This window comes from Saccostrea cucullata, unplaced genomic scaffold (genome assembly GCF_032062105.1).
Source record: "Saccostrea cucullata isolate Sc308-1 unplaced genomic scaffold, CSIRO_AGI_Scuc_v1 ctg489, whole genome shotgun sequence".
Lineage (NCBI taxonomy): Eukaryota > Metazoa > Mollusca > Bivalvia > Ostreida > Ostreidae > Saccostrea > Saccostrea cuccullata.
Window position 1 is genome coordinate 62,758 of NW_026935196.1, and position 288,358 is coordinate 351,115.

General features: G+C 33.2%; 12 protein-coding genes, 3 non-coding genes and 2 pseudogenes across 26 annotated transcripts in view; 8 read left to right on the forward strand and 9 right to left on the reverse strand.

The window, feature by feature from the left end:
• The first annotated feature begins 8,314 nt into the window (after window positions 1–8,314).
• Window positions 8,315–38,155, forward strand: LOC134242198 (putative extracellular sulfatase Sulf-1 homolog). 2 transcript variants are annotated; one of them, XM_062724272.1, is made up of 20 exons: window positions 8,315–8,444; window positions 17,382–17,481; window positions 22,452–22,726; window positions 23,368–23,833; window positions 23,961–24,056; window positions 24,324–24,474; window positions 25,101–25,276; window positions 25,860–25,997; window positions 26,339–26,404; window positions 26,769–26,949; window positions 27,241–27,442; window positions 29,060–29,146; window positions 30,229–30,380; window positions 30,657–30,793; window positions 30,998–31,089; window positions 32,390–32,515; window positions 32,851–32,993; window positions 33,201–33,312; window positions 36,736–36,932; window positions 37,566–38,155. In XM_062724272.1, exons 3-19 carry the CDS (start codon window positions 22,552–22,554, stop codon window positions 36,903–36,905), a joined length of 2,670 nt encoding a protein of 889 aa, XP_062580256.1. In that variant the 5' UTR covers window positions 8,315–8,444; window positions 17,382–17,481; window positions 22,452–22,551; the 3' UTR covers window positions 36,906–36,932; window positions 37,566–38,155. The 2 variants fall into 2 exon arrangements, with proteins under 2 accessions (XP_062580256.1, XP_062580257.1); XM_062724273.1 differs by lacking the exon at window positions 36,736–36,932.
• Window positions 38,156–43,549: 5,394 nt separating this feature from the next.
• Window positions 43,550–46,150, forward strand: LOC134242200 (myosin regulatory light chain 12B-like). Its single transcript, XM_062724276.1, has 3 exons — window positions 43,550–43,653; window positions 45,170–45,410; window positions 45,756–46,150. The coding sequence occupies exons 1-3, from the start codon at window positions 43,552–43,554 to the stop codon at window positions 45,980–45,982; spliced, it is 570 nt and encodes a 189-aa protein (XP_062580260.1). The 5' UTR covers window positions 43,550–43,551; the 3' UTR covers window positions 45,983–46,150.
• On the reverse strand, window positions 46,083–54,790 carry LOC134242199 (THO complex subunit 5 homolog). 2 transcript variants are annotated; one of them, XM_062724274.1, is made up of 19 exons: window positions 54,665–54,790; window positions 54,306–54,455; window positions 54,040–54,156; window positions 53,850–53,947; window positions 53,590–53,665; window positions 53,262–53,332; window positions 52,804–52,918; window positions 52,553–52,685; window positions 51,440–51,514; window positions 50,899–50,948; window positions 50,706–50,805; window positions 50,498–50,606; window positions 50,342–50,371; window positions 49,749–49,850; window positions 49,407–49,612; window positions 48,796–48,987; window positions 48,362–48,477; window positions 47,724–47,914; window positions 46,083–46,521 (listed from the first exon to the last, which is right to left on the reverse strand). In XM_062724274.1, exons 1-19 carry the CDS (start codon window positions 54,758–54,760, stop codon window positions 46,458–46,460), a joined length of 2,091 nt encoding a protein of 696 aa, XP_062580258.1. In that variant the 5' UTR covers window positions 54,761–54,790; the 3' UTR covers window positions 46,083–46,457. The 2 variants fall into 2 exon arrangements, with proteins under 2 accessions (XP_062580258.1, XP_062580259.1); XM_062724275.1 differs by lacking the exon at window positions 50,342–50,371.
• An 8,246-nt stretch (window positions 54,791–63,036) lies between these two features.
• LOC134242201 (protein LMBR1L-like) lies at window positions 63,037–73,075 on the reverse strand. The gene is made up of 15 exons (XM_062724278.1): window positions 72,889–73,075; window positions 68,768–68,861; window positions 67,853–67,883; window positions 67,164–67,303; window positions 66,880–66,983; window positions 66,547–66,673; window positions 65,385–65,453; window positions 65,193–65,257; window positions 64,993–65,083; window positions 64,663–64,758; window positions 64,429–64,505; window positions 64,186–64,263; window positions 63,779–63,852; window positions 63,498–63,655; window positions 63,037–63,309 (listed from the first exon to the last, which is right to left on the reverse strand). The coding sequence occupies exons 1-15, from the start codon at window positions 72,952–72,954 to the stop codon at window positions 63,062–63,064; spliced, it is 1,518 nt and encodes a 505-aa protein (XP_062580262.1). The 5' UTR covers window positions 72,955–73,075; the 3' UTR covers window positions 63,037–63,061.
• Window positions 73,076–76,389: 3,314 nt separating this feature from the next.
• LOC134242202 (solute carrier family 12 member 8-like) lies at window positions 76,390–91,830 on the reverse strand. Of its 5 annotated transcripts, none has more exons than XM_062724280.1 (14): window positions 91,736–91,830; window positions 83,312–83,575; window positions 82,906–83,046; window positions 82,506–82,697; window positions 81,879–81,996; window positions 80,804–80,917; window positions 80,247–80,448; window positions 80,037–80,124; window positions 79,472–79,618; window positions 78,638–79,142; window positions 78,302–78,393; window positions 77,954–78,071; window positions 77,687–77,744; window positions 76,390–77,475 (listed from the first exon to the last, which is right to left on the reverse strand). In XM_062724280.1, the coding sequence occupies exons 2-14, from the start codon at window positions 83,519–83,521 to the stop codon at window positions 77,307–77,309; spliced, it is 2,154 nt and encodes a 717-aa protein (XP_062580264.1). In that variant the 5' UTR covers window positions 83,522–83,575; window positions 91,736–91,830; the 3' UTR covers window positions 76,390–77,306. The 5 variants fall into 5 exon arrangements, with proteins under 5 accessions (XP_062580264.1, XP_062580265.1, XP_062580266.1 ...); XM_062724281.1 differs by having other exon boundaries at window positions 83,312–83,571; window positions 91,736–91,794; XM_062724282.1 differs by lacking the exon at window positions 91,736–91,830 and adding an exon at window positions 87,499–87,612.
• A 4,204-nt stretch (window positions 91,831–96,034) lies between these two features.
• On the forward strand, window positions 96,035–96,889 carry LOC134242223 (neuronal acetylcholine receptor subunit beta-4-like). Its single transcript, XM_062724311.1, has one exon. It carries the CDS (start codon window positions 96,035–96,037, stop codon window positions 96,887–96,889), a length of 855 nt encoding a protein of 284 aa, XP_062580295.1.
• Window positions 96,890–100,565: 3,676 nt separating this feature from the next.
• Window positions 100,566–101,913, forward strand: LOC134242218 (acetylcholine receptor subunit beta-like). Its single transcript, XM_062724306.1, has one exon. It carries the CDS (start codon window positions 100,640–100,642, stop codon window positions 101,891–101,893), a length of 1,254 nt encoding a protein of 417 aa, XP_062580290.1. The 5' UTR covers window positions 100,566–100,639; the 3' UTR covers window positions 101,894–101,913.
• A 6,709-nt stretch (window positions 101,914–108,622) lies between these two features.
• LOC134242204 (centromere protein V-like) lies at window positions 108,623–113,806 on the reverse strand. Of its 2 annotated transcripts, none has more exons than XM_062724287.1 (3): window positions 113,611–113,806; window positions 109,542–109,828; window positions 108,623–109,167 (listed from the first exon to the last, which is right to left on the reverse strand). In XM_062724287.1, exons 2-3 carry the CDS (start codon window positions 109,814–109,816, stop codon window positions 109,026–109,028), a joined length of 417 nt encoding a protein of 138 aa, XP_062580271.1. In that variant the 5' UTR covers window positions 109,817–109,828; window positions 113,611–113,806; the 3' UTR covers window positions 108,623–109,025. The 2 variants fall into 2 exon arrangements, with proteins under 2 accessions (XP_062580271.1, XP_062580272.1); XM_062724288.1 differs by lacking the exon at window positions 113,611–113,806 and adding an exon at window positions 110,175–110,244.
• LOC134242203 (nuclear receptor subfamily 1 group D member 2-like) lies at window positions 112,364–123,920 on the forward strand. 2 transcript variants are annotated; one of them, XM_062724284.1, is made up of 7 exons: window positions 112,364–112,987; window positions 119,205–119,564; window positions 119,768–119,924; window positions 120,260–120,483; window positions 120,836–121,064; window positions 122,281–122,505; window positions 123,180–123,920. In XM_062724284.1, exons 1-7 carry the CDS (start codon window positions 112,463–112,465, stop codon window positions 123,416–123,418), a joined length of 1,959 nt encoding a protein of 652 aa, XP_062580268.1. In that variant the 5' UTR covers window positions 112,364–112,462; the 3' UTR covers window positions 123,419–123,920. The 2 variants fall into 2 exon arrangements, with proteins under 2 accessions (XP_062580268.1, XP_062580269.1); XM_062724285.1 differs by lacking the exon at window positions 122,281–122,505 and adding an exon at window positions 122,008–122,226 and having other exon boundaries at window positions 112,372–112,987.
• A 1,088-nt stretch (window positions 123,921–125,008) lies between these two features.
• Window positions 125,009–144,409, reverse strand: LOC134242219 (transcription factor RFX4-like). Its single transcript, XM_062724307.1, has 19 exons — window positions 144,073–144,409; window positions 138,705–138,795; window positions 134,858–134,981; window positions 133,740–133,801; window positions 133,307–133,384; window positions 132,387–132,414; window positions 130,663–130,767; window positions 130,493–130,570; window positions 130,259–130,372; window positions 129,847–129,896; window positions 129,634–129,734; window positions 129,193–129,251; window positions 128,717–128,861; window positions 127,985–128,079; window positions 127,430–127,547; window positions 126,855–126,977; window positions 126,478–126,582; window positions 125,691–126,272; window positions 125,009–125,231 (listed from the first exon to the last, which is right to left on the reverse strand). The coding sequence occupies exons 1-19, from the start codon at window positions 144,290–144,292 to the stop codon at window positions 125,050–125,052; spliced, it is 2,460 nt and encodes an 819-aa protein (XP_062580291.1). The 5' UTR covers window positions 144,293–144,409; the 3' UTR covers window positions 125,009–125,049.
• A 14,464-nt stretch (window positions 144,410–158,873) lies between these two features.
• Window positions 158,874–179,508, reverse strand: LOC134242205 (nuclear receptor subfamily 1 group D member 2-like). Of its 4 annotated transcripts, none has more exons than XM_062724289.1 (8): window positions 179,391–179,508; window positions 170,478–170,601; window positions 168,665–169,017; window positions 165,227–165,371; window positions 164,575–164,828; window positions 163,731–163,959; window positions 161,481–161,705; window positions 158,874–161,114 (listed from the first exon to the last, which is right to left on the reverse strand). In XM_062724289.1, the coding sequence occupies exons 2-8, from the start codon at window positions 170,575–170,577 to the stop codon at window positions 160,873–160,875; spliced, it is 1,548 nt and encodes a 515-aa protein (XP_062580273.1). In that variant the 5' UTR covers window positions 170,578–170,601; window positions 179,391–179,508; the 3' UTR covers window positions 158,874–160,872. The 4 variants fall into 4 exon arrangements, with proteins under 4 accessions (XP_062580273.1, XP_062580274.1, XP_062580275.1 ...); XM_062724290.1 differs by lacking the exon at window positions 179,391–179,508 and adding an exon at window positions 178,857–179,004; XM_062724291.1 differs by lacking the exon at window positions 179,391–179,508 and adding an exon at window positions 170,732–170,852.
• A 9,358-nt stretch (window positions 179,509–188,866) lies between these two features.
• Window positions 188,867–188,948, forward strand: Trnas-gcu (transfer RNA serine (anticodon GCU)). The gene has a single exon. It is a non-coding gene; the product is annotated as a tRNA-Ser (tRNA).
• A 23,689-nt stretch (window positions 188,949–212,637) lies between these two features.
• On the forward strand, window positions 212,638–212,719 carry Trnas-gcu (transfer RNA serine (anticodon GCU)). The gene has a single exon. It is a non-coding gene; the product is annotated as a tRNA-Ser (tRNA).
• Window positions 212,720–214,943: 2,224 nt separating this feature from the next.
• On the reverse strand, window positions 214,944–215,025 carry Trnas-gcu (transfer RNA serine (anticodon GCU)). Its single transcript has one exon. It is a non-coding gene; the product is annotated as a tRNA-Ser (tRNA).
• Window positions 215,026–254,188: 39,163 nt separating this feature from the next.
• LOC134242217 (uncharacterized) lies at window positions 254,189–258,240 on the reverse strand (annotated as a pseudogene).
• Window positions 258,241–268,257: 10,017 nt separating this feature from the next.
• Window positions 268,258–268,439, reverse strand: LOC134242226 (U2 spliceosomal RNA; annotated as a pseudogene).
• Window positions 268,440–283,211: 14,772 nt separating this feature from the next.
• The window catches only part of LOC134242206 (uncharacterized), an 11,095-nt gene continuing 5,948 nt past the window's right edge, over window positions 283,212–288,358 (forward strand). The window contains exons 1-3 of the mRNA XM_062724293.1: window positions 283,212–283,608; window positions 286,095–286,219; window positions 287,223–287,608. Of these exons, the coding sequence (XP_062580277.1) occupies window positions 283,523–283,608; window positions 286,095–286,219; window positions 287,223–287,608 (597 nt within the window). The 5' untranslated portion in view covers window positions 283,212–283,522. The remainder of the gene's footprint in view (window positions 283,609–286,094; window positions 286,220–287,222; window positions 287,609–288,358) is intronic.

Sequence of the window (288,358 nt, forward strand, 5' to 3'; positions counted from 1 at the left end):
CAAGTATGTGAGTAGTTGCATACAATTATGCAAACCATGTTCATAATTCAACTTATAACAGGAAGAATTTCAATTGTAAAAAAAATAATTATTTTACAACATGCAATAGTATTCCACTGTCAAATTTCAACAAGAGGCCCATGGGCCACATCGCTCACCTGAGTAGTTTTAACCATGCTATTCTTTACCAAATTCCCCCTGTAATACATATTGTGGGCCCGCCCTACCCCCGGGGTTCATCATTTAAACAAATTTAGAATCTACACTACCCCAGGATGCTTCCACATAAGTTTCAGTTTTTCTGACCCAGTGATTCTTGAGAAGAAGATTTTTTAATAACCAAACCCTATTTTTGTCTCATCTTGATTATCTCCTCTTGTGAAAGGACTTGGCCCTTTATTTTAACTATTTAAACTCTTCTTTACCTAAGGATGCTTTGTACCAAGTTTGGTTTAAGGGGGATGTACGGCCACCTTTAGTGAAGTGAGAACAAAATGTAAACATTTCTTCAAATGGCTAAAATACATTATATTTTGATCAAATTTGAAGTTTTTATGATAAAGATACAATAAATATGCATAACTGAATGCATGTTGTGTATATATAATCTATACTTTTGCAGAAAAATGTTTTTGATATGCTCTTTAGAACTGCGCAGCTACAGAATTCAGCAGGGTCTTAAAAATCCAAAAAAATATGCAAACTGTGCATTAATGTTCTCTCTACAACCATTTGTTGAGAAAATGTCTAAATTTTGCACTTTTAAATGATAATTTCAAGTTCAAAACAAGGTACCGTTGTCTTCAAAAAGAGTGTAAAGAACCATGAAAGTAGTTCATGGATAGCAGCACGTGGTCCATTTTTAGCACAGAATTTTGTTTTCCAGACCTCTTGTTAATATGGAGGGACATAACAATCTTTAAATGTAGAAGAGAATTACAGTTGCAAAATATTTCAAATTATATGAACACTTTTAAAAGATGAAAGGTGTTTTAGTGTTGCTTGAAGTAATTTATTTAGTATTATTATCGAACAGTTGTTAAATAGTGTACGTATTGATATATAAAAAAAATCTTCAAGTCTTTGATTCCATGTAAGAAATATGAGCACCATCAAAGTTAAAAATTAAGAGTTTCTAAGTTTGCCATAGATAACTTATATTATCTATCAAAATTTTAATCATCACCTATGAAACACAAAGAAATAAGACACATATAATCGATATGAATGACCTTGTTTTAATACCTACTAGTACGAGGGGTGATAAAAAGTTCGAACTTTCTCTATATCTACAAAACCACAATTCAGATTAGAAACAAAGCCAAACACAAGTTCTATAAATAGCATATGCTGAAGTTTTGCTCCTTGTTTGTGATATCACAATCTGAAAATGACGTCATGCAGGTACTTGTGTCGAAAATTCTATTTGCCGATATTGTCAAAATTAAAATTTTACAAAGTAAAGAAAAAAAATCAACATAATTAAATATTTTATACAAGCTTTAAAATGACGTTTGGTGGTCCTCCCAACTCAGGGAAGAATTATTGGGTCCGTATTTATAGGTTTGAAAGAAATTCCTTAAATTTAAACATAATTGTTGACGGAAGAAAAAGAAAAAAATGTCGTGTAATGGGATGTAAAAGAAAAAAAAAATGAGTCGGGCCATTTCCAGGCAGTAGATCTGGAGAGAGGGTAACCAAATATTTTTATAACAAGTGGTCTTAGTAGGCTAGTATATATTCCATTAAGTACTTAGTAATGCAAATTTTTTTTATCTTTTGCACTATTTTGACAAACATAGGATTTTCGAATTCGGGGGGGGGGGGGGGTCTCACTTCTTTTTTTTGCGATGATAGACATAGCATATGCAATGGACCTTTCTTTGCAAAAATTGTACTCGCTTCTAAATTTCGAAGAAACAACTCAATATATTTTATCAAGCTTCGTATGTTCAATGAGCGAGAGCTTACAACGTTGTCAACATAATGAAACATGATGCGTTTTTATGTCCAAACATTACTCCATACAATGTGTTGGTCATTGCAAACAATCTAGCTATTTATGTGAGGTTCCTGAAGGAAATCCTATAACTGCCTATTTTTTCTATCTAACTTCTAAACAAAATATACATAGGTACCAATTTTCGAATGTAGGACATGCAATTACAATTTGTTTTTCATGCACCGCATATTGTATAACATTTTCAAATTAAATGCTAAGCATCCTCCTTGCAGTGCCCCATTTGAAAATAACTTCTTTCGCCACAGAAAAAAGACCCGCCGTAAACACATATGTTTAGGACATTTATATCTTTTTTTCTCGAGTTTTAAAGAAACCAACAAATTATCAAGACTTGTTCCATGAAAAATTAAATATAATCATGGTAATAAACGGATCTATCCAAGCAGATATATGCACATGCCAACCACATGCTCAGTGGAATAATTTTAACGAGGAAACTCGAACTGTAAACAGAACAGTTTTTCCCGATTTGCTGGAGTGGGGTTAAAATCGCGTTTTTTCATTAATCAGATGACGCGATGCAACAAATAAAAGTAGGAAGTAATATAACCTAGAGATTATTACTTAGTAATTTCTTGTCTTGATGTTATTATGGTCGCATTTATTATAAAACCAATGTTATTCGAACTCTGTGTGACAGAGGAATGGCGGACGAAATAAACACATGGCCTCAGGAAGACACCCATATGAAAAATCAAATTTTCAAGAATTATGGATAATGACAAGAAAAAAGCGAAACAAATGGTTGTAGCCATATCATCAATGAATCAAACTAACACCATTTTTAATGCATTTATCATCTCGTAAATGCTGTAGCTGCGCAGTTCTAACATGATTAATTTCCTCCTAATTAAAACAAAATAAACTTAATTGTTTACTAATTTTGGTCTCTAATAGTAGGTAATTAGTGCATTAGCACTTTGAGTAACTTTGGGCTAGTTTAGTGGAGTATTAAGCGCATTCTTGGTATTTCTTATTTTATTTATTTATTTTTTATTTACACCAGAATAGATCCAATATGGCTTAATTGTACATCCCCCTTAAATTGGCCCCGTGGAAGAAGAAGTCGAAAATGTGAAAAGTTTTACAGACAGACGGACGACGGACAAAATTTGATCAGAAAAGCTCACTTGAGCCTTCGGCTCAGGTGTGCTAAAAAGCCAAGTTAGGTGGAATAAAAGGTTTTAGAAAAACTTATATATAAATTAAAAACACTAAAGACTATTTGTATTGATATACATAATAATCTCTGGGGATGAAAAATTATTTCATACTAGGAGCTGAAGATATCAATTGGAAATATTTGATAAAGAATTCAAGGTTTTTAAGTGCGATGATTAGTTTTGAAAGAATTATTTCTATCACTTAGCTTCAGGGAGAGACGAGTAATGTCTGATGTCACCTCATAAGATAATTCATTTAAATTTCAAAAAATACCCACTTACTGAATTGACATACCCAAATATGATAAAGAATTGTTCCCTTTTCCTTGTTGCTAATCCAAATGACATTTATAAAATAATGTTTAATGTGCAGCAACATTTTCAAATTAATTAACCTACACAGTTGTTGCTTTTTTGGTCAAATTTGCTGATAGACCCTGAAAAGTTTGAACATTTTTACTTACAATTGTACCTCCCTTGTATAGTTGACATTTGAAAAATAACAAAAAATTTCCCTCATCTGCCTTTAAAGGGAAAATGTTGCTATATGTAATAAACAATGATAGCCTACATACGTCAAAGCTTACAACTGGATTTCCTTTTTAAATCAAAATAACTTTTATGCTCAATGTAACGTTTCCTTTAAATTCTTGTAATTGTAATGAATTCTTCGAGTTTATAAGTGATGGGAAACAAACAAAGTAGATATAAATAAAGCATCCTTGAAGAACAGGAAAGCAAGTTTCACATAGTCATACAATAATAGTAATTCCGTATTATACAAATCATTACACCTGGATGAAACATAAGGAGATAACAAACAGTATTCAAGATAAAAAAGTCCATTAAACAATACAAGATAGGAGGAGATCGAGCAAACAAGGACCTCCAAAACATCAGAGGTGGAAGGATCAGGTGTCATGGAGAAGTGAACATCCCCTGCCGACCGGTCACACCCGCCGTGTGCTCCTTGTCATGATCGGAAAATAACGGAAAAATCCGTCGTCAATTCAGTGTAAAGGACTTGCAATTGTTATGAAAAACGCCAGTCAGCATTTGACTCAATGAAAAATTGTGTTTCCTAACAAGGCCATTGTATCGACCATAGAACTTACGAAATGATGACTTTAAAATAGACTGCTGATGTTCTTGTTTCATCAATTTCTTTTTCAATTAATTCGTTTTAGAAATTGTTCATATGTAGAGCCTGCTCTTGCCTATCGCATCAACTGAGTTATATAAACTCTGTATGATGGTGATGAGGGTATATCGCTGTGAGGAAAGTTGGCGATTGAAAAGTTAAAGTCATCACGTTTATCACAATGTTTGGTTGTTAGATTACCATTGACGTCTTTTTCAAGTAAAATATCCAAATACTCGTAAAGTAAACAGATGTGTCAGACTTTTTTGTACCTTTTATTTCAAGTTCACCGGGATATATCGTATCGACGACATAAAAATGGAAATAACTATTGTTAATTGACAATACGTCGTAGGGCAAAAGAAAGAGAGAAGACGTCCAAGAAAAACTTGGGGCGTGAGTCGAAAACAAAATTATAGGCAAAGGGCTTTACCCGGCATGGTGTATTGAAAGCAGCCCAGAATCGAGTTCGTTGGAAGACTGTCGTCGACGGCCTACAGATGTTCCTCACAGAACGACAGGCCTAAGTAAGTAATTAAGTGTGTAAGTAAGGTGTTGTGTAAGACATCAATCAGCCAAACGTGTCCCTACAGTCTAAACCAAACTTTGCAACATTCTTTTCTGTTGAAAATATAAGCATTCATTAATTCGTATATATAGAAATAAAGTGAAGAGTGTTTCGGTGGTTTTATAACCGGTACTTGCCCAACTGAGGAGAAAGATATACAAGACAGATGGACAGAGTACTGCTCTGAGCTATACAAATACCAGCTTAAGGGAGACCAAGCAGTATTAAACTGCCCAATGGCAAATACAGAGAAGGATTTACTTCCGATTCTACGTGAAGAAGTCGAGGCAGCAATCAATGCTATAAAACAATAGAAATCAACAGGTATCGACAACATACCCTCGGAACTAGTTAAGGCTGGAGGAGAAGCAATTATCACAGCTCTTACAACCATCTACAACAATATCTGGAGCACTTGAATATAGCCAACTCCATGGATACAATCACTGATTATTACCTTACCAAAGAAAGGAAATCTACAGATATGTAACAACTACCGGACCATCAGTTTAATAAGCCATCCAAGCAAGGTGATGCTGAAAATCATATTAAACAGACTTCAACCTGTAGCAGAGACCATCATTGCTGAAGAACAAGCAGGCTTTAGAACAGGAAGAAGTACCACAGAACAGATATTCAACTTACGAATAATCAGTTAGAAATACCTACAACACCAACAAGACCTCTATCATGTGTTCATTGATTTCAAAAAAGCCTTCGATAGAGTGTGGCATACTGCCTTATGGACCACCATGAGGAAATACAACATCAATGCCAACCTTGTTCAAGTGATTGAAGAGCTATACAACAAGGCCACCAATGCAATTCTCCTAAATAATAGGATTGGTGACTGGTTCCGCACAACAATAGGAGTATGCCAAGGCTGTCTTATTTCTCCCATCCTCTTTAACATCTTCCTTGAAAGGATTATGGATGATGCTCTCGATGATCACAAAGGCACAGTCTCCATCGGAGGAAGAACCGTCACAAATCTGCGATTCGCTGATGACACTGATGGCCTTGCAGAGAAAGAGTCTGAACTAACCAGTTCGATGAATCACCTTGACCAAGCTGCTTCTGCATATGGTATGAAGATAAGTGCAGAAAAAACAAAGTTGATGACCAACAACACTCAAGGCATCACCTCAATTTAAGTCAATGTCAGCGGAACATGTCTGGAGACAGTGAAGTCATTCAAGTACCTCGGATCCATCATATCAGACGAAGGCTCCAAACCAGAGATTAAAGCAAAGATTGCACAAACAACTGCAGCATTAGCGAAATTACAAACCATCTGGAGAGACAGAAATATCACTCTGCTCGAAGATCCAGTTAATGCGTTCCCTTGCTATGTCGGTCTTCCTATATGCCTGTGAGACCTGGACTCTCACTGCTGAGCTAGAGAAGAGGATTATGAGCACTGAGATGAGATGCTATAGGAAGATACTAGGCATCAATTACACGGACCATGTGACCAATGCAGAGGTCCGCAGGACAGTCACAGAAGCTATAGGACCTCACGATGACCTTCTCACTGTCTTCAAGAAGCGGAAACTAAGATGGTACGGCCAATTTTCACGCTCGAGTGGCCTTGCAAAGACCATCCTGCAAGACACAGTGAAAGGAGGATGAAGAAGAGGAAGGCAAAAGAAGAGGTGGGAAGACAACATCCCTGAGTGGACTGGACTGAGCCTCGCAGAAACCCAGAAAGCGACAGAAAACAGAGATTTATGGATAAAAGTGGTGGAAAGGTCTTCAAAGATGCCCCAACGACGTCCACGAAGTCAAGGGATAGGTGAAGGTGAACTTGTCCTAAGATCCGCCTCTTCAGGGGTCAACCTTAGTAGTGTATTCTTGTGGTAAACGTGGTCTAATTATTATATCGCCTATGCTTTTGTCTTTGCTCTGAGCTGTTATTACCTATGTTTAAGCGATTTAGTATCTAACTAAAGAACTTTATTCGGTAATAACCAATATTTGCCCCCCAAATCAAACTTTGATGGAGATATATTTAATTAAGTTCTTAAACAGGGGAGTATATGCTGACTTCAAAGCACTGAATATTTTCATAAGTAATGACGCCATATGTACGTTATGACGTCACAAACATGACGTAAATTTAAGTTTTTATGAATTTTACAGAAAAATGTTCATATTTCGTCGATATTTTGAGTAAAAGTCACCGAGCGCATGTGTGTTCAGGATCAATACTTTGATATAAAGTGTAGAATGATAATATCAATGAAATATGTCAATATTGTTCCTGAACAAACTTGCGCTCTATAAATTATAAAGCTAAAATTGTTGAAATCTTGTCCATTTTGCCCTCTTTCTGAAAAAGGATATAAAATCGGACTAGTTTGTGACGTCATAAAAACAAAAATTGTGAATACACTGCTTTGACACTATAATATTTTCTGTTAATTTATATTTCTCATACAATTTATTGAATTCAGCACATTTCAGGAAGTTTTCAAAATTCGAATTTTGTGGGGGCAAATATATGCAATATACCGCATATAGTTCTTTATTCTTTTTGCTGTCTGCGTTTTCTAGAAAGACATTATCTATTCTTCGAAGCATATCATGGATTTGGGGTCCACAAGTGAGGACATGTGAGTATATATTTGCTTTGGATCTCCTTTTGACACAAGTTTATATATATATACAACTGCCATATGAGTTCTTGCGTGGCGCAGTGGTTATAGCGTCTGCTGTAGATCTAGAGTCGTGAAGTCTGGAGTTGATCCTTACGTCGCGGGTTCGAATCACTTCGTAGGATGTGGAGACCGTTCCTTCGGATGAGATTGTATAAACCCAAGTGCTGTGTCGCAGTAGGTGCTGGCACGAAAAAAAGACCCCTCTGACACTGATCAATGGCTGTAAGCGCTGAGTATAGGACAAAAGTGATCAGCTCTCCACCGGCAAGTAGTGGCGTCTCCATATGTGTGAAAAATTCTCGAGAGGGACGTTAAATAACATATAATGAATCAAATCATTGCCCCGGGGGTAAGATGGACGGGTCACAAAGTTTTACATAGAAATATTTTTAAGGTCTTTAAACATCTTCTTCTCAAGAATAGCAAAGTCAAGATTGGTCATCTTCATCCCCAGTAACTTAATGTACATTCAAATGTTAATAAATCTAGCCCACTATCCGGGAAGGGGAGGGGGGTAATTATTACTCTTCTCTAGCAATGTGTTCAGGTGAGCCAGTTGGTCCATGGGTCTCTTGTTATTTATTGTTATTAGGTAAAGTTACAGTTATGATGTTGTTCATTTTAGCAAATATAAACCGCTCCTCTTGAAAGCAGACACTGTCGCTTTCGTATGTACATGTTGTAAGGTGCAGTCTATTCCACTTTTATTAGCGCGGGCTCGATGTTCAAAATATTTAAACTTTCATTGAACCCCACAGTCTGCACACAAGACAAGTCCACAGTCATCAGTGAATGAGTGATAATGTCTTGATGTTGACTCAAGAATTAAGATTATTTATGTTTAGGGACATTGTTCGGTTTTAAGTTTTCAGGATTTTATGTGTTATTGGTAAGTATATTGATGATTTGCTATTCCTTTCCATAATATATACTTTACTATCGTGAACACACGCACTCACGAATCAGATTGTCTTGCCCAGCTTTTACTTAACATTAATAGAAAGGAAACGCTTCTCCTTCCTTTGTTGGATAGAAAGCAGAATCCCATGCTCACTTTTACCTGAAAAGGGTCTTTGTGTATCCTTGTAATTAATTCCCCTTGTTCTTTATAAGTTTTCTCAGTATTTGAAATGAAATGTCAATGTCTGTAGAAAATCAGTGGTTATAGACACTTAGAAAGATTGTCCACACAAAGCATTTTCCCTTTCTATCCAAAAAAAATTAATAGTATGTATTCATATTAACTTGAGGAAAAATAAAAGAAGGTGCAGCAAAGAGTTCACTCGTGTCTGAGATATATTTTAGGGTTTGAGTGTTTTAAAATGTGCAGTGTTATAGTTATACTAATTCAATTAGTTTTGACTGTTTTAATACACATAGATTATTTGTAAAAGAAAATGTAGAAAAGAATTGATTGAGATGAAATGTGTATTCTCTTGTACAAAGTTTTACCTAGCAGAAGTCATTGAGCACTTGCCCATAATCTCTTGTTGTGACGCATTTTTATACAAGTTCCATTTTATACAGATTTGACATAACAGTTCATTGACATGTTTTCCTCTTTAAAATCTCCATTGTTTGGGGGAGGTTGAGAGTGCACAGTAAACTGCAGGCTATCTCAGGGTCAACCCCGGTATTCCACTCAAATGACTCAGCATTCTAAATAATTGATCCACAAGAAAAATAAGATTGTTTAGACCAGAGCTGGTGCAGGACTTTGATCCTTGCTACATTTTTTTCTTTTACAAAGAGCTGGGTTGGACTTAGAATAAATACATACAATGTATAATGTTATCTTGCACTATGGTGCAGTGAAGGGTGTCATTTGATGAGAACTTTAATGTTGGATGCCACCTCTGTGCTGAATGGGCACTTGTTCCGTGTATATCAATATTTATCTAGCACTTTTCCTGTAGTGTTGTCAGTGGAATCAAAAGACTGCTTGATCACCTGTTGTATTTTGTTATGAAGATCAAAGATTTAATGAATATAGGTAAAGCAAACAATAACTGACCCTTTTATTTGCCCATAATGTTATAATCATATACAGTGATATAATACGATAAAGTCCATTACTTTGACTGATTGTGCATGGCTAATTACTATTTAGATATAATAATCATTTGAACCAATGATTATTAAGTAAATTAATAATTATGTTGATAGGACGTTTACATTGTTTTTGGGTTTTTTTTAATTAAAAAAATCCTAATCTGCACATTCAGGTTACTGGTAGTAAAGCACATTAATTAAATCTTGACATTATGTGTATAGTACTATACATAGCACAAATTAAGGGAAAAGTTTACCAGTACTTTTGGCTTAAATTGATTTAACAGTTTTAATGGATGAATGACATTCATGGTTAAAGCTTTTCCCAGGCTTCTGACATGAAACATTTCTTTCAAGATATGGATGCATAATGCCATAAGATATTCATATTGTAGGTCTAATATGTAAAAGCAAAGCACAGTCTCTGTAAAATTGTTTTGCAATTATTCAGGTAAATAAAAAGAGGCAATATTGCTCAGTGGGTGACATTGTAGGCAGTGTCACACAAGTACATATATTTTAAGAATGTGGATGTATACAGAATATAATTTATACAGAACCAGGGGTTAGGGAGGTGATTTACCTTAAAACAGAGTATTTTTTTTTCTCTGATTGAGTTATCAGATGCCCTTATCATGCTAGTCATGCACCTTTGCCTCAGCTGTATTTTGGGTCATATCGCATTTTGTACTAGCGACAAATGTTCAGAGCAGTGTGACATTCCATTCCTTTGTGTGGTGATTTGTAGCAGACAGGTAGAAGCCACAGACAGTTTGTGGTGACAAAATCAAGTTTATGATATACATCTGCTGTCCACACTTAAAGCAGATCAAATTTACAGTTTTTCTTAATGTACAATGTCAGGGAAGCCTGCTACATGAGAAGGATGCAGATCAATTGTTCCCCCTGGAAACACAACAGAAGTGGGGGGTAGGCAAGGGTAAAAAGCTGAGTGGAGTGGAGTGGAGTGGAGTCGTGGAGTCATGGAGTGGAGTCGTGAAGTGGAGTCTGTATTATAACAATACAGGAAGTTTGAGAACAAAACAATTTTATCTCCCCTTCATTGTCGTTTTGGATTTGTGTACACTGTACCAAGAATGAAACTAGAAACAAAAGAAGTCCATGCAATCAAAAACTAACGACCTTTAAATGTCAAACAGAGAATAACCTAGAAATGCGTTACTACGTAATATATAAACACTATCTAAACTTAGCAAGACTTTTTGACCTTATTCGCCAATCCCAAACAGGCAAACCTAGCAAGAGGTGTTGACAGCTTTAATATCAAACAGAGAAAGAGCACTGCAGAACTGATGACAACTAGGCACATATTTTTAAAAAATAGGTTTCACTATTAAAGATATCCTCTTTGTTGGAATTTGAAGGTCACAATTTTTTTTCTGTATCTCTATCTTTGTACATAAACATATATATCTAAATATTTACATGCATATATCCCTTTTAGGAGACATGCCTCAGAATATAGGTGTTAATAGACTCGACTGACAAATACATATCATACAGCTGTGAAAGATAAAATGGATAATATTTTTTGAAATGTTTGCTGAGAAACTGGTGTTGCTATGTCTGATTTTTGAAACACATTTTAAACGATATTACTTATTTTTCAAATTTTTAACCTTTGTTTCTTGAAGAGGAACTTGTGATACTTCATTCTTATAATTAGTTTTGTCACCCGCGTGGCACAGTGATTGGAGTGTCTGCTCAATCGCGCAGTAAGGAGCTCATCCTTACATTATGGGTTTGAATTCCACTGTGGGACTAAATAGAGACCGGTCTTTCAGATGAGAACGCAAACATCAATGTCCATTGTACTGTGTTGCAGTAGTTACTAGCACGAAAAATACCCTTCACTGCTCAATGATCAAGTATAGTGCGAGTATAGGACAAAAATTACAGCTCAATCTCCATCCACAGGTGATGGGGTCTAAATATGAGTTTAAATTCTCGAGAGGGATGTAAAACAACATACAATTAGTCACAAAATTAGTTTCACCAATATTTGATCAAGCTTATTTTATAATGTGACCAGAACAAAAATTATACATATCATAAGTAATGGGGAAAAATAGTGCTTTCGTTGTATTTTGCTGGTCAATATATAACATGCAGTCAATGGAGAATTTAAAAGAAAGTTTATCCCAATAGCGATGTGCTGAAATGTATTTGGTTATTCAATTTTTTTTTTTAAAAGATGACTAGTTCAAGCAGGATGTTGTCAACTTTGTGTTGTTCTTAAAATTTTATGGTTTGCTACAATGTTCAAAATATTCAATGATTTGTCAAAAAATCATTACATTCATATTAATTTTATTTTATTTTACTTGTATTATATAATGCGGTAGCTTTCAATCTCTATCTAAATTATTTTTAAAAGTAAAACTATCTTATTTAATTGTTTGTTATTTCTCATTTTGTGTGAATATTTACAACTCTGCTTTTGGGCGTAGAGGTTAGCAGGTATTGGTAAATTGTAGGAAACACCACAGAACATTACTATATAGTAGATGTAGAGCTATGGAATTCAAAAATTTACTCAGGTAATCGAACACAATCCCTCCTTTCCTTTTCAACTCTATATGCCCAAGCTATAGCTGTCTGTGATCATTGAGAGACTGTTACAATAATAGTTCATATATATTGTAGATGAATGAGAAAATGGGGGGGATATAACCTTCAAATGTCAACACATCAATGGGAATAACTTTTTGTTTTGAGTAACAGAGACCAAGTGACCCATATGCACTCCCATCCCAACAGGCGAGAAGAGCTGACAGATTTAATTACTGCGCTTGAAATGCTTACTCAGTTGTTGATTGTAAATAAAAATTTGCTTGAAAAAGAACTGAATTAAGTGGTATATTGCTTTTGTCAGCAAAAAAATCTACATGATGTCACCTGTTAACTTTCACAAACTAAAACAAACAAATGTGTTACTATATCTGCCCCTCCAACTGCAGTATATATAATGATTAATCAATAAGATATAAATAACTTAGTTTACAACACATCTTTATAATCAGAAGTAAGCAAATACATTTCATCACATCGCTATAGGGATAAACATTCTTTTAAAGTCCCAATGAATTCTGTCAAAATGTTTTCATCAATAATAAATAATTGCCTCAATGATGCGTTAGCGCGGTATGATAAATTTGTCGGCACGGCCAGGTGTGATATAGGACCGAAGACAGCCAAAAATATGAATTCAATGCTTATATTTACATTCTCTAATTTTCCTTCTTCATAATTGCTTATTTCGTCAACATTTAATGTGAAATTAGCGCCCTTCAAAACTAACGTAAGAGCCGTTTGTGACGTCAGATGACGTTAAGTGACGTTGCAAAGTTACATTACGCAAACAAACATTGCGATTAAAAAAGTGACAAATTAATTCTTAACGCACATTACGTTGATTTCTACGTTAATTTTTCAGGGTTGTAGTTTTTCATTAAATTGAAATAAAACATTTTACATTTTGGTGTTTCTAGAGTATTGAAAATGCATATAGTTCTTACTGTGTATTCTAACGCGCGGTGACAAGGTTTCGCGTGTGTTATAGAAATTTGAACGTCGTGGATTTCTAATGGATTTGATAAGGAAAATTATACTGAATGTAAAATTGGTTGATAGACTGCATGTTATACATTGATCAGCAAAATAAAAGGAAAGCACTTGTTTTAGGGTGGGGACATTACTTATCATATGTATTAATTTTGTTATGAGTCACATTTATAAAACAAGCTTGATCAAATATTGGTGAAACTAATTATAGGTATAAAACAGCTCCCTTTTCACAAAACAAGGGTCAAATAATTTTATATATATACATTTGTGGTATCTCTCCACTATATAAACATACAGAAAGAAAATATCTTCAATTCTGTATGAAGTTTGTCGGAGGTCAAAGGTCAATACATGACCGAATCACACGGCGCAATAATATCTACCCGGTACATAAATTATAAAATGACCTGCTCTACTTGCTTTTCATGTATAAAAATGAATAAAATAAGCAAGTTAAATGATAATTATTTTATTTTAAATGTAAACAAGTATTTCATACAGTTTTTGGGCTATCGATTCAACCTGTGTACACAGAGAAAGCTAGGAGCCTAGCGTTTGTTTACATTTTTCTTCACTTTTGTCAGTTGCACAGTCTCTAACGTTCATCCTTATTTTTTGGATAGACCTTTGGTTAAATTTTCATGATAAACTTTTATTTTATCTTTAAATTTTACTCACGATAAATGTGTATATCTGTTGGAAAATATCTTTGCAATCATGCCATGAACAACTGCCAAACACCTCGGCGGTAGTTCAATGTAAAGCTGTCGCCAGTGTCTCCGTGTTTATCAGTGTTTTACGATAAGTATGCCTTTAGTTACTGAAACCGTAGAATGTTTTTGATCAAAATGCAAATTAACTGGCCCGGACAAGTGTCTCAGTCCATCGGATCCATCCATCCCTTTCCAGCGACCGAAATTCCTCCAACTTTTTATCATCAAACTTCGGACGTGTTTCTTGTGTCTTTTCAGCATCGATTAACATTTTTCACGAATAAAATATTCCCAGACAACAATCTGTTCACTATTACTAATCACAAGTAGCCTTTCACAAAATATTCCCTTCGAAATGTAGTATAGTAGTACAATTCAATTTGAAGCGTAACCGCCATGCAAGCCGATTTACACCTTGCGTCATTTTTCAAAATCTACGACGGACGGTTAGTGCAATAATTTAAATTCGAAAATATTCAATTGTCTGTCTCAAATGTATATATAAGTAATAAATAACAAGTTTATAAACTTATGGGAATTATACATCTGAGAAGGCCTTCGGCCTTCACACTTAAAGCAGATCCCAAGTTTATAAACTTGTTATTTATTTCTTAATTGAAGTTAATTGTGTGTCATTGTTTAAAATGCACAATGTGTACTTTAAAATGAAAAAAAAACACAAGTTGTTGAGCTCATTTCAATAAATATTTTACTTTTTAAGGTTTTCAATTCCGGTAATTATATTTATTCTAAGTCTAGTAATTAATCCTGGTTAATTATTAAACTTCAACAGATCCAATGGCTGATATGTATTTGGCAGAGCACACTCTTTTCTGTAGCATGTCCTCTACTTTAAACAGAAAAAAGTAAGTGACAATACAGAAAAAAAATGTGACCTTCAAATTTTTGCACTTTAATAGTAAAATGAAAAAAAAATGTTTTGTCATTAAATTGCTGTCATCAGTTCTGTAGTGCAGTGCTCTTTCTCTGTTTGATATTAAAACTGTCAACACCTCTTGCTAGGTTTGCCTGTTTTGGGATAGGCGAATAAGGTCAAACAGTCTTGCTAAGTTTAGATAGTGTTTATATAAAGCATTTCTAAGTGATTCTCTGTTTGACATTTATTATTATTACTTCTTTTGTTTCTTGTTTATTACAGTGTACACAAATCCAAAACGACAATGAAGGGGAGATATTTTTTTTCTCAAACTTTTGTTATGACTCCACTCCACGACTCCACTCCATGACTCCACGACTCCACTCCACTCCACTCCACTCAGCTTTTTACCCCAAGCCGGTAGGCCTTATGGCAGAGCACAATGCTTTTTTACACATAAGAAAAGTTGACAATATTAAGGATTCTTATTGTGAACTTTGTGTCTGTGTTGCATCAAGTTTCTATTAATTAAGGTCTTCCATCTTCAATTTTTGAAAATTCATTTCTGGTGCCAAGTTAGGGGACATTTCCTGATTTTAAAATGACATTTTGTCTGTGGTTAATCTCAAGAACGGTAAAAGATATCAATGTGAAACTTTCAGGGATTATAGATCGTGATAGATACTAACCAGGACGCGACCTTTCGTTCCTCGTCAATACTTCCTGTCGTTAGGAGATGCGAATTGAAAAAAGTGTATTTTCTAACTTTTTTGTTTTTCAAAATTTTTCATTTATTTTTGGAATGTTAATAGAGACCCTTCTATTGATGTTTACTATATAAGTTGTTTGAATATTGGGTAATCTGAACTCTAGATATTAATATTTGAAAATCTGAAGCGGGCCCAAAATGGCGGCTGTCTCTGTCAACTCCTTCATTTCGCGAGTAGGGGTTTATGGGGGCAGCTGAGCGTTTGATTACACCATTCTGACATAAGGATACATGAAATGTGGAAAACTACTTGGACTTTCACGTAGTAGTACGTTGCAATTCAGTGTCAATCTTAAAACGTAATTTCTGTTTCACTGCTTTAGTGTAACTGGGCTGGGTACGATATGTAATGTGTACAATGCGTTAAATATACTTTCTTAACGTTGAAATAAAAGAAAGGCGATAAGAACATTTTATTTATTTAATTTCATTGAAGCTAAAAACCTATTTAATAGATCAGTGCAAAGAATTTACTCGTGGCGTTTGGCGCGAAATTATGAAAAGTGCCCCGCCTTTTCTGATTCGTAGAAAGGTGTACTGTTGCAAAAGTATACACAAGTTTATTTAGAGCAGTACTCCCAATGGCTTAATGGTTTGCGCGTTGTGGATAAAAGAGAAAAAAGCGCATTTACATTGGCGACCTGGGCTCAATCCTCCTTGTGACCAAAATTTTGAATCACTTTTCAGTTTGATTTTACAAGGTTTTTTTTTCGTGAATCGGACGGAAGACTCTCGTTGCTCGCAACGAGATCGTTTCTAGTTGTTAACTTATTTTTCTGCTGTAGTGTGGTATTTTTTTTTTTTTAAAGAAAAGGCTGAATTGTTTTAACATATATTAAATTCATATAGAAGTGGAGAACAAATAAAGGTCACCACACACTGTTGTTTTTTTTTGCTGAGAAATTTAGGAGTTTATATAAGTAGAATTTTTTCTCATGATATTTTAGATAATTTGAAAAAAAAAATTCTGTTTTTGTATAAATGAACTTTTGATTTGATTATGAGGTGCTTGAACTTTTATATTATTGTTTAGTTTCAGTACATTTAACCTTTTCTTCTTGTTATGGAGGAAGGACCCTTTCTATATATTCTGGCATTTTTATGTCTTAAACTCTCCGCATGATGAAGATGGTATGGAGTGAGAGAGCCATAGAAAAGTGCATCTAATTTTCCCAGCACGTCATCAATTAATTATACACCAGGGATTGTGCCTTTTTCCTTATTTTATTTCAGCAAGTGGGATAGATCACTGTAGATACATGATCTTCAGTCATAGTGTAATATTAGGCTCAGTTTGTACTCCCTGACCGAACTCGGTTCTCGATCTCGGAAATCATCGCGAATCTAAGGCATATATACACTGATACCTGAAAGAATATCACCCAAAGAAAATAAGGAATGTCGATGTTCTAGGTGGTGATGTTACACCCAGGGTAGAATTACACTGAAATGACTGATCGACAGCTAGATTTTCCTCAGCTTTAATCGGCATGTCTTCAGTTCATCTATTCTTAAAGCAGCAGTGGTTGGTGATTAGGCGTTAATGAGGGGGATTAATTACACCTCCCTTAAATTTAAATGAGGGGGATTAATTACACCTCCCTGATAGAATGGAGACAGTGGGGACACTATAACAGTTGTTTATAGTCATGGTAACCTACTTACATAATAGGACCGTCCTGATCTGGGCCAACTCTGTATAAATTGTTAAATGTCATGCATGTACCCGCACATAATGACAGGCAGATGTATAATAACATGCCTTTGATGTAACGGCAGTCCAATAATTCTGCTTGATGCCTTGGTGATTTTTTTTTTCTGTTGCAGATTTTCTACAGAATTACATTTCCAATGCCTAGATAGGTGGTTATGAAGATTGATGAATATCAAGAGAGACTGCTGAATAATCAGATATTTCACAATCTAGGTAAGTGGCCGTGTGTCTTTGTGTTTAGGCATCACTAAATATTTCTATTAATCTGAAGATTGTTTCCATCTATGATCATAATGTGTGGCATATTTCAGGAGGAAATTGAGATTTGTCCTTGCAAGAGAATTTTTTTTCCTCTGAAATTTTTGTTTAATGCCAATCAGAAATAAAATTTGACATCACATTTTAATTTGGCTCTAGAAATTTTTCAGATTTATTGCTTAGGTTCATGATTTCAAGATGTGATAAATTTATTTCATTATAAAATGATGTAACACTGTATGAGATTATGTGTGTTTTAATGATATAGCACTCTTAACGCTTATAAATGTTAGTATACATAGAATAAAAAGGAGGCCTCGAACACATTTGCCCTTAATTACTTTAAGATTCGGATGAATGATAGGTATAAAAACAGCTGTAAATGCAGAGGATATCAATAAATCTGGTGAGAAAACAGTTTGAGATACTTTGAAGACATTGTTTGTTAAGTAGACCAGGAGATCTGCAGTCACAAAATAAGGTCTGATGTTGGGGAACCATCAATCAGAAATCAGCAATTTTACAATTTGTATTCAGTCAATACATCGTTAATTTTTATGGGTGTCTCCCATTCTTGGTTTTTTTCTTTATGATAAATGTTTATGCAATTTATTGTTCAAAGAGAAAATTGCAAATTGATGTAAATATATTAAGAAAGTGCAGAATCAATGAAGTTGTTTTGGGTGGTGTCCCTATTGTATGCAGTGTTTGGAAATACATGTACACGACTTTTCAAGTGTTCGAGTGACAAAGACACACTTGTACTTAACATGTTTTAAGGGGACAAAAAACTTATTGTTCTCTTCATACTCTTCCATATTATGTATTTAAAAGAAAAAGATAATTGAAAAATAAATTGAAAAAAAATCTTTATTTTTTAAAGTAACATATTAAATGGCTGAGTTGATTTATTTCTTATATTAAGGTATAGTAATGTGTACTGACAATTGAAAATAGATATAATTTTCTCACTTAAAAATAACCTTTATTTTTCAATAAGATGGTCCTTCCGTCAAAAAAAAGTAATCAAAGTATATAAACATTTCGTATTTATGCGGGTAATTGGGCTGCCAAGTCAGTGGTTTAGTTGCATTGTGCTGTTAGGGTATAACCTCTGAAACAGAATCCTGTATCAGAAGCAGCGGTAGAAAGGAGTCTGTCAGAGCTACCTAAGGATCAGAGTCAAATAATCCAAGAAAAATAGACATGGCATCAGAAGAACCCGCGGTAGATGCCAGGTAGGGCAGCAGTCTGCTCTATAATATGGTTCACCAAAGCTCAGATCAAAGCTGTGTTTTATGTAACCACAGTTTTAATGCCAAACACATTGTTAAATCAAGCTCTGGGATTTTTTTTTTATTAATGTAGGGTTTAAGATGTCTGAGATTTGAAGAGTTTGGATGTCAGTGAGATTCAAAATACTTGGAGTTTTGGGATGATTTAAAATCTAGGTAGCAGTTCATCAGTGATTTGTGGTGTTCAGTAGTGATTTGTGGTGTTCATGCACTAGTGATTTGTGGTTTTCATTAGTGATTTGTGGTTTTCAGTAGTGATTTGTGGTGTTCATTGGTGATTTGTGGTGTTCAGTTGTGATTTGTGGTGTTCAGTAGTGATTTGTGGTGTTTAGTAGTGATTTGTGGTGTTCAGTAGTGATTTTTGATGTTCAGTTGTGATTTGTGGTGTTCAGTTGTGATTTGTGGTGTTCATGCACTAGTGATTTGTGGTGTTCAGTAGTGATTTGTGGTGTTTAATAGTGATTTGTGGTGTTCAGTTGTGATTTGTGATGTTCAGTTGTGATTTAGGTGTTCAGCATATTATTGTTTGTTTAGACTGTATAGATTGTATCAGAGGATGTACATAAGATATTGATGTTCATTCTGAACAGATGATATCACCATCTCTATAGTGTAACACTCCGGAAGTCTACACTTTAAAACTTGACATGTAAAATGCTGAGATATATAATTTATCTGGAATATTTTTACCACGTGTTCATATGAAGGAGTTTGAATGTACTTAATGGTAGGTATATCAATTTATGATGGTATATAATCATTTGCTCTGAAGCTTCAGTGTCAAATATTAAGTTAAAACTAAAAAGAAGTTGAGTAGAAAACTGTGTTCATTGTGATGGATGCACAAACATAATCTGGGGTCATATAGAAGCTGTAAGAAGTATAATTTGATGCAAGTTCCAGGGATTTTAGAGAACTTGATGGATAGCTGTAAGTCAACATGCCAAGGAAGAACATCTGTATGATTGTAATTTATACTTTTTGCTCCCATTCAAGCAAAATAATTTATATTTGGATTAAAAAATTTTTAAGGAAACTACATTAAATAGTATATATGATGGGTTGGATAGCCAGTGTTCCAATTAGTTCAGTTGGTGGCTGACTGGAGATTCCGGGGGCCCAGGTTTGAATCCCAGTCTAGTCTATTTAATTTGCCACATCTTTTCACCTCTTCATATGAATATGATGACGTATATTAGATTGGAAGCTGCAGTGTTAACAAAATCAAAAAAGGCAGAAATTTTACTTTCATTAGGATTGATGCACAAATATAATCTTATCAGAAAAGTAGCTGACAAGAAGAACTTTACATCTTGATATGTATGTATTAAATTTAATACATATTCCAGCATTTTTAGAGAACCTGACATTCAGATAATACACCATGTGCCATATGAAGTATCCTCTTAAAGTAAAATTAAGAACATCTGCATGGTTGTAATGTGTATGATTTTTGCTCTCTGACATTCAAGTGAAGCATAAATATTTTTTTATGATTTTAATTTTTTGATGTGAAACGCACTAAAGGAAAAAAGTAAAAGCATTTTATGAATGATAGAAATGTGATTTTTCCTTGGTTGTCTGTGTGGCATATTGGCTAAGATCTGGTTAGGAGATACACCATATCTTTTCTCTTTTTGGCAACTGTTAGAACAATTGAATTATTTTTCTGTTCCAAAGCAGCAAACCTATAGAGTTACAAAGAAAAAATGTGTGAGGTTTTTGCCACTTTGACACAGGCTTGAAATGATAATGATATGTTTTTCTAAATCTAGATTTACGGGATTAACTTGAATGTTTGTTTTTCACAATTCAGTGTAAAGTATAAAGCTCTTGAAATATTTCAGCTTCTATTTGAATTCAATGTTTCGCTTTTTGTAGAGGCCATTCATCACTTCATTAAAAAGGGAAAATGGGAAGGTTTACCATGTTTACTCTTGTCAAAAGAAAATGAAATAAAACCTGAGTGGGGGGAAAACTTCAAATATTTGATTATAATTCACATAATGAAGGCCTCTTTTCCTTCAATTATCAGTGGAGTTCAGTCATCTCCTAACCTAGGCCAAAAATAACAATTGGAGGCCTCTGCTAGTAAGTGCCAGGGTTTATTTGAGGTCAGGGGTCAGATGAGGTCATTAGATATATGTAATGTGGTTATGGTTATGATGTGGAGTTGATTACCATCCTGTGTGGCTTTACCTTGGACTAATTAGTGATGTAACATCTTCTATACCTGTGCTTCCCATTGTGTTGGATGACATTTTAAAATTAATTACCAGGAATTGCATAATGAAGTTTTCTTGTTTAATTATCATTTCATCTACAAGGTAAGGTTAGTGAAGTGGCTTCTGAATTATTTAAAAGTGGAATTTTTTATTTTATAAATATGTGAATGGAGATTTGTATTTAAAAATTACAGCTTTATATACATTTTTGATTAGATTTTGTCAATTGTAAAACAGTGTACATATTTCAATTCTTGATAGAGACTAGAGAGATCGAAACAATTAGGATAGAATGTTTGGTTTAATGATGTAGATCTAACAAAACATTTTCTTCTGCTCTGGTATTAAAATGTGAAATAAATTTTGAGATTTAATTAACAGAAGGGGAGAGAGAAATACAATTTTGTACATTTAATATTGATTTAGTATTAATTATTATGTGGATATGTCCAGTTCTTCTTTTGATGATCTGAATTTGATAGACGAGGAAATACATACATGCAAAGATTACATTAATATACACCTTCGTTTCCAAATTAAATATTAGCTCCTAGCTAGGACTTGATATGCTATCAATGAATAATTTCCCAATGACTTTAATAGGTTTCTGTCAATACTGACAAATGCTAAATTAGTTGTGGTATTTGATGAAAATGACAATTGTATGATAATCTGGTCTTATGAATATTCCAGTACGAGAAAAAAAGCTATATCTGAATGAGTGCCAGATAATGAAGACAGAGCTCTGTTGAGTGTCCCTATGTTTGTAAACTAGACAGATATTAATGTCTGACAATGTCATTCATGAGATTTTTGTCAGTGGGTAAAAGGTTTGTTATGTAAGAGGTAATCTCTCTGCCTGTAAGACATGGATGAAGGGAGAACTCTGGTGCTCTCGCCATCCCCCAAAACAAGTGTGTGTTTTGTTTTGCTTATCATCGTAGAATATTTTCTTTTTAAAACTTATGGAGATTGGTAGTTTTCATTCAATGTGATACTCAATCAGACTAATCATTCATAGTGCAAAAAACACATGTATTGCTATCATAATTATATTTTTATTGCAAATTATTACATGTACATATTTTTTGTTTGTGACTTTTAAACATGTTAAAAGCAATTCATTTAAAATGTCTTCATAATTTTCAGTGTACATAAAGAGCATTTAAAGGATTTACTACATATTTTATATTTTGATCAGAAAAATATTTATGCTTTCCAAATATTTTTCTCACATATTTAAAGATGCATACTCTTTGATTGATTATCATCCTTTTGAATTATACCATTTGTGGTTTTGTTGCACCTCTGGTATGACAATCATTTCAAAATTGATTTTGTTATTTGTGCATTGGACATGCAGACATGTGACTAATACATGTATATCCTGATCTTTGTTCAACAGGGTTCCTTATATGTGATGAATTGAACCAGCCACCCACAAATATTCATATGAAAGTTATACAGGACACGGCATCTTATAAACTGGATACCCCTCAAACAAAATGAGGACTCTTCTTATTTACACGACGTGGCTGGTTGTAGGATGGACCTTTGCATCTTGGTCTGGTTCTCATACCCATGGACAGGGAACCAACCCACGTTATGGCAGCCGTCGGGCCAAAAGTCAGAAACCAAACATTGTGCTGATCTTGACAGACGACCAGGATGAGTTGCTAGGTAACTTTGATATATTCTGATGTGTTTATCAGAGACATCTTCTATAATCTGTCAAAATTTGGTTTTATTACAAAGTGGCTTATAATCATGTTAGTTGCAGGGAAAGTTCTACTAAAGTGCTTTTCATTGTTAAACATAATGAAAATACATGGATGAAATTGATCTAATAACTGTAACCTTGTATTTGTACACCTGTCCCTTATTAAAATTGCAAGGTGGGAGTTCTAAATGAAGGAGGTGCATTTTGACCTAATGTCATGATAAAAGATTTAGATAATATTGCTCAATAAAAGAAAATCACTGTAAATTATTTAAGATGGGGAACTCTTTCTGACACCAAACTATTTGATTTGTTTAAGATGTTCTAAAGTTTAATTATACTAGTATAGATAATAATTAATCTGATCATTGTTAAGATCATTGAAGTAGTTTTTGAATGGAATCTATGGTCCAATTCTAAAGCCTTGAATCATTCAAACTATAGGCATGAAATTTAAAACCACCCACATTTTTTGCTGTTTATGAATAACCAAGCACTTTTGAAAAGGTTGTAAATCAATTTATAAAATCATTATCAACAATAACTTCACTTATTTAACTGAGAAAGTCACGAAAAGTGTAAAACTTGTGTTGTATTGTAGGTTCAATGGAGGTGATGCCAAAAACTCTACGCATTATGAGAGACCAAGGTGTTCACTTCAACAACTCGTTTGTGTCCACGCCCATGTGTTGTCCCTCCCGCAGTTCAATCCTGACCGGACTCTACACACACAATCACGACGTACACACAAATAATGACAATTGCTCCTCTCCGTTCTGGCAGAGGACTCACGAAACTCGAACTTTTGCTACCTACCTCAATAACGCTGGCTACAGAACGGGGTACTTTGGGAAGTACCTTAACGAGTATAATGGGACGTATATTCCCCCGGGGTGGAGGGAATGGGTGGGGCTCATCAAAAATGCCAGATTCTACAACTACACAGTGAATTTCAATGGAAATAAGATGAAGCACGAGGATAATTATTACCATGACTACTTTACAGACCTAATAGCCAATGATAGCGTTACTTTTCTTAAGAACAGTAAACAGTATTTTCCTAAAAGGTAATTCTGGCATAGTTTTTTCTGGCACATGTAAGCTATACATGTACTTGAAAACTACATTTTTAAAAATATTTTTTTTTTTTATCCTGTTTTTGTAAATGGTGATTTCTATAAATATCTTACACAGGCCAGTATTAATGGTGTTGAGTGTCCCCGCCCCTCATGGACCTGAGGATGCAGCCCCGCAGTACCAGCATCTCTTCTTCAATAACACCCTACACAGGTATCTCATCAGTAAATAAAATCATGGTATCTCGTTAGTAAATAAAATCAAGGTATTTCTTCGTTAATTAAAAATCACAGTTGTCTTATAAATGAATAAAATTCCAAGGTATTTCATCATTCATTAAAAATTACAGTTATTTCATAATTATATTTTTTTTAAAAAAATACAGGATTTCATCATTGATTAAAAAAAAATCACAGGATTCTCTTTCAAACCTTTTTTCGTAATTTGTTGTTAATGTTTTGTATACATGTATACACACAGAACTCCCACCTGGAACAAGGCCCCTAATCCAGACAAACAGCATTTGTTGAAAATGACTGGAAAGATGGAGCCAATTGAGCAGAGATTCACCGACATTCTTCAACAGAAGAGACTGCAAACACTGCAGTCAGTGGACGAACTGGTAGAAAAGGTAAAATATTGCATAGAAAACATGAACTGGTCACAGAAAAAAAGAGAAGAGTTTCAGCTTTCTCTGATAATGTGGTAGGCAACTGAATACTGTAAAGTTGCTGTATTTCATTATATTTTGTAAGAATTCAAAAAGGCCTGCCCTAATTTTTTTGAAATTCTAAAATGGAAAAAAAATCAAATAACGTTGCAAGAAACTTTTTAAAAAAGTCAATACAGGTCATTTTTTTTAATTGACCACTTTACTTAAGGATAAATAACACAAACAAACTTTTTTTCAGAAATCAGCATTATTTCTCAGAGATTTACATTTAAATTGACAACCTGAATAATGTTTACCAAGTAGAGTGGGAGAATTACATAAGATTTTGTCATAAAGTTAAAAAATTGTGCAAAATTTTGTATGGAATTATATAGAAGGCAAAACAAAATCTCAAATCTAAGCACCAAGGAAAACCTATGATTTCTTTATATTTCAGGGATTTATTATTTATGTCATTTCAAATCAAAATCAGTCAAAAAATATATATCAACCTGCGCATCCATTTTTTGTTTGTGGTAAGTACCCTTAAATGAAGCATATTTTATTTTCGTCATATTACTCAGATATATTAGACTTATTTGTAGGTGTATAATGAGTTGTGGTATTTGGATGAGCTGGAGAATACCTACATTATTTACACCTCGGACCACGGCTACCACTTAGGACAGTTTGGAGTTGTCAAGGGCAAGTCTTTGCCGTATGACTTTGATGTACGAGTCCCTCTGTATATCCGAGGTCCTGGAATCAAACCAAGATCCAAGTAAAAAAAAAATTTTTGAATATTTCAATTATTCAGCTGTTACATGTATATGACAATGTGCTATCAAATTCTTAAAATTTCTGACACTGTGATAAATTTTAAATTCATTAAGTAGGACTTCTAACATTGCTGGGAATTTAAATCTAAAATTATTGAATTTTTAACATATAATGTGATGTTTGTTTTCATATTGTATGATTTCTAAAATTGAGGTAATCTTTGACCTATTGTAGCATTTCAAATGTTATGGTGACCTTGGACCTTTTGTCATAGGATTTCTAACATTGTGTTGAACTTTGACCTATTGTAGGATTTCTAACATTGTGTTGACCTTTGACCTTTTGTTGTAGGATTTCTAACATTGTGCTGACCTTTTGTTGTAGGATTTCTAACATTGTGGTAACCTTTGACCTTGTGTTGTAGGATTTCTAACATTGTGTTGATCTTTGACCTTCTGTTGTAGGATCTCTAACATTGTGTTTACCTTTGACCTTCTGTTGTAGGATCTCTAACATTGTGTTGACCTTTGACCTTCTGTTGTAGGATTTCTAACATTGTGCTAACCTTTGACCTTCCGTTGTAGGATTTCTAACATTGTGGTGAACATTGATTTGGCCCCTACTATTCTGGATATGGCTGGTGTAGATATTCCCGGTCACATGGATGGGCGCTCCATGATGAAACTGATCAGAGCCAAGGACTACCGAGAGCAAGCTCACGGGTATAACACACACATTGTATGTCATTCTGGTTCAACAGATAAATAATCTTTAGTTATATTCTGCATTAATTACATACCTATATGTATTTGAAATGCATAACATAATCAATTTAATGAAGATTTCTTGAAAAATTAGAAATAATTGTGTGTTTCAGCAAAACTCGTTTAGTATGGACATGGATATTGCGAATTTACTGTTATAGCGAAGTCATCTTGGATCCCCAGCTAACAAAAATTTAATGTCTTTATTATACGGTTATAACGAATTACGGATATAGCGAAAAAATTTCACAGGTCCCAGTGACTTCGTTATAACTGAGTTTTACTGTACTTTGTTTTAGTGTTGATTCTGATACCTTTGTGACAACAAGGAGACCTTGGAGGGACACAATCCTATTGGAGAGGGGGTAACATTACACATTTGTAACTCTGGATTTTATAAGAAAGAACATATTCTGTTCCAAGATTTTTAATTTGTGGTTCTACACTTCTTTCTTAAAACTCAGTCATAAAGATACTGACAAAAAAAAACATTTTTGTACAGAAACTTGCAGCTTTGCTGTCTATTGTAAAATATTTTCGTGGAGCCAAATGTTTCTAAGATTGGGAGGGGGATATTGGTGTTAGGGATTTGAGTTTTGTTGTTAAATGAGAATTGTGATGCATGTACACCTGTACTTTAGTATGAAAATTAAAAAAAGTTCATGGGTCTCCTCATACCATGAAAACATTGAAATCGGATGATTTGACTGTGATTATTTTATTATTAAGGAAAGTAACCAAAAAGATCAGGAAAGAAATGATGAGGCAACAGAAGAAGAATTTTCTGGATACTGTGAACAGTTTACCTACCATTAGTGAGTCGTACCTGAAGTATGCCACTCCAAAACAAAAGCGAATCTTCAAGGAGTGCTCCAAACCTGAAAACCAACCACCTTGTAAAAAGGGACAGGTCAGATATTTCCACTGTAAACAGCTTTTCAAATGTGGACTAATTTTCTGATCTTGACCTTCCTTCCCACATGTCCTTGAACTTCAGTAATAACAGTACAGATTTTTGTTTTGTTTTTTTATGTGTATTTGAGAACAGAGCAGAGAAGATGCTCCTGTGCCTCAGTTTGAAGTATACAAATATACCTTGGGTGGGGGCATTCATTTTCTATGAACAGATTTCAAGTTTAAATTCCAGAACTACTTAATAAAGGCACAAGAGAATATTACATAAAGCTTTGATTGGTTACAGAAATACCAATGCGTCCAGGAGTTTGGTCGGGATTTGCCGAGGCTGATGAAGTGTCGATGGAAGGAGAGGGGAAGGAGAAAGATGCAGAGGGATGGATATCTGAGGTCAAAGAAGCACTGTCCCTGTGGTCGTAAGAAGAAAAGGATGAATAGAAGGGAAAAACAGAGTCAGACCGAGTTCTTAATGAAACATGCAAGCAAAGGTAAATATTTATAAACAGTTGAGATTCAGTATCTCAAACACTGATAACTCAATACCATGGATATGTGGAAGTGTTTTGGAAGTCCCAACCACTTATTAGCTCACCTGAGCCGAAGGAAAAATCTTTAAAAATCTTCTTCTCAAGAACCACTGGGCCAGGAAAGATGAAACTCATGTGGAATCATCCTCAGGTAGTGTAGATTCAAGTTTGTTCAAATCATGACCCCCGGGCCTAGGGTGGGGCCAAAATGGCCGACCCAAGTTTTACATAGGAATATATAGGAAAAATCTTTAAAAATCTTCTTCTCAAGAACCACTGGGCCAGGAAAGATGAAACTCATGTGGAATCATCCTCAGGTAGTGTAGATTCAAGTTTGTTTAAATCATGACCCCCGGGCCTAGGGTGGGGCCAAAATGGCCGACCCAAGTTTTACATAGGAATATATAGGAAAAATCTTTAAAAATCTTCTTCTCAAGAACCACTGGGCCAGGAAAGATGAAACTCATGTGGAATCATCCTCAGGTAGTGTAGATTCAAGTTTGTTCAAATCATGACCCCCGGGCCAGTTTTACATAGGAATATATAGGAAAAATCTTTAAAAATCTTCTTCTCAAGAACCACTGGGCCAGGAAAGATGAAACTCATGTGGAATCATCCTCAGGTAGTGTAGATTCAAGTTTGTTTCATGACCCCCGGGCCTAGGGTGGGGCCAAAATGACCCAAGTTTTACATAGGAATATATAGGAAAAATCTTTAAAAATCTTCTTCTCAAGAACCACTTGAAACTCATGTGGAATCATCCTCAGGTAGTGTAGATTCAAGTTTGTTCAAATCATGATCCCCGGGCCTAGGTTGGGGCCAAAATGGCCGACCCAAGTTTTACATAGGAATATATATAGGAAAAAATCTTTAAAAATCTTCTTCTCAAGAACCACTGGGCCAGGAAAGATGAAACTCATGTGAAATCATCCTCAGGTAGTGTAGATTCAAGTTTGTTCAAATCATGGCCCCTGGGGCTAGGGTGGGGCCAAAATAGCTGACCCAAGTTTTACATATTAGGGATTTATAGGAAAACCTTTTAAAATTATCTTTTCAAGTACTTCAAAGGTATGATTAGTGATATTAATATGGAATCAGCTTCAGGTAGTTTGTTCTTCTAGTTTGTTCAAATCATGAACCCCTAGGGGGGTTAGAATTTAAGCCCCCCCCCCCCCCCCCCCCCCCCCCCCCCCCCAAATAAACTTTCAGTTCTGATCTGATATGTGCTTTTTCCTAGCCAATGTGCCCAGGTGAGCGCTGTGGCCCCTGGGCCTCTTGTTTTTTACTTTTTTACCATCGAAAAGTCCAAAATTTTTGATATCTCAATATTTTTTTGTCCCATGGAGTTCAAGATGAGGAGGTTTGATTGATATAGAAAAGTTATTGGGTTGTCTGAATTTATCTGAAAAAAGAACAGTTTGTAGACATATTAAACCAGAAGCTTGTCTGAGTCTGCTCAGACATCAGTTTATATAGTTACATGTAGGAGCTGTAAATATTAGAAATAGTACTAAATATTAAAAATCTTTGGTACATCTACAGTAAACAATTTAGCAGCTATTTATTTCTATTTTTAAGATTTTACTCCCAGGTTTATTAGAACCAAGAGATCTTACCTACAAATGATTGGTAACGCAAGCAACTCACTACAAAATTCCATACCAGGTAATTGAAAATTTATCAATGAAAAAGGAGATAAAAATCATTTTTATGTACAGGTAACTCTTGATGGCTCGAACTTCGATCTCTTGAAGTTCTTGATCGCTCGAAGTGAGTCTCCGGTCCCAAATTTTTCCCCTATCTAACTAAGCAAATTTACTCTTGATTTCTCGAACTCTTGATCTCTCGAAACCCTTGATCTCTCGAAGTCAAAATGCAGTCCCGCTATGTATATTCTATTGAAATTTACCCTCGATACCTCGAAGTGGCTATGTGTAAACAAAGTTACATAATCAGCAACTTTACCTGGACATTTAATGGCCCCAGGCAGAGGACGCGGGTCTCGTGAAACGGGATGTTTATTCAGGTGACACCTATACTGCAAGGTGATAATTGAATTATAATTATCTTATGTTGCTTATATGCTATTAAAATAATTATCATTGACTTCATTACGATAATTTAGTAACGCAGTGTCACTGAAAAAATTGTAATTGTAGGTTACAAGACGAAACATATTATAAATTTAATTTTTCGAATCTGTGTCCAAGTTTAACGAAATATGAAAATTCAGAAACAGCCTCGATGTCAATATGACGACTGTTGTTGGACAATACTTACAGAACTTCTTTTATTGCACATGTTTGGAATAGTCACGATGCTATGTTTACCACGCGACGCTGTAAAATGTCATTTCATATAACGAATGCGTAGTATGATATCCGCATTATAAAGAATAAATAAATAAACATGAAATGACTATGTACATTTTTGGCTTTACTCAGTTTATTAAATATTCATCTAAAATACGAAAACATGTCGTTGTTCTATAAAAACCACATGAACAAGGTTAGCACTGCATAAAAAACATTACATCCGGTAAGACTAATTTTAAAACCTGTCAAACAAACCCGGAAAATTCCGGACTCTAGAAAACTCGAACTCTTGATCTCTTGAAGTTTTTCCTCAGTCCCGCGGACTTCGAGGTATCGAGAGTTACCTGTACATGTATTTGAGTGGAATTATTTGAAACCATTTTTAAAAAAGATCTTAATTACTCTATAAAAATGACTCTTTGACTTCTTCAGTTCAGCCATTTGATCGACGTTGTCGAGTTTTACCCAATGACACGGTCACCTGTGATAATATTCTGTACCAGGACCCTGTAGAGTGGAAAAATCATAAAGAGAAACTCGATGAAATGATTGAAGAGTACAGGAAAATGCTTGAAGATCTAAGGGTATGTAACAATCACCTGCACTTTAGCTCACCTCATGATGAGACATGGTTATGCTTTGCCCTTAGGATTGATGTGCTGTATTCAGTGTAAAATGACACCCTGTAGTTTGAAGAGCAGGTTCAAGGGTATGCATTACCTGAAATAGACTTTCAAGATTTGAAGCTAAGACAGTGTAAAGAATAAATATTGTGTTACTGATGAATTTTGATTGAACAACTATTTGATATGAAGCTTCCCCAATTCTCAACATATACTCATGTAAACTTCCTGTTGCAGATTTATAGAAAGCATCTGAAGTCCTCCAAACCCAAGGAGTCGTTCCTGAATGAATTTGGTATTGAGATGAATGGCCGGGGTTACTTAGATTTTGAGTGTGAGCCCTGCACCCAGAGTAACAGCAGACAATATGAAAGGTACTTGTCTGTGAATAAGCCACAGATTAAAGTGTAGGCACATTTTTGTTTAAAATGAAAGGCAGATTTTGTTTATCAATTTCCACATTCTTATTGAGAAAAAAAATTAAACGTTGAAATTTTGGAGGGATGAATACAGCTCCCTTGATTGGAACCCACAAACATTCTGCTTTGTTATTGAATTTACCCAAATTGTTTTGCTAGGAAAAAGGAAATAGAACAAAGAAGACGTCGTAGAAGAAACAAGAAGAGGAGGAGAAAGCAGCAGCAAACTGTGGATTCACCCCTGTGGAATTGTAAGTGACTGTCATCCCTCAGGAAAATAAACTGATGGTACAGACCTCAAAATAAGCTACTGAATAAAACTTTGTTTTACTCACACAATGAATTCAATTCTTTTTCTAACATTGCTAAAGTCAACCCTTATGTCAAATAATGTTAGGTTTTTTATACCCCCCGCAAACGAAGTTTGGGGGGGTATATAGGAATCACCTTGTCCGTCTGTCTAGCTGTCTGTCTGTCCGTCCGTCTGTCTGTGCAATCGTGTCCGGTCCATATCTTTCTTACAGAGGGACATTAGAATCTACTACTGCTCATGACCTAAGGGTGTGTCATGACCTTGACCCAAGGTCATTTGGGGAAGTTCAAGGTCACTGGAAAAAAATTTCATAATTCGTGTCCAGTCCATATCTTTCTTATTGATAAACTCGGTAGGTTCTCATTTCACACAAAGATTGCCCATGACCCAAGGGTGTGTCATGACCTTGAACCAAGGTGATTTGGGAAAGTTCAAGGTCACTGGAAGAAAACTTTCAAAAATCATGTTTGATACATATCTTTTATGGATAAACTTGGTAGGTTCTCATTTCACACAAAGATTGCCCATGACCCAAGGATGTGTCATGACCTTGACCCAAGGTCATTTTGGTAATTGGAAGAAAATTTTCATAATTCCTTTTTGGTCCATATCCTTCTTATGGATAAACTTGGTAGATTTTTATTTCACACAAAGATTGCCCATGACCCAAGGGTGTGTGTGACCTTGACCCAAGTCATTTGGGGAAGTTCAAGGTCACTGGAAGAAAAATATCATAATTCGTGTTGTCCATATCTTTCTTATGGATAAACTTGGTAGATTCTCATTTCACACAAAGATTGCCCATGACCCAAGGGTGTGTCATGACCTTGACCCAAGGTCATTTGGGGAAGTTCAAGGTCACTGGAAGAAAAATTTCATAATTCAAGTCAGGTCCATATCTTTCTTATGGATAAACTTGGTAGGTTCTCATTTCACTGAAAGATTGCCCATGACCCAAGGGTGTGTCATGACCTTGACCCAAGGTTATTTGGGGAAGTTCAAGGTCACTGGAATAAAAATTTTATAATTCGTGTTTGATACATATCTTTATTGTGGAAAAACTTACTTCTGAAAAACCCAGCGGGGGTATTTTGTCCCGTTTGGACAGTTCTAGTTTTCTTTGACGACAAGTCATCATGTCTAAAGCTGTGTTTCAACAATATCAGCTATCATAGAATATAGTGACTTAGGGGAAAGCATCTTGTCATCATAATGTTTTTTTTTTTCCCATTACACAGCTACGTACTGGAACTTGCCGCCCAATGAGAAAGTAACGCGTCGAGATCATCCAGCCTGTAGGAGGGCCGCCATGGACTGCTCACTAATGGACAACAGTCACTGGAAAACACCCCCTTATTGGTCAAGTAAGTACTACATACATCATCTTCCCTAGCCGTGGGTTTTCACTCCACTCCGCTCTCCATATGGGAAACCCTTGGCCAGCAAAGATGCTCATACATCTGACAAACACTCTATACTGGTTCAGTAAGTACTAAATACATTATGACATCAAAGTCTGTGTGATGATTTTTTTTTTTTCAAGAATATTTTGTCATACAGTATACCTGGTAGTTGTATTTTACCAATTCCATGTAGATATTGCTTGACGCCTTTCTAAATTTGAATTCATAAACATTATATTTGTTTTGATATTTTAGATTTATGGGATATTTTATTACCTTTGATTATTCTGTTTCAGATGGTCCCTTTTGTTTCTGTACAAACTCGCAAAACAATAAGTACTGGTGTATCCGAACACTCAACACCACACATGATCTATTGTACTGTGAATTCATCAACAACTTTATCAGTTACTATGATCTCAAAAAAGACCCATTTCAGGTAAGAAAACAGCTAGCATCAAATGAATGCAGTGAAAATCTCATAAAATATGGGTGGGTGGGAGGGGGTTGTCTCTCTATTAATGACCTAATTGTATGGTTATTTTAACATAGAAGGAACAAGAATTGAAATTATTTATGTTACATGTTGTACATTCATGTGCATTGTCAGTGCAGTTATTGACAAATATAGATTTTATTATTGCAGACAAGGAATGCTATACATGATGTTAACTATGGCATTCTACAACAGTTGCACGAGCAGCTCAATGCAATGCGAGCTTGTGAAGGATCAAAGGAGTGCAACAAGGCAGGTCTCTGTAAGTACTCTTATCTCTGTATCACAAAAAATTCCAGCAAAAACATTACCCTGTCTGCTGAAATGTAGAGAGTAATTCATGTTTCTTTAAGTGTTATATTCCTCTTGCATATTTTTAGGGTTATGTGTCTTCATTGTTTTAATTATACCCCACGCAACAAGTTCCGTGAGGTATAATGTTTTTGACCCGTCCATCAGTCAGTCAGTTAGAGTGTCAGTCCGTCAGTCCTGTTTTTTGTCAGCGCAACTCCTCTTACACCGCTACACAGAATTTTGTCAAATTTTGCATATATTTAGGACACAATGTTTAGATGTGCATATTACCAGGAAATTCTGATTCCTTTATTTTTCCGGAAATTTCTGCACTTTTCAACTTAGATTTTTGGCCATACCTTGAATATAGAGATGATCTTTTTGTCAGCACAAATCCTCTTAAACCTCTGCACAGAATTTCGTCAAACTTTGCAGATATTTAGCACACAATGTGTAGATGTGCATATTACCAGGAAATTCCGATTCCTTTATTTTTTCTGGGAATTTCCACACTAAAAACTTAGATTTTTGGCCATACCTTGAATATAGAGATGAACAGTTTGTCAGCGCAACTCCTCTTAACTCTTTACAACTTATTGAATTGTTTAGCAACATACACCGAATCCTCGCGTCATAGATATATTACGTTACCATTTCCCCGCAAGCACTTTACAGCGGGGTACAAGTTTCTCTAAAGTTTAGCGTAAATAATATTATGACGTAATATTTTAATTAGAAAATAACTTTTCTTATTTTATGAGATTTAAGCAAGTATAAAATAGTTGGAATTTGGCAATAAATTGAAGATTAAATGAACTTTTTATAGTGCGTGAAAATGCGTGATTGCGGGGAAACGGTAAATGCGTGATTTTGCGTTAGAAATAGGAAACGGTATATGCGTTAAAATGCGTTACTGCGGGGAAGGGGGTTAAACCGCTGCACAGAATTTTGTCAAACTTTGCAGATATTTAGGACACAATATGTAGATGTGCATATTACCAGGAAATTCCGATTCCTTTATTTTTTCTGGGAATTTCCACACTTTTCAACTTAGATTTTTAGGTCACCTGAGTAAACTCAGGTGACCTATTGCTATCCGTTTTCGTCCGTCGTCGTGTGTCGTGTGGCGTGTGTCGTGTGTCGTGCGTTAACATTTGAACATTTTCAGCTTCTTCTCTGCAACCACTGCACCAATTTCAACCAAATTTGGCACAAAGCATCTATGGGTGAAGGGGAACAAAAATTGTGAATTTCATGGTCCCTGCCCCCCTGGGGCCTGAGGGGTGGGGCCAAAACCACTAAAATTAATGCAATCTTTAAAAATCTTCTTCTTTACTCCTGGACATCAAGCAGTCAAACTGTTTGCGTGATTGTAATCACAATTGAGTCGTTACCAAAATTGTGAAATTCATGGCCCTGGAGTCAGGGGTTCTTGTGCTAGGGCGGGGCTAAATAAGTATGTAGTGAAAATGCATTATTTCTTTGAAAATCTTCTTCTCTGCTCCTGAGTATTAAATAAACAAACTAAGTACATAGTTATGATGAGTAAGAGTGCCTCTACCAAATTTGTGAATTTTATGGCCCCAGGGTCAGGGGTTCTGGTGTTAGGGTGGGGCTCTATTGATTATATAGTAAAAATACATGATTTCTTTGAAAATCTTCTTCTCTGCCCCTGGGTATCAAATAAACCAAGTAAGTAAAAAGTTATGATGAGCAAGAGTGCCTCTACCAAAATTGTGAATTTTATGGCCCCAGGGTCAAGGGTTCTGGTGTTGGGGGGGGTCTATAGATTATATAGTGGAATTACATGAATTCTTTGAAAATCTTCTTCTCTGCTTCTAGGTATTAAACAAACTAACTAAGTGCAAAGTTATGATGAGAATGAGTGCCTCTACCAAAATTGTGAATTTTATGGCCCCAGGGTCAAGGGTTCTGGTGTTGGGGGGGGGGCTCTATTGATTATATTGTGAAATAACATGAATTCTTTGAAAATCTTTTTCGCTGCTCCTAGGTATTAAATAAACTAACTAAGTGCATAGTTATGATGAGCAAGAGTGCCTCTACAAAAATTGTGAATTTTATGGCCCCAGGGTCAAGGGTTCTGGTGTTGGGGGGGGGGGGGGCTCTATTGATTATATAGTGAAATTACATGAATTCTTTGAAAATCTTCTTCTCAACTCCTAGGTATCAAATAAACTAACTAAGTACATAATGATGATAAGCAAGTGTTCCTCAACTAAGATTGTGAATTTTATGGCCCCAGGGTCAAGGGTTCTGGTTGGGGGGGGGGGGGGGGGGCTCTATTGATTATATAGTAAAAATATGTGAATTCCTTGAAAATCTTCTTCTCTGCTCCTAGGTATTATATAAACTAACTAAGTGCATAGTTATGATGAGCAAGTGTGCCTCAACCAAAATTGTGAATTTAATGGCCCTATCATCAAGGGTTCTGGTGTTGGGGGAGGGGGGCTCTATTGATTATATAGTGAAATTACATGAATTCTTTGAAAATCTTCTCTGCTCCTAGGTATTAAATAAACCAACTAAATGCAAAGTTATGATGAGCAAGAGTGCCTCTACAAAAATTGTGAATTTTATGACCCCAGGGTCAGGGGTTCTGGTGTTAGGGTGGGGCTCTATTGATTATATAGTGAAAATACATTAAATCTTTGAAAATTTTCTTCTCTGTCTCTGGGTATGAAGTAGATGAACTACCTATATAGTTATGATGAGCAAGGGCCCTAATCTTGCAGAATTGTGAATTTCAAGGCCCCAGGGTCAGGGGTGGGGGGCTCTACTTAATATATATTGGAAATGAATTAACTGTTTGAAATCTGGTCTTTTGAATTTATAAAACATTTATTTACTTTTTGATAGGCAATTTTAAGGGTGCCTTTTAAATTTGTGCAACCTAGGTTCATGGGTTTATGTCAGAGTGTTAAGGGCAATACTGATTATTGATGAATATTACTGATTAGTTGGAGTGCATTTTTGTTCCCCTACCCTGCATATGGGTATTCAGTAACCAAGCTAAGTGACTGCTAAGTTTATTGTTATGATGATCAATGGTGCTCTTTCAAAATTGTGAATGCCATATAGCATCTGGCTTAAAACATGTTATTGAATCAAATTCAATACACTGTAACTGGAATGTTGTTGCATAATGCTCAGGTGACCTATAAGGCCCGTGGGCCTCTTGTTGAATGTGTAGATGTGCATATAAGGGGAAATTTCGATTCCTTTATTTTTTCTGGGATTTTCAGCACTTCGAGTTTTGGGGGAGCGTGGGGTATGTGAGATTGCTCACTTTTTCTTTCATTTTAACCTGAAAATAGTTACAAATTTTACTTTTGTGTTAGAAAACTTATAATAGTGATGTTTTTTGAAAAAGTTTCGATTAGAATGTCTGGCAGACATAACAGGCCTAGGTTTGACAGTTTACTCACAAACACTGCCGTGAGGTCCAATTTGTACCCGTCTGTACACAGAAGATGGTACTGTTTGTTAATTTGTTTTGAGTTGTATTTGATAAACAGATTTTCACAACATCACAGTATCTAAAGAGCACCTAGCTAGTCTGTAAAACTAGTAAGTCTCAAGAAAATGTTTACATTTCAACCTCTCTGAATGCTGGCTGAAAATGAAACTGGGATACATAAAGCAAAATGTTTCCTGGTGTTCTCCATTGTTCTGCCTTTTATGTCACTGTGACAAAAGCATTGAAATATTTTTTTCTGCAAATTGTTGCATTCCATGATGGAATAATTCTCATTAATTCCTGTAATATATATCTAAAGGACTTTTGCAAGATACTATATAAAGGAAAGTATGTAGTATGTTCTGCTTTTCTATCATAACTGTATTTGTAAACATTCACGAAAGTGAGTACTCGGTACTTTCCAAGCTGCAACTTATTGATGGTTTATTTTGATTTTGATCTTGCCTGTGCAACCTTGTTGTCAACATACAACCATTTTTCTTCCTTTCATTATATCACTTCCCTAAATGCTTGTGAATTTTGTGTTAAATCCTTCCATGTCCTTGGCATGTCACATAAAGTCAGAAATCTATATACCCTTTCCTACCTTTATCTTTTATACATGTATATATATATACCTCTGAAATATAGGATATAAAACATTTTAACATTTTGAAATTTAAAAAAGGAGGATTTAAATTCATGTCTTTGTCATGATAATATTTTACTATTGTTTAATACAGGGTACAGAGATGACATCAAATCAAATAATGCTGTCACCGAGGAAGCTGTGCCAAGTCTATGACAGAACATTTAACATGGCAGGGGTACTGGACTACCCTTAGAGAGTCGCAGCCTAGCAGGGCTAGGGAAAACCAGGGCAGACTGTGTTCATTCATAACTTTTTACTATCACCCATTATACTGTGAATCATTCACCGTGTTGGCAATTAAAGATAGTCCAAATATTGTGATATTTTTGTGAACATCAAGAAAAGACTTGAAATGTTCTCATCTCTTTTTACTTGTAACACTTAACTATGATCATGTATTTTTGAAGAGGTTGTTTATTTTACCTCAAGTGAAAGATGTACTTAATTACAGTAACAATGTACCACTTACTCCTAGAAGGTAGTAAAAATGTTCATTGTTTTTAATGTAACCCAGGACAGTCCGTGTCATTTCTGTACTATGTGTAGTTCATTGGTCAGTATTAGAGTAGTGATTTCATATTAGTCTGTAGTTTATGTGATCTGATTGTAGTATGATTAGGATGCTGTGTGTTCATCACATCCATACATTTTTGTATCTGTTTATTTTATTAATAATGTCTGTATGTTTCATTATAAGAAAGGGTGTAAACAATTCGGGTATTTATTCTCATAATTTTATTCTACAGGTTTTTGAATAATCCTAATATATGAAATTTCGTATTCTGTGACCAAGATGCACTAGAATTTGGAAATATTTTTTTTTTTTTAAATTGTTGGAGGTCAACTGGTCAAACAAGAACCTTCAATATCAATTCATTGTCAAAAAGTAAATTATAGAACATTTCCTTTTCCTAAAAAAAACTGAAAGTTAAATAAGTGATTGTACTATTGTGTATTGTAGCTTGATCGTAGCAGCTTTTCAATCAGAATGTCATATAAAACTACAAATCGGTAGAATCTCAGATTGGATTATGCAATCTAAATATGAATAGAGTCATACTATGATATGAATAAGAGCTTTAATAGTAAATTCCTTAAATCATCTTTTGGTTTTTTTTTTTTTTTTTTTTTTTTACATTTTCACAAATTGGTCATACTGCATTGTATTTTGAGAAACCTTTAATTGTGCTGTTGACTTTACTCAATGGATTATGTTTGATGGTCTCTGCATTCCTATATCTTACATCAGTTCTGAATTTTAATTCATTTTATAGCAAAGCCCTGTATCTTTAATATATTTTAAATTTCTTCAGAATAGTTTGTTATTATTTTCTAATGTCAACAAAGAAAAAGGAAATAGTTTTCATTCATATTTCAGTAAATATTTCTTATGAATCTGAAAAGAGTGGCATATGCATTATGATATATTCTTGTAAATCTGCTTCAAACATTTTTAAAAGTGATTCTGTACAAAAATTACATTTTTGTAAATACAATTTTTACAACAGTAAAAGTAGCAGTTGAATCTGTAGAATTTTTTCAATTGTTTTTTTTAATATGCTATGTATAGATTTGTCTCTGCATATTTTCAGGGTACATTTAGTTTTATTCCATTGCATTGTAAAATATTTGTAAAGATATTTATAAACATGTTTATATCCATTATGTACAATTTGTTTGTTGTTTTAAACTTGGTATAAATCCAAGCTTTAGCAGTGCTAGTATCAAGTTTGATTAGGTATATACTTGACTAAAGTGAAGGAATCATGTATTTTCCTAATATAAGTAAGCAAAATGAGTACTTTTCACTAATACTTCATTGTCTCTTTGAAAAGTTTTCCTGGGAAAATATTGCTGGTACCCTATCTTGAAAATAAACTGATCTCAAAATTTACACCTTTACATTATTTTCTCAAAGTTAAAAAATCATTTGATTTTAGGGCCACCTGAACAACCATTTTTAATATTTAGTTAAAAATCAAAAGAAAAATGAGATTAAATGTATTCTACAAATTTATCTGTACTGTTACTAAATATAACTGTAATGTTTACTAAATAAATATCACTACGTTTTGTGTGGCAATTTTTACAAGTTTGCATTGAGTATTTTAATTTTTTTTTTTTGAGCTGGCAGGTACTAACAATCACTGATGATATCTTGATGTAATCTTGAATTTCAGGAAAAGATAACAATGACAACATCGTTTTCATCTCATTTCTATCAAAAGTAACAAAATTTGTATACTATGTTGATTTTTTTTATACATTATTAAATAAATGCATTTTCAAGTCTTTGTTCTTTTTTAGCAGAGCTTATTGAGCAGACGCTCAGCGTCTTGTTTAAGTGATTTACAGTGTAATAAGACCTAGCTAACAAAATTATGACTAGGGTAGGTTTTTAAAGGGCCTTGAATCACTCTTTTGATAAATTGTACATTTGTTAACCAATTACTTCTATTTGAAGCCTCTAAGTATCCTGTAAAGCCTTGAAATTCCAGAAGTAGGCCATCATGACTTACATTTTGATTAAAACACTGTTAGAACCCAAGATGAATCAACTGACAAAGTTGGATAAAGCCCCTTATTATTTTAGATATTCAGATAAACCCGTAAGATTCTATATGTAGGCCACAGTGACCTACTTTTGGTAAACATTCTTCAAGACCCCCAAATGACAGATTTTGATGATTTTAAGACTTGATATTTGAAATATTTAGATATTGCCTCAAAATTCCAAAAATAGGTCACTTTGACCTACTTTTATGATAACACATTCTTGGGAGCAAAGATGTATCAACTAACATAAATGAAATTAGATTTTAAAAGCAGGTCATGGTAACCTACTTTTCAGATGACGTTCTCCGTCAACCCAAGATGAATCAACTGACAAAGTTCGATGATTCTATTCCAATTACATGTAGTAACTGAGATATGTAAATATAGCCATAAATTAAAAAAAAAATTAGTCCTAGTGACCTGTTTTTGGTTGACATTCTCTAAAGACCCCAGATGCATCAATTGACAAAGTTTGGTGATTCTAAGCCATTAAGTACCTGAAATATTTGAATATAGCTATAAATTCAAAAGTAGGTCTCAGTGACCTAATTTTCGGTTAAAACCCTCCGAGTACCCAAGATGCCTAAAAAATTGATGATTCTTACTGGACCTGGAATATCTAAATATAGCCATAAAATTTCAAAAGTAGGTTACGATGACCTACTTTTTATAAGACACTCTCAAAGGACCAAAGATACATCAACTGAAAAAGATTGATGGTTCTAAGCCAATTAGAACCAAAAATATTTACATGTACAGTGTATATAAAGTTATAAAACTTCAAAAGTACATGTAGGTCATGATAACCCTTTTATACCCCCTCTTGAAAAGTTGAAGGGTATATAGTGATCGGAATGTCCGTCCGTCTGTCCGGACGTCCTTCCGTTCGTCTGTTACGCTTTGGGGTCCCTAAACATGCATCTCTTATCCGCAATTCTGATACCACTAAATAAAATTTAATGAGGCTTTCACAGAATCTATTTTACATATTGCCATTGTGCACATCCTATTTTACTTTTTGATCAGACACATATTTCGGGTTTCCCACGGCAAACATGGACACTGCCATCATTCATTTTATAATATTGAAGGGTGTCCATCTCTTATCCGCAAATCCTCCAATAACTTTAATAGATTCTGTATTACATAATGCCATTGTGCACCTCCTATTTTACCTTTTGTTCCGACACTTATTTTGGGTCTCCCAGAGCAAAACGTGGACTTTCCCTATAATCATATGGGAGGCAGGGGTATCATTTAGTGAGCTCAGTGCTCATAGTACCTCTAGTTTATATAACTGTATTTTAAAAGTTTTTTTAGCTCACCTGAGCCGAAGGCTCAAGTGAGCTTTTCTGATCAAAATTTGTCCGTTGTCTGTCGTTGTTGTCGTCGTCGTTGTCGTCGTAGTCGTTGTCGTTGTCGTAAACTTTTCACATTTTCATCTTCTTCTCAAGAACCACTGGGCCAATTTCAACCAAACTTGGCACAAAGTATCCTTAGGTGAAGAGAATTCAAGTTTGTTCAAATGAAGGGCCACGCCCTTTTCCAAGGGGAGATAATCATGAATTTGTTAAAAATTAATGGCATTTTTAAAAAATCTTCTTCTCCAGAACCGCTGGGCCAGGAAAGATGAAACTCATGTGGAAGCATCCTCAGGTAGTGTAGATTCAAGTTTGTTCAAATCATGACCCCTGGGGCAAGGGTGGGGCCAAACTGGCCAACCCAAGTTTTACATAGGAATATATAGGAAAAATCTTTAAAAATCTTCTTCTCCAGAACCACTGGGCCAGGTAAGATGAAACTCAAGTGGAATCATCCTCAGGTAGTGTAGATTCAAGTTTGAACAAATCATGACCTCCGGGGCAAGGGTGGGGCCAAAATGGCCGATCCAAGTTTTACATAGGAATATATAGGAAAAATCTTTAAAAATCTTCTTCTCAAGAATCACTAGGACAGGAAAGATGAAACTCGTGTGGAATCATCCTCAGGTAGTGTAGATTCAAGTTTGTTCAAACCATGACCCCTGGGGCAAGGGTGGGGCCAAAATGGCCGACCCAAGTTTTACATAGGAATATATATGAAAAATCTTTAAAAATCTTCTTCTCAAGAACCACTGGGCCAGGAAAGATGAAACTCAAGTGGAATCATCCTCAGGTAGTGTAGATTCAAGTTTGTTCAAATCATGACCCCTGGGGCAAGGGTGGGGCCAAAATGGCCGACCCAAGTTTAACATAGGAATATATAGGAAAAATCTTTAAAAATCTTCTTTTCAAGAACCACTAGGACAGGAAAGATGAAACTCGTGTGGAATCATCCTCAGGTAGTGTAGATTCAAGTTTGTTCAAATCATGACCCCTGGGGCAAGGGTGGGGCCAAAATGGCCGACCCAAGTTTTACATAGGAATATATAAGAAAAATCTTTAAAAATCTTCTTCTCCAGAACCACTGGGCCAGGAAAGATGAATCTCATGTGGAATCATCCTCAGGTAGTGTAGATTCAAGTTTGTTCAAATCATGACCCCCGGGGCAAGGGTGGGGCCAAAATGACCGACCCAAGTTTTACATAGGAATATATTGGAAATATCTTTAAAAATCCTTCTCAATTATCACAGGGCCAGGAAAGATGAAACTCATGTGGAATCGTCCTCAGGTAGTGTAGATTCAAGTTTGTTCAAATCATGACCTCCGGCCCTGGGGATAGGGTGGGGCCAAAATGGCCGACCCAAGTTTTACATAGGGATATGTAGGGAAACCTTTTAAAATCTGCTTTTCAAGTATTTCAAAGCTATGATTAGTGATATTTATATGGAATCATCCTCAGGTAGTGTAGATTCTAGTTTGTTGAAATGATGAACGCCTGGAATGGGGGGGGGGGGTAGTAAATTCAAGCCCGATGTGCTCAGGTGAGCGCTGTGGCCCCTGGGCCTCTTGTTTAAGATTGGAACCCTTTTAGATACGAGTATACCGGTATTATCCTCTGACATTGATCTGATCCGCGACTTTTTCATCAGTTCTTTAGTTCATCATCACAAATAGCATGCTTGTCATATTTCGGAAGAAGATAGGAAACGGTCTACGATACTTTAGGAAAACATCAATTTCTCCGGTGATTCAGCAGAGGTTTCCTCGCCCATTTTTGACTCACCCTGTATAGAGCTACAATAACGCTGATTATGCGCGTGCATCAGCTTTACCAATGTTCCTTACAGCTGCTGTTGTTGTTTTTGTCGGAAGCTGTACACCGGCTGTCAGATAAAGAAGTCGGACATCTTATTTCCCAGGATCTCTAAGGTATCAATTTATTCAATTTTCCAAAAACCATGACGAATTTCTTTCGTTCCACTAAACTTGATTAAACTTCATATTCAAGTAAATACAGGAATCGGACCAATATTGGTAATCTTGGCACACCTTAGAAATTCCCCAAGTCTTGTATATTCAGACCTGTATCAATCTGTGTCTATGTGATACGGTACTGATATCGGATCCTTTGTCTAGTTTATTTTTTGTTTCAGATAAAAATGTCGAGTACCAAGTCCAAAAAGAAGCACCGGGCCAGGACCCAGAGGGCCACGTCCAATATTTTTGCCATGTTTAATCAGGCCCAGATTCAGGAATTCAAGGTATTACTATTAGGTCAATTCTTAAATATCCTCATCCCGCATTCTTTAAGCTTGTAATCTCTCGCTTCCATCTCTATCACTAATCTAGATAATTTATTTCTCTCTCTGAGAGAAATACAAATTATATATTTCCTCTAACAATTAATGTCGTCCGAATTCAAACTAACTATACTTAGATGATAACAAAAGACATCATTTTGGAATGCTGCTTGCTGAAATATTTTTTCAGCAACATTAGTCGTAACATGTACTTAGTATTCAAAGAACGCATGACATTTGTATCCAACTACTGGAGTATCATCATTACACTCAATCAAACAACATAATATTATGTCAACATGATTACAGAACAATTACGTTTGCATATATAAACACGCCTTCATACTACAAGTTTTGAGAAGCGGTAGAATGATTCGAATACGCATGTATGCATTTACATACATATCACCTGACCACATGAAAAGGCATGACATGAATCATACTAAAACCCAATCAAGCATATTTATTCTTCTCTCGCATTTTATTTTACGTTTGGCCTTTCCAAATTATAGCAATAATCAAAAAATGTTTTGGTTAAATTAATTCATTCTAATCGATTGATACGGTATTCCCTTAAGCGTTTTCCGTGAACAATTTGAATTTTTTTTATTATTAATAATAAAATCATCATACCATGCATAGCCTGTCTCTAGAAAAAGTGCCATCTGCTTGAATAGAACAGATTATGGATGTGTTGGTTGAAATCTCAAAATTTTGAGAAGTTTTCTGCTGTTTTCTTCGCTTTTATTTTATTCTAAGGGATAGGGGAGTCCAAATTTCATGTGCCTGTGATCGCTGTTGCACAGTGAAAGGGAGAGTATGCTGAGGGTAAATTCTGTTGAAAGAACCACGTATATATAAACTAACAATCTGGCATAAGCAGAATCATGTTACTAGAAAGTTAAAGGTTAAGATCAGTTATTATACAAAGTATACATATTGACGTTGACCAGCTTTCAAGAAAGAAACAACGTAAGACCCATCGTCAAAGCTGTCATCACAATTGTCTCCAATAGTGATTTGCATGAGTTGTACTTTGCCGATCGAATTATCCAAAAAATGAGATCAGTTAAAAAAAATCTTGATCCTGTAAGCCAACCCCCGACTACTGGTATTCACTTTCCAACAGAAACCTCAAAGGGTCACACCTGAGAAAGTTCTGCGTAACTAAATTGCCTGGATGGTGAGAAATTGTGACCATATTTTTGACACAAAATAATATTCTGCATTCTCACCATTCTGATCAATTTGCTAAATACAAAACGCAAAAAAAAAAAAGACAGTAATAATTTCCGTGAAATGTGAAGATGAACGAAATTGTGCCAATGTCTTTAATCTCGGCTGGATATATAATTTATTTATATAGAGTGTTGCCTTCACTGGTGAAGATAGTCAAGACAATCTCGGCTTTAATTACAAATTCACAATGCTCTAGGTTTTGATCTTTTATTTTACTGTGAATTTCAATTTTAAACAGGAAGCCTTCAACATGATAGACCAGAACCGTGACGGCTACATCGACAAGGAGGACCTGCTGGAAATGATGACGTCACTAGGTAAGGACCCGTCTAACGAGTACCTGGAGAAGATGATCACGGAGGCCCCGGGACCAATCAACTTCACCATGTTCCTCACTCTGTTCGGCGAGAAACTGACAGGCACAGACCCAGAGGACGTCATACAAAACGCCTTCGCTTGCTTCGACATCAACGATTCAGGTATTGAAAAATTGAACCTTAGTCAAATTAGTCACTTATCTTCCTACTTATGTAACAAATAGATTATAAAATTATTACAAGATTGGCCATCATAGTAAATACTTCAAGCAGAGTACCATTCTTTTTTCTGGAGCCATTGTCGAATCCCTATCGGTGATCTTGTCTTATAATACATGTACTAGTAATTATCAGTCCACCAAGTGATGAGTAAAGGACAAAATCACCCGTGGATATCCAACAATGTTATGGAGCAACAAGATATTTTTTTATCTTTACTGGAAAGAAAAAAAATCATCTTTGCTTGCCAAGTGCTCTGATCCACTCCCTTTCATTTTCTTGCTTTAGGTTTGATACAAGAAGATTATCTGAAGGAATGTCTGATGACAATGGGTGAGCGCTGGACAGATGATATGGTGGAAGATCTATTTCACGGGGCTCCCATACAAAAGGGTCTCTTTGACTACAAGGAATTCACACGCATGCTGAAACACGGATCTCGAGATAAAGAAGACGACCAGGTGCCCTCTCTACCTCCGGAGGAGTTAGCATTCAATCCTAACGCTCCAAAATAGTGTCCATCAGAGATTATACAAATCGTCTCATCCATAGGCTGTGGACATAATTACATAATGAGCTAGATATATCTCTTCCAAAGAGGACAAAGACACAGTGTATCATTGAAATGTGCCAATTTATTTGTATTCAATTGAAAATAAAACACAATGTAAACATTCTTCCAATACATGTTCTAGTATATGATTCACTAAAAGTATCTAACTATTGGGGCATTGCCAATATTCCAAATTTTTATTTTTCACTTTCTTTATTACAGATAAGATTTATCTTTCATGTTTTGTAAATGCAATGGCGAAACTTGTTCTGTTCGAATTGTTTTCAATCTTTAAATTTTGATACGTAACATGATACTGCTAACATTAACACAACAGAATCAGAAATAATCATTTCCTCAGTGTCATTTTATGAAGAGAGAATACATTGATTTCCCGTGGAACAAAATGAAAGAGTAGCCTAGGTTTGTATTAGACTTCATCTGTGTGTAAAGATTCCTATGTCTGGGCAGTATCTGTAGGGCTTGCTTCTACTGGGTCCTCTGTCAAATATAGAAATTTTAAAATTTATAATACAATTGTGGACTGGTTAGAAGGGAGACATCACACATAATCAGATCTGAGTAGAGTTGTCTCACGAGGGTGCTTGTGATTGTCATTGGAAGGGAGACAATATAGTTGTCACACTGCACATGAGGGAGACATCTTGAATTGTCTCCTCTCACATGACATACTCTAAACCAATCAGATTGACTGTATAATTCTGAAGGATAGCAATACATGTTTTAGCAAGAGTTATCAATGCAATTCAATTTAAAAGTTATAATAGGCTAAAAAAAATGGACAAAATGGATACTTTGACGCAAATGATTTTTAATTGCGTCTTTTCAAATACTGTCAACCAACTTTTATTTGCAAGTGAGATGTTTCCACTTGCTTCACCACTTTTTTTTCAATGAATATTTATTGACACAAACCAATTTTTCCACCCAGATACTGTAATTATGTAGTCGCAATATAATGGTCACAGATGGATTCCAAACAGAAGAATCATGAATAATTATTGGTTTACAGCATGTCCAGAGATTAATACAAAACTTACTTTGGAAAACTATTTTGCAAAAAAAATAGCTGCAGAACTATAGCTCTCAAAAAAAATATGACAGACCGTAGAGCCACAGTGCCACCCATTGTAAAAACTATATTGTGCACAAAAAGTTCTGCTTAATTCTGGATTATTTCTTCCAGATTCTTACCTCAATCGCAAAAAAAGACAGATTTCAACAAATTCCTTACTCCTCTATCCAGTACATCTGCACGAAGCTCGTTGGACCGAATTATCTTGCAGACCAAAATGGCAGTGTAAATAGATGAAATTTTCAATGATCTCAATTTCAAGGCCAGGTGGCTAGGTTAACAACAATTATAAGGAATGTTTTGTTGTGGAAACAGTCAAAGAATACGGTTAGAAACACACGGTTAGTAATATTTTAAGATGACAGTTTAAAAACATGGAGAAATGAATCTCGAAACACTTTTTTGTGCGCAATAAATATACAGTTCTTTTAATGGGTGGCACTCGGGCTCTCTGGTCTGTCAATATATTTTTTTCAGAGAGCTACAGTTCTGCAGCTAGCAAAAAAAGTAATCAGAAAAATTAGATGATCCTACGTAAATATATGAAAAATAATGTACTCCTACAAAATTCTATCATCTGCAAGTACATTTTCTCAGTGTGACACACCTGAGCATCCTGTTGTAGATCTTCTCCTTGGAGATTTCCCTGGGGCCCTCCTCCTCTGACCCTGAGGCTTCTGTCTCCAGATAGATGTCTAAACACATCAACAGTCGCTGCATCTGATTGGACAGAATTGTGTCACATGACTTAGTCTTCATCAGCTCCTCGTGGTGAACGTTCACTTCTTCTTCCATTTCCTGTTTAAAGGTGGAAATTGTTTACAACATATCACATTTTTCCTGTTTCAATTGAAACACAGTTTTATAGGCTTTAGCTTCCCTATTAAAGCTATAAATAAAAGTGTCACACTAAAGTTCTAAAACATCTCCTTCACTCTTTTTTAGCCTAAAATGATTTAATGCAATTAATGTGCAATCTTAAGGAATCTTCTGACATTTGAACCTTTAGCTTTCTCTAGCTAGAGTTCCTTTCTAAACCTACTTGGCACTCACATCACCTTCTGTCTTCAAAATGTCTCATAAATTATACATGTATTTGTCGTATGTAAACATTTATAGACTTATATAAAACCTTGATGTTATAATTTTGTTCTTCTTTTGATGTGTTCTTATTCTTACTCTGATGTGTTCATGTTCTTACTTTGATGTGTTCATGTTCTTACTTTGATGAGTTCATGTTCTTACTTTGATGTGTTCATCAGTCATTGCTGTTCTCTCATGCTGCCATAACACTGACACAGTAAACAGTGGGGCCACCTTAGGGTAGTCGTGGGTCATCACCACCTGGGCTGTCATCTTAGCTATCAACAAAATTATAAAATACATATTAAAAACAAAATTATAAATATATATGTCATTTACTTAAAAAAAAATTGAAAAAAAACCCAAAATATTGTCTGTGTACAATACTCAAAAATAAAACTTCAATTAAATTCATGCATCCATTCAACTTTTTTTTTCAATATGGTTCAAGTAAATGATTATGAATATTAACTTGCACTTAAAGGACTCAAATTCAATTTTAAATGTACCAATGTAAAACATCAAAATCTACAAAGTGTAACTTAAGAGCTTCAAACAACATCTTATGAAGACAATATTATAGAAGATTAAGGTACCAGATCCCCTGTCAACGACAGCTGTGAAGAAAATGTCTGACTCCTCCACCACCCCGTCTGTCACCAGGGCCTCGGTGTACGGCAGCGCCGCAAAGTCCTCGTATGTCGTCCTCTTCCAGGATGTCAACCGAGACACGATCTTACTAGGAAACAGGCCTTGATATTCCGGATCCACCACCACATTTCCAGTTTCTGTGAGGGATAAATGGACTAGATAAACTTTTTCATTTTCTTCTATTACTGTGCATGTACTTCCATATTAAAACACGTTTATATTTGTGTTTATTGAGATAACTGTATACAGGGTTATTTTTACCCTTTCACACTAAAAAAATATTTTGCCCCGTTTTAAATTCGCCCAGTTACAATTCTTTGAAAGAAATCATACTATGTTTTTTTGAATTCACCCCGTTTTAAATTTGCCCTCCTGTGATTAGGGCGAATGGGGCAAAAATAAAATGGTGGCAAAAAGAAACAGCTATTTTTAAATTGCAACCTTTTTTCAACAATAAAATGACTGTAGTGTTTGCAATGCGCAAGCATATATATATATAATAAGCATATATTTTTTTTTAAATTCATTTGGCGCATGTATATTTATAAACCCTCACCAAATGCTGCTGTTTGCTTCATCAGACAGAGTCTGGATCGAACTCGTCGTTTCAGTCGTCTAATCGTCTCCTGCATGTGAGAGAAGCTGATGTCCTCCTCTGGGGTGTTGACTGCATTGTTTTCCAGAAACTGTAGACCTCCTAACCACTGAGCCCACAAGTATGGCCGACCTACATCTGAGATGTAGCTCGAGAAATCCTTCAGTCTGAAATCAAAGATTGGAAGATACTGTATATATAGTACTAATGCTGTAAATTACACACATTCAATTTTTCATCAAAACAGATTTCCATTCAAGTTTTTTGATAATGCTTAACAGCAATTCATCTTCTGAAACATACCCTAACTTGCGTAGCTCATACTGATTGGCTGGGTTAGGGGAGGTGTTGCCATGGTCACCAGGGTAAAGATCAGTTAGAATGGACTTTGGTGCCAAAAGATCACTGTGTGAAACAAAATAACTCAGATTTAAATAGAAATTCTGAAATAAATTACCTGTTTTCATACTTATAACAATTACATGAAGAATAAAACACTTTCAATATGTTAGGTAGAACTAGTTTTGAGAGCAGAATCAAAAAAAATTTTTCTGCATGGCACTGAACTTGTAAAAAAAAATGCTAAACAAGGCATATTAATAATAGTATATTACAAAGTTAGTTAACAAAGAAAGGAACAAATGATAAGCTCTCCGCCAACCTTTTTTTCTGCAAAAAAAGTTTTTGAATATACGTTTACCGGTAACATCTATTCACAAATATTAACTCTAGTTAATTTGTCAAAGATTTATAATTTTAGTTTGTGAAAACTGCTTCTTGACAACAAAATATTCAAGAAATTCTTTTTAGTTTGCAGAAAGAAAATTTGCTTTAGTTAGCAAAGATTATTAAACAATGAAAACAGCTATGGTGCAAAAAGAACAAAGCTACAGTACCTTGAAGAAAAGACAAATTCTACTGAAACACTGAATAAAAAACACTGCAAATGTTACTATCAATTCCTTTGACAGTATCTCAAGACACTACTGAAAAGTTCCGTTATTATTTTTGTTATATCTACAACTGATCACAATAAAATTAAGTAACCTCACCTCCCGGAGATGGAAGTCACGTTATTCTCAGCCAGAGTCAGGTTGATATCGACAGTGATGATTCTCATGGTCAACAGAAAGTGAAAGGTCAAGTGTAAACTGTTCCCATCTGTCAAAAATAAAAATAATATTACTAAAATTGATGCATATTTTGTGTGAAGATTTCTAGACAGCTTCTAGTACAACAATAACCAGGGATTTTTGGTACCTTTACAGTTGATGTCCAGTTTGACCGCCAGAGGGTGCTTTCTCAGAGCTTTCTGCTTGCGTTCCTCCACGCGACTATCCTGTGTCTTCCTTCTTCTTTTCTGTTTCATTTTAAAAGATCATTCAAACAATGTGATAAATGACCTACATGTATGTTCATGTCTATATTATTTGTATCAATGCTTTCTACTCACTGATTTCTTGGCATGCTCTTGTTCCTCCTGGTCACTGTCACTCTCCTCCTCTGGAAAATCAAACAACAATCGTAAAATCTAAACTGTACAACAGATAATGATGGAACAATAGCCATGTAAGCTACACTGTACAACAGATAATAATGGAACAATAGACCTTTTTCCTATGACATATTTTGTCTAGGAGTTATTCCCCTTAGCTGCCATATTGTAGTGCAACATATCCAGATCCCTTCATTATTCAACCAAGTTCAATTTGTTATAATACTGTTTACTGTGGTAAAGATAACACTATTTTTCTTATAATATACGTTTGTCAAGGCTTCTATTAATTCATGATTTTAAAATTGTAAATATTTTCCAACATATTTTTCTTGCTGCCTATTTAAAATTGGTTGCTTAAAGAGGTAAATTCACTACTTTGCCCTACAAGATGGCGGCTAAGGGGAATAACTCCTAGGCAAAATATGTCATAGGAAAAGGGTCTATAGCCATGTAAGCTACACTGTACAATGGACAAAATATATAGGAAACTGCTTACCTACAACCTGGGATCTGGACTTGTTTGTTTTAGCGGCCTCTAAATCTCCAATGATGCTGACCTGAAGATCTTTGTCTGAAATACACATAGATTATTATACTTGACAACTTACATACATTGAAACCTTGAATCAAGATTATGCTTCGAGATATCCACCCATTTGAAATAACAAAGGTAAACAAGAGATGTTTGTAAAACACTTATGCCCCCTCCCCCCAAATTGGAATTTTTGAAAGTCCAAAAGGGCATAACTCTGTCAAAAATGGCGCCATCGTACCCAAAACAGAAACTGACCTAGAAAGTCATCTGATAAATCTGTATACTAAATTTCATTTCAGTATGTGCAACCTCGGCGAAGAAAATGAACGGAAACTGCAAATAATTGGAATTTTTCAAAGTCCAAGGGGCAAAACTCTGTCAAAAATAATGCGATTGTACCCAAAACGGATCTTGACTTAGATATTCATCTGATATATCTGTATACTAAATTTCATTTCAGTATGTGCAATGGTTGTGAAGAAAATGAATGGAAACTGCAAATAATTGGAATTTTTCTAAGTCCAAGGGGCATAACTCTGTCAAAAATGGTGCGATCATACCCAAAACAGAACTTGACCTAGATATTCATCTGATATATCTGTATACTAAATTTCATTTCAGTATTTGCAATGGTTGTAAAGAAAATGAATGGAAGCTGCAAATAATTGGAATTTCCTAAGTCCAAGGGGTATAACTCTGTCAAAAATGGTGCGATCGTACCCAAAACAGAACTTGACCTAGATATTCATCTGATATATCTGTATACCAAATTTCATTTCAGTATGTGCAACAGTTGTGAAGAAAATGAACGGAAACTAAGTGGACTGACAGACAGACTGACCGACCGACAGACTGCAGCAAATCAATATGCCCTCCCTTCTTCGAAGGGGGGCATAAAAATCAAATAAACATAAAAATACATGAAGTTCACTGTACAAGTAATTAGAACTTTATTCTTTAATCATGTGGAGGTAAACCTAGTGCAAATGTACTTCTTGAAACATCTGCTTGACATAACAGCTATCATTATCCGAAAACATAATGTAAAGGTGTTATAGGTAGAGACTTATTTACCACAAGCTTGTCTGTAAGCCGAGGTCTGCATGTACAGGACGTAAAGCGGGGGTGGCAGATGTCGGGCTGTTTCCTGTTCCTCTCGGATCTGGTCAAACGGCATGTCCAAGTACTCCTGCACTGGCTTGGTTGACTGTTGATAAACAACTCAATATGTCAGTCCCAACTAGTGATTTATTTGGCTAAAATCAAGATGGAAGGCATTCTCTATCATCAGTAACTACAACTTTCACACAATCGCAGACTCCTACCTCTAAGACTGTTTTCAGTTTGGGTTGTAAATTTTCCAGATACTCCTGTTTGCTCTTTATTTCATGAGCCAGACCTTCTTTACTTTGTTTTGAATCTTTTAATTTCTTTGCAAGTCTACAAAATCATGTTCATTTTAGAAAATGACTCAACAAGGACCTCCAACCATGTAATTGTCTTCCATTCATTATGTAAAAGTAAAACTAAGATCCAATAACTGTAGAAGCACAAATTTTTGTGGGGATAAAATTTCATTGATCTGTCATCCAAAACAGTTCCGTTTGCATTTATTTTTGTTGATAATTGTTAACAATGAAATAGATGAAATTTAATCTCCCTCCAATATGTACAGTATGTACTTTGTGAATGTACTTAAATTCAGAGAAAGTGGAAAATATAATAAATTAATTGGGGAAAATGAGATGATTCCATGTGTCTTATTAAACAGGAAGTATCTTACTGTTTTCTCTGCTCCAGCTCCCAGTCAAGTCTGGCCAATCTCTGTTGATGTTGATCAGTTTTAGTTGTCTCCTGTAAATAAAACAAAATTATAGCTAATTCACAAAATCACATATAATTGCCTTCATGTTCATGACTTTTTTTTTCAAAAGTGTGAACTTTTTCATCAGTATAAACAAAATGAATTTACAATTATTTATCAAATCTAGTTACCTAGACAATGTTCTTAAAAGACAAAAATGTCTGAATTGTATAAAGGTATTTCTGTTTTGCATGTTTTTGTACAAAAAAATACTAATACATGCAAACATTATACAAAACAAACTCACAGGATGTGATATGTCAGCTGGGGCAGTTTTATAAAATTCTTCCAAAGAAACCAGTTCTATTTCCTCATCTTTTGACCTAAAAATAAAAGTTTATTGAAAGCTTAGATAAAATTAAAAAAAAAAAAACATCAGTTTCTTACAATACTACAAAAAACAGGTTACAGAATTTTTTTTATTATCAAGTATTTACAATCTGAATGTTGATGAAATACAATTGTAATGGTATAAATTCTCAAAAAACAAAACAAATCAAAACTAACTTGAACTCTAAACACTTAGTGATCTCCTTCTCTAAGTGCATGATTTCATACAGGAGGTTCTGTAACTGCAGATGGTACTGGTCAATTCTCTGTTTAGCCTACAACATACATCAATCAGTCATACCTGTAATGGGCAGTTATACAGGTGAATCAAAGTAGCATTGATGTCCAATAAGTTTAATTTACTCACCTCATTGGTATTTTCCCTCACTTTTTTACAGCGGACGTGAGCAAGTCGATTCAGTTTCTTGAGATTGATGAAGTCTAACGTTACACTGACTCTTTTGTCGTCTATTTCATCATGTGACTAAAATAGGAAGGAATAATAAATCAGTGTTGTCTAGCGAAGCGTAATACGCCCTCCAATGAGGGACTGCAGAACCATAATGATCTTTGGGCCTCTGACAATTCAGATTTACTTTCAGTAATTTTTAAACCTAATTTTAAGAAACTCACTGCTTTCTTATCTTTAAGTGCTTTTATATCAAGCATTGTTTGTCGAATGTCTGCACAAGTAGATTTGAAAATCTCCACATCTTTCTCCGGAGAGCGAGTATCAACTTCTGCTTCCTCAGCATAAAACAGACTGGCGCTCAACTTCGACTCCTGAAAATAACATACTCAACCTAGTTATCAATTACACATCACAAAAACAAATCCCAATCCAACTCCTTTGTTTAACAAAAAAAAAAATCAGTTTGCGAATAATTTTTAAAAACCTACAAATCTGAACTGAGGCAATTCGAGACTTACAAAATTCTATAAGCACGTGTTGCAGAATATCAGCTAACAAATGCCATAATTTCTAGGCCTACCTTTATCATCGCATCTTGCTTTATTCTTTTATGCTCACTTGCTTCCTTTCTTATTGCCCTTTTCGATCTTTTTTCTGATTTTTCTTCTTTAGACATTTTCCGTACAAAAGCCTGTCGTGGATTACCGCGCCCGACCAATTTAGTTAAAAATGCAAGAAATTGTTTGAACCCGATCGATATAAAATTACTCAGCTAAGTAAATGTATTTCTTTTTTTATTGCAAAGTCTTTAGATTTTTTTGGAATAGTCTAGAATACTTCCACAATGAAGAGGGTGAATATAACATTAAAAAAAAAAACCAGAAGTCTCTGATGAGACTGTAGCTCTACCGGTGTACTTTTAACAAAGGGCCAATTTCATTTGTCACTGATCGGCATACGCCGAATTGCGCCGGTCATATGACCGGTGTAAAATGGCTAAGAGGCAAATGAAGTAAACCGGCGAAAACATTTTTTAAAAATGAATAATAAAGCTAATTGTTAATCAATTAATTAAGTTTTATCACTTTTTAGGTCACCTGAGTAACTCAGGTGACCTATTGCTATCCGTTTTCGTCCGTCCGTCGTCCGTCGTGTGTTAACATTTGAACATTTTCAGCCACTGAACCAATTTCAACCAAATTTGGTATACAGCATCTATGGGTGCAGGGGAACAAAAATTTAGAATTTCATGGTCCCCGCCCCCCTGGGGCCTGAGGGGTGGGGCCAAAACCACTAAAATTAATGAAATCTTTAAAAATCTTCTTCTTTACTCCTGGACATCAAGCAGGCAAACTATTGGCATGAATGTAATGAGCATTGAGTCCTCTACCAAAATTGTGAAATTCATGGCCCCAGGGTCAGGGGTTCTAGTGCTAGGGTGGGGCTCTATAGATAATATAGTGAAAATGCATTATTTCTTTGAAAATCTTCTTCTCTGCTCCTGGGTATTAAATACACTAACTAAGCACATAGTTATGATGAGAAAGAGTGCCTCTTCCAGATTTGTGAATTTTATGGCCCCAGGGTCAGGGGTTCTGGTGTTAGGGCTGGGCTCTATAGATTATATAGTGAAAATGCATTATTTCTTTGAAAATCTTCTTCTCTGCTCCTGGGTATTTAATAAACAAATTAAGCACATAGTTATGATGAGCAAGAGTGCCTCTTCCAGAATTGTGAATTTTATGGCCCCAGGGTCAGGGGTTCTGGTATTAGGGCGGGGCTCTATAGATTATATAGTGAAAATGCATTATTTCTTTGAAAATCTTCTCTGCTCCTGGGTATTAAATACACTAAATAAGCACATAGTTATGATGAGCAAGAGTGCCTCTTCCAGATTTGTGAATTTTATGGCCCCAGGGTCAGGGGTTCTGGTGTTAGGGCGGGGCCCTATAGATTATATAGTGAAAATGCATTATTTCTTTGAAAATCTTCTTCTCTGCTCCTGGGTATAAGATTAACTAACTAAGCACATAGTTATGATGAGCAAGAGTGCCTCTTCCAAAATTGTGAATTTTATGGCCCCAGGGTCAGGGGTTCTGGTGTTAAGTCGGGGCTCTATTGATTATATAGTAAAAATACATTTATTCTTTGTAAATATTTTTCTTTGCTTCTGGGTTTTAAGCCAATGATCCAAGTATATATATATTTATGATGAAGAAAGGTGCATCTTGCAAAGTGGTTTTTAATGCCCCCAGTGTCAAAGGTGGGGGGGGGGGGGGGGTTACAAAGCCTGAAAATAAATTAATGCTTTGAAATCTGCTCTTTGGTATTAATCAACCATTTTATGATAAAATTTGCAAAATTTTGAAATATATGGCCCTGGGTCAGTGGTTCCTTTGGGGTGAGGTGCACAACTGGTTATAAAGTGGAAGTGCATTTTCTCTGTTACTCTGATCTACCTCTGGGTATTAAGTAAATAGAGTAAGCATGCTAAGTTAATAATTATGATAAGCAATGGTGCCTCTTTCAAAATTGTAAATTGTGAATTTCATGGCCTCCGGTTTAAACACGAACCAAATTTAATTGTTTGAAAGTTGTTACACAATACTCAGGTGACCTATAAGGCCCGTGGGCCTCTTGTTACATTATGTCTTAGTAGAATAATTCGAAATTCAATTTTTAAAAAAAGATATGGAACTCATGAAAAATTTATTTTTCAGAAAATAAAAACATATTCTGAATATATGAATAGAGATTTGCTTAAAATATGCAAACAAAAAAAGAACATGTCGATTTGGTAAAAAGTAACTGCATTTTCACAGCTGTTTTCTCTTCCCGCCATATTTCTAAGACCGGTGTAACGTTGAATATTGACCCGAGTTGAAAATTGACCCGGGGGTCATTTTTCAACGTTGAATATTGAACCGGGGTCATTTTTCAACGTTGAATATTGAGACCAAAAGTCATTGAATTTATACCCGGGGTCATTTTTCAACAGCTTGATTTTTTTTTCTTACACCTGATGACGTCAACAAGTTGAAAATTGACCCTGTTGAATATTGACCCCACCTCAAAGTTTGAACATTTTTTTAGCTGGGAAGTTGTTTTCGGGATTTATCAGTATCACTTTATTTATATTTCGGTTTCAATTTTTTCTCTTTTCAAAAATAGAAATAAACATACAGTATCACCCCGTGTATACATGTACATTTTGAACAGTGCGCGATTTTAGTTATCTTCAAGCATGACAACTTTATTTTTGACAATACTTTCCAAAATCCATGGCATCCATAAATAACTACAAAACAACGAATAGGGCATTAAACAAAAATCTTAAAAATCTGCAGTCTAGAAAGTAGCCCTATATATATTGATCAGGTGGGTGGAACATCCCATCTAGTCAAATTCAGTATAAAAATAAAATTTATAGCCTAAAAATTAGAATGAAACACATCGACGAAAATGATTCCAATGATAGGTTATATTTGTGAAAAGAGCAATATAGCGACCATAGCATGTAAGTAATGCTTACTTTAAATAATTTGTTGAAATCCCTGTAACAATTAACTTATTTGTCAGTAGACTGTCTCGGCTTGAAAATTGATCGCTTTCGGACCATAAACTTGAGAATGAGATTATTCTTATTCTAAAACATTCTTATTCTATGGAATGTGATACCTATTTGATAACTTGTTATTTCTATTCCATTATTTGTAATTTGTATTCGATAAATTGCTATTCCAATTACAGGAAATGTGACAATATGATTCATATATCATAAAATTTACATATTTTTTTCTCTCGAAAACACGCGTGTCCTATTCGATGTCATTTATATTTAAAACAATCAGTTGCTAGTCGCTAATTTTGTCATTCCTATTCGATAATTTTATTTTTTTTTATTCGATAATTATTTGGTATATATGCAATAAAGTTGTTGTTCGAAAGCATCCATTTCTATTCGAAAAAATACGATTCCTATTCGATAAACTTTTCATCTTATTTACATAATTTTATCTCTATGATCTCCTATGCGATGTTTTTTTTATTCTTTTTTCAACAATTGCTATGATTTTATTGTGGGAAATATGACAAATTAAACTAGAATTGGTTGTAAACTCAATTAAATAGGAATGTAAAGTTTCACATTATTATCGAAAATAAATCATTTTATCACATAGATTGACGAAACAAAATTTGAAAATTTTGGAAATAAGTTTTCTCTCTTCAAGACTTAGAGACTAGGGATCAGCATAAATTAAGCTTTTGCTGTTTAATATTAAATAAATGTGTTTCGTTTTATACATTGATGGAGTAATAATAGAGGATTTAGTTATTTAGAATGTTAATTTAATTATTTGATTATGTCTCGTATCAATTTTTGACAAAGGTATCCAATATGTTTTAATATAAGCACAAGTAGATCCTAATTCAAGACTTCAAGGCATTGTTACGTCTCATCAATTACGGAACATTAAAAAATATTAATACAAGTTGTAGTATTTTTTTTTCAGAAACATCAAGTCATGCTTTGTATTATCTTTAAATGAGAAATCAATAATATTTCTGTTTTTACAAAAAAAATATCTCCATTTTAACACTTGTTCTATGAGAAAACTAGGCAGGGGGGAGGGATGTCACTCACTTTAATGAAATTTTCTTAAAGGACTCTTGCAATATAGCATATGATCACAAGAAAAAAAACATGAAGTCAATATGCATTTCAGATTCTATGAATAGTAACTCAAGTCTTTATGCTGTTATATACTTAATCATGTGATCAAGTCAGAGAGCTTAGAATAAAAGGTGATATCACTTATTTGAATAAGTGCTATCACGTATTTGAATAAGTGGTATCACCTATTCGTAAAGGTGATATAACCCATTTGAGTTTTTTACAACAGTCAATAGTGAATGCTCCCTGTAATATATAGATTACCACTGGAACCAAGAAAATTTGGACTACCCAGTTTTCATGCGTTTTCTACGATTTTCTTGTTGTTAACATGATATATAAGTGAAATAAATTAATTTGTAAGCAAAATAAAACTACAGCTGTTCGACGGGAAAAGGAGATATCACCCATTCGAATAGGCAATACCACCTTTTCGAATTGGTGATATCACAAATTCAAATCAAATAGGTGATATCATCTATTGGAACAGGTGATATCACTTATTCAAATAGGGGATATTACTTTTTGCAGTAAATACCAAAACGGGGCCTCATACCTATGAATTAAGTCACAGTAGTGAAAACCCAATGATAAATATGTGTTTTTATGCTGTTGAATTTTGAACCGGTTTCATGATCAAAATTCCACGACCCGGCTCAGTTTTCAACGGATTAGTGTCTAAATTCAACATCTTTAGTCTCAGTATTCAACGTTGAAAAATGACCCCCGGGTCAATTTTCAACCCGGGTCAAAATTCAACGTTACACCGGCGATCTCCTCGCCGGTCATTTCAGACCGGCGCATTTGGCGTACGCTGGCAAACCTTCCCAGGTCAAATGAAGTAACAAGCCAGGTTACGAAAGGTCAAGCGGCGCATTCGGCGTACGCCGGTATGACAAATGAAACCCTACCAAAGGAAGATAAAAGTAGCACTTGGACTCCAAATAGCAATAAAAAGAGAAAAATTATCCTTAATTTAGACTCTTGTTGTGGCTAGGTTCGTTGCTTTCTGACAAAAATTATAGAAAGAGTAGCATTTTAAAAGAATTTTACATATTTTTTTTTATTTTAGTAACCATGGCAATATCATTCAACAAAATCAAAAAAAATAAAGACAATTATGTGTTGTCTACTTGTGTGCCAAGTTATATTGAAATTAGACAAAAACTGTAGGAAGAGTAGCATTTACCACAGCAACACCATTCAACAAAATAATAAAACCTGATAGAGATCGAATTATGTATCTTAGTGTAGTAGTACTTGTGTGCCATGTTATACTGAAATCAGACCAAAACTGTAGAAGGAGGAGTCTTTCAAAAGTAATTCAAAGAAATTGCTATTTTTAGTAACCATGGAAACACCATTTATTGAAATCAAAAAACGATTATAGAATTATGTATCTTAGTTTACAAGGTGTTCATTTTCTTTTTTAACCCTGCACATATCACTGAATTTATTTAACCGCTTTTTGGTTTTTTTTGGGACAGTATTTGTATGTTGGTTTTGCTTTCTTAACATTACTATTCTGAATTTTCTTTTGAGGCCTGCAACAGTTAAATAAATTAAAGAAATTTTTCAAATAAATGATAGTATATCTTCAATTGAACCACAGAGATCATCAATAATTTCTGTAAAGGGTCTCAATACGGTGTTGAGATTATGGTAATTCGTTAAATCAAACATTTCTTTGAATAACATTTCAAGACTATTAGTGTTATTAGCTTTATTTTCATTTAAATACAACACCATGTTAGCAATTAAGTATTGCACACAGCTGAATAATTCACATTAAAACAATGGAATTGAGCAGTAGACTATTTAACAATACTATATAAAAGTACAGTCACACACAAAGTATCTACTCTCACCAGCCTGGGCAAAAGATAACATAAAAGAAAACAACACTAGCTAAATACTGTAAAAACAAAAATATTTGTTGGGGATCCCATTGTGTTTATTTCATATCTTACAATTATCAACAAAATTGAATACATGTACTACACAATTTTTTTTTATATGACTTTATATTGAGTAAGGTAACTTTTGAAACAAAAACATTATGCACAAATCCTTCAAATTGACAAATCAATGATATTTAATCCCCACGAAAATCTGTGCTTCTACAGTATTCAGTAAGTGAAGTTTCTTTCAAAACATCATAATCTAATTTAATAAAATACTTACACAGTATATATTTCAATAGTTACCAGACTTCTAATTCTACTTTTCTGAGATGCTACAAATATTACTGATAATGGACAAGATTCTTCAATCTTTAAGGAAATTCTTCTAGCTCCAAATCTAACTGAATCTTACTGCAGTGTACAGAACATCACGTTTTAGTAATTCATTAAACATTCCATGTGTATTGTGAACATCTTTTGACATATCACTCTAAAATCTACACGCATGCATGAAATATGGTCCCATCATTTTAATAAAATAAAGCAAACAATACAAAAATAACCCAACATTATGCTTGACTAATTGTTCTTCAATGTAAATGACAAAACAAAATGATAACTTGTATTTCATACAAGTATATGACATATTGGCAAGCTTCACTATTAACTAAAAGCACTGTTGACATCAGAGTCTGTTCACATCCAGAAAATGTTCATTTTCTAACGTGCACTCACATGTAGTATTTTTTATCATTTCAAAAATTACATTGTTCACATAACCCATAGCACTGTTGCTTTTTATTGTTTTAAAAAGAAAAAAAGGATGTCAGTGAAAAAACATTCAATCATTAACATATATTGTGTAATGTACTCTTCATCACCCAAGTATACTTATATGTACATGTATATAGACACACTCAACAAAAATCAAGACAAATACTTCTTTGTAGACAAAAATAAAATATTTGTGTGGTTATTTTGGAATACAAAAAAAATATACAAAATTAAATATACTCAAGAAAAAAGGTTACATAGATGAGTATTTTTGCATTGCTAAGGCATACATAGTTAGATACATAATCTATGATTACTTTACATAAACATGTACAATGTATATGTTTTCAGTGTGTGAATGATAAACATAAATATTGCTTTAATGAACAAACACAGCTGAGGGATTTGTTCAATACTACTGAATCACTTGCAAAGACATTTGGAAACATAAGTCATCAAATTTGTGCCCTCATTAAATTGATTCAAATTGAATAAAATGTTTGAACCCAAGCAAACAAATAAGTTACATTCACACATCATGATAAGAAAGCCATAATCCTCTGGTTAATGCTGAACAAAGTGTATAGCGTATAGTGTATAACAAAGTATAGGACTAGGTGTGTAAGTTATTGGTGGCTAAAAAATTACAAACAATGGATTTCAAAATCTACCGGTACTTATTTACAATATTTAGTATTTCACAATAGCTGAAGACTGGCATTATTAGCATAACTAACAATCTTGTATGTGTTCACGCTAATTCTGAATCTAACTTAATACTCTGTCTTCACCATATTACCCGGGTAATATACATGAATTTAATAATTTAAACACAGATTTTACCAAATGAGTCAAAGAAGAACCAACTTTAAGTTAATTTCTTACGAGATCTGTCTTTTGTTTTGAAGATATACAAGTATACATGTAATACTGGTATACCGTAAATCTGGAAATTTTTACGTCGATTTTATTTTGCGAATTCGGGTCAAAATGGTGTTGATTAATTTTTACGTTTCAAAATTTTGCGAATTACCACTGCTTTGTTTACATTTTCATATTGGAAATTTATTTTTAAGAAAAATATTTTTGTGAAAGCAGTGAACTCGCAAATTTGCTAAAAATTTATCTATAGCAAAAATTTCCAGATTTACGGTATATAATGCATTTTTTAATGGGTCCCCCAGCAACTCAAAACTGGAGTGTGGAGGGGGGATTCCTAGTCTTAATCTCTCATCATTACTGTATGGAAACTTGCAACTTTAATCCTCAATATATCATGAGCAATTTGCAGAATGCATCATTTATGTAAAATGTTGAGCAGACATAAAAATTGGGAAATAAAATGATATAAAAAAAGAATTTACTGGAGTTCCACGAGGCATGGATTCAATTTTAAGAAGTGAAAATTTGAAATATTTTTCTTGCATAACACAGATTGGTGGTTTAAGTTAAGTAAGGTACATATACCTAGCATATGTAGTAGGATATCTTCTTCAAACACATTAATCACACCTACATTCAAAGCTTACACATATTTACATGTATCACAGTTGATGAATTGGACAATTGTTTCTAAGCTAAGTTTTCCATGGTGATCACTGATTACCATAGAAACAGTAGTTCCCTAATCCTCCTTTGAGCTGATATCCCCATTGGCTATAAAGGAATGCGTGCGACCAGGTGCCCCTTGCTCCCGGATAAAAAATTCTTTCATCCTATCGTAAATCTCTGTCCTCACCGCTTTAGTGAATTTGGTGACTAAGCACAATGTAGTCAGACCAGCAAAGACAATATTACACAACATGATGATGTAAAAGTTTCCCAACCAGTCCATACTTCCAAAGTTACCAATCAAGTCAAAATTGGTTAAACCTGAAAACACAGAATTTTAAAATCATTTATATTCTATTGTATGTTTTGTTGTTGACATCTGACAGACAGTAATGCAAAATTTAAATTTAACACTGCACAACTATTTGATTGGATTTTACACTCCATAACTTTACCTGATAAATTCACAATTTTTGTAAAACATGAAATTGAAGACTTGTAAATCTGACCTAATGTCCTTGACATAACAGGTAATGCTGAACTAAGGATGAGCAGGACAGTGCAGTTTCCAATGACCTTGACCATCGACGTTTCATGTGGAACTGGGCGAAGATTGCGAAATACTGGTAGACTGTACAATCCTAATACAGATGCTAACATAACATATCTAAATGGAGTTAAGGAACTGTCAATAGAGCTATGAATATAAAAACCCGTTTTGTTATCATAACTTTTTAACAGTAAATCACATTTAATACCAATGCACAGTATTATGAATAATGAAGGATACAAAATAAAAACAATTTCTAAAGCTGCTCCAAAAGATCCTAAAGCAGAAAGAGAAGCCATTCCTAGGACTGTTTCCTGAAAGGAAAACAAAATATATACATGTATAAAGTACAAAATATTATCAATTTATCCAGAACACTTTGTGCCAAGATTGGCTGAAACTGATCCAGTGGTTTTGGAGAAAAAGTTGAAAATGTTAAAAGTTTACAATCAGCAACAACAAACGATGGACAAATTTTTAACTTAAAAGGTCACTTGTGCTTTACAGCAAAAAAAGGAAGGACTCAAATGTAAATGGACGCCAAAGTTTAATTTCCACAATATTTTATTATAATGAAGCATTAAACTTAAATGAATTGAACAGTAGATATTGCTTTTTATAAGCCCTTTTTATGTAACATCATTTACCTTGGCTCCCACCGGTAAAGCTTTGATACCAACGAGTAACAACAGAAAGTTATGGACAACCATCAACACACACAATACCTGGAAAACAATGTAACTCTGTATCATAGAGATCAAATCATGCTCCAGTCTGGGATAAAATAGGTAATCTGCTGGTACACGCATGTCTCAAAACTTGTAAATAAACATACATGTATATAAGCTTTTACTCAACATGTTTAAGATAAAGTCATTTTGTGTACTTACTGTCAAAGCCAACAAAAATAACATAACAAGGGGATAACACAAATTCCTCCACAATATGGACGTCTTATTTCTCTTCTCTGAAAGAAAATGATATTACATGTTGACAGTATTTCAAAAGAGTACTCCAATATCTGATGTTATAAATATATTTATTGCTATTATTTTGCAATTTGTACAACGCATTGAAATTTCATTCAAAAAGTAAAGCCCTATTAAGCTTGTACATTAGTTTACCTAGTTCTTTCAGTGTTTCTTGGTTGCTCTCTAACTGTTCTATCAGTTCTTCTGTAGACAAATGTCCATTAGCCAGTCTATCAGGTACAGCTTTGTCTGTGACAAAAAAATTCAGATCTCAATTCTTAGGGCAAAAAAATCACTTCTTGCTGTGTTTTCACAAATCCAGTAATACATTACAGTATATGTACATGAATTGTGACTATATCTGAACAACTTATTCTCCATTATTGATGTACATCTGGAAAAAAAGCTGAATTAGAAGCAAACAAGTAAATCTTCACTAAAACACTTACACTACATGTAACCATATAAACTTAAATGTCTTACATTTATTACTTTTGGTAAAGGTCAGTCTCCGTCTCAAATCAGTCTCTGTTAAACGAACAAGGACAAGCTCCTTCTCCACGTCTTGAAAGAACTGGAATCAAAAATGCTCTTATATCACTATCAAGCACAAATGTCTATTTTCTTTTTATATACCTGAATATTGAAGTTCTTCACAACATTATTTCTGGGACTTTCCTGACCTTTGGTTTGACAATGAGTTCCCCCATCACTGTGAACATTCTAGCAAATCCAACTGGGGCACACACTGAAAAAAATGGAGAGTAAAAAGTATAAGAACAAAACAAGAGGTTTGGATTGGAAAAACTTTGTTGTAAAGCCCTAAAAAATGAAATCGAATATATTTATAGATTAACTATTGCCTCACTACTTACACAAAAGGATTACACCTCCAAGGAAGGAAACACAGGAGTACAGGTATGGAAGATAATAGGACCAGATATCTGTAACAAAGGTAGATATCAATTTAATAACAGGACCAGATATCTGTAACAAGGGTAGATATCAATTTAATAGGAGGACCAGATATCTGTAACAAGGGTAGACATCAATTAAATAACAGGACCAGATATCTGTAACAAAAGTAGATATCAATTTAAAGCAGGACCAGATATCTGTAACAAAGGTAGATATCAATTAAATAACAGGACCAGATATCTGTAACAAAAGTAGATATCAATTAAATAACAGGGCCAGATATCTGTAACAAAGGTAGATAACAATTTAATAATAGGACCAAATATTTGTAAGTGTAACAAGGGTAGATATCAATATAGTTACAAGTCAATGAAAGTAACATGGTTTGACCTAATTATAGCAAATCTCCTCCTTGTACATTAGAACAATTCTCTGTCATCCTTGTTGGACTTTTAGTAAGGCATGGCATTCTCGACGCTACGTAATTAGCGTCTCTCAAATGGCGACATGGATTCTCATTGGTTAAGAAATTAATAACATCAACAACTTTAAATTGTTGTTGACAACGATGAGACAACTTGAGCCCCACCTCTTTGCTGTACGAAATGCTATCATTGGATCCTTGCTACACTCGTTGACATTCACCCAAATTTCTATCCCATGTATATTTCAAAAGTAAATGAAATGCTGTGTAAATTTCAGACACTAATTATGTAACGTCGAGAATGCCATGGGTTACTGAAAGTTCAAGGAAAACAGAGAATTGTACATAATATAAGGAAGTTAAATATGACAAGGCATGTTAGTTTAACAAATATATCTATGTCTATAAGTCAACCATCAAACTACATGTATTTATAAACTTAAAATATAATTTACAGCATACTACTGTGTTACTAGAAACAACTGGTGTTTTCTTTTTGTCTCATTGTCATAAAAATTTCCTTCATGTTGTATAATGACAAGAGAAAGACAGATTGTATTAAAATGTGGCTCCATTTAGATGCATTGGACACAATAAACAAACAACTTCCGCATCCATCATGCAGGCAACACAAAATCAGTGGTAACCTAAACTACTTATGTCATCGTTTCAATCTTAGGTTAATGCATTCTTACCAAAGAGAGTTTCTTGACTGTGTTTGTTGCCGTCAAATATTGCAGAGGCTACCCAGGCCAGCCCGATAACGAGGATACTGACTAATATCAGCACAATAAAGGCCTCGTACACACGCGACCAGATACCCTGTCATCAGAAAAAAATATATATAGTTACAAGTATACAAAACTTTAACAATATCATCATCTGAAATAACATTAGCTTCAAAAATACCCTATGATCAAAAAGTAAATAAATCTGCAATTGTAACATTTTATGTGTCAAAAATCATATTTCTTAAACCGTTATTGTTCAATATATTCTGTTACAATCTTTATAGAATGCACCATTACCTTTCTGACCCCTACAAATCCTTCAGACTCGGTGAAGAAGTAGGCAAATGGCATAAAAAAGAAGAGCGACAGGTTGGAGATCAGAAATATGTTGTTCCAGAAACCTAAAATACATAATACACATATATATTAAAGTCACTAAGTGTATTTGTATGGAAATACATATGATTTCAGCTGACTTGGTAAAGATACATCAACTTAACTGAGATCATTCAAGATTAACATTATGGTACATGCATATCAATATAATTTTATGCTGGTTTATGACAATATTTTCAGATTACCAATGATGAGGGAGGAGTTGAGCCACTGTACGTAGTAACTGTTGGGGTAAGACAGGAGGACTTCATTGGACACGATAGACACCGGGAGGAGGAGAGTCGCCCCCACAGACACCGAGAGGGTGAAAGTACACATCCACAGTCTGTAACGAAAAACAGGAATGAAATATAGATTGGACAAAAAATAAAATCACTGATTGTAAAGGAAGGTGGAGAGCCCCCCACCCACCCTCGACACTGAGAGGGTGAAGTACACATCCACAATCTGTCAATAAAGAAGAATAAAATATAGATCTGACAAAAACAGATCACATATACTAGAGGGAGGAGTGTTAAAATGGCCCCACAAAGACCAAGAGGATTCACGAAAGTACACATGCATCCACTGAGTCTGTAACAAACAGAAATCAACTGAAAATAGATCTGATAAAAATAAATTGCTGATTGTTCATAATCAGCGGGCTATATTAAGTTCTGATCTAGAATACTTGTATTATTGTTGTATTGATAAATAGTGCCCAGTATTTATGTACATTCTTTTTATGTATTGATGACATACAGAATAGGTTTTGACATCTGCTATTGTTTACTTCCAGTATGCCATTGATCCTTGTCAAGTGAGCTTAAGAGGTGCAAAGCTTTGTACATAAAACATATGTTGTACAATTTTTTATGAAATAAAAATTACTCACGCAATTCTGTATACCACTGCATCCTCCTCCCCTGAAAACAGAGATCATAATTAAGTTTATTAACACTGTACACATGTTTTTAACATAAAATATCATTTAATAATTAATAAGCTTCCAGATAATAATCTCAATACAGTTATGTAGTTTGATGCTGGTAGAAGGATAGAGAGTATAATGTCATTGTGATCCAAAGTGAATTTCTCTTGTGCTGCCAATTTAAACGTGTTTAAAATTACAAATTTTATAGATAAAACCAAATGTGGAAAAGATTTGGCCAGACCTTCAGAAAACCATAAATACAAATCGAAGAGAAATAAACAAAAGGAGCTTGGTGTGTGTGCTTATTTTAAAAAGATATATGAAAAGATTTTTCAAGTCCTAAAGATTTTTCCAAAATTTGTGAGTAAATCAAAGTGATGCAGAAATCAACAAAAAGTGCAGAGATCTTAGCCATAACATTAAAACAATTTATGAACCTACAAACTGTGACCTGCCTTTGAGAAGTGCAATATTACACATGACACAGATAAACATACACAAGAGGAATCTGTGATTACATTTACCATTTCCTGGACCTCTGACAAACTTCCTTCTATTGGTGACTACAGAAATGTTAGCATCTCATCAGTGTTCATATTTTATCTTTACATCATATTTCCCCCATTAGATTTAATTCAAGTCGAGGAAATTGGGCAAATTGTGCTCACCAAATTAAGATTTCATATTATATAAAACTATCTGCTACTTATAATTAACAATGTAAAAATGTTGGGGCTTATGGTAAATTACATCCACATTATTGCCAGAACTGATATACCACACACTTCGGATACACTACATACTGAGGATAATGTGGTATGCCTGCCCTGTAATTAATGGGTAAACAGTTAGTAATGACTAGAGTAATTAACACACCTGCTGATGAGATATCTTCGGAGTCGGCTGTTTTGAAATGTCTCACTGTCACATAGGAACTCACATACAGGAAAATAAACAACAGCAGACATATCTGAAAATTACAAAAGAGGTATATGGCATATTTGACCATCAATGCTGAGCTTTTATGGCCCAACAGATCAGGAAAAAAATATATATATTATGTTTTACCCCCAGGGACATAAACTACAACAGGTACCAGGCCCAAGGACCATGAAACAGACTTAGACTTAAGTCAAGTTTTCAAACACCTGTAAAATGTTTATTAATTATTGAATTGATCTGAAAATTTGTAATATACAATATATTATAAATCAAAATTGAAACACATTTCAATTTTGATCTGTTTGCCTTCTACAAAATTTAAATACAGCATGAAGATTTTGATTTAAGCTTAAGATGTTTCATGATCCCAGGGCCAGGTCATTATGACTAATTCATGTGTCAAATTTCATTCAGATTTTCAGCCCCACCCCATCCCTCCTGATTTATACCCCTTCACTCTTTCAATTAAAAATTACTTGAACATCCAATATGCCTTATCACTAACAAATTCACTACATATTGTAGCAATGCTGCATTCTCTAAAAACAAAATTGATAATTTTATAGCTGTGAAATCAAATCTCATAATCAAAAAGAAAACAAAGATGTTAGTCCCCTCCCACCTTCAAATCAGAATCAATTGTGTTATCAGCTGGACTTTGTTGTGAAATGCTAAAGGGAAATTCCAGTTTACCTTTTTTCATTTGTAAAATTTAACTCTGTGTTACAATGTAGTGAAATGGTCCCAAAATATAACACAGGATACACAGTTATCTTACAGGTGATAATCATAGTATAATTAAATTCCACATTATCCTACAAGAGAGGTATTTTAATTCATGAACATCGACTTATCACTGTACAATTTAAATATACACATCACAAGGTTTGATATCTAATGTAGGGCAAAACCCAAATGAGCACTTGACCAATTTGTTTGCATCTGTCAGACTGCATGTCACACAAAGAAATCCCACACTGGGGTTGACCTGTTGTAAACATTGTCAACATGTTTTTGTCCCAGTACACTGAACTCTTCCACTCCAATCAAGACAGTTATTCATGTTGGGGAAAGTTTAAAGTACAAGACACTAGTGCATAAGATGGGTTCTTCAGGTTTAAAACATTAAGCAAACTAAGCTGTTTTCCACCAGACATTGTAGCTGAGAGTTTTTTATAACATCAGTACAAAAAAATATATTAAACAGATCATACAAGGTTTTAGTTTCAGTACAATAAACATTTAATTCCATTAAGGGGGCCGACTATAGTTTTATTGTGTGAAAACTACAATAGCGAAACTCTTCAAGTGTATACCATATATAACTTACATTAACTTCAGTGTACATGCATACCGTCCAGGTATTTCTGAGGGACTGTCTCAAAATACGGGTACATTTACTATAGGATTATATAGGAAAATGCCAATTTTTAGCTCTTTAAAGCAAATTATACAAATACTACAATAGACATTTTGTTCAAACTATAATATTTGATGAGTAATAATATATTATACAATATATGTAAGAAACACAAAATTCTACCGTCTTGTTACCAGAGGGGGCATCTCAAAATGCAAAAAAATTAGCAAATTTTACTATTTTTATAGAGTATTACAAAATATGACGTACACAATGGATTCACATGAAAACATAATAAAAATATTGGAAATATTCTCAAATTTCTATGTTTTAAATTTCAAGAGCGTATGTTTATTACTTTTTCTTTAATGATATTTTTATTACCCCTTTCTTTAAGAGCTACAGATTATCATAACGTCAAAAACACACTGCAACGACGTCAACCTACCTATCAATTGCAAAATCGGTTAAAAAATCAGTTATGTCAAATTGTAATTACATTTTTATACCTATAATTTCTTAATTTTGTTTAATTTTAATAATTAAGCGAAAAAAGTTGCATTAAAACAGCAAATACGCTTCATTTTACTATGATGCGCGAAATATTGCGCAATGGAAACTATAGTCGGCCCCCTTAAATTTTCAATTTCCTTGAATTCAACATCTAGTATAAAATTACAAGTTTCATTAATCTTAAATTTACTTTTCCTAAGGCCATTATAAATTATGAAAATCTAAACCCAATATTTCTAATTTACTTAAATGTATGACATTCTCAAGCTTTGTTAGAAGTGTAGATACCTATACCTATTATCATACATGTACTAACATGGCCTCCTTTTAAAACATATTTTACTAAATTAAATTTAAATTTCATTTTCCAGGATACAGCCTAAACAAACAAAGCCTAGTGTACGTATCATAGTTAAACTTCTGTGACCTACAACCTTCTGTATACAACTATAAAATGATGCATTACATAATTAATACACATGTATGTACTTTTAACATGCAATATTTACATTCCGTGTATTTTTCCTTATGAAATTCATTAGAAATCCACGACATTCAAATTTCTATAACACACGCGAAACCTTGTCACCTCGCGTTAGAATACACAGTAGGAACTACATTGTATATGCATTTTTTCTATAATCTGGGAACACCAAAATGTACAATATTTTGACTCAATTTAATTAAAAACTATAATCCTGTTAAATTAACGTAAAAATACTATAAATGTGCGTTTAAAATTAATTTGTCACTTTTTTTCCTCACAATGTTTGTTTGCGTTATTTAACTTTGCAAACGTCATCTGATGTCACAAACGGCTCTTACGTCTATTAACCGTGTCAGTTTTGAAAGGCGTTAAATTCACATTCAAGGTTAACGAAATAAGCAATTATGAAGAAGGAAAATTAGAGAATGTAAATATAAGCATTGAATTCATATTTTTGTCTGTCTTCGGTCCTATAACACACCTGGCCGTGCCGACAAATTTATCATACCGCACTAACGCGCGGTATTCAATTTGTCGGCACGGCCAGGTGTGTTATAGGACCGAAACCTTTAATGCAGTGGACACTCAAGGGGACTTATTATTGTTAGCATACAAGTGTAACAGGAATAGGAGAAAATGTATGGCTGACCAGGAATCAAACTCGGGACCCCTCCTTCACTAGTCAGGTTCTCTACCGACTGAGCTACCCAAGCTTATATCCATGGCCCAAACCTTTAAACATGGTTGAAAATGACATGTATTAAAATAATTTGGGACACACACATCGTCAGCTTAAATTCAAGGAACCAGAATTTTCACTTAAAATCTACAGCATTTATTATTCCTACATATACTGATATAGTGATATTAAGACAAACTTACATAAAGACGACAGAAGAGCAATTTTATTAATCTACTTGGTTCTCAGTCTATGGTGTTCAAGAACTGAAGAAGGCAAATTAAAGTACACTGTAAACTAGGGGAAGTGAAAGATAAACACTTCAATCTTTGGAAGATGCTTAATATTTAAATTGGGTTCGGGATAAGGATAATTGCAAATTTTGATCATAAATATCTGCAAGTACTTATGAACATGATGAAAGAAGTAAATCGAGAAATCCGAAATAAGGACATTAAATTTGCTTGACCATGAACCTATATTAGATCCCTAGTTTGACAATGACATTTCTGTAAAGTATTTAGGCTACAACAGTTACAATCACTTAGAACCAGGTGTGTAACATTTCATATTAACAGTCATCTTAATCAATTATTTATATCCCTCTTCACTAAAGTCAATTTACACAGTAGTGATAATTTCATGACCAGGTTATCAAAAAGTTAGTGACAAATACAGGTGTTCGACTCGGTCAGATTTTTTTTTTCAGATATGTAATTCAATAAAACTTGTATCTGCTATCACTGAATAGGGCAAGGTTTTGGAGGTTGTCCAAAATTTTTAAACGTCAACCAAATAGAAATCTATACATTTCCAAAAATTATTGACTATTTAGGATAGTCTTAATAAATATCGTGTACCAATGACACTAATACTGAATAACTGACATACTTTGAATTTTTACCACGCTCTAAAAACTACAGAAATCTACAAGACTAGCATGTATTTAAGTGTGTACAGGTAAAGCAAACGATAATGCCCGAGTTGTATGTTTACAAATCAACAATGTTACTTACGATATATTCCCGAACAGCGTTGTGGAAAACTTGTTCCCTGATATCAACATCTACATCTTCCGACATATTTTCAATCAAACAATTTTAAATAAAAAGAAGAAGTCATTCATGAACAGATTCTTCGACATGACGCCAGGAATTGTTGTCATTCTGCCATCTAGATGTACAATTCCGAAGGATTCCGAATGTAAGGATCAATGTATATTTGCGATTACAGATAACATCATTGCACCGAAACGAATAGAACGGCGATATTTGTTCATAAATGCAACGTGTCATTAAAAATATTGCATCAGAGCCACAGGCACCTGACGTTACTTATTTTTCTTTTAATAAAAAAATATATACTCCTACCGTTTATTATTAGGAAGGGGTGTATTTTTTATTAAAAGAAAAATAAGTAACGTCAGGTGCCTGTGCATCAGAGCACCATAGAAGAGAAAAATATGTGAAATCTGCCTCTTGGAGGAAAACTTCATTCTGGAAACTCCCTTTATTATGTTTATTCGAAAATTTGAATTATTCATTAATTTTAAAGAAGTAAATGAAGGCACCAGTTGAGAGAGACACGTTATTTTTTTATGAAGTATATTTGGGTTAAATACCACGATAAAGAATTAAAACTTGATAGAAAAGAGAAAAAAAGTCACAAATGCCTTGTGATTCACCCGAGATCAAATTAATATGGATCTTTTTGCACTTGGCAAAAAATTGCATGACTGAAATATTGATTAATAAATACTGAGAATGATATATAATGCTTTGCAATAAGAATAAAATAGCCTTGTTCTCTCAAATATGTGACTTGAATTTTTTCCACTTCAAGATAAGAAAATGAAGCAAAATTAAATATACTGTTAAAAGTCAGTGAAAGAGCAATGCCATATGACCTTTTTAAGAAATAGAAATACCCCCACCCCCATCACAAGAACCATGACCTGCACAACGTGTTTAATTCAGTTAAAATATAGATCCATATAATTTACTGTTCTTCCTGAAACCTTTTCCTAGTCAGTTCTTTTCCCCCCTTTCTTTGGGGGGGGGGGGGATTTGAAAAAATCAAGCTCAATCATTTGAAATTCAGTTCTTTGTATAGCTACTTGTTGTCTGCATGATACTGAAAATTCAACTTAACTTTTTATTGAGTTTTATTTCAGAAAAGAGTTTTAAAAATTGATTGATGAATCTAAATTATTTAATTAAGAAGTTATATTCATTTGAATTTTTTTTTTTACTTATAAGTCTGTTCTCAATTTGTGGTCTTGTAGCCTGATCAAATTAATGTGCCACTTTGAAGACCTTATCGAAGAATTTTGTACATGTATATGAATTACATGCATGTCCACTTTTCTATTGCATGTGCAAATTCTTTCCCCATTTAGTCCACAGTCCAGTTGAGACAGATGTTATATGAATACCTTATACATTTTTTTCTTGCAAATTAATGTCTCTTGCCCTACAGAAGAGAACACCCCCTCCCCACCCCGCTACAGGTTAAGCTTTGTCAGTGGATCCAGCAGTTTGGCGTTGCTTTTTTTCTCCTCTCCGTAATCTAGAGATCTCGAATATAATGTCACGCGTACGATGTCAATATAATCCGATCGTAAAATAGCGTATGATAGTTTATCTTATTGTAGGAAAAACATATATTCTTTTCAAAAAGGTCTACTGGCCTGGGTTCTGCATACCGGTATGCAACCATGAATTACGATGAAAATACCAGTATGAAGAGGGGATTGTATGATCATACACGTACATTTGTTTCCTTAGGGGAGGAGTCCCTGTAAAACCAATCATCTGCTACATGTAGGTATTTTAGGGGAGTAGGGCACTGCATAGCCAATGTTCTTTTAGGTCCCCTTGGTGCCTGTGCAGATAATAGGTCAATGCCCAGAAAATCTGTTTTAGATAAAAAAGTAAAACTTTGTATAGACCCATATTATCTGTGTGTATGTGTGTTCTTATGGGAAAAGTTTCAGCTTTGTGAGGGAGAATAATTCATTAAAAATAATTTTTAAAATCGGTCTAAAAAATTAAATTGTCTGTCCGTATTTAGCTGTCTGTGTGTCTGTCCGTAAAATTTTTTTGGTTGTTGAGGCATGCCAGAAGGTGGAATTCATTTTGTTCATATCCGATGTCAACTTCCTAATTATGCGTGCGTCAGTCCGTACCATACATAACAGATTCTCAGCAACTACTTATTGCAGATGCTTTAAATTTTAGCACATTCTTTGTTGAGGCATGTCATTTTGTGGGATTCATTTTTGTTTAAATCCTATGTCAACTTCCTGTTTATCTTTGCGTCTGTCCGTACCATACATAACAAATTTTCGTCGCAGTTTTCTGAGCAACTATACTCATCGCAGATGCTTGAAGTTTTTAAACATTCTTTGTTTAGGCACGTCATATCAAGTAGTCAAAACAGAATTAAAAAAATAAATTTTAATATTCAAATTCTTTATTTACTATATTTAACATGAAAATGTTTAACACAAACAAATAATAAAACCATTCTGGCTTTGGAACATTACACCACATTTACTACAACATTTCTCCCGTAACTCCCACATCTAACTCCGTCATCACAATAATAAAGATCTGTAGGTCATTGAGGAATCCACTGAACAACATCCATAAAGCATTGTACAAATCCACCCTTTAGTATAAAATACAAATTATTCATAAATCTACAGCTTAGTTGAGAAATTCTTCCTCTTTGTTTTTTAAAAAATGGTGATATTACTTGACAGGTTTAAAATTGCACTTGCCATTTTTATAATATAAATTACACTACAGAATATTGCAAATTTAAATGCTAGTTATGGACTTAATAAAAAGATGATTGAGCTGTAATACATGTACAACCGATGAAGACCAATCTGATTAAAATCAGATCCTTTGATCTGTAGCGATCTATGTGAGTGGATCAAAGGATCTGATTTTAATCAGACTGGATGAAGATATAATTGTACAAACAATTCATAGAATTCAGTTCTAAATTTAAAATCACAATCTTAAATAAAGTTGTAAATGCAAATGTTCATAAACCCTTTATCAACATGTGGATATCATTAGACTATAAAGAAAAAAATCACAACCAAAAGTTCTGTTTGTGTATCTGCTTTTCTATTAATTATTTACTTAATAAATCAATTCCTACACATAGATTTATCAAATACCACTTTATATAAATATATATCTTGAAATAAAATGGCAGCTTTCTTTCTGTTTACCCCCCCCCCCCCCCCACTTTGTCTTACAGAAAAAATAAAACTGCTGCAAAATAAAAGCTGTATACAGTTGTCAAGGATATAAATGTATTTTGTAGGAATATCAGAAACATAATAAAATAATAATAAAATAAATATACAACCTACAAAATAAATATACAACCTATACATTAGAGATTCATTAAAGAGATCAATAACTACACGTTATAAGAGTCTAATATTATGGCTAATCCGATATAAACTTTTAGGGGAACTTATTTGTAACAAGCATCCTGTAAACAATATCACAAAGCTATTACCGGTAAACACAACAATAAAATAAATATACTGGATTTCTTCTCCAGAATAAAGGGACTATGTCATATACCATTGAAATGATGAAAGATAAGGATTATCATAGGGACTTTATCTTCAAATAATTAATAGCTTGTCCAAAGTTGACCTTAAAAATAAATTTGTGAATTTCATCTTCCAAAAAAAAAATTATTAATAATATAGCACTTTATAAATCAAAATAAAGAAAATTAAAAAAACCCAAACAAAACAAACATTAAAATTCATTTGTATACAGGAAACTGTAATCTGAAGTACATGTATATATGTAAATCCAAATTTAAATTTAATATATATCAAGCTAAATCTGGCAAGAAAAGAAAAATGTTCAGACACAAGGAAGCACAAATAAAATTGATGGAAAACTCTGGAAGTTTTTAAAATAATATATTTTCCTTGTATATTCCCAAAATAATCTACAATCATTTAAGCCACCTAAAGATCCCCCCAAAAAATCAACATCATTCTCCTTATATCACTGTTAAAATAAAATATCATTTGTAATACATGTAATAAATAACAAGGTCAATATAATGGTATTTAACAGTGATCCTAACTATTATGTCTCAAATTCCAATAAAGCATAAAAAGAGGTGCACCAAAAGCTCCACCCCAATTAATGGGAAAGATGAAAACCTGCTAATGACTCTTACAGAGTCTGATTAAAACAAAGGAAAATGCCAAACTTCATATACTTTAGAGGTTCAAGTCATGTGAAAATGTTTTAGAAACCAGATTTAGACTCAGAGACTGCATTCTAAGTTTCTATTGGTAGAAACATATACATCTATCTGGTGTTTTGAGGAGAATGAAGATGGAATGTTTATAATTTTGTGTGATGAACACTGTAATCATTCAGTCACTGTTGTAATCATCAAAGTTCTCTCCCCTGACAATCTCGGACTGATGATAGCGCCCTCTGCTGGCAAAGTCCTCATTGTCGTCAGTTAGCTGGGCAGCCATTAGGTTCATTGCTGGCGTGGCTGGCGCGACGATTATCTCCTCTTGTACATCCTTCCCACCTCTGTTAATGGAGAAATCATAAGCTGACTATTGATAATTCTATTAGAAAATCTAAAGTAAAGTTTACAAGTGTAAAAGACGAAAGCTGTGGAAAATTTTAAAATAAGTTTTTAACACACACACAAGCAACTTAACAGGTACTATACATGTATCCACTCAAATTTCATTGTGAGGGGATAATAAAGTATTAGTAATACAAAATATATATTTACCTGCAACAACGTTTAATGCCTCCTTTAATCCACTCATACATGTTAAAATCGGCAATTCCTGCAGAGAAACAAAAACAAGAATGGTCATGTTTAATTTTACTATATACTAAAACTTATGTTTATTTGAAATCCTTTTGGGAAAAAAAAATTCAAAGTTGTATTGAAATCAAGTCAATAACCCAAAGAAAAAGAACTTTCATCAAGTTAAACAGGTTGACCTTTGGCTCAGCTTGAGCTGACTTGTAGTGTATTGAAGTGGTAGCCTACCTGGGAAGTAGCCTGGGCTGGCCTGTCCTATGTAGATGTATATGATTAGTACAACTGTCATCTCCCCCAAGGCATAGGCCCACTGTACCGAGAACATGATGACGATACACACTAAGGTCTGGAAGCAAATACATGTATCATTAAACTTATCATTTTATCAGTGGTCTTAAAAAATAATTTAAGCAAGGTCAACTTAAAGTTTCATTAGCCTTACATAAAAGTTGAATTGTTCACCATTTTAAATACTGTGGTGAGATTGGTAGCAATACACATACCCCAAACAGTGAGAGCCACCTGTTACATAGGAAAGAGTACATACCGTGGAGAGACTGGTAATAATACACATACCCCAAACAGTGAGAGCCACCTGTTACATAGGAAAGAGTACCAGGAGGTCGGTTGTTTGATGATTTCATCGCTCAAGGATTTCTTCTCTTTTTCTGTTAACAGTTAATTTATCATAAATTATATTCAATGAACTTCACAAACGCCATTTCAAATAAAGAATAATCATAAAAGTAAAGTTTAAACATATTATCTTCTGTACAGAAGATGTGGATTTTTTTGGTTCATAAAGAACTTTACCATGAATTCTGTACGTACCATCATCCCAATATTACATCATTCTGAATACTTTATAAACAATATACTTGACCCTACATTGTGTATATTTCTCTTTGTTACCTGTTCCTTGTGGTGTTTTCTCAGGTAGAAGATTAGACTTGTCCCCCTGGTCAGTGGTGTTCTCCGCGGAGAACCGCCTCTTGGTGGCGTCAAAGTCTGCCTCAGGTGTGGTGGCTCCACTCTGACCACTCCCCTGTCTAACAAGGTGGTGCTGCCCGCGCTGTGTCATTCTCTCTGGGAACAGACTGTCTAAATCACTGGCCAGCTTCTCAAATGAATCCTTAGGTCTCGGGACCGTGTAAGTTCCATAACTAACACCGCCATTTCCCAGGTCCCCAGCAGACAGCTTCTTTTTGTTCACGGGTCCATATTTAAGTTCATTTTCCTGATGTTTATCGTAAGACATGGCAAGTGCAAAGTAGGCATAATCTATAGCTGCGTAGGTCATCATAAATGCAGTAGTGACAATTGGGGCTAGGGAGTTTACGTCCCCCACAAAGATGAATAGAAGTGTGACTAGAGTTATAAGGATTAAAGCATAAATAGGAACTTTGTTAGGTCCTCTCTGAAAAAAAGATAAGAAACTCATTTAAGATTGATTATGGCAAAAATTAAACTCAACTTGTCTCTTATTGAAAAAGATGTCTTCAAAGAAGTACATGAACCTTTGTTTTTTTTTTACCCCAAAAAGGTCACTGGTAAAAAATTATGCTAATAAAAATCTATTAATCATGTACATGTGTAAAATATTTTCATTACGCTTGTAACAGAAGCTCATCTTTAATAATCAACCCTATTATTCTAAACACATTGCAGACAGAAACTTATTTTACATTACAAGTGAAAATAGGAATAAAACATAATTAAACCTAAAGTCTTTCAATTTATACTGACCCCTTGACCTAATAAACGAATTATTGGCATGACGTTCTCGTTCGCTATGGACTGGAGGATTCTGGGAGGTCCATAAAGACTTCCCATACACGACGATACAGAGGATATATATAGACCAGCTAACCATAGGAACCCCGCTATAGACACCTGGAAAAAACAATAATTAAACAATTAAAATATCAGCTTTACAGTATGGGAGACCAGAATTAGTTACCTGTAAAGCACATGACACAGACAATCAAAATAACAGCAATAAAATATTGTAAATTACTTTTTATTTCAGAGAACCTTATTTTTGCATGATTTTGCAAGAGAATGTGCTCTAGAAATTTTCATTCTTGCATATATTTGTAATCCTTAAAATTATATAGAGCAAAAACCGTCATTCATGAAAATTTTGTCTGCTTATAAAGATTTCATGAATATCTCACAAAAAAAAGGTGTTGCAAAAATTTAGTGATCTACAGTATTGGAATCCAGCCTGGAAAACAAAGGAAAAGGACAATCAAATTATCAGAATGAATTAAATTTTGCCTTTAAAACCCTGCAGTAATATAAAGCTTACCTTTTCTGCTATCATGACATCATCAATGAGGTAGAAGCGTACACACGTGGCACCAAGGACTAAGGTGAATGAAACATATAGAAGGGTTCTGAAAAGACAGACAAAAAAATCTAAGCATCCCCAGACAAATTACAAACTCAGAATTCTAACCCCAGGGGAAATATCTCAAGTAAATTCCACGCACTGCTGTGAACTTAATCAATTACTCACGAGACACCAAGTGCAGCCAGGGTTCCCTGTGGAATGTTGTTAAACGGGTCTTTAAGATCCCCACTCATGTTGATTCCCGCTAAGATTCCCGTTACCGTTGAAAAGAACAATCCCATCATGCTGAAAAAGCTCTCGCCTTCCAGGAAATCGGGATTGGAATTATTACGTAGATTGACCTCCATATAACCTGTCACACCATGCTCTGTAATCCAAAGCAAAAGTTAAAATCTATTCAGACACATGATTATTTCCCCATGTTTGATACTTAAATATCAATATGATATGAAAATTGGGCTCCTTCTATACATATTACTTACAACACATGAAAATTTTTTATAACTTTTTTTTTTTTATTGAAAGAAAAGGTTAAATAATTGCTACTTGCTAACCTTGTTCCATTTACTGAAAAAGTTGAAAATGAGTCTCATTGATCTGTGTGATCAAAAGATCTGACAATGTGATCAATAACTCACATGTATCTGTGTGTACATAAGATCCCACGATGGTTTTTATAACTCACGGCCTAGTTCAATGTGTACAAAAGATCCACAACTCACCTGGATCCGTGTGTACAAAAGATCCCACGATGAGATCCATGGCAGAAAAGAACAAGGCAAACAACAGAATGAGCTGTAGTCGGATCACCCACTTCACTCCAGCTATGTTTATACCTGAAAAAAATTGAAGATGTGCATATAAAATAGAGGAACTACATGTGTATTGAAGAATTTCAGGGTATATATAGGGTATATTCAATGTCTTGTCGTTGAATATGAAATTTATTTCATAAATGGGACAGGATCCTATCTCAAAAGTGAAATAAATTTCATAGTGTCATAGGCTACATGATGTCAGACGTTACAGCATACCCCCCGCTTGAATTTTCGTCCGTTATTACGTCCGTCTGTCCGTCCGTCTGTTACGCTTTTTCCTTATCCGCAACTCCTCTCATACCACTGAATGAAATTTGATGAAACTTTCACAGAATCTTTATTACATGTTATTGTGCACCTCCTATTTTACTTTTTGATACGACACATATTTTGGGTTTCCCGGCCACAGGAAAACATGGACTTTTTCACCAGTTATAACCATATGGGAGGCGGGGGGTATCATTTAGTGAGCTCATCGCTCACAGTACCTCTAGTTTGAGATTGGAAGTCTTGTAAACTGCATTGCATTGCTCAATATACATACAACAGTAGAGATGTTTTTTTAAAAAGTTATACATTTTCACTATATATGATCTATAAATCCTTATCCTAACTCCAGAACTACTGACCCTGGGGTTATGAATTTCACTATTTTGGCAAAGGGATCAATGCATAAAACAATCATGTCTACAGTGTGACTGCTTGATGTTCAGGAATAAAGATGGAGAATTTCAAAGATTGCATTAATTCAATGGTTTTTAGCTTTACCCCTATGACCTGAGGAGCCATAAACTTTTTTCCCCAAGATGCAAGCTGAAATTGGTAGAAAGTGTTTCAGTGGTCTTCGAGAAAAAGCCTATCAATATTAATTTAAAAATGCTTGTGACTGACACACATCACATGATGACAGACAAAGACAGATAGCATTAGTCACCTAGTGAATCTGGTGACAAAAAAGTTTGAAATATACAATAATTACCCAGCAGAAGCAGCACTAAGGCTATAGCTACACCCCTGGCAATCCATGGATCCTCCTCTCCCATTAGTCGCATGATGGATTCCCCAAACCCCATAACAGACAGTGAACAACTGACAGACTAAAAAAGCATTTTATTGAATTAAAAAAACTACTGTATACAGGGAAATTTTCGCCCCTTTCACCCTACCCGCATTTGTGCGAATTTAAATGGGGGTGAATTCAAAGAATACAGTATAACTTCTTAAACAAAAGTATGAATGGGCGAATTTAAAATGGGGCAAAATTGTTTGCAAGTGTGAAAGGGCGAAAATAAGATGGGGCGAAAATAACCCTGTATACAGTACTTAAATTTCAACATGTAATAAATTCTAATTCTTTTTTGATGGTTCTCAATTCTGTACAGAAAATTTCATTATTTTTCTAGCTGGCACTAACTGCATTGGAAGAATTAAACAGATTGCATTTTAGTTTAACAAAATTCATCACTTGTTGTCTCTTGGGGTTTTTCTGAGTGAATGAACATTGCAAAAAAACAAAAGGGATTTTGTTTGATCTAAAATGTGTACACTTTTTCAAATGCTAAAATAAGTACAAAAGTATACTATGTTTTACATATTAGACTCTTACTTGTGCAAAGCAGTAGAGAATTCCTATACAGCCCCCGATTCTTCCTCCCAGGACATGAGACACGAGGAAATAAACCCCCCCTCCCTCCATCTTACATCGCTCACAGACCCCTATAGCACTCAGGGCCACGATCAGTACTATGAACACAGTCACAAATATCATCAGTATCGTCAGTAGGATACCAGCATTCCCCTGCAATAAAACAGGTCTTACATTCAACTGAGGAAACTTAAATCAGACAATACACCAGTTCTCACCATCAATTAATGAAATTTAAACAGAAAATATAATAAAAAATTATTTTTAATCTTAATTCCATTTTTTTGCCTCTTATTTCATGGAGAGTGTTGTATGTAATCGCTTTAATTTTTTTTACGAGTAATATTTAAGCGAGCCTTACGACAATCCATCCCATCCTGAGGAAGATGACAACACCTAGGATGTTGATGAGACAAGAAGTGAACACTCCGTCCCACGTCCCAAACAGAACAGGCTCCGAAATAAAGAAGTTGGCCTTATACCACGGCTTCTGGGAGGATAGCTAAAAGTTACATATAAATTATATTATAATATCTCTTTTGCTCATGTTTCTTTGTTCAATAAGGATCTTTTCACAGATGTTTAGATGTTCAAGTTTAATTCAGGCAAAAAAGTATTGAAATGTAAAGAGAACCTATGATGTTTTTATATTGTAGATTCTAAATATTGATACTAAAATTATCCACATCTCACATCAACAATAGATATTAATCAGCCCAACGAGCCTCATCCATACTGAGAACTTTGTGAATGAGTAGCATCTCTACCTGATCCTCTCTGAAGAGTTCGTTATGTTTGCCTTCCTCCAGTGACTGGTAGCTGCCATCTTGGATTTCTGAAGGTGACCGGTGCACACCTGATTCTCCTTTGACTGGTTCCCGGCTCAGACCAAACCGGCTCCAGTCCGGCTGCTTCTTCTTCCCCTTGGCCTGGTCTGCCATCAGTGATGTGTTCTCATTGTCTGAGGAACCCGACATTGTTGACCTTTGACCTCCTTGCTCCACTGCATCTTCAACTCATGCTGAGACTATCTTCAAAATTTTTTTTTACAAATTTTAAATTTCTGTTAAAATATGCAAGAAACACTTTTTTCATTTTGCCAGTGATCAAAAATTGTACAGATCTCTTAAAGCATTGAGTGATCGTATTTGATTGTGTGTACTGTTTCATAAATCACGCAAGCTGTGCACACATGACCATATATATTGCCTTTTTTTACTTTATAAAAATGCACAGATCTTGTGTCATATATGATGCATTGTACTGCAATAGGATCAATGCATTAAGTTGACACCTATCTTGCTTAACCACTTTCTATTTCATTGTACCGGTATATTTTACTTAAATACCAAATACCTACTTAATATTTCATTATCCCTTCAATCTGAAGTGGATGATTTACTACAGACAGACAGACAATCACAGAAGTCTACAAAATGGAAGTCTAAAGTCTGGAAACAAATTCACATGTACATGTATCATAGTGCGTCAACAAAGCACTTTTCTATTTTTCTGATTCCAACAACTATGTTTTTCAAGAAACAATAATTTGCGAATTGAATGAAGATACATAGTAACTTGCTTTTTTCTAACATATAATACACTCATCATTTTCTCATTACAGAATCACTGAAGAAAACAAAAGTTCTCTTCAGCTAAACATCTCCACTTTATCACCACATTTACGACTAATTAGAAATTCCCTGACGATCACAGAACAAATCCTCTCAGAATACTGTAACGATCCTGTCCTCTCTCTCTATGCTATCAGCTTTCCGTTGACATTTCCCCATACGATAATTTCTCCTGACGTTGCCTCCAATATTTCTACAGCTCTCAATTACTGAGGACAATGCGTGAAGATTTTGATTACTGGGGAAAATCTGAGTTCTAGTGACTGGCATAGAAACAGAGATACATGCACGCATTCTGTTAATAGAGCTTCAACATTAACCCATACAAATGAAAATGTCATAAGATTATGAGAACATTGTAGACAAGCATGACAATTAATCATAAAAATTTTCATTATTAAAATTATGCATAAGCAGCCATTTAGAAAAATGATTCCAATCAATAGAATGCAACTGAATCCCCCTCCCTCAATTAAAAAAACCCCACAAAATATCAAAACTATTTAATTACTAACAGTGTGTAATGAACAGTAATCGATCTATAATGAATAAGCATGGTAAGTAAACAAAACGAATCAGGAACAGGACAAAAACCGGACACTCTGGTGGAATCAGGGGACTTGGAGAAGTAAACATCTCCTCTGTCAACCGCGGTCATAATAAGCATGAGTGTAATTAGTCTGAAATATGCCGTCATACATATGTAAATCCTGAGCGATTGATTACAGAAACACTGGTAAAAAGACTCAGAAGCCAATTTTTAGTGTCAACTCTTCACTAATGACAGATACAGCTACACATCAGGACTTGTTGACATCTATCATGATCTCCAATAAATATTTATTACTGATTCACATCTGTATATAGTTTCAACAGAGTTACTGAGTTATCCAATCTATCGCTGATACAAAAGCCTATAAAACTGAAAATCTTACTCAATATCGGTAACTGTAAATCAACTCATATAATGTTCCTAATACATTTACAATGTTCATGTACCACTTACATGACTGGCACTTTCTTTTTCATTTTCATTATCTTCAAAAGAAGACTTGTGTTGTATATACTGTAAATGAGACCTATTAACCTACCCCTTTCTTTCTTTTATCTCCAGACTGAAAAACGGAAGCCTAACTTCCCGAGATCACAGCAGGTATGCTATAAATATATTGGTCCTTTTTTTAACCACATTTACCTGTTAAAAACTTCCAATGTAGATAATGACTCATTTCTGGTTTAAGAAATTTAAATCCACCTGACTCCTGTAAGAAAATGTTAGTTCTACAAATAATTGTGAAGCAGTCCCAAAGTGCTGTTATTACAAAATAATTTAATTTCAGTTGTAACACGTCATTTGATTGGTTAAACGGTTTTATCCATTTTGTATAACATAACTTGCCTACGTCACAATGAGTTACGTCAAAAACGTATTAAGTGCTGGACGTTAACTTTTAAAATATGCTATATTTGAAGCCTTTTTCCGAAGGAAAAAATGGAAAAATTGTATCGTTGTCTACATTGAAATTAAATTATAAGGAATGAAGCTTATTTCAATTTATGTTATACGATATAAGAGTGCTTTTTTATAAACCGCTTCGCCGTAAACTGCCCCAAGTTATGTTATATCGTATAACAAAAGTTGAAATAAACTTCATTCCTTAAATAACATTTATTAGACTTTCGTAAGAGTGGTCAGGTTTTTAAAGAAATCAGGCCTATAAATATTAAAATGTTGACTTTATCTATTAGTTATAACAGCTGAAGATATGGACTTTAACTGGATTAAGTTTTCATTCATTTTCGTGGGAAATAAATTTCAGCCTCCATGTAGGTAGCTATTATGTGCAGTGTATTTAACTGAAGGATCAAACTGAAGATGAAGCAGCATAATAAGACTTTAAATCTCAAATTATTGGTTTAATAGAATAAATCTGCATGCCGCTTTCATTTGAACAATGCTGAGAACATTTACATTAACTGATTAAAAGCAACATTTAAATTTAAAAAAAAAGATTATACCTGCAATTTCTTAAGTTTTTTCTCAATCTATGACCTGGCCTATGTCCAAGTATTACAAAGAAGAGTAAATGCTTACTCTCTCCTATCAATAACTCTTTACCAAAAGTATTTCCAAACTAAGGAGCAGGGTGTACTAGCTGCCATGTTATTACTGGTAAGTTCCAGCATTCCTGACTGTGGTCATAATAAGCTGAGGTTCTGCCGGACAGTTTAAGTAATCTTGTAAAATTATGATCCACTCACAAAATGGTTATACATGTACTTAGAAATAACGCTGCAATAGGCTTTGACAATCTGTGGATGGTGCCACATTTTCCCTCAGCTATCGTCACTAGCCTTGACAATGCACAGCCTATTATGATGCCTGCAGATCCCTAATTACAGCAAAAATATTGTCACACTGAATGTACAACCTTAATTAATGCCACAACATCACACACATCATTCCCTGCTAGTGATCAATACAGTACCATGGTTATAATTCATCAAGACCATTCAGTACTGGTTACACTATAGCCTTAATCAGTCAGTGGTCATATGAATCAGTGGACTCAGTGCCTATATATATTTAAATCTCCCTTTTCCCCCTTATTTTCTGGATTCTTGTTCATAAAATAAACAAATGACCATTCAAGAGAAAATCAATCAAGGATGTTCCACCATAATAAGAGCTAATTAAAAGTTGTGACTCAATTACACAAAACTTAAAGGTAAAGGCCAATGGACAATGGTGGTTACAATACATCCAAAATTTTTATAAAATTGTTTTTTCCATGGTCTAATCCCACATGCACTGGGAGAAAAATTTTGTGTCAGAATAGATAAGTGCTGTGTAAAGAAGAAACAATTTATAGTAAAAAAAAAATGAGAGTTTAAGTAAGGGTCAGAATTGATAATGAAATGGATTACACAGGTGTAATGTTAGTCAGTTTACACTGTACCAACCACTCCTCAACTATCTTCATTTTCTAGCAAAGCATTTTTGGTCCACTATGCTTGCCATAAATATTTTTTAAAGTAATGATGCTGCTTGCATGCGATAGGGTCAGACATTTTGCTCTCCAGTATTTGAGTCCTTCATATGAGACTGTATAAACCAAGGTCCTGAATCACAGTAGGTGCGGGCCAACAAAATTCACTCATTTTTAAAAATGACTAAACTATATCACATATTAAGTTACAATCCTCCTGGCGAATTTACAACATTAACATGCACAAATTAAAGAACAATCACAAACTGACTCATGCATGGCTTACAGCTGATCAATTCTCTTTTAACATGTAAGAACGGCTAGAAATACCTTATACAAATCTCCAATCATCTAATCCAGGTACTGTAATTTCAACAGAATTATATTACAGAATCCATCTTTTAAAACCTCTCTGCATGTAAAAATAATGAGAGCAAGGCTCTGATACCCTTCACAATGAGAGAGAGACTGTACCTAGTATTGATTCAGCAATGCAGTTCACCGAATCCTATACCAGTTAAATAATACAACATGATATATAGAGAGTGACAATAATAAACACAAAGTTTCAATTATTTGCACTTTTCTTTTTGGTTCGCCTCAGATCCTGCCTAATCGGATGCAGTGCTACGAAAAGGATAGATATATATAATTGACTTTATTTACAATCTTTATGATCTATGTGTGAGATATGCTTGTATGCACATTGCAAATGTTCTGCATGCAACAAAGAATCGAAAAGAAAATAATGATGCTGAGCTTAAGTGTCCTACAGGTAAATATATATTCAATGAGATGTAAAAATCTGAGGAAATCAATCAGTTTACAGCATAACCAAGCCAGCCTGCCTTGCCCTCTAAGCATTTCCTTTGATATACGTATATACCTATACACTTAATGAACTCAGACTCTGCATAACAAATTATTTGTAAAGATTTGTAAAGCAATCATACAAATTCCCTCTTATTTTCATTTCTGTGTTGTGGTCTTAAATTGCTATTTTGTCTTGTATTATTGAAAAATAATTTTTTTGCATTAAATAATAAAATAGCAGTCCAGTATCCATTTTTCCTTATTGTATCTGAGAATTTTTCATCTGTTCCTTGACCATGTAGCATCTTAAGACAGAAAAACCTCCGTATGAACAATCAATAGGAGATATACTAAGGTCTCCACTCCGGAAAACACACAACCTGAAAATGTCAGAAAATCCATAGCGATAACGTGGTCACCATTAGCTACACGATAGTGATCACTGCAATGGATTTTCAATTACACCCAATAAAGAAATACATTCCATAATCACTGACAAATCAGTCCACAGTAATATTTCATGTGCATATCTTCACTGAATTTATACTGTGTGGGCTAGAAAGCCACCATGGTTACCATTATACTCCTAATAAAAAGGTTAAAGAACAGGAAGAGAAAGGAGATTATTTCAATGTAAAAAAAAATGGATGGACATTGTATTACAAAAACAATGCCTTCAGAAGGGAAGGAGATTTTTCTAGGATTATCCTTCTTTTCTCCTGGAATAATTATCTGTGAGAAAGGGTTGCATATTTTACACCACAGTGTGATTTTGATAGGTTTTTCTTTAATTTATCTCCCCCCCCCCACCAGAGACTGATACTAACATAATGCATACTCAGTATTAAAAGCAGATACTAGAGGAAAGTCAGCTTGCAGTGCCTTGCACCTGAATGCAAGACAGGTGATCCTTAAGACAGCTCACACCTACAACAGCACAACCCAGCCTGAAACAATCTCCCCCTCAGGATATTTACACCATGACTTGCCCTATCTACTTTGTTTTTTTTTTTAAAAAAACTCCTTCTACAATTTTAAACTCTTCCACATCATATATTACCGGGTACCTTGCTAAAACAAATGCAGCAATTTCAAATATAGACCTTACATCACAAAAACAAATGCAATGTTTCAATGGAAGCATTGAAAGGTCTTTCAGGTTTTTGAAGAATAAAATTTGAACTCAATCTGAATATTATTAAAACATGATTAAATTTAAAAAAAACAACAACAACAAAAAAGAATAAGACTTAAAAGTTTCAAAACAACTCACCCCTAAATAATGAAGCTCTAGTAAACTCTCTGTCACAACATATTACGCCATTAAATCAGTAAAACTACAGATCAATGGTGTCTGCTTCACCTCCTCTGTAACATGTGTGTGATGTTCAATGAATCCATAACTACACAATATATATACATGTATCACAAAGACTCTCCATCATGTAATGGAGATCGAGAGCTGTCATGTAAATAACACCAACAACTCCTACATTATATGTAAAGTATTGGAGTCATGGAAAAACATTATCCCTGCTTCTTATGAACAAAATGGTTCTCCTGCACTCTATATGTGAAAAATCTAATGTACCTTAAATTTCTCAGAGTAATTACTTGATATAATGTAAAGATAACAGCCATGGATGGTCAGTTCAATGTATACAGTATCAGACCACTCTAAATAAGAGAGAATTTAATGAGCCATTATCCTTCATGTTTAATGGACAGAGCAAAAGCCAGGATTGACAAAACTGTGAAGATGGAGTGTTAAAATCCATTACATATATCATGTATATCAGCCCTTTTTTTTAAATGTTGCTTCCAATGCCCATAAAATATTCTCACATTTATAAAGTTTATTTTTATGAAAATAAGGAAAGAGCTCCCTTTAAAGTATTGAACAAAAGCCAAACATTTTCAAAGTCAATATATACATGAAATAAAAGAATTTATCAGTTTTGTCGGTGAACTTATGTATCTTTACTTTAAAAGACAAACTATAGAACTGTTTTGGTTTTAAGAAGAGTTTACTGGTATTTAAATAAACCAAACTTTTCCCCTTTAGAAATAAATGGTCAATATTGATTTCTTACATAGTGTATCATCTTAATTTGGATCATGAGCTTCATATAAAGGAGCTCAGAAAAATCAGCCATTTATCCAATACTTCAGCTGTAAATGTAGACCATGATCGGTTAAATGAATCATACAAGATGCTCACATTACACATCTATTGCTAATTCACACTTACTGCAAAGTGCTTTGTGACAAATCACGTAACAACTTTTTTTGTAAGGCTGATCAGTTCAATCATATATTTAATGAGTGGAATTAAGATTTTATTCTGCAAGTGGTGTTCCAATATATAACCCTATAGCTCCCTTTCTAAAGAGAAAATTCTTTTAAATCTTATGTCAGTTTTGATTATTTTCAATATTCAAAAATTTCTGAATCAGTAAGAGTCTATACCTACAATGGATTCCTAAACTTTATAAAAATCCTTACAAATAAAGATTTGTAGCGAGTTTCAGTAAATGTTCTCTGTACAGGGGTTTGTTAACACTTGCCTTATATCAATTAAGGTAAACCTCAAATGCATGAAAAAGAATACTTAATACAAATTCTTTGATATGATCAATTCAAAACTTTTAAAAAGAGATCTTATTATTAGAAGTATATTTTTGAATCATTAATTCATTTATTCCTAATCCTATATTTCATATCTGAGTCATTCTTATTCACTTATGAAACAAAGCTTACTTTCTTTAGAGAAATGAACATACTTTTGCAATCCTTCACTCCTCCATTGACCATAGATCCATTGACAGGCAATGGGGGGGGGGGGGGGGACACACTTCTTCTAAAGCTTCATACTTGACTTTTCCTACTTGTCTGCATTTTCTAAGGGGGTCATTTTTACTTGAATTAGCATATACATTTAAAAATTTTGGATCAGATCCAACCCCCCCCCCTTTTTTTAAATTTGTATATAATTGATGGAGGTGAAATCCTGACAACTTCTCCGAAGAGAAAAGAGATGGATAAAAATCATGGATTAATTCATCCATGTCTTGTGAATTTGTTACAGTGTTCTTAAGTATCAGGAGCCCGTTTTACAAAAGGACTTACGACTTAAGACCAAGTTTAATTATTCATATAAGTTTTTAATTAACATTATATCAAAAATTATTTTAAACTTTTTAAATAGAATTTGGTAAGATATTTTTACACAGACAATTTCAAACAGAACAATTAATTTTGCAAAATTTTACTATAATCTGAAATTTTTGGTCTTAGTCGTAAGTTCTTTTGTAAAACGGGATCCAGTATCTCATGATGACTCTGGAGTTAAAGAAAGTATAATCTAGCTGAGATTCCTTCTGAGTTAGAGGAAACTCAGATTAAAGAAAGTAATGATATATTTTTAAAATTTGTCATTTTCGTGTCTGAATCAATTTTTCCTTTCTTTTTACTCATTGATCTGTTAATTTTTAAACCAAGAATATAATTTTCAATCCGCTTTTGCCTCTCAGTGCTTAGATATTAATTTTCAATCTGTGAATAAAATCAATGATGAGCCCTTGTTTTAATAAAACGAACCGTTTTTGTAGCCCATTCGACAGTGTTCGACGCTTGAACATGCTCTCTCATCTGTCAGACAGTTTTAAATCAATGATAGTTATTTATCATTTCTTTTTATGCCATTTGAGTTTACATAAAAAACAAATGCACAATGAAATTGCAGAGAACTTACCCTTTGATGTCTCACTAGCTTCTGAGATGAAAGGCTCTATTTCGTTTGTATTCAGCATTCGCTGCATTGGAAATCGATTCCAACCGGAAGTGACAGTTTGGTAAACAGTAGTCTAGTTCCCATGGACGAAGCATAAGAGGAACAGAGAACCAGACTTTGTGCCAAAAACTTGCAGTGGCGCAATTTAGAAAATCTGCCCTGGAGTGCAAATATTCCACTTCTGATTAAAGATCTCCGATTAATTATTGTACTCTTCAATTCTGAATTAATTTATTTGATCAGCAATGCAACTGATAGGTAAAATAATTGATTGATTGTATGTTGTTTAACGTCCCTCTCGAGAATTTTTTTTCACTCATATGGAAACGCCACCACTTGGCGGTGGAGAGCTGCACATATTTGTCCTATACTCGGCACTTAGGGCCATTGAGCAGGGAGGGTAGCACCTACTGCGACACGGGACCTCGGTTTATACGGCCTCATCCGAAGGACAGGTCTTTATATACGTCCCACATTGGGATTCGAATCCCCGATGTTACAAGGATCAAATCCTTACTTCGCGACTCTAGAGCAGACGCTCTTAAGGACCACTGCACCACGCGGGCGACGGAGAAATAATTGATTTGATGTTCGTATAATACATGATATAAAAGATTAGACCGGGAATCAATCCAAGGACTCCTAGGCCTGCAACGACAATCAGGTTTGAGCTCTGCCAATAGAGGTATCCAAGCCAATAACCACGGATCAATTAACCTCTTACATTCCTCCAGATCCAAACTCCTAATTCATGTGCAATAAAGCTCAATATTGGTGCAAGGCACATTACCAGTGTTAACGGAAGAAGAAGAATAGGACCCATCTTAATTTGTATTTACCCAAGTTATTTTTGACCCTGGTAAGACTTTCACCTGCAAGTGCTCAATCATACCGAATCATATACTAAACAGGAATAGAAGAAAATGTCTGGCTGGATCGGTAGTCGAGCCCAGGATCCCTGCATCACTAGTCAAGTGCTCTACCAACCGAGATATCCGATTTTACATACATTTATATACATTTTCTCACACCTACATGTAGTCATCATCTCGAGAGTAATCGCATCCTTTCTGACCAGAAGCGTGGCTTTCGAGAGAGACAAACATGTGAAAGTCAACCGATCACAACAATCCGTAATCGGACAAGAAATCTTGACCAGTGCCATCAGGTGGAGGGTGCAAGGGTTAACCATCAAACTGCATGGACTACGGTGTGATAGGACAGACATTGAACTAGACCCAAAACTTTCTTGAATAGAAGCAAGCTAGTAGTCTGGATCTGATTGATGGAGAGAGGCTAACTGTAACAACTGGAATATCCCAGAGCATGTACTTGCTCCCCTGCTGTTTCTGCTCTACACCAATGGCCTACCAATAACTTCCATGTTGTGACAAATCCACAACAAGGCCTTTTGCAGACGATTGCCTGCTGAACCGTGGAGGAGTCACGACCACTCTTCAGTGAGACCTAGTAGACCAACTACAAGAAAAAATGGAAAACTGACTGGATGTCGTGCTAGCTTAAACCCTGAAAAGTATTGGTAATTTATACACATCACCATAAAATGCATAGAGACACGTATTTGATTATTTTAAAGCCAGTTATTCCATTAAATTACCATATGTGAAGTAATGACCTGCATGGCTATCAACTCTTTACTCGAGGGCCTTACAGTATCCCAGCAAGGGAAAATGTGTCTTATAAAATCTCCTTTCTGGGATAATGACGTGAGGTACGCTGTTTTCCCATCATGAATCTGGAATTTTCCATTGGTATTCTTATGGTTGGAATATGATGGTAAGTATGGGAGATACTGACGATGAATCTGTCATCAAGAATCTGGTTGATATGTTTCCCGGTTCACTTGCCTTGTGAGTGTTGAGGTTAGTTGAGTACACCCTATTCTGTGATTGATGCTTTATATTAATCGCTTGGTAGGTTGATTGACCAAGGTAACGTACCGACTCTGTTTGGAAGACACATGAAAACTGTTGGTTCAAGATATCTGTGTGATCGTTTGGGCTGGAATGAAGTAAAACCTCGTTCTGCAAAGGATCTAGACACACATAAACTGTCTCATCGCTTTCTTTTGATGTACGAGTTTAGCTTTTTTGTTTTTTGAGCTCTCTTCTCCAAACACATTGTTGATAATTTTGAGATTCGACTTCGTATACTATTTGTTAGTGAGCCTCACTATACTTCCTCCAGTTATTTTGGGATTTTGTTACGGAGAATTTTCTATGTGCTTGTCGTTTCATTAAAATACTAAGTCTCCGGATGTTTTGACCTCACCATGGCTGATTGAAAAAGCTAGAAATGATATTTGATGGCACATGAGTTAACGGAATGGGTGCATTCCATATCACATCTGTTGGAGACTAGTGGAAGCAATGTTACCGAAATTTTGCCAGATTGTCTTCCAAATAATGATGCTTTGGCTTCTGCTTTAGACCAAAGATGCATGAGTCTTCTTGCTGAGTGATGTCGGAGGGGCACAATAAACACAGCGTTTATTTTTTTTTTTAATACAATATCATAATCATTTATTCCTGTAAGAAGTCTTGTTTCTCTGAGAAGGATGGTGCATTTGTCAAGGATGTTGTTACCAAGCGTTGGGAAGTCGATGACTTGCTGACACCTTAGGTTGCTGAAGGTGTCTATAAATTGTTGATCGAGTTGATGGATAGTTATTTCCCTTAACTGAAGTACATGCCCTGTTGATATCGGGAAGATTTTTTTTATCTTTGAAATAATTTTTATCCTAAAATATAATTTTTGATCAACTTCCAAATCAGAAGTGCGTAAATGGAGCTTTATTAAAAATATTTGAAATGTAATAATTTTTCATATTATTTACAATAATGAAAAAATTAACATTAAAATTTCCAAATTTACGTAATTTGGTGAATTCAGAGACATTTTGGTGAGACTTTTCAATTATTTTACCACTGTTTTTAAGAACTATAGGATCGGACAACCATGACCCATGAGATTTCTTTAGAAAGAAACAAAATTTGGGATACCCAAACAAACTACACAGTGATTCCCTATATTTATATTACGAGGCAATCAAACTCAAAAGTCTATTATAACAATTCAAATTGGGAGCAAAGCAAACACGGATCTCTAAGACCATCAGAGACCGGATCAGGTGCCTCGGAAGAGTAAACATTCCCTGTCGACCGGTCACACCCGCCATATACTGGTACTCCTTTCATTATATCAACATCACAGCTATTTCCATGTCATTTTAAAAAGAGAACGATTGCGTTTAACTGAAAAATAAAACGAATAAAAATGTTTGATTTCATATCCGATTATTTTTTTTATAACTGAACTAAGATTATCTTGCTAAATATACATTTATAATTTACTGAAAACCATCGTTGGAGACCGTCTGTGAAATCGCTTAAATCAATACAGGGAACAAAAATCTTTTTTAACTTTTAGCAATAGTAATTCTTTCCATCCTTTCATAAAATAAACTAGGCGATAAAGCTTATCACAATAAAGTACTCCCCAGCACTTAATTCGTATTGTAAGTTAGAATCAAGCCATTACTTTTGATTGAAATTGCAGAATAGGAAGTCGGTCATTTTCGTCAACCTAATGAAAAACATCGATTACAAATGAATACTTCTGGAAAGACAAAGTGTTGTTTTGCAGAATAAATATCAGAATATAGATTGTATTGGAGCTAACATTACTTTATAAGGTCAGATAGAAATTTAAATATCATTAAGTGACATTACCAGCAAAAGCATCTTCAACAGTATTGAGAGCCATGGACTAGGTAATTCATTATCATCATCAAATAACAAAAACACACTATTCTTATGAATGGAAATATAAATGTTACCCTATGCAACTTTTGTGAATTTCACCATTATTGATGGATATCGGACAAAAGAGAGTAGGAATTTTGTTAGACATCATCGTGTTCCTCTTTTTTCTCATCCAAGTCCGTCAAACTTACAATCTTTACGATGAACTGGATCTGCAATCCACCTTATTCAACTCTACATACGACAGAAACATCCGACCAGGGATTAATAGGGACATCCCATTACAAATTGATACCAACTTCATCTTCAAAGGTATTAAAGAGGTGGACGAATCCCTTGGAAAATTCTCAATTACGGGGGCTTTGAATGTCTATTGGTTTGATGATCGTTTGACTTGGAATCCGCAAGACTACGGTGGGAATTTAGAATCAATTCTTGTCCCACAAAAAAGATATGGGTGCCATTTCTTCTTAACATGCATGCTTTTGGTGAAGTAAAATATACTGGACACGAGGAATTGACAGTAAGAGTAGAAAGTAATGGAGCTGTATCGTGGTCAATTCCAAACCTTTACGAAAGTACATGTCAGTTCGATTTGTCAAACTACCCTTTTGATTCTCAGACCTGTACGGTACCGTTCTACGTGACCTTATTCCGACCATCAGAAATATTTTTTAATATATCACGTAATATCGCAAACATGTTGATATACAGCCCAAATGGACTGTGGGATGTCACAGAAACCCAAATTTACACCACAATTAACGCAATCCAATTTCAAGAGGTTCGCCTAACCGTTAGTATGAAAAGACGATCTGCCTACTATATATCTAGTTTAATCCTTCCAATCTGTTTTCTTTCCTTCCTCCAGTTATTTGTCTTTATGATGCCGCATGAGTCTGGTGAACGTGTTGGATTTGCTGTCACCGTCTTGTTGGCTGTTGCTGTCTATCTGACGCTCGTACAAGACAAATTGCCAGAGGATTCACAGCCAAGCGTGGCCTACCTTAGCTACAAACTTTTGGTTGACTTTATTATAGGTATATTCAACGTGGTGGGAGTTATAATGGGATTGCGCTTTTATCATCGCGAGGAGGTTGATGTTTCTAAGCTTTCACAGCTGTTTTACAGAGTAATGTTCCGCCAAAGTTACAGAAGGAAAGTTAGAGACGTTGAAAAATTATCTGCTGAAGATGTTACTGGGATCAACACCACGTACGCATTGACGTGGAAGGACATCGGTATGGCCATCGATCGCTTCTGTTTCATTTTAAGTGGTCTTTCCCTGGCATTGTGTAACTTAGTTTATTTCATAGTTGTTGCATCATGATTCAAATAATGGGCCATACACAAGAAATAGAAATACAGTAAAACATGGATATAGCGAATTCACGGATATAGCGAAGTTTTTCTGGGTCCCCGGCAAAATTCTTAACAAATCTTTGTAAAATTTTACGGTTATAATGAACTCTGATATAACGAATTTACGGATATAGCGAACTGATTTTGAGTCCCGTTGGGTTAAATATAATGAAATATACATCTTTTATAACGAACTTTCAAAGATTATAAAAAGTTTGATAAATTGAACTGACTTTATTTCCGTTTAGCATTTGTATATAAAATTCAATTCATAATAAAACCTAAGTTATCGAAGATAAGTTTTGCAATATATTTGCTTCCCTAACATATTTGGTAATAATACCTGAAGGAAAACATGCATATTGCGAATTCGCTATAATGGTTATACAAATTCGTTATACGGATATAACGAATTACGGATATAGCGAATTTTTCATTATCTTATCACCACATCGTGAAGTAAAAATCTAAGTCAAATTCATCTTCGAATCGAACTATTCTCATTCAAGATTGTTCTTGCTTTCTTGTTAATTTTTCATTTCTTATCACTTTTTGGAACTTACACTCTTTGAATTTTACTTTCAAGATTCTTTACGATACTTTTAATTAAACATTAGCAATAAATAGCACGATATACAAGGATCTGGAGTCAGCATTTACACCAAAGTGTACTAAATTAAGACTTTAAAACCTAAGATTTAGCACATCTCTTCCACTATCAAGATCTCGCCTGATTCTCAGGTTTGCAATATTTTTGTCGTCAATCGTTCACGCTGCAATGACTGTTTTGCTGAATGTCCAATCACCTACCTCAGAATTTTAACGTCAAATACTAGTACGCAGACCGAATCAAGAATGAAATACAAATGTAACTATTTTTTTAATGTATGACTTGCCTTCTGGTATTATATGAGGTGAAATCATCACAAAGACAACATTTAGGGATTCATGCTTTTTCTGTCAATATGCCTATGATCCAAAAAAAAATTTCGGACTGTTTTATCAGTCGTGTGTTATCATCCCGCAGATTCTAAAACTTAATTGGTCCTGTAACTGATGAACAATCTTCGAAGAATGAAAACGACAAAGTTTCAAAATCTGATTGATTTTAATTCTAGTAATCTGGACAATAGTAGTACTTCACCAGAAAAGATGAATTGTTTTATGGACTTTTCATCTTGAATACTGTTCGTTTTCTGCATGTTTCATTGCACATGGGGTTTAAGTTAAAACAAATTCTAATTGCACACACAAGTACTCTGAAGTTGACATCAAAAAGATGCTTAAGTTTCTGATTGACAATATCTATGTGGTTTTTTGAAACCAGGTATTTCAACAATCTGTTGGAATTCCCATGGGTACCAATTGCGCTCTGTTATTAGCAGACCTATTTTTATATCCATATGAATCAGAATTTGTGCAAAATCTAATGCGTGAAAAGAAGAAGACACTTCCTGTGGCCTTCAACTCGACATTTAGATATATCGACGACGTATTGTCAATTAACAATAGTAATTTCCATTCCTACGTCGATAGGGTATATCCTGATGAGCTTGAGATAAAAGATTAGAGTCTGATACATCTGTTTCATACTTTGATATTTTACTTGAAAAAGACGTTAGTGGTAATCTAACAACCAAGCTATATGATAAACGCGATGACTTTAACTTTTCTATCGTCAACTTCCTTTACTTATGCAGTAATATACCTTCATCACCTGCATACGGAGTCTATATATCTCAGTTGATTCGATAAGCAAGAGCATGCTCTACGTATGAACAATTTCTAAAACGGGGTAAATTATTATCAAGCAAGTTGATGAAACAAGAATATCAACAGTCTCGTTTAAAGTCATCATTTCGTAAATTCTATGGTCGATGCAATGACATTGTCAGCAAATACAATTTATCATTGAGACAAATACTGACTGACATTTTTCATGCTTATTGTTAGTCCATTATTTATACACTGAATTGATGACGGATTTTTCCGTTATTTCCCGATCATGACAAGGAGCACACAGCGGGTGTGACCGGTCAGCAGGTGATGCTCACTCCTCCATGGCACCTGATCCCACCTCTGATGTTTCGGAGGTCCGTGTTTGCTCTGCTCCTATTTTGTATTGTTTTATGGACTTTGATATTGAATACTATTCGTTATCTCAATATCCTTCTCTCATTCGATAAGCTAAATGAGGTAAGTTATTGAGAAATATAATTATGAAACACGAATATCAACAGTGTCATTTGAAATCATCACTTTAGGATCGATACAATGAACTTGCCAGGAAATATAATCTATCATAATGTAAAATGCTGACTGAAGTTTTTCATGCTTATTGTAAGACCATTATTTACACACTGAATTGTCGAAGAATTTTCCTGTTATTTCCCGATCAATGACCAGGAGCATACGGCACAGGGGGCACTCCTTTGTGGCACTTTATCCAACTTCTGAAGTTTTAAAGGTCTGATTTTTCTGATTCATAATTTGTACTGTTTAATGGTCTTTTAATTTTGAATACTGTACGTTTGTTATCTGCATATATTTCATGTCTTTCAAATTACATCTTTGCATTCTTTCAAATTACATCTTATTTGATTTATGCGAGATTTCAACATTCCTTTGCAATTTCTCGCCCCTTGTCAAAGTCCTTCTTTTTATGTTTTGCACAGCCCCGGCGTAATCTTCCTCAGAATAAAAAAATAGTTTAAAATTGTTATACATATTAAAAGATTAGATTTTCCAAAAGTTTGACTTTTTAAAAATAAATGCCGGCAAGTGATTTTAATATAAAATCCTACTTTTATTTTTATGTAATTCACCATTTATGACGTGTCGAACACAACATATAATTTTCATGCATGTCTCCAACCTGCAACTGGTTCGATACGCAAGATACTGCTCTCTATATCAATTTCTACACCGAGACAAGCTTATGGAAAACATGTTGATAAAACAAAGAAAAGTTGGCTCGTTTAAAGTCAACATTTAATTCAATAACTGATTTTTCTGTTCGCTTGATCATGACAAGGAGCAAACAGAGAATGAGTGCTGTCAACAGGGAATGTTTACTGCACTTTGACATCTGATCCCACATCTGATGATATTAGATGTCCGTGTTTCCTTTACTCCTGATTTATGTTGTTTGACTTTGATTATTTTCTTTTTTTTATCTTTCATTGCACTAGATTTTAGATTTAGCCTATTCACAATTGCAAGTAGTATACAGGATCATATTCCATTTTAGTATCTTTTGGTGAAAAAAAATCACGGTGCATTTTGATATCATCATCTCAAAGGCAAATCAAAATATGTGTATTTTGGTTTAAATAAAGGTATTAAACCCTTAACCACTTTATTAGAAATTATAAATATATCCAGGTAGGAATTTAAATATCCGTGAACAAAAGAGAATAATGTAACTTACTGCTTTGCGTCATCCATAATGTCATTTATAGGCGGGTCATGTGACAAACCCATTATTAATTTCATTGTAAGAATCCACACAAGACCAGGACAGAAACCCTTGAAAACAAAACCTAAAAATGTACCTTTGATATATGAATTCAATGAGTTGTGCCGAAATTTTTTTTTCCTGCGCTCTGCATGCTCTGATTCGCCCCTTTTCGTACATATATATATATATAAATAAAATTTAAACAACCTACTTTATTACTTAGCTGGTGTCCATGTTAAAATACAGTTTTCTTGCTTAATGGGGGACAGACTGAAGAGCGCAAAGGGTGTATCCCACATCTTAATAATCCTCTTTGGTGTGATCCCTATTTCGCTGACTTACAGTCTTCACAACGAGTTGGACCTCCACTCCGCTATATTCAACTCTACCTACGACAGAGATATTCGACCAGGGATAAACAGGGACCTCCCGTTACAAATTGATACCACCTTCATCTTAAAAAGCATCAAAGATTTAGAAGAATCCACCGGTAAATTCTCAGTAACGGGGGCTTTGAGTGTCTATTGGATCGATGATCGTTTGACATGGAATCCAAATAACTATGGTGGGAATCTCCATTCCATCATTGTTCCACAAAAGAAGATATGGATACCCTATATCCTTAATATGCATGATTTTGGTGAAATTAAATATACCGGGCATAGTGAATTGACTCTGAGAGTAGAGAGTAATGGCTTTGTTGTATGGAATATTCCAAATCTTTACGAGAGTACGTGTGACTTTGATTTGTCTAAGTATCCCTTTGATTCTCAGACTTGCGTGTTACCGTTCTATGTAGTAGGATTCGGTCATGCAGAGGTATTATTTAATATCTCAGAAACAAATAAGATAGCAAACACGTCAATATACAGTGAGAATGGTCTTTGGGCTGTTACAGGAACCCAAATTTACACCACAATCAACGAACTTGATTTTCAAGAGGTTCGCGTAAGTGTTAGTATGAAAAGACGATCAGCCTACTATATATCTAGTTTAATCCTTCCAATCTGTTTTCTTTCCTTCCTCCAGTTATTTGTCTTTATTATGCCGCATGAGTCTGGTGAACGTGTTGGATTTGCTGTCACTGTCTTGTTGGCTGTTGCTGTCTATCTGACGCTCATACAAGACAAATTACCAGAAGCTTCACAGCCCAGCGTGGCCTACCTTAGCTACAAACTTTTGGTAGACTTCATCACAGGAATATTTGTTGTGGTCGGAGTTATTGTGGGGTTGCGCTTTTATCATCGTGAAGAGGAAAAGGTAATTCCGAAGGTTTTTCAGCTGTTTCACAGAATATTGTTTCCCGGAACTTTCTTGAGCTCACTGCTGAGGAGGAAGCCGAAAGTGACGGACGACGAGAAGGTTTCTTCTGATGACGGGGCCGTGAACATGGAATATAGTACAACGACGTGGAGTGATGTAGGAAAGGCCACCGACCGATTCTGTTTAATTTTATCTTGTCTTTCTTTTGTGCTATGTAACTTCGTTTACTTCATTGTCGCAACTTCTTGATACTGGTAGTTTAATTAATTTTTAACATACAAAAGAAAGGACAGTTTTTTTGGTTTATATTTATTAATAATTTAATTCTGGTTGTAACGCTGTATTTGATTGGATAAAAAATTTACTTCATATCGTATAAAATACGTCACAATGACTTACGTCAAAAACGTATCAATCCGCCTGACGTTACATTCAAATTTTGTCCAGATTATCATTTTTTTGACAAGATCTTTGTTTCTTACATCAAATGAATGAAAATTAAATTATAAGCAATGAAGATGTTCCATTTTATACTATATTGTGTTCAGTTTACTTTTTTATAAAATTTGTACTAAAATTTTGTATAAAAGATATACAATAAAATGAAAAATTTATACTTATATTAATATCTATTGAGTGTTCATGTATCTTTATATGACAAGAAGTGCATAGCTCTTCCTTTACTATATTGTGTTCTACTGTAAAATTTGTACTAAAATTTTGCATGATATACAATAAAATAAAAATTTAACAATGACACATTCCCGTTATTCATTTTTTAACCTTTGAAAATATAGTTGTGCTATGATTTCTAGTATTAATTTCGCTTTTAGATCTACATTATTGACACTAGGGGTATAATATATGAAAACATGGAAGCTGAAGAGTGTTAACATTTTCCCGTTTATGGGTTGCTTTTTTGTAAGTAATAAATTCAAAAGATAAGCATCTTTCTGCAACGAAATTATGCTGAAGTCAACTACGTATTTACAGGCAGGACGATGAATGATGACCCGTAACTCAATGGGGCCTTCTACAGACACTTTTGTATATATTTTTTTGGCTTGGAAATGAGAATGAGAATCGCCACAAAATAGAATTTTTCTTTTCGAATTTGGTTTCGGAAATCTTGACAAGCGAGGGGTTACAGTATTAAGGTTACCGTTCTTCCGTCTTTCCTTTTGTATCTAACATGTAGTTTAACTGTAGAATTCACATCTTTATCCTTCTTTACTATTTAATGACATTTAAATAGACTCAGAATCCTCATTACAAAGTGCCATCATGTATTTAATGTTTTGATTGAACAGATGATTGAGGTTTTCCTTAGCAAAACATGGACATTCCATTCTATCTTTAACATATAGGTGGTAGCCATCGTTGTTCATCACCGTCCATTTTCTCATTACATATAGGTGATAGCCATCGATGTTCTGGAACTTCTACTATACCAATTAGACTTTCCAAGATTCGTTACAAAGTTACATTTTGCACCTCTTTGCGCCTCTTCTGTTTGTTTTAATTGGACAGACAACTTTGAAGATGTAACAATGTAGCCCTATTTATTTGTATTTGATGTTTTCAGAGGAGGGCTACAATTCAGAGAAAAAATCATAATGTTGCAAATATTTACATATAAGATAAGGCAAAATGGAGGCAAAAATAAATTATTTGCATTCAATTTTAATGGAATGGATTGTTCACTTTCAACAACTAAGCCCCTATTGCGCAATAAAGAAGGTGAAATAAAACTGCATGTTTACCACTTGTGTCTTGCTCTGTATAGCCATTCAAGTTCTTCTCTCAAGGGGAGAAATGTAATAGAAAGGCTTGAAAAGGTAAATGCTTTTGTTGATAAAAGTTATGATGTTGAAATACACGGTATAAAACACGTTATAAAATAATAAACTAAGAAATGGATAATTCTGTAATTTTTGGATCAACTCAGACTTTATTTCATGATTTGTATTTTTGAGTTCTGACATGAAATGGCAATAAATTAAAAAGATACCAATAATTTGAGTCAAATCAAAGTCTCAAAAGTCTTTCAGAATTTTTCTCACTATACCTAACAGTCATTTCTATTTTAAAGCATGTCCTCTCTAAGGAAACAAACAGAAACAAACAAAGCACAATTCTTTGTCCTAGCACCTTATAGACGTCCCTTTAGATGAGTCAGAGAATTACTGCTGAATGGCCCTATACTAGTAATTAATCCTATGAATCTGATTTACTGAGAGTGAAAGGTTAAATATCGGTGCGATACTTAAAATATTTTTGAACCAATTACATAGAGCCTTGGCATGAAATTGTTTTGTCTACAAGAAAAGGTAAATATCGGGTTCATTTCCAAACACGTTATTTAAATCCATGATAAGATCTAATATTATTTTTATCATTTATTCCCAGCTCTCTGATTGGCTCAAAATCACAAAGTAAAAAATAAAGACTTATTACTATTTATATAATCTGAAATGCATATCGACTTGAGGTTTCATAAAATGGAGAAATTTGTGAAACAAAATAGTACTGTATTACACACTAATTTAGTGTATGATTTGATGTTTCTAGAAAAAAAATATTTATTTCAACTTTTACTAACCTTTTTTCAATGTTCTGTATTTGATGAGACAAAAGAGGGCATTGGATAAGGATTACTTCATGTTAATTAAAACATGTTCGATATGTGTGTCAAATATTGATACAAAACTTAATCACTTAATCAAATAAATGAAGTATTCTGAATAAGTAAATCGTCTAAATCACTCCATCAATATAAAGGAAACGCATTTACATTAAACAGTGTAATTTATTTTGATCTCTCGTCTCTAATTGTTAAAGGGAGAAAACTTTTCCAATTATTTTCAAAATTTGTTTTGTCAATCTATGTAAAAAATAATATAACAAATGTAGCCCTTTAATTGAATCATATATCTTCACAGAAAAATAATCGACCTCGCACTTCGTGCTTGGTAAATTTGTGAAGGATAGGGGTATGCGAAATCCATCAAAGGGCTATATTTATATAATATTGTCAGTCAAAATAAAAAAAAAATTAAACCACTTATTAAATGATCAAGGACAATTCACCACCTACGTTTTCCATACAAATTGTTAGACCAATGTCACACCTGCCGTGTGTCGTCTGCTCCCAATCATGATCGGGAAAACGAAAATTATGTAGACAATTTACTGGGCAAAACATGGTCTAACAATCAGTGTGAAATACGAACACGGGTTAAAGATAGGTTGTTTTTACTGACAACGTTGATCATATAACGTGCAAAATGATGACTATGAGATGTTGATATTCTTGTTTCTTAATAGATTGTCACGTTTTAGAAATTTATTGAATGTAAAGGTGCTCTTGTGTATTGAATCAAGACATCAGATCAATACATAGGACACACAGCTTTTGTAATCTATAAAGGGGGATATTAGGGCTCCTCTAATTAGGCATCTTGTCTCATCTCTGGAATTTCCTGGAGTCCGTGATTTCTCTCTTCACAGATTTGTAATTGTTTTAAATTTCTTTTTGTATTGTTGACTTATTTATGGAATTTTTATTTCTCTGTTTAAACTTTTATTGTTTAAAAAATTCATATGTTTATATATATATATATTTTATATATATATATATATATATATATATATATATATATATATATATATATATATATATATATATATATATATATATATATATAAGATTTTGCCTCTCGCGTAACATAGCAAAAATAAAGTTCTCGCGAATAAATAGTGATTTACAGTAGTATTCAATATTTGCCTGATGCCATTTTTAAAATAATCTTATGTTTATGAAACATATGGAGATAACGAACAATATTCAAGATCAAAAGTCCATAAAACAATACAAAATATGAGCAGAGCAAACACGGACCTCCAAAACATCAGATGTGGGATCAGGTGCCATGTAGGAGTGAACATCCTTTAACGACCGGTCACACCTGCCGAAGCCTCCTTATCATGATCGGGAAATGACGGGAAAATCCGTCGTCAATTCAGTGTATAAATAATGGACTAACAAATAATATGAAAAACGTCAGTCAGCATTGGACTCAATGATCAATTGTATTTGCTGACCAAGTCATTGTATCGACCATAGAACTTACGAAATTATGACTAAATGTGACTGTTGATATTCTTGTTTCGTCAACTTGTTTTCAATAATTTACCTTGTTTTAGAAATTGTTCATACGTAGAGCGTGTCTTGCGTATCGAATCAACTGAGATATATGAACTCCGTATGCTTGTGATGAAGGTATATTGCTGCAATAGTAAGGAAGTTGACAAATGAAAAGTTAAAGTCATCATGTTTATCATAGAGCTTGGTTGTTAGATTACCATTAACGTCTTTTTCAAGAAAAATTTGAAACAGTTGTCGCAGACTCTGTGATATCTCGAGCTCACCAGGATATATCGTATGGACATAAAAATGGAAATTACCATTGTTCATTGACAGTACGTCATCGATATATCTTAATGTTGAGTGGAAGGCCACAGCAAGTGTTTTCTTTTTTTTCACGCATAAGATTTTGCACAAATTCTGCTTCATATGAATACAAAAATAGGTCTGTTAATAACGGGGCGCAATTGGTATTCATGGGAATTCCGATAGATTGTTGGAAGACCTGGTCTCCAAAAACCACATTGTTATTGTCAATCAGAAACTAAAGCAACTTTTTGATGTCAACCTCATAGTACTTGTGTGTACAATCAGAATGTTTTTAACAAAATTATTTTGCAAATGACCAATGACAAGGTAAGTAAATTGACGAGTTCCATTTTTATTGCAAGCAGCTGTCAATGATATTAAAAAGCCTGGACTTTAATTAATTCTTGGGAATTGTTGTGTATAAAGTTGAAAAGTAGAAAGTATTTAAGTTGTTGATTTTTCTTAAAACCTTGTAATTTCAAATTGTCCAAAAGTTCTTTGGATTTTTTAGGTATCTACATCTGATTTACATCACTTCTCGAATATATGGTTGCACAGTACTCTTGAAGTTTCTCCTTCATTACTGTTCATTTAAATAATAAAATGCTTTCTTTGTTTGTTATTACTGGAATTAACGAAAGCAGCTCTTGCAGAAAAAATACATAACCCGCGTAAGCGTTTATATTTATATCTGTTTAATTAATCATTTAAAGTAGGATTAAAGATTAATTATTGTATTAATGATGCGAATGTCTTTATACGTTTCATTGATGGAACAGCCACTGATCAAGAAATCTGTACAGGCGACATGCCTAATGTAGTTCATGCAGTGATTAACGCAATGGGTTTTCTTAAGAAATAAAGGAGAAAATATTCAGTGGATGTAAATATATCTTAGTGAGGAGTAAAGAAAGAGACTTTGTTGAGCAACTACTGGAATCCGCTATGTATCTTTTTGAGGAAGGATTCTTATGAAGATTCGGAATCCAATATAGATATGTTAGTTCAAATTCATTTTGATTCTTTGGGATCTTGATTAAAAGTATTCAGAACTGACATATGAGTTTGAAGAATATCATCTTTAGAAAGAGAACTGTGAGAATAAGTTGGATTAGCACTTGCAAAATTAAAACCAAGTTCTTCTAAAATACAATTTATATAATGAGCCTTACAAACGAAGACAATGTCTTAACCTGCTTTGTCAGCAGGGACCAGTACATACTGAGGATATAATCAATATAGTTCTTTTTACACTTCTGCATTGTTGAATACAGAAGGATAGATGGTTTCATATTGCCTCTTAATCATTTAATACGCGATTGTAACATAAATCTGATACATTTAATCCAATATGACAAAGTGTCAACGTTTTCTTTTTCATATCTGGCCCATCGCCTAGCGTAATCCTCTACAGAATCCATCATATTTATGAAATTCTTACGCCAGTTGAAGGATCGGGGTTCCCTATATTTAAGTCTTTTAAGATTATTGATCTAATCTAAATTATTAACTATATTTACGTCACCTGTAATAACGTGTCCAGCAGGACTATGATAGTTATAGGTTGAAGAAGAACATGAACACGGTGAAGGTTTATGTCTCAGACATACGACATCCGGGTCCTGTAAAGTTTTACTTTTAATTAAAAAGTTTGGAAGCAATAGTCGATGTATATTTATAGGGAATACAAGGAGTAGTTTTTAACTTGAAGTATGGTGGAATTCAAGACTGGACCCTTTGTGATTAAAGATATTACTTATATTAACTGCGTCAATTCCGTCGTTGGCATATTGAAGTTTAAGGAAAAGACGGATTGTTTTAGCTGCATTTCCTTCAGTAAAACGAGGGGGTTTAAAAAGCCTATGATTTTTAATATCCATAATCACATATCCAAGCCTGGTGTCGAGGAATCAAAAACTGGACTTTCGTTGACCTTTTCAAGAAGACTATTTAAAAGTTTCAAAGGGACAGAGTCAAGTTTGGTGCGAATATGATGTAGACCTAACTGTTGATTTACATAAGGTAGTAATGAATCAAGAGACATTGTGTATAAAAGATTTATTGTAAGACATGCCCATGACTACACTTATGTCTCTGTGTGTGTTTAAAAAAAGCCTATCACAATTATATTATCAAACTGTGGACTGGATAGATTTCCAACACTATTGACATTATCATTACATCCATAGGGAAAGGCTGTCCCAAGTTTTCTCATCCAAAATTCTTCTCTTTGTCTATGGAAAGGTGTACATGTACTCAGTGAAGGACTATTGCTATGCTGCTAAATATTTTCTAGAATTCTCACTTTCATTGACAAAATAGAATTATCAGGTAAATTAAAATGCTTGTATAATAAATTTTCATGCATATACTAGTACACTGTATATGAAGATTTAGATTTCATTTCAATAAAGGTGCATACTTAAAGCGAAAAATGAATTGTTTGAATTTGTGCAACTGAAAGTGCATGTCTGCTTGAAGGAGGAAAAATAAATGGCTACATACGTACATGAAAAACTAAAAAAAATGTCATAGTTTATATTAATAAAACATAATGAAACACTGTAATACACAAACGCATTAAATAGTAAGACATCTGAAACAGTTTATGATAATAAAGTCTAAAAGAAAATGCATTTTATTATTTATCAACTCTCTTAGCTGATGTACATGCAGATACCGCTGAAAGTATAAAAATATCTGAATTTTTTGCCATTTTTTCTCCAAAAGAGAAATTGAAGCATTAGATCTTACAGAAACATAAATATATAAATACCGTGATTTTTTTTCTCAACATCACCCGGTTCAGAAATATTTCTGAACACATTCTTTCATGATTTAATTACTCTCGGTGATGCGTCACTCTTTTGACCTTGACCTGATATCAGAGTTCTTGTTGTGTTGCTCGACACTCCCTTTGAAGCGTCACTCTTTTGACCTTGACCTGATATCAGAGGTCTGGATATGCTGCTCCCAATTTTGTCCATCGAAGTTTTCCTCTGTAACGTGTTCTACTGTTCCAGGATCCAGACAGTGTGGAGCTACACCATAACCATCAGGATTAGATCTAAATACAGACACATATAAAATCAAACAATACATACATGTCCTTAATATATATAGTGTTCATAATAAACGATAATGGGGGGAATTTTCTGTTTGTTTCTGTGCTTCCAAATTTTTATATGTTTTGGTCACTAAATCGCAGCTTGAACCGATAAAAAAAAGTCAATGAAATATCATTTTCAATGCTTTGAAATGTATAAACTTCTAGCTGTGGGCCACAGGCACCTGACCTAACTTATTTTTCTTTTAATAAAAGAATATACCCCCTATCTAATAATACACTTTGTGTATTTTTACTTAGAGGGTATTTTCTTTATTAAAAGAAAAATAAGTAACGTCAGGTGCCTGTGCTCTGGGCTGTTTGTATGAACTTACCTTGGCGTGTAAAAGCTTTGAACCCCACAAGTTTTACAAAAGGTGTGTTTGGCCTGTCCCGTGTTAAAGGTGTATGTGGTCAGACTGTCCTCGCCCTTCAGGAGAGTAAACTTTGACTTGGGTACTATGAAGTGTTTATTTTGTTTCTTGTAACAGATTGAACAGTTGCAGTTATACACATGAAGATGTTTTGGCGCCAGAACTTGGAACCTGATGGCGCCGCAGTGACAGCCTCCTGTGTGAATGGTCTCTGTCGAGCAGGTACTTGACGACATGTTACTCTAACACTGAAAGAGAAAGAGAGATAACTTGAGTCGAGTTCTGTTCTACTTTTATACATATCCAAACAATTAACCCAAAACAACAATTATTAAAGCTATATGAACTGCATTTTTTTTGATAATTTTAGTTCCCTGTTAAAATGGGTCATTATGATTAATTTGTATGAAATTTAAAACTTTTTTGATCCATGAAACAGAAATAAAGTATCAAAATGTTTGAGAATAATGGCCTCTGTACAATCAAATAAATGGTTTATATAAGAAATCAATATTGTACGGGACGACAATAATGTAATTTTACTCTTTTCAAAGCTTATAAATATGGGTTCCGAAACCTCACAAAAATCCTTACACACAAAGATACATAGCGGGTTCCAGTAAATGCGTAAGCAAGCCTCTTTCTTTACTCCTCTCTGAGATATTAACAGTAGTGAAGGAGAAACTTCAAGATTTCTGTGCAACAATATATTCAAGAAGTCATGTAAATCAGATGTGGATACTGAAAAATTCTAAGGAACTTTTGAACAATTTGAAATCAAAGGATTTTACCAAAATCAACAGCTTAAAAGCTTACGTCTTTTTAATTTTATACTCAGCAATTCCCCACGATAAATTAAAGTTCATGATTTTTGATATCATTGACAGCTGCTTTTTTAATAAATATAAAACTAGTAAATTTACTTACCCTTGTCATTGGTCATTTGCAAAATTATTTTGTTAAAAACATTCTGATTGTACACACAAGTACTCTGAAGTTGACATAAAAAAGATGCTTAAGTTTCTGGTTGACAATTTCTATTTTTTTTTTTTTTTGGCGACCAGGTCTTCCAACAATCTATTGGAATTCCCATTGGTAGTGCCCCGTTATTGGCAGACCTATTTTTGTATTCACATGAAGCAGAATTTGTCCAAAATCTTATCCGTGGAAAGAAGAAAACACTTGCTGTGGCCTTCAACTCGACATTTAGATACCGTAAATCTGGAAAAGGTATATCGCAAAAATATTTTTCTTAAAAATAAATCACCAATAAGAAAATGTGAACAAAGCACGTCGCAAAATTTTGTCAATTAACAATGGTAATTTCCATTTTTAGGTCGATACGATATATCCTGGTGAGTTCGAGATAAGAGATACAACAGAGTCACAACTGTTTCATTAGGATATTTTACTAGAAAAAGACGTTAATGGTAATCTAACAACCAAGCTCTGTGATAAACGTGATGACTTTAACGTTTCAATTGTCGACTTTCCTTACTTATGCAGTAATACTAGAATACAATCATCACCTGGATACGGAGTTTATATATCTCAGTTGATTGGATGCACAAGGGCATGCTATTTATTGACAAACAAGTTGATGAAACAAGAACATCAGCACTCAGCAGTCTCGTTTAAAGTCATCATTTCGTAAGTTCTATATTCGATACAATGCCCTTGTCATCGAATACAATTCTGACTGAGTGACGTTTTTAGTATTAATTGTTAGTCCATTATTTATACACTGAATTGACGACGGATTTTCCGTTATTTCCCGATCATGAGAAAGAGCACATGGCGGGTGTGACCGGTCGGCAGGGGATGCTCGATCCTCCATGGCACAAGATCCAACCTTTTATGTTTGTAAAGGTCGTGTTCGCTCTGCTTCTACTATGTGTTGATTTTTTGGACGTTTGGGCTTAATTACTTTTCTGATCTCCGTATGTTAAAATCACACGTATTATTATTATACGCGTATCTGAAAATTTGATTAATTTTAGATAACATTGATGTACTTAGTATATAAGGGCAGTAGATTTATTAACCGGTGGTATGGACAGTGAATAATGGCTTAACAAGTAATATTAGATTGTCAGCCAGTATTTGACTTAATGATAGATTGTATATGCTGACAAGTTCATTGTATCGGGTGTAGCACTTGCAAAATGATGACTTTAAGCGAAACTGTTTATATTCTGGTTTTATCCACTTGTTTGTTAATAGCTTGCCTCGTTCTAGAAATCGTTCCTACGTAGAGCTAGCTCCTTTTTATCAAGTCAACTGAGAGACATAAAAAACAGGTTATAAGGGTATATTTTCTATATAATTTTCTACAATTTAGAATTTCCAATTCAGAAGTTGGAATTATATACTTTAAAGTTGAAAATACCAACTTTAAAGTTGCAAAAGGCAAAGTTGAAGCGGAATTCCGAACTTAACAGAATAATCAACTTCGAAGTTGAAAATGTCGAAATAAAAAGTTAAAATTTTTCATTTAAGAAAAAGTGGCAATGATAGGCTTCCGTATATTTATTAACCAAATTTATATTATAAATTAGAAAAAAAGAATTAGGTTGAGGTATGGCGATTATATTTTAAGTAAGGAGATCGGATGAAAGGAAGTACTGTATATAGCTGGCATATTTCCCATCAGTACATCGACCTTTACAGCTAGGTGACAAACTATAACGATTTATAAATAGATCACCAACCACCGCTATGGAAATGTAAGACCTCTGTTGACACGTGGGGCAAAGTCTGGGACTTACGCAATCTTGAGGTGTTGTCTTTTATAAAGAATAAAAAATACATGAGTAATCCTCATCCGCTCTGGGTAACATGCATATATCCGCTTTTGAAATATAAAACAAATATCGCAGAGGATGATTGTGGAATCGATCCCAGTTTTCGAATCGGACAATGATTTTAGAAACAAGGAGGGGAGGATGGAGGACTCCTTCTCTCAAGATTCTACAGAATTCATCCCAAATGATAGCCACGACTTCATGGTCAGTGATACCTACTGTTTCAGTCAAGATCTTGAAATGGGCGTGGCTGAGTTCGGAATAAGTGAACCGTCCGGGGATGAGTTGCTAGGTCTTGAGATGGGATTAAGCGAGTTCATTATCAGTGACTATCAGATTTCAGAAGAAATTGATCCTGGATCCTTTTCTGGTGCTTCCTTTGGAGAAAACCTCACTGCCACGGTCGGACAGAGCTTAAAATTGAGTGGTGGTTTTAGTGAAGAGCTGCATGAAGATGTGCAAATGCAGAGTGAGCTTAATTTTGTTGGAACACAGGTTGAGGAGAGAAGGGACTGTGTTGAAGAGAATAAAGGCTTTGGCCTGGACCTTCCTGACTGTTTGGAACCAGAGACGGAAAATGAGACCGGAACAAGCGAAAACAAGGTATTTCATTTTATAAACAAGCATATAAGTCACGAAGCAAGTTTTGGGGAGGTGACACGACAAACGTAATCAGTTTGGGGAGGGGACAATACCAAAGATATATATTTATCGAAAAGCCAAAATAAATAAATAAAAAAATTAAAATAAATTTATAAAAATGAAATAAAAACAGGTCATAGTTAAGATTGTATTGTTAGGAGACACGAGGATATAGTGCGTACTTGTGTTATCTATATAATATTGGATAATTTATTTAGAGGTCACCCCCCCCCCCCCTACCCCCGGTTCCTTCGGCTCTGAATCATGTTAAAACATTTAATTTCCTTATTAATTTTTTCTCGCATAAATTGAAATAGAAAGTGTTTTTCCTTATGCTGGAATGCTACTGTTTGAATAAAAATGAAATAACAAATTTCCCCCTTTTTTAAATTTAAAATGTTAATCAATATTTAACAGCTTCAATGTTCGATGCGCTTAGAGTAATTCTAAAAATTCCTGTCTGGTTATGTATGGTTTGTATTTGTATATTATTAGATATATATGTCCTGTTACCTGAAATCTGTCACAGTAAAATCTCTATAGATTCGCCAAATTTGACATGCTGTACTATCAATAAGACTTACCATGTGTCCTATCTACTCGTCTATGAGCCACTGCAGTTCAAGTGTCTCATATGGTTAAGTACTCATGAAATGTGGGTTCGTTTCCATAAACTAGGTCAGTGTAAATAACAACCTGTCGGGCAGTGATACGTGTACAGTACAAATAAGGAGCTAATTCCCTTGTTTATCAGAGAAAATGGACACTAAAACACAAAATAATGGTAAGTTGTTAAAGTTTCAGACTTCTAGTAACATATTAACTAGAAAAGAAAACTTCTCGTTTGTGTAAAATGCCAATTATTAGCTCTTAAGACTAGCCCGGGACAGGTTATTAAAACGTCCTATAAATTGACATTCACGCATGACGACATCTAGTTTTCTACGCGGCTTGTAATTTTCGGTTTTGAAAGTTTATCAAAAATGTCGTAAATTGTAATTTATTAAATGTGAACAGAGAAGCAATGGTAAACTAAGTTTGTTTAACAACAGAATCAATCAATTAAGACCCAATGGTTTATTTACATGGATGTTTAATAAAGAAGTCAAGTACGTCGTTCTAAATATAGACGCAACATTTAGAATGTCGCTGTACATGTTATGCTTACTGAAATCCTCAAATGAAATACTTTCAGTGTATCTTATTGTTGATTTGTTGTTGATAAACTAAATAGTCATCCATAACGTTAATTCCCTTCCTAACACAGGTACAACATGTACAATGCACTATAAAGCACTCTAAATAGTTTTAAAAGCCAATTTAAATGATATTTAAATATCAATGATTCGATATTGTTACTGTGCATTGTAGAAGAAAATTATAAAGAGTTGTGTGTTTTACGACATCTTTTGTATAACATTTTTTTTAGAGAACGTATTCGGAGATAGGAAATGTAATTTTATATTATCGTCCTACTAATAAAGTATGAACCTTGACTATATGGTCTTCCAGTCTCGGAAACATAAATTAGATTGGTCAGATAATTAATAATAAATGTATTTTAAAGGTAAAAAGGGTCGTTGCTCCATTCTTTTTTTTTTTTTTTCTTTTTTCGTTGTTGTTAATCAAAAATGTAAATTTTTATGCTAACTTTTACGACAAACTTAAAAAAAACAAACACAAAAAGCAAGTAAACACCCACTCATATCAAAAAATTTTGCTATCATATGAGAAAATGTTCCACTTAAGTGTATGTATTGTTAATTTCAATCTTTGTGAGATTTATCCAAATTTTAGAGATTTTTCATAAAGTATATGTATAATTTAATGTAAATATCGAAGAAAACTGTAAATACAATTTCATCGTCATGTTATACTGTATAGGCATAATCCCATTTGACTTGTTCCCCATCTTTTTACCTGAAGATCAAACTTAAATTTCTTTATGGAAATATAATCCATTGAGATAAGTGTGTAAAGTTGTAAACAAGAGCTTTTTTTGACACTGTGACTTTGATTAGGTTCATATGGACCTTCTGATAAGAGAGATATCTCTTTGTGTTGTGAATGAATACTTAGCATCACCCCATTCCTCTAAAAAGTTAAGAAATAACTTTGATGTTTGTTGGTTGTACATCACGTGTATATAATTTTGTCATTTTGTTTGTGTTGGAGAGGACAATTTAAGTTGGAATAACTCATGTTCAATTCCATTGGTTGTGTTCAATAAAATATGTTTACATCAAATCAATAAAAAGAATCGGTGCTATTTTAATTTTTCGTGGTTTGTGAATCTTGTAAACTAGGTACATATTTGCTCCTTGAGTGTTGTCCAAGGTTTTTTTTTTTATTATTAAATTCGAGTTTGACTAGGAAAGAATGTTGGTGAATTTTGTGGGAACCGTAAATCCAGGTTTTCAAAGTATTCCAGAAGCCCGAACCAGCCACAGTGTTTATTTTTTTAATGCTTTGTCCATCAATTTGGATTGGGTATGATTTTATATTTGACTTAAGATTTAACACTCCTTTTTACAAGACCTGCTGAATGCATGTCCTAGTATCAAAAATCATTTGGAACGTAGGTTTTGGATATTATTTTACTAGAAAGAGCTAGACGTTTACGGTAATATAAAAACGAAGAATTATGGTAAACATATTGACTTTTCAGTCGTCTGCTTCGCTTACCTATGCAGCAATGAACCCTTATCACGTGCGGTGTTTATATCTCTCAGTTGATTAGATAATCAAGAGCATGATCTACGTATAAAGAAGATACAAAACTATTGACAAACAGCAGCTCAACACAACTTCTTCCAGTTTGTCTTATTTTGGATGTCCTGAAACAAAAGAGTTGCCTTCTCTTTGCCCCTGAAAAAGTTTATGAAATAAGAATAACAACAAGTCTCGTTCGAAGTCGTCACTTCGCAAATTCTATGGTTGATTTAGTGACCTTGTCGGCAAATACAACCTATCGTGGATTTAAATGCCGACTTACGCTGCTCACTCCTCCATGGCACCTGATCCAATCTCAAATGTTTTTAGTAGTCCTTCTTTGCTCTGTTCCCGATTTGCTTTGTTTAAATCGACTTTGAGCTTGAATATCGTGCATTATCCTCAAATTTCATGAATGAAACATATGGAGATATAACGAACAGTATTATATTCAAGATCAAAAACCATAAAACAATACAAAATAGGAGCAGAGCAAACACGGACCACCAAACCATCAGAGGTGGGATCAGGTGCCATGGAGGAATGAAATCAATACCTCATTGACTTTTAAAGAACTTGATATGCCCAAGGCAGAGTGAAATAATTAACTTGACATATACTAAATTAACTCTCTGTTCCTTGAGCACATAAGACCTGCCCCGAGGATCACTGTCTCTGCCTGTCTGCTTTTCTGTACCTTGGTCTAAGTCCATCCCTGATTTTTCCACTGATCGCCATCATATCTCCTCTTATATTTACTTTCTTGGTGGAGTCCATAACTTGGTACTGATTTTGTCTGCCAAATAGTTTCCAGTGAGACAATTTACTCTGCATCAATGTCTAAACGTTCTTTCTTTCAGCTTCTTTTGATGGACATATCTAGTTAAATAATCTTTTAAAGTATTTCCTTTTGGCACATCTGTGCTTCAAAATCATCCCCTTGGAGTTTTTGCGATGCATTAAAAGGTTCACTTGTCTTGTTTTCTGAGCACCTTTTCTACATTTTTTGCTAGCTTGTCAACATAATTTCTCATGTCTCTCTGTGTACTTAACTTTGTGTTCTTGTTGTGAGGTATTTTCCTAAAGCTGGTCTGTGAAATTGACTGATTTGGCTATTAGTATTTTCTTTCTCTGATTTAGTTCTTAGTTCGACCATACGATTTCCCTTCTTTTTTTCTTTTCAACTCCCTTTTTTCAATTCCCTGCTCCCATAAGAATGCTGTAGATTTGCTTAATACTGACTTTTTGCTGTCAATCTATCCTGTGATGGATTCTTTTCCTTGATTGGTAGTACAAACATTTGCAATCAGATTAACTCATATGAGGAATAAATCATGAGCTGGTGTTTCCTCCACATTTTTCTTCAGTTCTTTTTTTTTTAAAAAAAGATTTTTTTCCTCCTCTTCCCTTAAGAATGCTGATTTGCTGAATACAGACTTTTTGCTGTCAACAGTGATGGATTCTTTTTTGATTGATGTTTTGCAATCAGATTAACTCATATGAGGAATAAATCATGAAAGTGTTTCCTCCACATTTTTCTTCAGTTCTTTTTTTTTTAAAAAAAGATTTTTTTCCTCCTCGCAGATTCTGGGTGAATGACCCAACAGTCTGAGATGTTTTGAATGGAATTCCCATAAGTACCAGAATGGCTGAATGTTAACAACAGGCCTATTGTTGTATCTTTATTAAGGAAAATTTATTAAAAATCTTTCACATGAAAAAAGTTCTTTGTTGTTACCTTCAATTCAACATTGAGATATATGGACCACCTTTTATCAATTAAAGAATATTCATTTTCATTCCTACCTTGATTCGAAATGTCCCTTTGAACTCGGAATAAAAGATTTTCCAGAGTTCAACACATTTGTTTCGTATTTGGATATTTTACTAGAAAAAGATTTTAAGACTGTATTGGTAACCAAGCAACTAGACTATGATAAACGTGATTATATACTTTACCTTTTCTATCTTCAAATTCCATGTCCTCATCGTTTAATCGATGGGTTTGAAAAATCTTAATACATGTACATATTAATTTTTCTAAGAAATAAATATGCGTGTATATACGTCATCCACCATTCTAAAGAAATAAAATCACGAATTTCGAAATCACATTCAGTTAAAACAGGAAAAAAGTACCCCTGTCTTAAAACTTTGATATAATTGATCATTATTGAAATTTGAAATTCAAACTTCAATCTATGACGTTATTGCGTTTGTCAACGCCTCCGCTATTTTAAAATGGTGCGAGCAATATCAAGTAAATAGGCAATCAATCACGATTGGAAAAAAGCACCAGGTAACCTTTTTATTAGTTTTTGAAAGTTTACATTGAATAACAAGTAGTTTCCCTCTGAGAGAAAGGTCGGAGGACCTCACTCACTTACACATACACACAGAAACATACGTTTGAATTTAAAACCTTAAAAAACTATGGATACCAGTTACAATATTGGATATTCCGGAATTAAATTACCTTACCAACATATTTTTTTTTATCAAAGCTTTATGTTAAAAATAATCTCCTTGCGTTCCTCTGGCAAATAAATGACGGATATACTAGTATATATAACTATATGTAGTCTTTTTCCAAGAAAGCAATATGACACGCCCACCTCTTTGCTTTTCTGCTAACAAGAAGAGCTGTACTCTGTCGACGAAAAAGTGATGCTGATTATATTCTGAATGAAGAATATGTAGATAACGAACAGTATTCAAGCTCAAAGGTCCATAAAACGATACAAACAGAACCACAGCAAACACGGCAAAACATCAGAGGTGGGATCAGATGCCAAGGAGGAGTGAGCATCCCATACCGACCGGTCACATCCGCCATATGCTCCTTGTCATGATCGGGAAATAGCGAAAAATCTGTTGACAATTCAGTGTGTAAATTAATTAAGAATGGTTTTTAGCAAACAGGCGATTGCAAATCACGATATTAGACATAAATGAAATTTTAAAATGAAAACAAAATAACAAACAATTTTTTTCCTGATTACATTAAAATATATGTACTTCTAAATCAGCACATTTTTGTCGATTATATGATATTGGGAGGTCTACGGAAGTTTTCAATGAAGTAAATATTTACACATATCGTGACTTTTTTTGCTTTTAATGCTTCCAAATATATCCCAAACACGTAAAGAAATAAGATGAAATAGTTGTTAAAAGAATAAGCACCTTGGCACTTTCATTCACAAACCGACACGGTTCACGGATCTGGGCTGCTTAATTGCTTGTTTTTCTCCCGTGAAGTTTTATGAATGAAAACTAGTAACCTAAATATACGAGTAATGTATTACTACTAGCGTAAAATAATATTAGCCGGAACGACATGATAATTTGTTTAGATAAAAATAGTTTAGTAGATTATCGACAATGCATAAATAGGATTGACATCCCTCTTTTTAAGTATTTGCAAATTTTAACCGATACAAATCACTTATTACACTTCTTTCAGACCTCTCTTCCAAAAATGATGGAGTTCGTAGAATTCCTGGTGGACATGGAAGGTATTAAGGATTTTAAAACAGCTTCAACTATGACAGATATTATCATGGAAGAAATTGTAGACAATGCTTTAGCAGTGAGTGATTCGTCCAACTCAGCAAGTAGTCCGTCCACAGGCGAAAGGTTACACTGCCCTGATACGCCGTGTGGACAAGACTCGAACTATTCTGCGAAAAACAGTTCCATCAAAGCTGTTGTTTCCAAAGCCAAAGACCCTGGTCCTAAATCAACATTCCTCCCTCCCTGTCGTGTGTGCGGGGATAACGCGTCTGGATTTCACTATGGAGCTAATACATGTGAAGCTTGCAAGGTAAAGGTGGTGTTGAAAAGAAAAGTCTAGCAGGAATTTAATTGGTCTTGCCCATGTTAACGGATATTAGTATCATTATGGTCTTTGCAATATATATTTTTCTTGATTTTTTTCATTTCCAGCCGAAATTAAAAATGAAATTTGGGTATTGATCGACCGATATTTTTTCAGCATACACGTCTTAACCTATAAGTTTCTTGTAGGGTTTCTTCAGAAGAAGTATTGTTAAGGTTCAGCAGAATAAAGAGTCGTATAAATGCGCGGGAAAGGGAAGCGGTTGTAATCTGGGGCCAGGAAAAAGAAATCCATGCGCGGCCTGTAGATACGCAAGATGTCTGGAAGTGGGAATGTCTATTAACGGTAAGTGTTTAAGTGCAAATTACTAAAAACTGTTTATCACAAGACAATGTTAATTTAAAATCATGACGGTAATGTTAATTTGTTCTCACTCTCTTTACTGTCAGTTTCTTAATTATTAATAGACAATTTTCTATTAATAGACACAATCTAATGAAATGGAAAGAAACAAAATATACAAGTTCATTTGAAAAAAAATGTTATAAATCATTATTTATTTATAAATGATAATTCAATTATTTTTGTTGATTTGATTTATTATTGTTGTGTTACTTTTTCCTAGTTCTACTTGTAGGAGAAAAGAAATAAATTGTCTATGTGATCTCTGTTTCTTTCAGCAATAAAAACCGGTAGATACACGTACGAGAAGAGAACTAAGGACACTGTGGAGGTGAGGAATATGAAGGCGGTGGAGAGCCCCTCCCACCTAGAGACCTACATCAGTGACTCGGAGGTGGACCAGATCATCCAGGCCCTGAAAGACGTCCTCCTAAAGAACTGTCCACAGGCCTACAAAATCTTTGACAGGGAAACCAACCTACACAGGCAGTGGCAGATCTATGTAAGTCTGCTGGCTTTAATTAATAAACAAAAAGATTTTTACCTCGTTTTATATATGTTTTTCATCTCTTGTCCTCGGTTTCAATGGTCAAATTCAACAGACCCTCTTTAAAAGACTTTTTAAACTGGTCCAAAGTGTTCGAAAAATGATATTTTGGTACAATTAGCAGGGCAATATAAACCTTGCATTTTCTTTATAAGCTTTATGTATTTTGCCATCATGTCCAATCATGTTTTTTCTGTTCAAAACTATAAAAAAAACTTAGATAAGTGTGAACCAAGAGAGAATAAAAAACATTTCGTCTTCTTTTAACCAGAATTTTTATTGAAAACATTTTTTACCTTTAATTAAGAATGACTACAAGGCCAAAGTGGAAATTTTTGGTTCAATGTCCGTGATTCCAAAAGATGTGTGGGACGAATTTTACAAAGAAACTGGGATAGACTTAGACAACAGACAAGAGCTGATGAAGGAAATGGCTTGTAGAATGGAGTATGGGCTCACAATGATGGTCGACTTTGTTCGCGCTATTCCGGGATTCGCCGATCTATCCGTGTCTGATCAGACAGAACTTATAAAAGGTAATAATAATAATTGGAAAATTAAATTGCTTTGAGAAAGTTATCAGTATTTTAGTTTAACCCTTTTAATTAATTTATTTCATTTCCATTTTAAAAAGATAGAAATTAAAAACACATTACTTAATTGCTTTTGAAATTGATCTTTCTTACTTAAAAATGAAAAAAAATCCATATTGTAGGTCAATATGCCCAAATTCTGTGTTATTACTCAACAAAGTTAAAGTTTTTGTTCTCGGAGCTTGGGTGTAGATAATACAATTTTATTTATTAATATACCTTTGTTAATTTACTAGTATTTGTGCAAAACCTAAATGACTTAAAATAAATTACGTATTTTACCTCTATAGATGAAATATTTGGCATTTTTTAATCACCTTTATGAACAACTAGGTCAGATTCATATAAGTCCCCTGAAAAAGAAAAAAAAAATGCAAAAGAATAAATAACAACTGAAATATTTAACAATATCCAACTATGAAATATATAATTGTATGTTTATATCATTTCCTCTGATTTTTCATTTGTGGGTGACTTTTTCTTAGAGAGTGTTCGGAGATAACGAACAGTAATCAAGCTAAAAGCTCCATTGATACAAACTGGGAGCAGAGGAAAGACGGACCTCTAAACTATCAGGTGGGATCAGCTGCCATGGAGGATGTAACAACTTCGCTAAGACATTATGAATCTAAGAATTTGTGAAACTAAACGTAAACAAAGAAGAAAACAATAAATTTTAGAAACTTTGACAATTTGAGTTTCTGTCATTCTGGTTTGTAACTCTCGCTATCTTATAACAGGCTATGGACTTCGTATAGGGAAAGGAATTCTCGAATTTTGCAGCATTTTTAGTATTTGTTCATAGTGTTAAAGGATATCACTTTTATTCTGAAAATGTAGTGAACATTTTCATTTAATAATTTAATTTGTAATAATTGCTTTGCAGCATCTCATTTCGAATTTTTCTACTTGATGAATCATAAAACAATTAATCCTGAATTACGGGTGATATCGGGGATGTTAGGTATGCATCAGAGTGACATGGAAAAAATTGCCGAAAAAGAAATGGTGGACACCCTATTTCAATTCAGTGCAAGCTTTACTAACCTTGACCTGTGTTTTGATGAGGTGTTACTTCTACGGGGGATAAGTGTTACCTTTGCAGGTAAATTTAGTCAGAATGGTCTTCTTTCAGCACTAGTATTTCTTTTCTTTGTAGCATCTCATTTTGAATTTATGTTCATTGGTCATTGTCACTGCTTTAACCCCCACCTGAAAGTTGTTACGGGGTTAATCGATGCACAGCTACAAGATGTTTATAAGCTATTTGGGATTGATGAATCAGTCACTAGTCAATTCAATCAGATGGCTGCCACCTTACAAAAGATTAAACTAGATTGGGAGGAAAGTTTTTTGATGCGTAGCATCGCTGTTACTTCCTCAGGTAAGGAGAGTATATACCATGAGAAATAATGTATGCTATTGCGGGGGCTATGTCTGCTTTGTGTTCCTTATGTTTTCCATGTTTATCATCCTACCTACTTTTCCTGCACATAGCTACATTGTTCATCGTGCCTTATTGTATGTCATTCATAATATAGGTTCAGAAATGGCTAGATATGTTTTGGAAGAATATAAACACGTCATTACATGTGTATGTCAATATCTTCTCGCATGTACTCAGGTAAATTGGAGTTGGAAATACTCAGAATATTAAATGCCTTTCATTTTATGTATCATGCTCCATGTTTGGTGTTGGTTTTTCACTATTGAAATTAGAGACCTCAAGTGCGTTGAGTAATCATTCATTTTTAGTTGAATAGTGTTTTCTTCGACCTTGAGCCAAACCTTGATATAATCAAGTAATATATAAAATATACTTTGATAAGATTAAATAGAAACTAGACATTTTCAGAATTAGTGCTGTTGTAGATAATTAGAAAGACTATGATATAATTTTTTCTGTTTATCTAAAAAAAAACCACCAGTAATTTAGTTGTTGTGTTTAAAAATTAATACGCCCTTGACTGTTAGATTACTATTATATTGTTGTTGTTTTTTTTTAATAATTTTTAGTAACTAGAGGGAGTTCATTTAAATTTTTTTGTTTGCCCACAGATCGTTGTCAGTTGGAGGAACCAAAAGCCGTAGAACGAATTCAGTGGAAGCTGATCAATGCTTTTAGAGTGCTAGCAAAACGTAAGAACTTCAAGCCAGAGCAAAGGTTGTGGCACATAATGGACCGCCTTACTGCTCTCAGGACTATGACAGAAATAAGCAAGGAACTGGACAAACAAAAGTGTTCATGGCCAGTCATGAAAGACCACCCTCTGGTTTTGGATATTCTGCAGAGCTGATAAATATTCTCACTTATTTAAACCAATTCTAATGTGATAATATCCTTAAAGCACCTCCTGTTTTAGCCAAAAATGAAGGGCTCTTTAATCCTCTAGGATTCATTGATATAATTTTTGTGGCACCGATTTTTGAAATACTATTGCAACTTTGACAAAATTGAACCGATGCCTAGAGCACAGAGCAAGTAGTTGTAAACTGCTTCAACTTGATGATGATGAATGAGAACACAGACTCCCAGTGTATGAGTGTTCGTGTTTTTATATAAAGGAAGGAAATGCATCTTTCTTCTAATGTGATCTCAAACACATGACAAACCAGTGAATCAGTGATAGTTATTTTTGCAGCAAGTTTTATGTCGATGTTATTGTCTCTGTTCATCTATACTTTGATATATAGATTCTCCATGGAACAGTGTTATATGCAAACAACATGTGTTTGTTTTGAAAACACTTGTCTAATAATCATTGAGTTTATTCGAAGAATTATATTTTTGGAATCTGAGCTGTTTTTTTCTCACATTTTTGATCATAGATAAATATAAGCAGGGCAAATTGAAACAAAACATGTTGATGTGATGTAGTCAGAAAAAACCCCACACATAATCAAAGCTGATACCGTCATATTGACGGCTTATTGATTGATAAAAGACAAAATCTAAGAATAAGAGAGAATAACTCTGTTTAAGAAACATTCCAAAGCTTCTGACGGAAAAATTAAAAGTTCAATGGTAGATTAATAAGCTTGTGGAGTTCATGTTCCAAAAGCCCTCTGTTTCTTCGTTATGATTCAGAAATTATGTGCAGTTTTTTTTCTCCTTATGAACAACTGTTCAATCATTTTTCTGAGTTATTTTCAAAAGAAATACCGTCAATCACATTTTTGAGGGGTCAAATTTTCGTGGTTTGAGGAAAATATATTGGTTCATTGAAACCAAGAAAATTAACCCCTATAAAATTTATCGATTTCAGGGTAAAGGATATTTAAGCCCAATCGTAAGTGCCAAGTCTTGTTGTTTAATATATTCTGAAAATTCCATCACCAAGACCTTTACTTCTCGTGAACCTGAAGATTTTAATTTCATCATACTTTGCCATAAAATGGTTGTAATTATTATTCATAATTTTCATCTGTAAAGTTTAAAATCAATTATATACAATATTTCCATAAAAATTACATTTTTCCATTTTGACAGTACAGAAGCATTATTTTCTTTTTGATGGAAACTTTTCTTCTGATTGTGAAGAATGGAACAGTATTTGGATTCCTGTACATTCCTGTTGAGGACTTGTATAGGTTATGCCTGCTGCTTTATCCATTTATGTAGTTATAACATATTAATATATTTTCAAATCAAATCCTGTACATTCCTAGCAATTTAATTTTATGTTTAAATATTCTATATAAACATTTTTTTCCTTCCCCTTTGGAAACTTAAATAAATTGATTAATTTGGCAAATATACATGTATGTTTTAATTTTTTTGTTTTTCTTTTGTAATTAATCTTTAAACCTATGAAGTCTCCAAGTATCTCCAAGTATCTCTACCCCATCCGTCTTTCATTAAAAAAGAGTAAGACTTGTAAGGGTTTATAAATAATACATTTATTATGATGAGTTTTAAGATACACATTTATCTGAAAGCGGCTGCAAAGTAAGGTTTTCCAATAGTGGAAAATGATGGCGGCATGGAATTTGCATATATATCTTCTTGGAAGAACATGGCAGAGTCTTGGCGTGGCGGATACTGTGATTGCGGCTGCGCAATGTCCATGTATGGACCATTAAACCCTCCGATTGAAAGATGGCTTCCTACTGCAAAATACAGATTTTGTTATTAATATTAAGGACAGATGATACAAACTAAAAATGAATGCCTGGATCGGTATATATTTTTTTTTGGCCTAAATTCATTGCAAATGATGCAAATAACAAATTTCTAGAATATAAAGGAATGGTAAACCTTCTGTGATGTTCAAAAGTCTGAAACCATCCTTATTAATCTATACAAATATTTTTCACTTCAGATCCCATTTTTGTGAAATTTGGAATAAGAAATTGAAAACTACGCGGTGAAACTTATTCATTTTACTCATTTAAACATTACCCAAGTTGTTATATTTTCAAATTCTTTTTTTACATAAGTTTGTTTATCATCTGTCCTAAATATTTGGTTGAAATAAAATTCTGCATGAGTAAAAGCAAAAATATAACGTATGAAATAATATGGTTACAGTATTCTCGTACATGTAGCATAGAATATGTTTCATGTACCTTGGAAGTTATCGTGCGAGCTCCTGTAATAATTTCTAGAATTTTCAAAGGCGGATCTGTTGATGGTGTCTTGGTACGACGAGCTTCTTAGAAATGAACTTTTATTATAGGTGTCATATGAAGAATGAAATTTATTATAACTGTACGGGTTGTATGTCTCATGAAATGTAGGATGAGTCCTACTGTCTGCCCAGTAAGACGTGGTCGCCTGTGGAACACTTCCGGTAAAAGGCACTGTGGGAAAAGAGTTTATATGTGTTTCGCCGTAAGGTTGAACCCGAGGAGTAGTAAAAGTGTTATTGGTGTTCATAATATCACCGTATGAATTCAACCCATACTGAGATATGTAAGTCGGACGTTCATACGCACTCCCATTGAGGGACGAGTAGTGTTTCAATGGGGATAACGGCAAGGAGGAATGGCTGATCCCGGGTCGACAGGATTCATCAGGAAAGGTCAGTGAGCATGGATCTCTGTGAATGGAAGGCGGGGGGCGACTGAAAGCCGTGCCGTTCATTGTGGAGTAGGAATCGGTAGCACCATGTCGATTCTCGTCCATGCCTCCAACATTGTCACCCTCGTCTGTTGATAAATGAAAATATTGGGGTAAATGTGATTCCATTTGAAGAAGCAAGAAATGCATATTATGAGCATGTTTTACTTTTTAGAGCCTCTGATTCTCTATATATGCAATAACAAAACAGGCCTTTTTAATGAAATTGATGTAATTTAAAAATTAAAAATTAATGATTTTTAAAAAACGTTATTAAATAGGAAAAATGTTCACCATTACTGTCGAAGGATCCTTCATCAACTTTTCTCTTTCGACCTTTCGGGGAAACCAGATGTTTGGATGATGGTGTCCGTACCTTGGCTTGCGTTTTTATTTCCTCTAAATTCATTCACAAAAGTTTATGTAAATGCATTCAATTTTGCAAACGAGGGAAAAAACAAATATTAAAACGTATTTTGTTTTTTCTGAGGTCTTCAAATGATCAATATACTCAGTATATATGTACATATTTTTTTAGTTTTCTAATATATTGACCATTGTTGACAATTTTTTAATTAAGAAACGTAACAATAAATCTTACACATTTTTTCCTATGCGTTTTATTACTTTATATTTTTTTAACAATGAATGCAATGGAAAACCAGCTTTACCTGCACATTTCATATACTTCTGGACAGCCTTCTGTAGAGTTTTATCTGTGACCTGATCGTGTTGTGTTTCCATTACAAGAAATACGTACTCATCAAACATCATGTGAATCAGATGGAAGGCACCTGATGAAAAATAACAGTAAGAGGAGTCACATGGACAAGTAAAAAGAATAATTAACCACGACAAGGAGCACACGGTGGAATGAAGACATCGGGATGCTTACTTCTTCGTGATACCACTTCTTATATTTTTTTTAGGTTTGTGTTTGCTCTAGATTTGCACTCGGTTTATAAGTCAGACCTACGGGTCAATTATACTGTTTGATATCTCATACTTAAGAAAGAAATGCGAGAAAAACCGGGAGGAATAAGTCAGAGGATTGAGAAAAATATGGTAAAAGATTAGTAAAATAATCAAATAGTACCTAAATTATTGTAAAAAAAAAATTTAATGATGCCACAAATTTATTTGTACAAATACTTTGATTCAATTAAGAAAGATAAAATTAGATTTTCAATTTATAATGAAATAATATTTTGAATTAGATCTTTCTAATTTTAAAATTAAAACGTACCAAAACTTGTTGCATTGTGTAATGTTAAATCCCTCATCAACAGAGAACCTATGATTTCCCAGTGTAGAAGGAACTTGGAGGCCGTTTCTTTAAATGATTTATCTTTGTCTTTTAAAGGCTAAAAAGAAAAATAACTATCTTGTATAAGGTAAGAATGGAATAGTTTGCTTTAATAAATATAAGATACGCTGACTATGAACGGATTTTTTGGGGATGAGTTGTCAAAGCAAATGTATTTTCAGTTCAATTTAGAAATTTATGTTAATTTTGTTTAAAAAACAATATAAATTGTGTAAATAAATATGATAATAAAACAAATACGATAATAAATTGTATTGTTAATAAAATTTAGATTATAAAATCCGGTTGTTACGATTTAATACACGTCGTTTAAAAGAAAAAAAAAAGAGTAGCCAAAATATGTAGTGACAATATATTGGATTTATGAATAAATATCTTATTTAAATAATTACCTGTAAAACACGTTTATCAATTATTTATTATGTAGTGACAATAAATTGGATTTCTAAATAAATATCTTATTTAAATAATTACCTGTAAAACACATTTATCAATTATGTTATCCAGCCATTCTGTGTAGCCCTCAATTGGTGCTTGCTTAGTCAGCAAATTCTGAAATTCGTCGAAACCTAAAATCGGAAGCGTAACACTCTATGTCTATTTTGTACTAAAAGTGCGAAACATTTTTTTTTATTTAAAAGTACGCCTTTGTTCAATCTTCATTATCGACATAAGTCCATTTAACTCCAAAAAATAAATATTAAACTCTGATTAATATTTCCGAAATAAGGTTGCAGCTGTTGCATACAAAATGCCCTATTGTATCATTTTTTCCCTGCAACAGCTGGTTTTTCTTAAGGATAAATACATGTAACACACTTTTCTTTTTCTTTTTTTAGATAGCAATATTTTTTTTCATAAAATTATTGAATAATATTTTCCGGGTAAATTGGGAGAATGAATTAAGATTTTGTCATAGTGTCAAAAATATGTGCAAACGTTTGTGTAGAATTACATAGACAATGAAACAAAGTCGCACATCTAAGCACAAGTAAAAGAATTCTTAGTTTTAAAGAAAATATTTTAGGGATTGATTATTTAAAAAATAAAATAATCAATCCTTAATATATATATCTGTTCCATTCAAAATCAGTCAAAATAATTTATCAATCCATGCATCAACTTTTTTGTGTGTTATGTGTCCCTAAGAAATAAAGGAGATGATATTGAGTGAATGTAAATATAATATACTCTTATAGTACGTACAATCATAAATAACTTCTTTAAGACTATTGGTTGATTTAGGGGTTGTGAACCCCGCCTGACAACAGATCTCCGTCAGATCAATGCTTGAAACATCCTCCAGCATTCCATTCAAAGACTCTTGATTATGAAGGACACTTCTGGCTGTCTGCAAATGACGTCATTAACATTCATAATTTTTTTTCTTGAAACAGGAACCAATAACATGATAACTTAGAATCAAGAAAAATAATAAGATTATCATTTGACTCGGTCAATTTTTTTTAGAAACAAAAATTCAATATAAATTTTGAATTTAATGTTTTTTGAAATATCAGTATACATGTATTTGAAGAGAATTTAAGAGTCTCACAGTAAAAAAAAAAATGTGTGCATTATTTTTGAAACTCCACAATATCTAAAAGTCATTGTTTGACTTTCTTTATTTTGTCACATTAAATCTGGAGAGACCCAATGTTCTTTATTATTGATAAACTTACCTGCGCTAAGTGAACAAAAGACATTTGGCGTTTTATGCTGTGAATAAAATGCTTGGCCACTGGAAGTAAGAAACATGCAGAGAAATAACTCTCAAGAAAGCAAAATTCACGAGACACTAAAATTGGAATTCACATGTTGTTGAAATAAAACTCTTTAATTTATAAATACGAAACGATTTAATAATTAAATCATTTCTAAAAGTATAAAGTAGCATTTACATTAAATTTGTCTTATGTGGATAAGATTTCAGTCGATTACATAGCAAGATATACCAAATAACATGATTGCAACTTTTTTCATGCAACTAATGGTAACAAACAGAAATACTGGTATCTATAAGCAGGATATATTGATTCACGATTTAATGATAAGTACTGATTTTTACCGATGAAAACTCCAAGCATTATTCTTTTAATAAACGTATACTTTTTTAGGACTACCTTCTATTTTCTTGTCTCTTAGCTTCTTTGGTACATCCTCAAGAGAACTATATAACCAATGCACCAATTTCCGATTAAAAACTTTAATTTCAGACCCAAGGCTGTAATTAAACATACATATATTTAAAATGACTAGAATTTTTTATAAAAAGAAAACGAAGAGAAGAACATTTTAATTTCTAAATTGTTTTATTGAAGTAAAGAAAAGAGTACCTGTCTGGAAGATCTTGGATAGTTGAAGGAATTAATACATCTATCATAACCTGTAAAGATAAGATAGTTTCGAATAATATTTTAGTACAAAGTACTACAAAGACGAACTGCTGAGTAGAATCTCCACCTCATTAAATAATATATCGGAAAGACAACAAGCATCTTTGGCCTAGAAATTTTTCAAATTGATGCTGAAACTCAACAAAATAATATACGAATTTCAAGTGTCAAATTATAAGGAATAAACAGCAAATTAATATGGAATACAAATTGTATCAGAAGCAAAACATTCTAAAGTTTTCTTCAGACACTCGATTGAGAAAACGGATTCACAGGTAGGTATTTATGAAAAACATGGCATATCTCGTATTTTGAAAATGAGCATGATCTATATGAGATTTGAGTCTGTTACCTTGTAAAGTATTGAATCACAGAGCCCCACGATGTCGGCCACCATGTCCAGATTCAGCAGTCCCAGAAGGTGCTCGGGCATACCCTGCCAGAAGTGTAACAAAAAGTTCCGCACCTACAAGCATATGGATGATGTCAGAAGTTTGAAAGTAAGTTTTGAATACAAAATGTCTGTGAAAATGTTTGGTCATTTATTATGTTTGACAAAGATATGATTAAGAACACGTTAATTAACCTCGTCGAAATTAGCGCTGATAATGGTATCCAGTATCCTTTGACAGTGAGTTCGATACATCATAATAAATGTCTGCATCTGAAATTGTAAAAAAAAAACCATTATTTCCTTAAAAACTCTAAACAAATATATTATATTTCAATGCTGTAGATAAATTAACAAAACCAGACCTTCTCCCTGTCGACATTTTCTGGCAAAATTAAGTTTTCAGCATTTGGAAATTCTGGTAGCAAAGTCCCTGTCTTTGAACTTAGGGAAAATTTTCTGTTGGAACCCTAAAGGACAATAAAAATATAACCATGGGTTCCGTACACCACAGAAATGAAAAGAAATATAAGCAGCTTATTACAGGTAAATTGAAAATATTTATTTTTAATTTGAACATCAAGACCTTTTACATATAAGAAAACGTTTATAATCCCAGGTTAAAAATGTACAAGAAAATGTCTACAATTCCTTGGTTAGGTGTAAAAGTTGCAGTTTTTGATAACATGATCATGATCAAATAGTTTCAATAAGGGTAAAATGAGCTATTATTTACAATTTGTTTGGCGGTTACATAAACACTTAGGGTAGGATTAGAAGTCTTTTGCTGATGCATTCTACTGCGAGGCGCCATTACCCCGGTCTCAATCACGCGAAGTCCACTTACACCGCTGTGTCACCCACCTAGCTGAGTCGTTCGTGTTTCTCTAGCAGAACGGTTTCTAAGGTCTCTTAAACCGCCATTATCTTAAATACCGTGCACTTTTAAAAATTCTTCCTAAATTTTCGCTTTTTGGTAGTGTTAAGAGATTGAATGTTGAAACCTTATTTTCAGATATGAAATTTTTGGTGTAAAATGCCTCAGTATCCATGGGAATGGTTGTGAGACCTATCGGAGATCAGTGTCGTGTTTGTCCAGTGGTTCACTAATTGTCGCTTTCCATCGCCAACAAGAGCCTTGTCAAGCTAAAGCAGGCTAATCTGAGGGGACTTTATCTTATTTAAACAAAGCCGAGTGAATCAGCATTAACACACAGGCTCTGCTAACATATCCGGAATAGTTCTTTTATCGTAATGAATGCCGGGAATAAATTGATATTTGCTGTAGGAAGAGACAAGCGAGAGAAAATAAATGTTGCCGTGTGATGTTTAGCAGCCCAGGTATTAAGCATCCTGTACGATTTGGAGACATAATCTGAACAGGAAATTCTTCTCTCTCTAGACTTTACACTATATGCTGTAACACCTATCATTCTAGGACAAGCAAGGCGTACATCGCAATGTACACTGCTCATAAATATATGAATATCCAAAGGAATTTTATTTTTCAATACCGTATTATATATAAATATATGCCAAAATTTTTATAAATGTCATTAGAAAATTAGAGAGAACTAAAGAAATATAAATATTGATTTTCTTGAACCTGTCCAAATATTTTGTCAATTTATATAATCTTCTCACGGGTCACGCCATGATAAATGAAGAGGGCGTGCAATGCATTTCCAGAATTAAATCGCCCTTCTACATCAAAAGTAACCCCTGAAATATCCATATATTTGATTTAGTTAGCCCCTAAACCCAAACAATAAAGCAGGCGGTTGAGAGGTCCCCATCAAAAGATAAGACCCACGTTTGAACAGGGCTGCATCCGAGGACCAAATCGATGCCTTCGCTATAGTTCCCGAAAAATGCTTACACTTGCTTCAATCTAACGTGCGATTTGTTTACTCGGAGTCCATATCGGTTCCTTCCATTTATCAAAACAAACGACACACAGGATGAATTTCAAACACTAACATTTCTGACAATCCAAGGTGTTATAGGGTAGGAAATCTAATATAGACCCAAGATAAACCGGCATTACCAGACGCCGATAATCTGAATTTAAAAACAAAAGAATCGATACCTCAGTCTTTATCTTGATTCCGGAAAATCTGAAAAACGGGAGAAAATTGTCATAAGTAAATTAATCTAAACCTTGCGATATTCGCATTCTCTCCTGGGTAGATATTGCACAGGCGGGTGATATCTGCTGTGCTAACGACCCGCAGGACTGAATTATAATTCTACAGAGCACTGCCAGGAGGTCATATTCAAAATATTTCTGTTGAAAGCCAATCTCTTTGTTTAAAGCCTTTAACTTTCATAATATCTAGATAAATTTAAATGAATTCACTTAAAGTATTAAATAATGTCTTTGACATAAAAAAAGTATATGTAAGCCTAGGACTTTGAAATGAAGGTGATTAAGAAATTCCACAACAAGATGAACGAAGGTTAGTTGAAAATCCACTGTATACTTCAAGAGCTATATCTCTAACAAATTAACTACGAATACATACAGTATCCATAAACTGAATTCCACGTTGACCTGGATTCATCCTGGAGGGCTGTTTGTGGCTCCCCTTAACACGTTTGTATTGATTTAGTCTTAATTAAGAAATTTATTTTCAGAGTTTAAAACTTGTTTGGGACAATCTGTCATTCGTTCTGTGCTGGAAGAAAGCTACGTTTTCAATTTAAGCACTCAATTTGTTCAGAAAAGTGTGGAAAGCTTTTAACATGACAAACTGAACGAATCCCAAATACGACCAAAATTCCACCTTTGACGAGGTTTGGAACACAGGTGCAAAATTTGAAGCCAAAATCGTTCCAACTTGAATGACTAATACATTCTAATCTTACAAAACTTGAGCGTGACTTGACAATTTTGAAACCTATACCTATTTTTAATATAAATGACTGATAAGACCCTTGAACAAAATTTTTTTTATTAAATTTATACATTGTTTCTTATTTCATACACATAATGATTGGACTTGTTACCTCGTTAATCCTTTCCCTGAATACACTGAGTGATAGTAGATCGAGGTTTCCTTGATGCCAATGCCATAGTAATGGTACCTACAAAGAAAAAGCTGGATTTAAACAAGAGTCAATTACAAACTATACTGCAATACCGATCTCCGAGCACTGCCTCCCATCAACTATCGGGGAGAACGCAATCACCACACTTCACTGCCATATACACAACTAAACAACCCAACAAACTGCTAGATCGGTTTTAGCAAACTGTGAGAATGGCATTTCAATAAGTTGAATTCTGTTGTAATCACATTTTAAAAGCGTCGAATATTTATACATGATAGACAGTGGAATAAAACAACTACGCGTTTTGGTCATAATAGAATTTATTAAAATAATCAAAATAATCAATTAAGAAGAAGATTCAAGTTTCAAAAAATGTTTGAGAACTTACTTTGATTGTCCTCTTGTTCCTAATCGTCTAGTAGTTATCTTGGAAAACTTCTGACGAATGATCTAGGGAAGTTTTTATTTATATTAGTATACAGTCTTGTATATTAATTGTAGAGCATAACATGATGTATTCTCCATTGTTTTTCTTTTTTGAACATTTTTGCAAAATACTGAAGTATATGGATGGTGAAAAAAATGTATTCCCGTCGAACTCAAATTTTGCACAGGATACATAAAACATATATGATTCGTCGTGGACGAGAAACAAACAAAATCTATTCACATATCAATGTTTTCCAATAATAAAATCTTTATCTTAAAAATATTATTATAAAGTTTTCGGCATAAATACAGATCAGACATACACTGAATAGCTGTACAAGTAATTCAATTGATGTTGTTTAATACTTTGAAATATGCAATTTAGAACTACATTGTATTTTTTAACAGAAAAGATTCTTTCTGAATATTTTATGGAAAAATTACTTTGAAATGCATTTGGAGGTAACAATAAAAATATTTTGCAAAACGGTAAATCATGCAAAATCAAGAATTCTTTCAAAAATTATTTATGAATGCTAGATACTGTTAATCACTTTTTATTCGGGGGAACTTTATTTCACGTAATTACGCGAGACAGTGTACTCTCGAAAATATCATTCTCGCGTATATTATTATTCCGTTAGGAAATATAGAGCAGTAACCACAATTCTTGAAAATTCTGTCTCTCTAATAAGGAGTTAATGTCTACCCCGTGAAAATAAGGTGTTGCAAAAATTGATCTGAAGTATTTCTTTTTTTTTCTGTCTCATCATAGTGAAAACCATATTTCAGTATATAACCATAACTTTTATTTGAAAAGTGTCCATTAATTAAAAAAGCTAAAGTGGCGTATTTTATTTAATACAATTTATCATTATAGTACTTTCAAAATATGCATTTAAAATATTCTAGATATATTTGCAATTATAAAGATCAAACATTTATAATTAATGTATCATAGAGGTTGTTTGATTGTTATCATTCATAAATAGCATTTGGTTACAATAATAAATTACTGTTGTTTAAGCAGCATTCTTTTTGTAGTGTCTAAATTTTTGTATTCAATAGTGCCCCTACCTTTCCGAATGTGGCGGCCCCGGCTGGTGTGTATTTCATCTTCTTACAGAAGTCCAGGTAATGTGTGTATAGTACACACCTGGGAAGACACACCCCCTCTGCCCTCTCATAATTCTCCGACAACCTACAAAATGTAATATAATAAAAGCAATGAATAATGTAGAAAAAATTAAAATTTGAATGTCGCTTTTATAAAAACATATTTACATAAAGTTGATCGAGAATTAATATCAGTTGATAACGTTAAGATTCTATGGCAAAACCTACATTTCAGATTTCCCTTTCCTTTTAAACATGTTTTGTAAAAGAAAATATTCGCAGGAAATTATTTTTTAAAAATTCATCATCATCTTTTCCCTCTTCCCAATATACTATGTTTTTTTTTCAGAAATGGAAAAAATGAAATATATGGAGATACAGAACAGTAATCTAACTAAAAAGTCAGTCAAAACAATACAAATCAGGAGCAGAGCAATACGGTCCTCTAAAACACCAGATATTGGATCAGGTGCCAGGTAGCAAAAAAGTTGAATAATGGAAGCCATATGAATTTTAAAAAAAATTACAAGAAGTACTAGGAATTATCAACATTTCTTCTTTAAAAAGAAACTTAATAATGCAATGCGATATTCTTTTTCGGACAACAGTGTTCTCTTGGTACAATTCATAATAAAAGAATTTGTTTTCTCAACTTCGTTCGATAAGAAAGCAAAACTTGAAGATTTAGGACATTTTGACACCGATAGCTATGTGTCAACCTATCAGTGTTTATAAGCTAATCATCTTAAAAATTATATAAAACCTCAAAACTTAAAAATAATTCAAATTCCTTTTGTGTTACCTAAATAAATATAATTTGTTGCATTGTTTGAATTCTAGACGTCAATAGAAGACTTTTTTTAATATATATATTTTTAGGGACGCGTATGATGACATTCCTGTCAGGTACGCCAAAACTTATTTATTATTGGAGCCCACTTCGATAGGTTTACCAGCTGGCGGGCTTCAGTGTGTGACAATATTCCCACACCTCAGCAGGGTAGAGGTGACCCTGAGGTCATTCAAAATATTCTTTGAAGAATGCCATTTATTTCAAAGATTTAGGAAGGAGACGAACTTGCATCGATTTCAAAAGAGAACTACATATTAGAGAGTATTTTAGATAATTAATTTATTTCTGTTTGTGATTAGATTGGTTTATATCCTTATTTCTTAAGTTTGAGATTTTTTTGTCATATAAGTGCATTTTGACCTTATCATTTTGATTCTTAATTTGTAAAATGCGATGAACTACAATACAATACATTTGATAGGTTTAAACTGTCAAAATATTTTTTATATCATTGAAGTTCATTTATTAGTGAAACAGAATAAATTCATCTTTAAACAGTTTTTTTTTTTTTGAAAGATACATTAAGGACGCATAAAATTATATGCATTGAATCACATCAAAAGTCATTTTAAAAATGACATCGCAAAAAAGAGATGAATTTTGCACACTGTTGTCAGACACGTTTTAATAATACAAGATGTGGCTGTTTTAACGCTATCAGCTCTCTCTATAGTGGTCACACGAACTCCTCTAAACGAGCACCACATCACGAGTGTGTATGACAGTTCCACAATATAGGACCCCAACACTACGTCAATTACCCCCACCAACTCACCGACCATCTGTCAGATTTAATAAGTGTTCACACCTGTGTGTGAATTTACCTGACAGAAAGCAGAATTGATGAAATATAAATATCAGAAATCTAACCGATATGTAATGTAACTTTAAATAAATTTTATTCTTAATGTTGTGCAAGTTTATAAAGATTTTTTTTTTTGCGTGTATGCATAGAGAAAATCTTAATAAATTTTTTCGAAGGTTTAGACATGATACAAAGGAAAAACTAACAAAAATCTTAAAGATTTCAATTAAACATTTTAATAAATAACCTTCCTAAACAATAATTTTTTTTTAGTTTTAAAAATGAAAACAGTTTAGATTTTAAAGAAAAGAAATGGTCAAGGAACTAATGAAAAATGAAATTTTGAAAAATCATTTGAAATTTATCCTGGAGAATTTTTGTCATCTCCCTCGGGAGATGACACATTAAGATTGTATGCCGGAAGTGAAGTCCTAGTGTAAGCTTCCATTAATTTTTCGGGAAGATGTTTTACAGAGTTCCAAGTAGCCTGTAAACTGGTTTTCTTTTAGAAGAACTAGCTTAGGAGTGTGTTATCTACTTTCGGTGTCGGCCTATTTGAAAGCCAAAGAAAATTTAGAAAAGAACTGCGATGCTTATAAATATCTATAGTTTCGGTGTGTCGTATATATATTGATCCTCAATACTATGCCTTATTAAATTGGTAAGCTACACAAGAAGAATTGACAATGACGTGATTTCTATATATAAATTTGTTGACGCGGAGGGAAAAACTGGTTCTCGCACAAAAGAACAAGCTTACAATTAGATTCTGCAAAAAATGAATGAAGAGTGGATTTATTAAATTAATTCCTGTCAAACTTTAATGATTAGCTGCTTTTAAATGAATGATAATTATTGTTGATAATTCCGTATTGTGTTAAAAAATAAAGTTCAAGGAAAGTATTTGAATTTAAGTAAATTGTAAACACCCAGAAGCACAAAGACCGCTAGATTGAAATTTCACCAAAAATCGCCTTGGGTGCTCTCGCAGACGTCCATGCTTTCCATATATATACTGCGGCCAAAAGAAACTGCGTACTTTAATGTGGAGTTTGCTGAATAAATCATTTGGGAACTTCAGATGTAATAATCCATATATTCAATGCATTAAAATATTTCCCTTTCTGTTTTATTTCTTTGACATTATTGATACCAAAGAGGTGACATTTCAGGCTTTCTGGAAAGCCAAACTTGTTAAACATAAATGAATAAAGCACTCGTGAACTATTTATATTTTCTTTGTAATTTTTATTGTTTATTTATTGATATGACAAGTATACAGATTTTCTCTATTTATTTAATATTTAAAAAATAGTTACAGTTTATCACTTTAAAAAAAGAATTAAATTTGCTTACAGACTAGAAATGGAAATTTTGTGGGTGAAAGTTGAGAATAAAATATTGATCATATAATATCGGGTATTAGAAAAATAGATCATAACGATTCTTCTGTCTGAATTTGTTTGAAAAATAATAAATTGAAATGGTATATATTAATGTCAAATAATCCTAAAAGAGGACTGAATTTAAAAAAGAGATTAAAATACATATTATTAAATTAATGGACTATTTGGTCATTTTTATTAATGTTGTCCCATCAAAACAATCTTAATATACAAGCGAGTTAATGCTAGCTGTGTTTATTATTACCAGGATTTGTCAAAATCACTTTCATAGAAGTGATCTCAGTTATTAAAAATTTTTATTCTAGTAACTAGCATAACTTGTAAACCTGAATTAATATTTTGAAAAATTATCCTTTATTGCTAGAATGATTGATTGTTATAATTCCAAAAAATCATTACAATCATGATATATTTATTATATGACAAGAAAATTCAGTTCATTGTTTATAGAAAAAATATAAACACACCATATGGTGTCGTGTAACATTCTGCTGTTTAACGACCATCCATTTCTTTTCTACGTTTGTTTAACTTTTTCTCTATTTTTATTACAAGGGGAGTCGTGATATGAAAGTAATAACTAACGTTTAAAAAAAAATCAGCTTAAAAGTACTTCTATATTACTTTAAAGCCTTACCAATTAATGAAAATTTTATTTAACGTGGTTGATTGAAATCAAGCACTTTTTTTTCTTTTAATTGTTACCTTCTTTATTTATGTTATATTTTTTATAGATCTACTCACCACTTGAGCGTACAGGCCACTTGTGACTGTTTCTGAGTACTGTCAGACTTAGTATTCTCTGTCTGTTCTTTCTTGACTTCTGATGGCCATTCTACAAAAGAAAATAACTACATTATATAATATGAACAATTTATTTTTCCTTATGTGCTCTTAAATACTGAAACTGACGAATAATTCGGTTCATGTGAACCTGAAGCGCATTTGCAGCTCTGTTCTGCAGCATGTTAAATAATAAAGAGGGTGTGTGTGTGTGTATAGAGCATTTATTACGAATGCCAAATGAGATTACAGATTTTACAATATCAGAATGCAGCAGAAGGTGGGGCCCAAAAACATCCCACACCTTATACAAAAGAAAACTAGTACATATATTTTCTACAAAATTAACAATAAGTACCTTATACAAAAGAAACTAGTACATCTATTTTCTACAATAACAATAGTTATGCAATAACAATAGGCACCTTATATAAAAGAAACTAGTACATGTATTTTCTACAATAACAATAATTATGGAGGATTGAAGGGGTGGTGGTGGGTAAAATTTGTAAACCACATTTTGGACAAATGTTATTCTGATAAGGATAAGGCTAATAGCCGTTACTAGAGTACGCTTAAGTATAAAACCCGGAAAACCCTTCGGGACCCATGAATTCAAACAAATTGGTAATTAATAAAAATATGCAATTTATTACGTATTTAGATCACATAAATTCCTTTATATACATAAATACACTTATTTTTTAGGAGGGTTGCTCAAAATGTAACGTCGTCTTTCATCATCAGTAAAGTTTTACAAACATACCGTCTCTCAATTCTAATTCTGCACACAAATTTGAATCTAATTTATTTCCTACTTTGTAAAATAAAGAAAAACTTACGGAAACTAAGTTTTAGTTTTGCGCCGCAAGACAATGTTACCATCATCTAAATTATGCTTCTTATGCGACTCATTCATACCCACTCAAATACGCAATAATTCAAACCATTTTTAAAATTCACTGCTAACATATGCTCTATAGTGTTTTGATTTTACAGTTATAAGACCTGCTCCAAAATTGATTCTCATAATTATTTTTGTGTTCTCGTGTGGCATTGGATGCAAAACAATCTAGCATTGATGTTGACTTTTAGCTTGTCTCTGATAGATTTCCTTCTCCTGTGCCTCTGCATATCTTTTCATGAATTTTTCCTTTCCCAAACAAATTTACGTGAATTGTTCTTATTTGTAATTTTTGTTATATTTCATTATTTGTTAGTAAAATTCTGACATCTGGAAGGGTCGTTTTAGTCAGGAATCAACCTCAGAGGAAGGAAGAAGAATGTGTTTAAAAGCACAGTCAACCTTCAACGTCACTTATTTTCTAGCTTGCAAAGCGGGTTATTGCAAAACCTTGGTAAATAAAACACAAGTGATAGATTAAGCCCAAGAAGATTTTTGATGGAAATTTTAAAAAGAGACATTTAAAATGTGACGTTAAAAAGGCGTTGGTAGCATTGTTGCCACCATTTCGTAAGTTTTTTGGTCGATATTTATCATTGAGTCAAATGCTGACTGACGTTTTTCATACTAATTGTTAGTCCATTATTTTTACACTGATTTGACGAGGGATTTTTCCGTTATTTCCCGATCATGACAAGGAGCACACGGCGGGTGTGACCGATCAACAGAGGATGCTCAATCCTCCATGGCACCTGATCCCATCTCTGATGTTTTAGAGGTCCGTGTTTGCTCTGCTCCTATTTTGTATTGTTTTATTGACTTTGATATTGTATACTGTCCGTTATATCCATATCCTTCATGTCAATACACTTAACATAATTTTGTGCTTTGCTTAATATTCAAATAAGACTATGATATGCATTTATGTGATTTTTAAAGATGCTTAGCTTACTCCGAAGAGGCACTTGATCCAACCTCTAGAATATCAGGGGTCCATGTTTTATTCCCTTTTCACATATTTTTATATTGAACGTTCATTTCTTTTAGATGAATCACTGCCCATGAACATCACCATTTTTATTTAAAAGAGACAACAATGCATGTATTGTTCGATGTATTCCTGAAATATAACATTTATAGCATGTACAAGATGAAGGCAGGAGGACACAACGTTATGGAATGCCATATACTACAGCCAACTGCTGACTGCTTACTGCCAACTGTCAGCAGCTTACTGCTAACTGCCACACAAATTTGAATAATTTTTATTTTAATTTGATATTCATGTGAATTTTCAAAAAAAAAAAAAAAAAGGAAAAAGAAAAAAAAAGAAAAGAAAAAAAAACAGGTGCGGATCCAGGACATTTTTTCCAAGAGGGTCACCCTGGTAAAATTAAATTGATTAAATGACCAATATGTTTATCCTATTTAATATTTATTCAATATATGCGATTGATAAAGTACATTTTTTATTTGTTTTCTTATTTGAAATAGGTAATAAAATGTCTATTTTCTGCGTTTAATCTTTAAAGCAGTATACCCTCCCCCAACCCCCGGAGACAACAAAACCTTTGAAGAGAGAAAAATGAAAAAAAAAAAAAAGAATTTGTTGTTTTGCAGGGAAAGATGTTTTAAAAATAAGTTTACATTTTTCATTATATTCTAGAGCTAAAAATTTCCTCAAATTAAAGATGTATATCTCTGTATGTTATAATGTTTCACTTGCAAATATCTTGGGGATGGGGTGGGGGGCATTTAAAATTTGTACAGTCATAGGTTAATGTATAAACTAAACGAACTAAAACTGATATTAGACTCTCCACGTAGAAAACGCCGATAAAACATTTATATCTCTTTGTTTTTACAAATAAAATATGTTTTATATGCATAGATCTAGAGAGAGAGGTCCGGACCCACCCCCCCAGAAAACGCGGTTTCGTGTTTAGTTGGTATCAAAAATGTCATAGACATGAAGGTATGACGCATGAGAACCCCCTCTCCCCGGCCGAAATAATTTTTCACATTAAGGAAAGGACTTAAGTTTTTTTTTTCTTGTCAAGAAATATCTGGGTTTTTTTTTTTGGAAAATTCACATAAATATCAAAATAAAAATAAAATTTATTCAAATATGTGTGGCAGTTAGTAGCAAGCAGCTGACAGTTGGCAGTAAGCAGTCAGCAGTTGGCAGTAAGCAGTTGGCTGTCGTATATGGCATTCCATACAACGTCCATTTAATAAATAAACAAGACAAATCGTAAACAGGACAGAAAAGACCAAGCACGGTTTCCTAGAAACATCGAAAGCGGAGATCAGGTTCCACCGAAGGTGAAGGTACCCCGGATTGACTGCTCATACTCACCGTGATTCCTATGTATATTAAATGTACGTCATCAATTTTAATATAATGGTTATTGAACTAACAATTGTATGAAGATCTAGAAAATAATGACAAATCACGAAGTTGTATTTAAAAGTAATCATTTACAAAAAGTTTACGTGTTGAAAGGCTTGTAACATCAAGTAATTTGTCAGTAGCAGTAGACTGCTTCGGTTTAATGAAAGAAATCGCATACGGAGCATGGTTGTGCATGTAAAATCAGTTGGTAAACATACATTGTAAGCAAAAAAAAGGTGATGTTGGAATATACATCGAACCGAAATATTGACTTTGAAGAAGTGGTCCACCCCCATTGTTACCCAGTTAAATATAAGTTGACAATAATAATTTTCATCCAGTAAAATAACACTTAAGACATTATTTTTACCCAAATCAAAAATGCAAATTTGCTCATGTTATCTAGGAATTGAAGAAAGTTTAAAAAAAAAAAATTATTTTGACACCTTTGCTTATATTTCGTCTTTTTGAAATAATTTGACGTAAAACTATAGGGGAATTAATGCTATTGAATGTAAAGTTGCTTTTTTCACATTGTATATCAAGCAAGGGAAAAAATAAATATTAATGTTGTAAGAAAAGTATTGGTTGAGCAAAGGGTCGGTTTTAAAACTTCATTTCTGTATTTTATGAGTAACTGTCAAGAATTACGTTTCTGATGACTCGAGTACTTCAACACAACATGACGGTCTTCAATCATTGATCCACGCTGATGTTTACTTCTCTCTATCATTATGAAAAAATCCAAACAACTTTACAAATAATACAGTATCCACGGAATTTGTCCTGCTGCTGAAGTGGGGCTTCAATCTTTGTTTAGAATTGAGTATAAAAAATACGCCGCCATATTGATTTACCCAGACGACAGTGTATAGGCTGATGTATCTAATATTTGTTCACAAGATTCTCTGCAATATTGTCGATCACAAACTAAACAGATAAACTTAATAAAATATCCATATGGAGAACTAAATATATTGATTCAAAACGGGTTTCTAAGATAAATTGACGCCATAGTTATTTAGGTGGAATTTTCTTGATCCGTTACCAAAGTAACCCGTTAACTCTGATTGCTGGACATGCCTGAAGTAGTCTTAAGTCATTGGTTTAACATTACAGGGTGGGTCTTTGGTTTTAACTGAATGTCTTCATTCATGAAAATTGAGGTGCCTTTTTTGATAATGAGTAACGTTAAATGATTAGAGGTATTTTTATTATTAATTCGTATCAAACACAACACACTCAGTTAATTATATTAACATTTTTTGTGTATTTATCGAATTACATATTTGTAGATATTCTTAATTTACTTTGTTAGTTATAATAATAAAAGAAGATAATAAACAATATTAAATTCTTAATTACTGTCCAATTATCCATTTCAATCTTCATTTATTCTATATTCTTAATGCATTTCTTGTGAAATTATATGATCAAAATAGTTTTTTTAAATCATCGTATTAAAAAAATGTTAAAATGATGTTGACAGTATTTTCTTTCTCGGACATTTCAAAAATATTAAATTATGTGAAATTACAAAATGTATATTGATAGAAAAATTGTTAAACAATAGAATAAACTACCAAAAATTTTTCTTCATGTTTTTTTTATTATCAAAAAATGAAATGTAAAGATTTTGAAAATATTTTTTCAATAAATTTCACTGTTTATTTCTATTGCTGAAACATGGCTAATGGTTTTATAGATTTTTTCAAATCATCGGCCATTTTAAATAAATATTGAAATAAATGTGAAAAAGGAGGGAAATGTTTTTTAAGTGACATATTACACAAATTTCGTATTTATATCCCCTTTGGTTTAAAAATCTTCAATATGAAAAATCAACAATCAAATAACACAGTTATATATAATTTAAATGCTCAAACTAGCTACTTCTGGCCTTTTTTTTAACATAGAGGACACAATTGCAACACATATAAAATAATTCTACCAAATACTTTTCTAGTCAAAAGGGATATATATATACATGTATATGAAATGCCACAACTTAATTATTTCATATAACTTACCTGTATTTTCAGTGGCGGATCCAGAGTTTTCTGGAGGTTGTTTCTTGTTTTCAGTCCGTGTCGAGTTTTCGCTTCTATTTGTGGAGGGTTCGGCCTGCTGCGAGCTAAACGTTCTCTCCTCCCTATGGCCCCACAGAGAAGATGTATAATTGTATCCCCCATGTAGATCATACAGACTATCATGCATCAAGGGAGCTAACTGTACGTTCACCGGTTCCATTAGACAAGAAGAATCGTACCATAGACAGTTCTCATATCAATTTCAAATTTGGTCACTAAATATTTGCACTCAGACTCATAAAAAAGGCAAAAATCTAAAACTCAAACAAGGATTTACAACGTGCTAACATCTAACTAAACAGTAACACTTTAAAATGTCAAGAATAGATTCACAGCTATTTCACGGAATGAGAGTGTAATGGACGCAGGACAGAGTAAAGCAAACATGGGATATAAGCCCCGATAAGGTATGACCCACCCCTTTCTATTCAGATAACCAATTAGAATTGTGTTTATCACCCTGCAGTGATCTCGCACCCTCGATAACCCGGCAATTCTGGCTATTGTTCTTGTTAAAATTCAGATCTTGTCTTCAGAAAGTAAGTTATGTCTGATAAGGTTAAGACCAAAAACCCCACTGTCTGATTTATGATAACTGGGAAACGGCTTCCCTGCCCCGTAAAATAGGTATTTATTAAGAAAATATTTTTTTAAAAATTTTTATTTAAACACTAATAAAAAATTATTTTAGAATAAATCATATTGATAAAGAGTTGATTAAAACAGAGTATAAATGTCAAAGAAGTGATTATTTTTGCTACAATTCTTGATAAATCAATTTATGTAGGCGGTATCAATTTTTTAAAAAATTTTAAAAGTGTCTCCACATTTAATCTCTCCCTCTTGAAATGTATCTGAAGAATAAAACTTTATTCATTATTTGAACGAAAAAAATTTCAACACCTTTGATAAGGGAAATTCCTACTATGATTCAATGATACTTTCATAAGAAAATAAAATCAGATTCTAGTACCCTTCCTTTTTAACAGTCAAAAGTATCTTTTTATTTTTTTTTTTTATTATACCGTATAAGTAGAATTTTTAGCGAGGATTTAATTTTGGCATTATTAGCGAGGGTCCTGAGATCGCTAAAATTAAATATCGCTAAAAATTAATATTGCATTTTATTTGTAAATAGCTTCTTTAATAAGCATTTTAAAATCGCTAAAATTACCTCTCGCTAAAAATAAATTACCATTTTTTAAGGAGAAATCGCTAAATTTGCGTCTCGCTAAAATTTCCACTTATACGGTATCAAATTTCTTATTATCTACTGCTTGGTATATTTCTTTTCCAAAATGAAAGTATGAATAAAATGAATAAATAAATAAATACATCGAAATAAATTAATGAATAAATAAATAAATAAACAAATAAATAATGCTATACTATTTCCACTTTATGAAAGCATTTTGGAAATGAAGTATTTATTGCTTAAAATAAGTTTTTTTTATCATATGACAATATTTGCTACGTGTCTTTTTTCATGTTCATGCAGTTTTCATAAATTCCATTCACCGTAACTTTCCGTTAAGTTTTCAATCGTCAATTTCCCATACTTATGCAGCAATATACCTTCATCACGTACATACTGGGGTTAATTTTCTCATTTGATTTGATAGGCTACAGCATGCTCTATTTATTGTATTATTTCTAAAACCTGATAAGTTATTGACAATAAGTTGATGAAACAAGTATCAGCATTCTCGTTTAAAGTCATCATTTCGTAAGTTTTATGGTCGATATAATAACTTTGTCAGCAAAAATAATCAGTCAAATGCTGACTGCCGTTTTTCATACCAATTGTTAGACCATTGTTAGATTATTATTTACACACTGATATGTCGAAGGATTTTTCCATTATTTACCCATCGTGACAAGGAGCACAAGGTAAGTGTGACAGGTCGGTAGGGGATGCTCACTCCTCCATGCCACATGATTCCATCTCTGATGTTTTAAAGGTCCGTTTTTGCTCTACTCCAAATTTTGTGTTGTTTAAAAACGATTGAGCTTGAATGAAACATATGGAGATAACGAACAGTATTCAAGATCAAGTCCATAAAACAATACAAAAAAGAGCAGAGCAAACACGGACCTCCAAACATCAGAGGTGGGATCAAGTGCCATGGAGGAATGAGGATCCCCTGCCGACCGGTTACACCCGCCGTGCGCTATTTTTATGATCGGGAAATAACGGAAAAAGTCGTCGTCAATTCAGTGTATTAATAATGGACTAACAGTATGAAAAACGCCATACGAGTACGTATCTCCATATATTTATAATGTCAATATGTTATGATGGTTATTTAGGAATTAATGCTCATGAAAAAATGAAATCTGTTTCAAATTTGCAAAAAGTAAAACATTGAGTGTTAAACTGTCCACTATAGATTTATGTGGAGGAAAATATTGAAAAATTGTTAAAACATCGATAGGGGAAAGAACTGCTAGGGCTAAGACTAAACCCATTTTTTCTTCACTTACAGTTGTTTTTGCTAAGCAAATATTCAAGCCTTCTTTGATATGTATATGTAAGTTTACTTGGCCTACACATCCTCTCCTTATGTGAATTCTCTTCTTTTGTAAAAATATTTTAATACATGTACAGGACAAAGTAAATGGTGAAATACTAGGTGTTTCAGAAAAATCACCATTTAACGATCACTTACGGTTCTGATACAATAATAAATAATGATAAAAAAAAATTGTATATATTTTTAAAGCAGTTATATTAAACATCAGATAAAAACAAGAAGCATATCAAATGAATGCTATCCATAAAAAACTGTATCTTTTATTAATCAAAAGGAAGAGGACATTGACATAAAAAATATTTATGTTAAATTATATTGTACTTATTATTCCAATATTTTAGAATATATCAAAACGAAATTCTCAATAATTTGTGGGAACACTTTGGGTCAACGTGATAAAGAGAAGCAATATGTTTTTGTGAATTTAGTATACAATGAATCGTAGCAGCACGCAACATTTAAAATTAATTCCATTCAGGATTTTATATTTAACTCTTGGAAAAATATTCACTTCAGATTAAATGAATAAATTTCTGGAATTATTGAAATCGTGTTATATCATATTTTGCCCCAAAATACCAAAAGAGTTGTGTTTACGAAGAGAATTTTATATTTTAAAAAAATAAATGCATCATAAAAGAAAGAACAAATAAAACAAAATAAAAACATTTATATTTTTTCTCTCTTTCTTCCTCCGTCCCCCTTTTTTGAATAAATTTTCCTCAGCGTTCATTAAAGTATTGATCTCTAAATTAATGTTTATATATTTTTGAAACAAACATAGTTATTTTTAGTAGTAAATCTAAACAAATAAAGCAACAGATAAAAAAAAATAAAATAAAAAAAAGCACAACACTAGTCCGTTTGAATTGAGACATAATAAAGATGTTTATAATTTACGTAATTATTTGACATTCAAAATTAAATTATGCTACCTTTAATGCAAACAACAAAAATATCATTTCATATTGCGTGTGAATTAATATTTAGTCATCTATTAACTTTTTCAATCATTTTTTATTTTCTTTGATGCATAATGAGAAACACTCAAAAGGAAAATTCTTGAGAGTAATACATTACTTTGTCTTTCTGGACTATCACAAGAGGCCCCCTGTTCTTTAATGGAGAATACAGGTTAAATTATCTTTAATGTTTAATTCCGAACCTCTGGGAAATGTCGGCCAAGATGACAAATGCTACAAGTATAGTGGAAAAGGTAACAGGACTTTGAAGTTCGCCAAGTCTGTAAAGAGAATTAAAACCATTTATATTTCTGTTATGGACAGGGGATTATTAACACTTATAATTTCTTTAAAGGGAACATCTCTATTAAGTTTGTCATTGTTTTAAATGATACTTTATTTGTCCTTTACATGTAACTTAAAAGAAAAGTGGGAATCGGGGGCAATGAAAGGAATGGAATTTTGATACTTTTGATTCCCCGCAAAGATTTAAACTATCTGATCAAACTGTTTAAGAAAAGTTAGCAAAATTCGAATTATCATTTGAACATACCACAGAGTTTTGTAACATAAGGTCATGTTTCTAATTTCAAAGAACTCTTAAGTAGAGAGTGGTAAAAAAAAATAAGTACAACGTATATCTATTTAGACAACAACGTTGTTTCTCAATAAGTTCACTTCTAACTCCTCATAATTAAATGTTGGCTTGATACACCTGTGAAATGTGTGTATAAAAGTGTTAAATCGCCCATGTTTATTTTTTTCTCCCAAGAGGAAATTATGTACATGTACGATATTTTTTGACAGAACTTAAATTGAAATAAATACATCTTGTCTTTTAATTTGAAAACATAATGCTGAATAATAATTAACCCAAGCAATATTTCGGAATATTTTAATTTTAAAGTAAATTATTTATACTACCTATGCTACGGAATACTAAATTCTACAAAGTTCCCTACATATCTGACAATTTATACTCCATGTGTAATGGAATATAATGAGATAAAGTATTGGAGCTAGGTCAATAGTCCAAAAAAAAATACAACGCAGGACCAGAACAAACACGGACCTTTAAAACATCAAAAGTGGGAGTATATGCCACGGAGGAGTGAGTACTGAAAAAAAAAACAAGCTGCTCTATTTAGAAAATGTTTTTATAAACAAAAATAAAATTCATAAACGGACCTAAAAACATCAGAGGTTGGTCAGGTTCCATGGAGGAGTGAGCGGCCTCTGCCGACAGGTCACAACGGAGAAATCCGTCGACCATTCAATGTGTAAATCATAGTTCAACAAATATTATGAAAAAGTAAGCCAGCATTTGACTTAATGATAAATTGTAATTGCTAACAAAGTCATTGTATCGACCATTGAAACTCACAAATTAATGACTTTAAACGAGACTGCTGATATTTTTATTCCATCAATTTCTTTGTCAATAACTTTCCTCGTTTTAGAAATTGTTCAAAGAAGGGCACGCTCTTGTGCATCGAATCAGTCGAGAAATATAAATCCCACGTACAGATGATAAGAGTATATTGCTGCATGAGTAAGATAAGTTGACAAAAAGTTAAAAAGTTTGAAAAGTTTATCATAAAGCTTGCCATTATCGTCTTTTTTCTGGTAATATTTTCAAATATGAAACAGATGTGTCAGACTTGAAAAATTCATTGTTAATTGACAATACGTCGTCGATATTTCTAAATGTTGAGTTGTAGGTTAGAGCAAGTGTTTTCTCCTTTTACATATTAAATATTGAACAAATTCTATTTTATAAGAACATAAAAATTAGGTCTGCTATTAAAACGGGGTGCGATTGGTACCAATCGGAATTTAAATGGGTTGTTGGAAGACCAGGTTTCCAAAAAAAAAAAAAAACCCACACAAACCAGTAGATATTGTCAATCAGAAACAAAGAAGCATATTATTCTAGACATTTCTCCCTCACTGCTGTTAATATTCTAATGAAGAGTAAAGAAAGAGGCTTGATTGAACATTTCCAGGAACCCGCTTTGTAGCAATGTTTGTAAGGATTTTTATGAAGTTTCGAAATCCAATATACTTAGATATATGGTAATTCAAATTCATTTTTGTTTTATTGAAGACATTAAAAATTATAAAACTGACATATGATTTTGATGGAAAAAAAAAACAATTTGTAGGTGTTTAATTATATATAATTGGTACAAATAATATTTGTTTTTTGTTTGACAAAATTTTTTATTTGATTTTTACTTGTTTTCTTCTTAATTTTGGATTTTATATAGACATTAATTTAAAAATTGATATCCATCCAAACTGATGAACTAACAATCTTACCAGGGATAAATGTGTTGTGTAAATAATGTTTATATCTAATTACAAGAAAGTACAAAAAATTATGACAATAATGTGCCTCATAAGGAATATAATTAACTCTTTGATGTTATTTAGAAAATATAAATGAATAACGCTTCCATTGACAATTTTTAGCTATGACAATTAATTACCAATGATAATAAAGATATAAGAAAAGCTAATATAATCCAACCCAAATAGTTAAGCAGCTGATGCATTCATTTTGAAAAAGAGCCCATTGAAATATTGGACATTTTCTCAATCAATGATTTAATTCATAGACCTCTGATCTTTTATATGATAAATACACTTTTCACATCTTATAAGGAGGACTCAGATTGTCGATTCAAGATCCAAAAATATCAAACTATTAAAACTTTTGAAGAAGTGCTCTTTGTATTTTACATTCAGAATTCTAGTTATTCTCTTTTACTTAATAAGGAAATGATATAAAAGATCTTTTAAATAAAGACATGTGCGGAAAATTGATTGCTAGAATGAAACATATGGAGATAACGAACAGTATTCCAGATCAAAAGTCCATTAAACAATACAAAACAGTAGCAGAGCAAACACAAACCTCCAAAACATCAGAGGTAGGATCAGGTGCCATGGAGGAGAGAGCATACCCTGCTGACCGGTCAAACCCAGCGTGCCCTCCTTAATTGTCATGATCAGGAAAAAACGGGAAAATAAGTCGCCAACTCAGTGTATAAATAATGGACTGACAACTAGTATGAAAAACGTCAGTCAGCATTTGACTCAATGACAAATTGTATTTGCAGACAAGGTCACTGTATCGACCACAGAACTTACGAAATGATGACTTTCAACGAGACTTCTGATATTCTTGTTTCATCAACTTGTTTGTCAACAATTTACCTCTTTTAGAAATTGTTCATACGAAGAGCATGCTCTTGCGTATCGAATCAACTGAGATATATAAACTCCTTATGCAGGTGATGAATGTATATTGCTGCATAAGTAACGGAAGTTGGCGATAGAAAAGTTAAAGGTCATCACGTTTATCATAGAGCTTGGTTGTTAGATGACCATTAATGTCTTTTTCAAGAAAAATATCCAAGTATGAAACAGATGTGTCAGACTCTGTGGTATCTTTTATCTCCAGCTCCCCAGGATATATCGTATAAATGAAACCAGATTTTAAATCCAAACACAGAATACTAGTATTCTAAGTTTAAATTTAAATTCGGATATCAATTTATCTAATTAGTATTCGCATACGTTTGCAGAAATCCCATTATTTCCTTAATTTATATATATTCTACGCATGGTGATAGTTATAGATAACTATGAAAGTACTCAATATGTTTATAAATTTTTATCTGTAATGACTTCATTATTGCAAACGTGTGACATATTCTATATGTCTCTAAATTTCAATCAATTCTAAAACAAGCTACAATTTATTTCCCGTTTCCCCAATAAAGAAATCTTCTTTGCTTATTCGGTATCTACATTATGTTTGACTGTCCAGTGTAATTTTTAATCCTTGACAGTTTGACCCAGGCTATAAACTGTTATCAGCGTGTTTGTGATCCAGATTTACTCGTATCTCGCACAATGTCTACATACATACCTCGGTGGTAGGGATATGTCTATATTAAGCAGACAATTAGCAGCTGACAGAAGCGTATGACAGATAAATGTACCGTTTATAGCGGTTCGGCGTGTTACAGTTGGTACAATATTACTGTAGACGAGCAAGCATTCCAGGAATCGGACAGAGTCGTCGGGGAGGGTTCATTTGAGAAAGTTGTGTTTTTTCATCATTAGGAATGGAGGGATATAAGATCAAAAGTGGTTAGGATGATATAACGTGTCGGAATAGACTAATGATGGGGGAACTGTTCAGCAGGGAGGTTTACACAGTGTGGGGGTTTCGTAGGATTGTAACGTATACGTAGTTGATGTGTTACCAATGAGGAATTAACTTTTTAGATAGAAGAAGAAGAATAAGCAGAATACTTTTAAATATGCCCATAACTACCCTTTATAAAATTTAATTAGGAATAATACTCTTAAGTTTTGGGGTAAATTTAAACTAAAATAAATAACGGACATATAATCAGCAAATTATACATAAAAACAATTAAAGGCAAAATGAATAAATTTCTATAGCTCAACATGTGTCTTTTGATACTGGCTAAATGCCTCTCAGACTTATACTTATAATGTTTATTTGAGCATCAAATATCTAAATTAATAATTAGTACTGCATTAATATTTATAACAACAATCTTTTCCCCCTTTTAGTATCATCTACTTAAATGTTTTTTTTATGTATTTCCACCACGACTCTCCTAAAACAATATTATAGGCCACAACAATTTCACTCCAACTTGTAGTTGCCAGAATTTTAAGATTATTTGGTGTGTTCTTTAGTTTAGCTTTCATTTTAGATCCAACGTCAGTCAGGAATACAACAGATTTGTTAAATAACTTTCTAGATATTTTTCTCTCCTTAATCCACAACAAATTGAAGAAAATGCTTCATACTATTATAGTTAAAAATCATTTATATCAACAAATACATATTCTCTTATACATTTTAAGAAAATACAAAATAATTTTCACAACTAAAAATTTAAGATATATGTATTGTTTTACAAAAAAAAAGCAAATAATTGAGGACAAGAGAATGTAAAAAAAATATACCCTAATGATAAAAAAAAACCCCACAATAATCTGCTTTATAAAATTTGATCAAAATATGTGTTCTAATATATATTTATAAAAAAAATTAACAGAAAAATTTGCAAACGTCAGAAGTGCCAAAAAATTAGGTAAAAAGGATCACCTTAATTTTTTCCTTCGTTTTTTTTTCTTTTTTAAGAAAACTTACTAGAGAATCTAAAACAACTTTTTTGATTTGGGGTTAAAATTTAAAATTTCGACTTAACTTTAAAAAAAAGACGGAAATTCATTGCATCATATCTCTTCATATTTCAGATAATAAAAGTTAAATAATTTTTAAAAGGTCACAAGAGAGGTTAAGATTTAATTATTTATATCCCTAACAAAATCTGAAAGATCAAAAAGAAAGACAAGTAAAATTTCTTGTGATTATGTATTTTAGGAATTTTTTTAGAATCTGGTATTTTCATTTTCATTTTTCAGTTTTCGAATGGATATTAAACACTAAAAATTCTAAATATTTTAAATGCTTTTTGGTCAATTTAAATGCCGCTTAATTAGATATATTAACTAGAACGTAAAATCAATTTGAGGATAAAATTGAAAAAGGGGTCCATGGATCATATCGCTCACCCAAGCATTTTCAATAAAGAATACACATAGTCAGATTAGTATTACATGTAAAATGTTTTAATAAATTTTTAAATGAGCCCTACCTACCCTAACCATAACTGATGTTTTAAACAAAATTGCTTCTATATTAAACTGCAACAAAACTAATATTGGCTCTGCTATTTCTGAGATAATTTCTAAATATCTGTTCTTCTATATTCCTATGTATGACATTAATATCCTTCTGTGTATCTTATGTAATTACTTTAATTACCTTACGATAAACGTATATGACTTAAACTTTTCAATCGTCAACTTCCCTTACTTATGCAGCAGTATAACTCCATCACATGCACACGGAGTTTATATCTATATCAACTGATTCGAGACGCAAGAGCATGCTCTACATTTGAACAATTTCTAAAATGAAGTAGATTATTGACATACAAATTACTGAAACATGAATATCAGCAGTCTCACTGAATTGTCGACATATTTTCTGTTATTACCTGATATGACAGGGAGCACACGAGTGGGTGTGAACGGTCGACAGGGGATGCTCAATCATCCATGGCACCTGATCCAACTGATTTTTAAGGTCTGATTTTGCTCTGCTCGAATATGTCGTTTCTTTACGTCTCTGCCATTGACAATTTATTTAATACATACATGTAACCCAGTGTATAGAAGTCAATAAGTTTTTTTCCACTATTTGTATTAAATCTTGTTGTCAAATTAATTTATATCTCATAATCAATAAATGTTTCGCAAAATCTTAATAAAAAGTTATCTAAGACATCTGTTAAAATCTTCGAGCATACTACACCTTGGATTATGGAAGCTCTAAACACTGCATACTTTAAAGTTCTAATTGTTGGGTAGTTTTATGCTGTTTAAGAGTGATCTGTCCTTAGAAGTGTCAGATAGTAAAAATAATTATTTACAGTTAATTGCACAATTTGTAATGGACTAAAATATGCTTAGCATTATATTAGACAAAGAATGGGTAATTGAATTCATTACTTCCATTATTTCCCCAATGTAAGTAAACACCAGTGTTTCTGTTCATGCATAGTCCATTGTCTTTGAACATTTCCCTGTAGAATTACGGCATGTACTCTATGTTGAAAATGAATCAGATAGTCTCAATATGCACATCTTTATATGATATATTTTTCTCCAAGTCCAAAAGACACTTTTTGTTATTGTTTAGATCTTCCTTAAAATTGTATGATATGTATACGTACCACATACTGGAATTACTTTTTAGCAGCTATCTCTTGTGAGCAAAACCATGGAGCCAAAAAGGGTTATCTCTCTTGAAGAGAAAGATATCAGTTTTAGTTCGTGAAATGGGGAGTTAAAATTCTACTGATCCTAAAGGACGTCATATCTTGAGTAACTTGTTTATATGTAACTCGTAAATAATCGTATTGTATTACATTTATTTAATATTAATTTTGTAGGGATTCTTTCGTCGCATTATGAGTTAATGTAAATGTGTTGTTTCACTTTGGCCTTTCCTCATTAGACAAATTGTCTTCACCATATTCGCACTAAATTATTTTTGGTTCCCTTGAATTTTTAAAAAGACATAAGCAAGTCCATACTTGGATACTTGGATAATTATAAATGTTGGCCAGCGAAGATTTTTTACGTCACCGGATTTTAGCAGAAAAAAATATTCTGATTCAAAGTGTTTAGACCCGTCATATTTAACCCAAAATCTGGCATACTGTAATGGAAATTGAGTTCTGTGGCTAATTGAAAGATAGGTTTTCATTTTGTCAGAATAGATTAATAGATAAATATATATCAAAGAATCGTGACAGAAATAAAAGTTATAAGCAGACCATCCATTCTTTACTTTTCACTAAATCGGAAGTTAGAAAAGAATTAGATAACTACATACATGAACATAATCGAAGGATATGGAGATAACGAACAGTATTCAAACTCAAAGTCCATAAAGCAATACAAAATAAAAGCAGAGCAAACACGGACCTCCAAAACATCAGAGATGGGATCAGGTGCCACGGAGGAGTGAGCATCCCCTGCTGACCGTCACACCCATGTTGGTTCCAGTAGACAAAACTTGTAACAATATCGTCTTTGTATGTAAGACCTTTTTCTTATACCCCCACTTGATAAGTTGGAGGGTATATAGTAATCGGGGTGTCTGTCTGTCCGTCTGTATGTCCGTCAAAGGGTCGAGCCTTGTATTCAACATCTACCATGTTTTAAGTTAAAAGATTGAGGAGCAATATGAAAACCATCTATCCTTCTGTATTAAATAATCCAGAAGTGACAAAAGAATTAGATATAGATTACATGATCAGTAGGTACTGGTCCCTGCTGACAAAGCAGGTAACAACATTGTCTTCGTTTGTAAGGCTCATTATACATGTTATATAAATTGTATTTTAGAAGAACTTGGATTTAATTCTAGAAGCGGTAATCCAACTTATATTCATAGTTCCCTTACTAAGGAAAAAATTCTTCAAATTCATATGTCATTTTTTAATATTTTGAATATATATTCCAAAGAACCAACCATATCTATATTGGATTCCGAAACTTCATAAAAAAATCCTTACAAATATACATAGCGGGTTCCAGTAAATGTTCAACCAAGCTTCTTTCTTTACTCCTCAATAAGTAATTAAATGTAGTGAAGAAGAAATTTCAGGAGTACTTTGCAACAGCATATTCAAGAAGTGGTGTAAATCAGGTGTGGATACTTGAAAATTCCAAGGAACTTTTGGACAATTTAAAATCACAAGATTTTACCAAAATCAAAAGCTTTACTTTTCAACATTATACACAACCATTCCCCACGATAAATGTAAGTCCATGCTTTTTTATTTCATTGACAGCTGCTTTTCCAATAAAAATTTCCAATTTTCCAATTCAAATAAACAATTTGAAATCACAAGATTTTACCAAAATCAAAAGCTTTAAAACTTTGACTTTTCAACATTATACACAACCATTCCCCACGATAAATTTAAGTCCAGGCTTTTTGATTTCATTGACAGCTGCTTTTCCAATAAAAATGGAACTCGTAAATTTACTTATCTTGTCATCGGTCATTTGCAAAATTATTTTGTTAAAACACCTTCTGATTGCGCACACATGTACTCTGAAGTTGACATCAAAAAGATGCTTGAGTTTCTGATAGACAATATCTATGTTGTTTTTGGAGACCAGGTCTTCCAATGAAACATTTGGAGAAAACAAACAGTATTCAAGATCAAAAGTACATAAAACAATACAAAAGAGGAGCAGAGCAAACACAGACCTCCAAAACATCAGAGGCGGGATCGTGTGCCATGGTGGAGTGAGCATCCCCTGCCGACCGGTCACACTCGCCATGTGCTCCTTGTCATGATTGGGAAATAACGGGAAAATCCGTCGTCATTTCAGTGTATAAAAATATAATATGATTGACTAACAATTATTATGAAAAAGACATTAATGGTAATCTAAAATTCAAGCTCTTTGATAAATGTGATGGCTTTAACTTTTCTATCAACATTCCTTACTTATGTAGCAATATACCTTCATCACCTGCATACGGAGTTTATGTATCTCAGTTGATTCGATACGCAAAAGCATGCTCTACGTATGAACAATTTCTAAAACGAGGTAAATTATTGACAAAATAACATGGAAAGTATAAAAATATATATGTATTTGGATCAAATCAAACAAATTGGGTTCAGAAAAACATTGTATTTACTTGTATATATCAATCAAAACATGTATCGTGAAATATATGGATATAACGAACAGTATTCAAGCTCAAAAGTCCATTAAACAGTACATATCAGGAGCAAACACGGACCTCTAAAACATCAGGGAGGGATCAGGTGCCATGGAGGTGTGAGCATCTTCTGCCGACCGGACACATCTGCCGTGAGCTCCTCGTCATGATCGGAAAAATCCGTCGACAAATACGATATATAATCCTTAAATGAATGAGAAAATTTTTAGCGCACATTTTTATAAAGATTCATCTTCAAGTAAGAAGGTGATTTATTTTTTTAATGGGATTTTTAAATGTTACATTCGTTAGATATCTTTTATTTGTAATACCTGTCTACCAAATTATCACATTCTCTTAACAAGACCTAAAGAGTCTCATTTTTGTCGTACATAATATGTTGTATTGGGGCACCTGTGCCTTGAGCATTTACTCGGGAAATAAGGCAAAAATTAAACAAAAGGTTAGCAAATAATATACTTAGACAAAGTGGTAACATGCATATTTTTAATTTAAATTATCACAATTATCAGTCACAAAGACGTTAAATTGTATATATACTTCTACGGTAACGTGAATATTTTTTCAGCCTTGGCGATAATAGAACAAGCTTAAAAGATGTGAATTTATAGAGAATAATACACATCGCTCTACTTAACATATTCCACATTTGTCAAATGCACCAAAAGCCCTAGGGCAGAGGAACAACTGTTCTTATGCCCCGCCAGAAATATGACCGGGGCATACACTGCAGTATATGGTGGTTGTCGTGTCCGTCTTCCGATCTTCTCTCCTCCATCTGTCCTTCTGTAATTCTTTTTTAAAGAAACTATTCAAGATAATCATATGCTGATTCATTTAATTCATTTTTGGATATTTTACTTTGAAAAAAGTAAATGTTAACCTAACAAATCTTTACGATTAAACATCATGACAAACTTTTCTAGCGTCAGTAAGAGCTTGCTCCAAGTACGATCAGTTTGTATAAGAGGCAAGCTATTAACAAACAAGTTGATGAAACCAGAATGTCAACAGACTCGTTTGAAGTCATCATTTCGCAAGTTCTATGGTCCATACAAAAACCTTATCAGCCAATGCAACCTATCATTAGGTCAAATGCTGACTAACATTTATTGTTAGGCCATTAATTTTGCGTTTAAATTTCTACGAATTTATTTTAGAATTTCAAAGAATTAGATATTTTTAATACATGTATGTACCGATAAGAGCTATTCAAAGGCAATATTTTTAAAAAATGCTTAATATACATTGATAAGAGCTATTCAAAGGCATCAACATTCTACCATGACTTTTCCTTTGACAACAACATCATTATCTGCAATTTTGTGTTTAACTTGGTTTCAAAAGAAACAAAACAAGATATTTTTATCAAACTTCAGAGGTTGATAAATTGAGGGGAGCCAATCAAATTTTATCTGACATTTGTAAACTCTAGTTTCCTTATGGACTTTGTCTTCAATTTTCTCTAATTTGGGTTTGACCCATGAAGTCTCTTAAAAATTATCCCAGAAATTTTTATGTAAGCTTATGCTATGACATATTTTGGTGAGAATTTATCGGTATCAATTGAGTCCCTTTTTTTTACTATGTCATTGACCTTGGACTTAACTATTTATTTTGCATCAAGCTCAGATTTGGATAAACTATTCAATGTATTTTCATCAAACCTAATACACTGATACAAATTTTCATATTGCGCATTACAAATGGACAGATGGACAAAGAAACACTTTACCATGGCTTATTTTTTTCTGATCTCTGTTCAATGCCACCACATATTACACAGAACCTTTTTAAATCATGTTCTATTATAAGTACTCAACACTTTGAAATGAATGAAGACTCCCATCATGTTTTGAAATCTTTAATAACCAGACCACAGTTTTACAATGGACAAGAAATTGAATTCAGTTTGACTTAATTAAAACATCTGTGAAAGATTTCTTCAAATTTGAACATAATCATGGTAAATTGTGTATTTAGATACTGTAGAAGTACATTTTTCCACGTGGTATTAATTTACGCTATGTACGCGGTCACAAATTTTCCGCGTAAATTTGTTCAAGCGTACATAATGTAAATGTAAGGCATATAGTGACAATCTAAGAAATCCGCATAATTTTCTACCCGCGGATTAAACAAAAATTGAGATTCCGTGGAATTACCCGTGGAATTACTGGTATGACCCTGTGGAAAAAAGTCCGTCTACAGTAATCAAAAGAATTGATTAATTTGTTAACCACTACACAGTAGCCATGAATCATTACGATACCTGTGTATCTTGTGTATGTGATACACCCACTCATTATTCATTATTCTGTTTGGGGGAGGGGGAAACATATATACAATAAAACACATGATTATAGTAAAGTGAAAAGTGACAACAAATTTCTCTCATCACCCATAAGAAGATTATCACAGCATGCTCACCAACGTAACACTTTTTGTTAACTATCAAATATAAGCTCTATACATACATTTTATCATACGGAACTTGTCTTTTTTCTTATAAATTGTGATCACCTTGTGGTATTTGACATCTGAACAATGAAAATCCATATACTACAGAAAATATATCTTCACGTTGAGAGAGAAGCAATACGTTGATTATAAATGTAATTCATTTTCTGCAGAACAACGCCATAAGTTAAGTAAAGCTGATTAAAACTCCAGTTGAAATTTAAACTGAAACTTGAATGCAAATAAAGTGAACTTGCATATTTCATGAGATACTATAGGGAAAAAAAACGGCCAGCATTTCACTTTCACTCGCACATCCATCAAAGAACACAATAAATGTACACTGCAGCTTCAAAAATTAAGCTAGCTCTGTAAAATATCTGTAGCAAAAGGCATGTATCTATCTTATCTCTGGTAATATCTATCCCTTCATACAACAGCTCTTATATTCTTTTTTAAGTAAACAATTATTCATAGATAATACAATATACTTTCAGAAACAAAACAGAAATATTTCTTGAGAATACATGTATGTATATCTAACGAGGAAGGCTCAATAAAATCTGCATCTAAGATAAAAATGTGTATGTAATCTACAAACAAGTTTGATTTAAAGCTAATTAATGCATTTCTTAAGCAACAATCACAACTACAATGAGTTTAAATTAAACTCATTCTTAAGGACTCTCTGTATTCTGTACACTGAAGAGTTCCAATACCACTGTAAATTTAAGCAGTTACATTAATCTCCCTTTTGATTCTTTAAATGTTAGACTATTTTTTTTTGTCTCTAAGGGGGAGAATAAGTTACCAAACGTTGAAAAATATATATCAACTCATTTAATTGACAAAATGTACAAAATTTTGTCTCAGACTTAAAAAGTTTCATTTTTGTAACAACGGTCCTTAAAAAAACTGTTATCACAGTTTGCAACATCTAAAAACTAGTGAAACAATAAAATATCAACACTGTATATACCAAGATAGAAACATTACCCTGTCAGTACAATACTAAAGAAATCTTCTACAGAATATCTTCATACAAAGTGACGGAGTATTCTGAGGAAATGATAGCAAACTTAAACATGTTGAGCTCTAAGTAGTATTAAACTTCAGAAATAATTTAAACAGGAAAACAACATGTCACATTACAAACAATGATTTATGCATCACTATGAATTGAACTATCATTGCATGTAATGAATAATACTCACCTCTGTGCTGGAAATAAACCTTTTATAAACTGTATGAAAATGTGGCCAGGATCGAATGTTTAAAATGGGTGAAAAACAGAGAGAGAACACAGTAGCACAAACTCTGAATTATTTACACAGCCTTCACAGTTTTCTGAATTCCTGGGGCTACTGTAAGACAGTTTTATTACGGGTCACATAGACATCATCTCCAGAAGGAGGGGGTGTTTCTGTAGAATCGGCCAATCAAGTTTGACTTCCTGTGCTATTTTCTGGCTCCAATCTGTCAGATTTCGGACGGCTGCTAACCTGTCCAGTATTCGGGACAGAAAATGTTCTGAATTTGCATGATTTTTTTCCACCAAATACTTAAGGCACATGATCATTTTCAACTGGATTTCTTCTACCTTTTCTGGACTTTTCAATTCACACCGATCTACAATTTTTAAAATTTAATAATTTAATTTAATGCAAATATACAGTCTCATAACAAATTAAAAGATGTTATCATAATTATACAATAAATTATTTTCAACTCTAAGATATAAATTCAAGTTAATTTCTCCTGTCAAAGGATATATAAAGATGACCAAGAATATCTCTTAGATTAATGATATCAATAGTTAATCAAGATATTTATTTTGGGCTTAAGTACATATTTTTATACTCTTCATGTAAACAAAAGGTGCGAACAACAAAACAATTTTTTTTTTAATTTTGAACCAAATTCTATCCTCATATAATGAAATGAAATATATGTACTTGTTGTTATAAAAGTAAACTGGTTGATATATATATTTACCTGTGTAAGTTAGACAAATACAGCGGACTAAAGCAATCTCCATGTCTGTCATCTGTAGAGCATGCAAGGTCTGGGCGAAATTAAATAGGGCTGCCACAAAGTCTTTATCCCAGACGTTACACAGCTCCGTGGAATGGTAACACCTCATCGCGGGTCCCGTTAACACACTGCGCTCCACATCAATAAACTTCCAAAAGCCGAATATCCAAAACTCAAACCTCGAAGCTGGTGGAAAGAAAAAATAATAATGGTTGCTCAAACTTGACAAAAAGTTTACAGGCATTGATGCATGATATGTTAATTAACATCACTTTATTTTGATTGGAAAATGAAAAGCCATCATAAAAATTTCCAATCATGATATTTAAACTTAAAATTAGAAAGATGATAGACAGTATCTCTGACATTATCTTATTATGAACAAAAAACAGTTACAGCTGGGGATAGTTGATTGTTGTTCTGATATATACTGGAGTTTTAATATCTGGGTAAGATGATCTACTGTGTTAACTCTACATTGTGATCAATTAAACAGTAGTTTATTATTGCTCACTACAATCACTGCACAATTTCAAATGAACTGCAATATCCACCTGATAAAAATGCTTGTGATTCAAAGAAGTAATAACAAGAGGCCCATGGGCCACATCGCTCACCTGAGTAACTTGGGTGATGCAGATCTTTTTAAAAGATTTGTTCTATATATATTTCTATGTAAAACTTGGATTCCCCATTGTGGCCCCGCCCTACGCCCAAGGGTCATGATTTTAACAATTTAATATCTACACTACTCAAGGATGCTTCCACATAAGTTTCAGCTTTCCTGGCCTAGTGGTTCTTGAAAAGAAGATTTTAAAAGATTTGTTCAATAAATCTCTATGTAAATCTTGGATTCCCTATTGTGGCCCTGCCCTACCCCCGGGGGTCATGATTTTAACAATTTAATATTTACACTACCAAAGGATGCTCCCACATAAGTTTCAGCTTTCCTGGCCAAGTGGTTCTTGAGAAGAAGATTTTCAAAGATTTGTTCTATATATTTCTATGTAAAACTTGGATTCCCTATTGTGGCCCCGCCCTAACCTCGGGGGTCATGATTTTAACAATTTGAAATTTACACTACCCAGGATGCATCCACTTATGTTTCAGCTTTCCTGGCCCAGTTGTTCTTTAGAATACGATTTTAAAGATTTTTCCTATATATTTCTATGTAAAACTTGGATTCCCTATTGTGGCCCCGCCCTACCCCCGGGGATCATGATTTTAACAATTTAATATCTACACTACCCAAGGATGCTTCCACTTAAGTTTCAGCTTTCCTGGCCAAGTGGTTCTTGAGAAGAAGATTTTTAAAAGATTTGTTCTATATATTTCTATGTAAAATTTGGATTCCCTATTGTGGCCCCGCCCTACCCCCGGGGGTCATGATTTTAACAATTTAATATCTACACTACCCAAGGATGCTCCCACATAAGTTTCAGCTTTCCTGGCCCAGTGGTTCTTGAGAAGAAGATTTTTAAAGATTTATTCTATATATTTCTAGGTTAAACTTGGATTCCCTATTGTGGCCCCGCCCTACCCCTGGGGGTCATGATTTTTACAATTTAATATCTACACTACCCAAGGATGCTTCCACATAAGTTTCAGCTTTTCTGGCCCAGTGGTTCTTGAGAAGAAGATTTTTAAAGATTTGTTCTATATATTTCTATGTAAAACTTGGATTCCCTATTGTGGCCCCGCCCTACCCCTGGGGGTCATGATTTTAACAATTTAATATCTACACTACCCCAGGATGCTTCCACATAAATTTCAGCTTTTCTGGCCCAGTGGTTCTTGAGAAGAAGATTTTTTAATGACCCCACCCTATTTTCGTATTTTCTTGATTATCTCCCCTTGGAAGGGGTCTTGGCCCTTGATTTTAACAATTTAAATTCCCCTTCACCCAAGGATGCTTTGTACTAAGTTTGGTTAAAATTGGCCCAGTGGTTCTTGAGAAGAAGTTGAAAATGTGAAAAGTTTACAGACGGACGGACGGACGGACAGACGGACGGACGGACGGACGGACGGACGGACGACGGACACCGGGTGATCAGAAAAGCTCACTTGAGCTTTCAGCTCAGGTGAGCTAAAAACAGGTTTGTAAATGTTCAGACTGATTCTAAAAGCCTAATAAATGACCTACATTTGACCAGACTGACTTGGTTTTCAAGAGGTAGTGCACTGATTCATAAAGCCCCATGATAGACTTACATTTGACCAGACTGGCTTGGTCTTCTAGAGGTAGTGTATTAAATCCCGGAATCATTTTAGTGAAGGCGACAAACTTGGTGATGTTCCTCTCCATGGTGTTAGCGAAGTTTGACACCAGTGACATGCGATTGTCCACGTCTATCCCCGTCTGATGGTAAAAGTTGAGGTATTCCTCCTTAGATAAGTTGTTCATACCTCCAAACATCTCAGACTTCAACTTAAAGGCCTCCTAAAAAGGACCAAAAAAATAATTACGTCCATGTTTCTATTCCATATCACAGTTTGTCATTTCAGTGTAAAAGACTTTATTTTTAATCCAATGATATTGAAAATTTCAAAAAATCAGTCTGTGGTATATCATCATTGCAAACCACGGCCAAAATGTACGATCCTCTCCTATTCTGGCTGGGGTTGAATGAAAGGAAAATATTTTGAACGTCATTAAAATAATGACCAATGCGAATAAACTCTGACGTGACCTTTCAATAGCTAATCGCAGTTTAGGATATACTTTTGCTAACTGATGATGTCAGATGTTAATTTCAATTGCATGGAAACAAATATTATCATAGGCTGAACATGACGACAAAGCATACAGGCATTAATATTTAAGATTACAACAATTTATGTGATCAAGCAGCCACAGGTAGGAGATGGCTATAAGCAGACTCCAAACCATGGCTTGAGACAATGGTGGTATATATACTAAAATTAATTTTCCCTTGCAATATCATGCATTCCCTGGTTAAAAAGTGATACATGACTGTCAACTATTTTACTATGTTCAACAAGTGAGAAGCTGATATAAACTGTTGGGTATCAAAATTCTTTGTGCTGTACTTACAGCATAGTCAGAGGTCACTTTTAAAATGGCCTTAGGATTGGTCCAGAAGGCCAGAGCTGGTCCATACATTGTCTTTTGAGCACTGTGGATAAAGTCTGCCAGTTTCTCGAACTCTTCGTTCACCACCGGTGGTGAGGGGGGTTTCTCCGCGGGAACCACCACTTCCTGCTTGACTTCCACCTGATTCTGTAACCGCTTGATTTCACGGATATCCTGGGTCCTCTTCTGATGAGTGTACCTCCCAGTCTTAATGGCTGTAACAAGTCATTTAATTAACATTAACAATTAATGTACTGCGACATTCACTGACATCACTGAACATACTTGATTTTAAAATTCATCTACATGTCTTCATTTACTTTTTTGTCTGAAAATGACAATTTAAGATCCATCCATTTTATCTTTTATCTAGCAATCAAATAGATATAAGGAATTTTTCCCCCTTCACTCTCTCCACAAATGGTCAAAATTAAAACAGGGTAAAATCAAAGGGGGTATTATCAAATCTCTCTAACACAGCTATGCATAGGCAAATATAAAATTGGACAAAATTTATTTGCAAATGTGAAAAGCTGAAAAACTACAAGGGACAAAAAAAACCTTGAGCATATTATTATTATAAAAATAACATCAGAATGAAATACTGAGTTACCTTCCTTGGACATTCCCACAGACAGACATTTATTATATCGACATAGCGGGCAGCCATTTCTCTTTCCCGGGGCGATAACACAGCTCTTGTCACTCTTCACACATTTATACTCTGTCTGTCTTCTTAAACTTCTCCGAAAAAATCCCTGTTAAAAGAAATCATACATCAGTAAACTCTAGTAACAAGGAGAGATAACAAGAAATATTCTGCTTGAAAAGAATATTCATTTCTCATTCAAAAGTACTAAAGAAAAAAAATAAAATATATTCCTTAAATTTAATAAATTGGTAAAAACATTACATAGTACACTGTAATAAGCATTCAATTCACAACTTAAAATCTTTTAGACCTTTGAATCTAATGCTAATATAAAGTGCCACGCCACAGCATGATACGCCCGTCAAAAAATTACAATAAACTTAAACAGTTTTAATAGAGTGCAAGAAAATCATGTAAACCTTGATTCTAAATTTTCCATGATTTTTTCTATTCCTTAAAATATTTGTTTATCCATCCCCTGTAGTGTAGGCATTAATCATAACAAATTACATCATTGATAGATTTCTATACTGGTTGTATTAGACCTTGTCAAATGCCCATAATATTAAACAATATCAAATTAGTCTTAACAACTTAATCTATACCAAATTAATTTTGAAAATAAAAGGCTGGCCATCAAATGACATATGCTATTTAAACTGACCAGCAGTTCTTCTGTCTAATTCCCAAAGGATACAGATAATAAGATGATAGCTAGCTTTCCTAAATTGAACTCAGTAATTAATCTTTGACTGGATGCTTGTCTACTCATTACTATAGATGAATGAATCTGCACTATCTACCATAAAATATTTTTAAAACATATAAAATACTCAATGATTTTTTTTTTTAACATTTAATGTCAGAAAGGTTTTAATATGCGATTTCTATGGAAAATGGACATGCTGATTCCACCCCTATGAAATTAGTTTTTTAAATTAATAATATTATATAATATCAGATTAGTTTATTATGCAATATCAAATTAGTGTTAATTACTTTTCATCAAAATCATTTTAAAAGTTAGGCTAGCCAACAAGAGCTATCTTTAATCCAACAGGCTTACCCATCTGCCCAATTCCCAAAGGGATATAGATAACACCGATGCTCTCCAGTTAGCTCCTCACACTAAACTCATTAATTTCTCTCTAATTTGACATGCAATTTTCTGTTATCAAAACTCTTGACCAGTGCTTGATAATTACACTCATGGGAGACATGGGATTTCTCTAACATACATTATATTTGTTATAGATTGCTGTCAAGTATATGATGAAAAAAATAAGTATTTTCTTCATTTAACACTTTTTAAACAAGGATACAACTACATTTTGACATTTTTTAGGATTATGAAATTCAAAATTTAAAAGACTTAGTTTTTTAAAAAATTTCACTTAAATTAAAGGTTCAGTGACCTTGAAATAGGTCGCGACACACCTTAAACCCAAGATGTATACATTTGCCAAGTTTGATAGTTCTAGGTCTAATAGTTTACTAGTTATGAGCCGGACAGGATTTTTCCATATTTGGCCATAGCATCTTAATTAAAGGTCAGAGCGACCTACTTTTTGCGCGCGACACACCGTCTACCCAAGAAGTATCAGTTGACAAAGTTTGATAATCCTAGGCCTAATAGTATTGAAGTTATGAGCCGGACACGAATGGACAGCTAGACAGACGGACGGACGGACAGACGGACATGAAGCCTATAACATAATACGTCCCGTCTTAAGACGGGCGTATAAAAATGCTGAATTCATACATGCTCTATCTATCATGATCTATTATGGTAGTTTCTTTTGCTGTTTAGTGCCATTATAAGTAGATATGTTTCACTCTCTACAGATGGACAGACGGACGGACATGAAGCCTATAACATAATACGTCCCGTCTTAAGACGGGCGTATAAAAATGCTGAATTCATACATGCTCTATCTATCATGATCAATTATGGTAGTTTCTTTTGCTGTTTTGCCATTTTAAGTAGATATTTTTCACTCTCTGCAGACAGACAAACAGCTAGACAAACAGACAGACACTGAGAGATTCCCAATAAACATGATTAACAAGTTAACTGTACAGAATGTAACATTTTGACATCTTACCATATTATAACTTACTTCTAATCTAAGATTACATTGAAACCACACTTTGGATCACATACATATTGACTTTAAATATTTGTCATGTAAGATGTAATGATAACGTTCACATTTCTTTATGCGACTTAAAACGAAATGAGGCCAACACATTTAAGTAGGTCAATTGTTAAGGAAATTGACCAACAAAAAGCAGTTATTAAGCTACAGTACTACAGAATCCTAGTAAGAATTTGTTACTGCCAAAACTTCTCTTTGAAAACAATTTATCCATAAAACCTTCTCACTAAATCATCAATGAAAAAGGCATCAGTTGGATAGAGTCTTTTTTTGAATCTATTTAATTAGGTACATTCTTCCAATTTAATCTTTGGACATAAAAAGACACTCACAGTCAATGGAGTCATGGTAATGACAAAACTGTATCATACTTAGACTCTTGTCAGTCAGGCTCACACTCAATATGCTCAAAGTCAGGACCTCACCCAAACTCAACTGATTGAGTTCTATATTTACCATCATAAAGTGTATGTTTGTACCTAAGCCTTCATAATAATTCTTATTTCTAACTGATATTTTCTGAACTTTAATAAATCAATAAATGATGGAAAAGTTTATGAAATGATGCATTATAACATATGTCAGAAGACATTATTTATCTCATGTAATCTCTTTTGACCTAGTTTTATAGAAAACAAACTAAAACTGTTGGAGGAGTAGCATTTTAAAATGTTCCCACATTGATCTATTTTTAGAGGTAACCAGGGTAACATCACCTATCCAACTAAAACAATCTGTTTCTTCAATTCCTGCTGTCTATTTGCATGTGCATCATGGTCCATGCATTGAAATTAAACCAGAACTATACAAGATCGAAGTCTTTTTAGAAACTGTCCACATACAACAGATGGCCAACATCTTACTGGTCTGATTCAGAACTAAATAATTGTGCAGGTTATTTTATCTAAACTGGTGGAGTTGTCAAATTTAATCAAGAATTTTCATCTTCGTAAAACTAAATTCAACAAAACCAATACCAGTTTCATCTCAAGTGTGTTATGTCAGTGCTATGTCTATACTTCCCATTCTCATTCACCACATTTTGGGGGCAGTAGAGTGAAGTCAATGTTAATAAAGTCTGCATTTTTGTCCCTTTGAGCAATACTATTTAGTTAAAGATCTTTAAAAACCAGGATATGGAATAGAGAAACACATGCACTCTTGTTTATTGACAAAACAATAACAAAACATTTTACAAATTCACCATTGAACGCTTGAAGAACTTGAAAACAAGACTCACCTTACAGGCCTCACAGGTGTTGACGCCGTAATGGAACCCCGAGGCCCTCTCCCCACAGACTCTACAGGGAGGGAGGAGGGGCACCGAGGAGGAGGGGGACCTCTGCATGGCCGAGTCCGGACTCGCCTGACACGAGTCCATACTACTTGAGTTAGGGCTCGTTGCTATGACAACATCAGTACTGCTGCTACAGGGTCCAGTAATATGGTCCGGGTCGCTGAGGAAATGTTTTGGGGAGGGGTCAACTTTCAGGGAACTCTGCGAGACAAAGTCCATGTTTTCCTCAGGTTCTGAACTTGATGAGAAATGAGCTGGCTTAAAATTTCCATATTCAAAACTACACATGACCTCCTCTGCAAAAGAAGACAAAAAGTGAGCACATTTTGACCATTTAGAACTCCCTTATGTGTTAACTTCCATGTAGCTGGTCTCACCAGATCAAAGCTGTTTCAATGAAATCCTCCAGTTTGACTGTTATAAGAATGAGAATGACACATTGATGGAGGCCCAAGATGAGGAAACGTACGACAGGGAAGTATTTTACTAAGTGCACCGTGTTACTTTTTTATATTTAACAAACATCTTTTTCTTCAGATCAGGTCATGTGACTTCTATAATGCATAACTCATCTAGAATTTTTTTTCCACAAATGTTAAATCACAAACACTGATCAATCAAATGATTTGAAGGTAAAAAAATCATTTTTATTCATTTGGCATTCCTTGTTTATTGCCGTATGACACCCATTCCTCTTAGTTAGTTTTTCATGAATCAGGACAAATTTATTTCCAAAACTTTAGAAACATGCATTTATTTTAGAGTCAGTTCACTTCCAAAAAATGATGAAAATTATGTCAATGATATCTATATTTTCCTGTTGTTTATTTAAATCAATCTTTTTTCTGTTGTGTGGTTGATTAACATATGTTAATATAAAAATAAAATCAAAATAATCATATTAAATAAACTTTTTTTTTTTAAATTGCATTTTTGCACATTTTCCTTACAGACTTTTAGACCCATGTAAATAATCTAGCCATTTAGAATTCTTATTATCTATATACACATGTACAATGTACTCAATTAAAAGTCAGTTCTATATTTTATTTTTTTTTAAATTTGGCCCTAAATGGACCTTAAATCTATCATTGTTTTGATTCTTTCTCATCCTCTTCAATCTATTTAACTTACAGTGTAGTGAAACTGTGACCGGATGTCACAGAAAACATTACTCACCCAAAATCAATCCTTAATTTTTTTGCTAAATGTGCATAAATGGAAGAAGAAATCTTACTTTAACTAATACATCAATAAAGTTGACGAAGAATTTATACTTTTTAATAATTTTATTTCCTTTACTATCTAAGTTACATAAATCATGTAAACAAACAATGACATGCATCTAGTAATATTTACATGCAATTTTGCTTCATTTTAAAAGTAAAAATTGTTATTACTGTAAATTGGTTTAATTCCACGGTGTTAAAATTTCACGATATCTCAAAAAGTACCATTTGCGATGGTTTTAATTTCACGCTGCAAGAAATTAATTCAAAATTTCCTATACCAATTTAACATAATTAAAAAATAATACTAACATTCACGATGGATTTTATTTCGCGGAAAATTAATAAATCGCGAACATAGCGTAATTAAAACCATCGTGAATATTTCCCAATCTACAGTATATAAATAAAAGTTCAGGGAATGAAAATAACTTTGCTGTAAGTACTAATTTATTCCACGCATGTTCGGCATAAGCAGGCTTTACTGTAGCTGTTCTTTTTTTTTCATTATCCTAGCTAATACACACCTTTGATCTCCTGTATTTTGGAGGCCTGTGGACTTGCTTCGTTAGACATCGTGACGTCAGACGGACTAGAGAGGGCTGACCCCCCGCTCTCAGCATCCATCTTATCTAGGTCAAGGTCGAAATCCTGGAATAAAATCAAAGATGTCAGAATACAGTAGCTACCCCTTACAAACTGGAAACCTTGCAAGTTGCCACTTATCACAGCAAGTTAACGATGTTTTCAGCAAGAAGGTAAAACAATTACAAAAGATTACATTTCAAAACAAGGTACATATTTTAATGTCCCAATCATTTCTGTATCCCACTCCTATCTGTGAAGAGTTGTTAAATTTTACAATCCTTGACCAAGAAAACCTAGCCAAAACAAATCATCTGTCTAAGGAAAAAGGTACTTTAAGGTTGAAACAGTTACCACAGAATTCACACTACACACCCAGTAAATAAAATCTAGGTTTAAAGTGCAAATACATAGGCTCTGATGAATCATAAAATTGAACACCCTCAAATGACATTTTACGTCTTAGACTTTGTAATGATGAGAGTACTACAGATATCTCTCCTGTCCCTCAATTTAAGAGCTGTAATGGACTCACATTGTAAACACAATGAATTAGTGTTATAACAGTTACTTTGTCAGGTGCCTGTCAACTAATCTGTGTTTGTTGTACTTAGTACCGAGGTAAATGTAGCTGCATTTTGCTCAAAACATGCAGGAAAACAAGACAGTCTCTGCAAGTTGTGTTGCAGTAAAATCATTTGATATAAACCCCCCTATGCAGGTGTAAATAGGTATATTGCTGCATAAGTAAGGAAATTAAGTTGCATGACGATTGTCTTTGAAAAGTTAAAGTCATTACATTTATCAGAAAGCTTGGTTGTTAGATTACCATTAACAACCTTTTCTAGTAATTAAAATATATCCAAATATGAAACTGGTGTATTTCTTTGAAATGTGTCAATTCCTTGCTACACATTATATTTATCTCTTTCATTCATTGACAAGCATAATCATTTCAGATCCATCTATTCTTAAGTGATTTTTCCGATTAACTTTAATGGGTTTTTAGTTTGTTAGTCATCAGTGCTAGTCCCTGACAAGTGCCAAAAAAATATATATATTATTAAAAAAAACTGAAAATACGATCCACTTATAAAAATGTGTCATGTAAATCAATGCCGTATGAGGATTGTTTGGCAGCTGCATTCATGTTATAAAGTGTTATCAAATATGTCCTACATTGCAGGAAACCCACTTTACATCATCTCTCTCAACAGTGCGTCTATAGTCATTTAAATCGTTAGTCATAACCACAAAAGTGCATCATTTAGCTTAAAACAGCTCTCTGTAGTACCTCAAGATGTCACCTAGTGGAGACTAATCTACGCTCAGCTTTTCTCCCCTCCCAAGTATGGGTAAAAGCTTTTTTGCTGTTGCCTATTCTAGACACGTGTGTAGTTACTCACGCTAAGTGAATGATCAAGCACTTTTTCCTTCAAACTGCACCAAACGCAGCAAAAAAACACTTCAAATTAATAGTTAATTAATCATGTATTCCTTTCTATGGAAATACTTTCTTTCCGTCAATGAAGTTTGTTCCTTACTCACATATTACACACTGGTACAGCCATCTCTCATAATCTCGCTATACATAAGTGCCAAAATCTGTATCTTTCAGATTTAATTTGAAACTGTCACAATACACATGATTACAATGGGATTTGAACCACCCAACCCACATACATGTATAGCCAGGCAGCACATCTTTCACATCAAAGTAACATGTAATCCCTGAATTGTATTGTATTTAAGCACATCAGATTGGGTTTTTTTTTTTGGTTCACAATTGATTATTATTGAGTAGTCAGCTCAAGCTTTTCTTTTCTATTATTTAAGGAATGAAGCTTATTTCAACTTATGTTATACGATATAACATAACTTGGGGCAGTTTACGCTTTATAAACCGCGAAGCGGTTTATAAAAAAGTGTAAACTGCCCCAAGTTACGTTATATCGTATAACATAAGTTGAAATAAGCTTCATTCCTTATAATTTAATTTCAATGTAGACAATTATACAATTTTTCCATTTTTTTCCTTCGGAAAACGGCTTCAAATGTAGCATATTTTAAAAGTTAACGTCCAGCTGAGTAATACGTTTTTGACGTAACTCATTGTGACGTAGGCAAGTTATGTTATATAAAATGGATAAAACTGTTTAACCAATCAAATGACGTGTTACAACTGAAATTAAATTATTTCAGTTTTACATAATATATAAGTTTGAGCTGGGGTGTTTTTGTGAATAGTACAAAACACTGTGAAATTTTAAAGTACAAGACCTATCACATACTTGCTTTTGAAAAAGAATATATTACAAAAATGAAAATACTTGTTCAATATACTACCTTGGTCATCTTCAAACAAGTTTTAGAAAATGGTCTTAGTAAAAGCAATTTAAAATCCAATTCTTGATAGCTTAAGACTTCAAAATAACTTCATCATGTTCATGTTTTTGATTCTGGAATGTGGTGTAGGTATTAATGAAGCATTTTAAAAACATTTAAACATATAAGAGGGCAGCATTTGTATGCTCAATAAATAAATGCAGTCAAAAAAAAAGATAAACTTTGTATTTCAAAATTAAATATTCAGGTTTAAACCTACTGCAGATTCATTCAAGGAAGCTATTACTCCTTTTAATATCCATCAATTTGTCAGGATGGTGTTATCATGCATGGTAAAAGAATTATAAATGATGTAGATGTTCAGGTTCACTGTAAATTTTTCAGATGTATACAATGTATATTTGATTTGTATTTCTGAATTACAGGGCATACAGGCGCGGATCCAGAAATTTTTCAAAGGGGGGGTTGAAGTATTTTTCAAAAGGGGGTTGAAGGCGAAAACAGTTAAAACGTACGTTGTACACATACATATGGTAAAATAACTCAATAGAATATCGATACAGGGTGGAGTATGGTTTTTGAAAGTGGGACGTTGATCAATCTGGGAAAAAGTACTTGTATACATTACCAAAAAGTTTTTGAAAAAGAAAGGAAAATAAATCTCCGAACCTGAAAATCCTATTTTGTAAAGGGATGGGGTTTTATTTTGTTTTTACAACCGAATTTCTTTATATATTTCAACATTAGCCTTTCACCTTACTTTTTCTATAGTAAAAACACAACAAAAAAATTAGAACTTTCTTATTTCTCTGTCTTTTTTGCAAATCCAAAGGGGGGGTTGCAACCCCCGTAACCCCCACTCTGGATTCGCCACTGAATTATGTCCATTCTAAAGAGAATTCAGCCCCCAACCTTTGTGGTTGTATGAAATCGTGTTTGAATGCCAAAAGTGACCTATATTTCACAAAAGTGACCTATATTTTGTGACGTGAATGAAGCTTTGTATTATAAACATGATAAATCACTTTTAACTTGAAAGTACTCTGGAGTATAAATATTATCAACTGTATGAAGAGGAAAAATTAAATTCTTGCTAAATTACTCTTTTTAATTGTAAAAAGATTATATGAAATAAATGTCAAACAACTTCCTTTTGAAAATAAAGTGTCACAAAAATTTGTTGATCGATTTAAATACATGTACAGTACTTATCATATTTTCAGACTAGAGGTATGTATTTTACATTGCTTGCATGCAATTGAATACATGTACTGTGATGTACATATATGTGCTGCCCAATATGGAACCAATAATAGTCCATGAGCCAGGCCATGAATTTCTCGGTATCGGTACCATCTTGGGTGAATAATTTTCATAGTTACTTTTTGAAGGACATACATTTCTACCTTCAGAAAATGTATGATAGCATTTAATTGATTGTGGCTTTAATGGTGTATCAACCGTTTGTATACACTATCCCAACTTGTTCGTTCTCTTAGCTGTGTCTTTGAAAGAAGAAGGTTGGTTTTTCAATACGCAATTTCTATCTTATTTCGAATGATATTTTCTTGAAAATTCTTCTGAACGCAGACCATGCTGTTACCCTTTTGAATTATCATTCAATATTGGCTCTGTAATGAGCCGCCTAAATTATATAGGAATATAATTCTGCCCTTGATCATAAAAGTGGAAAATGCGATTTTGAAATTTTAATCAGCTGAAAGAAATTACTACTGCGACAATTTTCACATCAAAAACGTACTGGATGGTCATTTTCTTTAAAGAATATTTATCACGTATTAGCATTTTAAAACATTATTTCAGTAACAAATATATATAACTTGATTTTGTAGTAAATCTTTATCCCTATCCTAAAAATGAAAATTGAAGAAAAATCCCCTTGATTTACCCTAGCTCTGGGTATATTCGTTACTTAACATAGATATTGTGAATACGTCTTGTCTCAAGTAGAGCGTTTACGTAAAATGTTTTATTTATTTAATCTCAAGCTAGACCTTGGTATAATGGATACCTGTATGTTCATCTTAGTTAAACGTGTAATTTGTCATATATTTTTGACATCAAAATTAAGCAACATTTGTGCACAATCATTTGTTCCAATATATAATTATATGCTTTGTGGGCAGAGGGCAGTGTCTCACGACCTGCAATGATCTGAAGCCCCTTCCATAAACTAGTCCGGGTAAAGAGAACCCGTACCCTCTTAAGGGAGATCCCTCTAGGAGAGCACTCTCTACATAAAGCACTGACGGGTCTCAAACCCTGTTAATTAGGGGCTTGCCTACCTATAACGGATGTAAAGACTGTGCACAGGCAGACTCCGTGGAGGAAACCGTCATGGTTCAACTGAGAAGATGGCAGACACAGTACGCACCATGGAATGCTTTGAGCAAGGCAAGGTACATATAGCACGTCTTGGTCATCCGTCTCCATCTCCAGACGTCCTAACATGTCTTGCCACTGGATCTAGATGGTTGCGGGCGAGAGAGTGAGGTCGGTGAAGCGCAATCCTTCTTCATTTTAATCAAACTCATCTTACAAGTCATTGACCATCTTCCATCCCTTCTATCATCCACCCCAAAGCCCTGTGGCGACAGGCCAGGAACGAAGGTGACAGGTGCGGGTTCAATGGAAGTCGCTAGTAGCCGACCTGCACACAAGACGTAGGGTCGCTCTTCACCGACCGGAGCAGTGTTGGAGTTTGGTAGCCACCTGCACGACTGAGCAGCCCTCTTTAGGAACGCACTGCTCACCTCCATGGCAAGAGATTAGAAAAGGTATCCCAAACATTGCCTGCTCCACCCTTCTCTAGCCAGTAGCCAGTTTACCGCGGCTGATGGGGACCCTACACATGCGGTCGAAATAACAAAGAGAACAAGAAGAAAACAAGGATCATCCCACTGTACATTGGATCGTGGAACGTTCAAATGCTTTTCAACAGAGACATTACAGACATACCCCAGAGACGCATAACAATGATCGCATGCGAACTCACGAGATATAACATCGACATCGCGGCTCTCAGTGAAACCAAAAAGGATGGAGAAGGTGTACTGTGTGAAAGAGGCGCTGGCTACACCTTCTTTTGGAGAGGATAAGGAGCCAAGGAGAGACGAGATGCTGGCGTAGGCTTTGACACTTGCTGGCAAGATAGTCGGCGTACCCAAAGGAGTAAACGACCGCCTGATGACGATGAGACCCCCTCACTCGAGGAAAGTTCGCCTGACTAACCCAGAGGAGGCTAAAACAAGTTCTATGAGAACCTCCACAATGTCATCAACACCGTCCCCAACGCAGACAAGCTCGTCATTCTTGATGACTTTAATGCGAGAGTTGGACGTGACACCACCACCGGGGAAGGTGTGATTGGGAAGCAAGGAGTGGGCAAGTGCAACAGTAACGGCTTGTTGCTTCTCCAGACCTAAGCTGAACATGGCCTTCTCATCACTAACACCGTTTTCTGTTCCCATCCGTAACAATACGTCATGGATGCACTCTCGCTGAAAGCACTGGCATCTCATTGACTACGTCATCGTCAGGGAGAGAGACAGACAGAAAGTTCATTTGTTCACCAAGGTTATGTGCGGCGCGGAGTGCTGGATAGATTCTAAACTTCAACTCTCAACCTCCGCATCAAACTCAGGATACGTACTCAGGGGACTAAGGCTTCAAAACGTATCAACATTGGCAAGCTCAAGTTTCCTTCCACCTCTTAGTACTTTGCTGACACCCTGGATGAACGCCTGAAATCCACCGTGCTGGATGACCACGAAATGGAAGCAGCATGGAGCACACTTCGTAATACAGTGTACAATACAGCCTTTGAGTGTCTTGGGCCCTCCACAAAAAACACAAAGACTGGTTTGATGAGAACTGTGTCGAGATCACACAGCTTCTAAAGGACAAAAATTGCGCTTAAATGTACAAAGCTCATTCAGATGATCCCACCTCAACAGCCAAAAAGACGCTCTGAAGAACACGCGCAGCACAGTATAGCAATAGCTTCGGGATATGCAAGACTCCTGGCTGAATGCCAAAGCTGAGATCCAACATTACGCCGAATCTCATGACAGGAAGAACTTTTACTGTGGACTGGGGGAAGTCTACGGGCCAACTCCTTCAGGTTCATCCCCTCTCCTCAGTGATGACGGGTTAACACTCATCACAGAAAAGGAAAAGATACTCGACAGGTGGGCGGAACATTTCAGTGGCGTTCTGAACTGCCCATCTACCATCAACTATGAAGCCATCAACCAACTGCCCAGGTTCCCATCAACTACATGTAGTCACTGGACGCCGTTCCCACGTTGGATGAGATCAAGAAAGCAATAAGTCTGCTGTCAACTGGCAAAACACCTGGCGGATACTCCATCCGAGCTGAGATTTACAAAGAAGGGGGCATGGCTCTAGTCGAAAAACTCCTTCATCTGCTTGTGCAAGGATCGGATTGACTAGTCACCTCCGCACCCACTGTCCAGGTCAACCCCCTCCCCCAGAAGATGAGACAATGGTCATTGTCGTCACCGACGGACGAATAACTAAACTAGTTAATGTGCGTTGGTAATTATCTTTATAGTTATACAAATTTATGAGGTACATGTAATTGTTGAATAAAAGTGGTAAAAATATGCAATTTTTGTTAGAATCACGGCTAGTAACTCAGTAAATGCTCTTTTAATGTGTTCCTCATATATCTGAGTAATTCTGGTAGAACTTTCTATCACGGTTGGCAACTGTGTGACAAATGCTTTGCAGGTTACAAATATGTTTGGCTAAAAATACCTAATTTGAGCAAATAAAGGGCAATAACTGTGTCTCCAGCATTGGAGCCACAACGGATTTGATGCTATCATACATTTTTCTCACTAGTTAGGGGTATTCCTTACCAAATATCACTATAAAGTTTATTCACCCAAAATGGTACCGCCACCCCCATTGGCTCATGGACTATAACATACTTTGTTTGATTTAATTTACATGTCTCAATGATTATTTTATATACAAAAGGAATGGTACTACCTTGCAATCCTTCACTGACCAAGTTTAAAGTGAAAAAGACCAAATCCTACAGTACTGTCATAATACAACTTAGCACTTCTCAAGGTGAGGATCCAATTTTGCCATAATAATAGAAAAGTGTTTCAACGGTTGCTAACACATTTCCAACACAAACAGATAAAGGTTATCATAATTCTTGTTTGCAGTTATATACAACGTATTTAATATTAAGTGTATGCTTACATATTTAATTTAACCTCCTGTTTTAATTATTGTAATTAAGCTACATATTCAGTAGGTGTTAACTGGCTCACCAGACTGGTTTAACTAGCATTATTCTAGGATTTCAATACCTGCAGGAGAAGTAAATACTTCCTTTAAAGAGATTTAAGGGTTTTAGATGACAAATCTTTTTTTTTCATTACAGCAATTTTGGCTCCCTTGCATATAAGAAATAAAGAATAAAAATTAATTGGCCCCACTGTGTACAAGTTATGGGTAATTATAAATCAATTGTTAATCAGTGTGGAGCATAAGAATGTTAAAGACTAAAATATTTATATGAGACTTTGCAGAAATCTACATGATGTACAATGTATAACACACTGTAAACAGGTAAAGCTGTAGTACAAGCAATAGGTCTATATTATGTTTATAATATTATTTCTGTGATAGTTTTAGCTGTGATAGTCAGTTTAAGAGCTCTACAGAGCTCATGTTAATTGTTATCTGTTTACAAAATGCCACCTTTAAATCAAATTTACTTACTTAATCATGATTATATTGTTATTTTTTAAGGTAATATTAAAAATCTTACAAGACACAATGTTCAAAGAAACTTACATGAGACAATGTTAAAAGAAACTTACAGTTACTTAACATGGTAAAAGACTGGTAAATCTCAATCAAGAAGACAGTGAAGTTATTATGACCTACTTATTTATAGATGTACATACTGTATACAGCTGATCAACTGGTTAAGTACACATGGACTCAAATACCAAAAATCTTGTTATGGAGAATTTTCTTTATATCATTTCTTCTGCCTATTATTTCTCTATCTGTTTATTTATTTTTGTTGCCGTTTTGACTTCTTTTGCTCTGTAAACATGCTTCAATAGTAAATACATGGGAATGGCTAGATAGGAAATGGTTGAATGAATCATCACGTATAAACAAAACAAGGTAAACATTACACGGGGAATATGTTACAATTAAAATCTCAGTCATATTACACAATATAGAAAATGTACACGTGACAAGACATTTGATTCACCCTCCACTGATATAAAATATTTTTAAGAACATAATCATGTCAGTTCAATATCTAGTATACGAGATATTATCCAGATGTAGGGCAAAACTTTAATCTCGAACACAATTTGACGCAAATCCTTCATAAATGTACGGAAAACAGAACTATTTTCGGTGTCATATTTAAAAGAAACCCTAATTCTAATGGACAGACAAACTGTTATCGAATCACTTACCTTAATCTGTTAAAATTTGTCAAACATTGAGAAATTGCTGAAATCAATGTAAACACCGTTAACACGATCTACTTTTTTACGATACTGAAGAGTGTCAATAAGGGACGTAACTCCATCGTTTGCCTGGTCAGATGAATCGATGGATATTTGACTTTTATGCACATAGCTGCTTTATTATTGCATGTAATTATTTTTGTTATAGATAAATAGAAAGAGTTGAATTTTTCTCCTCGTTATAAGACATATTTAAACTTTCAACGAGAAACTAACATTATTTTTTTTCATAAAATGTCACGCGTGTCTCACCATGCACACTCTGATACTATAAATAGGCCATTAAATATTTTTTAAAAATGTCAAGAAAAAAATTATAAATTTATAAAAGGGGGATATATGCTAAAATATTTTATATTCAGTATTTTATGTTGCCTTACAGGGCATTAGGAAGGTTATTAAAGTGGTAGATCTGGGGTGAGTGGGGGAGGAATAAACATTTGAAAAGCAAAATCAAGAGACACATGGGCCACAACGGTCACTAGATTTTCCGCTTGTGCCCATACCCTAGCCCCGGGGGCTATGATTTCAACATTTTTGAATCTACACGTACTACCCCCAGGATGCCTAATTCCACATACATTTCACCTTTTTCTGGCCCATGCAGTGGCCCAGTAAACTATATATAAGTTGATCTATTCTGGCAAGGTGGTTCTCAAGAAGTTTCCTATATTGTTGAAATTAGACTCTGTCCTATACATGTATGTGGCTCCATCCTAGCCCTTGGGACCAAGATTTGAAATATTTTAAATAATCTAGTCTTCCTCGGGAAGTTTTTCCGCTTTTCTGGCCCAGTGGTTCTTGCCAAACTTGAGAAGAATTTTTAATGACACCACCGTATATTTGCAGTCGCCCGCGTGGCGCAGTTGTTAGGGCGTCTGCTATATAGAGTCGCGTTCAGTAATGAGTTGATCCTTACGTCGGGGGTTCGAATCTCACTTTGGGACGCGGAGACCGGTCCTTCGGATGAGACAGTATGAACCGAGGCCCCGTGTCGCAGTAGGTGCTGGCACGAAAAAGATTAATTCCTAACTGCTCAATGAAAATGGCCCTAAGTGCCGAGCATAAGACATTTGCAGCTCTCCACCGGCAAGTGGTCGTCGTCCTTACACCGGACACCGGGTGATCAGAAAAGATCATTTGAGCTTTTAGCTCAGGTGAGCTAAAAACTACACTGTCCAAATCCCCCCTTTTTTTGTTGTTAGAACTTTAAAGCCTAACATTTCAGTACATTTTATGCTGTAATTCACCAGTGTTTCGTTTTACAACAACAAAGGGGGGAGGAGGGGCATTTAAATGAAAAATTACATATTTTATAACAGAAAAAGACTAAATTCTGAAAAAGTAGATCAACCTTTCCAGCCCCTGGCTGCCCGCTTTGTTGCAACCACTATTGATATAACGACCACTATTGAAATGATTATTTCAATAGTGGTTAGGAGTGCATTTCAATAAGAAACGTAGGTTGCAACCACTATTGAAATAATTATTTCAATAGTGGTTGAGAGTCCATTTCAATAACAAATGTAGGTTGCAACCACTATTGAAATACGACCACTATGGAAATAATTATTTCAATAGTGGGTGAGAGTGCATTTCAATACAAAACACAGGTACATTGTAGTAACCGCTACTGAAATACAACCACTTTTGAAATAATGTTCACTTTTGAAATAAAGATTTCAATATGGATTAAAATATTGATTTCAATAGTGCTTTAAACAATGATTCCAATATATATTAAAATAATTATTTTAACAGTTGCTGACAATGATTTCAATACCAAAACCACATTGCAAGCTTTATAGAAATATCCCAACTATTAAAACAAATATAAGGCTGAATTACACATTCTGTTTTCAGACACAATAAACTCATTTATTGAGTTTAAAATGTGATAACTTAAGTTGTTTTATGTTTTCTATCTTCTTTTTCTTTTTCTTTTTTCGGTAGAAATTTCAATTAATACACAGACACTTCTTTTTTTCAAATTAAACTGACCTACCTTTATGTTTTAAACACGCTTCCGCTGAATCTGACCAACTCGGCGAAAACCAGCAGACAATAAATTAATTAAGAAAGATACACCAGAAACTAAATATATCAACAATTTTAGTACATTATTTCAATAGTGGTCGTATTTCAATAGTGGTTGCAACCTATGGTTGTTATTGAAATGGACTATCAACCATTATTACATGATTGAATAATTCCTATCTTTCTGATTGGCTGAGATATAACTATGTGGAAGAAATACAACGTTATATTTACCTGCACGTGGCGTTCCAGGTGAATACAAGGATTTATTTCCTCTACATTGATCTAAAAAAGAGATCGGAAAATTCCAAATTGATACAAATTGTTTTGGAAAGCTATTCAAACGACAAAACATAAGCGAATATATATATATATATTTTCGGGTGAGGGTGGTTAGAGGGGATGCAGAGACCCCCCTCCAACACTTTTACTGAACAACAATTTTTTACTTTTTTCGGCTGTCAGTTTTCCCTGATAATACTCCTTCCTTTCAAAATCTATTCTATAAAAACAGACTGCCATTATATATTTTTTCATGGCAACTAAAATATATTAAAAAAAAAATTCAAATAGATACGACTGGTAAGGTTTATTTACATTTTAATTCTGCTTCTCTCTTGAATTTGGCTAGGACTTAATTAAATGCAAACAAGTAATGAGCTGTATGATTTTTATTTATCAGTGAATCATACAATAAAACGATTATTGCTGTTTTTCGGTAAATACAATGATTTAACCATCTTTGAAGTACAATATTCACCTCGCCCTTTGGGCTTGATGAATATTGTACTCCTCAGATGGTTAAATCATTGTATTGACCTCAAAAACAGCAATAATTGTATACTATTGAAATAATTACATGTATTTCAATAGTGGTCGTATTTCAATAGTGGTTCCAACCTATGCTTGTTATTGAAATGGACTCTCAACCACTATTGAAATAATTATTTCAATAGTGGTCGTATTTCAATAGCGGTTCCAACCTATGTTTGTTATTGAAATACACTCTTAACCACTGTAGAAATAATTATTTCAACAGTGGTCGTTATTTTAATAGTGGTTGCAACACCACTGTATACGGGTCTATCAATGCGCATCAGTGGACACAACACAGCATACTATAGGACAACTATAACACATACCGTAAAATACATAATGTATATATAAAGCAATTAGTCTGAGCAAAATCATTCAACATAAATATTATAATGATACAACAAAGTTTTTTCTTTCAGGGCAGAAGGGATAGACATGAACTAAGTAGAAATTTCTGAGTACGTATATGCGATTACCTTTTTCACCAATCAAATTTCAGTTTTCAAACATGAATAAATGAAAAATACGTTAATTTCTGTCCTCGTATGTGTAGTCAAATTAACAGCCCCCTCTGATGTTTGCCTGACTTCTAGCTCATATACTCTGGAAGAATCTTTCTACTTTATTTGCAATGTAAAAAAACCTCAAAAGGAAACAGGAAAAACCCTTAATAATCATTTTTCAAATATATGTATGTTAAAATGTTATTTTGTCCTTAAGCTATTTCCTTGTCTGTAAAAAATTAAACAACTTCAGAAAAATCAACATAGTTCAGAACTCATTGTTTTGAGTGCAAACTCGACTTAAGGTAGATCGCGGGTTTACGGTCTACCTGAAAACATACTCTGAAAATATGTCAACTGAATCCTCTCGTTTCAAATTTTACTTTCTGAAATTTTTGTGAGATTCGTCTGCGTGGTTATATTGTTAATTTCAAAGGCACTAATGTTGATGAGAATGACGCTATCACAATGAAATATATAGTAAATGCGCCTTTTCCAAAACCATGCTTATAATAGACGAATTTTATATTACTCAACACAATGAATGTGAGATAAATTTAGAATCGATCTATTAAAAAAAATTAATATGTTTTCTCTCTAATTTTCTCGCAAAAAAAACTTTAAAGTTTTACAAATTTGTAACAAACGTATATAATTTCATTACGACGTTATATAACGTTAGTGCGACGTCATTATTTTCGTACCTCTCAGAATTACAATGTAATCAACAATTCACTAAAAATAAAACATGTTTATCCGCATTTTCAATTTTTAATTGATTGACAATAAATGTTCATGTAAACATTGTCATAATTTACCTAAATTGTCACACTTTTTTCAATGAAACACAGTCATGTTATTTGAATCAATTTTGACCTTTCATTTTTTAACTTTATGTTAACTCTTAATTTAATTTAGTATTAATTAGTTATTGATTAATCCTTTATTTTTTACTACATACAAGTAAAAAACAAGCTTAATGTTTGTTTTACTCTATGATGCATACTGATGGAAATACTTTATGCTTGTTTGCAGTTTGATACTGTAAATGTATTAAGCTTTTTACGTCGAATCCTATTGTGACGTCAGCAAACCCGCGATCTACCTTAAAATAGTAATATAGATGATAGAAATGTATCTTTCCTGTGACCAAAAAGCCCTCCCCCTTCCAAAAATGTGAAATTATTAACCTTAAGTTTACTTTCGCTATTGCTGAAAGAATTTATGTATGTTGTTAATTTTGATTCACCTAATTTTCCCCCAGTTAAATTGATTTTATTTTTTGTTACTGTGACACAGCTTCATTTGCACCTTGGCTGTAGCTAGTGAGTTCACCCTTGAGCTTAATCGGAGGGCATTTGAATTCCATGGCATGAAGAGACCTGCTAGCAAGTAAGTAAAGTTTTGAGACAGGTCCCGGGTTCAATCCCACCCGAAGACACATGCGTGTCTCTTGTACAGTATCGACAATAGAATTAAACATATGTTGAATGAAAAGGAAAGTAATCATATCCTTGTTTCAAAAACTTGTTTGTTATAATATCTATTCTCCTTTAACAAATAAGAAAGTGTTCGGAAATAGAACATGTTCTCTTGCGTATCGCATCAACTGCGAGACATAAACTCCAAATGCAGATCAGGGGTTAATTAAGGGTATACTACTCCATAAGTAAGGGAAATTGGCAATAGAAAATTTGAAGACTTCATATTTATCATAAAGTTTTTTTTAATATAGGTCTTTCTTTCTAATCAACTATCCAAATATGATACATATGTGTCAGGCTTTGTTGAATCCCCTTTAATTAATAAAAAGTCATCGATATATTTAAATGCTGAAATGAATGCCACCGCAAAAGAGACTCCCTCATTTCATTAAGAAGTTTTGAATAAAATCTGCTTCATATGAATACAAATATAGGCCTCCTAATGACGGGACGCAATTGGTACACATGGCAATTCCGACAGAAACTCAAGCTAATCTATTCAGTATCAACTTCGAGTACTTGTTGATACGTGTAACCGATTAATCGGCATGCGGTTAATCGATTGGCAATTTTGTATTGATACTAATTATCTGAGAGAGAGAGAGAGAGAGAGAGAGAGAGAGAGAGAGAGAGAGAGAGATAATCAAACAATCTTCCAAAAATATCAAAATGATTAGTTCGACAAGGAAAAATCCTAACGGAAAAAGTGCTCGATAAACTGGCGTCTTCAATCAATGACTGTAACAAATAATTGAGGAGACATACTATATATTCATATAATGTTCCGCGTTATATAAGTTTTTCCTGTTGCCTGTGTCAATGAGGTCGTGACTGCCTTCGTCTTGAACGGCTTGATGTCACCAATCAGCTGAGACTCAAATATATTTAAATACAAAAATAAATTTATCACCCATCTCCTTTTTCTCCTTAAGCGTTCCTGAAACAAAAGCACGACATTACCGGGGTATTTTATCATATTTTATATCTTTTAGAAAAGTTGTCAGGAGCAGGAAAAAAAATTATATAATTTTATCATTTTCCTCTTTATTTGAATGTCAGAAAATAATCCAATACCAGAGACACAAAAACAGTAATTTATAGGAACTATAGATACTTTGAAAAATAAACATAAAAAATAACTTTAATGATAATTACCCTATAAATATAGGTAAGATCTATCAAGCTTCTAATTTGTATCTTATAATATGTATCCTAGTAACATGCATAACCAATGCAATGAAATATAAGAAGATAACAAACAGTATTCAAGCTCAAAAGTCCTTTATACAATACAAATTTGGAGCTGAGCAAACATGGACCTCCAAAACATGCACCAGAACTAGGATCAGGTGCCATGGAGGAGTCTACTTTTTGAATGTTAAATGTAAAGAAAACGTACAGGGATCAATAAAAGTTATAAATCCAGTAAACGACACGAATCGTGAACTAGGAAAAGATAAGGACCCATGCAACACCAGATCAGGTGGGATCAGGTGCGACCAGGCCCAGTAAGCATCTCCTGTGGACTGTTCACACTCAACGTGGTTTAGAAATTCAGAGTACTCTGCAGTCAAATTTAGTATAAAAGCAAAGACATAACAAATGGTCTCAAACATTCAACCATGTCAGCCAAAAAACGACCCAACGCTGGAATACCATGCAATATCGAGATATCCGTCATTAGCTTGCCTCTGTTTAATTTAACATATCATTGTCTTGGGCATCTAATATATATTGGAAGGCGAAACACCATTTGCAGGAGATAGGGGGGTGTTACTAATTAAATAATAAGAATGGCACAGCTGTTCATCTCGTTTATCATACAGTTTCGTTGTAAGTTGACCCTTCTCGTCTATATTCAGTAAAACAACCAAATATGAAAGAAATCGATGGTAGACTCGATGTTGTATAATTTTACTTTGAGTTTACTGGAACAAATTAGTAGAAATAAATATTGTTTATTCATAAAAATCGCCGATATATCTGAATGTCGAGTAAAAGGCCACAAAAATGTCTTCTTATATAGAAGTTTGAATAAAATCTGCTTCATGGGAGTATAAATCATATGGACAAACAAATAAATGTTTTGATTGCGCTCTGTTATTAGCAAACCTATTTTTGTATTCATATGAAGCAGAATTTGTCCAAAATCGTATGCGTGAACAGAAAAAAAAACACTTGCTGTGGCTCTCAACTCGACATTTAGATATATCGATGACGTATTGTCAATGAACAATGGTAATTTCCATTCTTATGTCGATACGATATATCCTGGTGAGCTTGAGATACTAGTAAAAGATACCAAAGAGTCTGACACATCTGCTTCATATTTGGATATTTTACTTGAAAAAGACGTCAATGGTAATCTAACAACCAAGCTCAATGATAAACGTGATGACTTTAACTTTTCAATCGTCAACATCCCTTACTTATGCAGCAGTATACCCTCATCACCTGCACACGGAGTTTATATATCTCAGTTGATTCGATACGCAAGAACATGCTCTACGTATGAATAGTTTCTAAAACGAGGTAGATTATTGCTAAGCAAGTTGATGAAACAAGAATATCAGCAGCAGTCTCGTTTAAAGTCATCAATGATCATTTCGTAAGTTCTATGGTCGATACAACGACTTTGTCAGCAAACACAGTTTATCATTAAGTCAAATGCTGACTGACGTTTTTCATACTAATTGTTAGTCCATTATTTATACATTGAAATAACGACAGATTTTTTCCGTTATTTCCCGATCATGACAAGGAGCAAACGGCTGATGTGATCGGTCAGCAAGGGATGCTCACTCCTCCATGGCATCTGATCCCACCTCTGATGTTTCCGAGGTCCGTTTTTGCTCTGCTCCTATTTTGTATTGTTTTATGGACTTTGATATTGAATACTATTCGTTATCTCCATATCCTTCTTCTAAAAAGAGGTAAATTATTGACAAACAAGTTGATGAAACAAGAATATCACCTGTCTCGTTTAAGGTCATCATTTCGTTAAGTTCTAAGATTGATACAAGGACCTTGTCAGCAAATACAATTTATCATTGGGTCAAATGCTGACTGATTTTTTTCATACTAATTGTTAGTCCATTATTTATACACTCAATTGACGACGGATTTTTTCCCCGTTATTTTCCGATCATGACAAGGAGCACACGGCAGGTGTGACCGTTCGGCAGGGGATGCTCACACCTCCATGGCACCTGATCCCACCTCTGATGTTTTGGAGGTCCATGTTTGCTCTGCTCACAGGAGTCTGAAGTTTTTGTCATTAAAAAAATCCGAGAAAAAAAATTTCCCACCCTCAACTAAAAAACAATTGTTTTTAGTTGAGGATGGGAAATTTTTTTCTGGATTTTTTTTACAATAAAAACTTAAAACTCCTGTGCTCTGCTCCTCTTTGGCATTGTTCTGTGGATTTTTTATCCTGAAAACTGTACGTTATCTCCATATGTTTCATTCGGAGAAACCGATGAAGAAATTGTTAATGACATGAAAAAAAAAGAAAGCAATGAATTCCAACAAAATGTTTTTCTCTTACCAACTGAGATTAAAGTACATCGATTTTTTGCATTTGAAAATCAAAGTAAGAATCTAACATTTCATTTAATTTCAAAATATTTTTCGAAAACATCCGGGTGACTTTCATTCAAAATGTAATTAAAGATGTAGATATTTGTGATATTACACACACTTTAATTGGAAATAATGAAAGTCATTCTGCACAATTCTTCATTCATTCCAGAGGGATACGACATTTGAAAAATCTGATTAATTTCATGTCCCCCCTCTTTTTAAAATGAAAAATGTTATAATGCGGAAGTGACATACGGGTGAATTATGATTCAAAGTATATCTTTACAATATTGGCTCATTGTAATTGTTTCTCTTTTCTATTTTTTTAATTAAAAAGAGACCACCCTGAAATTCTGAATGTTTTCAAAACTAAAATCAAGGTAATACCACCACAACTTCGATCTAACAAACGAATGTATATCTGGTGTCATTTATGCTTTCAACTTTGTGGACTAAAATTCTTTTGGTTAGCAGTGCAACAAAATTGTAAGCATTATCATTAATAAAGCACGAATACATGTAAATATCCTCAATAAAATTGTGGGTAAAATTTTTAAGAGAATCTTCATAGATTTCTATGTTTGTCACATAAAATAATTTGCACTTTGAAATATACTTTTACCTTCTAAATGTATTTTTAGCTAGTTTTGTGATAATGATAGGAAATAAATAAAGATATTAAACCAAGTTTAAACAATTTTGTGTAGCATTTTAATAATAAGTTATTGAGATCTAAATATTTCTTAACTTCGTTACTACTTGATGTAGAGAAAAAAATATGATTGTGTTTCATCCCTAACAAAAACATTATCTGATTATAGGAAAGTATTAGTATATTCGCTGCAAAGATATTAACTGGAAGGTATATTTCTTTAATACAACAACAATTTTTTTTATCTCACATTATCACTATTTTGATTATGTACATTATTTTCCTATTTGATTGCTTCAAACAAAGAAAGACAACTTTCAAATTTTTAACATCATCGTATTCTTATATGACGAGGTGGCCGAGTGGTTAAGGCGATGGACTGCTAATCCATTGGGGTCTCCCCGCGTGGGTTCGAATCCCATCCTCGTCGTTCATTTTCCTTTGTTTTAGTGATAAAAACATTTGTAATGATACTGAATAGCATACACTTAATAAAACTTCTTACTTTCTAAGTGTTCACTTTAATAAAAACTACTTTATAGAATTGTATGATATTTTCATATTATTACAACAAATGAGTCTTCTCAACAATTGTAGAAAGAAAATAAACTATCACCGATGAAAACCAATGTTCCGTGACGAAGCTTGAAAAACAATAAATCTGTACTTTGCGGCACGTGTTCTGTGTAATAAGCATATTTTTGTGATCATTCTCAAATTCTAAAAACTGGTTTCACTAAAAAACACAAAACATTGGAAAAATGACCATTGAGATAGAAGGGAGAGCCATTGGAATGTTGATATCTGGACGATCATTGCACCACTTTTACTTACTTTTATTTTAGTGCTTAATTGTCCTTGATATTACTTTTAAAAATTAAAAACACGTCTCAAAATCCGTTAAAACACATTTTTCAATAGGCTATTCGTCATTTTTCATCGCCAATTTATAACAATTTGAAAGTTTTGGACAAAATTTAACCAAACCGGAAGTGACCTTGATTTTCGTCTGAGGTCAAATTTTCGCGTCACACCGGGTTAAATGAGTGTTTAATTGTCCTGAAACAATCTTAGAAACATGAAAACAAACAATTTCAATCGTATGAAAATGATAAGAAATCGGTGTTCGTGACAGTCAAATATCAGCTCAAGCAGTCTGAATCATGCTTAAAGCGATGCACTTGCGTGCTAAACGCGCAAGGATATTGTCCAAAAGGCATCTGTGTGATGATGCAATGTCAAATTCCCAGATCTGAATCCCATTGAACACATTTGGGATTTTTAAAAGGAATATCAAAGCCCCCCCCCTTCCACAAAATTTCAATGGTTTGCAAAGATCTATGCAGTAGGTGTGGCAGCAGAGGTGTCAATCTCCTATTCAGGGGTACATGGTATCCAACAGTAAAGGATGTCATGCAATAATTAGAGCAAGTGGTGGTCTTACTCCATAGAGATTATTTTGTGTGAATTTTCATTTTGAGGGTACGTCATTTCCTTAACACTTTGCTTAAAATTCCGACGAGATACTTACATGAAATTTACGTAACATCGAACTGAAATATGCATCATTAACCATGAATTAAAGAAATTATTTATTGTATGCATTTGTTCTTTAAAACTAAAAAAATGTTAGGTGAACACTTAGAAGTTTGGTTCAGTGTATACAGTTGACTGGGTATGAGGGCAACATTTGATTTGTTTGACCTAAAGTGATAGATCTAAGTAAAAGTTTCTGAGTACGTATGCGGTTACCTTTTTCACCATTCAAATTTCTGTTTTCAAACGTGAAATGAAAAATACGTCAATTTCTATCCTCGTACATGTAGTTCAATTTGAAGCCCCCAATGATTTTTGTCTGACTTCTAGCTCATATACTCTGAACAATTGACTGGGTATGACGGCAACATTTGATTTGTTGCCCGAGGCCGCAGGCTTTTTTTTTTTGGACTTTTTTTTAGTGATAAATATATAAAAAGATATTTATAAGGGTATAATTTTTAAATTACTATCATTTTGCTTATCGAGCGTGATAAAGTATACAGTTGTGGACTGGGGTAGAGGGAAACAGTCGATTTGTTGGACCGGAGTGCAAGCTTTTGACCAAGGCCGTCAGCCGCGGGCAACAGTTTGCACTCCGGTCCATCAGATCAACTGTTTCCCAAGACTCCTGTCAACAACTGTTTTGCTATACTTCTTTGACGAATGAAAAGATAACACACTCTAGCACTTGACCTCAGCGGTCAACAGTATTTTTGACAGTTCCTGGACCGACGGTAGGGTTAAATAGTCAAACTCTTGGACTTTTTATATAAATAAATTATATAGGGACTGTTTAGTAGGGATATAACAATTTTACATGTCGAATACCTTATCATTCATTGATTGGATGTTTGATTTCAATGAAAGCAATACTACTTTGCATGAAACATATGGAGATAACGAACAGTATTGCAGATCAAAAGTCCATAAAACAATACAAAATAGAAGCAGAGCAAACACGGACCTCCAAAACATCAGAGGTGGGATCAGGTGCCATGGAGGAGTGAGTATCCCCCGTCGACCGGTAACAACCGCCGTGTTCTCCTTGTCATGATCGGGAAATAACGATAAATCCGTCGTCAATTGAGTGTATAAATAATGGACTAACAATTAGTATGAAAAACGTCAGTCAGCATTTGATTAATGATAAATTGTATTTGCTGACAAGGTCATGGAATCGACCATAGAACTTACGAAATCATGACTTTAAACGAGGCTGATGAAATTCTTGTTTCATAAACTTTCTTGTCAATAATTTACCTCGTTGTAGAAACTTTTCATACGTAGAGCTCTTGCGTATCTAATCAACTAAGATATATAAACTCCGTATGCAGGTGATGAAGGAATATTGCTGCATAAGTAAGGGAAGTTGATGATAGAAAAGTTAAAGCCATCATGTTTATCATAGAACTTGGTTGTTAGATAACCATAAACGTCTTTTTCAAGTAAAATTCTAAATATGAAACAGATGTGTCAGACTCTGTGGTATCTTTTATCTCATGCTCACCAGGATGTATCGTATCGACATTAAAATGGAAGTTATATTTGTTCATTGACAATACGTCGTCGATATATCTAAATGTCGAGTTGAAGGCCACAGCAAGTGTTTTCTTCTTTTCACGCATAAGATTTCGGACAATTTCTGCTTCATATGAATACAAAAATAGGTCTGCTAATAACAGGGCACAATTGGTACCCATTGGATTCCAACAGATTGTTGGAAGACCTGGTCTCCAAAAACAACATAGATATTGTCAATTAGAAACTCAAGCATATTTTTGATGTCGACTTTAGAGGACTTGTGTGTACAATCAGAACACTTTTTAAAAATTTTGCAAATGACCAATGAAAGGTAAGTGAATTTTCGAGTTCCATTTTTATTGAAAAAGCAAGTGTCAATGACATCGAAAAGCCTGGACTCTAATTAATCGTGGGGAATGGTTGTGTAATAAAGTTGAAAAGACGAAAGTTTTTAAGCTGTTGGTTTTGGTAAAATCTTGTGATTTCAAATTTTCCCAAAATTCCTTGGAATTTTTAGTATTCGGTTCTGATTTACACCACGCCTTGAATATTATTGTTGCACAGTAGTTATGAGGTTTCTCCTTCACTACAAATAATTAATAAAAGGCCGAACAACAAAAAATGTGATATTAATATTGATGAATTTTACAATTACTTTAAAAACGTCAATAATGGTGATGTAAATAATGACGAACCACTATCAAATGAGATTAGAAATACATATACTAATGAAGAACTAGACTCAGTGATAACTGAAGATGAGATAAAACACGCAATTGAAAATATTAAAAATAACAAAAGTTCTGGAAGTGATGAAATTTATAATGAATACATAAAATCCTCTGCTAGTATTATGTTACCGGTATATGATATGTTATTTAATATTGTTTTTAACTCAGCAATTTTACCTGAAGCTTGGATTGTTGGTGATATATTGCCTATTTATAAAAATAAGGGGAAAGACAATGACCCTGAAAACTATAGACCTATAACTTTATTAAGTTGCATGGGTAAATTATTCACATCCATCTTAGCTAAACGATTAAATAATTATGCTGAGCAATATGATATACTAAATGAAAATCAAGGGGGTTTCAGATCAAATTATTCTACAATAGATAACATTTTTACTTTACAATCGCTAATCGAATTATCCTTTTTATTGAAAAAGAAACTATATTGTGCATTTATAGATTTTAAGGCTGCTTTTGACAATGTATGGAGAATAGGACTATGGCAAAAACTCATTCAAAATAATATTACCGGAAAATGTTTTGAAGTTATAGTGAAAATGTACTCTGAAAGTAAATCCAGAATAGCTGTTAATGATATGGTTACTGAATATTTTCCATGCAAAATAGGGGTACGACAAGGGGAAAACTTATCGCCCTTTTTATTTGCTTTATTCCTGAATGATGTAGAATCTTTTTTAATTGCACATAACAATATTGGTGTCTCAACAATATCAAATGAGATTGAAAAAGAACTTGGTGTCTTGTTAAAAATGCTGATTATTTTGTATGCAGATGATACAGTTTTACTATCGGAATCACCCGAAGATTTACAGAATCAGTTGCACAGTTTTTTATTGTATTGTGAAAAATGGAAGCTAGAAGTTAATGTAGAAAAAACAAAAATAATGATTTTTTCAAAGGGACGTATACCGCATAAAGTTTTTTATTACAATAACAAAGAAATTGAAATTGTTAAACATTTCAAATATCTAGGAATTATATTCTCAACAACAGGCTCATTTATTAAGACAAAACAATATGCGACTGAAAGAGCAACGAAAGCTATGTATGGTATTTTGAAAAAGGGTAACCAGTTACATCTTTCTCTTTATGACCAATTGTATTTGTTCGACAAGATTGTAATTCCAATTTTATTGTATGGTTGTGAAGTGTGGGGTTATGGTAATGTTGAAATGATAGAAAGAGTACATTTAAAATTTTGTAAAATGCTTTTTCATTTAAAACCAAGTACTCCAAATTTTATGATCTATGGTGAATTAGGTAGAGTACCTTTAAGTATACATATCAAAACAAGAATTATTGCATACTGGTCAAAAATTTTATATGGAAAACAATCAAAATATTGTTTTTTAATGTATAAATTACTTCGTGCAAAATTTGATAATGGACATGAATCTAAATGGTTAAAGAATTTGAAATCAATTTTAGACAATTGTGGATATAGTAATATTTGGAACCAGAATCAATTATTTAATAGAAATTGGCTTATTTAAAGTTTGAAACAAAAATTACTAGATCAGTTTCAACAAAATTGGAATTCAACCTGTAAAGATTCTTCAAAAGGTGTGACATATAATCTATTTACAAATTTACACTTTGGATGTCAATTTTATGTAGATAGCAGGTTAAATAATTATAAGAAACAAATTTTAGCTAGATTTAGAACAGCAAACCATAAATTACCCATTGAAACAGGAAGATGGGAAGGTATTGAAAGAATTAATAGAATATGTCTTTTATGTAAAAATGATCTTGGTGATGAATTCCACTATATTTTATGTTGTGAAAAATTAAAAGATGAAAGGAAATTGTACATTCCGAAATATTATTTTACAAGACCAAATATTATCAAATTTAATGAATTGTTTTCTTCAAAAAATGTTGGACTATTGAGTAAACTCTGTTCTTTTATTAAAATTTTAAACGAGAGAGTCAAACCTCCAGGTTAACATCAATGTAAACATATATGGAAATACTTGATTATAAGCACACTTTGTATATATGTTATATGTTATGCTCACGCATGTATGTATATATGTTATAATAATATGTATTGATCTCTGTGTTGTTAAATAACAACCAAAGAGATGTTAATAAACTGGTAAACTGGTAAACTGGTTAATATCTTAACGAGGAGTAAAGAAAGAGGCTTGGTTGAACATTTACTGGAACCCGCTGTGCATCTTTGTTTATAAGGATTCTTATGAAGTTTCGGAATCCAATATATATATGGTAGTTCAAATTCATTTTGGTTCTGAAGAATTTTTTTCTTAGAAAGGGAATTATGAGTATAAGTTGGACTACCACTTGTAGAAGTAAACCAAGTTCTTCGAAAATACAATTTTATAATGAGCCTTACAAACAAAGACAATGTTGTTACCTGCTTTGTCAGCAGGGACCAGTACGTACTGATCATGTAATCTATCTAATTCTTTTTCCACTTATGGATTATTGATTTTTTTCAGTCAATACGATGATTTAGCCACCTTCGAAGTACAATATTCACCTCGCCCTTCGGGCTCAATGAATATTATACTCCTCAGGTGGCTAAATCATCGTATTGACTTCAAAAACAGCAATAATTGTGTAGTAAGTATTGTTTGAATGAATTTTAAAAAGTCTTTTCTCTTACCAATTGAGATTTAAAGTACATCCGTTTTTTGCATTTAAAAACCCAGAAAAAATCTGATATTACAAAATATACATTTTTTTTCCCGAAAACATCCGGGAGACTTTTCGCCAAATGTAATTGAAATAAAGTAAATGTAGATGTAGAGATGTGATGTTGTAATTCCACTCTAATGGGAAATAATCGAAGTCGTTCTGCACAATTCTTCATTTATTTCAGTAAGATAACACATTTGTAAAAATCTTATTAATTTCATGTCCCCCCTCTTCTTAAAATGAAAAATGTTATAATGCGTAAGTGACATACGGATGAATAATTATTCAGCGTATATCTTTACAATATTGGCTCATTGTTGTGTTTTATCTTTTCTATTTTTATTTTTAAAAAAAAGAGACCACCCTGAAATTCTGAATGTTTTTTAAAAATAAAAATCAAGGTAATACCACAACAACGTCGATCGAAAAACAGAACATGCATCAGATATGGTTTATGCTTTCAACTTTGTAGTCTAAAATGCATTTGGTCAATAGTGCAGCAAAAATGTTAGCATTATCATTGATCAAACATGAATACATGTAAATATTAGTAAGATCGTGGGTGAAATGTTTTAAATCATTGATTTCATGTTTGTCTCATAAAGTTAAATGCACTATAAAATGTACTTTTACCTTCTAAATACATTTTTTAGCTAGTTTTATGATAATAATAGGAAACAAATAAAGATATAAAACCATGTTACATGTAAAACAGTTTTTCAATGCATTTATAACAAAAACTATTTGTGAAATAAATATTTCTCATCTTTGTTAGAACTTGATGTAGAGAAAACATGATTATATTCCATTCCTAGCAAAAATCTTGTAGCTTACTCTATAGTTTACTATACTTAACTAGAGTTTACTATCAGAGTTTCAACTAAAGTAAAAATTTAAGTACTATAGTAAATCAAAATATTTTTACCATTGATTTTACCCAGATTGTTATACTTTATGTTCTGTTTTATATCTTTAAAATTTAGAACAGTCAGGATTTGCACCGAAATCATTTGTAAAAATTGATAAACTTTATCTCTTTTTACAAAATATATATTGCAAGAAATGTGTGATATTTTTGTTGTTGAAATTATTATCAACAAATTATGGACATTTTTGACATATGCACTAAAATAGTCAAATCACAGAATATCGTATAAATGGACATTTAAGTATCATATTTTTAGCGAGAGGTAATTTCAGCTGTTTTAAAATGCTCTTTTAAGAAACTATTACAAATTAAACGCAAAAATTTTTTAACGATATTCAATTTTAGCAATCACTGCATTCTTGTTTATAATGCTATAATTAAATCCCTTCTAAAATTTCCACTTACACGGTTAATTTTTTTCCGCTAAATATATATTTTTGAATATTAATAAAAAGTAATCAGGATGGACTTATTATAATACAATTTCTTTCATATTAAAGCTATTCAAACCAGAATAGAGACATTGTAAAATAACAATCAGAAATCCATTTTCTTTAAACAGGAGAAGTTCCATTATCGTACCCCGAACAGAAGGCTTGATAATAAATCATCATTTATTTTCTCTTGATTATATATTTTTAAGGGATATGGACACAGTTTCTAAATTTTTTAAACCAATTTTAATGTTTGCAATTACTAACTAAGGCATCATGTAATGATCAGCAAAAAATTGAACATTATTTGTTAATTAACAAACGGGATACAGGTTCTTTAAATTGTAAAGAACGTTCGTGCCTTGTTTTTGTTTATATTTAAAAAATATCATACTTATAACAAAATGAGATTCAGCAAATCAGTAGAAATTGTCTATTCGTATTTAGAATTAACTTCTTTATTGAAATTATCGTTAAAACGAACATATATTAGTATATTAACCTATGTAAACAAAAACATGACATGAACCCTGTTTACATAACAAAAGTTCTAAATCTGTCTTGTATCTCGACAACTGAAGTTAAAATTTTTAATAATCATTAGAAAGACCTTAGTTAAATATTTATAAAAATGGTGAATAATAAATTTGAAATTTTTAGCTGAAATTGTGTTCATGTCCCTTTCAAAAGTCTTTAAGATAAAATATTATTTTCTATTTCCAAAATGAAATTCTTTTAATAAAAAAATCTGAAACCTTTTCATGGATTTGTCTATTCGATTGTCGCTTTAAACATCTTAACTAAAAAAGTACATTTCTTTAATTTAATATGATTAAATATTTATTTGCTCTAAAATACATCAAATGTGAGATGGAACATGTAAATTACTATTACCCAATGTGATGAATTCAAACAAAGAAATAAATTTAAGTTTACTTAAAAATTTTTATTGTAATCAATAAGTGTCCTCCTTGAATGTGAAAGTCTGAAATACTGTATAGCTGTGCTTTGTAATGTTAATTTTGTTCCATGTCTTGCCGTGGTAGGAGAGGCAGAGATTGACCAATCAAAATCTGACCAATTAAAATCTAACAAATGAAATTCTGACCATGCGGTGCGTTACTCTGCCTTTTCTCCCATCTACATTCTTGGAGGACGGACGTTGTTTCAAAGTTTGTTATTTATTTTATCAAGATTTTGGTGAGTAAATCTATTTCATTATGTCTTCTATGAGTAAAACTTCAGTTGTCATTCTTGGACACTCAATTGTGCGTCGTTTTCATGAATTCTTGAAATAGGGTGACATTAGGTATTCTGCGAGCCTTGGTCTGGGAGAAACGCATTCCGTTCTGTACCGGGGTGTGAGTGGAAGAAAGGTTCGTGATGTAATATCTAAGGATATGGAGAGCGTATTTGCTTTAGGTCCAGATTTAGTTATTCTAATGATTGGGGAGAACGATATTAGTCCTAGTACCGACGCTACCTTGTTAGCTGCAGAAATTGAATCTGTGGTATCGGTAATGCATCGCCGCTATAAAGTTGCAAAAATAATTGTTTGTAAATTATTGCCACGATTTGGTGTTCGTTTTGGGTACAATAATATTGCAGACAAAGTAAACGCAATATTGAGAGATGCATTGCCAGCACTGGGTTACTGCGTATTTTAGGAACATGGGAATTATTTCGTTTCTCCCCGTGAAGGAGACTGCAGTCGTAAATTTGTTCACGACGGAGTTCATCTGAACAGTCAGGGGAATGTTCATTTATATAGGAGTATAAGGGGGGAGCTTTAATTTCAGCGAGAAAATAGATATACATCTAAGTCATAAAAGTTTGTCACCATTTTGTTACTTTTATTGTTCGTCAATTTTTCAGATAGATATTCTTTGAAATTATACATTTTGTTATTTTAACAGTACGATAGGCATTTAGGATGTCTAATAATGTAAAACGGATTTATCCTTTTTCTATGAAGAAAATTCGGTTGGAAAAAGTATCAGCAAATTTGATTGTTTCGTTGTTGGTTTAATTTTTACAGTACTTCAGGCAGATACTAAGTACAAGTTTCAGGCAGTTTTTTGGTACTTGCCAAGTTTCAACCCATTTGGGTTTTTTCATTTTGGTTTCGGCTTTTACCATGCAGATGGCGATTTTTTTTTTTCCATCGTTTTTCTATTTGATATCTAGGATGTATTTTAAAGCATTCCAGATTTATCCTTTTTCTGTGAAGTAAATTCGTTGGAAGAATGTCTGCCAATTAGTCTGTTTCGGTATTAGTTGATTACTAAAATATTGTGAATTTTTACAGTACTTTAGGCAAGTCCTAAGTACAAGTTTCAGGCAGTCTTTTGTACTTGCCAAGTTTAAACCCGTTCGGGTTTTTTCATTTTAGTTTCAGCTTTTACCATGCATATGGCGATTTTTTCCATCGGTTTTTATTTGATGTCTATGAATGTATTTCAGTGCATTCCAGATTGACTTATCCTTTTTCTGTGAAGGAAAATCGTTGGAAATTGTCTGCCAATTCGTTTGTTTCGGTATTAGTTGATTACTAAAATATTGTGAATTTTTACAGTACTTTAGGCAAGTCCTAAGTACAAGTTTCAGGCAGTCTTTTGTACTTGCCAAGTTTGTACCCATGCGGGTCTTTTCATTTTAGTTTCAACTTTTACCCCGGCGATTTATTTTCCATCGCTTGTTTATTTGATAAGTCTAGAAGTGCATGTTGATGCCTTCCAGATTTATCCTTTTTCTGTATAAAAAGAAAACAATTTGTTGGAAAAATATCTGCCAATTGTTTGTTTCGGTATTAGTTGATTACTAAAATATTGTGAATTTTTACAGTACTTTAGGCAAGTCCTAAGTACAAGTTTCAGGCAGTCTTTTGTACTTGCCAAGTTTGTACCCATGCGGGTCTTTTCATTTTAGTTTCAACTTTTACCCCGGCGATTTATTTTCCATCGCTTGTTTATTTGATAAGTCTAGAAGTACATGTTGATGCCTTCCAGATTTATCCTTTTTCTGTATAAAAAGGAAAACAATTTGTTGGAAAAATATCTGCCAATTGTTTGTTTCGGTATTAGTTGATTACTAAAATATTGTGAATTTTTACAGTACTTTAGGCAAGTCCTAGGTACAAGTTTCAGGCAGTCTTTTGTACTTGACATTTAGCCGTTTTGGTTTTTAATTCATGTTAGGCCCACTTTTACCTTGATGGTTTTTATATCAATTTCACGTCAAGTTGATTTACCTAATCATGTTTGATTCAATGGTCCAGATTATGGAGGAATTAAATTAAAAAAAAAAAAAGTACAAGTTTACTGTTTGTATTTGCTATCCCCTTTATATGATATTGAGTCTTGTACAAATAGTTGTTTTTCATTATTCATTTATTAAGGTTTTATTGTTCGGCAACTGCGCTTAGATACATTGCAAGCCCTTCAAGTACCTCGTTTGTAGTAGTGATGAAAACAATTAACAACAGCCGAACAGTTTGTTATCTGTGGGAAAGGCACTACAGCCTTCTTGGGAATTTGACACGGTGCGAGGGTTGTCGGCTTCAAAGGTGGTGATTTATAACTTATGTCAACTTTTCGTTTTATGTGGCGGATAGTTCTTACTGATCAGCATCGGCTTAGTGATGTTGACTAATGGCTTTTGCCGTCGCACAATGGGTGCTTTTATTGGCTTACGGCAATTCGGGAAATACAGATCTGTTCCAAAACACTTTTTGTTCTACTATTTACTCTATTTCCCAAACTCCATACAGTGTCGATTCTCCGGGACTACTTTCCCTACGAATAACGCCACTGCCACAGGCTTTCCAAACTTTTTCCAAAATTTGGAAAATTGGCTTGCGCGAGTAATTCGGTTTTCAAAAAATTCAAACTGAATGTTGTGTATAAGTTAATTGATTTAAATAAAGGAAAATAACAATCTTTCTATTTATTATTATTTTTTAGATCAGCAAGTAAAGGTTTATTTTTTCCAATCCGATTAAATCCGGATTATTTTTTCAAGCGTAGTTTACACCAAGTTGCAATGGCGGCTTCCATGCGTCATTGGAAACGGAGAGAAGTTTCGTGTCTTATGGCTGTAATACAACACATTCTGAATAAATTTGATAGAAATACGAGACTGTTGATGCAAGCGACATGGTATATTTCATAATTTGTGCGAATGGCATCAATAATGATGAGATTATTCGAGAAAACAAAGAGCTTTGTAATTCGAGACTGAGCTCAATCAGTCAATGAACAGATGAAAGCTAAAAATTCTGTGATATGTGATGGCAGAGCTGAGGAAACATTGATGTGATAAAAGGTAAAGTTTGAATGCTGTATAAGACGAGACATCTTCTGTAAATGAGTAACACATGTCCATCGTTGTGATAACCATTTAGACCATGAGTTCTCCCAATTTACAGGTTCAGAAATAGCTTGGTCCTATATAGCTAAATCCACCTATATATAACTTTATTTACCTATATAATGTAGCTTTATTTAGCTATTTCGGAGTAAATTTCTGTTTATCAAGAGCAGACAAAAAGACCCATAATGAATGCTCAGTATTGGTTTTTAACTTTGAAATGGACTGAAAACAATTCACAAAAACACACTTTAAAAAATGTTACTGTATATATATGTAAATAAAGCTTTATAGGTAAATTAAGCTATATAGCTAAATATAGTGATTTTCCTGGACCTGTTTAACTATAGCATAGACCAGAAGAGTTAGAACACATCATTAAAATAAAAAAATAATTATCTCATTCTAGCAAATTAAGGAGGCTGGCGGGTCAAAAATTTAATCTTAAATTAACCACCAGATTTAACTTATTTTTTTAGATATGGTATATTTAGCTGTCAACTATCATTTGGCAAAGAAAAAATTCATATCTTTTAGTTTTAAAATTTTATCATTTTGTATATCTTTATATGGAGCTCTCCTTTTAAAGGAGATTGAAATAGTCTAAAAATGGCTGCCACCCCTAGCCTCGTTAAGTCTTAAAAATTATAGGAAATCATTGTTATTATTCAACTAGGTTATACAAGAAGACCATGATGTTACACATACAACATTGCAGATCTCATGTACATGTATCTATACAAGCTACAAATTTTGAATCGGAATTTCTCAGAATACTGTTATAATAGAGAAGTAAACTAAAGTTTGATTTTAACAGGAAAGGGAGATAACAATAAGGACAACACCAGGATATAACTACAATGTCACCCAAGGCTCAATTCCCAAAATATAGGACTGTGGTGCTTTATCAATCCAGCTTTCTGACCACAGCTAAGGCACTCATGACTGTGACAGATACTGCCTGATTATCACATTGAAGGTAAAAAATTAAAATATCATAATCTCCTTCAACACACAAAACAGTATCAAAGAATGAGTGCACTTAAGCTATGAGGGTTGGATCCCGATGTTTTGCGCAAAATAAAATTCCAAAATTCGTTAAATTTATGTTTTATAGGTATTAAACAATATCTTGAGAGCAGGTTTTGGTATATTATATTACATGAAAGTATCAAATAATGCAGAGCGAAACTAGCTTTTGAGACGGGGGTCTAACAGTTTTGTCTCATTTCTATTGTTATTCATATGCATACCAGTTTTCAACGACGTTGTTTACATCGAGCCGCAACTTGGCCATTTTTCTTTTTTGCACAGAATATTTATTTTAACTTAAACTTATACATATCCAAAGGACAATGTTGGCCAAGTTGCGGCTCATATCTAATTTTCAAAAAAATATCCCCAAAATAGGGTCGAGATAGCTAGTAAATTAACCGGTCACTGAGCAACAACGATTGATATTATAATCACCTTTCTCACGTGACCTTCTGCTGTTCGATACGCTAACGCTTTCATTGAAAATTTCATTGTGTTTAAGTCTCTGTTGTGACATTATCTTTCGTACTTCCAACTTCAAACTATGGGAGATTTTTGTGCAAATTTTAATTGGGTTTGAAGATAATGTGTCTCTCATTTACAAGTAACATATTATGCTTTTCATTAGGGGTGTTTTGAAAGAATTCTGGTATTGACAGTGTCATTAGTAAGTACATGTATAGGCTTATGTCGCCTTTGTATAACGGTTTGCCGAGCGAGACATCTATCCCATCCTTTAACATTAGAATCATTTAATAATTGTGCACCATAAAATCAACTTGATCTCTCTCTCTTTCTCTCTTCATTCTCCGATTCAATTTGTAGTGCGAAAAAAGTCATATGTGCGAATGTTTACATTCCACAACCATGCGGTTTAAATGTCTCCGCCTATTTGTGAATACCTTATATTCGAAAGTGGTCCCGTCCAAATTTCCGGAATCTAAGGCTTTTACATTGTTCTTTTTAATTACATTTTCTGTAATTATAGAAATATGTTTGACAAAAAATTCTAGAAATGAATATCAAAAGCATATACTTGCACATTAATCATAGATTAATTTAGCGATATGTTGTTATTTTAAGCTTAAAATGGGTAGCCGAAAAAGTTCCAAATGACGTACTTAAGTGCACTCATTCTTTAGGACAGATCAGGAAATGCATGATATTTATAAACAACTGTATGGCCAGATGTTGTGTTATGTCATGATACACTTAAACGGTTTTGATTCATATCAAAACATGGAAGCAAATTGAAAAGGGGAGGCTAAACCAACGAAAAAGGTTAAATCCCAATTTTCAACGCCTACATGTATATAATGTCTATTTTAGCAAAAAAAGGGGGGCTAAGCCCCTCCAGTTCCAATGCCTATGCAAGCGTTATTTAGCTCACCTGAGCCGAAGGCTCAAGTGAGCTTTTAAAATTTTGATATTTGTAATATCACGTCTGTCGTCGTCGTTGTTGTTGTCGTAAACTTTTCACATATTCTTCTTCTTCTTCTCAAGAACCACTGGGCCAATTTCAACCAAACTTGGCACAAAATATTTGAAGGGGATTCAAGTTTGTTCAAATGAAGGGCCACGCCCTTTTCCAAGAAGAGATAATCATGATTTAGAGAAAAATTATTGGCATTTTTAAAAAATCTTCTCCTCAGGAACCACTGGCCCAGAAAAGATGAAACTCATGTGGAATCATCCTCAGGTAGAGTAGATTCAAGTTTGTTCAAGTCATGACCCCCAGGGGTAGGGCGGGGCCAAAATGGCCGATCAAAGTTTTACATAGGAATATATAGGAAAAATCTTTAAAAATCTTCTCAAGAACCACTGGGCCAGGAAAAATGAAACTCATGTGGAAGCATCCTCAGGTAGAGTAGATTCAAGTTAGTTCAAGTCATGACCTCCGGGGATTGGGCGGGGCCAAAATGGCCGATCAAAGTTTTACATAGGAATATATAGGAAAAATCATTAAAAATCTTCTCCTCAGGAACCACTGGCCCAGGAAAGATGAAACTCATGTGGAATCATCCTCAGGTAGTCTAGATTCAAGTTTGTTCAAGTCATGACACCCGGGAGTAGGGCGGGGCCAAAATGGCCGATCAAAGTTTTACATAGGAATATATAGGGAAACCTTTTTAAATCTTCTTTTCAAGTACTTCAAAGCCAGGATTAGTAATATTTGTATGGAATCATCCTCAGGTAATGTAGATTCAAGTTCGTTTAAATTATGATCCCCTTGGGGGTTAAAATTCAAGCCCCCCCAACTTAAATTAACTTTAAGTTGTGATCTGATGTGTTTTTTCCTAGCTGATGTGCTCAGGTGAGCGCTGTGGCCCCTGGGCCTCTTGTTTAAAATAAATTTGTCTTTGTTCTGATATATGATATTCTGCATCTCATTTTCTAAGATAAAAAAAATCTAAATTGAGGTTTATTCTCTCAGTTCACAAATAATGATGTAACAGTTCTGAGTACTGTACATTACAATAAATACAACAAAAGTAAATAAAGTGAAAACTCTTTAACGAGTTAAAAGACAAAAAAGAAATGGCATACATTCTCTATTCCTACACTAGCCACAGTTTTATTTTTTTTTAGTATAAAGTAAGCTTGAGTAAATCAGGAAAATGTTCAATCATAATGTATTGTATTTTACTTGTTATGCCCCCATATTCTTAGATTTGGGAGTTTATATTTTTTGCCCTGTTTGTCCATCTGTCGGTCTATCTGTCTGTTTGTCCACAAAATCTTTAATGCAGCTCACATTTGGATGTGTGGGTCTATTGGTTTCATATTCACATATGTATTCCTTATGTAAAGACCTTTCTGCGGGTACAACCAAGTTTGGCCTTGACCTTTGGATTTTGACTTGCATTTGAAAAACTTTTATCTTTGCCATAAGCATCAATGTTTCATAAATGTCTTGTTTTCTGATATCATTCATAATATCATGATGTAGTTTTGTTACCATGCAACTACATGTGCATGACATTGTGTTTTTTATCTAATTTGTTGGAATGCCTTACATTTATCTGTGATGCATATTAAAATGACTAATGTTTTTATATGTGTGTATAAGTAAATAGACAGTGTGAGAAGTATGCATTTATCACAATTAATTTTTTTTTCAGACTGATTTTTGAAGTTCTGGCCTTTCTACCTAAACAGAATTGTATGAAGTAACATAACTGTTTCAATCACTCAGCACCCTACCATCAAAGTTGATATGGTCTTCAAAGACAAAAACAGTGGATGTGATCTTCAAAGACAAAATGAGCCCCCAAAAGAAGTCACTCTTGTTTAACTGGGATAATTTTTTCACATGTATCATTGCTTTACACATACATATTTTCAAGTAAAAGTAACTAACAGTTATTCAACATATTTTTTCTTTAATTTGAATACATGTAGAGGCAAATGATAAAATGATCACATCAAAGTTTCATTGTGTTGTTATATTTATGTATGATACTATCAATCATAAGTTTGATACTGGAAATCCAGGAAAAACACCCTAAATGTGTATTTATTTTGCAATGTTGTTCATAAGTATTATGCAAGTTCTTCATACATGTACCTTTGCTGCCATACAGAGATTATGTATTTTACTTTATTTTAAATGTCATAAAGACTCAACTTGAGATAAATTTCTGCTCTTTACTGCATCAAATGGAATGTTGAAAAAATACAAAGATACAGAAAAACACCTCACCTTCTTTTAGTTGTGGACAATGTTGACATGAGGAAATTTGTGCTGCCCCCTTTTATATTGAGTTAAATTGATTGTACAGTATTACTTTTAATTACAATAAGCCCTAACTATTTTTTTTAAATTACTTGAAACATTGAGGTTTTTTAGAACAATAATCAGGCACTAAGCAATTTTAAAAGTATATATGTAAAGGGGGAGTGCATAGCAAGTAAAAATTTAAAAAATACCCAAAACTTTGACAAGCATAAGTCGGATTGGAGACAGACATTGTACATGTATTTTCAACAGAAAAAATGAATGATTCTGGATTTTGGAGTGATTCTGTTACTGCAACGGAAAGTGCACGGAGGTGGTGATTGTATTTAAAACTGAGAAGTAAAAAATTCTGAATATCCTCACCTCACCCAATGTTATAAAGGTGCATGATAACATTGTCATTGAAAGAAACGATATATCATTTTATTCAGTCAGAGAAAGGTTTTCTACAAACGATGGAGACACTAAAAAATGTCCGCAAAGGCGGATCGTGCCCCCCCCCCCCCCGGTTTGCCGTTTGACATTTTCTACATAAAATTTATATGTCCATTATCCTAAAATCGAGGAAAAAAACATCTCTTATTTATGAGGACTTGTCAGCCCCTCAAAAGGACCATGCATTAGACCCCTTTGGGGCTTCAGTACAGCCCCCCCCCCCGTTACGAAATTCCTGAATCCGCTTCTGGTCCGTATGTTGTATATTTTATTTTCTGTCAACGCAATGTATGCTACATCGAAATGGCGTTTACTGCTCACTTGGACCGACTTTTTGAGAAGTTTTGATAAATCAAGATTTATATAAAATGACGACCGATATAAATGCAGGAACAGAATTTTAATCAAATACGTTTTAGAAGAATGGAGGAAGGGGGGGGGGGGTCCGAACTTAATCATTTACTGTTCACTGAAAGGACACCCCTTGTATGTTGAAGTATACATGTATTCATGCATTCAAATTGGCATCGTTATATTAACGAAATTTGTTTGTGTGAAAAGTTTGAACCAACAAAAATGGTATATGTTTGTAGTCATTTTTTAGCTGCTCTCACTCTGTCTCTCTAGCTCCCTCTCTCTCTTTATGGGGGGGGGGGGTGTATTGTAAAAAAAAAATCTGGCTGCCCGCTTATATTTTATAACGATATTGTGTTGCCCTGAAAATGCAAATTGAATTTTGATTTAATATTTGTTTACTTCCTCAATTATTTCGTTGATATTTCCCCCGAATTCTAAAATCGGGCGTATGAAAAACAATCTTCTTTATTCATGTTATTAGATTTGAAAAAAAAAATGGAGAAAAGAAAAGAAAGATAAAACGGTAAATTAAATATTCTTAAGCAGTTGACCAATTTCTATGTTCTACAATATAATCGGCGTCAATTAATGTGTAATTGTGAATTTTATCAATCGATTCAATAAATCAGTAAATAAACAGGCTGTCTTCATAAAGCTTGTTAATGATGGACCTTGTTTTTTAGCACATAGATAACTCAAGTATTTTTTTTTTAGTCAAATTAATCATCTCGCGTGCACATGGTGTATAAACCATGATAATTATCAAACATAATAAATTAATTATTTAAATAAAAAAATTAATGATATTAAAACAGGGCATCGCTAATGCGTGTATGTATTTTCATGTATCAACAGAATGTTTACTCGCATAATCAAATAGTGATATCTAGCATGCTCTAAATTTTACCGCGCCTTATTTAACTGTGACGTCACGCAGTCATCCACGGTTGAACGAGGTCATATCAAAAGGCCTGTGGCAGCGATGATATGGAGTTGTAGCGTAACGTAATACTGAGCTGTTTGGAGCTTGTCTATTTCCGGAAAATTTTTGTCAACAACTGTAGGTGATACAGGGTGTTTTATCGAAAAGCGGCAGAATCAATGAAGTGAGAAATTAATTGTAAGAAAAGGTTCATCACTTTCTAGTTTGTTGTATTAGATTTACACATTGTACTGAGCGATGAAAGAGGTTATATAATGTAATGTTAAATATCAATATGCTCAAATACGTTGTCATGTAGGCTAACTGACTCTTACAATTGGGGCCTACACTGGCTACAGTGAGGTCTTACAATTCTTGTTCATTGTCAATTAAGGCCGAAGCCTTTTACAGTTTATATTTATACATAACATAATATATTGGATACATACTTCTTCCCTAATTTTAAATTTATATAGGTATATATTTATAAGCATTATGCCAGGCAAAAGGAATAAAGCCCAACAGTCCAAAACAGGTCAGGTGAAAAGACCACGTCGTGCACAGAACGGAACTGGAGAGTCCACTACCAATGATGCTGTGGCTGTCGATACAAGCACTCAACCCCTTGATGTTCCTCCTGAAACCTTGGCTGCATTAACCCAAACAATAACAAAGGCAGTCACGGAGAAGGTGTTAGCAGAGATAAAACCATTACTGCAACATCAGGGGAGTATCTCTGTTCATAATATGGGGGGAGAAAGGGGAAATAATGCTTCCACTACATCAAGCAATAGCTAAACAGCAGGTCCTTCTGGGTCAGTTTGTCAAATAACAAATAAGTCAGTGGATGCAAGTATCTCAGGATTGGTATCAGGCGCTGTAATCGAACACAGTTCACAGATTGTAGGTACTGAACTTCCACCTGCAGCAAATGTCGGTAAGAAATCAGGTTTTGTAAGCTCATCAGTACCGATAGAGGCAACTGTTTCTGACAAAATAAAATCTAAAATTTGGTCAAAACAATATGTTGATATGGCTCTGTTGTTAAAAAAGGAAAAGGGGAAAAGTAAGTATTCTATCAAGGTAGAGGAACAGGATCAGACAGGTAAGGTGGTAATCCACAATATGCGATCCACAGATGACGACGTAGTTAGGGATGGTTCGTTATCCCTGCATGACTGGGTAACTGCGTGGAATAGGTATGTGACAATATATTGCATTAAAGATACACTTGCACAGCCAAAGCTTGCAAAACACATGGAATCAGTAAGGCAAATTGCAGAGGAAAAGGGGGACTGGAGAAAATATGATAAGGAGTTCAGGGAACTCATAGAACAAGGTGAGGTAGAATGGGGTGATGTCCATATGGAGATATATGTTAATGCTCGCCTCAAACAATCAGAAAAGAAGTCAAGCAAAATAACACCAGACCGTTCGTCATTTGGTACGTATGAGGAAGTCCCTCAGGGGTCATGCTTTGCCTATCACAAAGCTGGAAGGTATTGTAGGCTTGGTTCATCATGCAAATTCCAGCACAGTTGTTATAACTGTGGTGGCATCCATCCAATCTACATATGTAAAAAACCAATTCAACGGCCATTTCGTTTCTTGGACAAATCCAGAACCCAAAAACCATTTCAAGGAAATGGCACATCAACCAACACAGGTAATGCTACATTCTCAAAGCCAACCTATCCCACAAAAGGGTCCAACTCCAGTAAATCCCAGTAGATTAGAGTACTGGTTGGTGGGGTATGACAAGGTAGAAACAGAATTTTTAGTTAATGGTTTTTGATATGGGTTCCACATTGGTTACACAGGGGAAAGCAGAAATACTCTTTCAAAAAATTTAAAATCGGCACTGGACTTACCAGAAGTTATTAGCAAAAAGTTAGAAAAGAAGATAAATTTGGGTAGAATTATGGGTCCTTTCAAAGAGAAACCACTGCCAATTTTAAATTGTTCCCCTTTAGGTCTAGTTAGTAAGAAAACAGAGGGTGAGTACCGTATGATCCATCATTTGTCATATCCGGAAGGTGAGTCTGTCAATGATGGCATACCCGAGGAAGTGTCATTTGTTCAATACTCTTCTGTAGAGGATGCTATTCAAAACATAAAGCAGTGTGGGAAAGGATCATATTGTTGCAAAACAGATATTTCTAATGCATTTCGAATTATCAACTCACATGCATCACAGTTTGAATACTTTGGTTTCACTTGCCGAGGTCATTGGTATTTTGACACGTGTCTTCAGATGGGTAGAGCGTTCTTAAGGCGACTTATCAACACTACTATTGGCATTACAAAAGCATATTATCGCATTAGACTAAACAAAGAAGTAAAAGCAGATTTATGTACTTGGTTAGCCTTCTTGGAAAAATTTAATGGTAGGTCGGTTTTCTTACCAGATAGGTGGGTTGATTCCAATGAATTAAAACTGTATACAGAGGCTTCAGGATCTATAGGATACGGGGCAGTGTTAGGTGGGCACTGGTTCTATGGGACTTGGAATGATAATTGGAAAAAATGTAATATTACTCTCTTGGAATTTTACCTAATAGTGTTAGCTCTTAAAGTTTGGAGTCATATTTTTAAAAACAAATGCATTTACTTTTACACAGACAATTATGCCCTTGTGCATATCATTAACAAGCAATCGTCTAAGGATAAAAGTATAATGTATTTGGTTAGAGAGTTAGTGCTAATTTGTTTGCAGTCTAACATTTTGTTTAAAGCTAGGCATCTAGGTACCAAGGAAAATATTCTATGTGATTGCTTGTCTCGTTTGAAGGTGCAGCAGTTCCATCAACTTGCTCCTTGGATGGACAAAGAACCATCGGTGATTCCCAATCTGCCAACATTACCTCCTTAGAACCAGTCTTGAGGAACCTGTTGACTTCAACATTGGCACCAGCTTCCACTCAGGCATATAAACGGGCATGGTCTATTTATAGAAATTTTGCAAACAAATTTGATATGAGTAATCATCTTCCGTTGTCTCAGGAAAAGTTTGGCTTTGTTGATCTCTTATTTATTTGCTGAAGGTTATGCAGCCTCCTCTATCGTGTCATTTATTTCATCAATAGCATATATACATAAAATTAATAATTTGCCTGACAATACATCATGCTTTCTCATTCAGAAACTATTAAGTTCCTGTCGCAAATCAAGACCTTCAATGGATATTCGTTTACCAATAACCATAGTAGTTCTGCAAAAAATTTGTGATTCTTTAGAACATACAATATCGAACTTATACAAAAGGGCATTATTTCAAACAATGTTTTTATTGGCTTTTCACGGCTTCCTCAGAATAGGAGAGATAACATCAGTTGGCACTGCTAATAAGGTTTTACAAGTTTCACAGATTTCTTTTCAAAAAAGTAAAGTTTTGATTCACTTTCAAAATTATAAACATTCTGATGGTAAAGTTTTTACTCTTACAATTTATTCTTGCAACTCTTTAAAATATTGTCCAATGGGGGCATTAGAACACTACATTAAGATGAGAGGGAGGACCGATGGGCCCCTTTTTTGCTACCCCCAAAACACTGCAGTCACAAGGCAAGAATTTTCAAACATATTAAAGCAAAGCCTCATGTTTTGTAATTTGGATGTCAATAGATTCAAAGGACATTCCTTTCGAATCGGAATGGCCTCTTACTGTGCATCACGAGGGATGAGCGATAGTCAGATTAGATTCCTGGGTAGATGGAAATCGGATGCATTTAAATATTACATAAGACATGTGACACCATGTTGATATATGCTTGAGTGGAAGTGGATCCTCGGAGCAGATTTGTTTTGTTATTTGTGTAGGATCTCGACTTTGAAAGGATTTTCAAGAGTATTAACGTATGGGGGCATATGTTTATCCCTCATCCAGAACAATAGTGCCGTAGTCATTTGTTAATACTTAGGCTGGTGTGACAAGTTCGCGTGCATATAAACATTTAAAATGGTGCAGAAGCTTACAGTGTGAAATATTTTCCAATATGGGGGCATATGTCTATCCCTCATCTAAAACATTGCTCGAGACAGTCCTTAAATGAATACCACATACATGTGAACTTAGTAAAAAACAGCGAATAAGATGATGATTTGTGACTATAAGGGCATATGTTTATCCCTTATCGGACATTCTACATAGTGATTCGTTAATACTTGGGACCCACAGACATAATACACTAGGAATAGTAAACTCATTTGGTTGTGATGGGGGCATATGTTTATCCCTCATAAGACACTTGCGAATTCAAATTGTTGTTTTATTGCATTACGGGACATATGTTTATTCCCATGTTTGTAAATTTTACTCACTTTTGGTATGATTTATGTTTGAGGTGTGTTGCCATTTATTTTTCCTTTATGGGTCTGAACTTTCCCTAATTCGGTCAAGTCAGTGGCGTTTTCAGACCCATTTTCATGATTTTTCTGTTAAATCTAAGTGGTAATTACTGTAAATTTGGATTATCTCCCTTTACAAAATTGGTTTTATTTCTCATCTTCATATCTTGTGTCTGCTAAAAATTATATGTCATTATTAATAATACTTTTGAGAATTTCAAACAAATTATTAAACGTCACAAAGGTGGCAACACACGACAAACTGTTTTACAGACTTTTTACTCATTGAAGGAGGATAAGATAAGGTGTTCTAGCTTTGAAAGGATTATGGAAAGAAATTAACCAGTTGATGGGTAACCGGGGTATCAAAATACTTATTGCATTAAAATAAATAAATTTAAGTTTACTTAAAAATTTTTATTGTAATCAATAAGTGTCCTCCTTGAATGTGAAAGTCTGAAATACTGTATAGCTGTGCTTTGTAATGTTAATTTTGTTCCATGTCTTGCCGTGGTAGGAGAGGCAGAGATTGACCAATCAAAATCTGACCAATTAAAATCTAACAAATGAAATTCTGACCATGCGGTGCGTTACTCTGCCTTTTCTCCCATCTACATTCTTGGAGGACGGACGTTGTTTCAAAGTTTGTTATTTACCTCCTGCCGCCCCGCCTCCGCCATTTCTTTGTTTTTTAAATTTATGTTTTAGCGTTTTCAGACCCATTTTCATGATTTTTCTGTTAAATCTAAGTGGTAATTACTGTAAATTTGGATTATCTCCCTTTACAAAATTGGTTTTATTTCTCATCTTCATATCTTGTGTCTGCTAAAAATTATATGTCATTATTAATAATACTTTTGAGAATTTCAAACAAATTATTAAACGTCACAAAGGTGGCAACACACGACAAACTGTTTTACAGACTTTTTACTCATTGAAGGAGGATAAGATAAGGTGTTCTAGCTTTGAAAGGATTATGGAAAGAAATTAACCAGTTGATGGGTAACCGGGGTATCAAAATACTTATTGCATTAAAATAAAGACAACTTTGAAATTTCTTCCATATATGATATATGACGAGGTGGCCGAGTGGTTAAGGCGATGGACTGCTAATCCATTGGGGTCTCCCCGCGTGGGTTCGAATCCCATCCTCGTCGGTAATTATTTTTAGAACAAAAAATAAAAACTGCATAGTTAGGTTTAAGGACAAATGATACGTTTTCTAATAATATATAATTTTTTCCAAGAATTTGTCATTGATAATACGTTTACTCACAAAAAATTGAGGTACATTACCAGGCATTTGTGTTAATACGTTTACTCACAAAAAATTGAGGTACATTACCAGGCATTTGTGCTAGTTAGCAGAGGGCAGTTTTTCTTATATAATCCTAGGATAAAAATTAGTTTTCGAAAATCAACATTTTTAGTGTTTCAACTTGTTAAAAACGATAAGAAACTGGTAAAAAAATAAGAATGCAATTAAAATTTTGAATATTTTACATACATTACGAAAATATACAAAACAGACATTTGAGGAAGGTATCGTCTGACTTTAATGTTTTCTGAAAATAGACGAGCAGGTGGATACAATATGATAAGCTCAAAAGTAAAATCTATTAAAATCTTTCACAGATTAAATGTATTTCGATTTTTCTTTTGAATATTTATTGAAATCACTTCACAATCAGTATGCATGTTTGTATTTTTTTTGTATAAAGGATAAAACACTTGCGGTGATACTGAGAAGCATTTTATTTTCCCTGAAAAAATATTCTTATTTTGAAATATTAAATGCTACTTTAAAGAGCATTTATCATTGTTTGGAGCAACTTATACTTAAGTTGAATTTACAGGGATGGCAATAACCTCGTGTAAAATTAGACTTTATTAAAAAAAATCCTTAATTTACTTGAATATAAACGTCTTTAAAACAAATTAAGAATCTAATTTATTTTTCAATTTATTTTGCTTGTTGTTTTTTTTTTTTTTTGGTACTAATTTTTGATTATGCTGTACTTTTCAGGAGCCACGAACTGAAAATTAACTGACGAATGATTACACCCGCTATACACTCCTTATCATGATCGGGAAATAACGGAAAAATCCGTCGACAATTCAGTGTGTAAATAATCGTCTAACAATTAATTTGAAAAACGTCAGTCAGCATTTTGGCTTAATGGTAGATTGAACATGAAATATAAAGAGATAATGAATAGTATTCGAGCTCAAAAGTCCAGTAAACATTACAAAATAAGAGCGGAGCAAACACGGACCTCCAAAAGATCAGAGGTTAGATCAGGTGCCATGAAGGAGTGAGCATCCCTTGCCGTTCGTCTCAGCTGCGTGTGCCTCTTGTCATATTCGGAAAAAGGAAAATCTGTGAATAACTCAGTGGGTATTGGCCTGTCAATCAGTACGAAAATTATCAGTCAGCATTTCACTTAATGATGAATTGTATTTGCTGACAAGGTCATTGTATGATCGACCATGGAACTTAGGAAATGATGACTTAAAACAAGACTGCTGATGTTCTTGCTTCATCAACTTGTTTGACAATAACTTAACTCGATTTAGAAATTGTTCTTGCTCTTCCGTATCGAATCAACTGAGAGATGTAAACTCCATATGCAGGTGACAAAGTTATATTGCTGCCTAAGTATAGGAAATTGACGATCGAGAAGTTAAAATCATAGCGTTTATTATAGAGCTTTGCTGTTAGATAACCATTAACATCTTTTTCAATAAAATTTCAAAATATGAAATAGATGTGTCATACCCTTTGGTATCTTTTATTTCAAGCTCACTGGGATATATTGTGTCGACATAAGAATGAAAATACGTCGTCGAAATACTAGTATCTAAAAGTCAAGTTGAAGGCCACAGGAAGTGTTTTCTTTTTCCATGTAAAAGATTGTGAACAAATTCTGTTTCATATGACTAAAAAAAATAGGTCTGCTAATAACGGTGCGCAAAAGGTTACCATGGGAATTCCAATAGATTGTTGGAAGACCGGGTCTCCAAAAACCACTTAGATATTGTCAATCAGAAACTCAAGCATCTTTTCAATATCAACTTCAGAGTACGTATGTGTACAATCAGATATCTTTTGAACAAAGTAATTTTGCAAATGACCAATTACAAGGTAAGTGAATTAACGAGTTTCATTTTATTGAGAAAAAAACAGCTGTCGATGATGTCAGAAAGCTTTTATGGAAGTTCTTCTAATAGTTCGAGAACTTTTTGATCACCCCTCGTATTGTATATACATAGAGCTTGCACTTGCGTTTCGAATCAATTTTTATTGAGAGAAAAACATGTTTACCTTGTATTTTTTCTACCAAATTGTCCAATTTTTATTTTTGCAATAAAAGACATTATCGACGAGGATGGGTTTCGAACCCACGCGGGGAGACCCCAATGGATTAGCAGTCCATCGCCTTAACCACTCGGCCACCTCGTCTTATACATACACTTATAAGAAGGTTATCTTTCTTTGCTCTTGGCATGGTTTAATACAAACATTACACATCTACGAAGAATATAGTTCCTTTTAAATGGATTTGCATATTCACTTAAAAATTTATCCAACTAGTTATATTTATGTCTATAAATCTATTTTATTAACCTTAAGGTTACTTTTAGTTTTATTATACTCCCCGCTTGAAAAGCGGAAGGGTGTATAGTAATCGGTATGTCCGTCCGTCTGTCTAGCTGTATGTCCTTCCGTCCGCCCGTCTGTCTGTTACGCTTTGGGGTACCCTTCTCTTATCCGCAACTCCTCTCATTCCACTGAATGAAATTTGATGACACTTTCTAAGAATCTTTATTACATATTGCCATTGTGACCTACTATTTTACATTTTGATTTGACACATATTTTGGGTTTTACACAACAAAACATGGACACTCCCATTATATTTATATAGGAGGCGGGGGTATCATTTAGTGAGATCATTGCTCACAGTACCTCTAGTTTTACATCAGAAAAAATAACAATTAAAAGTATTAAGCAATTTTTGAAACGGTGGAAGATTTAGAAATGGATTATTTTGTCATGTTACAAAAAAAAAAAATCTTTAAAAAATTCGATAAAATCATTACCTTGTTATCTAAAACTAGAGGTACTGTGAGCAATGAGCTCACTAAATGATACCCCCGCCTCCCATATGAATATAATGGCAGTGTCCATGTTCTGCTATGGAAAACCCACAATAAATGTCGGATCAAAAAGATTCTGTGAAAGTTTCATCAAGTTTTATTCAGTGGTACATGTATGAGAGGAGTAGCGGATAAGAGATGGGTACCCCAAAGCGTAACAGATGGAAGGACGGACAGACGTCCCCGATTACTATATACCCTCCCGTTTTTCAAGTGGGGGTGTAATACATCGTAAGTATCAAGAGTAAAGGTTTATGTAAGATAGAAAATAATATTTTTAAAAAGTGCATTAATGGGGATTCATTCCATCTTCACACTGTCATATTTATACCCCCCGCTTGAAAAGCGGGAGGGTATATAGTGATTGGTATTTCCGTCCGTCTGAACGTCTGTCCGTCCGTCCGTCCGTCTGTTACGCTTTATCTCTTATCCGCAACTCCTCTTATACTACTGAGTGAAATTTAATGAAACTTTCACAGAATCTTTATTACATATTGCCATTGTGCACCTCCTATTTTACTTTTTTATTCGACACGTATTTTAAGTTTCCCATAGCAAAACATGGACATTGCCATTATATGTTTACCTATGACGTCACATATAGAAGCTTCTGGATAACATTTGATAGGACACATTACCGTAAAACAATGTATAGCAACACATGGATATTATGGGAGGCGGGGGTTCTGCTATGGAAAACCCACATCTAGTGAGCTCATTGCTCACAGTACCTCTAGTTGTATTAAAAATCTTTAAAACGTTGTCCTTAAAGTAGCCTATCGAATTAAACATAGCCTGAATTATGCTACGAAAGTATAATGACTATTTTCTATTATTAGGTACTACATTTTTATGCATATGCAATTGACAAAATTTCCAGGAATGGCAAAAGGAACAATTTCGTCCCTTTAACTTCAACTGGAGCATCGAAAGTAAAAAAAAATAATTTTTTATTTTCCAAACTGACTTGATATGAAATAAAAAGAATATCGATAGTCTCGTTTAAAGTCATCATTTCTTAGTTTCTACGGTCGATACAACGACCTTATCATAAAATAAAATTCCTCATTTAGTCCAATGCTGACTGACGTTTGGCTGACGATTGTTAGGCCATTATTTACATACTGAATTGTTGATGGATTTTCCCGTTATCTCTCTAGACCATGACGAGGAGCACAGGGCGGGTGTGACCGGTCGGCGAGGGATGCTTACTCCTTCATAGTACCTGATCCCACCTCCGATGTTTTTGAGGTCAGTGTTTGCTCCCTTCCAAAATTTGAATTGTTAAATGTTCTTTTGAGTTTGAACACTGATAGTTATTTCATGTAAACACTAAGCATGCATACATTGTTGTGTTTTTTGAACTTTAATAGATATGTCACTCCGACATTGAGAAACAATGTTCTTTTTTTAGCTCTTTTTTTGTTCTGTAATTTATGAATTGTTATTTTTTCAAAAAATATTGCAGTGAACTATTTGATCTTTAGGGTGCTCAAATGTTTGATTTTTAAATGATCGTTTAAACCTAACATTCCGATCGATTGATCACTTTTAAATTTACTTGTTCCATTTTCTTTGGAATGTACCACTATTGATATCGTTTTTTTTTTTTCTTTTTTTTTTTTTTTTTTACAGAGGATCAAGTATTTAGACATCATAGTGCCTTCACCTAATTAAATGTTACACATGTTACTAGATTTTTGTGAAGTTTTATGGCTTGTCCCGTCCTTCTGAAGACTCGTTCTCAGTGTAAAATTCCAAACATTTTCCTTATATCAAATCACTTAAATATGTTCAATTGGTCAGAAAACCAATGTTGTTTACCAAGTAAGTGTAATTCCTTTTGTTAGCCGACCCAAGGTCTAACCCACAGAAAAGGGAGAGCATTGGAGGTGAACTGATCACGTGACGCGTTCATTAGACAAATGTTCCGGTAGTCTACAAGGAAACCTTGATTATAATTAAACATCATGTTAACGTGTTCTGGCACGGATGTTGTAGTTAAAACACACCACAGGTGCTTGGCACTTCTTATTTTCTGGACTGGGATTTCAATTTCAGATATTATTAATAATCATAAAGAATTAGCAGAAAGGACTCTTTTCCCTTTTTCAAGTGCTTTGCTCATTCTAATAAAATATTATTGTTTGTGGTCAGAAATTGAAAAGTTGTTTGGAACATTTTGAAGACACGGGAGGCCGACAATTGTCATAATGACAACCTTTTCAGGTCAAATATGACGAGGTTACGTCATAACTGCTATTTTTATGCACGTTTCTTGTGTATTTGAAACCACAAGTATAAACTATACATATTGACACGTGCTTCACTGTTCACACAAATTAATCATTTTTTCCCCTTAAGAACAACAACTTTTTTTTTCGGAAAAATTGTTTTAGCTTTGCTTTTTGATATTTGTAATTAATTTGATCCTAACTTTCAGCTTAAAAATTGATATTAGCCCCATAAATTGATCTGGGAGACGGGAAATCATTTGGTCAATTTTAGTGTTGAATGATGATACATACCGATCAAGAGTAATTAAAATAATTGAAAGAGAAAAATCTTGCCATTTATTTGAGAGTTCAACACTTGTATGGTGGGATAATAGAAAAGAAACGAGGGCGCAACAATTTAAATGAAAAATGCCGGTCAAAATTAGACCCAGTGATATGTTACATTTGCTAACAAAGAATTTATGTTTTATGTACAATAAAATTAAAAAATCTGACTTTTATCTTCTCCTAGTAGGCTTCCTTGTAGAATTATTTTTCTGATATCATGCTCTTGAGTACCAAATGCAGTTCGGAGACGTTATCACCTTATGCAGGTCATAATGGAATATTTGTTACATGAAAAAGGAAAGTTGACGATAAAAAAGTGAAGTCATCATCATTGTAGCAATGCAATTTAGCCTTTAGTTTGGCCTATATCGATTATAGTCAGTAAAACATCAAAATCAGTCTCCTCGCTTCATATTTCTAATTCACTGGGATATGTCGAGTCTTTTTATCATTATAATGAAGCATATGGAGATAACGAACAGTATTCAAGATCAAAAGACCATTAAACAATACGAAATAGGAGCAGAGCAAACACGGACCTCCAAAACATGGAGGAGTGAGCATCCCCTGCTGACCGGTCACACCCACCGTGTGATCCTTGTCATGATCCGGAAATAACGGAAATATTCGTCCTTAATTCAGTGTATAAATAATGGATTAACAATAAGTATGAAAAACTTCAGTCAGCATTTACTTTTTATAAATTGATACTACATAGTCAGTATAGCTGAATGTTGGGTCGAAGGCCAAGCCAAGAGTTTTCTTCAAATCATGATAGAATTTAGATGAATTCTGTTTTTGAACAATTTTTAAAACAAGGTAAATTAATGACAAAGAAGTTGATGAAACAAGAATATCAGCAGTCTCGTTTAATGTCATCATTCGTAAATTTTATGGTCAATACACATGTGCAATGGCATTGTCAGCAAATGTTAGTCCATCATTTATATACTAAGTTTTAATACAATGACTTTGTCAGCAAATACAATTTATCATTTTTTTACGTTTTTATACTAAATCCATTATTTATATACTGAATGATGACAAGGAGCAAACGTCGGGTGTGACCGGTCGGCAGAGGATGCTCACTCCTCCATGGCTTCTGATCCCACCTCTGATGTTTTGGAGGTCCGTGTTTGCTCTGCTCCTGTTTTGTATTGTTTTATGGACTTTTGATCTTGAAAACTGTTCGTTATCTCCATATGTTTCATCCTGATATAATGAGAAGGAGCACACGGCAGGTGTGACCGGTCGGTACTGGATGCTCACTTCTCTATGGCACCTGATCCAACCTATGATGTTTTAGATGTCCGTGTTTTCACTGCTCTTAATTTTTTATTGTTTAAATGGAGCTTGAATACTGTTTGATACACCTGTATTTCTGATAAAAACTTTATTTTACGTACAATTAATTGCAAATTTAATATGTGTGTAAATCGAAAATATCAGATGGTGACTGACACGGAGGTCTAGAAACAGAACATAACTATGATTAGTATCAAACTCTTAGTCAAAAATTTAAATAATTGATAATGAAATTTTTCCTTTAAAGATTCTCATATTTTTTCACAACAACCATACACTTCTATTTCAGTAAATAATTAATGAAATGCAAATACTTTAGGAATACAAAAATTTTGATAAATTTTCATGTAAAACCTCTCTGAAGATTAGTATTAAGTTCAAAAAAGATATAAAATAATGAATTTTTTGAGACGCAAATGTTCCCTTTGAAGTAAATAAACCTATTAAGTTGTTATTATCCAAAAAGTAAAACCAGTTCATTTGTCATTCATCTAATATTAATATTTTGATTGAGCATTATTTTTTTTTTTTAAATAAATCAATATTATACATACATGAAGGTATGATAGATTTTATTTATACATCTGCTACAAATTCCGACAAATACAAGTACAACTAAAAGTCCACATTCGATAAAAAAAATTTCTAAGAATGTATAATATATTTGAATTCTCTTCGAACGACAAGGAACATCCTTTCTGTGTGTTCAAACTTTCTGCTGCCTAAGTATATTTTACGACTGATTAAACGTCAGTTCTTACATATGAGGCAGTTTAGAAGGAAATTCAATTACGAATAATTTAACGTTTGATATACCTACACTCGTTGACACTGCTTCAAACATAATAGTCCTTTTCATTTTAATTGACTTACCATCTCTTGTGTTACCACATGTGAAGCAGCATGTCAAACTCTATGATGAAATTGACGATATCAGTTTCCAAATTTACTATAATGCTAACTATAATTTGATTTATTTCCGTCAGTAAATATCTTTTTCAGTACTTTTATGCTAAAATTAGTAAAACAAAAAGAATTTTTTACTAGGATGTAAATCTAAAAAGAAATTAATCATGATTTAAAACATACAAAGTCTTATTATATATACGTATTTATGAATTATTTAATTATTCATTTGAGATCAAATCAATGACCTCGAGATTGTAATTTTCAACAATATAAATCCATGAGTCAAGCGATAAAGCTTTGAATTAAAATCTTGATGAATAAAGAAATGACTAAAAGTGGTTAGATATTTTTTTTATTAATAAGCATCTTGTCATCGGATATATTGAAAAATTAATTATATAAGCTTCTTCTGAGCATAAATTATCACTGCTAAAAAGGATTTTGTTCATTTTCTATATCAAGGGGTTTTGTTCTGTAGAAATGGGTAAGATTCCATTATAAAGTGTATTTAGTTATTTTTAAAATTAATTTCAATGCAGGATAAACGACACTGTTTTTTTAATTGATCCTTTTTTATCTCAGAATTAAAAATATACCCAAAACAAAAATATCTCAAATATTCACAACTCTACCTTACATTACACAAGCGTGAAATAAAACAAACCATTTATGAGTTTCTAAATATCATAATTATTATTTAATTATTTGCCTAACTTAATGAAAGGCATCATTCTGTATTCTTTGAATGCTAAAAAATTTAAACATTCGGCTAAATTTGCATTGAAATTATTTATTGTGCTTGTTTTCAGAGATGAGATTACTTTCCTTTGGTTTCTTTACTACGAGTTTGTAAATTTTTATCTAAATTGTCTTGTTTAACGAGCTTAGTTTAATGTATTAGACCACCTCCTCTTTCTATGTCAGTTGAGTTTGACCAATGATTCTAGAGGATTGTAGCACGAATACAAGTACAGTATAATGAATTCCGTCTTATCCCAATGGATTAAGGACCATTACCCCTTTTTACCACCAAAGACCCCGATATAAAAGGAGTTGGAACATTCTCAATTAAGGGCTTATCAACATTTGTAAGGCTATTTTTTTTTCTACATTGCAATAGAAACAGTTTTAAAAATTCAAATTTTATGCAACTGGCTATGCTAATCTCAACCCTAATTCTTTAATTGCATTAGCCGTCTTCAGCAATTGGGTAAGTAAAATGGCATGGATAGCTTTATGCGTTTGTAAAATTTAATCAATGTATCGTATAAAAACAGTTATCACTAATACAGCACTTTAGGCTCGATGAATGTTGTGCTACAAAGTTGGCTTAATTATATATTGATCTGATAAAGTAGAAGTAAAAAATGTTCCAGAAGTTGCATCCAAAATAAATTTAGATTTAAACGTTTAAAAAGTGCATAGTTTAGGTATCTTCATCAAGTTCAATAAGTGCAATTTTAATTAAATTATATGTCTTATTATAATATATTAGTGATAAAAAAATATACAATTATTACACTGATTTATGTTTGAGAGTTCTACACACAAACAAAGGTTCTATTGTGTCCTGTCATTAAGTGAAACATTACAATGATCATACATTATATATTTTCCATAACTAAACACACAACAAACAAAGATAACTGCATAAATTCTCACGGTTTTGAGGTCCTTTGACCAAAACTTTGAGAAGTAATTAATTAACTAAAAAACTAATTATCGCGTAATCACGTGAAAATGATACATGGATGTTATGAATCAGGAAACTTGATATATCCGAATAAACGTCCATGGTACAAATGAACTGAGAGAGAAATGTGTTGATACAATGTGAATAGACAACGCTAATATATGTATGAAGATCAACTGTTAAAAAATTTAATTTAATTTTATCGGTAAGGATATGGATATCTTTTCACGAGTTAATGATAAATACATAAATAATTTGGAAAAATAACGAGAATGCTTGAAAAAGGTAATTTTAAAGATTTTTAAACATTTATTTTAAATTACTTTAATTAACATTGAAAAACGATTTATAATGAAGTATCTTAAGTATATACGCCAGCTTTTGATATATATACCAAAGTATTCATTTGCATTTGTCACATAATTTCTTATTTAATGGCTTATTGATATCATACATTTATGAATGTACGTTTTGTAAGGCACGCAACGCGGCTAAGGACATTAATGTCAATGACTAATAATATAACATTGACCGCGGATCAAGACAGACGCACAAAGTATGAGGAAATCACAAGACGTATGCAACGACCTAAATTTAAATCTTATCATAACTAATGAGAGTGGTAATTAAAGAAGACCTTTATATCCATTCTTGAGGACACAATACGTCAAAACTGAAAATATAATAAACAAATGATATAGTAATTTTCTTATTCAAGTTTTTTAGAGTCATAATTTGATGCAAATTAAAATAATATTTTTTTCTGAATTAGAGAAAAGATCCACACAATACATTAATTTTCATAACTGACCATAAACACAATTAACCTGTAAAAACTGGAATAATAAGACAGGAATAATGGCTAATTCTACATAAATAAGTATGATAGAGTTCATAACGATTATGTACTGTCGTTAGAGAACGCAAGGTGCATAAATCATTTATTCTTTATATAATATTCTTTCTCTATAAAACGTGTGTCATCAAAATACATTGATTTTAATGCAATGTAGTATAAACCTATTTCTTAAACATATTTATAATGAAATAGTTGGAAGGAATTTAAGGTCAGTGTTTGCTCCGCTCCAATGTGGTGTTGTGTAATGGAATTTTGAGCTTGAATACGTTCTGTTTTCTACGAAAGCCCAGAAGGCTCATTCGAGATTCGAGATTCGAAATACGAGATTCGAAATTCGAGATTCAAAATTCGAGTTTCGAGATTCAATATCCAAATTAACCAATCAAAAGGCAGGTTCAATTTTGATTACTCCCCTTTATTATGTTTTACTATCAAGAAATCGTTGAATATATTCACATCAAATGGGTCATTTGCTTAAATGATAATGCAAGAAAAAAAGATATATGTTTTCAAACGAAATAAAAAGGAATTTTAGGTTACATTTTAGAAAATATACATAAATTCTTATTTTTTCTCATTAAACAAAACAATAGATACATATATAGAATATTATATGGTCTTATCGTTGAATTGCGGAATTCTTAAGTCGACAAGAACATTGATGAGGGAGAAAATTATTATTTATATGAAATACTAATGAGGGTACATTTCTTTACATTGTGCCCCCCACCCAATAATTTTGTCGATATATAGAATACTATAGAAATTATAACTACTATATGCTTGTGCCCCCTCAAATTTGTGCCCCCTCAATAAAAAACATCTGATGACTTTTTTTGCTTTGTTTTTGGTTGTCAAGAAATTTTTGGTAGTTGAAAACTGAAAATGTATGGCTGTGCCCCCCCCCCCCCCCCCCCAATGAAATGAGCATTATGGTTTTACTAGTATATTTGAGCCTTTGACCAAGTCGGGCGAGACCCGAGCGGTTTCCTTTTAAATAATTATCAAATATATATTTATTGTATTTATGCATCGCAAGATTGACAATGAATGTTGATAACCACACATTTGCCCCCCCCCTTCCCACTTGGCCATTCCCATAATATTTTTCTGATATAATATACTATAGAAAACAGTAACTTTATGCTTATGTCCATTCAAAAATAACTTCCAATTACCATGATAACAGCTATTTTTCGAGGTTGGGGTGGGGATAAGGGGATTGACAATGATTTTTTTTTAAATTTATTATTTCCAATGGGTCATTATCTTTATTAAGCATGCATGTTTCAGCCATCCGTATTTAAAGGATTGTCTATTGGTTTTATAACTTTGGACACTAGCCACTATCTAATACCGTGTCACAAACACTATCCACCTTGAAACCCGTAGCACTAATTATTACAGAGACGAAGCATCGATTTTGAAAGTGGGGTGGGGGGAGGGGGGCAGTCAAAAATATTATTTCAAACCTGAAAAAAAAAAACTGACAGAAAAAAAAAATTGTTCAAACCCGAAAATCCTATATCGGGGCGTGAAAGGGGGGTGGGGGAATCCAACTTCATTTAGTACCTAATTTCTTTTAATACACTACTACTTATACTTCTTTGACTACTTTGACTACATTGCACCACTGTACCAAAACGTGGGGGAGGAGGGCTTGGCAACCGATCTTTCGATCAACATTTTCAATAGTAAAATAATTATGTTTAGAAAAAAGGGGGGATGTATGTACTGTTAATCTATTTTAAGTTTACTATCATTTCAACAACCCTGTATCCAAAGTAGGTAACATGAAATATAAATATTCTCTATATCAATATCTTATAACATTTAAGAAGCTATTATAAATTGATTAAGCATATCTTGCAGACCAAAATCTAATATTTCTTTAAATTTCGTTCTGATAATATATAACACTTTTTCTTGCGTTGTAATTTAATCAAATGACCTCCTCGGTATTAAAATACTCAACGATTTCTTGATAGTAAAAAATAATAAAGGGGAGTAATTGAATCTCAAACCGCCTTTTGATTGGTTATTTTGGATCTTGAATCTCGAATTTCGAATCTCGTATTTCGAATCTCGAATTTCGAATGAGCCTTCTGGGCTTTCGTAGTTTTCTCCATAAATTTCACTATTTTATCTTAAACGCTGATGATGCTTCTTTTTATCAATGTAAAATACTCTATGCAGTATCAGCTGCCGACAGTTCTTTGGGTGTATGAAAAACACTGTATATTCTATCCGTTTATGCGTTTCTTATAATTAATGCTCATGCTCATGTTCTATCAGTATTTGAAATAATGTTTCCTACGATGTATGCAAAGCACTTTATGTTCTATCCGCTGAATTACTTCTAACTCTGTGTTAATTATTGCATGTTCTATCGCTCATGACGTTTTCTGAAATCTCTATGCTCTATCAGCTGGTGTTGCTGCTTACAATCAAGGAAACACTCCATGTTCTGTCATCTGATATTGCTGCTTACAATCAAGGAAAACACTCCATGTTCTGTCATCTGATGTTGCTGTTTACAATCAAGGAAAACAATCCATGTTCTATCATCTGATGTTGCTGCCTACAATCAAGGAAAACACTCCATGTTCTGTCATCTGATGTTGCTGCTTACAATCAAGGAAAACACTCCATGTTCTGTCATCTGATGTTGCTGTTTACAATCAAGGAAAACACTCCATGTTCTATCATCTGATGTTGCTGCCTACAATCAAGGAAAACACTCCATGTTCTGTCATCTGATGTTGCTGCCTACAATCAAGGAAAACACTCCATGTTCTGTCATCTGATGTTGCTGCTTACAATCAAGGAAAACACTCCATGTTCTGTCATCTGATGTTGCTGTTTACAATCAAGGGAAACACTCCATGTTCTATCATCTGATGTTGCTGCCTACAATCAAGGAAAACACTCCATGTTCTGTCATCTGATGTTGCTGCCTACAATCAAGGAAAACACTCCATGTTCTGTCATCTGATGTTGCTGCCTACAATCAAGGAAAACACTCCATGTTCTGTCATCTGATGTTGCTGCCTACAATCAAGGAAAACACTCCATGTTCTGTCATCTGATGTTGCTGCTTACAATCAAGGAAACTCTCCATGTTCGCTTAGGAGATGTTGCTGCCTACAATCAAGGAAACACTCCATGTTCTGTCAGCAGATGTTGCTGCCTACAATCAAGGAAAACACTCCATGTTCTGTCATCTGATATTGCTGCTTACAATCAAGGAAAACACTCCATGTTCTGTCATCTGATGTTGCTGCCTACAATCAAGGAAAACACTCCATGTTCTGTCACCTGATGTTGCTGCCTACAATCAAGGAAAACACTCCATGTTCTGTCATCTGATGTTGCTGCCTACAATCAAGGAAAACACTCCATGTTCTGTCATCTGATGTTGCTGCCTACAATCAAGGAAACACTTCATGTTCTGTCACCTGATGTTGCTGCCTACAATCAAGGAAAACACTCCATGTTCTGTCAGCTGATGTTGCTATCATCAATCAATATGAAATGCACTATTTTTTTCTTCAGTCTTTATTAAGCTTTATCTATTTCTATAAATTAATGAATGTGCTGTAAGATTATACTGGAGTATATGACATTTATTTGCAAATTTATATATAAAATCTGTTGCATGATTACTATCCCATTTTACAAGTATTTACAAACTTGAATCAATATTACGTATCCCTTGTAGCGTCTGCTTGTAATTTTATTATTTAGTTATGCAATAGGGAATTAGATATGGCTTTACTTCAGAATGATTAAGGACAGGAATGTAAAATGAAATTATTTCATAAACAGTTAACGTCAATGCCATTTGGTATACAGACTCATAGATATTTTAATGACGAGTTCAGAAGAAAGCACGTAAAGCATTCGTAGAATTTGCACTTTTTTGCATTGCATTTTATGTTGTTTCCCTATTCAAGTGTATTTAATGCATCATAGCTCTATTCATTTCATATACCAACATGACGTCTTGAAAAAAAAAAAAACTTACCAAAAATTAAACCCCCCAAATAAACACCCCATATTTTACATGCATAAGAAACCTATCCTTACCTGGCCCCCATCTTTACTCCTTATCAAAACACTAATTGCTGTTAAGGAGCCAATCTAGACGTACTTTGTCATATCATATTCTAGAAGTTGTATAAATCAAATGTGAATCCTCAAAAAATCTGATGAGCTCAAACAAAAAAATTGAATCGAATCAAATTTATCAAATGTCTATAAAATGTACGACTTTTCTAAATTTTATACAACCATTCCTTTCGAAAAATTAAAAACTAGGTTTTGGGATATCATATATACCTGTCTCTTCATTTAAATAAAACATGTAAAATTTCCCATCTTATGACTGGTAATTAACAGAATTACTCTAAAAATCACTCTGACTATTTAGAAAAGTACTCTGAAGTTGATATTTATTGGATGAAGGGATTTCTCTGAGTAAAAGTCTTTTGAAACATTCATTTGATTTTCCGTGAAGTGCGAAAAATGCACTGCCCCTTATAATCTTTGAGTTTATATTAATATGTTTTGAACTGAAGTCTGTGAAGGATACGCATGGTATAAAATTAAAATAAAAACTATCGTAATTTTTTTATCATAAATCCTGGGCGTGTTTCTTTGATATATTTTATATATAATTTACATCTACCAAAGTATGAAAACACATAGTTTATGAGCGTTATTTTTTTTTTAAATTTTTTTTACAAAAAATACACCAATACTAATAGTATATTTCCCTCAGGTGTCTAGGTGGGGTTAAAATTTAGACTATCAATCAAGAACCCTAATCATAATGAAAAATTCAATGTACGTAATTTGTATAATTATTTATTGATTAGTATTTATGATAAAGCAAATCAATCAATCAATTAGTCTGTTGATAAACTCTATATTATGTGTATTATTTGAAGTATAATTATTTATGTTATCCTAATTATTCCTGCTGATTTACTACCTCCATTCGATTGAACTTAGAATCAAAATACAAAAACCCTAACGTTTGCAGCATTTTTATGATGAGTCACTGAAATTTATAAATACTATGATAAAGATATATGTTTTTATAAGACTTTTATCATTTCTAAATGATTGAATTGAAGGCAAACCTTATCCTGGTCGTTATACATACTTCAAAGCAAAATTTCACTAAAAATATTTTTCAACAATGTTTGTGTAAAATGTCACTATTTTTATTTCTGTATAGATTCTCCTGTCTGCATATACTTTATTTTCTGATTTAAAAGATTAAAAACCTACTAGAAAATGCCATTCAAAACAGGCATAATTTGACATCAGTTTTTCTCATCGATTCATGATTTACAATAAGATTATTGTCTCTTTCTTCAAAAGACATTTCTTTAAATATTAAATTACCATAGAAAAGCCTAACATTAAATGCGTATTTTCAACTGATTTTTCAGATGTTCAAGGAAAAATGTTTTTAAAAATCATTTGTATCATGTGCATTACATGAAAGAAAAGGTGACGCTAGTGAAAAGTGTAAAAATGTCGATGCAATGACCTTGTCAGCAAATTCAATTTATCATTGAGTCAAATGCTGACTAGCGTTTTTCATACTAATTGTTAGGCTATTAATTAGAAACTGAATTGTCCACGGATTTTTCCTTTATTTCCGATCATGACAAGGAACACACGGTGGGTGTGACCGACCGGTCGGCAGGGGATGCTCCCTTCTCCATGGCACCTGCTCTCCCTCTGATGTTTCATAGGTCCGCTCTGCTCCTATTTTATATTGTTTTGAGCTTGAATGCTGCTTGTAGTCACCATATACATGTATTTCATCCATCGATAGTGATATCCAGTTATCGATTGCAAACTGTTACAATATACGGACGTGATACAATTTTACAGCTTAGATAAAACCACCTATTAAGTTAATTCAGTTATGTAATTAGTACATGTGCGCTAGCAGAAAAAAATATCTCAGCCATTTGTATGATTGTTAATATTTCCGGAATTTTTACTTTAATCGGCAATATGGTCATGTAAGCTAAGTGATGACTAGGTTTAACTTTTCAATCGTCAACTTCCCTTACTTATGCAGCAATATATAACTTCATCACCTGCATAAGGAGTGTGTATCGTTCAGTTGATTCGATACACTTGTAAGAGAATGCTCTACGTATGTACAATTTGTAAAACGGGGTAAAATATTGACAAACAAGTTGATGAAACAAGAATATCAGCAGTACAATCAAAGTTTGTAAAATCCACCTGTGACGTCATTCTTTTGTTTGTGCGCTCCATAACTTTTAAGGAATGGAGAGTTGCAAATTACATTGAAAACAGAATTTGTTATGGTCTTATTCTCCTTTCCGTGCCTCTGCCAAGGAAAGAACTTAGAAAATTTTAGAGAAGAGTTTTAGAAAATTGTAAAGGTTACTTTTACATTAAGAAAATTAGAGCACCCATGATGAGAATCGAACCCGGTACCCTCACGATAGCAGTCCGATGCTCATTTCACTGAGCTAACGAAGCTGTTGAGAGACATGGGTTTACATTTACTTCAGTACACTTTTTTAGTTTTTCTTTCTATAGTTTATATAAATAATACTACTAATATGTAAAAAGTATTTACAATGTATCATATAAATATTCTTTATTATGTATTCACAAACAATAAAAATAAGCAAAGTTTGTAATATAGTGTCTTGCTCCATTACTTTTTGATATAATATAGTGTCTTGTTGATATTATGTCTAAGTCAGCAGCAAGGATAAGATCACCTGTGTTTATGTCTTCAGACTGCTTCCGTAGTAGAGAGGATTTCTTATGTGTTTGTATGAATATTTGCCCACCAAATCATGCTACTGACAAATGAGTTAATATAATAAGACTTTCAACAATTGAATTATAAATAAATATTTCAAATATTCTTTTGCCACTTTGAATAACTCGACTGACAGGGGATGCACCAGATTCCACCTCTTAAGCTCCAACATCCTCTCTTTGATTTGCTTCTAAGATTTTGTTTTTAGCTTATGACACAAAATTCAAATGGTATTTCTTTGTAAGGATATCAGGAAGCAATTAAATTTAAGGTGCTTTCTATCACTCAGCACAATTTAAATAGTTGACAAAGTCTATACTGACTGATGACGTCAATTTTGATGCATCTTTTCCTGTGATTTATTAAATATTATATATATATGGAAATTAAGAAAATTGAATTAGTGTGGTTTTCTCTAAAATGTTAAAAGTCTTGAATCATTAGGCATTCTGTATACTTACAAATGAACAGTTGATTGAACTTTTCATATTTGATTGATAAATTCATTATGAGATCGATGGCATTCATCAATATATAACCGGTTGCAGCTATTAATATTTTAAAGTAACTAAAGTAAATTCTTTGTCAAGCAAACATCTAAATTTCTCTTCATCAAAGAATTAATAAATATTAATATATAATTTATTCATGTATTTTAAATGTATCTATTTTTCAGTGATAATCACACAAATGTATAACTTTGTTAAGTTTACAAAAACAAAAAGTTCTTTCTTTACATCTGGTCCGTTTTCTTTGTACATAGAAATGATGTGTCAAATTATCCTATTCTAAATAATATCGTGTGACATGTTGACTCCCTTTCTCTTAAGATTGTCAGATCAAGAACCTCACACAGAGTCTGAGCAGCCCCGGGTTTACTGACCTGGCAGTAAATTGTTAAGTTTTACGGACAAGTTAAATAATTTATGGTTTAAAATGCACTGACTTACATCCGTTTTTGTAATGCGGAAGTCCAAAAACAATTCTATCAGCCACATTTTATAAAAAATATTATTTTCCAATATGAGGAAAATTAACTGATACACAGGACTGCCTTATCAATAAAAAAAAATCTCAGAAGTTCAAAGAAAATGAAGGATATCATACAATTATATAACGCTGGTTGAATGTTCTTTGTAGTTTACTTCATTAAGAAACAAGAAAGCTTTCTCTTTGCCTTTGAACTTTTTGTTTCACAGAGGAGGTGAACATCTCTTTATCTTTAAAAAAAAATTAATTGTATCTAAATGGCACTAAATTCCACTAAAGAGAATGAAAACGTAATTATATCTATAATTATTTAAACTTTGACAAAAAAAGCACTTTGTCGAAAAAAAAAGTATAGAGCTTCCTCACCTACAAAAAGTCAGAGGATTTTTTTTTAAGTGAATACAACAAACAGTGAACTACCTAAACAAATTCAGACAAGATGTATGAATCATAACATGGATAAGTCCTGGATTGCTGAAAAGACCAGAGATGAGATTAAATGCCTAGTACATATGGGAGTAAATATCTCTGTTTATCAGTCACAAAATTCCTATTGATAAGTTAAATATACACGTAACATTTCGTTGTCAAATTGTAATAATAAATGGGAGACATCCCAGTCAAAATACGAGTCAACGAAAGATTTTATTTGCAAACTTAGAACTGCTTACTGAAAAAACCCATAAAACTATGTGAAATCAGCTTATTTTCCAGTAGCCATCGTCTTTTTAACAAAAATGTTTATACATTGTCGCACTCAGAACTCTCGAATAACCAATCAGCTTGGAGACATTTCATAGTGGAATGATTACAATTCATTATTCTAACCAATTAATCTAAAAAGTAATTATCAGCATATACATTTCATATATATCTATATTCTACAACCATTATTCCCTTGAAGATTTTTTCAGATCAGAAATCCTCCAAGAATAACTTAAATAAGTTACAAGGACACGAACTTTAACTTTAAAATACATATTTGCTTCCATTTTCCAAACATACTGGTCCTAGCTGACAAACAGGTAAAATATTGTCTTTGTTTGACTCATTATTCAAATTGTAGTATAGAGGAATTTGGGATTTAATTATACAAGTGGTAGTCCAACTTAAACCCATAGCCCGGTTTGTAAGGATGAAAATTTTCCAAAATAATATGTCACTTTTGAAACAAAAATACACAGCGGGTTCTAGTAAATCTTCTATCCGCTTTCTTTATTTCTAATATTAACAACAGCGAAGCGGAAACTTCAGGAGTGCTGTTCAACAATAAATTTGGATGAGTGCACTTACGCTATGAGAGTTGGGTCCCGGTGTTTTGCGCAAAATAAAATCCCGAATTTCATTAAATTTATGCTTTATGGGTATTAAACAATGTCTTAAGAGCAGGTTTTGGTATATTATATTATATGAAAGTACTAAATAATGCCGATCGACACTAGCTTTTGAGACGGGGGTCTAACAATTTTGTAACATTTCTATTGTTATTCTTATGCATACCAGTTTTTAACGACATTGTTTACATCGAGCCATTACATCGAGCGACTTGGCCATTGGTCTCATATGCACAGAATGTGTATTTTGATTTAAACTTATACATACCCAAAGGACAATGTTGTCCATGTTGCAGCTCATATCTAATTTTTCCAAAAATTGTCTCCAAAGTACAGTCAAGTTAGCTACGAAATTAACAGGTTCCCGAGTGTCAACGATTGATATTATAATCACTTTATTACTCACGCGACATTCCCCGGTTCATTGAACATTTCATTGTTTTTGTGATTTGAAGTATCTTTTCGGACAGTATATATCGTACTTCCAACTTCAAACTGTGGAAGATTTTTGTGCAAATTTTAATAAGGTTCGAATATTATATATCTCCTATTTTACTGTGTATTTTTCGTTAGGAGTGTTTTGAAAGAATTCTGGTATTAGTAGTGAGATTAGTAAATATGGGCTCATGTCGCCTCTGTATTATGCTTTATCCCGCTTCAGACAAATTTGTCGATTACTGATTGGATAAAAGCTAATCACATGACGCCCTGAAATTTTCCGTATTAACATTATGAAAATCATTTATCAGCGTTGTTATTGTAAATAAAAATGGCGGCTAAGAGTAAGAAACGGTTTACGTAGGTAGGCCTAGTTTAGTTCAATTTCTTGTTACAGTAACGATATTGTATGTTGATTGTTATTGGATTAAAACTTAATATTTTCATAATATGCACAAATATTTTTTTATTTTGAAAAAGGTCTTCAGCGGGATAAATTCGTAACACAATTGTTTACATTCCACATCCATGCGATTTAAATGTCTCCGCCTATTTGCAGGAACTTCAATTCGACAGTGGTCCCGTTCAAATTTCCGGAATTTAAGGCTTATGCATGTTCTTTTCAATGGCTTTGTCTGTAATTATAGAAATATATATATGACAAAAAATTCAAAGCATATAAATATCAAAAGCATATGCTTGCACAAAAATTATAGATTAATTAATCGATATATTGTAATGTAAAGATTAAAATGGGTAGCCAAAAAGGTTCCAAATGACGTACTAAAGTGCACTTATTCTTTGAGAAGTGGTGTAAATCAGATTTTAATTGATAAAGATTAATGTTTTAAAAAATGAGAATTTGTATTCACATAAATTTAACAAAACCAATAAATACACTTAAGACTTTTCAACGCATTATACCACCATTCCCAGAATAAAGTAGGCTTTTTTTATATCATTGACAGCTGCTTTTTTCAGAAATAGAAATAGAACTCGGAAATTTACTTATCTTGTTATTAGTCATTTGCAAAATAATTTTGTTAAAAATATTCTGATTGTAAACACACGTATTCTGAAGTTGATATTAAAAATTTGCTTGCGCGGAGTTGTATTTATATGAGCAGAATTCATTCAAAATATTACACACAAAAGAATGTACTTGTTGTGACCTTCAGCTCGAAATTTAGCGATATCGACAACATATTTTTGATTTAAAAACATTTTCAATCATATGTCTACACGATATATCACAGGAAGTTTGAGATTAGAGATACTACAAAGTCTGACACATCTATTCAATTTTTGGATATTTTAATCTGAACTGAATGATGACCAAACAAGCAAGCTTTATGATTAACTTGAAAAATTAACTTTTCAATTGTCAACTTCCCTCACCTATGCAACAATATATACCCTTATCACTTGTACAATGGTGTATATATAAACAATTTCTAAATTGAATTATTAATAAGTATATTATCGACAAACAGGTTAATGAAAATAGAACATCAACAGTCACGTTAAAAGCATCATTTCGTAGGATCTATGGTAGTTATAATGACGTCAGCAAATACAATATATCATTAAGTCAAACACTGACTGATTTTTTCTTATACTTATTGTTATGCTGTTATATACACACTGGTTTATCGATAGATTTTCCCGTTCTGTCCCGATTATGACAAGGAGCACATGGGGGTGTGATCGGTCAGCAGGGGATGCTTACTCCTCCATAACACCTGATCAAACTTGTGTGAGGGGTCAGCGTTCGCTTTGCTCCTGATTTTTATTGTGTGAATGGACTTTTTAGATTGAATACTGTTCGCTATCTTCATTGTAAATTTAGTATATTAGTAACAATAGGAATGCCTTATGGTATCAGTAAATTTATATTATCCCCGACGTACAAAATAAACAAACAAATATACACCTTTAAAAGCTCTTTATTTATATATATTATAATATCTAATTAATAGTGTAGGTGTGGAATTGCTTTGTTTTTATACATGTCACTGTTTCTGATGTTTTAAGTCTGTTATCATGGAGTATATTTTAGGGTATGTTAATGTAGATATCTTGTGACATAAACATAATAACATGTATATATTAAGCATGACATTTAATTCTGACGATTTATAGTTTTGTCTCATAACAGTTCATGATTGATAGGGTTGTCTTACTCGCTTTTCGTTTAAATATGTTGTCATGTTTAATTAGATCGGAAAGGAGGCAGTAAAAAGTTAAATTAATGCATTAAAAAGACAACTGGAATGCACTGCCTTATCTAATTAACATTATTTAGTAAAAAAACATTTTTTAGAAGATAATTGAGAAAAAATTGAATTATTCTATTTTTTAAATCGTTCATTGATGTATGCATATCTTAAATGAATTAAGCAGTAAAATAGTATCAATTCTTATGTTCGGTGAAACAAAAGTGATTTTGATTTATATCCATATCTAGGATTTTGGACAGTTATTTGTTATTCAGGAACCTAGAGATGGTTTGTTTCCTAATTTAACTTTCAATTATTAACACAATATTGAATTTACACTTTAATATTTCAGAAAATACGTCAGTTTCAAAGATTTGTACTTTTCTTAGTGACTTTTATTACTATTAACCTAGAAACAAAATTCTTTGAGTTGTCCATTACATTTTGTTACGTAAACAAAAGTAACAAAAATAGTTTTGAATCTGAGCATAATATATTAATCAAAAATTTGAATTTTTATACTATTATGAATGAATCCATTGAGATAATTTGACTTGATTAATAAACCAGTGAATCGTAATTAATATAATTATGAGGTCAGAGGCCTATTAAGTAAACACATTAAAGATACTGGACGACTTAGATAATTTTCACTTAGTAAAACTTTTGAACTTTTTACTGTGTAATCATATTATTTAAAATCTTATCGAAGTGTAAGAATATCATTTATGTTTTCATTTGACCTTTTATTGAAATTCAGTATAAAATTTGATTGATTAATCGATTGATTCTGTATTGTTTTGCAATTATGTCCATTTAAAAAAATATGACTAATATAGAGACTTTAAAATATAAACATGTGTGTGTCTTTTGACAAAATCTTTTAAATAAGGAATTGGTTTATGTTTATGTTTATTCATATATAATCTATAAAAAGCAAATTGAATCTGAAAGCTTAGAATTTATTTATATTTCTTCAATATATATGTCAATGGACGGAAAATGTCCATTTCTATAGGACAAAACATATATCTTAAGTTTGAATATAGTATATTTCTCATACACTCCATGGCACCTGATCCCACTTCTGATGTCTTGGAGGTTCGTGTTTGCTCTGCTCTTATTTTGGATTGCTTTACGGACCTTTGATCTTGAATACTGTTTGTTATTGTCATATGTAACATCAGGTCAAGATGTTAAAAAAGATCCTATTTGGACACCAGACATAAAATAATTCATAATGAGTTAAAAAAGAAAATGAAACAACCTTGGAATTCTTGAAGTATTAGCTTGCAAGCTGAAGCAGTCAAAATTATCACTGGATTTAAATGAAATTCTCGTTCAAAACTGTGCAAAGAATAGAATGGGGTCTATGAAAAAAAATGAGGAAAGTGTATAAATTGATATTGATTTTGAAATTAATAGTGTATTCAACGAGTATTCGTAGCATTTGGTGGAACAGTATCGCACATCACGTGATTCTTACAGCTACATATAGCAGCAACAAAGTGATTAATCTAATCACTGTCATATCTGTCACATTTTCTTATATTTTCAGACCAGTGTCTCTTTTTATTCCTCTAGTTTTTCTTATCTTTCATTTCCCGTTTCCTTTTATTTCTTTTTTTTTTACCTTCTTTTAATTGAAACTTAATGTATTTAAATTGACCTTGATATTAGAGAGAGCTTAAATAGGCTGAGCCTGCTGCCGACCCAGTTCTTTGTTTAAAGAAAACATTATTACAATAAAGGGAAAGAATTGTAGCTTATGCACAGCCCGTAGTTTTCAGTTTATTTTTTACAGCAATTTAGATTTTATTCTAGTTCTTACTGATATATTAAAACATGACCATTCAAAGAAAAATTGATAAAAACTTTATTTCCAAACACCGAAAAATATTACACTGAATTACATTTTGATCATAGGAACTCTCTAATTTCATTATTTTAAATGAATATCTCGCTACAAAATTAAGTTGCTTGTTGTGTTAGACTTTATTACAAGTAAAGAATAGAAATATCTTAATTTTTTTTAGTTTTATGGGTATTTTTACTCGTAAGAAAAAAGATTTCCTGCTTTGCACTAGAGCAAAAATTTTTTTAAACTGACCATTTTAACACATACTCCATATCTAACCAAAATTCATTAAATAGAATCTTTTTATGATATGAATTACACCCCAAAATATTTAAGTCAATAATAATAATAATAGTTATATCTGGGAATATGAAATAATTCTAAAAGGTTATTTACATTTAAATCAAAATCTGCACTTTTAGTCGTTTAAGTGAGAACAATGAATGTCATAGTACAAGAAATAAATGGAAAAATATTTCCTATACAGTGTGTTTAAACAAGCAAAATGTGTTAATGCTGTCAACCAATCAAATAAGCAAAATTGTAATTTTTTCAGCCATTTACTTTAGACATTGAAAAAGTAGCTTCTAGGGTTTTGGCTCAAATAAGAATGTTTTCTAGGTACAAATTCGTTATATAGTTATATTGGTGAAAAATACAGTTATTCTCGTGCAAACAGAACATATTCTTTTAATTTTATTTATAGAAAGTAGGTCAAGTGGTCGACGCGATGAAGACTTTTATGAATTAATTTGTAAAATAATAGCATGTTCAACATGAAATTGTGACCTAAGTTAGATGACACACTAAAGACAGCGGATACATATGTCTTGTTAATGCCTGCAATGTGTCAGCGATCCTGAATTACCTAATGTCTTCAACTTGAATTTTCAAAATGACCTGTCAACATTTTTGTCCTTAAACATAATATTTTAAGAAGTTTCCTGGAATAGTAATGATTTTATTATATGTGAATGCATAACTCTTATTCTCATGAATTTCAGAGGGGAAATAAGATATTAAACATAAAGAAGAAATATTTGATTCAAATAAATAAAAAAAACATTTTTTAAAGGAATCGCAAATAGTTGAAGTTTCCATTTTCAGGAAAACATAATCCGACCATCTTGTAAGTTTTGATTTTATAAACACAACAATATGATCCTTCTATCTTAAATTTATTAAAGTTATAAATAGATTAAAATATGTTATTGAAACATCCCCAGAACATGACATGAAAACATTGTAAACAAGAATAGAAAAAGTCTTATGCATTCAGTGGGAATGATTTAGAGTGAGGAAAACATACTTAAAGGTTAGTGATCTCAAAATTTCCCCTTCGTTTAAAGAAAAAAAACACGATGTACAGAATCATCTTATCATTGTAATATATGCTAGAGGGAATACACACGAAAAGAATCTTCAGCCTTTAGTAACAAAAGATGGGTTACATTTCATTCTCACTAGCTGGTTTCCGTGTCAAAGGAATTTATAACATTACTATACAAAACTCTAAGATTCATTAAATTTCTTAATTTTACACGTTTATTAAGAAAAAATATTACTCTCGTTAATATTTTAATTTTGCTCTTTAAATCTAGAAGTCACATCGTGCAAATTTCATTATTTATTATGTTTTCTGAGTAGCAATAAAATTATTTATGCAGCTGAATAAAATATTGTTATCTTATGTATTTTGGTGGAAGGTTTTGGAATGCAAATGCTAACGAAATGAATTATTCAAATTTGAATTAAACTATGGATTGTACCCTTGATCAAAACACGCGGTGGGTATGATAGTCAACAAGGAATGCTAACTCCCCCTTGGCAGCCGATGAAATCTCGGAAATTCCATGAATTCCGTGATTTTGCCCTGTTAACAATTTTTTTCTATCCGTTGCTTTTTAAAATCAATTGCTGTTTGTTATCTTTATAATATATATTTTTATTTCTTTTAACTAACTACGAAAGTTCTCATTTATCATTATTTTTCCTAAATTTTATGTTTGATATTATTTAAAATGCATACTAAACGTATCATTCGATAATCAAACAAGGATAATTCTAGATCTTATTCTATAATAAAATAGAAAGCACAGAAAAAAAATATTTTTTATAAAAATTTTAACTCAAACTCAACCTAGGGTTGAATTCTCGACATGCGAAATCTCTCTTTGCAGAAACAACGCTCTAGATCTCTAAACTATAAAGGCGATCTTTCGATCTACAGAGTATGTCTTCAAGTATGTCTTCTAATAATAACATGACTACTAAAAATATCATGCACATTTCCACCAGGAAAAGTTGATGATATTTACAAGATTTTCTTAATTGATTTCAATATCAATCAATGTCATTAAATTGTTTATATTATAGTCCAGGATTTCTGTCATTCATCAGGAGTACCTAAAAGTCCTAGATATTTTTATCGTTGACCTCCTTATATTTTCTAAACCCAAACTATATAAACTTAAAAATGTCATTGTCATTTAAATGGAAATGCTTGAAAGCAAAATGTTTTGTGTAGAAGGCTCCGATTTCAACCCTTTCCTTATATCAAATGAACGTTAGGCTCTTATAATATGAGTACATTGTACAATTCGAAATTCAAAATTAGTACATATTTGAAAACCTTTTTCTCTGGCCTTTGATATTTACTGTAGCTTTCAACTCGACATTTAGATATATTCGACAACGTATTATCAATAAATAATAGTTATTACCATTCCTATGTCGACTCGATATATCCAAGTGAGTTTGAAACAAAAGATACCTCAGAATAAGACATCTGTTTCATGTTTGGATTTATGCTTTCCATATGATAATAATGCAAATTTAAAACTAAGATTCCCGCAGCTCTGTTATTATTCAGATTGAATGAAGAACCAAGAATGAGTATTGTTGTACATATGTCATTTATTGATGACATAAATGAAACACATGAAATTTGGGAGATCCTATGACTCTCTCTACCATTAGTATCTACACCATGTTATGGTTCTCCCAAAAGTTAAAATAACATCATGACAATACTCAAAAACACAAATTTATCATACATTTAAACTGAAAAAGAAGGTGGCAACAAACAATAGGCCACGAAACATACTAAATTATGAAATACATCCCAAATTAAAGTTTTCTTACAAAAAATAACGCGTACACTTGCAGCATTTAACAGTGATAACAATCACGTGATATCTGTGATATTAGCTAACGTCTAATTACCGCAAAACCCCGAAACCTGAGCCTATGCATTACCTAACGTAGTTAACTTTGAAACCTGTGATATACAAACATATATTACAAACACTACATTCTAACCACAGAAATGTAAAATTATATATGAATGCATAAAACGTATTATTAACAATAATATTACAATTTTACTAGAAAAAGACATCAATGGTAATTTAACAAGAAAGCTTTATAATAGACGTGATAACTTCAACTTTGTAATCGTCAGCTTCCCTTAATTATGCTACTATATACCCTTATCCCTGCATAATGGGTTAATAATGGGTAATTATGGGTAAATGTCTCTCAGTTGATTCCATACGCAAACTAAAACAAGACAAGCTATTGAAAAACGAGTTGAAAAGACAAGAATATCAACAGTCTCGAGTGGGAGGCAAACCGTACAATAATAACCCCAAAACCTCATCTGAGCACACAGACTCAAAAGGTTCTGTTATGATTTCTTTCATTAACGTAGTGTAATTGTCGCAGCCTGCAAAATTCATGATATTTGAGTGACCTTCAGGACTAAATTTTTTTCATTCAAAATTAAACAAAGACTAACCAACATTTTTAAACTAATAAAAAATTATATTATTTGTATTTAGATTGAGACTAACTGAAGATTATAGCAGGTTGTATTAAAAAAAAATTACATGAACGATTTTATTGTTAGCTAACATGGATGTTCGTTTGATTTAGGTCTTTTTAATCGGTTGGAATTCTTACGCTCGATTTACTATAAAGCTTTCTCGGTTCAAATACGAGATTAATCTCTACTGAGAAGTGTGCAACAAACTTTTTTTAATTTACATTATCCATTGTATACAAACCTAATTTTCTTTTAAATATCTACAAAGCACTATACAAAGGATTTTTAAATCACATACACACACATTCATAGATCAACTCATACATTTCGAATTAAACTGGAACCATACGGGTAAAAATAGGGATGAATTCACTAAGTTTTCACTTTCAATGTGAAGAAAATAAAGATTAACATTAAAAATATCATTTTGTCATTTCTTTTTTTCAAAAGCTGAATTATGGTTGTTTTCTATCTCATGATTAAATAATTACAGATACTTGATAGTTACATCAATATTAACAGCAACAAGGATTTAAATCCCAAACGGAATTTTTTATAAGCTTTTGATATACTTGTTATGTCAATTAAGCGTCAGTTAATTTAATATTTTCTTTCTTTCATTCTTTTATAACTTTCTGTAAGTTTTTAGAGACAACATTTATTTTTAACTTCGTGAATATAAAAAGTTACTGAGAAAAGAAACATGTGGGTTATCATGTAGCTTTTTAAAATAAAAGCACATATTTGCAAAATGTACGAATGAACAAAGGTGACACTGTCACAACCATTAATATATATTTATATGTAGTTAACATTATTTATCATTCTCTTTGAGGAGAGCGGCATAAAAAATGCATCTGAAATAAGCCAGTGAAGAGGAAACCTTGATCTTCTCGTGAAGTTCAAAGATTAAACAATTATCCACATGACGTCATTAGATGACATGGCGTTAATGGAATGTTTTATGAAACAGCAAAAATGTCATCAAAGTAGGATAGCAATATTTTGTCCTACAACTTTTAGTTTAAATACATATATGTAAAAAAAAAATTCTTAAAGTGTTTTGAAAAAGATTAAACAAATATCTACGTGAGGTCATTAGAAGACATGGCTGAAATGGAATGTTTTATGAAACAGCAAAAATGTCATCAAAGTAGGATAGCAATATTTTGTCCTACAACTTTTACTTTATATACATACATGTATATGTAAAAATAAATTTCCTCAAAAAAGTTTAACATATACAAGCAATTCAATAAATCAGTCTTAAATAGCAAAATGTACGTTGAATGATTAATTAATTTTAAAAAAAATTTTCAAGCATAGCTTACAATGACTTCGTAAATTCTAAAATCAATATTAAAAAGTCGTGTGCATATACATGGAGACATAAACTACTATGCAAATGATAATCGTATTTGGTACAAAAATGGGGAAAGTTGACAATGCAATGAAGAGATAACGCAAAGTACTATAGTGATCATTCTCAAAAGTCTATTGAAACAAAGCAAATGAGGAGCAGAGCAAACACAGATCTCTAAAAATATCAGGGTAGCATAATAATGAGATCTCTAAAAATATCAGGGTAGCATAATAATGAGATCTCTAAAAATATCAGGGTAGCATAATAATGAGATCTCTAAAAATATCAGGGTAGCATAATAATGAGATCTCTAAAAATATCAGGGTAGCATAATAATGAGGTCTCTAAAAATATCAGGGTAGCATAATAATGAGATCTCTAAAAATATCAGGGTAGCATAATAATGAGATCTCTAAAAATATCAGGGTAGCATAATAATGAGATCTCTAAAAATATCAGGGTAGCATAATAATGAGATCTCTAAAAATATCAGGGTAGCATAATAATGAGATCTTTAAAAATATCAGGGTAGCATAATAATGAGATCTCTAAAAATATCAGGGTAGCATAATAATGAGGTCTCTAAAAATATCAGGGTAGCATAATAATGAGATCTCTAAAAATATCAGGGTAGCATAATAATGAGATCTCTAAAAATATCAGGGTAGCATAATAATGAGGTCTCTAAAAATATCAGGGTAGCATAATAATGAGGTCTCTAAAAATATCAGGGTAGCATAATAATGAGGTCTCTAAAAATATCAGGGTAGCATAATAATGAGACCTCTAAAAATATCAGGGTAGCATAATAATGAGATCTCTAAAAATATCAGGGTAGCATAATAATGAGGTCTCTAAAAATATCAGGGTAGCATAATAATGAGGTCTCTAAAAATATCAGGGTAGCATAATAATGAGATCTCTAAAAATATCAGGGTAGCATAAAGGAGTTAGTATCCCCTGCCAACCATTCACTCCTGTCATGTGCATTTCAGAAATGTTTGCTGTTAAGTTAACATTAGATTCGTTTTAGTTAAATATCCAAAATGAAACAGATTTCAAGTTCGTTGGGGTGGATCGTTAGTAGATATTTAAATTGCAGTAACAATTGATTGTTCATAATTAAAAACAACGTCGATATAACTTAATGTCTACATGTATTTGAAAAGAGGCAAGTTTTTTTTTTCTTTCTCATACACAAGTTTTTTTTATTAATTATTTTCGTATTTATATGAATACAATATATGACAGCAAATAATGTAGCGAAATTGTAGCCATTAGAATACCAACAGATTAATCGAATACATGGTCTTTAAAAACCAGATAGACAACGTCAATTGGAAACTCAAGCATCATTTTAAAATCAGTTATAGATTACTTTTCTATACAATCAGAATGTTTTAACTAATAATTTTCCGAATAACAAATGACAAGGAAAGTAAATTCACATATGCCTTTTCTTTTTTTAAAGTGGCTGGCTATGATTTCAAAAGACCTAAACCTTTATTTGTCATGGTAAATAGTTATATAAAGTTTTGATAAGTCGTGCGTTTTAATGTTTTTGAATTTGGAAAATTCCTTAGATAACTGAATCTCCAAAAAACTAAAAAGACATAAAAAGGGAAATATTACATTTAAGTACTCTCAGGGTATTGCATGTGACATTTTTGTAATCGGTTTATTAAAGAAGGTTCAAAATTAAGATATACGAGTTAACACTAAGAAGGAATTGTTGCATGAACAGAAAATTGTGCATAATTTAAAGGAATTTAAAGGAAACATGATTTTATTTTCGAAAAACTCAAATGGAACGTTTTTTAAATCTGGAGAAATGTTACTACACCCAAAATGACATAAACGACAAAGCTAGATAGATACTTTTTTTTTTTAGATAAACACCGTATTTGATGAAATTGTTCCTCTTGATATTAAAAAAAATATCAATTTTAAAAGCTTACGTTGCTAAATTAACTTTTAGAAAGTTTACAATATACGGAATTTGATAAGATATATGTAAGTTACTTGGAATGTCAACGACCTAAAATACGATATCAAACGAGGAAAACAGGGACCTGCCTTTGGAATGCAAAGCAAAATTCTCTCAAATTTATTTTAAAGTAAATATAGTATATTAGGTATTACATAAAATTCCTTACTATGTTGCCAAGGTTATTTTTGGAGCGTGAAAAAATGAACCTCATTAAAATTTTAGAAAAGTAAAAAAACTAAAATGTCTGCGAAGTGCGAAACAATTTCTTTGTTGGCACCAATGTCTGGAATTGTCCCATAAAGGACAAATTTAAGACTGCTGTACCAAGGAAAAGTCACTGAGGAAATACTTAACATGTCAGCCCAGCACCCAAATCTGCCAGCAGATCGCATATAATTTGTCAGATTTTACAAGTTGAAAAATTCTACAGTGGTACAAATGGGACAGAGGAGTATTAAAGTAAGGAGTTGTCATTTGGGCTTTTAATCAAAAGTCAGACTTTCACTTAAAATACAAGCTTTATTTTTATTATAGGTGTTATTCATTGGTTTTTTTATGTTTCATGTCTGTAATAACAATAAAATTTTAATGTAAAATTTATAATGAAGTCTAATGTTTTGCATATGACATAGATATATAAATTTATTTCTATTATGTATTTACTCGACAATGTTTGTACATTTTGAATTTTATTAGTATTCTAATTGATCACTTTCTTTATGTTTGTTTTAAAAATAATTTCAATTTTTACAATAAACGTCGAATATGATTCATAAATAAAACCTGTATGAGGAACTTGTGTTGTACTTAATTATTTTCATTAAGTTCTTACAAAAACATTTTCTCTTCATTGCACCCTTCGTCAGTTATCTTAATCTTTTTCATTGTTATATTCAAAATGGTAATATCGTTTCCTTACGTATTCGCTTCCCAAGAGCATGCTCTGAGAATGATCAATTTTAAACAAAAACAGGATATTCACACATAAGTTCCTGTTACAGAGATATAAACAGCAACAACCTCGTTTAACATGTTTAATTAAAGTCGGCACTTCGTAAATTCTATTGTCGCTATATTGACTTTATTAGTAGGTTTAACTTGTCTATCACTGGGTAGTAGGTTTAACTTGTCTATCACTGGGTCGTATTTTCGCTGACTTGTTTCATACCAATTGTTAGACCTAGTTTTTGTACTAAAATGATTATTGAATGATCTGGAGGTTCCAGGGGTCGGTTTTTATGCTATAAAGCCTATAATCATAGATTTATATAGTTTGAACATTTTATAGTCGTGGTTCACGGCCAGTGCGAGTGGTCATCAGTGGATGCCTATATTACTCCACCCAAGATATTTCAATGTGTCTTTATTTTTGCCTTATTCAAAATTCGATATGTTAAAACTATTTAAATCAAGATAGTTACTCTTCGTTATATTTCTAACATCATATTATAGACTGTTTAAAGATTTGTTTAGTTGGTACCGTTGTGCTTCAATTTAAAAAAATGATTGATTTAAAGATGATGTCAAGTAATATCATGGAGAAGAGTTTACCTCAGTTGCAGGCAAGACCAAGACGAATGATATACATTTTATACTTGAGCGTCACAATAGCTCAGTCATTATTGAACTCGCTCAGTGTTTGTGATTGACCTAAGGAGTCGAAGTAGGGGAATCTCTTCTTTTGCGAAGCGCTTTATACTATGAAATGAAACTTGCTAATCTCTCGGATGAAACCTCAAAATACAGACACTGTGTCGCAATAAGCATTAGCACGACAGAGGTCCCTCACTCCTTGGTCCCCTAAGTGCTAGGTAATGGTTTGAATTGATGTCTTTTTTCGGTTATGGTGCCATTTCCATGAGTTCAAAACTCAAAGGGACGTAAAAGAACATTTACACTCTATCAACCATTTATATCTGATGCTGTTTTGAATATATCGTAAGTTTTATTGTTGTTTTCAATTTCAGTCGTTTTTTCAGAAAACACCTAGAAAAAGTTGTATTCGAATTGAAGTTTAGATAAGAGTAATTGTCGAAATAAGCCTAGAAATATTATTTTAATTTGAGGCAAAACAAATAAATATAAAAGATATTGGGGAGAAATCATAGTCTATTGACCTGCTTCCTTTACTTGTAAACATGGGGAAAATCGGTAGATAAAAAATCCAATGCGACTTACAAATTTACAGAGGACTGTAATTTTTACTGACATGCTTCAATTAAAAAATATGATTGGTTTCAAGGTGATGTCAAGTAATGTGATGGAGAAGATCCTGTCTCAGTTGCAGGCAAGCCCAAGAGGAATGATATATTTCATATCTGAGCGTCACAATAGCTCAGTCAGTATTTTACTCGCTCTGTGTTTGTGAATGACCTAAGGTGATCAAATATAAGGAAATCTTTTCTTTTGCTAAGCGTTCTAAACAATGAAGTGAAACTCGCTGATCTCTCTGATAAGACCTTAAAACACATACCCTTTAATTTGTCGTGACAGCACGATAGAGATACCTCACTCCTTAATGCCCCTGGGTGCGAGGTCAAGGTCTAAATTTGAAGCCCTTTTTCGGTTATGGTGCCATTTCCTTATGAGTTAAAAACTGAAAGGGACGTAAAAGAACACACACTCTATCAGTTAATTTATATATGATGCTGGTTTGAATGTAACGTTAGTTCTATTGCTCTCTATCTTAATCGATTTTCAGGAAACACCTAGGAAATGTGGTAGTACGGATTGAAGTTAAGATAAGAGTAATTGTAGTCATTTATTAATATTAAAATTTATATGGTTCCTGCTATTTTTGAGAGAATACGGAAATGTTTAAGTTTAATATATTGTTACGTAAAATAAGTTTTTATACATGTAAATTAAAACATTTTGTTCTGCAAATTAAAGAAAAGAATTATCTGCATTTGAATACGGTAATTCCGAACGAGGTATCAAATTTCTCAGTGTACAGAAGTTTTTTTTTAATCAATAACATAGTATTTAGCATAACTGTTGATAAAAATACAAACTATTTTAATTTGAGGCAAAACAATTAATATAAAAAATAAGTTGCCGCCAATAAACGGGAAAAAAGGCTAACCATGAGAAAAGGTCACTTTGAACATTGTTTAAGAATATGTTAACATACTGTGGCTTGACCTTAAGGTGTTGAACGTCAAACATGTTCGGCTAAAAAGGGGAAAAATCTATGCATAATAATGGAATTTCTACTTTTTTAATATATTCATTCTAAGTGCCATTACAAAAAATTTAGGCGTAAAAGGGAAGTTTATATATTCGTAATAATCATTGTTTCAATGCCCTTTTGAACTTGATTACTGTATCTTCATATTTCATACATAGAAATTTAAGAAAATGCCCTTTGAAATATTATGCATGGTATGTTCATGCCAAAAATGCTTCTTCAGTTCTTCAATTTTGAGTGCTTGTAATTATACATCACAAACTGATATTTAGAGAAATAGCATGATATTTAAAATATATTATCTTGATTTTCTGTTTATTTTCATGTTCTGACTTTTTTATTGGATGTTGTTTAATAAATATGAAGATATTGATCACTAATCAAGATTATAATTCGATTAAACAATACTGAACGAGAAACAATAGCAAACATGGAGCACTTAATACTTCAGAAGTTGGATGAGGTGCCATGGACGAGGAAGTATGCTCTGTTGACCTGCTCCCTTTACTTGTAAACATGGGGAAAATCGGTAGATAATTCAGTTTGCAAAAACAAAACAACAACAATAACGCGACTTCTAATTTTACAGAGGACTGTAATGTTTCACTGGCATGAAATGTATTGAAAAAAATGCGTCTGAAACAGAACTGCATCTTTCTCTTGAGAGGCAGGATAATTTGATAATTTGCAAATAAAATAAAAGCGCGTTCTACAGAAGTGATTTGAATAATTTCCGTACATGAAATAACTAGTATTGACAATTCAATACTTTTCTCTAATTTAAACGTTTGGGGGTTAAACACAGAGAGTATATATAAAACGTCTGCTTTTTAAAAAAGACAAAGAGAATGATTTGTTTGGAATCGCAATATTACGCCACCGATCATATCTTCAAATGGTGTTTCTTTAAAAGGGGGATGTTATATAATTATATTATTTAGTTAACAGAAAGATATTAACCTGTTTATGATATTGAAATTTTGTAAAGAGTAAAAAATACAGCACTCAAACCAATCGAATTAATTCAACTTTGAATAGATATTTTTGTAGAGAGAAATAAATTCAAAATTTGACAATTACTGGCTGGATTACAGGGTTGGTTTGTAGGTTCTTCTGGCATTGATGATAAGAGAAGGTTTCTTTATCCATTTATGTTACCAAAACAACAGAATAAACAATTGTCCCGATCCACTGAACTTTGGTTGAACCAGTAGGAAACATTAATGTGATGTAAGCTATCAATCTGGTATCGTCATTCAGGCTGTTATTTTGTTATTTCAGTGTTTTTGTTTACCCTTTATATTCATTGAATTCAACTTAAATTTGAAATCCGTGATTAATATTTAAATTTTTGTCTGTTTTTAGATATTTCTAGGCTTATTTCGACAGCAAACTTTCAGTTTGTTTCACGGAAGTATTTAAGTCTTTAAATTTCCACCAAGCATAAAATTTCCTTCATAATGAGTATGGGGAAAATGAAATCCCAATTCACTCTCGGAAGTTCTCGGACATTCTGAATTGTGTTGACAACATTTAACTTAAAAGTATTGTTTAATAATGTTTTGACCTTGAAACTTTCCTGTCACGTTGATATGACCCTGAATATCTTTTGTTAAACTGGATTATACAAAACTGATAACTTATATTTAATAACCAAAGTGATTTCAATTTTTTTCTCTCTTTTTTAAAATGTATGAATCATCATACTTTAAATGTGCATTCATAATTTGTTTTGCAATTCAGCTGAAGATATTTTCTGCTGTGAAATATGTCAGACTTATTCCACTTTGCTGACAGCGACATGACGAACTGCACCTAAATATTTGAAGATCCTTTAATTTCAGCAAACGAGACAGAAAACAAATGACATATATTTTCATAAATAGTGAAAAGGTCTGACCCGATTGTCTAAAAACAGAAAGCTAGGAGAAAGAATGTCTGACAGTTGTAAGTTAATGAAAAGGAAACTTTGACATTCTGGAAATTATCCATTTATATAATGTATTAAAATATAGAATAATAAAACTTTTTAATTATTGTTATAAAATATAAATAAGACTGCAAATCAAGGAGTACACACATGCCAATCATGAATGGGGAAATAAAATCACAATTATATTTGTAACAAAAAGTTCAGGGGCAAAAAGCGAAGAAAAAAAATACTTTTTCCTGGCTACGAAAGTTTGTTTTTATGGTTGACACTTTCAAATCCAAGTTTCGAAGGTCGAAATATATTGACTTGCACCTTTATTGATTTTCATTATGACACACTAAAGTGATGAAAAAATATCCATGGCACCTGTACCCACCTGTGATATTTTAGTGGTCCATGTATGCTCTTTTCTAAAATTTGTATTTTAATGGACTTTTTTTCGCTTGAATACTGTTTATTATCTTCATGTATTTCATTCCAGCATAACCAACACATAGGAACTTATCTACAATACGGATCCGATGCAGATCAAATATTTAATTTTAGTTTCCTTTTCAATAATCTTCCAATAACAATAGATAAAACAATATACATTGTGATTATACATTTAATTGATGGATGAAACATTAATGGAACATTATGCGATCATGACAAGGAGCACACGGCAGGTATGACCGGTCGGCAGGGGATGCTCACTCCTCCATGGCACCTTATCCCACCTATGATGTTTCGGAGGTCCGTATTTGCTCTGCTCATATTTTATATTGTTTTATGGACTTTTGATCTTTAATACTGTTCGTTATCTCCATATGTTTCAAGTTAACTGCAGTCAAATGTGGCTACTTTTTTTTCTTTGCACTCATATTTACCAGATCCTTTGAAAAGTCACGACCATGCCGTCTTTTCCTATTTCTTAGTTTACAGGCATGTAGATTTCTTCGAAATAGGTGAACTTAGCATAACTTTAGAAACCTAAGTCTCTTTAATTTATGAGCCGAAATAAGTTTACATACTTGTGCGTATTTACATATATGTTAGTAGACCTTTTCCAAAGTTCATTCATTTGTACTTGCCAGGTTTCTGTGAAGGACATTTCAACCAGCGAAAAACATCAGTCAAATGAAATAACGAAAAGATACCTCATTTATGATGTAGCAGATTCACACGCCTAATATATTCAAAACAATTCAAAACCAAGTGCACCATAATTTCATTATATATTGGCTATTTTATGTCCATCTTCAATCATGAGAAATTGGTTATAGATTATTTTTAAGATAATTGATAAAATTAACGAACTTTGTCTTTGAATTCCAATTTTTATGAGGTTTTAGGTCTTAGGCCATAGGCAATTCCCATCTTAAAAAAAATTACATCTACTATACTACAAACAGTCGAGTCCGAAATATCTGACGTTTTCCAGGCTTTTTAACGATTTTGATATTTTACGTGCCAAGAAAACGTCAGAACCGGCGCCATTACGAAAACTGGAAATTTCGCCGTCTTCATCCGGAGTTGAATTTAAATACTTGTGAACCGAAATAAATACCGAAATTAGAATTTTTCGAAAAAAACAATGCCTCTAGTACCAATATTAATGAAAAGAAAATATCACCCCACATTTCGTTTCAGGACTTGCAAGATTTTAAAATGCACGAAATGTTAACATATCTCATCAGTCTGATAAAATGTTTTCAGCGGATCGTATATTTTACAAATGAACTATAGAAATGATATTGGTAAGTACTCAAAGTATTGTGCTATTCATAACTTGTGAATTTTAAATTTAATTCGGATTGCAAGTATCCAAAATCAACTCCAGGTTCTGACGTTTTCCTGGCACAAAAAATATCAAAATCGTTAAAAAGCCTGGAAAAGATCAGATATTTCGGACTACAAACAGTCATGAGACGTTACAAATGGTAATCTAACAACCATGCTTTATAAAAAGTACGTAAGGGTTGCCCGCAACCCTGTGTCTCGCCTGCTGTCGCTGTGGTTAGTAAGAAATGATTGTCTGATAAACTGAAGCATTATACAAAAATATCTGTAAAAGAATGGAAACAATCCTGAAATACAATAATAAAGAAATGGAACAGCTGACTTAATATCTAATCCCTTGGCGATTATATTGGCATTTATATATATATACATATACCCTGTAAATTCACAAATTATTGTGATGTTTTTATTATTGCGAATATTGCAACGTGTTATGAGTCGCAATAATTTGAACTTGCATTTTGAAATCAAATCCACTGTATATGTATCAAGTCATTCATGCAGAAAATGTAGGTGAAGATTACCTAATTATGGTACTGATATTGTTGGTTACCCATGATGTGTAGACTGACAAATTATCATGCCACTATAAGTTATAGTTGCTGAGATATGGACCTCCACCATAAATTTATGCAAAGTCACTCATGCGGAAAAATGTAGGTCAAGATGACCTAATTCTGGTACAGGCGTTTGTGGTTACCCATGATGTATCCACTGACAAATTATCATGCCACTATAAGTTATAGTTGCTGAGATATGGACCTCCACCATAAATTTATGCAAAGTCACTCATGCGGAAAAATGTAGGTCAAGATGACCTAATTCTGGTACAGGCGTTTGTGGTTACCCATGATGTATCCACTGACTAACTATCATGCCACTATAAGTTATAGTTGCTGAAATATGAACCTCCATTATCAATTTAACCAAAGTCATTCATGCAGAAAAATGTAGGTCAAAATGACCTAATTCTGGTACTGATGTTGTTGGTTACTTATAACCTGTACAATGACAAATCATCATGCCATTATAAGTTATAGATGCTGAGATATGGACCTCCACCAAAAATTTAACCAAAGTCACTCATGCAGAAAAATGTAGGTCAAGATGACCTAATTCTGGTACTGACGTTTGTGGTTACCCATGATGTATCCACTGACTAATTATCATATCCCTATAACTTATAGTTGCTGGAATATAGGTCTTCACCATAAATTATCATGAAAAAACTAAGTCCAACTTAAGGAAAAAATACGGAAAAATTTGAATTTTTTTTTTCAAAATCATACTTGGGATATAAATTTTTATCCATACTGAATATTGTGTCCAAATTTCAAGAAGACTGAATAAAATTTGAGAAAGTTATTGCAGTTTATAAAACTTTGACATTTGGGTTAACCAAAAGTTGGACGCCGACGACGACGACGACGACGACGGAATCTATGGTCGCTATGTCTCGCTTCGCGACATTCGTCGCAGGCGAGACAATAAACTGATTACTTTCACTTTTCAATCGTCAACTTCCCTTACGAGGGCTGTTCAATAAATAATGTCCTGAACTGTATGACAAACAATACAGATATCATACGACATTAAACTTGACTTTCTCTCATTATTGAATCTTTACTGAATTTAAAAACAGTTTATGTGACCACTTTCCATCACATAGTTTCATCGTGAGAAGCTGGGAAACAAGGGCTATTCAAGACACTGCATTATAAACGAATGGTAAAGAATCAGTACACTAGAGTGAAAATCAAGGCTACATTAAAGGAAATATTCACTGAAATATGTGTCATTTACAGCAACCGATGCCTGATTTATAGACAAATGAGTAGGTGGATTTCAATGATAAAAAATTATATAATGAGCATCAAAAATGGGTACCCTACTTGCCAACAAAAATTATAACAACTTACGTACTGTTTGCCAAATTTCAACAAATAATTTTTGATGATTTATGATTGACTTTAAGACACATAGAAAATTTGATAAACATCGTATCGGGAGTAATTTACATTATTTATACAGGGAAATGACGACAAGATGTTTGTTTTAACCTTTATTTTGGCGAACATTGGCCGTGGCATAGTATTTTGTGGGATGCCAGTTAATACACACAACTTTTGGGCAAACCCACACAAAATCAACAAATTTCATCACACAAAATCAACACATTTCATCAACACAAACAATTCATATGTTCAACAATGACCACCCCGGGTAAACCGCGGGTGGTTACTTATTTAAGGTATTTATTTAAGGTACTTATTTAAGTCAAATTAGTTATATGCACAATTCAAGCACAAAACAAATCATATCAACATATCAGCAAATATTTTGCACATAAAATGGTTCAACAATTCAAACCCCTTCACAGTTCAATGTTGAAAACTTCACAACAATACAAAGTTTATGTAGGCCTCAGTTGCTTTGGTGTGCGCAAACGCCATTCCTGTACAGGTTATGCCACGACATTTCATGAAGACGACATCCACTGCAACGGATTCTGTAAAATACAAATGAAAAGCCAGCAACAAGAACCAAGCATACAATCATTTAAGCTCGAAATTATGGGAATGGGTGGGTGGGATACTTAAGACCGATGCAAAAAATTTCTTACAAATATTATGAAAAAACTTGACAAAGAAATATTCAACCTACTCTGTATCCAGCAAGTTGATGAAAAGAATGTTGATCCCGAGCTTTCCGACTTATATATACCCAAGGCCGCAGGCCGATCCCGACCAAAAATTAATACCTTTCCCGTAAAATAAAGTCATCTGATTTTATATGCATAAAATAGATGATATTATTTATACAGGGAAATGACGACAAGATGTTTGTTTTAACCTTTATTTTGGCGAACATTGGCCGTGGCATAGTATTTTGTGGGATGCCAGTTAATACACACAACTTTTGGGCAAACCCACACAAAATCAACAAATTTCATCACACAAAATCAACAAATTTCATCAACACAAACAATTCATATGTTCAACAATGACCACCCCGGGTAAACCGCGGGTGGTTACTTATTTAAGGTATTTATTTAAGGTACTTATTTAAGTCAAATTAGTTATATGCACAATTCAAGCACAAAACAAATCATATCAACATATCAGCAAATATTTTGCACAAAAAATGGTTCAACAGTTCAAACCCCTTCACAGTTCAATGTTGAAAACTTCACAACAAAACAAAGTTTATGTAGGCCTCAGTTGCTTTGGTGTGCGCAAACGCCACATGACAGCGAACAACCAAAGGAGAGTTCGCAGTCATCCCACACATGGGGGAGCACCCAAGCAACTGACAAGAGCCCCCACGGACCAATGTTCTTTATGTTTTGTTCAAGGATACACATTGCCTTGTTTTAAATTCTAGCCCCTCCCTTTGACATTATTAAGAAAGAGTTTATTTCCTAGGTCATTGAGCTGTACACCATCTGGCAACAGATATTGTGACATGTTTTTCAATAAAATAGGGTACTTTATGTAACAGCCCCCCAACTCTAAAACTAATGGAGCAGGTACCCTAATGGCCTTGAGACAGGATTGATCCATTACTTTATTGTCCCCCGAGTACCTCCATTTATTTCGTGGCAGGTTCTGTGACCAAACAAGTGTAAAATGTGGAAAGCGAGTCTTAATAATCTTTAAATCAGATTTAATTTTTTCAATGAGAGTATACAGATGAATTGACCCTACATGCATAATGTTTGCACCACAGTGGATAACCAAAAAATCAGGGGATTCCTCGTATTCTGTCGGAAAATTAAAAGCTTTCTTTTAAGTCCCAAAAATCATTGCATTCCTAATAAAAGAGGACCTCACACACCAGACTTTAACTTCAGGGACCTAATAATATCCAATAATTTGCATATATCTTTAATTTCCAAATTACAACTTATTTGCCCCCATCATCTGCCCAATAGGACATCTTATTATGAACTGTATGCCCTAGACTTCCAATGCCCTGCTTCCATTATGATATCTTGTGAGCAATCAAAGAGAAATGATACCTGGTAAGGGGATTTTTTTTTTTTTTAATAGTGGATAAATAATGGCCTGTTAATTTTTGGTCTTACTGCAAGATAATCTATCAAACTTGCTACTGGACACAGGATTCCCTTACTTTTATCAATGCCTAAAGAAACCCCCTTTCTATCCTGATCACATTTTGACATTCTTATGTGTACAAAAACCTTGGAATAGTTTAATAGCTTGACATTGAACAACAGTCACTTGTAAAATTGTATGAACACTATTACCAGTAGACAATGTGAATTCCCCTTTTTTGAGAAACCAAAGAAGGCTAATAGATAAGCAGCTCTCCCCTTTTCGGAGAAAACCAAATAGGGCTAATAAATAATCAGCTCTGAACAATTTTGTTTCACAACTATCACTACAAATTCTCGGCAAAACCCTAACAACTTTAGTGAGCAACTGCAAGGTTATAGGTAGCCTTGAATCTGCAGACCTACCAGTTCTTCTCATACCCTCAAAAACATTTACAGCCAGAAAGTTCTTCATTTCATGAACCAAATTATGGATTTTGCATTGAAAACAAATAGAAGATAGATAAGATTTAGCTGTAGCATAGGAACACTTCTTAGATGACAGCTCCGGGAGATAAGCAACAAAGTGAACAACCTCCCTAAGAGGTGGGGGCCATGAAATTTCGTACCCAAATTATTTCCGGAAATTATAAAATGAATTTTTCCTGTTTCGTATACTGTCTTAATGTTGTAAGAGATTGAAGCATCTAGCAATCCATTCATTTGAATCTGTAAATCATGTTGACTAATTCTGCTGGAAGAGGGTCTGGTCTGGTGCTTGCCTCTGGTGCCAAAGTCTTGAAGCGGAACCACAGTTTGCGAGAAATAGAATATGCAACATTTTTTTTTTTAAAGCTTCCAATGTGATTTGCCCTAAATATAACATTGTTGATCATCAGTCTAAGAACCAAATGTCTTACCAATTTCATAACTCGTTTGGACTTGGAAGATTGGGTATTGATGAAACTAACATTGAAAGGCTATCAACATGAAACTGAACTTTTTTTTTATGTAGCAACCTAGTCCCCACATCTCTTTTGCTAAAACTACTGGTATGAGCTCAAGAAAAGTCCTGTCTCTCAAAATGTTTTGATTGTTCCAGTGTTTTGGCCATTGGAGAAAAAAACCAACTTCCACTAAAGTAACCCCCACAACCTAAATGACCTGAACCTGCATTATCTGTAAATAACTGTTAAATGCTAGAATCTTCCCGTACAGTATTAGGAAAATATGCTACCCATTGAAATGGTTCAAGAAAACCAGCCACATTCTAAGGTCACTTTTAATTCCAACTGATAATCTTATGATGATGTGGCTTGAAAACTCCACTAAATGCATCATACATTCTTCGAATAAAAGCTCTACTAGATCTGATTGCCTTTGAGAAAAAATTGAGCATTGCAACTAAAGACTGCATTTTGCAGTGTAACTTTTTCCCTATCTAAAAATTTTCAATCAGACTCTTTAGGATTTCTAACTTTGCTTCTGAGATCTTATTTGTCATCTGTAGTGTATCAACTTTGAAACCTAGAAATACTAATTTTGTCGTTGGACCAGAAGTTTTCTTATGGACTAGTTGTACCCCTAAATCCCCAGCTAAGTTACTAAAAGTAGACAATAGAATTTCACATTCAATACTACCAGACCTACCTGCAAAAAGGAAATCATCTAAATAATGATCTAATGTATTCAATTTGGACTTGAACTGAGTAAGCCAGTGTAGAAAAGTTGCAAATGTTTACAAATTCTGCAACTAATTGAACAACCCAGGGGAAGTCATTTATCTATGCAATATAATCCATCTACAGAGAAACCTAACAAGTCAAAATCCCCTGGATTGATTGGAACTAAACGAAAAGCACTTTTAATATCCATCTTACCTATCAATGCTCCCCTTCCCAAATTTGCGATCATATTGACTACACCATCAAAAGATGCATACTTCACTGTACATAAATCTGGGTCTATAAAGTTGTTGATCCCCTGGGAACTAGGATAGGATAAATGGGTAATCATTTACCACCCTCCATCGGATTTAGGGACAATGCCAACTGGCGAGATGTGGAGGTTAGAAATTGGAAGTTGATCAAAAGGACCCATGATTCACCCAAGCTTTATTTCCTTATTTTTCTTATCCATCAACTCATCATGGTGTTCAATTGCAGACTTAAGATTTTTTGAAAACACGTGACACCTCAGGCCTGTGTAATTTTTTTTTTTTTTTTTAAAACCCTTTGAAAACCCATATTTTATATAATTAGCAGCATATTTGTCTGGATATGGTTGCAAGTATTCATTTAACTTTTCCACATAAATAGGGGAATTTCCTAGGGCCCATATACCTTTGTGGTCTTGAGGTTTGGGTTGGGTGTGACATAAGGGGTCTAACTTGGGGATTCCCCTGCAGTGGTCCTCTTGGGTAACTTGTGGACTTACCAACTTAATTAGATTGAGGGCACAAATATTGCAGATGACTTGCAGAACATTTAATACACTTGTGCATGTACTGGTAAGAAGGTCTGTCACAATGACCCTTGAAGTTGAAATTATAGCACTTGTTGTAGGCTGGGCTGTTTAGTTTAATTTTTTATTTTAGATTGTGGGGATGATGATATTAACATCAGCCATAACTCATGGTCTACTTTAGACCAATCTATGGTGGGATCGATACTGCGGCGAAGTCGGAACTGCTTGTATATTTCTTACATCCCAAATCCCCCTCCCCACATCTTGATGCCCAGAGTCTTATGTCATGTACATATTTCAGCAAACCCTGACAAGATTCTGGATGGGCTGAAGCATTAATGTTAGTGTTAACTAAGAATGCATCTGTCCATTTACTGATATTTTGAATCTTATTGCTAGGTTTCACAACCTCTCTTTTGACCTACTCCCCTTTTTAATTATAATTTTTTGCAAATTCTGTTAGGGAAGTGTTATTAAACGACAAATTATTCTCCATGTATGCTGATCTAATGATTTAGACTTAAACGAGTAAAAGACATAGCTAGCCAATAGTGAATGAGTGCTATTTACTATTGATTCTCATAACCAATGCTTGTACCTGATTGAGATTCAATGGCCAGAGCAGGCACAGGTGCTGGGGGAGAGTTTGACATTCTGGAGTGGCACCAACTATATTCTCCTGGGCGGCGATGCTTCCTGAAAGACCTGGTTCCAGTACTGTAGGATTATCGTCAACTGCTACCGCTGGTCGCTTTTGCCTTGACCTTTTTGACCTTGATGCTTTCCCCTGGCCTCGTTGTCACTCAGTCTGCGTTCCTCTTATTATTTTTGGTAGGCATTGCCGCAAGTAAATAACAAACAAAAAATTACTAACTGTAATTCACTATAGACACATTTTTAAGGTTGAATTTGCTAGTAACAATATATTCAAAATGGCAGTCGTGTCACGTTTATGTGATTTAATCGGGCTGTAAATCTAGCACAATCCAGAGAAAATATGTACGCTGGATTAAAATAACTTTAAGAACATACAAACTTTATTATCCATTTACCAAAATCTAACTATATTTAAGACCGATGCAAAAAATTTCTTACAAATATTATGAAAAAACTTGACAAAGAAATATTCAACCTACTCTGTATCCAGCAAGTTGATGAAAAGAATGTTGATCCCGAGCTTTCCGACTTATATATACCCAAGGCCGCAGGCCGATCCCGACCAAAAATTAATACCTTTCCCGTAAAATAAAGTCATCTGATTTTATATGCATAAAATAGATGATACTATTTTAAAGAAACGTTTGACAGTAAAAAAGCTTGGTACTCAAAGGTCACCCTATATTTTGAAAAATGAAGAAAATGGCAGCGTGTACGAAAGTCGTAACAATTATTTTAAACTATCAGTAATTGTAGTTATCCACGTTTGTTTTATATTCAAACAGATATTGGAACATGAATCTATTGCTTAAAATTATCAAAACAAAATTTACCATAAGATGTACTTGATAAAAACGGTAAAGGTCTGACAAAAGCAAAGGTATGCAAGAGCACAAAGACAGATTTATATGCATTTTTTCTTAAATATTAGTGGTATTGTTGTTCAAATTCGTATTTGGGGAGACAGCTTAATATCTGGAGGAGTCCAGAAAGCAATTTTTTTGCAATAAAATCGAAAGGTTTATTAGGAGAAGGACCCAGAATCAGGAATCCTCTATATTGAATTTCTTCATGACAGCGTCCAAACCCGCATGCCCTGAAGAGTAAAGGGGTTTTCGGGATAAACAGAAAGGTAATGTTTTTTCACATGAACAATATTTGCCAGATCTTTGATCTTTTGAATTGTTTCTATTTCCAAACTTGAAAAAAACACCTTTCAGAAGGAAAAAACAAGTCCAGGAAATCACTGGATCTGCCATTTTCCAGTATACTAAGGGTCATACCCAAAAATGAGTTCTAAAACAATCAGAAATTGGATAAAACATGTTACGGACATGTGTTTGAATTATAAGAGACTAATAAGTAAAATTATGAAGACTAAATCATTCAAAAGCGTCGTTTGCTTCTTTCTGAGCACCGAGAACATTATTTATTGAACAGCCCTCGTACTTGAACAGCAATATACTAGTACCTTCATCACCTGCAAACGGGGTTTATATATATCTATCAGTTTATTCGATACGAAAGAGCATGCTCTTCGTATGTATGCTTTCTAAAACGAGATAAATTATTGAAAAACAAGTTGATGAAACAATAATATCAGCTTTCTTCTTCAAAGGCGTCATTTTGTAAGTTGTATGGTCAATACAATAAAAATGTCAGGAAATGCAATTTAGTCAGATGAGGTCAATGACAAATACTCATTGTATATTGTTTCAAAATAGATCTAATATTCTTCATATTTTATAAATAATGTTATTTTGAACATATTCAATGTAGGTTTTGCAAATAAAATAATGGATACATAATTATTTAATTATCAAGGTAAAATACGTAGATATCTATAGAAAGTTGAGTGTTGATAAAGCAGATTTTCGAACGGTGCGTATCAGGTTAATCACACGTGACATTTTTTTTACGTGGAGCCCTGTCCTTTCGGTGAGACATATGAGTAGAGGTCTCCTGTCGCAGTAGATGCTGGTACAAATTCTCCGTACTGCTTCACGGCCTTCGGCGTCGAGTACAGGTCTAAATTTTATAGACTTCCGTTGGATATTGGTAACGTCCCATCATCAGTGATGAAATATCTTAGGAATGCAAAAAAAAAAAAAAAAAAAAAACAACCAAAAACCAACTATCCAATATATTTTACAATAATTCTAGATAAATATTAGGGTTGGGTTCCTTGTTTCGTTCTGTTCTACGACACCAGTCAAAAAATAGTAAATAACTTAATATATCACGTGACACGGGGTTAACGATGTAAGTGAAAATGATAAATAAATTCCGTTGTAACAAAAACATAAAACACGTTATTCAGGTAATTATAATTATGAAAATGTTTTAATTGCAAGTATATTTCATTCTCGAAATAAAACCTGGCATAGATAATTTTCAAAACACTAAACACTAAACACTTTACGCTTACAAATGAAACAACTTTCCAAACACTTTTAAGCAATACTTTTTCTTCACTTTTTTAAGTTAAGTTTTTTAATAAAGGGACATTTTATTATAACATGAAATTTTTTAATTTTTAAAATACCTTCAACCAGCACATTTTTCAAAACTTTTTCCCATACTGTGTATCCACCAGTTTCATAAAATAAATAAAATGAATGAGAACATGAAAGTTTACAATAAAATATGACGATAACGAAATGATTTTCAGCTCAAAAAACCTTGGAACCATTCAGTTTGGGACCTCTATAAGGTCACAGGTCGAATCTTGTACCATGAGAGAGTAAGAATAACCCTTCAACCTGTCATATTTGCCATTATCCGAAAATAAAATCATGGACAATTCAGTATGAAAATAATTGTCCAATATTTTGTATGAAAAGCATCAGTCAACATTCATCTTAACGAGTATTGGCTAACAAAGTCATCGAATCGACCATTGAACTCACAAGTAGAGCCTCTTCTTCTATATCGAAACAATTAAAAGACAAACTCAATATGCAGAATATAGTGGTGTACATGTATTAATATCTAAGTAAGGGAAGTTGTCGATAGAAAATTTACGTTATTGCTTTACTTATTAGGTTTGTTGCTTGATTGGTCTTTTTTCTAATTAAATATCGAAATATGAATGAAACGCGATCGGTATCTTTATTTCGAAATGTTCTGTAACATTTTTCTCTAGTTGAAAAATGAAGCAGCTGTGAATGATTTGAAATAGCAAAGACTAAAAAATCCTGGGATTTGTTGTAAAAAAAGTGACGATTCGTACAATTTGTCATGTATCTTACTTCCCACTCTAACTCTTAACCTAACCCTTGATCTATATATGAATCAGATGACAAATAATCGCTTAACACCCATTCTCAATATAAGGGCACAAATGCCTCTCTGATTTTTTAAAAAATGAAGTTCAAGATAACAATTTTTCTATCAATTACCTTTGAAAGAAAGTATCTGAAGATTTTGTTTCCAGATTTTTTTTCATCAAATTATAATACATGGAATAATGACAAGACGATAAAGTAGAGGGTGATTTTATTCAGAAATGTAGCTTGAAATGTACGTTACTCTTTCTTCAATGTCCAAAAAGATATGTAAAAAAAAATGTAGTCATTCAAATCACAATTGGAATATCTCATCTTGACACCAGCACATCCTACCAACTCTGTCAGCAACATATTTTCTCGGCATACGAACGTGCGTTTGATTTTTCCTTTCAAAAAACAAGGGTTACTTTTTGATCCAGATGTATAAAAACATTTTTTAAATATATGCTTTAAATTTCTCTCTCTGTTTTGTTTAGAGCGATCAGTTTGGAATCTTGTCATTTTCTATAGATAATGGAACCTAACATGTACATGTAGTAAAATTCTATTTTGTAGTTACTGTCTTTTTAACATATATCCATGCCGATTTAGAAAACTGCGTAAATGTAACGTACATTTCAAGATAAATTTCTGTTTAATAAAAAGCTTAAAATTAATCTAAAAATTCATCGTTTTGTTTCAGATCATTCCAAAAAGATTCTCTATGTAATTGCATGGTGTTATATGTCACAATCACCACTATAAAGATACGATTGCTCAGAATATGAGTAGGTACGTACATTTCAAGCTTGTAATAATATGTAAATAAGTAATAAGAAAATACTGAGAAAAAAATCAATTATTGACATAAAAATCATTTCAATGAAGCGTTTTAAGGCAGTAATTTAAGAAATTATAATGTAACAAAAGAGGTTATTTGTCATCAACTATGTCTCGTCACTTCGGTAAAGTTCATTTTACATATTATTGGGGAGTCCCCTCCACCTCAGTTCATTACCATTCTTTTGTGCTCTTTCGCTGAAATTGACACCGGTCGTAGCCTAGTTACTTCTACCTGTGTGCAAGGGTACAGACAAAAAATATAAGAGTCAGACGTATTTTGCTATGATCTAACAAATGCTCGTGTATGGCCATTGAAACTTAACATAAATCTATATTCCGAATATATCCATCGACAGTTTGTTAACAATTTCTTTTAGTATGTTGCAACATCGTTTTTCAAATCACAAACATACGTGCTTTTCAGCAGATCTGGAAAAATATAACCCAAAATGCAATGATTCAAACAAAACTGAGTATTGTGTGCCTTTCAGTATTTGAAATGTACGTGACCGTCTTGTGTTCTGGGTTTATTTGTTTTGTTTTGTTTCTTTTTTTAATACCAATTATAAGCCTATGCATACATTGTTTTATTTTGAATTATCAACAACAATTAAATTAATATTGACGAAAAGTCGCATATTAAAAGTAAACCACCTGCAAAAAGGTTGTCAAAGATGAATTTAAAACACTTAAAAATAAATTTTCTAGCATGTGGTAACAGTCTAAAACACTTACGAGGATTGGGGGTGCATTTAGATGGATTTATGTGGCCAGTTGTCAAATGGATTGTAACGATAATTTTGTTTCGCTCGTGTAAACGCAATTCATTGACTAAATTAAAAAAAAAGTCAGTTAGAAATACGTAAAATGTACGTTACCATACGTAACGTACATTTCAAATATAAAAATCAATTCTCTTCCACAAGCGTACGTTAGACACGCAATATATTGATACTATTTGAACTTGCATATCATAAGAAATGCATCATACAGGTTTCGTATTCAGAAATATATACCAGGTATGTGGCAACGCACTTTGAAAAAATTACGCACTTTGAAAAAATTTTTCAAAGTGCGTTAATTTTTGGGACCAGGTTAACGCACTTTGAAAAAAAAAAATTTTTTTCAAAGTGCGTTAATATAGACCATATTAACGCACTTTGAAAAAAAATTCTGCATGGCTTAGTCAATATTCCTACATATCTTAAGTATGATAACTTATCATTTGAACCTGATTTGATACTTTTTGTCCCCCGCTTGAAAAGTGGGGGGTATTAATTTGGGTCTACCTGTCCGTCCGTCCGTCTAGCTGTCCGTCCATCCGTCTTTCTGTAACGCTTTCGTTTCCACACGATATCTCGACAACCCTTTGAGCTTTTGCAATGAAATTTAACATAACAGAATCCCTGTGGCCTTAGGAAGACCCCTTTTGAATTTGGGGTCAAAAGGTCAACATTAAAGGTCGTAAAGAACTACGAACGATAGTATTATTCTTCCGCCTATCTATAAGTCAATTCTCAAAAGTTAACATCTTGGAATAATTCTCAAAATTTTTATACATATTTATATGAATTTTCATAAAACCTTACTTATTTGGGATACCAAAGAGAGATAACGCTATAATTTTGGCAAAACTTGTGTTTTCCACTATAGAAATCATCGGAAAACTGAAAATATTTTTAAACAACCCCCCCCCCCCCGCCCGTGAAACAAAACTTCCTTTTTACAGATAATATGGACTGTTATTTTACAAATATATGCCAAAGCTTTTTTGTGTTTCACGGGGGGGGGGGGGGGGCATATATTTATAGACAAAAAACGAAAAAAAAATTTAAAGCTATTTAAAACTAATTAATTGTATTTTATTAATTTAATTTATATGTTTTATTTATTTTCGTAAAAACATGAGAAAAGATATTAGATACATGTTAAATGAACAATTCCTATGAAAATATCATGTAAGTTTAATACCTGGAGGTTAACAGAGAGATTATCAGATATGGTATCAAATTAACATCGAAAAGCAGACAGGTACTTAATATAATTAAATGTAATTAATGTAATTAATATTCTGATTTTCCTGAAAATGAACATAAATAGACTTTGAGATTTAAAAGAACAAAATTTCGATTTACTACAGACTTCCTTGTACAGTGCTTATATTGTATTTAGGATGCTCTTTTTTTCAAATATCATTGACACTTAAGTTTACGAGTTATAGAAATAGATACAATTGGGTGGGAATGATAAAGAGTTGCGCTGATAGACCTTAATTCAGCCAGTCTTTTCTTCGTTGTCCGTTTCTAGGTTTTCTTCAATCCATCAGTTTTTAGAAAGAAACACATCAAAGTAAGGGCACCGCAAAGCGGAGCATTCCTTCCCAAAAAGCATGTTCAGTAAATCAAGACAGCATTTGACATCGATCGCGATACAAATTACATCAATTCCACACAGAAAAAAATAACATACACATAAAGTAATAACACACATAATCGCATCACTATATCCCATCAAACGTTGCGAGGGGATAATGCTGTTGTCTATTTCTAAAATATAAGTCTAATTCCTTTTGTTTCATGAACATTTTTTCAAAGTGCGTTAAATGTTGACATGGTGTAAAATTATGATGTACAGTCTTAACGCACTTTGAAAAATTTTTTCAAAGTGCGTTGATTTGGTCCCAAATTCAACGCACTTTGAAAAAATTTTTCAAAGTGCGTTAACCTGGTCCCAAAAATTAACGCACTTTGAAAAAATTTTTCAAAGTGCGTAATTTTTCAAAGTGCGTTGTAACACAGGTATCAAAATTATATTACATAAAATTGACCTTAATATATTTTTTTTTCCTAAGCAGAAACGTTTCTTTTCATTAATTTTGGGATTTAGCCGACCTCCAACCTTTGAAACTTTCCTTTGTGTACATATTCGAGTGTGTGAAAGTATGAGAATACATGAAAATTCGTGCGAGATTCACTTAATTCGAATTTCATGGTAACGTACATTTCAGTAACGTACATTTCAAATGATCACTTTTAATGTAAAAAATAATTTTTAATTGTGTTAAGCAAAACGTCTTTGCCAGTTTACAGGATACAAGGGGTTGCTTATTCAGAGTCGTCTCATATTTTCTACTTAATATATATTCTTAATGGAAGAATATAGGTAACGTACATTTCTTTCTTATCTCTACGATTGAAAATGTCTTTCATTCCGTAAACATATTTATAAAAGTTGCTCAAATTGTTCATTTTCATGTTACATTATCTAAGTAGGAGTAATTAATCCTTTGAAATTTCAAATTTAGCCCATCAATAAATAAAGGAGAACAAAACTATCAAGTGTATAATCTTTGTGTTTGCTTGTAATTTGGTTGAAATAGAATTAAGCGACAGGGACATTGAACAATAAAAATTATTTATTATCACAAAGAAAATGTATTTATTGTTATGAAAAGAAATATATATGATACAAGGTTTAACTTATCAGAAAATTTTTACTTGAGAATCAAAACTATATATTATACAGAGGGGATTCAGAATAATATTTACCTCGGCGACAGTAACGTACATTTCAAATAGGCTACTATATTTGAATTTGGAACTCCTTAAATACCTTTTCAGATCGATAATTATATGAATTCTTATTTATTGTTATATGACTATTTATAATGTTGATTTAAAAATTACATCAGTGGTATTTCTTTTAAATGAAAATGAGGCGACATTATTTGAGCCCTTATATTGAGAATGGGTGTTAAAACAAAGCCATCATTATTATGCCTACGTATCCTACGAATTATCTTAGCAGAATGTGACACCATTCCGACACCTGTCTATAGAAATGACAGTTTGGGTTTTCTCCAATCAACGCTGCATTATGGTAATAATCTCATGTCCAGCAACATATATTTTCTCACATAAGGTGTTTGACATGGATGTTCACTTGTTCGCTTACATTTTATGACCCGCAGTTATGTAAGGAATCTATAATTGTCTAGTACGTTGTATATTAGATTTCTGGACAAAAGTTGTCATAGGGGTCCGCGCTTTATATAATGTGGTAAATCAGGTCCAGCAAAATGACGTTTATTATCGTGAATGCCTAGAATATACATGGTGCTTTAATACTAATTCTACACAAGAACACAACAAAAAGATTTCCCTAAACATACTGATTAGCTACACAATTTTTACGGTACTTAACAATAACGATTTTATTATACCAGGTCTAATGTTTTGAGATGTCTGTGTTTTCCCTCCTCTCATCTGTATTATTTCAATGGACTTTTGAACTTGTTTGTATTGAAACAGTTTTATCTTTTATCTTTACATTTCCTTAAAAATGCTTATTGAAAACGAAACGGAAAATAAGCTTTCTTAACACTGTAATCTATTGTATCGACTTCAAATCAGATATCCAGATAAGATCTACTCTACCCTAAGAAGTTTCTTTTTAATTTTTATTTTCTTAAATAGCGCAAATATGCTAATGCTAATAAATTGACCAACTTGAAAGTAATGCATCACTTTTAGGATTGATTATAGACCAATAGTCTTGATCCTGACTCTCTTATTTTTAAAAATGTCATCCTGTTCAAGAAAAATATACATGTATATATACCGGTATCCTTGATATCATAATTTTAATCTGTTGTTATGGAATGTTCATGAAATAGATATAAAGATAAGCATTTGACTTTGAATTACTCCGATTTTATGATCTCATGCCATGTGGAAGGTTACCCAGTCGTCTGGGAATGTCTATCCTTTCAGGCAACTAATCCAACCTCTGGTTTTCTCAGAGGTCCATGTTTTGCTTTGTTCACAATCATTTTTATTTATATGTCATCAGGAGAATGGTCTTTGATTGCTTACTTCAGCCTTTTATAAACACATTATATTTGTTTCTTTGCAGTTGTTGAAAAGAATGAGATACAATAACCAATTATATTAAAATAAGGTAAACGTAATTAATATTGCATCGAAAAATATAAAATACAATGATTTGAAGAAATGGGCGACACAAAATATCCTGTATGTTTACCTTTACAATTAATTTTCCAAAGCCATTAACATGCCTCGGAATGCTGCATTTGACAGACACTCATGTTGGTAGGTGTAAGTGATGAAGGATTTGCCCATAAGGCATGATCGAAACATGCTGTACAAATGCGTTGTGTACTTCGATATATGTGTCACCGAAAGATGTGTGTATTGATAACAATGCTCTGTCTAGATAATTAATTAGTCTTTTTTCACTCGAATTCTCAGTTGTTTTATTCAATGTAATTGGTACATTATCACCTACATTGAAAATTGTTTAATTATAACCATTTAATATTCATTTCTTTTTTTATTTTAATCATAGATAAATAAAAATTTACAATTGATTTTTTAAATAAATTAAATGATTTTCAATTTATTTACCTCTATCTTCTTACAGTTGTATTATGTTCATGTAATAACGATGTAGGTAATCCATCTTACAATCTTTATAAATATATTTTTGTCAAATCCCTACTTTAAAAGGACTTAAAAATTGGTTTATCGGTTTATTTTTATACAACTTTTACACTAGGATTACATCTGTCATCAACACGAAAAAAAATATGTATGCTCCATGAATTCATTGATTAAGAAAATGTGATGATTTTAAATGTTTCAAAATTAAAATTACTTAATCTGCAGAAAATTTAAAAATAATTGGAAAGGATAAAACTACATTTTAATATACATTAAGTATTTTAAAATATGTTTAATGCTATTACATAAATTCTTTAAAAGAGTAACATATGTCTAATTAATTCCCATTCAATCTCCATGAAAATTAACAAAATGTCATCTATGACTGCTGTAATCAGCTATATAAATAAATACACGCTAATGAAGGAACCATGTTGTCATCTGACCCTCCGATATCAAGTCACAAATGGCAGATGATCTCTCCCTGACCCACTGCTCTACATACTACCTTAATTATAGCACCAATTAAACCGTACAATCATTTATGCATACATATACTTTGTTTTATTCCCACTTACTTCCACTCGCTATAATATAAGTCGGTATTAGTTAGAATTACTACAACATGTACAAGAAATTGTAACACTTTGCAATATCTATAAAACGTTTTAAGGAATATATTAAAAATTCAATTATCTGCAAAAAACATGCTTCTATCAAATGTAATCAGTAACAATTTACTTAATTATTACAAGTATTTTGCTTATATTTTGCACATGGCTTCGTTGTTCCCATGTAGGGAACGTATCGATACATGTATTAAGCTGATAAGAACAGATACTACACTTTGATCTTAGCTAAGGGGCCGAGACAGTATAAATTATTTTGGTATTCTGAGCATGCTCTTTCATTGATTTGAAAATGGAAAAAATTATTTAAAACATTTCTTCATTGAGAACTACAGTCAGAGGATCGTAATCAGCTAAACATGTAATATGTCTATTTCTGTACTCTGTGAATGGTAGACACTCTGTGCTATATAATGTACACAATGCATTACACGTGTTTTTGCTCGTTGGTGTTACCTGGAACCCTTGATAAACACACACAGGTGCGGTACTGTGGTACCAGAGAGAATAACTGTAAGGGAAGCGACACCGGACTGCCCATGTGTAATGGCCCTATCGACAAGTCTCGGAGATATGTTTTATTGTGGCCAGAAACATAGAAGATGATCACTTTTGAATGACCAAGTCCCAGAAACAAATGTTTTGGGGGGTTATGTTTGGTTAACCACATTGAAGCAAGCATCTTTATTGTCACGTCTATGTTTCAAAGAATTCCTTAATTAACATTTTTCTACGCACAAAACACATAGATAAGAAATACTCATTATTTCTTGTATTAAAAAAATGGAATAGTTTTAAAACTTATAAGAAAGATGCCGACAGAATTCGAAGAAACAAATGATTGAAACACTGCATTTAAAATTAAATCTCAAACCTAAATTCAAAGTAATTAATAAAAGAAAGATATTGAAATAGAATTTTATTTAATAGAAATTTATGGATTTTTTATATTGACAAGCACGTTAGACATATTTCTAAATAGTAAAATTTATTTATATATGAAACCCCAAAACTTCGACAACCTGCATCATGTGTTTTGCATATCCATGAATATTCATAAAAATGAAATTCAAAAAACAAAAATCAGCAAATCTGTCTTATTTTACATTTAATCTTCTAGAAAGTTATATATTGTGCAGCAAGATTTAAGATTTTTAAATCAAAATTAATAATGTATCAAAATACACTTAACGTTATCTTTAAAAGATGTATCTATGTATATAACCTGAGCTGCAGATTAACAAGCTATGAGAAATGTAACACGCAAGGCAGCGCTCTATGTCACTTATCGACCTTTAGAAGACAAAGGAGGCACAATGCTACATAAATTTCTGCTAAATGTTCATAATAGAGTGAAAAATATAACTAAGATGCAGTTTTCATACATTTTAGATTCGTTATAACTAAACAAGTGCATGCATCAGCAAATACGATAATAAAAAAGATAAAGTTGTTATATATCTACTTAGTATCTAGAAACTTTTTTGATATACAAAATATTCAAGAGAAAATATAATTTTTATCATTGGTATAATAATGAATATTCCATTCACAAAATCAACCTTTTATAGATGTTTCCATTCTACATTTTGTAGGTTCGCATTGTCAATGAAATGTAGCGATTATGAAGTATTCTAGGAAAGGAACTCGTAGTTGAAAGAACTTGTTTCCAATCCTTTTGTCTATACAATAAAATATGGTGAAAACAAAGCAAGTATTCTAGCTCGAAGTCCATTTAAAACAATACAAATCGAGAGTAGAGCAAACATGGACCTTTAAAACATCAGAGCACGGATCGGGTACCATGGAGGAGTGAGCATACCCTGACGACTGAACACAGTCACCGTTTGTTCCTTGTCATGATCGAGAAAAACGAAAACTCTGTAGATAATTCAATATGTAAATAATGCATGGCCTTGCAATTAGTATTAAAAAAACGTCAGTTAATATTTGATTTAATAATAAGTTGTATTTTTGACATTTGATACCCTTGTTTCGTCAACTTGTTTGTCAATTAACCTGTTTCGTTTTTAAAACTATTCATACGTAGAGCATGTTCTTGGGTATCGAATCAATTGAGAAACTTAACCCCAGAATACAGTTATTTAGATTATTACTACAAAAGTCAAAGAAGATAAGTTGACTATTAAAATGTTGAAGTCATTATGTGTACAATAATTTTTTCTAGTTTGAATACCATTAATACGGAAGCCCAATAGTGCAAACCAAAAATAAATAAAGAAAAACGAAATTATTAAATAAAGAAAAGCGAAATTATTAAATAAAGAAAAACGAAATTATTAAATAAAGAAAAACGAAATTAATATATGAAAAAAATATATAATAATTTCGTTTTTCTTTATTCATTTTTGGTAAGCACTAGTGGGCTTCCGTACATTTACGTATTCTTTCAGTGAAATATCCAAAAATGAAACAAATTCAGAATTTTTTTTCAAGCTGTCCGGGATATATCCAGTTGACATTTGAATAGTAATATCTATTGTTAATTGAAAATACGTCATCGATATGTCTAACTGCTAAGTCGAAGGCCACAAGTATATTCTTCATCCTCTTATGTAAAAATTTTTGAAGCATTCTAAGTGCATAAAAATGAAAATATACAATTCCAATTTTGTCAAATATTAGACATGCGACGACACGATCTTTTATGAGTAAACAAGTTCACAACTGAGGACTGATCTCGTGTGTACGTGAAGTCGCCCAGTAATTAGCTTCACACGCCCTGGTGTTCCAGAATTCCTGAATAATGGCAGATCTCTCAATTAGAGTTCATGAATTAATTGATTTATTCAAAATCAACGAGTGTAGAATTTAACTATACCGATCGAATAGAACATTTAATCACTATGCACTATATCGAATCATCGTTTTACATGTGATAAGAAGTATATAGTGGCACTTTGTCCCGTTAGTTGCCCGTGGGTGTGAATAAACAATGTCAATATATAGGCACTCAATCACACGGTCAGCATAACGTTCGTGTTTTAATGATTCTTAATTGGAACGCACTTTCAGCATTTTCTAAGAAAACGCTGAGTAAAACTGCAGGTTGTTAAATGATTGAACCTTTTATTCATTAAGAACCTAGAAATTCTTCAATAGATGGTTATCAAACAAGTAAAAAAAACCTATTTAAAACAAACTACTAAAAATCATATAAATTTTTGTCTTATATTTATTTTAAGTAGTTATACCTTTATATATATTATATATACAGGTATTTACTAATTGATTTACAGGTTTGTTATTTATTCCTTTATTTTTTTTTTTTAAAGAGATTTTCTATTATCAATTTCTAAAGAGTGAAATTTTGACTACACTCCTTTCAAAAATCATCATAACGAGCAAAATGTGTTAGCTTGCGGTTAACTTATACATTTTGTAGTTGTAGACATAATTTAAACCTGCAATGATAAGATATTATTGAATATATATAAAGAGGAGCTCTCCTGTCACTACGTCACATACTTCACCGTTAACATGCACTTTGCAGAAAATAAATTTAGCCCTTCAAGCACCCCTTCTTGCATCTTCAGCATTAAAATACGTAGAATCATACAAACATTACATTAACAATAATAGCCATTTATTTTCATACTAACTCAGAATAACGGAAAGAGTTTGTGCATTGAGGATTGAAAAATCGGGCATTTATTAATCTTGTGTGCACATACATGTAGCACCAAGTGCTACACAGTGTTCACTAACGATAATTGAATATTTAGTTGACAAACACAGACCGATGCTCTTAAACACATTGTTTTATAACATTGTGAAATCCCCGTACCGTTTTTGAGGCCCATCTCAGTAAATATAATTAATGCATAGTGGGGTTACATTCAAGTGAAGAATAAGACAGAAGGCCAACACGACAATATATCATTAATCTTTAATTAGGGATCTTATTCTTAGTAAACATTTATTTCGAAATCAGATTACATGCATATTCTGCAGATGATTATATACAAGCAACAGAAATAACTTAAATACCATCAATATAACATGCTTATTTAAATGGTATAAGGTAAAAAGTTATTAATGTGGATTCGTAATAATTCTTATTATGGTTCCTTAAAAATCTCAATATTTAATTTTATCTCTTTTACATTGGCATCCAATTCAACATTTAAATTATTTCGACTTTATTTTATCTATTACCAATATTCATTTCCTTCTATATACATTTGAATTTGAAATATGAAATCCAACAGACTCTGACACGCAAGTTTCATGTTGTATTACACTTCACAAGAAAAGGGAATTAAGGGGTATTTAACAACAAACGTGATTTCTTCAATTTTTCTACTGCAAGCAACCCTTATTCAGGTAGCAATATGATATTATCACCTGCATATGGAATATATATATATGTGTCTCCTAGTTGTTTCGTTATGCAAGAGCATGTTCTAAGACAAACATTTTCTGAAATGAGACAAACTTTTTCAGAAATAAGTTCATGAGACAAAAATATTTACAGTCCAGTAAAAAGGCAACATTAAATAATTTCTATTGTCGATAAAATGATCTAGAAAGCAAATACAATTTATTATTTAATAAAATGTTGTCTGATTTCGTTTAAAGTCATCATTTCGTAAGTTCTATGGTCGATACAATGACATTGTCAGCAAATACAATTTACCTTTGAGTCAAATACTGACTGACTTTTCTCATACTAATTGTTAGTCCATTATTTATACACTGAATTGACGATGGATTTTTCCGTTATTTCCCGATCATGACAAGGAGCACACGGCGGGTGTGACCGGTCAGCAGGGGATGCTCACTCCTCCATGGCACCTGATCCCAACCTCTGATGTTTCGGAGGCCCGTGTTTGCTCTGCTCCTATTTTGTATTGTTTTATCGACTTTGAGATTGAATACTGTTCGATATCTCCATATCTTTCTTCTTTCATGCAAATTGAAAGCCATTTTATTCACATTGAATTCTTTACGAATTTTCCTGTTTGCCCGATCATGATAAGGAGTATACTGAGCAGTTGTGATCGGTTGACAGGAGATGCTTACTTCTACACTTCACCTGATCTTTCCTCAGAGACCCGTGTTTCCTTTGCTCAAGGTCCGTTTTGTTTCAATGGTCTTTGCAGCTAAATCTTCATACATAATTGTTAATATGTTTTAGCATTATGTTTATATTTGTTAAGACTACAATTGTCATATTTTACGGATATGCTTAACGCCTCCCTCTCAGGGATTGTCATTTGAAATTCAAAATATCGCATATTTATATCTTTCCCTCTGATAAGCTAACCATAGGTGTATTTATAGAGAAAAATACACCCGTCATTCTTTTTTCAGACGTTTTGCTTCCCATGATTGCATGCATTTTAGCAGCATAAATCGTAGGTGACCATCTTTAATAGTAGTACCTTTTACTGCAGAATGTGATGTTAAAATTTGTCCAGAGTCTACTGAGATGAAAAAATATTGTTCAAAAAGAGACGAAATCAGATGGGTATCGTCAAGGGGACTTTGGTGCAATTAAACTTAAAAGTATATATGATAATTAGATTGTTCCACATTTAACATATCTCATTTCTTGATGTAATAGTGACTTGCACTTTGCTCTGTTATGAAAATTGTTTGATGTCATCATGGTACAGGGCTGCTGATAAAAGGTCATATGTCGAAAATGTTTGTAACCTCGAAGAAGAAAAGAAATTAAGACAAAAACAGACAATAAAAAGTTCAAAAGTTACGTCAAACGCAGCGTTCAAAAGGTCACATATCAATAACATAACCTACCGGTATCTATATGTACATTCGATAAAAAAAAACCAAACTATTGATGTCAATTACGATTGATATTACATTCAATTTGCTTTTGTTATTTGAATATGTAATTAAAACTTATGCAAGAATCAATAAAATGGAATCGATTTATACAACAACAAAAAATAGTTTTTTATCACACATTTTAAAGAAAAAGTGAATAATTTTACGATAATACTCTAGTATGAAAATTTTTTAAAATCATTTTAAAAGAAGGAAAATATACATGCAAGTAACCGTTTAGAGCCTTTTTCATTTTTTTTTCAAGACTTTGAAATGGTAATCAAGAATCTTATAACAGTTTGTTTCTAGTGTTATGATAATAACTGTTTCATTTCTGACACGTGAATTCAATGTAGATGATTAAATCAGAGCCATATGAAATTTAAACTATTTATTGTAGCTAGGTGAAATGAAATATTAAAAAAAAAAAAAAAGAATCAGAGATCTGGATTTTTTTAAAGACAAGGAACCCTGTACTAAAGGTGGGATGACTTGGTTATTTTAAGGTAAATAAATAATACCCAGTCAGTATGGAAATACAAAAAAAAGCATTTTTTTTTAAATGTAGGTTAATATTTTTCCTTGATGATTTTTTAGGACTGCACTTGCAAAGAATATCATAATAATCACCACAGAATCGGAAAGTTATGTCTCGTGTGAAGTTTTTTATTTTTTTTTTCTTCATCAGAATACAAAATAAATCGTGAAAGAGGATCGTTATTTGTTCTCCTACCAAGTTGAAAATTATTGGACATAATATTTTAAATGAGTAACACCATCTTTTTTGTCAATTCAAAATATATGTTAGTTGAATAAGAATGCTTTTTACAAACTTTTTGTTGTTGTTGTTGTTTATGTAAATTTACTTTTTATTCAGTAAGAAGACGTTTGCCTCTTTATTGCATAAAAATTTTAAAATAATGTTTCATATAACAAATAGATATTTATTCTAAGCACCATATTGCGACTCATTTTTAAGAAAGATATAATTATTTTTGAATTTCTTGATTTGAACAAAGTACGTTGATGAAAAAAGCGTGTCATTTCAGATAATTGTAATGCGCAGATCCCTTAATATTAATGTAACTTGTATCTTTTTTTCTGTTAACAAGACAGTATTACGAAGCGATGTCTCGGACATGATAAATAATAATAATTATAACAATCTGAAATAATTACAAGTTATAATTTCAAAACATGTTTTTATCTTTATAAAAAGATGTTTGTTTATCAGATTCAATTTAATTAAAAACAATAGTAAACAACAATATAAAAATTCTTCCTGTGTTATGTTGAAATTTTAAATTTATTTTTCCATTTTTTTCGTCCTTTTCAATATAAAAACAATCTTTTAAAATCATTTAAAGACAACTTGCAATGAAATATGGAGTTAAGAACAGTATTCAAGCTCAATAAGTCCAAGCCATCAATAAAAATCATGAACAGAGCAAATACGGAATCTAAAACTTCAGAGGTGGAATCAGGTGCCAAGAAAGGGTAATTTCAATGCATTCTAAACATAACTTTCTGTTAGTTCTCTGTTCGTTGTCTCCATATGTTTCAATCTAAGTCAGTTTAAATGAATGCATTCTAGAATTGTCTTTTAGGCGAAAAAAATTAATAAATATGTGTCCTTGGTATAGCAGTATATCTTGTAGTGGCATCTCTCAAATTATGCAGAGACCTGCAAATTTTGCAAGCTGAAATGTAAAATTGATTGACGTTAGCAATTAAAGAATTTTTTACGTTGAATGTTGATATTCATAATTATTCACTGCACTGATTTACACTTGAGTCACACTTAGAAAAATTAAAAATGTAACTATGATACTGGTAAAAAACTGATAATAGATTTTATAAAAGGTGCACTTTTATAATTAAAATTGCAGATGACATAACATATTTTTAATGATAAACATTCTATTTACACAAAATGACAAAAAATTCTAGCTTTTGGTGTAATATATTGCATTCGGTATTACATTTTTTCCGAACGAGCCTTGTTTCAACTAAATTGAATGGCAAACGAGATGAATTCAAATCTTCCATGGTCAGTTTTCCATATTTGTATAGTAATATTCTGTTATTTTGTGTTTAGATGCATGTGTTGTTTATTCGATACTCCAGAGCATGCTCTGGGCTTGTTCAATTTAAACTATAAGAGACTACTAACAGTAAAATTGATGCTACAGCGATTTCAACAACCTCTTTTAAAGTCATCATTTCGTAATTTTTATGGTCATAATAAGTTAATTTTTATAACCAAATTTAACCTACTGTCAGGTAGATTTTGGTTTGACGTGTCTCATTACAATGGATAGACCTTGCTTTTAACTAAGTTTGACTGTACATGCAAATCAACTTGATAAATACATTGGTGTGACCGATCAACAGGGATTTTTACTTACCTGAGTTACCTAATCCGACTTGATCACATATATTGCATTGTTTGTATATTTTTTTAGATTTATATTCAACTTAACTGTTTCACCTTGATTAATAATTTAGTCATATTTTGGAAGGGCTTGGGTGCTCTGAATCTACAAATAGAGTTATGAATTTATAGGAAAAAAGCCAATTTTGATGTTCAACAAATAATCAAGGTAAATTCCCTCCAACATCGTGAAAGGGAAAAACTAATCTGATCAGACAGTTTTAATTACTTCAGAAAAAATATCAATAAGGCGTATGGTATCTACATAATTTATTATCTATACTGACAATATACAATTGATCAAGCATATGCAAAATGCATTCCAAATTTCATAACTTGGTATTATTTGAAAAGAAATCCCACACTCAATCGATTTTCCTCTCTTTTCATCTGTCAATCAGCTCTCTGAAATTGACGTAAAAAATGAAATTGTTATTCATGAAAATTATGAATGATTGTACTTAGAGTTCTCGTTAACTACTCAAAATACAGCAACAAAAATAAAAATATGTATTATTAACAAAATAAAACTTTAAATTAAGACCATTTAAATTCATTTTCTTTTAATTTCCAAAAAGGATATTACGTTTGAATAATGCGTTTAATATTTTTAATAGAATTGCTAATATACGTGTAACACCATGGGATATTTGTTGCACATGACATAAATAGATAGCATTTATCAAAATAATTTTTATTGGTCTTCAAATGTTATTACACTTAAATACAGGAGATATTAAACAGTGTTCAAGCTCAAAAGTCCATTAAACAAAACAGGAGCAGAACAAACACAGACCTCCAAAACATCAGGAGTGAGAATCCCCTGCCGACCGGTCTCACCCGCTGTGCGCTCCTTGTCAAGATAGGGAAATAACGGAAAAGTCTGTCGACAATTCAGTGTGTGAATAATGGACTAACAATAAGTATGAAAAACGTCAATCAGCATTTGACTCAGTGATAAATTGTATTTGCTGACAAGGTCATTGTATCGACCTTACAACTCATTAAATGATGACTTTAAACGAGACTTTTGATATTCTTGTCTCAGCAACTTACTTGTCAATAACTTGCATCAGTTAAAAATTGTTTATACCTATCTTGCGTATCGAATTTATTGAGAGATATAGACCCAGTATGCTGGTGATGAAGCTATATTGCTGCATAAGTAAGGGAGGTTGACGACTGAAAAGTTAAATTCATCTTTTTGACAAAAGATTGGTTATTAGCTATAGATTATATCATTAACGTCTTTTTCAAGTCATATACACAAATATGAAACAGATGTGTCAGACTCTGTGGTATCTTTTATTTCAAGCTCATCGGGATATACCGTATCGTATCGACATAGGAATGGAAATAACCATGGCTAATTGACAATGCGTCGTCGATATCTAAAAAAAAAGTCGAGTTGAATGCCACAGCAAGTGTTTTCTTCATTTATTTTTTTCTCCATTAAAATCAAACTAAAGGAATGAAACATGAAACAGTGTACAAAGTCTAGGAAAAACCCAACCTCCGATACTTTATATCGTTGAGATATCTTTTATGGACAAAATATGGCATATCTTAATGCAAAATTGTAAGGTTTTAAAAAGACAATGCATGATATAAAGAAAAGACAATACATGATGCATTTTCTTATAAAACTTCATGTCACATGATGTGTTAGCCTCTCCAAAGAGCTAATTATGCTGGTATATGTGTATTCTTTGAAAAATTGGAAGCTAAATAGTTTATCAGATGAAAGCGTTTAAATTTTATTTTACGTGTTGCACATCTTTCTATACCAATCTCAATTTTAATTTCTAGGTATCATACAATCAGAAATGGGATGGTATAATGCATAAACGTCACATTTAGTCACTTTTATATCTTTAGCTAAATATGTGACACACTGTCAACCATAGCCCAAAATTTAAAGACATTTCTTAAGACTAATTGCTAAATAATTGCCTCAAAATTATCATTGTTCAGACCTTAATAGAGGTAATATAATGTAGATTTGTAGATATTTTAAAAATCAATTCTGACATGATATTACTGCCCTGATGGATGGTGTCATTGAACTTTTCACCCACACGGTAAGTTTTAATGAAGCACCTCTGATGTTTTAGAGGTCCGTGTTTGCTCCTCTCCAGATTTGTATAGTTTCTATAGACTCCTGAGTTTGGATTCTGTTCTTATCTTCCTAGTTCATTATATTACATACAGTAAGGCTAGAAACGTTCACATCTCAAAGATGATTTCTCTTTCTTTTTTTCTTCGAATCTCTTGATTTTTATTTTTGTTTCTTATTTCCAATTTCACCACCATATCACCCTAATTGATTCTGACACAATACATTTAAGAAAGTATCATAGACAAAAAAAAAGCATTAAATATAATATTGCTGCAATGATATTGAAGTAAACAATCTTTTTCAAATGTTATCTTTTTTGCAATTGCATAAGTTATTAATCTATTTCAGGTTGTTTTTTCACTTGTTCCTCCTATGGTTAAAAATAACTTTTTTGACACTATGCATTTGAGGTGGGCATTCATGAAGATTAATTTGAAAGGAATGCTAGTTGTGCTGAGGTTGTTATCAGACGAAGTGAATATTTTATATCTTCCACTGTGGCTTAATAACCACAAAATGCAAGCTAGGACGTGACATCATACAATAGGGTCACGATTCTTCTGACCCTGCAAGCCGGAAGTAGAGTTAGTAGGAAGCAGATTCAGAAGTTTAAGATAAATTCCCTCTTGTTCTTTGCTCAACATAATCACGAGTCAGCTAGAAATAATCTGTTATTTATCTTTGCAATATTAATGAAATGGAATATTTATGAATGATTCAATGATGTATTTTTATAATAAGCGTTGAAAAATGTGTTGTTTTTGATTCAGAAACGCAAATTGTTCTTTGCAAGATTCCCCTCCCAAAATTTCTTTAAGATGAAAAATGATGTTCCAAGATTTCATTTCATTTCTCCCATTATACGTTAATATACATGCAATGGTGTCGTTGCCTGAACAAATTTATGTTACCATTTCCTTCTGTTTTGTATTTTTCTTTGAATATTTCTTCTTTTCACTTTATTTACTTACCTATTCTGTTTTGCTATTTGTTTGCACTCTTATTTTCTTGTCATTATATTGTATAGCATGTATACATACTTAGTAAATACCCTTCTTTATCATTTAATTCATCTTTTTCTTTTTTTCCCATTTCTAGTTAACAAAAGAAATTAATGTAACTTAGGATTTTTTTTCATCATTGTAGACCACTGTAAATTCTTAACATTTGTAACCTTGACCTTGGAGAGGACTTATATACGCCATGCCTGATGTCTTATCCAATAATGTAATTTGACTTTACATAATGAAATATTGATTAAATTAAATTCATGCAATGGTGAAAAAATAAAAATATTCTAAAGACATTCTTGAGATTTTTTTTATTAAACATGCATTGATTTTCACGTCAATTATGGGATTGCTATCACGGTTATCTAACAAAAAACTCCAATGCCTTGGCTACAATTACCATTTTTCAATTTTTGAACAAGTCAAACTAAGTGATTTGATATACAGAATCCATATATATATGATTGCTGTTTCCAACTGTCATGGAACATGTTCAAAAGTTTTAAATTTAAAGAAAACTAAGAATTGCACTGAAAACAAAAAAGATTACCTGCATCAATCCACGGTTTACTTAGTTATTCTAAATGCAATTTTCTGTCTTCTCATATACATGTAATTCAATTTTTCAGCAATATTTATGAAACAGGTAGTAGAAAAGGAAAAAAATAATTGATTCTTATTTTCTGTTTATTTTCTCTTCCAACTGTCATTTTTCTCGGCGATTGATCGATTACCTTCAAAATTGTTAAGAAATTTAACCATAATGATCACCTTTATTTGAAGTCTATATGTCGAACCATCTCATCCGTCATCGTATAAATGGATTTGTGACAGGTGAGAACGTTAAATTTGTTTGATTTACGCTCACATATTAAATAAAACAATCACTTGTACACTATCATCAACTATTTTTATATTATAAATTAGATACAGACTTCCTGATAGGGGTTGGTAAAATAAAGGAATATAAAATACCACTTAATTCTCAGTTAGAAGAATTGAAGGCAATTACAGAAAAAAATTTATATACATGTACTATAAGAGGTAATTTTCATTAGATTTATAGCCTGATTAATTATAATTTTTCCTAATTCCAGTACGCACATTTAAAAGTATAATACAATTAGTCTTATTTTGATGAAAGCAAAATGTATGGATTCTTTTAAAAATACTGTTTGGGATCGATTTTTTATCTTGTCATTTGAGTTTATTGTCATTTTTAGACTTTGGAATGACATACTGTGTGACATATAGGCCTACAACGAAATTAAAAAAAATGTATAAGCGGTCCTCTTAAAATATCAGAGGCGGGATCAGGTGCTATGTTGGAGTAAACATCCTCTGTCTCGTAAACAAAGAAAGGTTAAAATTCAGTTTTGCATGCATACACAAGGTTTTGTTCGTATTTTTTTCAGGAGTTAATTTTGATGTTAAAAATAAGAAAAATACAGCATATGTATACCTTCTGTAGTAGCTTTTCCATTTCACACCTTCGTAAATTCAACGAAAAAGATTAGGGTAAATCCCGATGGTTGTTTCTATTTATAAAAATAATTATTCAAATAAATGAAAGAACAAAAGTTGTTCATATAAAGTCATTTTGGATATGTTCATATAGAACATCTTTTTGCATTAATCTTCTTATCAACCTACACTTATTCAGGAAGAAAGTAAAGGTCCCAGTGTTAATTAATGACTACAAACCACATTATCTGAGGGCTATATCTTAAAACTTTGTTGAAAGTAACTCATTTAAGATATGTTGAGAAAAATTTTGATGATTGAATTTGCTATTTTAAAAAATCGTTCAAGTTTACTGTCTGTTGTTATTTTTTTCTAATAGATATTCCGATGACACAGATTCTTGGAAACTATAAACAATTTCAGTCAAAGAAATCAAATTTGTTAATTATCATCAAGTTAACGTCCGAAAAGCGGTCACATTGGAATATCTAAATATTAGTATCTGTCCTAAAAACACTTGACGCAAACTAGAAGCATAGTAAATGTCACAATGAGACGATATTTAACTAAAAGCTTGTCAAACATCTTGACCTTTGAATTGATATTGAAATTCATCAAATTATACCCTAAATTATTTACAAATACATTTTTATGGTTTTCATTTGGTATAATTACAAGTCATTTACTGGTACGGAATAAAAGATGCATATTCATAGATACACCACAAAAACCCGATTTGTGTTGTTTCATTTCTGCTAAATTTAGTTGACAGCAAGCAGCCGATGATAGGTCTCTCGTCATCCTAAAGAACCACGTGTTGTCCCTCGAACAGTTTTAATGTTTTATGAAAATGATGTATTCCTAGTTTTATCATTTTTTGTAATTGACCTTTCAATCAGAGGTACATTTACATAACAATTGTTTAATTTTACCGCCCAGATTTAGCCCTCTGTTCCATATATGGATATGCAAATGAAAATTTCAACGTATGAGAAACGGCTTTATTTCCTCGTAGAACATATTTTTCTGACCACGTGACCATTGGATACAGAGGTGAGACGGCAAAAAATTAAAGGCGTCAAATCAACAAAATAGTGCATAAACACAGCTGATATCTGGAATATATTTCTTTATTCAAATTATAATTTAATGACACCTGCAATAAAAGTGCTAAAAAGGCATATCATATGGTATTGAAGTTTGTTTGTCTTTTAAAGTATCAAAAATTCATTTATACTGAATGAAAAATTTATTTCTAATCTAATGATTAAAAGATGAGGGGTTTTTTTTTATTTCCAATGTTGCTTCTATAATGATAAAAAATTATTAAATGATGAAGCATATCTTTTTATGTTCAAATCAATCATTGCTGTATGTTATGAAACAATTTACACAATGTCTACTTCTATTCTGGTACAATTTTTTGACATTATTTTTAGATGCTTTTTGGTAATATATCATATCAATTACAAGTCTAGTAATAACATAAAAATACTAAAATATCTTAATCAGCCACATCGTTTCATTAATTCAATCAGAATTATGACTCACAATTACATATCAAATTAATGATTGCACTTTGTGACCCATTACTATATTGTGTTACACTAGGAAATCGAACCAGCTATGTGAACTCTTAGATTGAAAATTACATATTTCTCTCAGAGTTAACAAAATTTCATTACGCAAATTTGTTAAAATTAACAGTTTTGATGAATTTTACCGCTGTCATATCTCAACGGGTCCGTAGAATGGTTCCAATCTCCATCGGTATTCTTTTTTCCTGAATCTTATTTTGGCGGAAAAACTGAAAATTATGGTTATTTCCTCTACAATACACAACTTTATATATAAAATATATTATAGTAAAATAGCACTATTTCATAATAAAAATAGAAAATATCATGCTACATTGTACCAATAAGTTTCTATGGTTTGCTATTTGTATGCCAAAGCATCTGAAAGATCAAAGATCTTGGAAGTGTTGCTGTGTCACCAACGCTACAAGACTTCCTGAAAGAGTACAGTGACTTTTTGGTCGGTACCATTCCAAAAAAAGCAATCAAGTGGAACAATAGCTTGCAAATGTGACAGGTAGAGGGTTTTATTCGTCAACTCATCCTGAGATGACAGGCTAACGGGCGCTTACTATATAATGTAGGTAACAGGTCGTCTACAGACATGTATTTTCTCTCGGTCTACCTTTCCGCGAGGACGTGCGGAAGCCTCCGCCGACAGGTGTAAGCCGAGTTTTTACCATTGAACGGACCAGAAGCGTAAGGTCCTACAGAGTGAACACCATTAACTTTCCACTTAAACCCCGTGGTCACATATGTATATTGGACTTTTTAACGAAAAGTAGTGTTTTGCTTTTGGTATTTTCTTGATTTTTTCTTGGATTCTTTTACAACATGTTTATTGGAGTGAATACTATATCTAGAACTGAACACTAGAAAAGTGAATGAAATTTAAACTGACTGTGTACGTGGTATGAAAGATATCATTTGGCAAATGAAATCTACAGAAGGGAATAACAATTGCCTCCCCGGTAGGCGAAAACCGGCACAAGGCTCCAGGTAGGTGAAGCAGGTGAAAATTCGTAAAAGAATGGTGATGGAAGGGGAATTTAAATCCGAAAAGTAACGCATATGAAAAATTACTTTCTAGAATTTTCAGAATATATAATTATCATAATTTATCAGGAATAAACCAAAGCGGTAGTTTCAACTTGCGGTAAATGGAAAAATGCTGTTTTTCCTTTTTAACATGTAGTTTTACATGTAATATTAATTATATGACACAAAACATAATGATTAAAATTACATTAACGGAAGTTTTAACAAACACGCAATATTTTTTTGTAAAAACGGTGAGATTTACATTTTAATGAAGAAAAAGACTTTAAACGGAGAGTCTTAAAAAAGTATGCTTTAGTTCTTTAAAGGAAATTCTCGCTATTAGATTATTTATAAAGCTTATTGCAAATAATTGTTTGCAACTATAAATTTAAACAAAACTTGAATCACATCGAGAGTAATTCCAGAAGACAACCAAATGAACAAATGAATGAAGTTGTTTTCTCCGAAATTAGTAATTAACAATACGATTGTGGCTAGCTACGTCAAAGGAATAAGTGTTGAAATGTTCTTTTTTAGTTCAAGATGTTACTCACATGCCGAAAACAACCAGATTTATTGAACTTCCTTAGGGAAAATCCCCTCGTGGGATGAGTCGTAGCATCGTTTGTCGAAGTATCTGCTTTCATGTACCTTTGCAATAAAGTTGTCGTTCCGTAGTGCAGTGCTGTCTGTGTTACATAAGACAAACTTGGAATAACTTTCACAACAAAAATACATAATTATGTCAGTTCGTGTCATGTCAGGGACCGATTGTTCTCAGTAAATGTCTGTGGGTGTGTATCTAAATTAACAAAAGCTCTGTAAATTCATATGTGTAATTCTTGCAAACCGGCCGCTGGATGTCTTTGTTTTCTTTCTTTTTTAAAAATAAACCGTCTTGAACTAAGATACGAAGTTATCTAGGATTAATGTTCGATGGTCTTAGATTAGACAAATCAAATAGTTTTCGTTCTCCAGTGGACAAAGATCATCACCTCTTTGTAAATGACCCAAAACTAAAACAAGACGTCATTTGTTGTTTCATACATGTAGTGTGAAAATCATTCTGGTCGTTAAACTTAAAATCGCCGTGATCTACAAGTAAATATGGTGACTTTATGTCGAAATGAACACGAAATACTCTTGTATTTTATCCAGTTCCTTGTTGTTAACTTGGTTATTTACCGCTTTACATTTAACACCGTACACCCATTGGGAGGCAAACGATTGTAAAGGGATTGGATACATGAGAAAGAGGCAAGTGATCACGTGATCGCATGCTGCACTGCAAGATGCATTTCCCGGGAGTCCATTGAGCATCGCCTGCAGCCGACACACAATTAATCTCAATGTCAGGGCGGAGTGTAATGAACTTTGAATTCAAGTTTACATTTTACTTCTTTTTGCTTGTTTTCATCACAATTTACCTTGCTACTGAAGACAGCTTCCGACATGTTCGTTCCGTCTGAATATAGAAACAAATCTATTTCTATATCAGAGGGATATAGTCCGTTTTGTGCCGCTTAACATAAATCTAGGAAAACTGTTTGCATGAGCGCCCGATTTATCATCCGAGTTGTTTATGTTTTACACAATGAAGTCTTGGCTGTCAAATGCCAACTGCACTAGAAAATTGCTGGGTTCCTTTAATAGCATTATAAGTTATTCGAACATTCCTTTTCTTCACATTTTCTGCGATGGTGACCAGATATGTTTCTTTATCCCCTTCCTCTTTCGAGCATTGTTGCTTTTTGTTAATTAAAAAACAACGATATCCTTAATAGTCTTTGATAAAAATTGTATTATTCTGTTATTTGATTACTCGTGTATGGTTTACAAACAGAACGAAATTGAATTTTTAACGTGGTGGATCAACCACTGTAAAATTTTTCCTTCGGGCGATTTTTCTGAAAAGCGGTATTTTGGAAAAACACAAAAAACGAAAATAACCTGTCTTGTTATTTTAGTCTCGGAATAACTTTCATTCCAAGACGAATCTAGAAATTTATATTAACATAAAAAACAAAAATAGGTTACTCATTTCATATGTAATTTGCTGAGATCATAAAAAGCTTTCTTGCGTACTTATCTAGAATAATTTAAAGTTTTCCAGTGATTTCTTTTGTTTTCTTACATAGAATAATTCAAAGTTTGTTCGTGATTATCTTTGTTCTGAAATAATTTAAAGGGGCTGGGGGGTCGCGGCCATTTTCAGAATATTTTGACCTCCTTTAAAAGAAGAGCCCTATTGAAAGATATACAAAAATGAAAATGTATGAATTTTTTCTTTGCCAAATGATAGTTGACAGCTTAAGATATAATATCTAAAAAATTAAGTTAAATCTGGTGGTTAAATTTGTTAACCCCCTAGCCTCCTTAATGTGTGCCCGTAATTTTCTTGGTATATTTACATAAAATGATTTCAAGGATTTCTTGTGTTACAGATTTAAGAAGCGACTTTCTATTTTGCTGCACACCCATGTCGCCTTGATTGGGATCTGTACGCTCAGCGTCCTAGATGCAGGATGTGTCATCGGTCAAATCATCAGCGACATTCTCATCATGAAAGGTAAGTTTCCAGAGCAGGTACCCCTCTTGTACCTTATCTATTTTTTTTTAAGTTTTATATTTTTGTTTTATTTAAAATATTAGTTTTTGCCAAGAGGTTTTAAAAATAAAACACTATGCAGTGTTAATTATTGTTTTCTGCAAGGTGGAATGTATGCTAATGTGTTTAACGACTATAACCACGGAAACAGTGCAGCTACTTTATTATTCATAAATGCATTAGAAGTTGGTCATAATTCCATCACAAATGACATGATAAGCTCTCAATTTGTCATAATGATCGTCAGACTATTGTGTTAAAAATCACCCGTCACGCATGATTGGTGACGGTAAACTTGAACCGTGACGAAAAAAGACGACCACTTACCTGTCCCCTGTCCGGCATTGCATCGTAAAATACACATTAAAGAAGGAATTGATCTCCTCTTATTATGCAGCTGATCATATATAGATATTGGTGAACGGCCATAAATTCTGTTGACCATCCTAAAACCAAATGTCACGAGATCAACCTGACGCTATTCCTCCAATATTTATCAGCTTTGACATCTCTAGAATTCCTATCTCTGTTTTATGGAATTCATCTTTGTTTCCTTCTTTACAGATTCCACCCTGATTCATATTCCCTTCATTCATCTAATTCAGCTATTACAGCTCATATAAGCATTGCATTTTAAATTGTAGCATCCGTTAACTATTATGAATTCCTTGGTATGTATATAACAAGGGATTACTGGTTGAAATATAGTGTAGTTCAGTTTCAAAATGAAAAACAAATAGATTTTATTCTATTTATTTATCAAATTAAAGGAATGTTCACACTAACATATTTTAGTCTTTGCAATGAATAGTTGTCTGCAAACCGCATGCGCGCGCAGTCTTTCTTAGAAAAGTCATCAAATTTTATATGAAAATTCATAAGCAGTTCGTCCCAAATGAAAATAATCAAGTACTCAAATATGATCTACGTGAAATCTTATGACAATTGGAAAATTCTCTTGCAGACGAACTTCAGGAAAAGACCCTTATGGAAATGCATGCCAAGGAAACGCTTACAAAACTCTTTCCTGCACGCTTTAACAAGAGTACCTATGAAAGTGCTAGTCTAGAAGAGATTTTGGTTATAATGAAAGAATGTTTCGACAAACTGCAAAAGGACAATCCGCACATGAATGGAGAAAAATTAGCTAAAGCTGTTTCGAATCATCCCCATCCCCATGAAGGAGGCGGACACCATGTTCATGGCAAGAGGATGCGGCGAGGTGCTGGCGGGAATCACAAACATACGTTCCGTGACCAAGAGAAGTTCCTCAGCCATCATATTCTCCATGAACTGACTCACGCCTTCCATTTAGGAAGTATGGTCATCCTGACAGTGCTGCTGATAGAGGTGAGAAGAATTTTACTGAGGAAAGCGAAAGCACGAGTGTTCGAATAGCAAGTTTTTGTTTATATGTGAACACCATTTGATTGCTTACAATATCGTAGAGATTTTTCATTACCGATAAATCAGACCCTTTTATATGAAACTTTGAAAAAAAGTACTTTCTGGAATGAGTTCGTGTACATGGCTGTCAAAATCTTCCATTTTCAGTATAGCTCATGTATATGCGTACCATATGATACCATCTTACTATCAACAAGAGCGTTTTATGCTTAGTCAAGGTACATATGTTGTATAGAGAATGTCCATTTATTTACAAACAATGCTTCGTCAGCTGACCGTAGTATAAATCATGCTAGCCTCAGGAGGAGATTACACAACTAAATAAGGACAGGCTGAGGCCAAAACAATTTAAGTCCAACGTAGCTTGTCAACTTTAGCCCATTTGCAGCTCTGTTTCGGTCCAGTTAAATTGCAGCCCTGTTTCGGTCCAGTGAATTGCAGTGCAGTTGGAATGCTAGTTTACATATATATTTATCATTAGGCAGATGCTAAGTACTACATGGTATGAATACTAAGCGAATGAAAAACGCCTGAATGTCTGACAGGAAAAATTAAGTTTACATTTGTAACAACTGGATTCTGAAAACTAAGTAAAAAAAAAAAAAATCAGTAAATTTAATTTTTTATTATAAAGGTTCAACTTTTGTATTTTTTTTTATCTTATTCGAATAAGATTTTCAAAAAAAAACCAGG

Bases quoted from the DNA above. Each gene is read 5' to 3' on its own strand.
- LOC134242218 (XM_062724306.1), top strand. From the start codon at position 100,640: ATGGGGGACAGACTGAAGAGCGCAAAGGGTGTATCCCACATCTTAATA.
- LOC134242205 (XM_062724289.1), bottom strand. From the start codon at position 170,577: ATGGATGCTGAGAGCGGGGGGTCAGCCCTCTCTAGTCCGTCTGACGTC. The intron at 165,372-168,664 runs GTGAGTCTTGTT...TTCTTTTAACAG, and splicing joins ACACCTGTGAGGCCTGTAAG to GGATTTTTTCGGAGAAGTTT. The intron at 161,115-161,480 runs GTAAATATATAT...TAAAAATTGTAG, and splicing joins TATTTGTCTAACTTACACAG to ATCGGTGTGAATTGAAAAGT.
- LOC134242200 (XM_062724276.1), top strand. From the start codon at position 43,552: ATGTCGAGTACCAAGTCCAAAAAGAAGCACCGGGCCAGGACCCAGAGG. The intron at 43,654-45,169 runs GTATTACTATTA...AATTTTAAACAG, and splicing joins CCCAGATTCAGGAATTCAAG to GAAGCCTTCAACATGATAGA. The intron at 45,411-45,755 runs GTATTGAAAAAT...TTCTTGCTTTAG, and splicing joins CTTCGACATCAACGATTCAG to GTTTGATACAAGAAGATTAT.
- LOC134242223 (XM_062724311.1), top strand. From the start codon at position 96,035: ATGCATGCTTTTGGTGAAGTAAAATATACTGGACACGAGGAATTGACA.
- LOC134242203 (XM_062724284.1), top strand. From the start codon at position 112,463: ATGATTGTGGAATCGATCCCAGTTTTCGAATCGGACAATGATTTTAGA. The intron at 121,065-122,280 runs GTAATAATAATA...TTTTCTTTGTAG, and splicing joins TCAGACAGAACTTATAAAAG to CATCTCATTTTGAATTTATG. The intron at 122,506-123,179 runs GTAAGGAGAGTA...GTTTGCCCACAG, and splicing joins CATCGCTGTTACTTCCTCAG to ATCGTTGTCAGTTGGAGGAA.
- LOC134242199 (XM_062724274.1), bottom strand. From the start codon at position 54,760: ATGTCTAAAGAAGAAAAATCAGAAAAAAGATCGAAAAGGGCAATAAGA. The intron at 53,333-53,589 runs GTGAGTTTGTTT...TTTTATTTACAG, and splicing joins CAGCTGACATATCACATCCT to GAGACAACTAAAACTGATCA. The intron at 51,515-52,552 runs GTAAATAAGTCT...TGTGTATTTCAG, and splicing joins GGCTTACAGACAAGCTTGTG to ACAAAGATCTTCAGGTCAGC.
- LOC134242198 (XM_062724272.1), top strand. From the start codon at position 22,552: ATGAGGACTCTTCTTATTTACACGACGTGGCTGGTTGTAGGATGGACC. The intron at 27,443-29,059 runs GTAAATATTTAT...TCTATTTTTAAG, and splicing joins AATGAAACATGCAAGCAAAG to ATTTTACTCCCAGGTTTATT. The intron at 30,794-30,997 runs GTACTTGTCTGT...TTGTTTTGCTAG, and splicing joins AACAGCAGACAATATGAAAG to GAAAAAGGAAATAGAACAAA.
- LOC134242202 (XM_062724280.1), bottom strand. From the start codon at position 83,521: ATGTCGGGTTCCTCAGACAATGAGAACACATCACTGATGGCAGACCAG. The intron at 80,918-81,878 runs GTAATTATTGTA...AATTTTTTTCAG, and splicing joins CTTAGTGCTGCTTCTGCTGG to GTATAAACATAGCTGGAGTG. The intron at 77,476-77,686 runs GTAAATATATAT...CTCCATTAACAG, and splicing joins GGCATTAAACGTTGTTGCAG to AGGTGGGAAGGATGTACAAG.
- LOC134242219 (XM_062724307.1), bottom strand. From the start codon at position 144,292: ATGGAACCGGTGAACGTACAGTTAGCTCCCTTGATGCATGATAGTCTG. The intron at 126,978-127,429 runs GTACGTTTTAAT...ATTTTTCATCAG, and splicing joins ACACAATGCAACAAGTTTTG to GTGCCTTCCATCTGATTCAC. The intron at 125,232-125,690 runs GTACATGAAACA...TGTATTTTGCAG, and splicing joins CTCGCACGATAACTTCCAAG to TAGGAAGCCATCTTTCAATC.
- LOC134242201 (XM_062724278.1), bottom strand. From the start codon at position 72,954: ATGTCGGAAGATGTAGATGTTGATATCAGGGAACAAGTTTTCCACAAC. The intron at 66,674-66,879 runs GTAATGGTGCAT...TTCTGATGACAG, and splicing joins GATTTGTAGGGGTCAGAAAG to GGTATCTGGTCGCGTGTGTA. The intron at 64,506-64,662 runs GTAAACTAATGT...ATTTTCTTTCAG, and splicing joins AGAAACACTGAAAGAACTAG to AGAAGAGAAATAAGACGTCC.
- LOC134242204 (XM_062724287.1), bottom strand. From the start codon at position 109,816: ATGTCGTCAAGTACCTGCTCGACAGAGACCATTCACACAGGAGGCTGT. The intron at 109,168-109,541 runs GTAAGTTCATAC...GTCTGTATTTAG, and splicing joins CAAAGCTTTTACACGCCAAG to ATCTAATCCTGATGGTTATG.